The sequence below is a fragment of the Oryctolagus cuniculus genome, chromosome 1, assembly GCF_964237555.1.
Source record: "Oryctolagus cuniculus chromosome 1, mOryCun1.1, whole genome shotgun sequence".
Classification (NCBI taxonomy): Eukaryota; Metazoa; Chordata; class Mammalia; order Lagomorpha; family Leporidae; genus Oryctolagus; species Oryctolagus cuniculus.
Window position 1 is genome coordinate 134,444,753 of NC_091432.1, and position 253,656 is coordinate 134,698,408.

Genomic DNA, 253,656 nt, shown 5'->3' on the forward strand with positions numbered 1-253,656 from the left:
TTAAAAGGCAGAATGACAAAGAGAAAGAGACAAAGAGCTCCTCCAACCTCAATCACTTCCCAAATGGACGCACTAGCGGGGCTAGGCCAGGTCAAAGCCAGGAGCCAGGAGCACATCTGGGTCTCCCACGAGGGTGGCAGGGGTCTGAGTACATGGACCACCCCCCACTGCCTTCCCAGGCACAGTAGCAGGGAGTTGGATCAGAAGTGGAGCAGCCACCGCTCTGCCACGGATGCCAGTTTTGCAAGTGGCAGAAGTTTTAGTCTGAATCAAAACAATTAAACAGAGAGTGGTGCCATGGTTTCCCAAACGACTGTAAAGTGGAACTAAAGGTTCCTCCAAGACACTATCAGAAATTCTCCAAAAGAGACCTTTCTGAATTTCACACCTCCTGTTTAGTCATTTCAGAAAAAAAAAAAAAAAAAATCATGCAGAGCATTGCTCAGGAGTCCGTGACGTGCACGCTGGTAAGTCAGTGTGTGCCTGACTCGCTCACACGCTCCCTGACTGGTACACGCCTCTGAAAGCCGCGCCAGCAATCCTGTTTTCCCCATGCAGAGACAGCACGGGTTCACTGCATCGTGCTCTGCTGCTAGCTTTGGGTAGCACCATTCCAGCTCCTGTCCCGGGAAGCTGAACATCGCATTGCTCATCCACAGACACCCCACTGCCACCAGAATTCTCCTTCCTGATTTCTGTCCGAGTAAACAGTCTGAGGGCTTTCTAAAACAGTAATGGTTCGTGCACCTGCTTCATCTTAAGACGCAAATTCTACTGCTTCCTGCTCACACAAGATCAGGGGGCCAGCGCGGTGGCTTAATGGTTACAGCAGCAGCCTGCAGTGCTGGCATCCCATATGGGCACTGGTTCAAGTCCTAGCTGTTCCACTTCTTGCTTTGGCCTGGGAAAGCAGTGGAAGATGGCCCAAGTGCTTGGACCCCTGAGCCCACGTGGGAGACCTGGAAGAAGCTCCTGGCTCCTGGCTTTGGATTGGCCCAGCTCCAGCCATTGCAGCCATTTGGGGAGTGAACCAGCAGAAAGATGATCTGTCTCTTCCTCCCTCTAACTCTGCCTTTCAAATAAATAAATAAATCCTAAGAGAGAGAGAGTGAAAGCGAGAGCAAGAGAGACAAGGTCAAGTGGAGATGGACCATGTTTAATCCTTATTCCCAACTACTCTTAGGAAACTCTTTTAAAATTCAGTGGGAATAAAGATATTAGTCCAAAAAACACCTGCTTCTTAGTTCTCCATTGGCAATACCTCTCCTTAGACACCAGGCTAGGAAGGCATCGCACAGGACTGAGACCACTTGATTAGATAAAGTTGTATAATCATTTCTACAAGAATCTGAAATGCAGGTTTTGAAACCCACGGAAATCACTTCTGTAAGATACTAGAAGACAGACTCCAGGTCAGAAACCAGTCCCCCGTTACAAACCTGACGAGCAGATTTCAGAACCAGATGATTCTCGAAGCACCTGGCCACACACAGCAGGTTCATCCTTCTCCCTCCTAAATGTGAGGTGGTTTAGGCTCAGGCTTCCAAGAAGTCAAACCCTGCAGGATGTGGTCCCCAGCGCCATCACTGACCCCACAAATTCCTGCGGCCTCAGAATCCTCAGAAACTTTGAGGCTTGGTCAACTGCTCCCTCCCCTTCCCCGCCAGCAGGATCAGCCAACTCTGGGGAACCTCCGGGCAATCAACACAAGGGAACTACACCACAATCTGCATCAGAGACCTGTGCTGCAACTACGGGGCCACGGGGAAACCAGACACCCCCAGCAACATGGAACCCGGGATGCGAGCAAAAGAGGGGCAGGGAAGCGTCTCTTCAGAGCCAAGGCCGGGGCAGCAGCTACGCAGCCAGGTAACGGCCATCCATAGCTTTGATTTCCACCTCTGCCCTGAATCCCTGGCAGCAGGTGGGCCCCATAAACAGATCCAAACACCCAGCCCGAAAAAGACATCAGCAGCACCGTTAATGCCCACAGCCAAGAGGCAGCCGCCTCTAATGCTAATTCAGGCATGCTACCCCAATATGTTCTACCAACGGTAAAGCATTTAACAGTGGTTACACTAAAACATGACAAGGTGTGGATGTGAGCAGGCATTAGAAATCACACCAACCGGAGACAGACAAAATAAGCCAGCAAAGGCAGAAACAGGTAGAAATCTCCCCAGGCGGTGAGCAGGGTTTCACTGCTGAAGGTATCCACTGCTGGAGCAGCTCTCAGAAGCTCAGCAGTGTCAGAGCCACCCCAGTGGAGAGTCACCCACAACCTCCCCGACAGCCACTGCTTAACAAAGGCAGCCTGGCCGGCGCCACGGCTCACTAGGCTAATCCTCCGCCTGCAGCACTGGCACACCGGGTTCTAGTCCTGGTTGGGGCGCCGGATTCTGTCCCGGTTGCTCCTCTTCCAGTCCAGCTCTCTGCTGTGGCCCGGGAAGGCAGTGGAGGATGGCCCAAGTGCTTGGGCCCTGCACCCGCATGGGAGACCGGGAAGAAGCACCTGGCTCCTGGCTTCGCAACGGCGCAGCACACTGGCCATAGCGGCCATTTGGGGGGTGAACCAATGGAAGGAAGACCTTTCTCTCTGTCTCTCACTGTCTGTAGCTCTCTCTGTGTCTAACCCTGCCTGTCAAAAGAAAGAAAGAAAGGAAGGCTGCCTCTTGGACAGTCACTAGATGATTCATCTACAGACTGAGGAACTTAAGGGTTTCCCACTGGACAGAAAGAATTTGAATTCCCACAGGTCAAAGGCAAACGCCAAGAGGGCACAAGGACCACAGGGAACTGCTCAGTGAAAAACAAGAGTCCTATCATATCCTGAGATGACGTCTTCCTTGCCAAGGAGAAAGTTAGAACCAAATAGTTGGGGTCGGCACTGTGGTATGGAGGGTAAAGCTGCCGCCTACAGTGCCAGCATCCCAAATGGGCACCGGTTTAAGTCGTGGCTGCTCTGCTTCCGATCCAGCTCTCTGAAAAGGCCTGGGAGAGCAGTCGACGATGGCCCAGGAGCCTGGGACCCTGCACCCACATGGGAGACCAGAAGAAGAACCAGGCCCCTGGCTTCGGATCAGCACAGCTCCAGCCGTTGCAGCCACTTAGGGAGTGAACCAGCGGATGGAAGACCTCTCTCTGCCTCTGCCTCTGCTTCTGTGTAACTCTTTCAAATAAATAAATTTTTTTTTTTAAAAAAAAAGGTGTTTTAAAAGAAGAAAACCAAACAGTTGCACCCTCTCAAAGTCATTGATAAAGACAAGAATGAATAAAGCACCTCACGGAAAACATGAAATTAAATGAGAGCAGTGGCATTCTTTATTACAAAAAAAATTTTTTAAACCAACACAGAGAACAGGACTTTGGAGACAGAGGTGACTGAATGTCAAACCGAGACGGGAACTGGAAAGCAGCTGCTGTGAGCCAAAGTCTCCAAGGGTTCCATGGTCTCATGGTCACTGCGCTCATGCACGGTCATGGTGCGCTGGTTCACAAACTCAGATGCTCAGCTGGGATGCCCTGGATCTTGGTAGCAGAGATTCCCAGGCCTGGAGCCTCGGGGGACAGGACCCAGGCATCTGGGATTTGTGAAGTCCAGCTGCACCAGGATGTTGAAATCATTAAATCTGGCTGAGCAGAGCTCTGACCTCACAACCATTCCTAATTTTCCAGAAGAAACGGATGCAGCAAATTAAAAAAAAATAAAGTTTTTAAGAGGAGGAGGAGGGGCAGTTCTACCTCTCAGGAAACAAGAGAGCCCTGCACCCCCAGACTCCAGCTGCGCCACAGCTCTGCAGACAATTCTTCCTCCACCCATGGGTGGAAAAGCCCAGGGAAGCTTCCAGACTCCAAGTATGTGCCTAACGCAAGGGAGCTGCTGACCGCTGGATGCCCCAGGAGGCTGCCAATCAGAAGGTCTGGATTCCTGTAAAACACACAGACTGGAGCTGGCGTTTTGGTGCAGGGGGTTAAGCTGCCACCAGCGATGCAGACATCTGATCTGAGTGCTGGTTCGAGTCCCAACTGCTCCACTTCCAACCCAGCTTTCTGCTAATGGGCTTGAGAAAGCACCAGAAGATGCCCAAGTGCTTCGGCCCCTGCCAACCACATGGGAGACCTGGACTGAGCCTGGCCCAGCCTGGACCATTGAGGCCACTTGGAGAGTGAACCAGCAGATGGAAGATCTGTATCTGTGCGTGTGTGTGTGTGTGTGTTTGGGTGGGTGTGTGTGCTCCTCTCTCTCAGTAACTCTGCCTTTTAAATACATACATACATGCATACAGACACACTGGCTCATCTGGTAGGATATAACATAACAATTTTGGTGCCCAAGATCTTGCATGGTGCCTTGCCCACGGCGGATGAATAGTAAGTGAATGTGTGAAGGCTAAATTACTCACAGCAGGCTTGACGATAACCCACAAATTTCATTTTAGGGCAACTCTCCTTTCCCTCACATCCAGGGAAAGTGACAGAAGACATAATCCTCACCAAGCTGGAGCATTTCTCTACATCCATTTAGCTTCGAAGTGTTTAAAACTCACTGAATGTCACCATCAACACAGACGCAGACAGCACGGCAGTGGTCCTGCCTGTACACGGGAGGGAACGGCAGAAGTCCAAGTCCATCCTCCAACCCTGCTGTCAAGGAGACACAGGAGGGAAGGCGGGCGAGCAGGCACTTCGGGACCTGCAGGATGCACTTGACAGCATAGAGAACGGCTCTGGCCATGTCTGCAGACCGAGCAGGCACATGCACTGAAGAGAAAGAAACCAAAACATTCCCCGCACCCTGGATACCCCTAGACCCATCAGAGAGTCTCCCGACGGCCATCACACAACTGGAAAGGCAGGTGACGACCTGCTCGGCCTGCCCCGTCTTCTGAATATCAAGATTCAGTGCCATGCTAGGGTGCTCGAGAGAATCTCGTTAACCACTCTGCACTATTGTCCACAAGCGAGGAGTGTGAGGGTGTGAGTGGCAGGTCCGTGGGGACAGACCACATCGGCTCGGGGAAAGTGACAGCAGGAAGGCAAAGGTTGAATGAACAAGGCCATGTCGGTCCCCAGTGCTCCGTGCAGAGGAAGACAAGGCACTGGTGAGTGCTTGGACTCTCATTACAGACTCACTTTGCCCAAAGCTGCCTTCCTGACCACAGTGATGGCCGGGAGGTAGATTATACCAGCAGAGACGATCGTGTTTGTTTAAGTGGTCAAGCATGAAACCTGTGTGATGAGACAGCTGCTGCTTTATTGACTGAACCCAAACTCTCACTGGGAGTTGGCCCAGACTCCAGTTCTGTGTCCGTGCTTTCCTGCCAGCGTAACCTAGGCCAAGGGTCGCTGCTTGTCAGAACCCAGGTCCCGAGACCCCCAACCCCCTCCCCACCCCCTGCCGAGGGCCATTTTGAGGTTTGGATGTGAGAAAGCACATAAATTGTCTTTGCGCGGTGACAGCTCAGAGCAGGGGAAGCGTGATGTGCACTGGCTCCTTCAGTTAAGGGCCCACACGGCCATCAGAGCAGTCACCAGGGAGAAAGGCAGTTCCCATCCTGGCTTTCCCCAGGACTCCACACTCAGACGTTAGTAAGTATGAAGCAGAATCAGCTCCTGTGCCAAGGAGCTCGGGCGCTTGCTTCTCCACTTGCCCAACTTCTCAGAACCACTGATAGGCCCACGTGCACTGTGATCTTTAGAGAAGACCAGGGTAGGTGAATGAGACAGGTCCTATTACTCAGAGCTAGTTCTACAAGGAACTCCCGCTAGCAGATACACATTAACAGGTCCCATAGCTCAGCAAGACCAAAGGTCAGTCACACGTGGGAGACATGGGCTCGCCCGGCCCACATGGAATATGGCATCTCCTGCCCGGCGTTCCCTTGGGCAGCGTCACGATGGAGGAGACATCTGTCTGGAGTCAGCAGCGATGGGAGCAGCCACAGCCACAGGGACACGCACCTGCCCACTGCCGTCCCCCCACCACACACACACACACACAGGCCCAAGTACAAGATCCACTGGGGCTTTTCATTTCAGGAGGACACACATCCACATGTATAATGTGTGCTGTCCACAGGAAAATAAGATTCTCCGTACCAGCAAACGGCTTTCTATGTGAATGGATCCACCTCTGTAAAGTGTGGAAGCTGTGCCACGGGAGCTGATGCTTTGTCACAGATGAAAGGAGGGGTCACGGTTCATGTATGGCAACCTTGTGGACGCACGCAACGTGCTGTTCAGAAAACGCCAGCAGCTGGTGCGCCCAGCCTGTTGGTCATCAGCGCTCTATGGAAGGAATTCTCCAGTCTTCACTCCCCTTTCCCGTCACCAATCCTCGCCGGACTCGTGGGGATCACAGCCAAGCCCCCGCTTACACCATTCCCTCCATCTCTTCAGCATCCTGTCCCAATACAACCGTCCCTACACTCCCCCACTCAGAGCTCTGATGCTCCCCTGACCCACTATCCAAACTCGCTCAGCAGCTGGCATTTGAGGCCCTCCACCATAACAGCCCAACCCCCATGCCTGCCACCACGTTCGGAGAGTGGCACATCTCAGCCCCTGAGCCACCCTGCTGCTTCCCAATCTCCCGCCTGTGTGCGTCTCCCAGCCAAGGATGTCCATGCCACTCCTTGGCAGCCCCGATCCACAAGAATTCCCACTCCTCCCGCCCTCAGATTCTGTCCACCTGCCCCCAGCCCAGCCCTCCCTCATCTGACTTCCACAGCTGGTCGTGTACTCTTCACATCACCCTTAACCTTTATTAACTTCTGTTACTATTTCATCCTCCTACTTAAATTGTTGTGTCTTTGACTTTCCCCATAATTAAACTCCAACATTCTTAGGGACAGAAAGCACGTGGTAGGCTGTCTTTGGAATGCACTAACAGGAACAATAGAAGGGGGAGTGGGGAATGAGCAGGCTACTGTATCATCAGCTCCAGGGGGAGCATTCACTCCAACTTCCAGGCTCCAAGGACCTGGGGTTCCTCTCTGTGTAATCATCACAAGGAGACGCCCTGGTCTCCCCCAGGTTCCAGGTCCGATGCTGGCAGAGAAGGAAGCAGAAAAATAATCAGCCTGGAGCAGATTGTTGTGCCAGATAAGACAGAAAGGTGATGAAATCTTACAGCCATAAACCCCTGCGGGGGTTAACAACTTCTGGGTTTATGTTTTATTTCTTGTTTTCAAGGATGAGATGGAGGAGAACTCGTGTGTGTGCATTCAAGACCTTTCTGAGCACTGTGTGTGTGTGTGTTTATATGCACACATGTTGTCCATGCACATGTATGAATGCAGAAAAACAGCACTGAAAACGCTTCAAAACACCACTACCACACCCTTCAAAATTACAAACCGTCGAAAGTACAAAGTACAGCAAAACATCAGCACCACAAGGCCACCAGAAGTCACCACGGTTGTCACTTCCTTCATGGACGAATTACGGCCCGGTCACCGCGCAGCAGGCCGTAACAGGGATGTGGGTCTCTTGCGTGATTTTGTCTCCATCATTTATTTAAACCCATCCCACATCAAGGCACATACTGGCCAATTAACTCACTTTCACGTTAGCTTCTCAGATTGGAAAGCAGAAAGTTAAAGCAAGGAGAAAGCCAGAAGTTCTTGTGGCACCAGCAGGCAGCAGCCAGGCTGCAGCTCCCCCGTGGATCTCTCACCTGCACACCTGGAGGATATCAGTTTCTGGGGCAATCTGATGAGTCAAGAACCAGCCCCCTCTGCTTAAGTTTCAAATGCATGTCACCTTCCAGCAATGTTAGACAAACCTACAAAACCCTGCACACACACACACACACACAAATTTTTTTAATCTCTTGGGAGGCATCTAAGAGTTACCAAGACAACCAGAACCTGAAAGGCCAAATTCCCAAAGAAAGCACACAAGTCACCCAGCACTCCCTCCCTGCCACCACCAGCCCTCAGACTTCGCTGATCTGTGAGCTCCGCACGCAGAGAAAGCAGCAGCACAGAAGACCACTGCTAGGGGACGATCAACCAACCAGGGCTGTGACAACTGAGAAGGAGACAATAACTGGATTTCAGGGCCCACCAAATTGGAGACACCCTAGCATATACTCTGGGCTTCCAACTGGGAACCCTGGAGGGCAACACCTACTGAGTTAGGGAAATTGAATTAACATGATTAAAATTCTAACTGCCAACCAGAAGCTAAAGAAAATAAATCCTCTGTAGAACAAGATGTCATTGAGAACCTCCAGATTTTTCATTTATAATGCCCAACATTCAATTAAAAATGACCAGCCACATCAAGAGACCAAGAAGAAAAGCAAAACAGACAACAGAAATAATCTCATAGATAATACAGATATGAATGTTATTAGACACGGATTTAAAATATCTGAGTTGTGTGTTTAGGAAAATAGGCAGCAAGATAAAAATTTCACCAGAGAACAAGAATATATATATGAATCAGATGGAAACTCTAGCTCTAAACAACGTAATAGAAGAAATTAAGCATGCTATAATTAGATATTTGAGCAAAATACAGCAAATCAGACCCAGCTTAAGAGGGAATTAGGGATTTGGAAGATGACGATAGAAGTGCTCAGAAGGAAGCATGGAAAGAAAAAAATGAAAAAGAAGAAAAATGAAATGATATTTAAATCTATGAAAGAGAACTAAGTTATTGAGTGCACGCTGCAAGCTAGATACAGTTGTTTTAGAGTAACCCAGGCTGACTTCACAGCATGACTTTACCAAAAAAACTACATACTTGAGAAAAAAAACTCGTAAGTAACATAAGAAAGAGCTTTGATTTTCTAACATTTATAATAAGTTTGGAAAGCACTTTAGAGTGCACAAGGTTGTAGGCCTACTCAAAAAACATGGTGGCTTCTGAAATTGAAAAAAAATCGAGGTTCGTGTACCACTTACTCATTTGACACCCACAAGCCTCACTTCCTTCCCATGAAAGGCAATAATAAATTCTGGAAAGCTAGTGGGAGAAACAAATGTGTTATGGTATACACAACACCCAGCAAAACTACAAGGACTGAATGACAGCTCGTTCCCCTATGCCCCCAACTCACTAACTTAAACAACAATCACCCAGCGTCTGCAGTGGGCTAGTTACCCCAAATCACATCACCTGTGAATCACGCAAAATAACAGACACCTATTTCAGAGCCTGTGTCTAGACTATGTGCTGTATCCTCGGGCCAGCAGTAGTGGAGTCCACGTCAGTTAAAGGAGATGTTACACTGTGCCTGAGGGGCCAAAAATATTAGAGAAGTGCTGTTTTGGGAAGAGGGGAAGGGGCTGGCCCCAGAACATGCTGGGGTTTAGATGCTAACGGGTCTCCTGGTTGAAGATGCACATCAACATTAGAAATCTGAACTGGGACTCAGAAGAGATGGAAGCTGAGCTTGGAAAGAGAAGAAAAGCAGAAAGAATGCCTGAGACCACCGAGGGGGGATGCACAGCAGGAAAGGAGGATCAATGTACCAAGTACAGTTTTTGGAAGCCACAGGAAGACATCAGCAGGTTCCTACAGCCAGAGAAATCTCCAGCACACAACGTGGGTCTCTTGGGGTTCACTCTACCTGGTGAGTCACAATTCTGCTCTCCTAACTTGGTCTCCTCTGCCTACCACACAGTTTCATAACAGCCTGGGCACTTCTTTTCAACCTTTTCTAACTATATTTACACAACTTTTGTAAACTGATGAGTTCATTGTCTCTCCTCTTGTTTTAGGATTCTTCAGGGCAAGGGCTGTGTCTTGTGTTCACAACCATAGTCCCAGTACCCAGCTGGCCAAGTGCCTCAGGTAGTGAGTACCCTTCAACAATTTTTTAAAGATTGATTTATTTATTTGAAAGAGTCACAGAGAGGGGGCCGGCGCCGCGGCTCACTAGGCTAATCCTTTGCCTAGCGGCGCCGGCACACCGATTCTAGTCCCGGTCGGGGCGCCGGATTCTGTCCCGGTTGCCCCTCTTCCAGGCCAGCTCTCTGCTGTGGCCAGGGAGTGCAGTGGAGGATTGCCCAGGTGCTTGGGCCCTGCACCCCATGGGAGACCAGGAAAAAGCACCTGGCTCCTGGCTCCTGCCATCGGATCGGCAAGGTGCGCCGGCCGCAGTGCGCTGGCCGTGGCGGCCATTGGAGGGTGAACCAACGGCAAAGGAAGACCTTTCTCTCTGTCTCTCTCTCTCACTGTCCACTCTGCCTGTCAAAAAAAAAAAAAAAAGAAAAAAGAAAGAAAGAGTCACAGAGAGGGAAAAACGAGAAAGAGAGAGAGATCTTCCATCCGCTGGTTCACTCCCCAAATGGCTGCAATCACCAGGGCTGGGCTGGGCTGGGCCAGGAGCTTCTTCTAGGTGTCCCATGCATGCAGGGGCCCAAGCACTTGGGCCATCCTCCATTGCATTCCCAGGTGCATTAGCAGGGAGCTGGATCAGAAGTGAACCAGCCAGGACACGAACCAGTACCCAGGTGGAATGTTGGCATGACAGGCTACGCCACAACACCGGTCCATACACTTCAACAATTTGACGAATAGAAGAGTGAGTAAAATCAACTCAATGATTATGAGCCTAAAATCCTGCTACTCACACTGGGCCCCAGGAGCATCGACCTCCTTGGGCTCAGACCTACATCTCACAGGCAATTTGTATGCAGGTCAAAGTTTGAAAAGCACAGGCACTTTTGACACCAAGGCCAAGAAAGCCATCCCCTTCTGAGTGGAGGCAGAAGGAAGAAACGGTTTTGACCCAGCAACCTGGTTTCAACCAAAATTACTGAAGAACTCATTTTTTTCGAGGACAGTTAGGCTTGTGTAATAACTCTCTAACTGCTTGCCTGTCACTCAGAGGGCCTCATTTTGACTACATCTAGAGTCACCTGGGGGAGTTCAGAAAGTACGGATGCCCAGTGCCCTCTTCCTCCCCGAGCTCCTGATTTAATGAGCCAGGAGCCGGGCTGAGCCACAGGGGTTTGGAAATCTCCCCCAAGTGATTCTGATGTGCAACAAAGGCCCAGAGCCACAGCCCTAGAGAATTCCAGCTCTGGCAGTTGGAGCCTCTTAGACAAGTGAGCCCCAAACCTCTCTCTGTTGGGGTTACCCCAAGCCCCACGGCAGTGAGCAGCCAGATTAACACTGGGCCAACTCAGAAGTTGACAATATTCTGATCCCATTTCTGCAACATGACAGCGCTTCCCCTGGCAAGTACCAGGACCTTCCAAAGCAAGGCTCTCTTACCTGAGCACTGAATGACTGAGTCTGAAAGACAAAAACATTCTGCCCAACCTAGATCTTTCCAGAACCGACCCATGACTCAGCTGTCCGCTTCTTGGGCCTTGCCTCTAATTGTTAACATTTTCCTTGTTTAAATTAGAAATCCCAAGTCCTGGCCCTGGTTAGAGCTTTGCCTAAAAGAATCCCTGTACTAGTTGTCCTTGTCTGCTGTGGCATGGGCTCTCCGTGTGGGAAACGCTGTCAGACTCTCTCCTCCCCACGAGAGCTCATCCTTAATGTTTACTCTGCTCACATGTTTAAGCCAGTTTTCTTTCCCAGCCCTTTTTTCCAGGACTGGCTTCTCTGTTTTCTGTCTCTGTCTTTGCACCTCTCTCTCTCTCTCTCTCTCTCTCTCTTTCCCTCTTTCCCTCTCTCTTCCCTCTCTCCCTAAAAGCTACATCCTGAAGAACCAAAGCTCCCCTGGGTCCAAAAGTCTTGTATTTCAACTTATAACTGTGTCAGTTTCTTACACTTTTTACCAAAAGTTAAAACCATGCAGTCCACTCTGTACAGCAATGGAACAGAGAGAGCTACCTAACCACAGCATGAACCCCACAAGACTCATATCAGCCTGCATCTGTCACTCCCTATATGGGCTTCAGATGATCTGTAATGCCCTCCTCTTGGTAGTTAATACAAAATGTGGTGATCATAGCTACAAGCTCTCTGCAGAAATTCCATCATTTTCCCAAGATTTCTAAGAGTCCCTGAAGCACATGAAATGATGCTCAACATCACCAACCATTTGGAAAACGATCAAAACCTCAGTATCGGGGCCGGCGCAGTGGCATAGAGGGTAAAGCCGTCGCCTGCAGTGCCGGCATCCAATATGGGTGCTGGTTTGAGTCCTGGCTGCTCCACTTCCAATCCAGCTCTCTGCTAAGGCCTGGGAAAGCAGTGGAAGATGGTACAAGTGCTTGGGCCCCTGCACCAACATGGGAGACCCAAAGGAAGCTCCTGTCTCCTGGCTTCGGATCAATGCAGCTCCAGCCGTTGTGGCCATCTGGGGAGTGAACAGCAGATGGAAAACCTTTCTCTCTCTCTCTCTCTCTCTGTGCCTCTGCCTCTGCCTCTGCCTCTGCCTCTCTGTAACTCTGCCTCTCTGTAACTCTGCCTTTCAAATAAATAAATAAATAAATAAATCTTTAAAAAGAAAAAAAAAAAAAACAGTATCACTTCATACCCATTAGAATGGCTACTACTTAAGACAAAATAAAAGGGGCCAGCACGTGGCTCACTTGATTAATCCTCTGCCTGCCTGTGGTGCCAGCATCCCATATGGGCGCTGGATTCTGTCCCAGTTGCTCCTCTTCCAGGCCAGCTCTCTGCTGTGGCCCGGGAGTGCAGTGGAGGATGGCCCAAGTGCTTGGGCCCTGCACCCACATGGGAGACCAGGAGGAAGCACCTGGCTCCAGGCTTCGGATCAGCGCAGTGCGCCGGCCGTAGCGGCCATTTGGGAAGTGAACCAACGGAAGGAAGACCTTTCTCTCTCTCTCACTGTCTAACTCTGCATGTCAAATTTAAAAAAAAATAAAAATAAAAGACAGTAAGTGTTGGCAAGGATGCACAGATATTCTGCAATGCTGGCAGGAATGCAGACTAGAGCAAACTCTGTAGAACACAGTACGACAAGTGACATTTCCTTTAGAAAAGTACACACAGAATTGTCCTATGACCCAGCAGTTCCTCTTCTACATATACAGACAAAGAAATTGGGAACTGGGACTCAAAAAGATATTTGCACACTAATGTTCATGGCCACATTATTCAGAATAAGTGAAAAGAGCAAACAACACAAATGTCCATTGGTGAATGGATAGACACAACGTGATATATACATAAAATGTGTATTATCGTATTGTAACATAGATTATAACACAATATATAACATATATCATAACAATATATTACACCATAATTATATGTATTATAGCATAGTGATATATATTATATTGTAATAATATATTATATATACTACCTATATTTTACATGTAATGGAATATTAGTCTAACATTCTGCTACAAGAATGAATGCTGAATAATTATGCTAAGTGAAAAAAGCCCAACACAATAGGACAAATATCATAAATAAATCTACTCACGTGAGGTACCTTGCATAGCCGAATTCATAGAAACAGAAAATAGAAGAGGGGGTTCCTGAGGCTGGGGGAGGGGGAATTGAGGCATTAGGGTTTAAAGGACACTGTGTTCCTTTAGGGATGATGAAAAATGCCAGCGATGGATGGCGGAGATGCCACTGGATCATATGTTTAAAAATGGCTAAGGCTGGCGCCGCAGCTCACTAGGCTAATCCTCCACCTAGCGGCGCCAGCACACCGGGTTCTAGTCCCGGTCGGGGCGCCGGATTCTGTCCCGGTTGCCCCTCTTCCAGGCCAGCTCTCTGCTATGGCCAGGGAGTGCAGTGGAGGATGGCCCAGGTGCTTGGGTCCTGCACCCGCATGGGAGACCAGGAAAAGCATCTGGCTCCTGGTTTTGGATCAGCGCGGTGCGCCGGCCCCGGCGGCCATTGGAGGGTGAACCAACGGCAAAGGAAGACCTTTCTCTCTGTCTCTCTCTCTCACTGTCCACTCTGCCTGTCAAAAAAATAAAAAAAAAAAAAAAAAAAAAAAAAACCAAAAATGGCTAACATGGTAAGTTTTGTATTACGTATATTTTATCACATCAAAAACATAGTGAAGGGGCTGGTGCCGTGGCTCACTTGGTTGATCCTCCACCTGCGGCACCAGCATCCAATATGGGCACTGGGTTCTAGTCCCGGTTGCTTCTCTTACAGTTCAGCTCTCTGCTGTGGTCCGGGAGGGCAGTGGAGGATGGCCCAGGTGCTTGGGCCCTGCACCCCACACGGGAGACCAGGAAGAAGCACCCGGCTCCTGGCTTAGGATAGGCGCAGCGTCTGCCGAAGTGGCCATTTGGAGAGTGAACCAACGGAAGGAAGACCTTTCTGTCTCTCTCACTGTCTATGACTACCTGTCAAATAAATTTAAAAAAAAAAAAAAACATAGTGAAGTGGTGAATTGCGTATTTCAGCACAATGAAAGAGCCCTGTGACCTTCTGAAGGAACAAGCCCCTCCCCTATTAGGAAAGGCGGCTGAGCCCACAGTTCACAGCTGAGCCACTACGTGTATCTGCAAGGCTTGAAGCCACCGTGCCTCATCTGTCTGCTCATGTTGTCCTTCAAGGCACGGCTCAAGCATCACAGCCGCACAGAGCTTACGGATCTTCAAACAGACAGAGGAGCCCTCTCCTCTGAGCTTCCCAAGATCCCTCGGGCAGAGCTCCTATACATTATGCTGCAATTATTTCTTCGTTTGCATGAGACACTGAGCCCTGGAACGCAGACTGTGCCTCCGCACTGGGGGTCCCTAGCACACAGCTAATCAAATGGTCACTGGATGTGTGACTGAATTAGAAAATGAACAAACTTCAGATTATTATGGAGAGTACACAGAGAACTACATGTTGATAAGGAAAACATGAAGCACATGGCAGAAAAATGTGACCAGACGCAAACAAGCACTGCACTTGGAAACAAAGTGCAGTGGAAACAAAGAGAGAGTAAAAATCAGTACTGGGGCCGGCGCTGTGGCATAGCAGCTAAAGCTGCCCCCTAGAGTGCTGGCATCCCACATGGGTGCCGGTTAGAGTCCCAGCTACTGAACTTCCCATCCAGCTCTATGCTAGTGGCCTGGGGAAGCAGTGGAAGATGGCCCAATTCCTTGGGGCCCTGTACCCACGTGAGAGACCCAGAAGAAGCTCCTGGCTCCTGGCTTCGGATCGGATCGTCACAGCTCCAGCCGTTGCGGCCAATCGGGGAGTGAACCATGGATGGAAGACCTCTCTCTCTCTCTCTCTTTCTCTCTCTCTCTCTGCCTCTCCTTCTCTCTGTGTGTAACTCTGACTTTCAAATAAAATAAATAAATCTTTAAAAACATCAGTACTGATGAGAGACATGGAAGTCCACTCTACAAAGAGACGTCCCCATGAGTGATCCCACTGGTGAAACTCCCACAGCCTGACAATATTAGGTGCTGGGGGCTGCAGGCCACAGGCTTGTCACAGGTGGCTGTTTCTCTGCTGAAGCAGAACACGCTCACTCCAGCGCTCCCATTCTTGGGTATATGCCACCGGAAATCACTTTAAAGATGCATTTATTTTACTTGAAAGCCAGAGTTACAGAGAGAGAAGGAGAGACAGAGGGAGAGGGAGAGGGAGAGAGGGAGAGGGAGAGAAGGAGAGGGGGAGAGGGAGAGGGAGAGGGGGAGAGGGAGAGGGGGAGAGGGAGAGAGGGGGAGAGGGAGAGAGGGAGAGGGAAAGGAAGAGGGAGAGGGAGAGGGAGAAGGAGAGACAGAGACAGAGACAGAGACAGAGACAGAGGGAGAGGGAGAGAGGGGTCTTCCATCCACTGGTTCACTCCCCAGTTGGCCACACAGCTGGAGCTTCGCCGATCTGAAGCCAGGAGCCAGGAGCTTCTTCCAGGCCTCCCACGTGAGTGCAGGGGCCCAAGGACTTGGGCCATCTTCTACTGCTTTCCCAGGCCATAGCACAGAGCTGGATCAGAAGTGGAGCAGCCGGGACATGAACTGGTGCCCATATGGGATGCTGGCACTGCAGGCCAGGGCGTTAACACGCTGCACAGCAACAGTCCCGGATGTAACCATTTTACAGACTGGAAAACACCTATTGTAATGCTTTATAGGAAAACACAGAGGTAACAAAACCTAAACAAAAAGGAAAGTCACAACGAACTCTGAAAGCAGGAGGATGGTCTCCCAGATAGAAGGCAGCAGGAAGATGGACCTGCAGGTGCACAGTCACATGTCACTTGTTTTGAAGGTCCCAGCGTTGTGTGAGACGAATGCTGATCACACTGCTGTAAACAAACTAACAAATACGAGGGAAGCCTTGCGAGTCTAATGATCACTAAAGAGATTCTCAAAACACCATGCATACACACAGAGTGGGCATTTAGCATTGCCCACTGCTTGGGATGCCTGCATCCTATATCAGAGTCCCTGGACTCCAGTCCCAGCTCCACTTCTAATCCAGCTTCCTGCTGACACCGTGGGAGGCAGCAGGTGATAGCTCAAGCACGTGGGCTCCTGCCAGCCACGTGGGGGACCTGGATCGAGTTCCTGCCTCCTGGCTCCAGCCTGGCCCAGTCTCAGTTGCTGGAGACATCTGGGGAGTGAGCCAGCAGATGGAAGATCTCTCTCTCGCTCTCTCTCCCTTCCTCTCACCCTCTGTTTCTCAACATGTGATCATAGAAATTTTCATGAAAATCCATATCATAGAAGACCATTTTTTTTAATTTTGCACCAAAATAAACTCACGCTTTAATTCTATGTTCCATAGAATCAAAAAACATGGGAGAGGGGACTAAATACCTTAGATTGGGATTCAATACTCAGTTTTTAAAATGGTACCTTAGTCCAAACCTGAATTCCATGTGCAAAAGTTGGCACAAAATTTCCATAGCATTCAATTGGAGAATAATTCTATGGGACATTCAAAAGTAATGTGGAAAAAAGAAGTTCCAGTCTAGTAAAGAAGAGAACCCTGCAGGCTGCGTCATTCAGCTGTTGCTTTTTTTTTTTTTCTTTTAATTTATTTATTGGGGCTGGCGCTGTTTCATAGTGGGTAAAACTACCACCTGCAGTGCCAGAATCCCATATGGGCACCAGTTCAAGTCCCAGCTGCTCCACTTCTGATCCAGCTCCCTGGTGATGGCCTAGGAAAGCAGCAGAAGATGGCCCGAGTGGTTGGGCCCCTGCACCCACGTGGGAGACCTCAGAGAAGCTCCTGGCTCCTGGTTTCAGCTTGAACTGTTGCAGCCATTCAGGGAATGAACCAGCCAATGAAAAATCTCTCTTCTTCCCCCTCTCTCTCTCCGCCCCCCATTTCTATCTTTCAAATAAATAAATAAAAATGGTCATAGTGGCTGGAGCTGAGCTGATCTGAAGCCAGGAGCCAGAAGTTTCATCCGGGTCTCCCATGTGGGTGCAGGGACCCAAGGACTTGGACCATCTTCTACTGCTTTCCAAGGTGCATTAGCAGGAAGCTGGATCAGAAGCGGAGCAGCCAGGACTGGAACCACAGCCCATATGGGCTGCCAGCATCACCATCACAGGAGGCAGCTTAACCTGCTACACCACAGGGCTTGGCTTTTTCTTCTGAGCAAAATCTCTTTGAGTTCTGTGCTTGTTACTGCATCCACCAGGAGAAGAACTGCAGTGTTTCCCAAAGAAGTTGGGCCTCAGAGCCCTCTTACGACAGAGCATTTAAGAACCAACTTCCTGTCTACAGAACACACAGGGGGGATTTCACTGAGTTCATGGAAAAATGGAATGAAAAGATAAGTTTATTTTGGTGCAAAAACCCTTTGAAACCCAGCCTCATGTCTTCATAAGATGCATTTTCATCAGCTTCTGAAGACTCCTCAAATAGAGGGGAAGGTGTTTCAGAAAAAAAAAAAAAAAGTAAGTTCACAAAAACAATGTGAAGCCATCAGACATCAACGCAAGAAAACAGTAGCGCAGGCAGCAGATCCCTCGCACTTGCCAGGAGTCCTCCTGCACGGCTCGCCACCGCCTGCATGGCGGCTGCTGGGCCCAGCCGTCTCTGACGCAGCTGTGCACGCGGCAAGCACTCATTTCCAGGGAGCTCCTACCAGGGCCGTTTTTGGAAATAGCACCCCATCTGTTTGAAAACTTCGAAGAATATTTATTTGCTGGCTCCCCTACCAGATGATTTCACCAAAAGCCGGGAAGCATTCTACAACTGTGTGTGACTCACCGAACAAGCAGGCAGAGCACTCCTTTTTCAAAAGGCACTGACTGGTTTTATGACCTGCTGAGGGGGTGGGTTTCCAGCAGCCATGGAGCGCTCAGGACTCAGAAGGCCTGAGAAAGGACTGGGAAGACATCTCCCAGAAGACTAAGACTCCATGCTTTCATGGCAAAAAAATACAGACAATCCACTCGGCACACAACAGGTCTTGAATACACGGATTCGATCAACTTTACACTGAATATATTTAAAAATCAACTGCAGCTGCACTGAACAGGTACAGACTGTTTTCCCATGCCATTAGTCCCTAAACAACTCCACGTGAGAAGTATTCGCATACTATTTACACTGCACTGGGCAATCCAGAGATGTAACCTAGCACACAGGATGAGCCTGCGTTCGAGGCAAATATTACACCAGCATTGTATACAAGGGACATGAGCATCCAGGGATCTGCGTCTCCGTGGGGGCTCCTGGGGCCAATCCTCCACGGATACTGCAGGGCAGGTGCACACATCACCAGCAGTGCGTTAGGAGACAGCTGGAAAAGGCGAGGCTACTTGCTAGTCAGGAAAAGTTTTTAGAAGTCGTGAGGGATATTTTGGAAAAGTTCCTGAAGGCAGAAGCTGCAGAGGATGAACTCTTCAAAGAAGTTGGACAGGGGCAGTGCTGTGCGTAGTGGACTAAGCCTCTAAATTCATTTATTGGACAAGCAGAGACAAAGGCAGAGACCTGTCATCGACTAGGCGCACTTCCCAAGTCTCAGTGGGAGCTGAGACAGGGCCGAAGCCACAAGCAGGAAACACAATCCAGGTCTCCCCCATGGGAGGCAGAACCCAATTACTTGAACTATCAAGGCAAGACGCCGGAGTCAGGAGCCAGAGTTGGGACTTGAACCCAGGCACTCCAGTGTGAGACATGAGTGTCTTTTTTTTTTTTTTTTCTTGACAGGCAGAGTGGACCGTGAGAGAGAGCGAGATAGTTGGTTTTTACCATTGGTTCACCTCCCAATGGCCGCTGTGGCCAGCGCGCTGCGTTGATAAGAAGCCAGGAGCCAGGTGCTTCTCCTGGTTTCCCATGCGGGTGCAGGGCCCAAGCACTTGGGCCATCCTGCACTGCACTCCCGAGCCACAGCAGAGAGCTGGCCTGGAAGAAAGAGGGGCAACTGGGACAGAATCCGGCACCCCGACTGGGACTAGAACCCAGGGTGCCGGCGCCACAGGCAGAGGATTAGCCTAGTGAGCCGCGGCACCGGCAGACACGAGTGTCTTCTTAACCACTGAGCTAAGTGCATGTTCCCATGAGACAGGCTTTCACAAGTGTAAAAGATGGCAGAGAAGGCAGGGCGGCTCTGAGCCAGGAGCTGCTGCAGGGGCACTGTGCCCTGACAGACAGCTCCCTCCTGACGACAGAGACAGCAACACCTTGGTGGTCTGGTTCAGCAGTGTGGTTTTGGAGTCACTCCTGGGAACCCAGCCCAGAATCTGTCTTTTCAACCACGCACTGACAGTGCGGGCTATCGATACCACCGACTAAATCTTTGTGTGTTTAAATGAGCGACTGTGGATTCTAACATCTGCAACTAAACCCTTGTTCAATCTAAAGGTAACTCGTAAGGCGGAAAGATTATGATTTCTCTTACCAGAAGGGAGCGTTTCTGATGAAAATTTCCGAGCTTAAAAAATAAGTGCTTATTCCTCAAGAGAATATGTTTAAAGACCAACTTAATAAGCAGTGCAAACCTTAGTCCCCAAATCCTTTATCAATCTCTTTGAAGTCTCTGTTACACCGAGTGAGTGCCCATTACGTTTCCACACTAGCCATGGGAAGGGACCTAAATGAGACTCATGAGTCTCTTTCTAATATTCCTGACCAATATGTAAGTGGAAATTTCAAAACATTTAGGGAAAGTGGAATGAATGGAGAATTTTATTTGGGTACAAAAACGTTTTGCAGACCATGCATAGGAAGTGTCTTCAAAAAGTTCGTGGAAAATGTGTTTTATGAAGAAAAAAATGTAGGGGTGTTCCATAATCACTTTCAAATATGGACTGGAATTTTTCCAAGCTGCTAAGATCTCTCCAGGGGTACACATAGCTATTAATAGTGCCACTTGGGATGCCTGCATCCCGTATCAGAGTGCCTAGGTTCAAGTCCTAGCTCTGCTTCTGATTCCAGCTTCCTGCCAACTCACACCCGGGAGGCAATGGTGATGACTCAGGTAACTGGGTCCCTGCCACCCATGTGGAAGACTCAGTGTTGAGTTCTGGGCTCCTGACTTCAGCCTGGCCCAATCCTGATTGTTGTAGGCATTTCAGGAGTGAACCAGCCAACAGGAAACCAGTATGTTCTCTCTCTCGAGCCAATAGGAAATCAATATGTTCTCTCTCTCTCTTTCTCTCTTCTTCTTCTTCTCTCTCTCTCTCTCTCTCTCTCAAAGTAATAAAATTAGGGATCAGTGTTGTGCCACAATGGTTAAGCCACCACCCACAATTCCAGTATCCTATATCAGTACTGCTTCAAGTCTCAGCTGCTCCACTTCCAATCCAGTTCCCTAACAATGCGCCTGGGAAAGCAGCATAAGATGGTCCATGTTCTTGAGGTTCTCGGGGCCCTGCCACCCACATGGTGAGTGCCCTGATTCCAGATTCTGCCATTGCAGCCATTTGGGGAGTGAATCAGCAGATGGAAGATCTGTGTGTGTGTGTGTCTGTGTGTGTGTGTGTGTATCCCTCTCTCTCTGACACTCTGCCTTCCAAATAAAATAAACCTTTATATAAGTAAAATTAATTGATAAATCAATTTTTTAAAAGATCTCCCAATGAATTATGGAGAAGTGAGGCAAAGGACAGAGAAAATCAGATTGTGATCCTGTGTTGACATGGGTGCTTTACAAAAAATTGCCAACTATAAAAGAGGTATGACATATCAATGATTAGACAACTCAATGTCTCCAGTCAGCTGACAGGGCTATGACACTGGCTTGAGACATATCTGCTTGCATCCTAGTAACATCTCACAGTTGTAAGAAACAACACAGAAACACACTATATCGTGCTCATTATCAGCCCTGTAGCCTGGAAATCTCTAAGAGTACATAATGAAGTCCACTGTTACAGGCATTGAATATGCCCATGGGTTAGCTCCCAAGGAGCTGGGAGACTGCTGTCATTCTGTTCGTTTGGCCTTGTCTAGAAAAACAAGTATCAGTGACCAGCTCTGTCTGTGCCTTTCTCTAATAAACCCTCATAGAGACAGCACAGACAGATGAACCCAAATCGCAATGCTGGGGAAGACCGTGCATAGACAACAAACCTGAGTTATGCTTCTGCTACTCACTGCCAGGATGCAGAATTGCCTGTCCTTGCAGTTCATAATTCCGATGTGAAAACACCCTTCCACAATCTGCCATGGAAAATCAGCAGATGCACCTTCAACACTAACATCCATCTCATTAGACCTCAGGGTCATTCATAAATAATTTAACAAGCACATGACCGATTTTCCAGTTCCTGTTTCATCACTAGGAGATGGGAGACGGGTAAACACTGCCTCACCCTCTGCTGCTACACAGCGTCTAATTACATTAAGCAATCTCATTAAAACCGAGGAGAATAATTTGGAAGTCTTTAAGTTCTCCGGGTTATTAGACCCTGGACAAGACGTATGCCATGCCTCACATGGCTTTCCCGTCAAACCCCTCGGCTTGCCAGTACTACCCGTGCCAATGCCCCTCTTAAGGGACAGACAGGATATGCCACTTCTAATCACAAAGCAATCATTTTGGGATTCCCAGGGCCAAGATGTGACTCAGAGAACGGCAAAGACAGAACAAGTTAGCATGAAGTAGTAGGAAGAATTCAGGCACCACCAGGAAGTAAGACTGCTGCCCCTACCCACAGTCCTGGGTGAGGAAAACACCATTAGCAATGGGTCCAAGAGGCCCCTGAAAAGCTGCCCTCCGAACTGAACCAGGCAGCGCTGTTAGACGCCACTTCTTGTTCCTCAAAACGAAGACTGGAGTCCCAGCTGCCATTCCGCTGTTAATGTACCATGGGTCCTTCATCATAAAGATAGCTTCGCTGTGTGGCTGGCATTATGGCAGAGTGGGTAAGGCTGCTGCCTGTTGGTTCAAGTCCCTGCTGCTCCACTTCTGATCCAGCTCCCTGCTAATGGCCTGGGAAAAGCAGCAGAAGATGGTCCAAGTGTTTGTGCCCCTGCCACCCATGTGGGAGACCGGGACGAAGCTCCAGGCTCTCAACTTATTTCTAGCCTAACTGGGGCCGTTGCAGCCATCTGGGAAGTTAACCAACCAATGGAAGATTGATCTCTCTCTCTCTCTCTCTCTCCCCTCTCCCTCTCTTTCTGTAACTTTGACTTTCAAAATAAAATCAACAAAACTTAAAAAAAATAAAAAGTAGCTTAGCTGTAAGAATTGGGTGAATTCATCCAAGAGAATTCAAATTCTCTTCCAGCCCAGCAACCCTTAAACACCTTCAAAAATTTTTACGGGAAAAAGGAGCTCTTTTAGCAGATTCTAATATGTTAACACATTTATCATTTAACATACTAGGATACTTCTAAAAGTTCATAGAAAAATGGAATTAAAAGTTAAGTTTTGATGCAAAAAAACTGAAATCTATCCATAGGTGTTTCATAATACACATGTCCTATGAACTTTTTTTTTTTTTTTTGACAGGCAGAGTGGACAGTGAGAGAGAGAGACAGAGAGAAAGGTCTTCCTTTGCCGTTGGTTCAGCCTCCAATGGCTGCTGCGGCCGGCGCACCACGCTAATCCAAAGCCAGGAGCCAGGTGCTTCCCCTGGTCTCCCATGCGGGTGCAGGGCCCAAGCACTTGGGCCATCCTCCACTGCACTCCCTGGCCACAGCAGAGAGCTGGCCTGGAAGAGGAGCAACCGGGACAGAATCCGGCGCCCCGACCGGGACTAGAACCTGGTGTGCCAGTGCCACAAGGTGGAGGATTAGCCTAGTGAGCTGCGGCGCCAGCCCCCATCTCATCTTATGTGTTCTTCCAGCTCAGCCCATTGGGCCCATTGGTCCAAGACTTTTACTTGTAAATAAGCTGGAGCTTGTTCTGTGCTGTGTGTAAAGGGATGTCAGTGTTTCATCTCCGTACACACGCACAACACACACATATGTGCCGAACACACACACACACACACACACACAGTCCCCACGAAGTTCTCTGACAGCAGGGACTGACTATGCAGTGCCATGTCCGAGTTCACAAACACGGAGGATGGGAGTTAGCCCTTGAATCAACGTGAAGCCACAGACCGACCAGGAATATCTCCCAGGAGCCACTGCAACATGCTGTGTCTGAGCACCAGGGCCCCCAACACTGCTTGCACAGCACAGCACAGCACTCACTCCCCAGCTGACCCCCGCCCTTCAGCTCACGGCTTGCTTTCAGCAGAGCAAGGACGAGAATATCTGCGGTGTCACCTAAGTTATATCCACCAGAAAGTAAAATTCATACGGGTAATTACAATTCCCGTGTGCGGAAACACCATTGGCAGTGGGTTCCATGAGGCTCCTGAAAAGCCACCTTCCCAAGTGGCAGGGTTGTTAAAAGGACTTCTCATTTTCCTCCTGTTCCTAAAAGCAAAGAGTCCTTCACCTCCTTCCATCCACCCCCTACCCATACCTGAGCAGCACAGGAGAGAGCTGAAGGCTGCTTTGTGTTTCTCTCTGCATGGTGGACACTGCATTGTCATCCCAACCTCCTTCTCTGCTCTCAGAAATCCGTCAACCTGACGGGGCAGGTGCGATGCAGCCACAGGTGTCCAGGAGGCCGTTGGGCCCGGTGAACTTCAGGCCTCCACAGGTGGATTTAATGCAGCAAATGCTGTCTGTCTGCCAGCTACCTGCCAGCTGTAGCCAGTTTCAGGAAGCGCAGCCACCCTGGGAGAATCCTAATCAGCCCAGTAGCAGGGAGACAGAGGAACCAAACACTCTTCTGCAACAATGAAAATAGGAGCCAGTACAGGAAGCAGCTGAGTGCCTTAACAGAGTCTGAGAAGGCGGCCCAGGGCTGACCGCCCAGCAGGAGGCTTCGGGCAGTGCAGAGTCGGTGTTTGGGCACAGAGGGTCCCAGCATCACAAAGATGATGAAATGCTACCGAAATGTCTCCACTCAGAACCTTACTGTGCTTGAACTGTCCATTGCAGTCATGTAAGATTAGCTCAAAAGAAATTTTCAGGGGTGGGTGTTTGGCTTTAGTGGTTAAGAGATAAGTTGGGAAGCAAACACAGCCCATATCTGAGTGCATGGGTTCAAGTCTCAGCTCAGCTCTCAATTCCAGCTTCCTGCTAATGCACACCCTGGGAGGCAGCGGGTGATGGCTCAAGGTGTCGGGTCTCTGCCACCCATTGGAAAGACCCAGTTCTTGGCTTCAGTCTCAGCCTAGTTCCAGCCATCGGTGAGAAATAACTCCTCTCTACAGACTGAATTTTCAGCAATTTGTGGTTACGACCAGAAGAGAAATGGACCCCCAAGGTATTAACTATCATAATTTTTCCTATTTGCACCACTAGAAAGCATCCCATCTGGATGCATCAAAACAAAGTCCATCCACCTCCTTTTAAAAGGTGTGTAGTTAACCAGTGAGGCTTTCCTACAATTCTGTTACAGTTACACAATTCACATACAACGGCACAATTGACATCAGTGGGGAACAAACACCTCTGGGATACACTCCCTATCAATCAGCTGCAGAGGGAACACACCATGCATAAAACAGGTCAGGAATAAAAGTATTTTAGCAACATCCCACCGCATTACTTACTGAGATAACACATGTATCTCACACATCCCAGTTTTTCTGTCTTTAAATGCAACTTTGTCTCAAATGCCACAGACACCAAGTAGAAACTGATCAACAGTGAAAGAAACCTTCCATTGTTTAAAAATATGGATCAGGACAGAGGAGATAGAAAGAGTACCAAAAAAAAGTCATAGAAGCCACAAAGAGAATGCCTACAATTTGAAAAGGGGGATCCCCTATATTTAAAAAAAGTCATATGCAATACTTCCACTTTGCTGATGTTTGAATCATTCTGCCCCTTTCCTTTGACACAGCTCACACCACCCACAAAGCACTCCCTGGCGGATGGCAAGGCTGCCCACTGCCTGCTGAGTTCTAAGGGCAGGCACTCCATCACTCACTGGCAGGTCTCCCCCCCACCACTCCCCAGGGGGCCATCAGCACCATCCCAATGGAACATCTGGCTAAAAAACAGGAAATTACTTTAGACATTGTCCACCTTGCATGATGAAGAAAACAGTTCAAGAAAGAGGGGGAAAGGCACTCAATACTCTCTGAGAGGCTGAGTGGACTGTCCATCATCAGAAGGTGCTCCAGTGCCCCCGCTGTAGCTCAGCCACAAAGATAGGGCTATGTGTGTCTGTGTGCTTGTGTGTGTGCCTCCAGGTCTGCGTGTGTGTGTCTCTGTGTGTCTCCGCTTGTGTCTGTGTGTATGTCTGTTTGTGTGTGTGTTCATGTCTGTATCTCTGGTTGTGTTGTATCTGTGTATATGTCTCCAGTTGTGTGTGTCTCTGTGTGTGTCTCGGCACCTGTGTACGTGTGTCTATGTGTTTGTATCTGTGTACCTGTGTCTCTGGTTGTGTGTGTCTATGTATTTATCTCCAGTTGTGTGTGTCTCTGTGTGTCTCTGCATCTATGTATGTGTGTATATATTTCTGTGTCTCTGTGTGTGTCTGTCTCTGGTTGTGTGTGTCTATGTATATATCTCCAGTTGTGTGTTTCTCTGCATCTACATATGTGTGTATGTATTTCTGCATCTCTATGTTTGTCTGTCTCTGGTTGTGTGTGTGTGTCTCTGGTTCTGGGTGTTTGCATGTGTGTGTGTGTGACTCTGGTTCTGTCTGTATGTGTGTGTGTTTAAAATGAAATATGAGAGAATTCTGCACAGGTGTCCAGCCATCTCAACAGTCTCTCAAGTGGCCCTAAGAGGCATGACCATGGCCAGAGGCCAGCAGGATCCCATATCAGGTAGGCAGAGGCAGAAGGGAAGAAGTACTTTAGCCGCTGTAGTATGGGGCCTTGGCACCCTCTCTGGGGACTACTTGAGAGATGGACATTCAAAATAATAAACTAATCAAAGTTCATCATGCAATGCGGTAAAAACCCCTGGGGGGGTTGGCTGCCCACAACAATCAAAGCCGCCTCTTTCCTTGGTGCCAGCCACTGTTTTTCTGGTCTTCACAAGGCATACTGGACTCATCACCTTCAAAATTATTCTTTTGCCGGCGCCGTGGCTCAATAGGCTAATCCTCCACCTTGCGGCGCCGGCACACCGGGTTCTAGTCCCGGTCGGGGCGCCGGATTCTGTCCCGGTTGCCCCTCTTCCAGGCCAGCTCTCTGCTATGGCCAGGGAGTGCAGTGGAGGATGGCCCAGGTGCTTGGGCCCTGCACCCCATGGGAGACCAGGAAAAGCACCTGGATCCTGGCTCCTGCCATCGGATCAGCGCGGTGCACCGGCTGCAGCGGCGGCCATTGGAGGGTGAACCAACGGCAAAGGAAGACCTTTCTCTCTCTGTCTCTCTCTCTCACTGTCCACTCTGCCTGTCAAAAAAAAAAAAAAAATTATTCTTTTTATTCAGCTTCAAATAGCTGCAGAAGACAGCTTTTAGGAGCTGCTGTGATCTGCAGTTATTATAGATTATGGATCATATCATATATCATTTCATATATTTTCTATATTACATATGTTCATCTATATTATAGCTTATATACATAATTTGAAAAGGGGGTCCTTAACCTATAATATAATAACCTATATATCGAGCAACATCTCGATAAGCACAGCAAACCAAGTACGATCACCCAGCATTAACAAGGGGCTCCTGACTTAAACTCAGCCTCCCCAGGTCAGACCCGCTCAGCTGCCCATCCTGCCCTGGACAGTTACAATTCCCCCACCTCTAAAATACACTACCACCCACCCTTTTCTGTATTCTAACTCCTTGCTTCTGTCTGATAATTGGCCCTTTTTCCGGAGTCATTCCAGAAACATCCCCATGGCCTGCTCATCCCAGAGGCAGACGAGAACAGCCAATCTGCCCCACACAGAGGCCGTGCACACCCCTGGAGACAGTCGCAGAACGGGCAAACAGGCCATCTGCCTCATTTCCTGCTGCACTCCCATGCTCTTTAGTGGAGTTAACCTCCAATCTGTCTGGCACAAAACAGAGCTGAAGAATGCGGAAAACTTGGATACTACAAAGTAGAATCCTTTTGGGAAAAAGAAAGTCTTTAATGAAACAAAATATCTATAATTTGCAGATTGACAGGTTAATTAAACAGTTTGTAAAAGAATCAGGTTGTTTGCTTCTCTCTCTCTCTCTCCATCTCCCCACCCCATACACACACTATTCCTGGTCGTTGCCAGTAGCAACCAGTTAGAAAGCAAGCATAACAAAATGAAAATACATGAAAAGTCAAATATTTTATTCCAAGCCGGCGCCGCGGCTCAATAGGCTAATCCTCCGCCTAGCGGCGCCGGCACACCGGGTTCTAGTCCCGGTCGGGGCACCGGATTCTGTCCCGGTTGCCCCTCTTCCAGGCCAGCCCTCTGCTGTGGCCAGGGAGTGCAGTGGAGGATGGCCCAGGTGCTTGGGCCCTGCACCCCATGGGAGACCAGGAAAAGCACCTGGATCCTGGCTCCTGCCATCGGATCAGCGCGGTGCGCCGGCCGCAGCGCGCTGGCCGCGGCGGCCATTGGAGGGTGAACCAACGGCAAAGGAAGACCTTTCTCTCTGTCTCTCTCTCTCACTGTCCACTCTGCCTGTCAAAAAAAAAAAAATATTTTATTCCAGTGGAAAAGTTTATTTCTACACCCACGGTTTCATGAAATGCTCCATTTTTAAAACAATTCCACAGTCCAATGACTGAAAACCACTGCACGTGTATTTTACTTTGGGAGAATGATGGTAAATTATCAGGCTACTGAAGGCTCAGTGAGGTCCAGCAGAGTTCCTTGAAGTTTTATTATTTATTTGAGAGGCTGAGAAACAGGGAGAGAGAAAGGGAGATCTCCCATCTGCTAGTTCACTCCCCAAGTGTCTGCACCTGCCTGGGTTGGGCCAGGCCGATGGCGAGAGCCAGGAACTCCATGCAGGTTTCCCACACCAATGGCAGGAATGCCAGTACCTGCTGCCTCCAAGGGTGTGCAACAGCAGGAAGCTGGAATACGGGGAGAGGAGCCGGGATATGAACCCAGGGACTCCGATATGGGACATGGACATGGACATGGCATCCTAACTGCCAGGCCAAGCAATGCCTCGCCAAGGTTTGGCTTTGTTTTAGTTTATGTCACCCTGAGCCTACATTGCCTGCTTTCCTGTAACAGCTGGAACACTTCAGGAAACATAGTAGCTTCCCTTTAGCTGCCTCAGGGTCAACACTGGATACAGGATCCTGAGATGAAGAGAAACCTCAGCATTTCTTTGCTGCTCCACTAAGGGGAAGAGAGGCAAAGGGTCGGTGACAGAATGAACCCTGATCAAGAAAAAACCATCAGTGTGCTTCAACATGGTGCCTGCTGGGCGTCCTCGCTGCTTGGACACTCACTGTGCTCTGTAAGGGACCCAGGGGTCAGCTCGTGGCAGGGCCCCCTCCCCAGCTTGAGTCCTGCCTGAGTAATGACCCCTCAGTAGACAGCAGGCAGGTGGACAGCAGCTCGCCAGCCCCTCTCTCGGTCCCTCATCCGGGAGATGCCACACGCAGCCCAGGGGCTGGCTAGGGATACTGCAGTCTGTGATGAGCCGTCAGGACTAGAAGACTCTGCCCCATCAGCAGCTCCACAAGTTTCAGTCGACCCTTGTCCTTCCACACAAATCCACGCAGGGCTGGCACAATGGAAAAAGGGGAGACCAGGCAGGAAAACTACCGCAGAGGCCTCTGAGCAACCTCCGGCAGGGACAGGACTGATCCCCTTACACCTGGGAAGGTGTGCAGAGCGCTGGGCTGCTTTAACCACAAGTAGGTCCCTGGAAAAGCTCCTACTCACAGAGAATGAGCATGCCTCTGTAGCACCACACCCAAGGTAACTCTGGGGAGGGGAGAGAAATGGGAGGGGCCAGTGTCTGCCGGGGCGTGAGGTGGGCAGGCAGCTGACAGCATCAGTGAGGTTCAGTCCCCAGTGGGATGGACGTCCACGGTCAGTGTTACCATCTTCTCTCGTATGGAAGAGGGGACTTCACAAAGCTCCTGGTGGGAGGTGCCAGTTTGGCGCAGTGGTCAACACACTGCTTAGAATGTGCTCATCTCCTACTGGAGTGCCTGGTGCAAGCACCAGCGCTGCGTCTGATTCCAGCTTCCTGCTAATGTGCACCCTGGGAGGCAGCAGATGATGGCTCAGGGACTTGAGTCCCTGCCACCCATGTGGGGGACCTGAGTGCGAGTCCAGGCTCCTGGCTTCAGTCTGGCCCAGTCTTGGCTGTTATGGGCATCTGGAGAGCAAATTAAAGATCACTCTCTCTCTGTCTCTCTCTCTTTCAACAAATAAATTTTTTTTAAGTTCAAGGAAAAATGAAATAAAATTTATTTTGAGCAATATATGCAAGTTTTTTCACAGGTTGCATCTTCCATGGGTTTTTTTTAAAGACCTCCTCATATTTGAGAAATAAATAATTTAATTTTAAGTTAACTTATTTATTTGAGTGTGTGAGAGAGAGAGAGAGATAGAAGGGGGAGAAAGAGAGATCTTCTATCTGCTGGCTTATTCCCCAAATGCCCGCAAGAGCTGGTGCTCGGCCAGGCTGAACCCAGAAGCCTGGAATTGCATTCAGGTCTCCCACGTGGGTGCCAGGGACTCAGCCACTGGAGCCTCTGAGAATGGCAGTAACAGAAAGCTGGGTCAGAGGCAGGGCTCTGGGACCTGAAACAGGCTCTCCAATACAGGCTGCAGGCGTCCTGCTGGGCCGCAACCCCAGCCCCTAAAATTTAATTTTTAATTTAACAGTGAAAACACATTCCTCCCTGCACCCATAAGGAAAAAGCCCCATGGGTACCCAAGGCAAACCAGGACTCTGTCATCCCCAAAGGCCACTGCAGGACAACCCAGCCCAAATTAAACAGCGGAGGATCCCAATAAAGCCTCTTCCTCTTAGAACCTAAAACCCATGGAACTGAGCGTTATGCGAAAAGATTCATACCACACCCTATGCCCCACCGATGGAGAAGCAGGACTGGGCACTCTCCCCCACCCCTACTCTCCACCCTGTTCTCCAGGGTGGGGACAGGGAGGAGCTGAGTCCCACAGGATGGAAGCCCCTTTGGACATGGCTGCTGCTGGCTGCTGCTGCTTCCCCACAAACCCTGCCTGGCTGCCAGACGCCCAGTGCTCAGCCCCCGGGGATCCACCAGGTTCCCCCCGGCCCCCCAACTCAGTTGCAAGACCCAGCTGTCCATCAAGCTCGCCCACCACCCCCTCAGCGCCCACCACCCACCCACCCTGCCTCAGGCAGCCCTCCCAGTGGGGTGGCCCAGCAGGCTTCTGAGTCACCAGAAAGACTCACGGGATTCCCGTAAAGCACGCGGCCCTCCCTCGGGCAGCACAGGGCCAGCACAGCAACTCCAGAGGCCGAGACGAGCTACAGGAAAACAGAGTGTGCGTATCGCTCTGGCAGCACACTCCCAGCTTCCCAAGTGACCCTGAACAGCACCCTGCTTCCTCTACGTAGGGGAGAAGTCCTTGCCTCTCCGTCTCTCCAGGAACTCTGTCCTGCCCACCAAGCTGCCCACCCAGCTCTCCCTTCCGTCGTTGGAGGAGAGGAGGGAGCGCTGGGGGTGTGCTGGGGGCAGCGGCGATGCTGCCAACCGGTATCTTCCAGTGAGACCTGCAGAGCAGCGGCCACACCTGCTGCACCTGTGCGGGCTTCAAGGAGGCGCTCAGCACCTCTCACTCTCAGCCGCGGGCCCCAGCCCCCAGTCTAGGACAACACGGTGGCAGAGAAGTCGGTGACCTGCAGCACTGTCTCAATCCTCCCGTCCTCTGCTTTCCAGCTAACCTAGGGCTGGTTATGTGTTCCAGGATGAACCAGTTCAACAGGACACCGGGAAGACGCAGAAAAAGAGTTCCCAGGGCCAGCCTGTTGGGAGGCTCTGAATTAAACATAGCTAAATAGTTGACAGATCCCATATGGGCGCCAGGTTCCAGTCCCGGTTGCTCCTCTTCCAGGCCAGCTCTCTGCTGTGGCCCAGGCGGGCAGTGGAGGATGGCCCAAGTGCTTGGGCCCCTGAACCCATGTGGGAGACCAGGAGGAAGCGCCTGGCTCCTGGCTTCGGATGGGCACAACGCCAGCCATGGTGGCCATTTGGGGAGTGAACCAACGGAAGGAATACCTTTCTCTCTGTCTCTCTCTCACTGTCTGTAACTCTACCTGTCAAATAAAAATAAATAAATAAATAAATAAATAGTTGACAGAATCAGCTGTTCAGCTTATTGTTAATCTCGGGACTTGTCACAGACTTTCATGTAACTTATGGATATTAAGATTTATTTATTTATTCAAAAGTCAGAGTTACACAGAAAGAGAAGAGGCAGAGAGAGAGAGAGACAGGTCTTTCATCTGCTGGTTTACTCCCCAGATGGCCACAATGGCTGGAGCTGCGCCGATCTGAAGCCAGGAGCCAGGAGCTTCCTCCAGGGGCCCTAGCACTTGGGCCATCTTCTGCTGCTTTCCCAGGCCACAGCAGAGAGCTTGATCAGAAGAGGAGCAGCCAGGACTTGAACCAGCGCCCATATGGGATGCTGGCATTGCAGGCAGCAGTTTTACCCGCTACGCCACAGCGCTGACCCCATAACTTATGGATTTATTTACAAGACAGAAATAAGACAGGCGGCAGTTCTCACATTTACTATTCACAGAACACCCATGAACATGTCAAGGAAAAGACGTTACAAGATGTAGCTCTTACCCAATCCCATCAATCCTCGAATGCCCAGCCCACAAGCCCCACCCCTCGGGAATTTTCAGGAGGGCCGTATCTCTGGGAGGCACCTGCTATCACACACAGAGATTATGAGAATCCTCTCCCCTCTGCTCTGCTCCCAGAAGCCACTCCCTACTCCCTACACCTGCGAGAGCTCCCTTTTAAAGAGTTCAGGTGAGAGCAGTGCTGACAAGGACATGGGTGCTCCGGTCAGCAGGAGGAGGCTCGAAAAGTCACAGCCCACCCTGCTTCCTCCTGCCGTGCTAGCTACACGTGAAAGAGGGAGACCAGACAAATGCATCTCATCACCTTCAATTCGCTCCCCAGTGCTTGTCAGTTACCTGCATTAATGAAATGGGGCCAAGTATTCTACAAGAGCAGGTATTCAGAACGTATTTTTCTTCTAACATCAGATCAAGCGTGTACATGATAACCTCGGAATCCATGCCAACTTAAATTTTACAGAATCGAAAGTTGCAATTCAGGAAAATCCAGGATGTTTTCCCAACAGGCCTCCTGCCATACTCCTCCTTGGAAATCAACTGCCGCTGAGGTGTGTGTGGTCTGTTCATAATATTCATTTTCCAAAACTTTCTGAAGACCCCTCCTATGCATGGATTTCTTTATGCACCAAAATAAACCCATGTTTTCAATTCATTTTTTCATAAGCTTTTGGATGGACTTCACATATGTGCAAATACTTGGTGGTGCACACAGCAAGCATCTTTTCTAAAACAAAGATGTGGGTGAACGGACTTGGTGGTATTTGTTAGGTCTGGAATAGCTTGGGGTCCATACCCCCAAAGGAGAGAAGGAAAAAGGAGACGGAGCCGACCTCAACAGAGACAGGTTGCTTTATTGGAGGCAAAGAGGTGGTGACAGTCTCTGGAGACACTGCTGGCAGGGAGGTGACCAAAGAAGCGTTGGGCTTTCGTCTGGTCTGGCTGCTGAGGGAACTTGGCACCAGGGGCTCTCCTTAAGCCTTTCATTTATCTAGTTTTGCAAGCTGTTTTGCAGGTGGCTAGAGAGAGAGAGACCATGAGTGGATCTCCCATGCTGAGGGGTGGGGGTGTGACATTCTTATGAGCCATATTGTCCTTTAGTATTTACCAGCAAGAAAAGGCTATTTGAAAAAGTGAGGTTTTTTGGTGGTCATCACCAATAAACAGAAAGAGAGATACATGGCGCTAACGGTAGAGGCAAAGGGAGGACTCAGCTCCCAGTGGACAGCTCTGACGGTGATTGCTTATCAGCAAGGCTGAGTACTGGTGACTGTCACCCGAACGGCTCTGCTCTGAGTCAAGCTGGGGTGGCTGTGAACGGAAGAGAATGCTTGAATCTGGGCCGCAGGCTCGCCTGTCCCGAGCTGACATGGCACAATGAAGTCAACAAACTCCAAAACCAGGACTTTATAAGCATGAGGCCTCCTTCCGCTGGCACAAAGGACTAATTTACACCCTACTCCCCAAATATTAAATACGTTCCACAATGAGGATCGGAAGCTATTATAAAATATCTTATACAGAAACTTTTTTAAGGTTTCTTTTTATTTATTTGAAAGGCAGAGTTATAGAGAGGCAGAGGCATAGAGAAAAAGAGAGAGAGAGAGAGAGAGAGAGAGAGAGAGAGAGGTCTTCCATCCACTGGTTCACTCCCCAAATGGCCATAATGGCCAGAGTTGGGCTGTTCTGAAGCCAGGAGCCAGGAGCTTCTTCCGGGTCTCCCACATGGTGCAGGGGCCCAGGCACTTGGGCATCTTCTAATCCCAGGCGCATTAGCAGGGAGCTGGATTGAAGGTGGAGAAGCCAGGACTCCAACTGGCACTCTTGTAAGATGCTGGCATCAGAAGTGGAGGCTTGGCCGGCGCTGCAGCTCACTAGGCTAATCCTCCGCCTGCGTTGCCGGCACACCAGGTTCTAGTCCCGGTCGGGGCGCCAGATTCTGTCCCGGTTGCCCCTCTTCCAGGCCAGCTCTCTGCTGTGGCCCGGGAAGGCAGTGGAGGATGGCCCAAGTGCTTGGGCCCTGCACCCCATGGGAGACCAGGAGAAGCACCTGGCTCCTGCCATCGGAGCAGCGCAGTGCGCCGGCCGCAGCGGCCATTGGAGTGTGAACCAACGGCAAAGGAAGACCTTTCTCTCTGTCTCTCTCTCTCTCACTGTCCACTCTGCCTGTCAAAAAAAAAAAAAAAAAAAAAAAGATCAGGTTCGCAAACCATCCCAATGTTAAGAAACACCAAGGAGCAATTATTAAAACACATATTCTTAAGTAAATAGGAAAAAATTTTCAAAAATAAAGAGAAAAACGGGGTGGCATTTGGCACAGTGTTTAAAAGTCACTCGGGACACCCACATCCCATATCAGCATACCTGGGTTCAAGTCCTGGCTCCACTCCCAATTCCAGCTTCCTACTAATGCACACCCTGGGAGGCAGTGGTGATGGTCCAAGCACTTGGGTGCCTGCCACCATGTGGGAGACCTGGATTGGGTTCCAAGAGCCTGGCTTTGGCCTGGCCCAGCTGTTGTGGGCATCTGGGGAGTAAACCAGTATATGGGAAATGGTTCTCTCTCTCTCCCCCTTCCTCCCTCCCTTTCAAATAAATAAAATAAAAAATGAAGACTTTTGGGCCAGTGTTGTGGCATAGCAGGCAAAGCTGCCGCCTGCAGTGTTGGAATCCCATATGGGCATTGGTTCGAGTCCCAGCTGCTCCACTTCTGATCCAGCTCTCTGCTGTGGCCTGAGAAAGCAGTAGAAGATGGCCCAAGTCCTTGGGCCCCTGCACCCAGGTGGGAGACCTGGAAGAAGCTCCTGGCTCCAGGCTTCAGATCAGCACAGCTGCGGCCACTGAGACCATTTGGGAAGTGAACCAGTGGATGGAAGACCTCTCTCTCTCTCTCTCTCTCTCTCTCTCTCTCTCTCTTTGTGCCTCTCTGCTCCTGCCTCTCTGTAACTCTGCCTTTCAAATAAATAAATAAATATTTTAAAAGAAGACTTTTAAAATAAATAAAATTTATATTCCTAGAGTTCATCTCAGAGCCACTAAAAACAGGAAAAGTGCATTTCTGACAAATGCCCTGAGAATATCTAGGATTGGAAAAGCTTGAGACGCGATGAGAAGAAGCACATGGATGCCTCCCTTTGACAGCAGATGAAAGAGACAGCAAAGAGAGAGGAGATTCGGGGAAAATTACATAGTTCCTCCATGTTTCCCACTTAACTGTGAGTGAAGACTGTATTTTCACCAGAGTCAGTAGTGCACAGGGTTTCACTAAACTAAAAATAAGATGCCTTAATAATGCCCAAGTTCAGTCCAAGTTTGATGGAGTCATATACGGTACCTTTTCCATTTGTATTTCAATTCATGTCCCCAGAGGTGTGAGCTAAACACTGTCTGGCTGAATAATGAAATTATCACCATTACATTTTTATTTACGTGTACCTGTGCCCAAAGGACCTCAAGAAAAATCAGCACTATAAAAACAAATGTTAAAAACGACCAAGAGGTGAAACTCACGGAGAAATAGGGCATCTACTTAAATTCTAAAGAGGGACGAAAGCCTAGAGATATAACATTTTACAGAACCTCCCACATCGTATCGAAGTGGCTTCATGGAAACAGATTAGAAGGCAAGGACAAGGATTTGGTATGGAAAGCACACGGACTCCTTGAACACCAGGGCCTCCTGCACACTCCCCAGATCCCTCACAGCTGCCAAGGCCGTGTGCCAAGCACTGTGCCATTTCCAGGTCTAAACAGCTAAAGGCTGGTGTGCAACCCCCAGCTCGCTCACTTGCTCTCTCCTCTGCCCTCCCTCTCTGTTTCTCTCCTGCAAGCATCCTGGTGGCTTCAACAGACAGACACAGGCAGGAGAGAGGAGCGACTGCAAGGGGGACCACTGTCCTCGAGGGCTGCTCGCCGTGTGAGATGCAGCAGGTGCGGTTCCCGGACTCTGGGCACCCGGACTCTGGGCACCCGGACTCTGAGACGTCAGGATGGACAGGATGGATATGCCCTCATGGCATAATGTAGCCGATCCTGGCTAGCACACTTGGCAGTCCCCCAAATTCTCTGGTTTCCAAATCACAATTCTCCAGCACATAGGGGATCCAACCAATGGCTCTGGCCATGTCACATCCACCCCTAAAACTAGGTATTGTGTTCTTTATTGCTTCAGAACCCAGACTGGGACAACAGAAGGCTGTATGTTTGTGTTTCTGTCCAGGTTGCTCCTCTTCCAGGCCAGCTCTCTGCTGCTGGGAGTATAGTGGAGGATGGCCCAAGTCCTTGGGCCCTGCATCCCATGGGAGACCAGGAGAAGCACCTGGCTCCTGCCTTCGGATCAGCGCGGTGTGCCAGCCGCAGCGCTCCAGCCATGGCGGCCATTGGAGGGTGAACCAATGGCAAAAGGAAGACCTTTCTCTCTCTCTCTCTCTCTCTCTCTCTCTCTCACTGTCCACTCTGCCTGTCAAAAAAAAAAAAAAAAAAAACCAGCTCCTAGGCAAGACTGCCAACCCCAGCTCCCAACTAATATTATCATTAATATTAAGAGGAGAAAACTGAGAAAAGCAACTCTTGCCATAATATCTATCATATTAGCTCTTCAGACTATTGGGATAGGATATGATGTACAAAATGTGTTACCTTTAAAAAATTTATTATATTTCTTTGAAAGGTAAAGTGACAGAGAGAGAGATGAAACTTCATCCAGGTCTTCCACATGGGTGCAAAGGCCCAAGTACTTGGCCATCTTCTGCTGCTCTCCCAGGTGCAGTAACAGGGAGCTGGATCAGAAGTGGAGCAGAGGGGACTCGAACCACTGCTCATACAGGATGCTGGCATTGCAGGTGGCAGCTTAACCTGCTGAGCCAGAACGCCAGTCCCCAGAATGTTACCTTTAACATGACAACATCCTGATAGATTCACTGAGTCTTTGATGTATGTCTATGTATTTTTGTCATCTTTTCTTTTTTTAAAGGTTTCTTTATTTATTTGAAGGTCAGAGTCACATACAGAGAGGAGAGGCAGAGAGAGAGAGAGACAGAGAGAGAGACAGAGAGAGAGACAGAGAGACAGAGAGGTCTTCCATCCACTAGTTAACTCCCCAGTTGGCTGCATGGCTGGAGCTATGCTGATCCAAAGCCAGGAGCCAGGAGCTTCCTCTGGGTCTCCCACACGGGTGCAGGGGTCCAAGAACTTGGGCCATCTTCTACTGCTTTCCCAGGCCATGGCAGAGAGTTGGATCGGAAGTGGATCGGCTGGGTCTTGAACTGGCATCCATATAGGATGCCGGCACTGCAGGCAGCAGCTTTACCCGCTACGCCACAGCGCCAGCTCCGAGCTTTTCACTACTACAACAAAACACCTGAGGAAACTAACTTTGTAATGGAAGAAGACATGTATTTATCTCACAAATGTGGAGGCTGAAGGTCCAAATGGCTTTGCACAGGTAAATGGCTGTACAAACAGTGACAAACCCAGTCACTGGAATAGTATACATCAATAAAAAGGAATAAGCTAACAAGTCACTAAAAGACATGGAGGAAACGTGAGTGTACATTGCTGAGTAAAAGAAACTCATCTGGACAGGGTGCATACTGCATCGATCCAACTTCTACGACAACCGGAAAAGGCATCACTATGGAGACAGTGAAGAAACCATCAGGGGTGAGGGAAGGAGGTGGGAGTTCCTAGAGCACAGGAGATGTCACGGGCAGGGAAACAGTTCTGTTTGACCCTGCCATGGTGGACACATGACCTGACGCATCTGTCAAACCCCACAGGGGGTCGGCGCCCCAGCTCACTAGGCTAGTCCTCCACCTGCGGTGCTGGTACCCCAGGTTCTAGTCCCGGTTGGGGCGCCGGATTCTGTCCCAGTTGCTCCTCTTCCAGGCCAGCTCTCTGCTGTGGCCAGGGAGTGCAGTGGATGATGGCCCAAGTACTTGGGCCCCTGCACCTGCATGGGAGACCAGGAGGAAGCACCTGGCTCCTGGCTTCAGATTGGCGGAGCTCCAGCCGTAGCAGCCATTTGGGGGGTGAACCAACGGAAGGAAGACCTTGCTCTCTCTCTCTCTCACTGTCTAACTCTGCCTGTCAAAAAAAGAAAAAAAAAACCCACAGGGGATTTTTGGAGAAGCTCTCACAGCAGGTAACAGAGGGCATGCTGGGGAAGGGTCGGGTGGTGACAGCAACTGGGCTCTACTCGGGCTTTTACAACCAACCCTCTCACAGGAGCTACCTCCCGAGGGCACGCCCCCAGTGACCACGGGCCAAATCATACACAAACTATTGCAGTCCACAGGATGCGAAAATCTTCACGCAACAGGACAAGCTGGTGAAGCTGATGCTTATGACTTAGGTACTGACACTGACCTTGGCAGGCACCACAGCAAACTCGACTCAGAAGACACCATGGTCATCTTAAGCACACAGCGTTGAGTATGAGGATCTGTCAAAAACAGTGCACCTGACACCAAGACGCTATTCCGCTGAGGACTTGCCGGCTGCAAACTCACTGCACTGACAAAAAGAGGAAACTCCAAAGGGGCCCACTCGTTAAAACGGCAGGAAGGGTATGCTGGGGAAGAGAACTCGGAACAGGAGGGCAGATGAGGGCCCTGGCAGCTTTCACTGTTTCCAATTCAACCTATGACAGTGATGAAGAAGAAAAGCAGTTTCTGAAACTTACGGAGAACACATGAGAATGTCAAAGCTTCCACTCCTGTCTCTGTCTCTGTCTCTGTCTCTCTCTCTGTCTCTCTCTCTCTCTCTCTGCAGTGGATTTACGATCCAAAAGTGCCTAAGTCATCTTATAAAATCCCACAACAGGATACCAGTACACATTATTTTGGCTAAAATCCAAAATGCTGACAACACCAAGTGCAGGTGAGGATGTGAAACAAACAGAACAATGAGGACTACCTCGCTGCAAGGAGTGGTAAATGGTCTGGCAGTTTTCTTTTTTTTTTTTTTTTTTTAATTTATTTGACAGATAGAGTTAGTCAGCGAGAGAGACAGAAAGGTCTTCCTTCTGTTGGTTCACCCCCCAAATGGCTGCTACGGCTGGCATGCTGCGCTGATCCAAAGCCAGGAGCCAAGTGCTTCCTCCTGGTCTCCCACGCGGGTGCAGGGGCCCAAGCACCTGGCCCATCCTCCACTGCCTTCCCGGGCCACAGCAGAGAGCTGGACTGGAAGAGGAGCAACCAGGACTAGAACCCAGCGCCCATCTGGGGTGCCAGTGCCAAAGGCGGAAGATTAACCAAGTGAGCCATGGCACCCACCCTGGTCTGGCGGTTTTCTACAAATCTAAACACACTCTTTGCCATGTGAGCCAGCAATCACTGAAGAAATCAGAAACGTATGTCCACCCAAGGTTTTCAAAACCTGCACCTGAGTGTTTATAGAAACTTTGTCCATAATTGTACAAACTTGGAAGCAATGAAGACCCCCTTCCCATAGGTGAATGGATGTACAAACAGCAGTAAATCCAGGCAACAAGAGTATTACTCAGCAATGAAAAGTAATGAGCTTTCAAGCCATGAAAAGACTTGGAGGAACCTTAAATGCATATTGCTAAGTTAAATGAGCATGCATGGTTTCAGCTGACATGCACGGCATTTGGAAAAGGCAACACCATGGAGATGGTAAAAAGACCAATGGTCTGGGGCTGGTGCTGTGGTATAGCAGATAAAGCCACTGCCTGCAGTGCCAGCATCCCATATGGACGCTGGTTCTAGTCTCGGCTGCTCCTCTTCTGATCCAGCTCTCTGCTGTGGCCTGGGATAGCAGTAGAAGATGGCCCAAGTCCTTGGGCCCCTGCACCTGCATGGGAGACCTGGAAGAAGCTCCTGGCTCCTGGCTTCAGATCGGTGCAGCTCAGGCAATTGTGGCCATCTGGGGAGTGAACCAGCGGATGGAAGACGTCTCTCTCTGTCTCTACCTCTCTCTGTAGCTCTGCCTTTCAAATAAATAAAATAAATCTAATAAATATAAAAAAAGACCAATGGTGTCCAGGGAGGGGTGGACAGACAGAACACAGGGGTATTTTAGGGCAGTGAAACTATTATGTAGACATTGGAATGATGGACTCGAGAGCTGTGACAGATTTGTCAAAACCCACAGAAGTGCACAACACCCAGAGCGAATCTTCATGTAAGCTACAAGCTACAAGTTAACAACAATGTATCCATGCTACGCTGCAACATCCTGGGAACAAATGGACCAGCTCACACAGGATGCTAGTAACAGGGGACAGCGGGACTGATGAAAGGCGCTGAGGAGGCATCAACCCACCTGTGCTTTCTGTACCATTTTCCCACACAGTTAAAAGTGCTCAAAAAAAGCAGGTAAAGCCAATGTCTGCGGCACTGTATCCAATATGAGCACCAATTCAAGAACCGACTGCTCCACTTCCCATCCAGCTCTCTGCTATGGCCTGGGAAAGCAGTGGAAGATGGCACAAGTGCTTGGGCCCCTGCACCCACGTGGGAGACCCGAAGAAGCTCCTGGCTCCTGGATTCAGATCAGCCCAACTCCAGCTGCTGCAGCCATATGGGGAGTGAACCAGCAATGGAAGACCTCTCTCTCTCTCTCCCTCTGCCTTTCAAATAAATAAAAATAATATTTAAAAATTAATTTCCATAATGTATGTGAAATGTATTATGTCAAAATCAAACCTAGTTTATTCTGGCCAGCGCCACGGCTCACTAAGCTAATCCTCCGCCTGCGGCACCGGCACCCCGGGTTCTAGTCCGGTTGGGGCACTGGATTCTGTCCTGGTTGCCCCTCTTCCAGTCCTGCTCTCTGCTGTGGCCCGGGAGTGCAGTGGAGGATGGCCCAGGTGCTTGGGCCCTGCACCCGCATGGGAAACCAGGAGGAGGTGCCTGGCTCCTGGCTTCGGATAGGCACAGCGCCGGCTGTGGTGGCCATTTTGGGGGGAAGAATCAATGGAAGGAAGACCTTTCTCTCTGTCTCTCTCTCACTCACTGTCTAACTCTGCCTGTTAAAAAAGAAAAGAAAAAGAAAAAAAACCTAGTTTATTTTGATGTTTATCAAATAATATTAAAAGACAATGAATTAGCATCTTTGATTGCTTTCTTATGGCTCTTGTATGGCACAACTAGAGATTTTCCTTTGGAAATCCTACTGAAAACTGCACTTCACTACCTATCACAGGAGTCAGTATATACAAGGTGGAAGGAAGAAAGAGAAATGCCTTGAGGATGAGGCAAGACCCCTCATAAGGTGTGTCATTAATTTTTCAGAGAGCGGAGCTGCATCCTGAAATTTTGATCTGCATGGAATGTCCCTTCATGGGCATGTTAGAATACAGTCAGGCTGCAGAGCCTAGCTACCAACCCAGTGGGTATGGCTGGTAATTTCCTACAGATACAGTTATCTTACATTTTCCTGCAGAAAAACAAAAATGACACAAAAGTCAACCACTGATAATCGCATCATGCAGAACTATGCACTTTGAAACCAAGTGGTAATTTTAGAATTTTGCAGCTAAAATCCACCAGGAAAACTCATATTTGCTGCCTCTGAGTAATAACGGGATTGCTACATAACAAGCAGCGAAGAGACCACATGTGCTCGCATTGTCAGTGGGATTTCACTCCCCACCCTGCAGAAAGGGGAGATGCTTGGGGACTCTGTACCTGAGAGGAGAGGAAGAAAAGTCAATTCTACACCTCAAATCCTTTATTTCCTCTGCGATGAATCTGCCTCCTCAGTCTGCAACTCCACAGCGAGGCACATTCAAATCAAGCACCAACACGTGTTATTAGGAGAGCCACTCGTCTCAAGGGCCTGGATCACAGACTTGCTGGGTTTACCTGTTTACGCACCTCACTCTGGGAAGGATTTAAGTCACAGCACATTGCCTGTTTGCGGACAGGGACCTGGGACAGATCACAAGATGGAGCGGCGGAACTGGGAAAACATGCAAAGCTTGTTCCAAGTCTACGCATGGGCTGTGCAGATGTTCGTTCCCCAGGGAGACTGCATCCCAGCCAGAATGCATTTCCTGTCCCCCTGCTGCCACGCAGGCATGAGTATATTCTAGGAGCTGGGGATGCAGTGGTGAGAACAAGGCAGAAGGTGCCCGCCTCCGATGGAGTAAAGGCAGAGTCCCAGGACCAGAAGTGAAATCATGCACCAAATGCCTGCCCAGCTGGACACTAGTTCAGAGAAGAGTCGTTCTGAGACTTAACATCTGCCTCTAGATATCAGAGTGACCATATTTTAGGAAAGAAAAGCTGGGGCCAGCATTGTGGTGTAGCAGGTAAAAGATGCTACCTGCAATGCCAGCATTCCATATGGGCACCAGTTCGTGTGCTGCCCGCTCCACTTCCAATCCAGCTCCCTGCTTACAGGCCTGGGAAAAACAGTGGAATGTGGCCCAAGTGTCTGGGTCTCTGCCACCCTTGTTGGAGACCTGGGTGAAGCTCCTGGCTTCAACATGGCTGTTGTGGCCACGTGGAGAATGAACCAGCAGATGGAAGATCTCTCTCTCTCTCTCTCTCTCTCTACGCTTGCTCGCTCTCGCTCGCTCTGTCTCTCCCTCTTTCTCTGCCTTTCAAACAAATAAATAAATCTTCTAAAAAAGAAGAGACACTTGGTGAGGCTATTGGTTATAAATGGGTGCACTGGGGAAAGTCAGAGGAAACCAACGTGGGACCAACAAAGTAACAGAAGGAAGAGTTGTTTTTAATAAACAAGCCTTTCTAAGAACGGGAAAGACCATGGGTGGTGCCCCAGCAGAGGTGGGGACACTCACCGCATGCATCACTGGGAGACTGTCTGTGACAGGCTGACAGACACACAGGGGCAAGGAGAGGAGGAGAGGTTGCCTCCAACTTTATGTTTCAGGAGACTTCAAGTCGAACCACAAAAATGCCCTGCACATCACAGTCCTCATAATTGCAGCTTTAATGGGAGGCCTTAATCGTCACATAATGATATAACAGGCCATCATTCCCTTGGTCCCCTGCCATCCGGAGTTGGTCTGAAGCATTATACACTGATTTCTGATCATTATGCCGGGCTCTGGGGCAATGAGTGGCTTCCAAATGCCAACTGCCTCTCCAAGAAAGGAGGAACTGGGCCTTGGAAACAAAAAGCACATGGCGTGGAATTACCAAAGTGCACGCAGTCACATGGGCAACTTCAGGTCTGCAAAACACGAATAGTGCTGGCAGCCCAAGACCACCAGGGTAGGCAGAACTTCAAACAATGCCCCGGGGATGTCCTTGTGTTAACCCCAGACCCAGTCCACACGATGAGACAGCACTGCCTATGCTATGTCGCGTTATGTGGCGTGGTTATTACACGGTTTGTGTGGCACAGTTGACTTATCTAGGTGGGTCAAACATAATACAGCCCTTCAAAAATGGAGGGCTTTCTCCAGCTGATGGCAGACAAGTATCTAAAGACATTCAAAGCACAAGACGGATCTGGTGCACCTGCTTCCTTGAAGTTAGAGGGGGTCACATGACAAGGAATGCAGTGACCTCTAGAAGCTGAAAGTGACACCCAACCAACAGCCCACAAGAAAATGGGTGTTCATGTCTACAACCTCAAGGAACTGAACTCTGCCACCAACCTGAATGGCATGGGAAACCCAACTTCAGGTCTCCCCGGAGCCTCCGGATAAAAGCCCAGCTCAGCCAACACCTGGAGGGCAGCCTTATGGTGTCCTGAGCAGAGAATCCAGCCAAACTTACCCAGCCTTCTGGCCTACAGAGCTAAGGAATGCTGCTGTTTTAAACACTGAAGTGCATGGCCATTCACTACACAATTAAAAACAGAGTCCAAACAGTAAGTCAAGACCTCAGAATGGCCCACACTCCAGAACACATCTCCCCCAGCTAAGCGGATCAGATGAGCCCAGATGCAGGGAAGTCTAAGGAAAGCAGTTGAAATCATGGACAGAAAAGGCTCCACTCACTCGGGCAAGAAGGGAAGCAGAGAGCAACAGCCATGCGAGGTCCTGCAGAGGGTGACAGTGGTGGGGGAGGGGGTGCTGTGAGCTCGGGCGTACACTGAAGTGCTGCTGAAACCCAGGAGATTCACTGGGCTTCACATACGCCCTGGGGTTTATACTGCTCCTGGTAAAGGCTCTCGCAGAGAAAGAGGGGCTGGGGTCCAGGAGGAGAGGCTGGCCCTTGCCAGTTCCCTCTCCAAAGCCAGGCCAATGTTTGTCTCCTGAGCTTGCAATTCACACTAAAGGAGAGTTCCACAATGACTAATGGCCATTCTGATGGCCTGGTTGGGGGGGGGGGGGTGTCCTAAACCTTCTTACCACCCTGGGTGCACCGGCTGCCTGTTCATGGGTCTCCCAGCTGCTGGACCTGCCTCCTGGGGGCCTATCAGCAACACAGCAAGTGAGTGGGCCTCTCTAATGTGACAGGTCTGAGACTGTCATTCTCCACCAAAACCTCCCAGCAGATGCCAAGTTCTTCAAGTGACCCACGAGACCCGCAAGGATGCCCCCCACCAGCTCTCTGGGCTGCTCTCCACCCCTCCCCTCCTCCTCCAAGCTCACCTCTGCCTCAGCATCTTTCTGGAAGGCTCTTCTCCCAAATAGCCATGTGGTTGTCTCCCTCACGTGCCCTTACTTCCGTCCTCTGCTCAACTGTAATCAGGGAGACTGTCTCAGACTATCCTTTTACTCTATAACCCCCTGCCACATCCAGTCCATCCCCACCTGTCATGCTTTTATTTGCATGGGTGTTTACTTAGGTTAGTCCTCTTCCCACCAGAATACTTAACATTCTATGAGCTTGCTTTGCTCACTGCTGTATCCCAAGATCCTCTCAAAGCATCTTGCACAGTAAATACCTAATGAATCAATGAATGACAGGCACTCTTCTCGGAACGCTGGGTGGTCAGATTCTATCACCCGGGGTCAAACAAGAAATATCAGATTCCAGAGGACCCAACTAATGGGAGGTCACAGTTGCTAAGTTCATTGAAAATTCAATCAAGAGATGTTTATTCTAGCTTCCAAAGTCTTTGAAATCCATGTTGTGTCTGTCAGCTTTTCATTATTTTAACAGAAATATCCTAAAGGAACTACTTACAAAAGAGGAAGGTTCCTTTTGGCTTACCGTTTTGATGGTTTATAGTCTGAAAATCAGGTAGCCCCACTGGTTTGGGCATCGGCTGAGACAGGGTGATCACGCTGCAAACCAGGAAGCAGAGACAGCGGTGAGGCTGAACTCAGCTTCAATACCCAACTCTGTAACGAGAGCTACCTTCCAAGGGTATACCCTCAAAAACCCAAGGGTCTCCCCATCACAACTGGATCCTTTCTCTACCCTTAAGCCATCTACCACTAACATTAATACATTAACCATTAACACAGACCTTGGGGGTTAAACATTTGTATGAGCTGGGGGAGCCCAACTTTATTCAAACCACAGCACATGCATATGAGATGTCTTCAAAAAGTTCATTAAAAATGGGTATTATGGGGCTCAGCACTGTGGCCCAGTAGGCTAAGCCTCTGCCTGCAATGCCAGCATCCCATATGGGCACTGGCTGCTCCTCTTCTGATCCAGCTCTCTGCTGTGGCCCGGGAAGCCAGTGGAAGATGGCCCAAGTGCTTGAGTCCCTGCACCCATGGAAGAGGTGGAAGATCCAGAAGACGTTCCTGGCTCCTGGCTCCGGATCAGCCCAACTCCAGCCATTGTGGCCATTATGTCAGCAAACCAGCAGATGGAAGACCTTTCTCTCTGTCTCTGCCTCTCTCTGTAACTCTGCCTCTCAAATAGATAAAATCTTTAAAAAAAAAAAAAATGGGTATTGTGGGGAGCAACTGGGAGCAACTAGGACTAGACTAAGTTACTGGAATTAAGACTTATTCTATGCATCTGCTCTCCCACAATATGGCACTGGGAGAGAAGAAAACAGCTTCTACACAGGTGCCTCCAGTTCAGCCAATAAACTGTAGGACTCGCTCCTGATTGGAGGAGAGCAGCGTACTCGGCGTGTGGGCAGCCGAGTTGGGATTGGCGGAGGAGGACTATAAAGGAGGAGAGAGACAACATGCACCAGGAACATCTATCTGAAGGAACACCTGTGCAGCCCCCGAGAGAGCCGGCCGGCGGTGTGCCGCTCCCCCGCGGAAGTGGGGAATGTGGCAGGGGGAACCGCCCTTCCACGGAGGTGGAAGGGACGGTAGCCAACCCGGGAAGAACCAGCAGCAAACCCGGGGAGGGCCGAGCAGACAAAGCAGCCCCCGAGAGAGCCAGCCGGTGGTGTGCCGCTCCCCCGCGGAAGTGGGGAAAGTGGCAGGGGGAACCGCCCTTCCACGGAGGTGGAAGGGACGGTAGCCAACCCGGGAAGAACCAGCAGCAAACCCGGGGAGGGCCGAGCAGACAAAAGAACAGCGCAGGGTCCTGTGTCATTCCTCCACGAAGACGGGGAACGACATAATGGTGCCGTGACTCGAATAGGAAGCCTAGGCAGGGCTTAGTGTCGTTCCTCCACGAAGAGGGGGAGCGACATAATGGTGCCGTGACTCGGATAGGAAATCTAGGAGGGAAGAAACGGGAAGAAGTGGGAAAATACCGGAGAGAGAGACTAGCAAAGAGCCTAGGGAAAAGCCGGACGGAAAAGGTGCCGGAAGAAGCTATTGAAAGCCTAGGCATAGACTCGGATACGGACTGTGGGAAAGAAGTTAGGATTTAAAGTGAAAGCAAGAAGAAACTTAGACTCAGATAAGGACTGCAGGTTGAAAGTGAAAGTGAAACCTAGAAGAAACTTAGACTCGGATACGGACTGTGGGGAGAAGCCAGGAGAAATGAGAGGGGAATATTGTTGGAAGAAAACTTAGGGAAACATACCGGGTAGAGAAAAATGTTAGGGGGGAAGCCGCCGTGGGGTGAGGCGCCGAGAAGCAGCCTCGGGGCGGGCGCCGGAAAGCTGCGGGGATAAGAGAAACAGAAGTTTTAGAAGTAAAATGAGAGAAATAGGAATGCTGGCAGATAGAAGTAAAATAGGAGAAATAGGAATGCCCGGAGATAGAGAAATAGAGAAAAATAAGGCCTCCCCACAACATGGCAATGAGAGGGCTTGGATTCGGTCTGCCTGATTAGTAAGACGATAAGCACCTGTAGGCGGCTGCAGGTCACCGAAGACAAGCACATTATCAACACCAATAAGTCTCCCCACAAGACGGCAATGAGAAGGCTTGGATTCGGTTTGCCTGATTGGTAGGGCTTGTAAGCACCTGCAGGCAGTTCTAGCAGAGCAGAGCATGCGCTGCAGGGCACCAAACACAGGCACGCATCAGCGCCTAAAAACCTCCTCACAACATGGCAAAGAGAGGACCCGGATTCGGTTTGCCTGATTGATAGGGCTTGTAAGCACCTGTGGGCAACTCTAGCAAGCAGAGCAGAGTGTGTGCCGCGGGGCACCAAAGACAGGCGCGTATCAACACCAAAAATAAAAAGAAAGGGGGATCTGTGGGGAGCAACTGGGAGCAACTCAGACTAGACTAAGTTACTGGAATTAAGACTTATTCTATGCATCTGCTCTCCCACAATATGGCACTGGGAGAGGAGGAAACAGCTTCTACACAGCTGCCTCCAGTTCAACCAATAAACAGCAGGAGCTGCTCCTGATTGGAGGAGAGCAGCGTACTCAGCGTGTGGGCAGCAGAGTTGGGATTGGTGGAAGAAGACTATAAAGGAGGAGAGAGACAACATGCACCAGGAACATCTATCTGAAGGAACACCTGTGCAGCCCCCGAGAGAGCCGGCCAGCGGTGTGCCGCTCCCCCGCGGAAGTGGGGAAAGTGGCTAGGGGTAACCGCCCTTCCACGGAGGTGGAAGGGGCGGTAGCCAACCCGGGAAGAACCAGCAGCAAACCCGGGGAGGGCCGAGCAGACAAAGCAGCCCCCGAGAGAGCCAGCCGGTGGTGTGCCGCTCCCCCGCGGAAGTGGGGAAAGTGGCAGGGGGAACCGCCCTTCCACGGAGGTGGAAGGGACGGTAGCCAACCCGGGAAGAACCAGCAGCAAACCCGGGGAGGGCCGAGCAGACAAAAGAACAGCGCAGGGTCCTGTGTCGTTCCTCCACGAAGATGGGGAGCGACAGGTATTAGGAAAAAAACTATGCATGGATTCCAAAGAAGAACCAAGCTTACCTTCTAATTTCATTCTGCCACCGCTTTTTGAAGTGCCCTTATGCTTTATTCATTCTTTCAGCAAATAAGTTGTAGGCATCTACCCTGTCTACACCTGTCATAAGAATTTCTTCCACATGGGAAAAGGAAAGCTCCTCATTTCTAATAATGCACAACAGAAGGAGCATTTTATGGGCGAGTCACATAGAAGCAATAGAGTGGTCTAGAAATAACTACTGGGAGATCCTGTGAAATCCAGCTTAAATTTATAAACAGGTGAGAAACCTCCGAACTGCAACTTGAGAGACTGGCTTCTCGCTTGCTTTTTCTGGCCTGCTCATTTTCTTAGTTTATCCACCTGTCTCCCAAGGGGTCCTCCATCTAGAACAAATCCGCAAGGAGGAACTTCTCCTTCTAGTCCGATCAGAAAGTACAGCAGAAAGACATCAAAGGCTGCAGAGGCCCAGCTGGTGACTCTCCAACTGCTGAGGCCACCAAACCAGCAGCTGGGGCCCTTTTGTTGACTAAGAGGACAACTTACAGATGGGAGGGAGGGTGAGAAGAGGACCTACAAGGCAGGTGGCCTGAGAGACCTAGCAGAAGTGGCAGAGCCACCGAGGTCCTCCTAACAAAATGATCAGATTTCCACCTCATGACCTTACAGCTGCCAGGTGCACCTGCCCTGCTTCCTCAGCGAGAGAGCCATGTTTTCCAAAAAAGGTCAGCCTCAAAATCGTCAAAAGGTGATTCGCTCGGGGAACAGTCACAGACCCAAGGCACCCTTATCTCGAGCTGCCAAGATGCTTAAGTTTCTTCCGAACACACGGCAAGAAAGGGTCGTGGCCCCGAAAGTTGTTTGCTGCACCAAGAGTCTGTAGACTAAAGGAATGAAGGCTCTCCACATTCCCACACTCGGTGGCTAGGGAAGAGCTCGTGGGAGCCACATCTCCACCCAGCAGCCTCCGTCTGGAATAACCAGACATCTGTCAGGAGGAAGGTGGAGTCCCCACACCGACTTGTGCTGAATGTCCCTGCACAGCCAGGCCCACTGGCAGCAGCAGCACTGGGCAACCTTCAACTTGAGGTACACCAGAGAGGCTCAACAAGCCCATCCCCGAACAGGCCCATCTTGTCCTCAGGCATTTGCAGCTGTTTTTCCAAAAATTCCAAAGAGTTTATTAATTTATACTGTAAAAAGTTAAAGCAGGCAGGGGCCGGTGCTGTGGCATAGTCGGTAAAGCTGCTGCCGGCATCCTATATGGGCACCTGTTCAAGTCCCGGCTGCTCCTCTTCCCATCTGGCTCCCTACTGTGGCCTGGGAAAGCAGCAGAAGATGGACCAAGTGCTTAGTCAGGCCCCTGCACCTGCGTGGGAGACCCGGAAGAAGCTCTTGGCTCCAGCTGTTGGGGCCATCTAGGGAGTGAATCAGTGGATAGAAGACCTCTCTTTCTCTCTGCCTCTCTCTAACTCTGCCTTTCAAATACATAAATAAATCTTAAAGAAAAAAAAGTTAAAACAGGCAAATCAGCTTGTGGAAACAACCTAAATATCGATCAACAGCTTAAAAAATAACCAAAAATAAGGGAATATCCACAGCATTGACTCCCATCCACTGGTGAGAATTAAATAATGACAATCACAGGCCACCACAAGGATGAATCTCACAAACACAAGGTTGAGCACAAGACAACAAAGAGGACACTCCACCCAACGCCTGTTACGTAAAATTCTGCAAAGTTCCACAGGGAAAACTTACGTCGGCAGCCAGGAGGATGGGTACCCTCAGGGAGTGCTGCCTGTCGGGAGCACCACGGGATTTCTGCGGCGCTGGCCGTGTCGTGTTGCAGGATCTGGGTGCTGTGGCCCGAGACTGCTCATGTCATTAAACTGTATCATGCTGCACCCTCGGAATTCTGCATACTTTTCTGTCTTTCTGTCACACTGAATTGTCCAAAGAAGCAGTTCTTGGATTGTTCCTTTTGATTATTCTTAACAACATGCGTTGCCGCAGGGATGGCTCCAAACACCTCTCTCACCTCATCTCCTGCTCCCCTTCTCCTGTTCACTGCTTCTTCCTCTTCTTGGCTCAGAACAGCCACAAACCAACCTCAGGGTACCTGCTGCCCCACCCCAACCCTCCCCTCCCAATGCAACCAAGGCTGGTTTCTCACCTCCATCACAATTTTACTCTAATGCAGGACTTGACAAAGTGCAGCTATGCTCCAGCCTGGCCTGCTGCCTAGTTCCATAAAGAAAATCAGTGGGGGCCGGCGCCACGGCTCACTAGGCTAATCCTCCCCCTGCGGCACCGGCACACCAGGTTCTAGTCCCGGTCGGGGCACCGTATTCTGTCCCGGTTGCCCCTCTTCCAGTCCAGCTCTCTGCTGTGGCCCGGGAGTGCAGTGGAGGATGGCCCAAGTGCTTGGGCCCTGCACCCCATGGGAGACCAGGAGAAGTACCTGGCTCCTGCCATCGGAGCAGCGCAGTGCGCCGGCCGCAGCGCGCCGGCCGCGGCGGCCATTGGAGGGTGAACCAACGGCAAAGGAAGACCTTTCTCTCTGTCTCTCTCTCTCACTGTCCACTCTGCCTGTCAAAAAATAAAAAGAAAGAAAGAAAATCAGGGAGAACACAGCCACGCGTTTGCCTTCATGCACCCCTGGGACCGCTGCTGCACTACAAGAGTCGCTGTGCAGTTGGCCGGCCGACTCTAACATCTGTACCACCTGAGCCCTCAAGGAAAAGTCTGCCAGGCCCTGCTCCACCACCTCTTCACAGGACGCCCTCCCTGACCCCTGTTTTAAGTTGGAATCAACCCCCTCTCTTTCCCCCTGCAACTCCTCATCTTGCTCCCTCCCTCACTTTTCATCCGAAGTATTTACCAACAATAGACACAGTCCATATTTTGCTAATTTTTTAATTTTTATTTTTTTGTCTCCCCCCAAGAGAGTCTAGCTCCCTGGGGACAGAGATTTCCACATGCTTTGTCCTCTTGAAGCTCAAGTAGTAACCAGCCCAGAGCAGACACTCAATAAATGTCTTTTTTCTTAGAAAATTTATTTATATATTTGAAGGTCAGAGTTACAGAGAGAGAGGAGAAGAGGAAGAGAGAGAGAGGAGAGAGAGAGAGGTCTTCCATCTGCTGGTTCACTCTCCAGTTGGCCGAAACAGCCAGAGCTGCGCCAATCTGAAGCCAGGAGCCAGGAGCTTCTTCCGGGTCTCCCACGTGGGTGCAAGGCCCAAGCACTTAGACCATCTTCCACTGCTTTCCCAGGCCATAGCAGAGAGCTGGATCAAAAGTGGAGCAGCCGGGATACGAACCAGTACCCACATGGCATGCTGGAACTGCAGGCAGTGGCTTTACCGCTATGCCACAGCGCCAGCCCCTAGCTCAGTAACACTCTTCACTTTGAGGACTTTTTTTCATCCTCCACTATGGGGAGGTTTAAGTTGAAATGAGATCTTTGGCAGGTGCATCATATCTTGTAAAACCTACACAGATTAGAGGCAGCAGCAGTAACCAGCACCAAAAAGATTCAATATTAGCAAGTGACCATTAAGAACAGGATGGGAAGAAAGACAAGGGGTTGTGTTCTTAGGTTTGTCTGCTTGAAGCTGAAAGGAATCGCAGGGCTGAGGAGCCGCTGTCAATAAATAACCACTCCCCCGGAGCAGCTCCTTTGATTGTCGGTCATGTGGTCCTCATCCTGGGAAAACCAGGGAGCTGATGGCAGCAGAAATAGTTTGGATTCTTGGCACATTTCCAGAGTTATTTTCCAGTGCCTCAGTAAATCCTCATTTTCTCCCACAGCAAAAATAGTTCCAAGGTTGGGATCCCTCAGTATAGCTCCTTACAACTGTGAATCTACAGCGATCTCAAAATAAAGGACTTACTGAAGAAGAAAAAAAAAAAAAAGACTGTCCTCAACCCCTCGAGGACTGGGCTTAGTTACCCATTCTGTGAAGACCCAGAATAGCTGGAAAGCACCAGATTCTCCGTGCTGTGGGACTGACAAGCCAATGTCTGGTCAAAGCACCACGACCTTTAGAAACTTCCATGACGTGGGCTGTATAGTCCTCCAAATGCAAAAGGCTCAGGCAGCAGTGCAGCCCCCAGAGACATGAGGCTTCCTGAAGACAGGAGGTCCACTATGCTCACCTGCCACATTGTAGCCACCAGCAAGAAAATCAAGCCAAGTACAGGAAAAATACATAGGCAAGGGGCAAGCATTCTGCACGGCAGATAAGATGCTGGCTGGTACGCCTGGGTTCGAGTCCTGGCTCCTGCTGTTGATTCTAAGTTTCTCTAACGTACCCCTTGGGAGACAGAAGTGAATGTTCAAGTAGTGGGATCCCTGCCAATCACATGGGATACGTATCCTTAACTGAGTTCCTGGCTCCCAGCTTCAGCCCCAGACCCATCCTGGTCATTGCAGGTATTTGGGGAATGAACCAGTAGATGGTATCTCTCTCTCCCTCTCTCCCTCTCTCCTCTCTCCCTCCCTCTCTCCCTCTCTCCCTCCCTCCCTCCCTCTCTCCCTCCCTCTCTCCCTCTCTCCCTCCCTCCCTCCCTCTCTCCCTCCCTTTCTCCCTCCCTCTCTCCGTCTCTCCTCTCTCCCTCCCTCTCTCCCTCTCTCCCTCCCTCCCTCCCTCTCTCCCTCCCTTTCTCCCTCCCTCTCTCCCTCTCTCCCTCCCTCTCTCCCTCCCTCTCTCCCTCTCTCCCTCCCTCCCTCCCTCTCTCCCTCCCTTTCTCCCTCCCTCTCTCCCTCTCTCCCTCCCTCTCTCCCTCCCTCTCTCCCTCTCTCCTCTCTCCCTCCCTCTCTCCCTCTCTCCCTCCCTCCCTCCCTCTCTCCCTCCCTTTCTCCCTCCCTCTCTCCCTCTCTCCTCTCTCCCTCTCTCCTCTCTCCCTCCCTCTCTCCCTCTCTCCCTCTCTCCTCTCTCCCTCCCTCTCTCCCTCTCTCCCTCTCTCCCTCCCTCTCTCCCTCTCTCCCTCCCTCCCTCCCTCTCTCCCTCTCTCCCTCTCTCTGCCTTCTGGCTCACCATGTGATCATTTTTCCACCATCTGCTGGCCTTACCATGAACCTGAACTGATGGGGCCCCCTGATCTTGGACTGTGAACCTCCAAACTGCAAGCTGAAATAGACCTTCTTCCCTCCCAAGTAACTCCTCTCGGGTATGTTACTGGAAGTTAACAGAAAGCTGACTAATACAGATAATGACAAATATTACTGATGGAGATGTCGAGTCATCACAATCCTCAGATACCAGCAGTGGGAATGTAGCACGGAGCAGCTGCTTTGGAAAATGACCTGGCAGTGCCTTAAGACGTTACCACATGACCCAGTAACTCTCCTCTTAGGTTAATGAGAACACACAGCTCCACAAGCCTCTACACGGACACTCTCAGCAGCAGTATTCCTAACAGCCAGCGAGTGGAAACAACCGAAGCAACGCATCAACAAAAGGTGACAGGTCCACACCACAGAACATCATGTGGCAAAAAAAGAAAACCCTCTGACATGCTACAACACAAACGCACCTGAAAACACCATGCCAAATGGAAGAAGCCCGTCAAAAACATATGAGTCTATTTTCACGAGATATCCAGCAAAGGCAAATATATAGTGACACAAAGTAAATCAGCAGCTGCCCGGGACCAGGAAAAATGCAGGTATCTGAGACAGTGACAGCGAAGGGGTTTGGGCTTCCTCCAGGGATGGTGAAATGTTACCAAGTTGACAGTGGTGACAGCTGCACATCCCCACAGACACAGTAGAAGCCACTGATCACGCACTTTAAGTGGTGAGTTATAAGGAATGTGTATTGTGTCCCAATAAAACCGTTTTAAAAGATAAAGATGGGGGGAGAGTCGGCACTGTGGTATAGTGGGTAAAGCAGCCACCTACAGTGCTGGCATCCCATATCGGTGCCGGTTTGTGTCCCAGCTACTCCATTTCCAATCCAGCTCTCTACTATGGCCTGGGAAAGCAGTAGAAGATGGCCCAAGTCCTTGGGCCCTTGTACCCAGGTGAGAGACCCGGAAGAAGCTCCTGGCTCCTGGCTTCGGATCAGAACAGCTCCAGCCATTGCAACCATCTTGGGGAGTAAACCAGCGGATGGAAGACTCTCTCTCTCTCTCTCTCTCGCTCTCGCTCTCTTGTTCTCTCTGCCCTTTAAATAAATAAAATCAGCAAACATAAAACTTTAAAAAATAATACTAAGATAAAGGCAGTCCCCACTCAAAGACTCTGAACAGCACTGACTCTTGTTCCAAAAATACACTTGGTCCCTCGTAGAAGTGTTAGCTCCAGCCAGGGCCAACTCTCTAACCTAGACCTGGTGTAGGACCTGGATTCTACCGGGTTCTCCTCCTTCCCTACTTCGTGGCTTCCTTAGGAAAAGATCAATAAATGCAATCTGTGGCACTCTACAAAAATATTAATGTGCTACAAAAAAGGGAAGAGCCACGGAGGAGGCAAGGCAGTGAGGCACGGGATGGACCCAGGAAGGAGGCAGCTTGCTGAGAGCAGGGTGCTCATTTAGGCCTCTTATTTCTCCCAGCTTCAGATCTCCTGGCAGGAAAATGGATCAAACTGAGTGCTCTCTGGGCACCCCGGATGGTGAAAATGGTTTTCAGGTATTCTGCAAAATACGATATCATAAAAATGAAAATACTCACCAGCGCTAAGGAGCCCCAGAAGGGGCTGATGGCATCAGGGTGGATTTATCTCCCCTATTTGTTAACAAAAATAAGTAAACACAGCCACAGCTGCTGAGTCTCTTGGCTTTCATTTCAACAACAATGTTCAATTAGGATTCAATATGGGTAAGTATTTCTGTCTTGGTACCTAAGCAATTCACAATTGCTCAAAACATCGACCAGGAACTCATGTGGCATCTCCGTCTACACTGCTGAGGCCAACTGGCTGTGCACCTGTAAGACAGAAACCTGCCCTCTGTAAGGTCTCCGCTCCAGGCTGACGTCATCCCCGGGGACGACTTCCCAGGTTCACATCTCGGCCACTCGCCGGTCGTGAGACATGTGTCAGGACACCCAACATTTCCCTTGCTCATTTTCCTCATCTGTAAAATGTGGACATGAATGCCCAGTGCCTAGGGATGCTTCTGGGGATCCAATGGAATGAAAGGTGCCCACCACGCCGGCTGGCACCCCCCGTGCTCGGCAAGCTGTCACTATCACTGGTGTTCCGTAAAGTGTATTCCTGGACATAGTCTTCTGGCTGAACAATATTTTTATGGATCCCCAGGCACTGCAGACATGCTAGACACTGGATGTTCACAGAGCTGCCAGTCGGCAGGGAAGACGGCTCACAAACAGGCGCACAGAGATGAACAAGCTGATGAACAGCCGTTAAGTGCTATAAACAAGGGACAAGGGGTTGGGGATGGCACTTCAGAGAGAAGACTCTGGGATGGGAATCTGGTCTGGATTCAAACCCCAGATCCACTCCTGATTCTAGCTCCCTGCTAACACACACCCTGGGAAGGCAGTAGATGATGGCTCAAGTACTTGGGTCCCTGCCCTCCATGTGGGAGACCTGTATTGAGCTCCTGGCTTCAGTCTTGCCCAGCCCCAGTCATTGTGGACATTTTAGAAATGAACCAACAGGGGCTGGCACTGAGGGATAGCAGGTTAAGCTACCACGTGCAGCACTGGCATCCTACATGGGCACCAGTTCGAGTCCCAGCTACTCCACTTCCGATCCAGCTCCCTGCTACTGGCCTGGGAAAAGCAACAGAAGATGGCACAAATGACTGGGGCCCTGCTACTCTCAAGGGAGACCTGGAGGAAGTTCCTGGCTTCTGGCTTCACCCTGGCCCAGCCCTGGCCATTGTGAACCTGCATGAGCCTTCCTGCAGAATCGGGCACAGGAACTCCTGCGGGAGTATCTACCCAACACCCTCCACTGCACATCAGGCTCACGTCTGCCTGAGCAAATGTCCTCCCTCGCTGCTGTCCTCCTGCCAGGGGCCAGCCTCCTCTCCTCTCCCGCCCCTCACTCTCCGAAGTCCTATGGGATCTAAGGAGGCCCCTGTGCCCTGGGGGGACTCTCGCACATCAGATGTCTTTCAGCACCTCCCGCTCAGCATCACGGAGGAGAGAGGAGCTTTAATCAGGGCCCTTGGGAGGAGAGGTCGTCTCTGAAGGCATCCTAAGTCTGCGGGGCTCAGAGGCAAGCAGAGAAAGGGAAGGGCACGAGGGCTCTGGACAGGTGAGAACTGAAACGCCACACGGAAGGAAGACCCGGGATGGGAGTCTCAATCATCTGGCGCAAACGCAAGCCCACCAACAAGAATAAAGGAGCGTGGAGAACTATGAATACAGAAGGGCTTCAACACTTCTGAGGGTGTTCAGACACTGAGAAAAAAAAAAAAAAAACACTAGGAGCTAGTGCTGTGGCATAGCAGGCAAAGCTGCTGCCTGCAGTGCGGGCATCCCACATGGGTGCTGGTTCAAGCCCCAGCTGCTCCACTTCCAATCCAGCTCTCTGCTATGGCCTGGGAAAGCAGTGGAAGATGGCCCAGGTCATTGAGCCCCTGCACCTGCATGGGAGACCCGGAAGAAGCTCCTGGCTCCTGGTTTCGGATCAGTGCAGCTTCAGCCATTAAGGCCATCTGGGGAGTGAACCAGTGGATGGAAGACCTCTCTCTCTCTCTTTCCACCTCTGCTTCTCTGTAACTCTGCCTTCAAATAAATAAATAAATCTAAAAAAAAAAAAAAAAAAAAAAAAAAAAAAAAACACCTCTCACTTCTAGCTCCAGACGGGTCAGCCACACCAGGTCATTGTGGCCCATACAGACGTTGCCATGATGAGGTGGTCCACGTCAATTTCTAGAAGGCAAAAGTAAATCCTGGGAATGCAGCCCCAAGACTCCCGTGGCAGTGGTCACCTCTGATGCTAGAAAGACGTCTAGCATCAGCTATGGGGAGAGGCTTGATTTTTCATTAGCTTATCTTTTATATCACTTGAACTTTTGCTAAGTACATTTACAATTTTTATTAAAGAGAGTATTATGGGCCAGCGTCGCAGCTCACTAGACTAATCCTCCACCTGCGGCGCGGGCACCCCAGGTTCTAGTCCCGGTCAGGGCACAGGATTTTGTCCCGGTTGCTCCTCTTCCAGTCCAGTTCTCTGTTGTGGTCCAGGAGTGCAGTGGAGGATGCCCAAGTCCCTGAGCCCTGCACCCGTATGGGAGACCAGGAGGAAGCACCTGGCTCCTGGCTTTGGATCAGCGCAGCACGCCAGCCATAGCGGCCATTTGGGGAGTGAACCAACGAAAAAGGAAGACCTTTCTCTCTCTCTCTCTCTCCCTCTCTCTCTCTCTCTCTGTCTAACTCTGCCTGTCAAAAAGAGAGAGAGAGAGAGAAAGAGAGAGAGTATTATCTCCAAAAGGAATGCTGACTTAAAAAGGTCTGTTGACTTCCACATTTTGGGACTGGATTTCCTTTTTCTAAGTCACTGTAAGTCGCTTCTATTGGGAACCAAGGAGAAAACACGGCAGTGTTAAACTCATGTAAACAATACCTGATGGTTAAGTGCACAGAACCGCACACATGATATTCCACCCAGTCCTCTCCCAGGTCAAGTGGGTCCCTTCACTCTCTAGACTCTGGGAGCTCCCTGAGAAAGATGCATGTTTCCTATAAAAACCTAAATTCCTGGGGCCAGCATTGTGATGCAGCAGTTTAAGCTCCTGCCTACAACACCAGCACCCCATATGAGCGCCAGTTCCAGACCCAGCTGCTCCAATTCGGGTCCAGCTCCCCGCTGATGCACCTGGGGAGGTGAACCAGCACATGGAAGATCTCTTCTTCTCTCAGTTCCTCTCTCTCTCTCTCTCACTTTGCCTTTCAAATAAATATTTAAATATATATAAACTATATTTTCCAGCTTCATGGTTGTCAAAGTTTTGCTGGACAGCCCCGGCGTGACGCACATAAGGAGGCCATTTCCAGCTCCTTGCACCCGCGCTCAACTCATTTCTTGGAGCTTCTGCAGGCCCTCTCTGATTGGGCTCAGGTCTACACTCGCAGGGGTGTGGTGCGGTGGACGGGTCTCCAGGTATCCTGATCTGTAGCTAAGAAAGACTTGCTTCATCACTGGTCATGGATCCATCACCACTCCCCCACGGCACATAAAAGTTTAAGACTTCAATTAAGAACTCTCAAATTCCAGTGTCCCTGGAGGGGGAATGCTTTTCAAATAATAATAATAATAATAATAATAATAATAATAATTAGGGCATCTAAAGCCTGGGACAAAACATCCAACAAATCTCACCTCCAGCTCGGGAAGTTTGAGCTAAGGTACTCCTGGCTAAACAATTCTTCAGGTAAATTTGGCTTAAACAAACCGTGCCTCTGTGGGGTTTCTGAGTTACCTTCCTATTTATTTACTTGGGAGGCAAAGAGACAGAGACAGACAGTGAGAACTCTCAAATCATTCCATCACTGGTTCACTCCCCAAAATTCAGCAATGGCCAGAGCTGAGACAAGCTAGGGTCAGCAGCCAGAACTCAATCCAGGTCTCCCACATGGGTGGGGGTGATGGCAGAAACCCAGTTACTCAAGTCATCTTCCCAGGCTGTACATTAGCAGGAATCTGCAGTCTGGAACTGGAGGCAAGAATCAAACCCAGGCTAAACCGTTAGGCTAAACACCCTCTGTCTCTCTGTAACTCGGCCTTCCAAATAAATAAAAATCAATGTCAAAAAACCTTGCCTCCGACATCACCTCCTCCAGAAAGCTTCTGGGTCCTTCCCAGGCTAGATCAGAGTCCCCGTGGATGCTCCAAAATGTCTACATCAGAGATACCTTGTGAGTGCAAATCGGGTGGGAAGTGACTTGCCTTCAACTCACATTCTGTAGCAAGTGCAGTTTGTGCCGAGCTATTTGCCAGAAAAAGAGCAAAGTTCTTGAAGATGCTCTCACTCACACTTTAAATGCTAGTGAGAAAATGCCAGAGATCCATTTCAAAGATGTCCTTTTAAGAAGTAGTGCCTTTGGAGGAGAGTGACTTGGGATTTAAGGAAAGGCGATGCCTCCCCAGCCAGCATTTTGGTCCTATTTCTGGTCCCTTTAGGAGCTCCAACAACACCCCGGTGGGGTTTCAGTAACGGTTCTACCTTGAGGCCATTTTTCTACCCCACTAGACTAACAAGGACCATATTCTTTTTTTTTAAGATTTATTTTATTTATTTGAAAGACAGAGTTACAGAGAGAGATAGAGACAGAGAGAGGGGTCTTCAATCCACTGGTTCACTCCCCAGATGGCCCCAATGGCCGGAGCTGTGCCAATCCAAAGTCAGGAGCCAGGAGCTTCTTCTGGGCCATCTTCCCCTGCTTTCCCAGGCCACAGCAGAGCGCTGGATTGGAAGAGGAGCAGCCGGGACTAGAACCAGCACCCATACGGGATGCCGGTGCTTCAGGCCAGGATGTTAACCCACTGAGCAACAGCGCCAGCCCCAAGGACCATATTCTTACTAATCTTTTGGTGTCATCTCTGTCCCTGACAGAGATATGCCCAATCTGCTGTGTGGATGGCTAGGAAGAGACACTTTTTTAAGTTTCCAAACTGGAATCTAACAAAAGGTAAAGACCTTGCATCTCGAAAAAATCAGTCTCTCTCTCTCTCTCTCTCTCTCTCTCTCTCTCTCTCTCTCTCCAATTCCACCAGCTCCAAGAAAATATTTGCTATTTAACAACTGCTGTATGCACTGTGGCAGAAAAAGACTGGCATTTCCCACCCCGTGAGTATACCGAAGAAAGCCTGGAAGAAAGGAAGAGAGAAATCTGTCACAATACATACTGGAGAAGAGCATTACAAAGTCTCCCTTTCCTAATGGAGATACAGTCTGGCAGATGAACCTAAGCCACCTTCCTCTTGGTAGCATATGATTAAAATCTGCTTCGTTCTTCTAATTCGCCTGCCTCAAATTACCACACGGCTGCTGGCGCTGCAAACCTGGGCTTCACGGCTGCCCTTGAACTCCTAACTTTTCCTCCTCCTTTTTCTTTTACTCAGCAGTACACCACGAAGATGCCATCTACACCTGGTGGAGGAACCATGGCAGGAGGTGTCACTGAAGGTGCCCTCTTGGGCCACAATGCCCCTCAGCAGAAATACATCCCCCTGGAGGCTTGGAGACAAGGCACTGCCCCTGACAAGCTCCGAGTGCTGTCAAAGAAGTGGAGTGTGTTTTTCCCCATGACTCCAGAGACTTTATTACTCTCCTGCCTCAGCCTTCAAAACTAAGAAAGTCTGACAAGGCTGCAGCTAGTGCGTAACCAGAACGAACTTCGTTCTCCTATTTTTTCTAGACATTCTCTACAAAAGCAAGCTCCAGAATTGCTAAGATTTCAAACTCCAGAGTCAATCTCAAAACAACAAGGTAACGCACCCGAGAGGACAGCAAATCCTATTGACATACATCATCCTTTCTTACTTTTGCTTTGCAATTTCTTGGGAGTTCACATGAAATTTCAAACTATAAGTAATATCTCTACCATTCTAAATAAGCGATGGAAAAGAAAGAGGGGCTGGATACCTTTCAATTATCTGGTTAGGATACACAGAAAAATATTCCTAAGAACACGAGGTAGTGGCAGGCTACTAAAGAAGGTAAATGGGAAAAAAGTTTCGACTTTGCACTTGGGCGGCAGTCCTAAGTAAGGCACCAGTCCGCTTTCTCTGCCCAGAGGTGGGATCAGTGTACAGTTTTTCTACTGCACTATTTAAAAGGTTGTCGGCAGAAAAGACTTACCTCACTGAGACTACCAGGCAGGGCTCAACAACAAAACAATGGTAGTATTTAGTCCAGCAGGAGCAGACCTAGAACTCAGGACACAATGCCCCACCCAATCTCGCTAACTATGAGAACCTTGGCTAACCACACAGTACTTCTCGGACCTCAGCCAGCTAATACACATCCTTACTACACTACTGCAGACGGTAGGAGAAATGCAAGGGAAGAAGCAGCCTGCGGCTAAACAAGGAGCCCGGAATACTCACACCACCACCGCCAGGACCTCCACAGCACAGGGCTCACAAGGACTGGCATGGCTGCAAACCAACAGGCAGCAAAACGCGCATAGACCCTCCAAAATACAACGCCAGCTAGAAATACCCAGGAAGCATTATTAGACAACGTGTTGATGGGGCTTCCAAACTCCCTTCTAGTGAGAAGGCTAGTGAGTCACTGATTTCTTTCGAAAGCTGTTGAAGTGCATCTTGGCATCCATTAGTAAGTGATGTTGTGTTTGGATTTTCAGTTTGTGTGTGAAGACCCTGCATCAGTCTACCTTCACTTTCAAGTCAATACTTACTGTCAACACCTATAGACATAAAGCAACCAATTATATCTCTGGGAGAAGACATGATAAACCAAACCCTGATCTATTAACATGCTATTAACTAAACATGCTATTAATGCTATTAACTGCTTTCCCATGCAACACAATAACCATATTTCAAAGCTTGGCATAACAGATAAATGCATTCAGACAACATTCTGTTGTACATCTAAGATTAGTAATAATTGGTAATATTATTTCTTTGATTTTCTAGAACTTGAACTATCTGAATTAATATTCAAAATAATCCTTTGAAAAAAGAGTAGAACAGAAAATCCACAGGAGGCATCCAAGATATAAATAAATACCAAATAAAGGATAAATAATTGTGTCACAACTTGCAAAGCTACTCCTCAAATAACACGCATAATTTTGTACCATCCTGATAGGACTTTATAAATGTGTTATCTATTTACTGCTCATGAAACCATCTCAAAGGGAAACCCTCTACAATGGAAGGTCTAGGCTCTGAAACTGACAACATTAAGGCTTTCTTCATTGGCTAGTCCAAGCTAAGACATGAAGGACAGGAAAACATGTTCCCACTGGTAGCCCTGGTTTGGCTGTCTAGGTGCAGGAGAAAATGGAGACTAGTTCAGGACAGAGCTATCTAACAAAGGAAAAGTCATCATCTGTTCTTGGAAAGAATTTCAGAGCTCATATTCCAAAATAACAAGGACCAGTCCAGGGTGGTTCTGTCCCACCCACTGCAGGGACATGACCTACGTCTCCATGTCGGCTCTGTGTCTCTGGTAACTCTCATTCCTAGATCCACCTGTCTGCTGAGACTTGTCACTCGGATGCCACACAGGCACCTCAACATCAATGTACCTAAGCAGGACACATCGTCTCCACCCCGCCTGCTCCTCCTCTAGTTTGTCTCTACGGGGCTAGTTTCATGGGCAGTGACCCGTGCATTGGTTCAGGGACCCGTGCTTCAAAGAGCCCTGTACTTGGTTTAATGTCTTCTGTCACCACCTTGATATTCTTCATACATTCTGAACAAGGAACCTTGTGTTCTCACTGTGCACTGGGCCACACAAATTGAGACCAGTACTGTCCCTCCAAGAGTGGCATCGCCAGTTCCCCGTCACTGACACCAACCACTGGGGACTCATCCCAGGTTCCCTCTTCCTTCATTCCTGATTCCAATCATCGTGCTCTTTCATGCTTAAAGCTGTATACCAAACAAGGGATCGCATTGCTTGTAATGCACTTTTCTCTTTCTGGAGTTGACTTCCACTTGTCCTTTAATTATTAATCAAGTTGCATCAATACCAGATACTTACCGATGCCCCAGCCTGATCCGGATGCCTCCTCTTAGCCTGCCACCTGCATACAACCGTCTCTACATCCATCTCGTCTCTCCTACCCCAACGGACTGTGAGTCTCTTGCTGGTGATTTTATTTTCTTTTGTATCTCAAGCTCCCAGCTCTGTGATTGGCATGTAGAAGGTTCTTACCAAGTATTTACTGAATAAGGCTGAGGCGACTTGAAAAAACTTTAATTCACTCTTGAGAAACAGAACTGCTAGATGTACACAAATATATACAAAATGTTCCTTTTTCAAGCCAGCTTCATTTCTCTGTCCTGAGCCTTCAGGGAACGTCACCAAAGCAAACAGCTCCAGAGCTTATGTTACAGGGAGAACGCATTTTGCACTGTCCTCCAGGGCCCCTGCCCCTTGGGGTCACTTCAGTTGAGTAAGAACAGCTGAGGCCCCTGGGCCCCTGGGGGCTTCCAGACACTGCTGGCTGATACACAATGACTTGTCTGTGCTGAGCTGTTGCCAGAGCTCCTCATCAATGCCACCAAGAGTCCTGGCCGCAGAAAAGCAAGAGGCCCAGAGGGATGGGGAGGTCATCACTAACCCCAGATCGCCTGGGCTCTCACGGGCATTCAGCACCTCATCAGGTTTGCTATCGCTGAAATCCTGTTTGAAAAGCTATCTCCTGATGTGGCTGGGACGGGGAGTTGAAACGAAGCACTGGGTCCCCAGCAACAGCACTTGAGCTGTCTACGACGGACACGCCCGAATGGCTTTCTTCCTCCATTCACTCCCTCCCTCATCCTTTCACTGTACACCTGCTAAAGGAAATCCACCAGGTGAAGCACTACGGGCGGCGATAAGGGCCAAAAAGGAACAGTCCTCACACTGATGGGAATTAAGCATATTATGAGACACAGACAGCCACAGCAGTTAAGACGCCACCCAGGGGGCCAGGGGCTGTGGTGTAGCAGGTAAAAGCCACCACCTGCAGTGCTGGCATCCCATATGGGCACTGGTTTGAGTCCCAGCTGTTCCACTTCCAGTCCAGCTCTCTGCTGTGGCCTGGGAAAGCAGTGGAGGACGACCCAAGTTCTTGAGCCCCTGCACCCGCCGGGAGACCAAGAGGAAGCTCCTGGTCCCTGGCTTCAGATTGGCGCAGCTCTGGCTGTTGCGGCCATTTGGGGAGTAAACCAGCAGATGGAAGACCTCTCTCTCTCTTTCTCTCTCTCCTCTCTCTCTCTCCAACTCCCCCCCAAATAAAACTCCCTCTCTCTCTCCAACCCCCCCCAATAAAATGAAAACAGATAACTTTTCAAATATTAAAAAAAAAAAAGATTATGAGACGCTTAATGCCTACTAACGCGTCACCATTCCAGCTGTGGTCCACCGTCAGCCGCCCGGAAGGAAGTTAGAGACGCAGGATTTCAGGTCCCTGCCCAGAATCTACACTTTTCACAACAGCACAAAAGATGCACGAATGCCACACCCTGAGAAGCCTCCCTCCCAGAGCTCAGCTGCAAAGTCTGCTTTCATGGACCCCGACCCGAATCCTGCTGCTTCTCCCATCTCCAGAGACACACCTGGCCCTTGCTGCTGCCCGGGAGGAGCAAGCGGAGTCGGTCCATCACACAACGAGGGAGCCAGGAAGGCCCCAGTGTCTATCGCTTCTGCCACGCGCATCTCGCAGTGGATGCTCTGTGGGGTAAATTCTCGTATTTCCAGCCCTTCAATGCTTTTCACAGTTTTCCCAAAACATTTACTCAGAAAAATAAATAACAAGTTAATAATTCAAATGAGTAATGAACCTGATTCAAGGGGTTTTACATTTTCAACATTTCACGCACAGTTGTTATACATTTTCCATCATCAAAGAGGGGGGTGTCTCAAATTAAGGTATGGCTCTACAAGTACAATTTGAAAATTCTTTACTTCAAGAGAGCCTGTTTGGGGCTAGCACTGTGGTGTAGCGGGTGAAGCCGCCACCTGCAGTGCCAGCATCCCATATGGGCACCGGTTCAAGTCCCAGCTGCTCCACTTCTGATCCAGCTCTCTGCTGTGGCCTGGGAAAGCAGTAGAAGATGGCCCAAGTGCTTGGGCCCCTGTACTCACATAGGAGACCTGGAAGAAGCTCCTGGATCCTGGCTTCGGATTGGCCCAGCTCCGGCTTTTGCAGCCATTTTGGGAGTGAACCAGTGGATGGAAGAACTCTCTCTCTCTCTCTCTCTCTGCCTCTCCTCTCTCTGTGTAACTCTTTCAAATAAATAAATAAATCTTTAAAAAAGAGAGAGAGAGAGAGAGCTTTATCTTGCCCTACTTTTTTTTTTTTTTTTTTTTTTTTTTTTTTTTTTTTTTGACAGGCAGAGTGGACAGTGAGAGAGAGAGACAGAGAGAGAAAGGTCTTCCTTTGCCGTTGGTTCACCCTCCAATGGCCGCCGCGGAGGCGCGCTGCGGCCGGAGCACCGCGCTGATCCGATGGCAGGAGCCAGGAGCTAGGTGCTTTTCCTGGTCTCCCATGGGGTGCAGGGCCCAAGCACTTGGGCCATCCTCCACTGCACTCCCTAGCCACAGCAGAGAGCTGGCCTGGAAGAGGGGCAACCAGGACAGAATCCGGCGCCCCAACCAGGACTAGAACCCTGTGTGCCTGCGCCGCTAGGCGGAGGATTAGCCTAGTGAGCCGTGGCGCCGGCCTGCCCTACTCTTAACATCGTGATGTATATGTGTACACGCACACACAGCCCCACACCCATGCACACTGAAACACAAATACATACATGACTATGGCTAAGAATTACAAATATACATAAATACATTTTCCATGCATATATTTGGTGTTTTCTGTTAAAACGACATCATTCTAGTACTTGTCACTTGCAATCTTGAAATCGCAAGACGTTTAGGAATTTTATTTTGTTTTAGTTTTTTTTTTTTTTATTTCAGGAAGCTCAAATAAATTGACAGTCAGCCACACCAACAACTCTTAAGCTCAAAACTCCTCTACACTAATAAGGATCTGCAGAATTTCTGTTAATATGAGTGTGTGGGTTGTATATGTCAATATTTACTGAGAATTTTTTTAAATATCTCATTATTGACTCACTCAAAAATAACAATAAACCCACTGCATATTAATATAAATGATGCATTTCTACAAAAAATAACTATACTTCATAACAAAAAATAATTTAGTGGGACCAGCGCTGTAGCACAGCAGGTTAGGGCGCCTCCTGTGACACCAACATCCCATATGGGTGCCAGTTTGAGTCTCAAGTGCTCCACTTCCAATACAGCTCCCTGCTAATGTGCCTGGGAAAGAAGCAGAAGACGACCCAAGCACTTGGGCCCCTGCACCCACATGGGAGACCTGGGTGAAGCTCCTGGCTCCTGGCTTTGGCCTAGCCCAGCCTTGGCCTTTGCAGCCATTTGGGGAAGGAACCAGTGGTTGGGAGATCTCTCTCTCTCTCTTTCTCTCTCTCTCTCTTTCTGTCCCTCCCTCTCTGTCTGTAATTCTGCCTTTCAAATAAATAAATCCTTATTATTATTTATTTATTTATCTATTTGAGAGGTAGAGCTACAGACAGAGAAGCAGAGAGAGAGAGAGGTCTTCCATCCACTGGTTCACTCCCTTAATGGCCACAATGGCCAGAGCTGGGCTGATCCAAAGCCAGGAGCCAGGAGCTTCTTTAGGGTCTTCCACGTGGGTGCAGGAACCCAAGCACTTGGGCCATCTTTTTTTTTTTTGAAGACGTCTCCTTTATTGCCCCGGCCCCCGGGAGCCGCCGGGCCCTGTCTCAGGGTGGACCCTGTCCCAGGGTGGGCCCGCATGTGCGTCCCCGGGGCCAGGAACGCTCGCGAGGGGAGATGGGCCATCTTCTACTGCTTTCCCAGGCCATAGCAGGGAGCTGGATCGGAAGTGGAACAGCCATGACACACACCACTGCCCATATGGGATGCTTGCACAGCAGATGGAGGTTTATCCTGCTATGCCACAGTGCCGGCCAAATAAGCGAATCTTTAAAAGCAATAATAATTTAGTGAGAAAAGTAGCACTGCTCTATTTTTTCGCAAATATCTTTAATGTCTCACTCAATGGAAAGCCGAGTGCCGACATGGTTTGGTATTCAATGTGTCGTGGGATCACACATCAAAAAGCCTTGGGAAAAATCCACCGTACACTCGCAGAAGGATGAGAGCAGAAAAAGCAAACAACATCTTAACCAGAATGACAACACAGATCCAACGGGGAGAGCATCAGGTCTTCGACAAGTGGTGCTGGGAGAACAAGACAGCCACGTGCCACAGAATAGACCCCGGCCCGCACCTCACGCCATACACAAGGATAGGACGTGGTTTAGGCATAGGAGCGATGAAAGTATTCTAAAGTTAGGCAGCAGTGATAACTGCGCTTCTTTGTGAACATTCTACAATCCATAGTGAATTTTATGGTTTATAAACTATATATCCACCAAAAAAGCATCAAAGTCCTACATATAAAACTACAAAACTGTTCCATGTAAAAATAGGCATAAACCCCCATGACTTCAGATTGAGCAATCGTTTCTTAGCTCTGATACTAGAAACACAAGCGAGAAAAAATATTTTTCATATAAATTGGACTGACTTCATCAAAATAAAAAAAAAAAGTTTGAGACCATCAAGGAGGTAAAGAGACTGCCCGTGGCCAAGGAAGCATTTTGCAAAATGTTTACTATATAAAGGGTTGGTAACCAGAATATCAAAGGAACTCCTACCACTGAGTAATAAGAGACAACCCAGTATAAAAACAAGCAATGTATCTGAATAGATAATACCCAGAGAGAATACGCAAACGACAAATAAACATATCATTAACCATAAAGGAAATGCAAGTCGAACCTACAATGAGCTACACCTCCACATCCACTTAAATGATTACAATCAGACAAACAACAAGTGCTAGAGAAGATATGGAGAAATTAAAACTCTTCTATATACTTCTGGTTGCAATACAAAAGGGTGTAGCCACTTCAAAAAACAGTTTGGGCAATCACTCAAAAAATTAACATAGTTACCATGTGACCCCATAATACCAGTTGGAGGTAGATACTCAAAGGAAACTAAAAGCATTTACAGAACTTGTACAAGGAAGTTCATGCAACATAACCCATAATAAGAGAGAAACCACCCAGTTCACCAAGTTAAGAGTAGGTAAACAAAATATAACATATTTACACAAGGGACTGCTATTCAACAAGAAAAAGGAAGAAAGTACTGATCCAGACTACAACATGCATGAACCTGAAAACACTGTGCTGAGAAGTCAGACACAAAAAAACACACACAGGCCAGCATCATGGTGTAACAGGTTAAGCTACGTAGTCTGTGATGCCAGCATCCCACAGCAGAGTACGAGTTCAATTCCTGGCTGCCCCACTTCAGGCCCAGCTCCCTGCTAATGTGCCTGTAAAAGCAGTAGAGGATGGCCCAGGTACTTGCATCCTTGCCACCCACTTGGGAGACCTGGATGGAGTTCCAGGCTCCTGGCTTTGGCCTGACTCAGCCCTGCCATTGCAGCCATTTGTGGAATGAACCAGTGGATGGAAGACCTCTTTCTTTCTTTCTTTCTTTCTCCTTCTCTGTCACTGAGCCTTTCAAATAGAAAAAATAAATTTTAACTTTAGAACAAACCAAAAAGCCACATATTGAATAACTCCACTTTCATCAACTGTCCAGAATAGACAAATCTATAGACCGGAAGCAGCTCAGTGACTGCCTAGGGCTGGGAGGTTTCCAGGGAAATGAAAGACGACTTCGAAGGGCACAAAGCCTTAGGGAGATCATGAAAATGTTCTAAAATTGATTGTGGTGACTGTTAGGAAAACCTGTAAATACATCAAGTTGTATCCTTAAGTATATCACATGGAATGTGAATTATACTTCAATAAGACCATGATTAAAAAAAAAAAAGGCAAACCCTATCTTGGTACTGTTTGGAAAATAGCTGGAGCCCCACAGACGCTGTGAAAGGATCCCAGGAACTTTAGGAGGTCCCTGGACTGAGGCAGATAAAGCACCTGCTATAGGCACTCCTGGTCATCTGCCCAGGAGTGGTTTTCCCCTTCCTCTTACAGAACAGATCTCCAGTTTTTAGGTACAGATCCCAGCATAGAGGCCATCACCAGGATGGAAACCGATACTGCACTCTGAGTCCCTAACAGTAAACTAAAAAATACAAAAAACCCGCAGTGCCTGGCTCTGGGCTTCGTACAGGAAGTAGGAGTCTGATCAGAAAGACTGCAGGGCTTCTGCGTGGGAGGCGGAGTTGGGGGGGGGTCCTATGAAACTGCAACCACTGGCCCTGCTATACCCACTTCACTGCCAACCCAGGGATGAAGCCATCCCCAGAGCCTTCCCACGCAAAAGCAAGGGAACCCGGGAAAAACGGAATCCAGCCCTGACTCCGGGGCTTCCGAACATACGAGGCAGTAAACACCCCGGATGTGAAAGCTGGTCTGAGTGAGACCAGGCTGCACGCAGTTCAAAGCCCCCTGGCTGACACAGCAGCCACGACCAGGCCCTAACAGCACTGGCTCTTCCTGCACTGGTACCCTCTGCCTGTGCTTTGAAGACACCCAGAGATGCGTCTCTGCAGGCCATTGGAGTGGAATTACCTTTGTTTTCAGGATACACTGAATAGCAAAGTCTGCGCACGTGACCAAGGCCTTAAACAGGCAGAGCTGGCCCAGGGGATTTAACAAGCTCTCTCTCTCTCTCTCTCTCCTCTGTTCTTTTGTGTCTGGTTTTTCACTCAACGCTGAATGACATTCTAGATGACTTTAGAGAAAAGTGCTGGATTGGCCTTACCAGCAGAAAAGATGTGGCTGTCAGCTGGCCCTGAGCTTGGACTTCATCAGAGCCTGGTATTCAGCATACACATGTTTTCATGTGCTCGTCCAACTCCCATTCCAACAAATAAGAAGCTGCCTTTTCCTTTTTTTTTTAGACCCATCCAATGCATTTGGGTGACGCTTTAACATTCACAGCACGCTTTCTCATCTTTCATCTCAACAACTCAGGGGAGGCTGGCAACTGAAGAACTGTGCCCAGTACGCTAAAGGTCTTGCATGAACAGGAAGTGACAGAGTGTGGGCTCAAAGTCACTGCATTCTTTTTTTTTAAGATTTATTTATTTATTTGAAAAGCAGAGTTACAGAGAGAGAGAAGGAGAGGAGAGAGAAAGAAAGAGAGAGAGAGAGAGAGGGGTCTTCCATCGCTGGTTCATTCCCTAGTTGGTCGCTGGAGTTAGGCCAATCCGAAGCCAGGAGCCAAGAGCCAGGAGCTTCTTCCAGTCTCCCATGTGGGTGCAGAGGCCCAAGAACCTGGGTCATCTTCTACTGCTTTCCCAGGCCATGACAGAGAGCTGGATCAGAAGTGGAGCAGCCGGGACTCGAACCGGCACCCATATGGGATGCCAGCACTGCAGGCAACAGCTTTACCCTCTATGCCACAGCCTTGGCCCCATCACTGCATTCTAAGGCAAAGTCTTGCAACTACTTAGCGCTACCTCTAACATGTCTTCACATAATGCTAAGTCACGGTCACTCTTTTCTCAGCTCCTACAACGGGCCGCGTACTAAGCCAAGCACTGCACACCCATCCCTCATTCGGGCCTTTTGGCAAATCCAGGAAAATCCGTGTCACTATTGCGTACACTTTACAGATGAGCATGCTGAGGCCCAGAGAAGCAACATGAATGCCCAACACCACCTCACAAGGCAGTGGCAGAGCCAGGGTTCAAACGCTAGCAAGCAGTGCTCTCTAAACACAAGGTCTCAGACCCTCTGCCATCCTGTCCCTGCAACACATTCCTAGCTCGCTCCTGCTCGGGAACGATTCCGTACAGCTGCCCAGACCTACCCTCCCCGCCCCCGGATCTGTAAGAACTGGACTGATATTTAACAACACCAACTACAAAAGATTAACTCGTATTCTTTCTTGTTCTGGAAGCTGATCGTACAAAGAATGCCTAAAATAGGCCAGGACTTAGATAACAACTTACTAAATTATTCTGAAAAGTTTACTCGAACACTAATCACAACCCAATTTGACAGAGTCTAAAAGACCCTACAGTTTGATTAACCAGTAGCTGTTCCTCCTCATCACACACACACACACACACACACCTCCATGCTTTCCATATGGCAAAGCCCAGCACCCAGGAGCGAGAGGGAAGACACCAGGTAGACACACTCCTAGAAGCCGTCATAGCTAGGGCGGGAGCAGGTGGTCCAGTCCTGGCCAGCACAGCCTGAGGGGAAGAATGCTGGGGCCTCTGGGAAAGGTGTTCCTCTGGGATCAAAAGCCATGCACCAGGAAATGCCTCCTTTTGTGGGGTGGACGTGGTGCCCCAGATCCAGCACCACAGCTTCCGAATAACCGTGGTGGTGACAGTGACACAGCTGATGTGCTGGGCTTGGCAGAGTGGGAAGAGGGAAAGCCTTGGGTGCAGGCAGAGCAGAGGAACAATCCTGAACCTGCCCCATCCCTGGGCTTCCCTCTGGCTAAGACTGTAAGTGACCTTATTATTTAAGCCACTTTGACTCGGCCCCTACTTCCAGCCCAAAGCATTCTAATCCTCAAGTCTCAAGACACAGTGCCACAGCCTAAAAAAAAAAGAGAGAGAGAGAGAGAGAGAGACCTGGATTCTGAGTCAAACATCATGGGTTCTAATCCATTTATTTGCCAAGTGACCCAAATTGCTTAATCTCTCTGAATCTGACTTTCCATGTGTGTACGGATGAGACAACACTTGATAACACAGTAACAGCAATAAAACGGAGATAATGCAGGATCACTATGAAAATCACGTGTGTACAACCACTCTGCCAATAGCAACGGTTTGCTCCAATGCAATCTGTCTAGATAATAATTAAACTATAGACTTTTTAAATGGTACCCATCATTCTAAGCCAACGCCCGTATTTTACAAATAAAGAAAATTAACTCCAAATATCAAATGACTCATTCAGTGTCAGACAACATAATTAAACCATGTATCTGATTCCCAATCCAATGCTGTCACGCTACCCTGATGTTGATAGGTAATGAGCTAAATTAAACATGGGACAGGTTAGCACTCATTCACTGAGTGTTTAATCAACACATACTAGAAGCCAGCTACAACTAAAAGTATTAGGGATTCAATAGTGAGCAGCATCTGCGAGAATAAAATGCTCCTACAGTTTAGAAAGGAAAGCTACACCTATCCAAGTGAACTTCCAACAGTTTATGGAAAACAAAATCGAAAGATAAGTTTGTTTGGGTACAAAAAAATAAATAAAATCCAATCTACAGGGCCTTCAAAAATTCATAGAAAATGCATATTAGGAAGACCCATGCACAATTTCAAAGAAATTTTTGCACAAAAACAACCATATTTAATTCCATTTTCCAAAAATATTTTGAAGTACTCTTGTATTTACTGAGTGCCTACTACATGCTATGACAAAATTTCTATTAACTACAAATTTCCAGCCAATTCTAACAATGTTTACGAGGCTTTGCTAAAGAGTGAATAATGCGAAAAAATCTGTTCTGCTCAATAAAAGTCAGCGTTAAAAACGGCAAGTTCATTAGGAAGAGCTGTGAATCATCACATCAGCTCTGCACACAGGGAAGACCGGGAGGTCCCAGTCTAACTGAAGCAGCAACAGCCCACGGGGGAGCACTGGGCAGCCCCTCCCTCTGCAGGCCTCTGTCTGGTGCCCTGTCCCCTCGTCCATGTGGAATTCCTCCTCCACCGGACCTAAACACCCACACACAAATGCCATGATGGGACAGCATCCTAGAGGGCGTGAGAAGCAGCTGCCCATGTCCTACTGCCACTGGCTATGCAGCCGCTGAAACTACACCCTGGGCTTCTGTGTCTGAAAGTTTTCCTTGTGAAAGATACCACCAAAACTGCATAGCTTGGAAAAGGAACAGATGTGAAAGCCGTTGTTTTTACAAAAGCGGCTTCCTATAATCAGTATTATAGTAGATGCAAAGATCCTGGTCAAAAAACAAAACCCAAATAAAGTAGCAAGAAGAAAACTTTGCCTTCCGCAGCCAGGCACACTGGAGCAGAACACAACCTCCTCGTGCAACCCTCACCAGTAACCCTGGAATCAGGGCAAAACCAGGCAACTCCCCTTTGGGCTTGGTTCAGACTTCATCTCTTAAGGCACAGGGAGAATTGGGGTGCTGCTATCTGAAATGCAAGAATATGACGAGCAGAATCTAACAGGGCGTTTAGAATACTGTTTCCCTTAAAGCCACACCACGTTTCCTGCGGGTGGGCACGGTTCCCAGTGGTCTTCGGAGTGTGACGTTCCAATGACCTTTGTGTCACCAGCCTTCCCGCCAGCCTCTGGCCCCGGGGAAGTTCGCACACTGGCAGGGAATCCCTACTGGCCTCCAGTCATGGTTCAGCCCCCACAGCTTGGATTTTTCTCCCTTAGTGTCTGGAAACTTCACTGAAAGTCAGCTACACACACGAAGCTTTGGAGCCACACAATTCTGGGCTCAATCCCTTTTTAGATATGTGACCTTGGACGAGTCACTAAGGTTCTCAGTGTCTTGGGGGCTTTTATTCATAAAATGAGAATATGACCCACCTTGAAAGATTATAGCGGAGACGCAGCAGGTGTGAACGGCTCTGTCCAGAGACGGCATCTGGAGAAATGGCACCTGCAGTTCGTCACAGGGGCCCCCGCGACAGTCCCTCTCATCCCTCAGTCACCACCTGCAGCCACCCCAGCACCTGGCTGAAGGAAGCCCCCTGAGCAGTTTCTCCTTTTGTTCTCCAGACAAGCAGGAACTTTTTTTTTTTTGTAACCTGATACTTGGAAGTGCAATTTCAATTCCAGGTTTGAAATACTCTAGGAAGAAATGAGGTCCAAAATTATCAAAATAGGACCTTTCCATGCATTTCAATTGGTTAAAAGGTCACCACCATTTGGAGGCAGCAGGGACAGAGAAGGGTGTGCCACAATATGAAATATCTGGGTGTGTTTTTTTTTAAATCAAGGCCAAATTCAACATTTTGGAATGCAACCTTTTAACCTCTGGCATCCACTGAGCCATAAAAACTCAAACTTTCCAAACTGTTATTAGGTTGCCTATAATTTATTGTTTCCCGGAACACCAGACAACAAATACGCGTCCTTTGAAAGGGGACTACATAGCTATTCTAATGAAGAAAAAAAGAACCAAATGTCAATTCCAAGGAGGACCAGACAGGCAGAGGCTTTCAGACAGACCTCTGTCTTCCATGCCAGCCACTGGCCCCTCCCCATTCAACACAGGCCAAGGACCCAGACAGCCACCCTCTTTGGTCCCACGAGACAGTCCACATCCAACCTCTCCTGCTAATCCTCTGATTAAGTCTAGCAGTACTGCTTAGCTCAGAATGAAATTTAAGATCCTCCAGAAAATGCAGTGGGAGCTTACTCTGTGGGCAGGTCATGGGGCTGGCCCCACCTTTCCTACCTCGAAACTTGTCTGGCTGTTGCCTAACAGAGTAGCTGTCACTGTCCTTTTGTCCCAAACTCGCACCAGCAAAAAAAAAAAAAAAAAAAAAAAAAATCAAAAACAAAACAAGCAACACACACACCCCAAAAAGAAAACAAGGAAAGACCTTCCATTTATTCGTGGTTAACAAAGCCTAGAGGGGGATTCCTGACTCTGGGAGACACAGCCCCATTCACCTGTATGCTGTGCCCTGTGTTTGAAGAGCCTCAACACTGGGGTCATCCAAAAGATGAATAATTAAGTAGCTTTAAATGTCAGAAGTTAACTAGGGTTGAGCCTGCGCTCAGAGTGGGGCAGCCTTGGGGTGATGAGAGACGGGCACACCTGCCTGCAGGTACATCCTACCGCGCCAGTGCTCACAAACGAGCACACACACACACACACACACACTCTCCCTTGCTGCTCACGCTGGATTTCCTGCAAGCCCAAAGGCACTTGCTACCCAAGGAGGAAGCTGCCAGAAACCTGCCTTCTCCTCCAACCTGGGCGACAGCGAACATCCACCGAGATTCTAAGGCTTTCCCGGGAAACCCAGGTTCCCGCACGGCTCCCCACTTACTGGTCTCCCAACCCCGCTTCCTTCTTCTGAAACGCACTTCACACATTTTTTTTGCAAGGAGCTACAGTTCAAACAGCGTGTGGCCCATCCCTTCAAATCCTGGAGCCCAAGGCTGCCCAGCCTCGCTCACTCTGGGGGAAACTTCGCTACTGCCCCACGCAGTAAAGACCAGAGGCAGGGAGTGGCCGGGGGCAGGAAGCAGGTCCCTGCACTCACGGTACCCCGGGCGCGGGATAAAGAAAATGAGTGAGCCCGGCTGGTGCGTGCCTTCTCCACGTGGAGAAAGGGAGCGGGCGATTCGCAAGTGGCCCCCCTCTGCTCTCAGGATTCCCATTTCCAGAGGGGGCCACTCCCCAGAAGCAGCTGCCCTGAGCCCCCAGCCTGGGCACGGCACAGGGCGCGTGGCTGGGGAAGGGGCCGGGCGCTGCTACGGCACCTCCGGGGCACAATGCCGCCGCCCCACACCTGGCTAGGACCCCCGCCCCCAGCCCCGGAGGGCCGAAGAAGCGAAATCTGGCTTTGCAGCCGGGTCCTCCCTACCCGCGCACGCCCACCTGCAGAGGCCCCCCATGCCCGGCTCCACGCGCCCTGCACCCTGGACCCTTGCTCCGCGCCGGCCGCACCTGGATGTAGCAGGAGATCTCCGAGTCGTCCAGCAGCCGGATGGTGCATTTCATCTCCTGGCTGAGCGATTTGATGCTGGAGCTCCGAAAGTGGATCATCTTCATGGTCCTCCTGCCTCTCGGCACACAGCGGCAGGGAGCGAACATGCACCGCGGCCCCAGCGGAGCGAGCGGGAGGCCGAGGGCCGGCACGGCGCTCGCCTGCGCGCACACACACACACTCGGCCACGCTCCGTCCCGGACCCCGGGCGCGGCTCAGCCCCGGGACAGCGGCGGCGTCGGGCGCCTGCGGCCACACATGCCCGGCGGCCAGGGCGCGGCGGGCGGGGCCCTCCCTCGCCTCCGCCTCGCCCGCTCCTTTCCCCGCCTCCTTCGCTGGCGCGCTCGGGCGCCTCCCTCTGCTCCGGCTGGCTCGCTGGAACCGGCGGCGGAGGGCTGGCCGACTCGGGGGCCTGCTCGGCCGCTGCGTCAGGCTGGGCCCCGCAGCCTCCTCTTCCTCCGCGGCCGCTTGCTGCCGGCGCTCGCCCCTGCCCCGGCTCCCCCGCGCGCCCGACAGCGCCCTGCACTTGCTTGGCGCCAGGGACCTCGCCGCGGGCGGCGACACAGAGCGAACCTAGGAGCCACACCTGCAAAGGGGAACCCGCCGCGGCGCCAGAGGATTGCTGGGCCCAGGAGAGCTCCCCGCGAGTGACTGGAAGCCCTTGGCACAGCCTCCTGCGCCAGGAGCATGGCTGTAGTAACAATTCCTGGGACTCGTGCGGATTTTTTAAGCCGTTGTTTGATTGAATATTAAGTGTGAGTCAGTCTTCTTCTCTAAGAAATTGCAGAGGCGTCCTCAGGCAACTCATTGCCACTTGCCAACATCTCAGCGTGATCTTTGATGGCAGCATCTTAGACCGGAGCGAGGGGCAGTGGTGGGGCCAGGTGGTGGGGGTTCCTCTCTTGCCCCTCCCCGTTTAGAGACCCTCTTCCTGATTGCCCCGGAGTAGAAGACTTAACCCAATTTCCAGGTCCCCGGTACCCTGGAACTCCCTGCCCCGCTCCGAGGTGTGGAGAGGAGGCCACTGGTGAGGAGCAGGTGCAGGGAGCTGGGATGTCCAATACTGGGAAGGGTTGGAAGCCCCCTGCCGCGCTGCCTTTGCTGAGCAAGGCAAGAGTCTTGACGAAGGAGGAAATTGGAGGGCTGGTTACCCAGCTGTCAATCTTTGCACAGAGCCCCTAGTCCAAAAGTGTGCTGGGAGCGGAGGAGGAGTGGCCTAGGAATTTTCCCCAACCTTGGTCTGGTCTTAGGGCCAGAGAGACGCCAAGACACCTGCTGGGCTTGGCGGAGGCAAGGCAGGGCCTTCGGGGCCCCTGGGCCTTTCCCTGGGCCTGTTCTGTTGCCCCCTGGTTGACCATGGGGAACACCATTCAGGCCAAACCAGGGCTCAAAGTCTGCTTCTGCAGACTCCAAATCGCAATCATTCGTGAAGACAGAATAGTCCAGTGTAATGTTCCGCAGCCGGGGTCTTGCTTAGGATGTAGACCTCCGTGTGTACCCTGCTCTAGAGCCTCTAGAGCAGGGCCTGTGCGGGAGGTCAGAATCCAGGGTGGGGTGGGGGGAGAGGCCGCGCTGTGGCGTGAAGGGTAAAGCCCTGGCCTGCAGCCCCAGCATCCCGTATCATATGGGCACAGATTGGCGTGCCAGCTGCTGCACTTAGGATCCAGCTTCCTGCTAACGCACCTGGGAAAGAAGCGGAGAATGGCCCAAGTGGTTGGGCCCCTGCCCCCACGTGGGAGACGCTCCTGGTTCCTGACTTCGGAACAAGCTCACTCCAGTCTTGCAGTCATTTGAGGAGTAAACCAGTGGATGGAAGACTTCTCTCTCTGTTTCTACCTCTGTATAACTCTGTCTTTCATATAAATAAAATAATTTTTTAAAAAAAGAATTGAGGGTCTGGGTAGTTATGGATTTGATTCTCAGCCCACCTCCTGGCCAACAACCCCCCAGCCCAGGTGAGGGAGGGGTCTTTAAAAAGTCTCTTTGGGGCCAGCACCACGGCTCACTAGGCTAATCCTCCGCCTTGCAGCGCCGGCACACCGGGTTCTAGTCCCAGTCGGGGCGCCGGATTCTGTCCCAGTTGCCCCTCTTCCAGGCCAGCTCTCTGCTGTGGCCAGGGAGTGCAGTGGAGGATAGCCCAAGTGCTTGGTCCCTGCACCCCATGGGAGACCAGGAGAAGCACCTGGCTTCTACCATCGGATCAGCGCGGTGCGCTGGTCGCAGCACGCTGGCCGTGGCGGCCATTGGAGGGTGAACCAACGGCAAAGAAAGACCTTTCTCTCTGTCTCTCTCTCTCTCACTATCCACTCTGCCTGTCAAAAAAAAAGTCTCTTTGCTCAGTCTCAAAGGGGAGCACAGAAGAGGTTGTTCTGACCACCTCATAGGTGGAGGAGGGTCTGGGATGACTCAGGCCAGCACAGGACAGAATATAGCCTGAGATCCCCCAAGTCGGAAGCAGATAGCCAAGACATCACAGGAAAATCACCATCTTACACCACCCATGTGTTTCCTCTGCGGCCGCACCTCTGTCTGTCCCGTCACATTGACCTTCAGGCTCCCGGGGAGTCATGTCGGTACCCCCAAACTTGTCATCTCAAATTGCAAGCAAGCAGAATAAGTCCAACAAGGGCAGCAGAGAAAGGGACAGAATAAACGTCACCGAACGTGGGAGTGCAGAATTGTGGAAGCATCTGGGATTGGTTACGTGGCCTGGTTAGCAATGAAGGCTGTGTTTCCACTCGTGGAAAGACGTGAGCTCTGGGAACCCTTGGCACTCGTGAGGGATCAGGAGGGAACAGAGAGGTCAGTTGCCATTTATGGTCACCTGGATTGAAGAAAAGTCTTCGGGAAACCAATGGCCATACTCTTTGTACATATCATTATATATGTGAATTATAATATATGATATATATGATATATTAATATGAAATGATATATAATGAAAAGCAAGAGGAATTCAGTCAAGCCAAAAGATGAAGGAAGGGCCAGATACTGTGGTAACACAGTTAAGCCACTGATTGGGGTGCCCACATCTTATATTGGGGATCCTGTCTCTGCTGCTGATCCTCCTGCTAATGCCCCTGGGAAAGCAACAGGTGGTAGTTCAAGTACTTGGGCCCCTGCCACCAATCTGGGAGACCTGGATGGAGTTCTCAGCTTCTGACTTCCCACCTCAGCCGGGCCAGCTATTCCAGGCTTCAGAGCAGTGAACCAGCAGAGGGGAGATTTCTCTCACTTCTTCATCTATCTTTCGAATGAATTAATCATAAAAAAAAATGGGGGCCGGTGCTGTGGTGCAGCAGGTTAACACCCTGACCTGCAGCACCAGCCTCCCATATGAGCACCAGTTTGAGTCCCGGCTGCTGTACTTGTGATCCAACTCCCTGCTAATACACCTGGGAAAGCAGCGGAAGATGGCCCAAGTCCTTGGGCCCCTTGCACCCCATGAGAGACCTGGAAGAAGCTCCTGGCTCCTGGCTGCAGATCTGCACAGCTCCAGCCATTGCAGCCATTTGGGGAGTGAACCAGCGGATGGAAGACCTCTCTCTCCGTCTCTCTCTATCTCTGCCTCTCCCTGTAAATCTTTCAAATAAATAAATCTTTCAAAAACCAAAAATTTGGCCGGCACCACAGCTCAATAGGCTAATCCTCTACCTGCGGAGTCAGTACCCCGGGTTCTAGTCCCGGTTAGGGCGACGGTTCTGTCCCGGTTGCTACTCTTCCAGTCCAGCTCTCTGCTGTGGCCCAGGAAGGCAGTGGAGGATGGCCCAAGTGCTTGGGCCCTGTACCCGCATGGGAGAAGCACCTGGTTCCTGGCTTTGGATCAGCACAGCACACCGGCCGTAACAGCCATTTGGGGGGTGAACCAACGGAAGGAAGACCTTTCTCTCTGTCTCTCTCACTGTCTAATTCTGCCTGTCAAACAAAAACAAAAATTTAAACTGGACCATTTAAAGAAAAACAATGACACATTCAGAGTTCTAAATTCTCAGCTCAAGACTTAAAAAACAAAAACCTATTCTATGGTAGAACAAAAATAATTTATTACTGGAAGCACATGGCTAAAACACCTGAAACCAAACTCAAAATTTCATCTCCAAGTCATCCAGGAACAGAGTGAAGTTGAATGATCACCCTCACCACACCGCATGTGTGAAAGATAATTCATTAGGAAACAGGAGAATCTGGGAGTAGAAATGGGACTACAAAGCATAATTTGGATGATTCTTAGTAGCTCAACCCCCAGTGCCCTCTTGGTAGCCTCTCACTACCTTGTTTGAAGACCTCATTCCAACCTTACTGGAGGCAGTTACTTTGTTAAAACTGCTTGTCAAGTTGAGTGGGGTCAGCACTGTGGCATAGTGGGTAAAGCCGCTGCCTGCAGTGCCAGCATCCCATATGCGTGCCAGTTCGAGTCCTGCCTGCTCCACTTCCGATCCAGCTCTCTGCTGTGGCCTGGGAAAGCAGCAGAAAATGGCCCAAGTCCTTGGGCCCCTACACTCACGTGGGAAGACCCAGAAGAAGCTCCTGGCTCCTGGCTTTGGATCAGCCCAGCCTCGGCCATTGTGGCCAACTGGGGAGTGAACCAGTGGATGGAAGACCTCTCTCTGCCTCTCCTTCTCTCTGTGTGTAACTCTGCCTTTCAAATAAATAAATAAATCTAAAAAAAAAAAAGTATTATGCAAAGTCACTGACAGGGTGGGTGCTGTGTTGCAATGGGTTCATCCACCACTTGGGATGCCCACATTTCATATCACAGTGCTGGTATGAGTCCTGGCTACTGTGCTTCCAGTCCAGCTCCCTGATAGTGCACCTGGGAAGCTCAAGCACTTGAGTCCCTACCACCTACATGGGAGATTACTAGCCTAGCCCAAGCTGATGTAGGTATCCAGCCTATAAAAGCAATCTCTCTCTCTCTCTCTCTCTCTCTCTCTCTCTCCCTCCCCCCCTCCCTCCCTCTCAAATAAATAAATACATCTTTTAAACAATAAATAAGTTGACTGACTGCTGAACTCAGCTACATAACAATGCGAAGGAGGGGCAGGCGTTTGGTGTCGTGGTTAAGCTGTTGCTTGGGATGCCTGCATCACATAGAGGAGTGCCTGGGTTTGAGTCCTGGCTCTGCTTCCAGTTCCAGCTTCCTGTTAATGCAGACTCTGGGAGGCCTGCAAGTGACGGCTCAAGCACTTGGGTCCCTGCCACCCAGGTAGTAGAACTGTTACTGACTTGCTTATTTATTAATAATAATCTGAAATATTAATAAGCCGTGCCACAAATTCAGAGAAGAATTCTGAATACTGACACAAATAAACCAGGCAACATGATAAGTTTTAAGCTTTTTACCCAGTGAGAGAAATGCATACGAGAGGTAGGGCTCTAAGAAAGAAAGGGAAATCTGAGGGGCCGACACAGTGGCTCACTTGGTTAATCCTCCGCCTGCAGCACTGGCATCCCATGTGGGTGCCGGTTCTAGTCCCGGCTGCTCCTCTTCGAGTCCAGCTCTCTGCTGTGGGCTGGGAATGCAGTGGAGGATGGCCCAAGTGCTTGAGTCCCTGCACCTGCATGGGAGACCAGGAGAAGCACCTGGCTCTTGGCTTTGGATTGGCACAGCGCACCAGCTGCAATGCAATGCACTGGCCGTAGCGGCCATTGGGGAGTGAACTAACGGAAAAAGGAAGACCTTTCTGTCTCTCTCTCTCACTGTCTAACTCTGTCAAAAAAAAAAAAAAAAAAAAAAGGATCAAGGAGGAGAAAATATTGTGAATTTTCAACATCATCAACTCACCTCTCTTCTACCTGTGTCTCCTGAGGGGGCGTCTATCAAGGTTTTCAGAGAATCCCAGATGAAGGACGCATCATTGCCTTTGAAAAACACCCTGGGGCTGCTCTCTTGGCTGGGGGACACTGCCAAAGGCACCATGGTTCAAAGAAGCTCCCGGATTTAAACAAGGCTGGGTTGGTGAAGAGGTTGTGGCAATCAGGGAGAATCAAGAGAGGCTGCAGCTCAAAGACCTCAGAGTGGTGTGGTCCACAGGGGTTCTGTTGGTGACTGGGAATCCAGCAAAGGTCCTGTTGGATCTGTGGGACACACAACACTTCTAGGTCTGGTGAGCAAGTGTCTCCCTAAAACCCCCCTCCCCAAACAAATTCCCAGATCTGGGCCCGTCCCTACGTGACCGTGACCGGAGACATTTCAGTGACGGCAGGTGGGTCCACTTGGGGTGTGGGATCATTGGCCACACCGTGGCTGCAGAACTGGCCATGGGGGATTTTAGTGTCTCATGTTCAGTGGTAGTAGCTGCTGTTCCTCATCAAAAAGCGTCCCAACCAATGGGCCACCGCACTTTGGTCTACAACAATTAACAGGCGGCTTAGCTGCAAAAGATTAATGATTATAAATATTGCACACTGATTTTTTTTTTTTTTTTTGACAGGCAGGAGTGGACAGTGAGAGAGAGAGAGAGAGAGAGAGAGAGAGAAAGGTCTTCCTTTGCCGTTGGTTCACCCTCCAATGGCCGCCACGGCCAGTGAGCTGCGGCGGGCTCACCGCGCTGATCCGATGGCAGGAGCCAGGAGCCAGGTGCTTCTCCTGGTCTCCCATGGGGTGCAGGGCCCAAGCACTGGGCCATCCTCCACTGCACTCCCAGGCCACAGCAGAGAGCTGGCCTGGAAGAGGGGCAACCGGGACAGAATCCGGCGCCCCAACTGGGACTAGAACCCGGTGTGCCGGCGCCGCAAGGAGGAGGATTAGCCTAGTGAGCCGCGGCGCCGGCCCACACTGATTTTTTTAAATAACCATTCTGTAGCCATTAAAAATTAGAACTACTTAGGTAAAAAATCTAACAAAATTTGTGTAAAAGCTATATAAAGAAAATTGGAAAACTCTGATCACAGGAGTCAAAGAGCTAAATAAATAGAGATAATCTACGTTCATGGATAGTAAGACTCAATGCTATTAATGTTATGATTGTACATTCCTGTGCAATCCAGCAAGCTATTTTCTGGATATAAACAAACTTTTCCTAAGGATTATATGGAAAGGAAAAAAACCCAGAGTAGCCACAACAATTTGAGGAAAAATAAAGCCAGGGGACTGTCACTTCCTGTCTTCAGGACTTATACAAAACCACGGAATCCAGACAGGGTGGAACTGACAACAGAAGACACAAATAATTCAGTGGAATAGACTCCAGGGCCCAGAAACAACCCACATAAACATCGCCATCTGATGTCTATGAAGAAATAAAGTCAATCCAATGGAGAAAGGACAGTCTTCTTTTTATTTATTTATTTATTTTTGGACAGGCAGAGTTAGACAGTGAGCGAGAGAGACAGAGAGAGAGAGAGAGAGAGGTCTTCCTTCCATTGGTTCACCCCCCCAAATGGCCACTATGGCCGGCGCTGTGCCAATCTGAAGCCAGGAGCCAGGTGCTTCCTCCTGGTCTCCCATGCGGGTGCAGGGCCCAAGCACTTGGGCCATCCTCCACTGAACTCCCAGCCCACAGCAGAGAGCTGGACTGGAAGAGGAGCAACCAGGACAGACTCTGGTGCCCTGACCGGGACTAGAACCCGGGGTGCTGATGCCGCAGGCGGAGGATTAGGCTAGTAAGCCACAGCACCGGCCAGCACAGTCTTCTTAACAAATGGTGCTGGAAAAGCCAGACATCCACATGCAACAAAAGATGAACCTGGGAGCAGTGCTGTGCCATAGCTGGTAAAGCCGGCACCTGCAAGGCCAGCATCCCTTATGGGTGCCAGCTCGAGTCCCAGCTGCCTCACCTCCAATCCAGCTCCTGCTAATGCACCTGGGAAATGCAGCAGAGGATGGCCCAAGTCCCTGGGCCCCTGCACCCACGCGGGAGACCCGGAAGAAACTCCTGGCTCAGCACTGGCTGTTGTAGCTGTCTAGGGAATGAACCAGTGGATGGATCTCTCTCTGAAACTCTTTCAAAATGCATAATGAAATCTTTAAAAGAAATAAAAAGATGAGTTTAGATACAGATCTTACACAGTTCAGAAAAATCAATTCACAATGGATCATGTAAAATAGAAGACAGCATAGCAGAATATTTAGGCTACCATAAGTTTGTTGATGAATTTTTATATACAACACCAAAAACATGAGAAGATGGGCTTCAGTAAAATTTGAAACTTTTGTTCTGGGAAAGACACTAGTGACAGAATAAGAAGCCACAGACTAGAAGGAAATATTTACAAACCATATATCAGGGGCCGGCGCTGTGACACAGCGGGTTAACACCCTGGCCTGAAGCACCATCATTCCTTATGGGCACCAGTTCGAGACCTGGCTGCTCCACTTCCGATCCAGCTCTCTGCTGTGGCCTGGGAGAGCAATAGACAATGACCCAAGTCCTTGGGCCCCTGCACCCATGTGGGAGACCCGGAAGAAGCTCCTGGCTCCTGGCTTCGGATAGGCGCAGCTCCGGATAGGTGCAGCTCCGGGCATTGCAGCTAATTGGAGAGTGAACCAGCAGATGGAAGACCTCTCTCTCTCTCTCTCTCTCTCTCTCTCTCTCATTCTGTGTGTGTGTGAGTGTGTAACTCTGACTTAAAAAAAAAAAGCCCAAAAAGAAATGCTCAGAGGAACATCATTTTTTTTTTTAAGATTTAGTTATTTATTTGAAAGTCAGAGTTACAGAGAGGCAGAGGCAGAGACAGAGAGAGGTCTTCCATCCGCTGGTTCACTCCCCAGTTGGCCACAAAGGCTGGAAATTTGTTGATCTGAATACAAAGGATTTGTATTCAAAATATGCAAAAAGGCCAGCACCGCAGCTCACTAGGCTAATCCTCTGCCTGCGGTGCCGTCACCCCAGGTTCTAGTGCCGGTTGGGGTGCCAGATTCTGTCCCAGTTGCTCCTCTTCCAGTCCAGCTCTCTGCTGTGGCCAGGGAGTGCAGTGGAGGATGGCCCAAGTGCTTGGGTCCTGCACCCACATGGGAGACCAGGAAAAAGCGCTTGTCTCCTGGCTTCAGATCAGCGCAGTGCACCGGCCATAGCAACCATTTAGGGGGTGAACCAAAGGAAGGAGACCTTTCTCTCTGTCTCTCACACTGTCTAACTCTGCCTGTCAAAAAATAAAAAACAAAATATGCAAAGAACACTTAAAACTCAATAATAACAAATAGTCCAATTTGAAATCAGACAAAATATTGGAACAGATGCTTCTCCAAAGAAAATCCTCAAACAACAATAAGCATGTGAAATGATGGTCAACACCATATGTCGCTAGGGAATTACAAGTAAAACAACATTGAGATAGTACCACACCTACCAGGTTCTAATCCAGGACCCTGACAGTACAAGAGCTGACAGGGACGCGGACCAGCAGGACCGCTCCTCAGGGGTGGGAGTGTCAAACCACACAGCAACTCTGGAGGGCTACTTGGTGGTTTCTCGCAAAACCAAACCTTTGCTTCTTTCACCAAATGCGTAGAAAACTCATGCACACAAAAACCTGAACGTAGGTGTTTATGACAGCTTTATGCATAATCGCTAAGAACTGGAAACGAGGCCACCGTGGTGGCACGGCAGGTTGTGCTTCTGCCTATGATGCCAGCCTCCCAGAAGAACACCAGTTCAAGTCCCCGCTGCTCAACTTCCCATCCAGCTCCCTGCCAATGTGCCTGGGAAGGCAGTGGAAGATGATCCAACTACTTGGGCCCCTGTACCACGTGGGAGACCTGGATGGAGTCCCAGGCTCCTGGCTCCAGCCTGGCCCAGCTCCAGTCACTGTGGCCTTTTTGGGTGTGAACCAGTAGATAGGACCGAAACATCCCTTTCTGTGTGTCTCTCCTCTCTCTGTGGCTCTTCCTTTCAAAGCAGTTAATTAATTTATTAAGAAATGGAAACAGCCAAGATGTCCACCATCAGGTGAATGGTACTCTAGAAACAGCACAGCTATAAAGACAGCAGTGAAAAGACAGCACCTACCAGGAGTTCAGAGGGCAGGGTGGGACGAAGAGATGGGGTACAGGACATTTTAGGGCAATGCAAAGTCCTCTCTATGGCGCCCAAAGGTGAGTACATGATGTATTGCATCTGTCAAACCCCAAAGAACTGTGCCACACCGAGTGAACCCTAATGCAAACCATGGACTTCTGCTAATAATGACTGATTGATATTGTTTCATTGATTGTAACAAATGCACGACACTAATGCAAGCTATTAAAATTAGGAGAAAAATGGAGCATGGAGTCATGTAGGGTACATGCAAACTGGATTTTCTGCACAATTTTTCTATAAACCTAAAAATACTCTAAAAAGCATAGTCTACTAAATATGATCTTTTTTTTTTCTTGACAGGCAGAGTGGACAGTGAGAGAGAGAGACAGAGAGAAAGGGCTTCCTTTGCCGTTGGTTCACCCTCCAATGGCCGCCTTTGCCGTTGGTTCACCCTCCAATGGCCACCGCCGCCGGCGTGCTGTGGCCGGCACACCGCGCTGATCCAAAGGCAGGAGCCAGGTGCTTCTCCTGGTCTCCCATGAGGTGCAGGGTCCAAGCACTTGGGCCATCCTCCACTGCACTCCCTGGCCACAGCAGAGAGCTGGCCTGGAAGAGGGGCAACCGGGAAAGAATCCGGTGCCCCGACCGGGACTAGAACCCTGTGTGCCGGCGCCGCAAGGTGGAAGATTAGCCAGTTGAGCCACGGCGCTGGCCTAAATATGATCATTTTAAAGATTTTATTATTTATTTGAAAGTCAGAGCTATGCAGAGAGAGAAGGAGAGGCAGAGAAAGAGAGAGAGGTCTTCCATCTGCTGGTTCACTCCCCAACTGGCTGCAATGGCTGGAGCTGCACTGATCTGAAGCCAAGAACCAGGAGCTTCTTCCGAGTCTCCCATGCAGGTGCAGGGGCCCAAGGACTTGGGCCATGTTCTACTGCTATCCCAGTCCATAGCAGAGAGGTGGATCGGAAGTGGAGCAGCCGGGACTTGAACCGGTGCACATATGGAATGCCAGCACTGCAGGTGGTGCCATTACCCGCTATGCCACAGCACTGTCCCCTAAATATGATCATTGAAAATATTTTGCATACTGTATATGACCTCTCCTATGAATTCCCTGAATTCGGTGTTATTTTGGGGCATTTGGCTCCGTGCATTGTTGACTAGCTGCCAGCAGGCAGCCAGCAGTAGCCACACTACAAAGCACCTGCTGTACCTTAGCCTTGCCCGTTAGATCATCCTAACCCATGTGATGGCTTATTTAACTGCAATTTGGCTATTGTCAGTGAAATTATTCATCTATCAGATGGATGTAAAATATTTAGTTTTCTTTTTCATTTACTCTTCACAATTTTTTTACTAATGAAACTATACCTTATTGTTTATTTATGTTATTTGATGTTAAATGACTGCCTCTTTATTCATTCTCTACATTATTGTTCCTTACTTTTGATGAAGTTTTCGATTAGACTATTTCACGTTCTTATGGGAATTTCTTCATATTCCTTAAAAATAATAATCAACATAATTTAGAAGTTATTTCAGGGGTGAATTTTGATGCAGCAGTAAAGTTGCTGCCTGGGATCCCCACATTCCAATCAGAGTGCCTGGGTTCAAGTCCTGGCTCTATTGTCTTCTTTTTTTTAAGATTTATGTATTTATTTGAAAGACAGAATTACAGAGAGAGGTAGAGCCAGAGAGAGAGAGAGAGAGAGAGAGAGAGAGATCTTCAATCCTCTGGTTCACTCGCCAATTGGCTGCAATGGCCAGAGCGGAGCCTATCCGAAGCCAGGAGCTTCTTCCAGGCCTCCCAGCGTGTAAGGGGACCAAGAACTTGGGCCATTTTCCACTGCTTTCTCAGGCCATAGCAGAGAGCTGGATCGGAAGTGGAGCAGCCAGGGCTCAAAATGGCTGTACCACCGCGATGGTCCCGTCCTGGCTTTCTACTAACGTGTATCCTGGGAGGCAGCAGCTGATGGGTCCAGCTCTTGGATCCCTGCCATCCATGTGGGAGATTCAGATTGCAATCCAGGCGCCTGGTTTCTACCTGGCCCAGCCCTGGCTGCTGTGGGCATTTGGGGAACGAACCAGCAGATGGAAGAGCGCTCGCTCGCGCGCTCTCTCTCTCTCCACCTTTCAAATAAAATGAAAAATTTAAAAAAAAAAACCTTTTAAGTTATTTCAGGCCCTTACAAATTTAGGGGATTGGTTTTCCAAAGTATTTTAGGGTACATGAAAGCAATAATATTTAGAATTGTGTGCTGTTCCCAGAATTGGTATCAAATTAGATGAAAAAGGTCAATGTGTTTATTTTGTTTCTGCACCCTTTGGTTATTTAACGTCTTGATTTCATGTACTGTGAATCCTTCTGCGGCACCCGATAGGTGCAGCGTTTGGTGCAGTGGTTGAGACGCTGCGGGGAAGCCCATATCCCGTACGAGTTCAAGCCCCAGCAGCAGCTGCGACTGCAGATCCTGCTGACGCGCAGGCTGGCAGGCACAGTGCTGGCTCAAGTGCTTGGGTCCCTGACACCCAGTAGGGTGCTGGGATCCTACCTTCAGCCAGGCCCAGCCCTGGCTGTTGTGGGCATTTGGTGAGCGAAGCAGTGAACAGGAGACTTTCTCTCTCTCTCTCTCTCTCTCTCCCCAGCCCCCTCCCCTTAAAGGTTTTCTGAAGCTATGAAGGCTTCTGGTCCCACTGAGTATTTCATATTTAAATATTTATTTTTACACATACTTATTCATGGCAAGCTTCTTTATTACTTTTTTTTTTTTTTTTTTTTTGACAGCAGAGTGGATAGTGAGAGAGAGAGACAGAGAGAAAGGTCTTCCTTTGCCGTTGGTTCACCCTCCAATGGCCGCCGCGGCCGGCACGCTGCAGCTGGTGAACTGCGCTGATCCAATGGCAGGAGCCAGGTGCTTCTCCTGGTCTCCCATGGGGTGCAGGGCCCAAGTCCCTCCACTGCACTCCCTGGCCACAGCAGAGAGCTGGCCTGGAAGAGGGGCAACCGGGACAGAATCCGGCGCCCCAACCGGGACTAGAACCCGGTGTGCCGACGCCGCTAGGCGGAGGATTAGCCTAGTGAGCCACGGTGCCGGCTTCTTTATTACATTTTAAAATTGTAAATGTTATCAGGTCCCTAAGACTTACACCGCAATAAATAAATTTTTATAAAACCTAATTTGAATCACTGATTATACAGTGTGTAAGAACTGTTTCAAATCAGATATCTCTGCCCTGACAAATATTCTCTCCCTCTGCTGTGGTCCTATTTGGGGTTATGGGTTGTAAACTGAGGTCTATGCAGACTATGCTTCTGCCCTATACCTGTGTACTAAGCAAAAAAAGATGCAACCATTTCTAAGTGTCTACATATGACAAATAAATACATTTATTTTATGAGACTGGTCACAATCAAATCAGAACGCTGGTTACCATGTCCTCAGATCAACTGCTGAAGTTAAAATGCCTCACCCCATTCGGATTCACACTTTTTGTGTCCCAGCTGCCTAACCGCAGTCACTAAAAGCAGAGGCGACAGAACAGAGTCCCCATCAGATGTACTGTGAGCACACAAGCAGACACACAGACGCTTTGTGTGACAACAAAGCCACACTGAGGCTGGAGGTTATCAACTGAGTGATGGAACTGAAGATAAAAGTAACTACGTCAGTTAATTAGCATTGATGAGAAAGCCCAAAAACAAACACTTGAAGGAACATCTTTTTTTCTTTAAGATTTGTTTATTTGAAACTCAGAGTTACACAGAGAGAAGGAGAGGCAGAGAGAGAGAGAGAGAGAGAGAGAGAGAGAGAGAGAGTCTTCCATCCACTGGTTCACTCCCTAATTGGCCGCAACAGCTGGAGCTGCGCCAATCTGAAGCCAGGAGCCAGGAGCTTCTTCCAGGTCTCCCACATGGGTGCAGGGGCCCCAGGACTTGGGCCATCTTCTACTGCTTTCCCAGGCCACAGCAGAGAGCTGGATCGGAAGTGGAGCAGCCAGGACTGGAACCTGTGCCCATATGGGATGCCGGCACTGCAGGCGGCAGCTTTACCCACTGTGCCACAGTGCCGGTCCTGGAGGAACATCATTTATGCCATAAGCAGTGTACCAAATCAAACTACCTCTGATTTGATAATAAATGAAGATTTCCGGGGGTGGGGGGTGGGGGGTGGAATATGATGGAAGCAGTGCAAATGTTTGACGTGATTTGTCTGCAACAAAGGCCCTGCACCCATACAGCAGGGATTTCATATCAAACCCTGAGATCCGAGGAACACGTGTTGATGCTTCACAGAGAGGATCTCCTCTGTAAATGTTTGCCTGTGGCTCCGACTCGCTCATTGAATGGGGACTCTGACAAAACACAGGGTTTCAGCTTGCAGGGAGCAGCGGGTCCTCAGTGTGTCACTGCATTTGCCGTACCCAGAAGTTCTGGCCTGCGAAAGAAGAGACTTGTCAAGGATTTGTGAACTGGGAAGAGAGAGGGGACATCAGAGAGGGGCCGTGTGAGGCCAGTCAGAAGGCTGCAAGGAGAGAGGTCTCCCCGCAGACCAGCCCTGGGGCCACCCTGGTGTTGGACCTGTGGCCTCCACAACTGGGAGAAAATGCATTTCTGCTGCGTAAGCCCAGAGGGAGAGTCCCAAACCAACTAAAGGGGACTTGTGAACTGAAATGAGGATAATTTTTACAAATGAGTCTCCCACTGCAGATATGAAGCTGCAGCTGAAATACAACATTAACTGAACATTTTTGTGAACCTAAAGTTAAACTGGAAATTCTTAAACTTTATTTTTTTATTTTTTTTTTAATTTTTGACAGGCAGAGTGGATAGTGAGAGAGAGAGACAGAGAGAAAGGTCTTCCTTTTGCCGTTGGTTCACCCTCCAATGGCCGCCACGGCTGGCGAGCTGCGGTTGGCACACTGCGCCGATCCGAAGGCAGGAGCCAGGTGCCTCTCCTGGTCTCCCATGGGGTGCAGGGCCCAAGCAGTTGGGCCATCCTCCACTGCACTCACGGGCCACAGCAGAGAGCTGGCCTGGAAGAGGAGCGACCGGGACTAGAACCCGGTGTGCTGGCGCCGCTAGGTGGAGGATTAGCCTATTGAGCCGCGGCGCCGGCATTTCTTCAACTTTAAAAATATATAGGATAGGGGCTGGTGCTGTGGTATCTCAGGTAAAGCCGCCGCCTGCAGTGCCAGCATCCCATATCGACGGCGGTTCGAGTCCCAGCTGTTCCACTTCTGATCCAGCTCTCTGCTATGGCCTGGGAAAGCAGTGGAAGATGGCCCAAGTCCTTGGGCCCCTGAACACACATGGGAGACCCCGAGGAAGCTCCTGGCTCCTGGCTTTGGATCAGCACAGCTCCGGCCATTGTAGCCATCTGGGGAGTGAACCAGAGGGTGGAAGACTTCTCTCTCTGTCTCTCTCTCTCTCTCTGCCTCTGCCTCTCTGTAACTCTGCCTTTCAAATAAATAAATAAATCTTTAAAAATTTTTATATATATACATATATATAGGATGTGTGTGTATTAACTAGTATTATTGTCTAAAAGCAAAATGCCAAATTTTGGAAAAGTGAAGTTAAAATTCTTCACATGCAGTGACTGGTCAATGTTATTTGTGAACTGTTAAAATTAGTATGCTGACATCTATATGTAACTGAAAGAAAAATCTCCAATTGAAAAATTCTTCTTTCTGCCTCTGTGTGTGTGTAACTACCTTTCAAGTAAATAGATCTTTAGAAATTAAATTACATTAAAAATAAACATGTGATTAGACAGTTTAATTGTATTAGTTGAATCATATGAAATTGCCATTTTTTTTTCAGGTCAAGATGGCTTTGTATTGCCTAATCCATATCATTCAATAGTTATTTATTTTTTAATTTTTTTAGGATTTATTTATTTATTTGAAGGCAGAGTTACAGAGAGGCACGGGCAAAGAAAGAGGTTTTCCATCTGCTGGCTCATTCTCCAAATGGCCACAATGGAGGCGGCTGGGCCTGTTCAAAGCCAGGAGCCAGAAGCTTCTGGGTCTTCCATGCAGGTGCAGGGTCCCAAGCACTTGGGCCATCTTCTACTGCTTTCCCAGGCCACAGCAGAGAGCTGGAAGGGAAGTGGAGCAGCCAGGACTCGAACTGGTGCCATATGGGATGCCGGCACTGTAGGCTGTGGCTTTACCCGCTATGCCACAGCGCCAGCCCCTTAATTGTTATTTTAAATCTATTATTATTACCACAAGAAATTTCCAGGATTTGAAGGTAGTTTTTAAAATATAATACTTAATATGTAAAAGAAGTTATATATAAATTTATCAGAAGTCATCAACACTTTAAATGAGCGTCTTTTTATATATAAATTATATCTCAATAAGGGTCACAAAAAGCAAACTTAAGTTCCTTATAAAAAATACATCATTTTCTTTTTACTTGTCCAATTATTAATATCTCGATATTATCTTATATTTTATTATAATATTTAAGTATATACTGAATTTTTCACCAGGTTCCACATAGTGGTTTCAAATTCCTCCCGATTCATCCCAGTGTACTATACAAATTCTATGAATGCCAAGAAATGAAAAAGTTAGATGGGGCGGAGATTTCTAGCTGTTCATCCGAGCACACTGTCCCTTCGTTCACGGGCTGTGAGTTGAATCATTGCTCTCGATTATTCCTGTTTTCCCTGTGCTATCATTACACACTGTACCTCTGCCAGGTGAGCCGCAGGAGCTCCCAATAGAGAGGGCAGTGGGTTCTCTGCCCCATAGATGGGGCTTTCGTCGTGTGACTGGCTCTGGTCAGTGGAGTGTGGGTGAAATGCTATTTCTGGCCCCAACAGCTATGGTTGGGCCAGGCTGAAGCCAGGAGCCTGGAAATTCATTCCAATCTCCCCAGTGGGTGGCAGGGGCCCAAGTCTTCAGGGCCATTTTCTACTGCTTCCCTGGTGCATTAGCAGGGAGCTGGATTGGAAGCAGAGCAGCTGAAACTCAAACCAGGGCTCCAATATGGAATGACAACGGTGGCTCAACTCTACCTCACAACGCTGGCCCTATATTTCTTGCTTATTTTAGGTGACCATCCCATGTCAGCCCCACTACAGGACTTGGACTCTCAGAGAAACATGGAATATTTGCTTGTCATCATGTGAAAGGACGAAAAGAAATAATATGGTGGACCATACATTGGCTTTTTTTTTTTAAGATTTATTTATTTATTTGAAAGGCAGAGTTACACAGAGAAAAAGAGAGAGAGAGAGAGGTCTTCTATGCAATGGTTCACTCCCCAATTGGCCTCAATGGCTGGAGCTGTGCTAATCTGAAGCCAGGAGCCAGGAGTTTCTTCTGGGTCTCTCACGGGGTGCAGGAGCCCAAGGACTTGGGCCATCTTCTACTGCTTTTCCAGGCCATAGCAGAGAGCTGGATCAGAAGTGGAGAATCTAGGACTCGAACCGGCGCCCATATGGGATGCTGGCACTGCAGGCGGCAGCTTTACCCACTACGCCACAGCGCCAGCCCCCATACATTGGCTTTTAAAGCTTCTGACTCAAAATCATTCAGATCATTTAACAGCCAAAGCCAGTCCTATGGCCAAGTCTGACACAGCACAGGGAAATGTAATCCCTACGGAGAGAAGGGTAATGCGTATTTGCACAAAGGACAGCCCAAACACCCCTCTCTACCCGAACTTTCTAGAATGCATCACAACCCACCCGGTTCAGGGAGCTCTACGAAGTCATGGCTCAGGCGTCATCCCAGGCTAGCATGTGACCTGCTACAGGGTAACTGCTATTTCTTTGGAGAATAGCGAAGACAGAATCTGGTTGGCTCTTTCGAAGAAGATGAGATATGCAAGAGGATCTTGCTGAACAATCTAGATGGAAAATAGCTACAACTTCAATAGATTTCTCCACCCTAGAGGAGGACCTGCAAACGGGTGGACATGGGTACACACTGGGCACTTGGTGACGCGGTGGTTCCTGGGTAAGGTCTCTTTGAAGCTAAGGTTTTAAACATGGTTTGTCCCTTCTGAAACTCGTGTTGAAATTTCATTGCCAGTGTAACCGTGCTGGGAAATAGTGGGAGCGCTAAGAGGTATTTGGGTGAGCGATGCTGTTCTCACAGGAATGGACGGGGCTGGGTATTCACCTCCAGAGCAGGTTGTTGCAAAGGGAGACGGCCCTGGTGCAGCCTCTCACACCTGCCTGCCCTCCCGCTGGAAGCAGCCCGAGGCTGGTGCTGGGGACTGGATCTCCCAGCCTCCAGAACTCCAAGCCAAAAGAAATTTCACCAGTCCCAAGTGTTGAGCAGACTAAGATTTGAGCTACGCTCACAGGGACTTCAAGCAGAAATATACGCAGGAACATCAGACTGGACTGCTTGGACCCCTGCCGCCTACATGGGAGACCCGAACGGAGTTCCAGGCCCCCGCTGTTGCTGCCATTTGGGGAGTGGACCTCAGATGAAACATCTCTGTCTTCCCTCCCTCTCTCCCTCTTTCTGAGGCTCTACCTTTCAAATAAAGACAGAGGGAGGGGGGAAAACCAGATTTGAATGTAGGCAGCACAATGAGGAGATACACTCACCATGAGAGGGCAAGAGAGAGAGAGAGAGAGATAGTCTACATCCATGAAAAGAGAGAGCACAGTTTGTGCCAGGCCGCTGAGGAGAGACAGGGCTGCTCACCTCAATCTATTGGACCCTTTTTTGGGGAAGCAGGTGGTGCCCCAATTGAATATGCAAGTGGGGTGAAGTTTGGGTGGGGCTCAATAAGCGTGGTATCCTAGGGAAGGTTTTCATGGTGTCTCCACATGGAGCGGTGTGCACCTGCTCATCATGGCATCCGCTTGGCACTGGAGGAGGCTCAGGTGCATCATGGGAAAATGGTGTGCTGAATGGACATGCAAGGGGGTGGAGCTAGAGTACAGGGTAGAGGCAAACCTGGAGAAACTTCCAGCTCATTGTGCTCTGACTCCTCGTCTGGCCCCATATCAACTCTACTTAGCCACTTCTGGACACTGAAAGCAGACTCTCCAGGCAAGAATTTGTTGTCATGGAGCCACAGGCTCTGTGAAAGAGTGTTTGTTTTGTTTTTCTGAGAGGGGGAGGACAAGATATCAATGCTACACTTCCAACAATGATAGATCAAGGAAAGGTCTGGCGATCCATTTTCAACACAGAATGGAAATGGCTGTTAGCGGCCTTGCAGATGGAGCAAAAATCCTCAAGGTAAACAGGATGTTAGGGAGCAGCCCACTCCCAAGAGGAAATTAAAGAGAAGGCAGGAGGAAGGTAACTTTGTAACTTGGGCCATGCCCGGGGAAGCTTCTACACCCCGCGGTGCTCAGCCAATGAAGAACGGGAGTAAGGGCGTCCCAGGATACAACCTGCTTGTTGTACCGGGGGATGCCTGATCTGCCAGACCCTTACTGCACTTCCTGAATCCGAGTCCCTCTCTGGGGCAGACAGGTGAGGGTATTTCCCACACAGCCTCAGAGTGCCTGGCTTGGTCCTGGCTCCTGCTATGGTGGGCCCTGGAAGCAGCCGTGATGACCTAAGGAGCTGGTCCCTGCCAGGGAGTGGGGGATTGAGTTCCTGACTCCTGTCTCACTCGCTCCGCTGCCCCCAGCTGTTTTTGACATTCGTGGAGTGAACCAGCAGATGGGAGAGGTTTCTTTCTCTGTCTCAAATAAACAAATAAAAACTTCCAGGAAATAATAATACAATTATTAAAATAATAATAAAATAAATAGTATTAGCAGTAAAATCCAGGCACTTGGTTAAACAAGGCTGTTTAACCACATTCTCAGCTCAGGAGCTTCCCAAGCTTTCTCTTTGCATCCCTAACCCACAGTGTGTATTTCTGGGGGATCCCAGTTAGGCTCAGGAATCCTTCTCACCTCTCCAACATTGTAACTACTTCCCAGTCCCTGCAGCCCACATAGTGTCGGACTTTGGAAAGCTAAACTAGAAAGAGGTCTTCTTCTGTCTGTCTCCTACTAAAGAAAAAAAAAACCAACAACACAACATAGTGGGCGGGGCTAGTCAATATCTCTGAACGCTGTCCTGCCTCCCAGGGCTTGAGGGTTTCAACTCCGGGCAGTGTCTGGCTGGAGTAAGGCTGTTTCTTTAGATGGTGAGGACTCCAGAGGATAATATGTAAGTGGATATAGATTCTGAGGTGTTTGTTTAAAATTCATTTCTGGATGGGAGTCCCACCTTGAAGTGCCAATTCAGCGTGCCCCCCTCAGCACCACGGACACTCAGCGTTTCCCATTGTGAAATTCATTGCTGTGATTTTAAGTCGGTATCTGATGGGAAAGGAATGTTCAGGGTTCCAACCCCCCCCCCCTCCAGGAATGCCAGAGCCTGATTTTCTGTCTGAATCAGGCAAGCACAGAAGCCAGACAGAAAGTGGGGGTCAGGGCTGGTGCTGTGCACGGCAGGTAAAGCCATCACGGGCAACACCAGTATCCCATATGGCTTCGGTGAATGTCTCGGCTGTTCCACTTTCCACCCGGCTCCCTGCTAATGCACTTGGGAAGCATCAGAAGATGGTCCAAATGTCTGGGGCCCTGCACCCTTGTGGGAGAACTGGAAGAACCTCCTGGCTCCCGGATTTAGTCCAGCCTGAAGCCAGCCATTACAGCCATCTAGGGAACGAATCAGTGGATGGGAAGATTCCTCTTTCTCTCTCTCTCTCTCTCTCTCTCTCTCTCTCTCTCTCAAATATACAAATAAAGTTTCTGTTTTAAGTGAAGGCTAAGAACACATACTGAGAAAGGACAGTCTCTTTAATAAATGGTTCTGGGAAAACTGGTTGTTCACCTACGTAAGCATGAAATTAACCCTCTCACTCAGAACACACAAAAATCAACTCAAGATGGATTAAAGACTTAAATACAAGACCCGAAACCATAAAACTGCTAGAAGAAAATATAGGGGAAAGCTTCACAACATTGAATTGGACAAGGGTTTTGGGGATATGACTCTGAAAGCTCAAGAATCAAAAATAGACAAATGGGACTGTGTAAAACTAAAAAAGAAAAAATTAACAGAATGAAGAGATGAGCCACAGAGGAGCAGAAAATATTTGCCACCATACAACTGATAGAAGGTTAACATTCAAAATACACAAAACACGCACACAAATCAACAGCCGGGAAACAAACAAATAACCCAATTTAAAAATGAGCAAAGAACCAGACGAGACGCATCTCAAAATGAAATAAACAAACGGCCAACAGGTGAGTGAAACAAATCTGAGCATCACTTATCATCAGAAAATGCAAATTTGAACCCCAGATATCACCACACACCTGCTAGGAAGACAAAGGGAAAAGCACTGGTGAGGCTGTGGAGAAAAAGAAACCCTGGCGCAACCTGCTGCTGGGAGTGCAACCATTATGTGGCCATGATGGAGAGCAGAATGGAGTTCCCCAAAAGTTAAACGTGGGCCGGCGCCGCGGCTCACTAGGCTAATCCTCCGCCTTGCGGCGCCAGCACACCGGGTTCTAGTCCCGGTCGGGGCGCCGGATTCTGTCCCGGTTGCCCCTCTTCCAGGCCAGCTCTCTGCTGTGGCCAGGGAGTGCAGTGGAGGATGGCCCAAGTGCTTGGTCCCTGCACCCCATGGGAGACCAGGAGAAGCACCTGGCTCCTGCCATCGGATCAGCGCGGTGCACCAGCCGCAGCGCGCCGGCTGCGGCGGCCACTGGGGGGTGAACCAACAGCAAAGGAAGACCTTTCTCTCTGTCTCTCTCTCTCACTGTCCACTCTGCCTGTCAAAAAAAAAAAAAAAAAAAAAAAAAAGTTAAACATGGAGCTACGTACGCTATGACTCAGCAATCTCTCCCCTGGGAGTGGATCCGAAGGAACTGGACTCGGTGTGTCAAGGGGACCTCTGCACGTCCACGTTCCCTGCAGCTTTATTTACAAAAAAAGCAAGATACGGGCACAACCGAAGTGTCTCAGTAGATGAAGAGATACAGCACGGGTGACTACCCACACGAGGGAATACTACGAAACCTTAAAGAGAAAGAAATTCTGTCTTTGCAACAACGTGGGTAACCCTGGAATGCATGATGCCAAGTGAAATAAGCCAACGCGGAGAGATCTCCCTCACTATGGAACCTACCATTGACTTCATAGGAGTGGGCAGTCGTGGGGGAGGGGAGAGGCCGGAAGTTACCAGTTAAAGGGAACAAGCTTGCAAAGCGGCAAGGAGCAGCAAGTTTGGAGCTCTGCTACAGGGCAGAGCGATATCTTCAATAATAATGTACTGTGTGTTTCAAAACCACTAGGAGTCCGCTTCAATGTACAAACGAGGTGATGAGTTGTGTTAATTGGCTTAATGTAAGTATTACACATTTTACACATATTGAGACATTACATTATATTCAATCAGTGTAATATAATTATGATATATCAATGAAAATATTACTATAACAGTTTAAAAAGAGAGGATATTAGAAAAGGTTTTTTTAAAAAAAGATCTATTTATTTGATAGGCACAGTGACAGAGCAGAGAGAAAGAGAGAAAGAGAGATCTTTCATCTACTGGTTCACTTCCCAGATGGCAACCCCAGCTAGGGCTGGGCCAGACCACAGCCAAAAGTGTGGAACTCCATACAGGTCTCCCGCATGAGTAACAGAGGACCATGTGCCAGGGCCACAATCCACTGCCCTCCCAGGCCCATCACCAGGGAACTGGATCAGAAGTGGAACAGCCAGGACTAGAACCAGCACTCATATGGGAAGTTGGCATCACAAGTGGCAACTTAACAATGCTGGCCCCTAGAAAAGTTAAAAAAAAAAAAAAAAAGACTTATTTATTCATTTGAAAGTCAGAGTTAGAGAGACAGACAGAGAGATCTTCCATCCACTGGTTCACTCCCCAAATGGCCGCAACAGCCAGGACTTAGGCAGGCTGAAGCCAGGAGCCAGGAGCTTCATCTGGGGCTCCTACATGGGTGCGGGGGCCCAAGCACTTGGGCCATCCTCAGCTGACTGCCCAGGTGTTTTAGTGGGGAGCTGGAATGGAAGTGGTACTAGAATAGCAACTGGTACTAGAACTGCCACCTGTATGGAGTGTTGGCATGGCAGGTGGTAGCTTTACCTGCTACTCTACAGCACCGGCCCCGAGAAAAGGTTTTTTAACTGACTTTCTAAGAATATTGGCAATATGCTCAACTTACTTTTATTTATGGATCTGAAAGGCAGAAAGAGAGAGACAGAGACAGACAGGCAGCGAGAGCTCTCATCTCTTAAAAGGCCCTGAGCAGCCAAGGCTGGGCCAGGCCAAAGCCGGGAGCTGGGAACTCAGTTCCGATGCCTGATGGGGTGACAGGAATCCATCTGCTTGAGCCTGTACCTCCTGCCTCTTAGGGTGCACGTGAGCAGAAAGCTGAAGTGGGGAGCCGAGCTGGGACTCAAATCCAGGCACTGTGGCGTAGGATGCAGTGTGAACCAGCCGTGTAACCAATTAGGCCAAATGTCTGCCACCTCCAATTAAAACAAAACAAAAGCTCACCATTGCATAGGCCTCCGGCGATCCCACTTACTGCCTTAATAGTCCTCTCCTATTCTGGTCCACAGAAGCAGAGAGAAAGGGAAAGAGAGAGGGAGGAAGTTTCTAAATTCCAGATACTCCCCAGGCTCTGAACTGAACCAGGCACGTCACTGATGTCAGGGCCAGCGGCTCCATCTCTCCCTGCTGGCACACACACCTGAATATTAATTCTCTTATTACAACCAGACTGGCTCAGAGCTGACAGCCTAATAAGGAAAGCCCCACTGAGAGCAATCCAGTTCTCCTAAATAAAGCAGAGTGGAAACAGGGGCCATTGCCCTGGCATTTCAGGGAACATGCAACTCTGCTCTGCCTCAGTTACCCAAATCCTCATGCGGCGCAGCCATGCTGAACTGCTGGAGAGTAGCTTGTGAGTGTGCCCGCTGGCCACGGTCAAGAGCCATCCCTTAAGTCACCAGCCACCTCCAATGCCTGGCACAAAATACATGCACCTCTTAAAGACGCGAAGGCAGTGGTGACAGACCTGTAGCCAGCGCATCCTTTGCTTTTAACCCTAGGCAGCGCTAGGGTGCAGCAGGCAGGCCAACTCGGGGTCACCGAGCAAGTCCAAGTTCGCAAATCATCACCCCCCGAAGACACAGACAGCAGATGATGGAAACAAATTCTAGGTAATGCTGTTTGGCTACCGGGCTAGAGCCGGCCAGCAGTCACGTTGTTAACGCCAGTGATATGTAATTGAATTTTTTTCTATGTAAACACTGTGTGGACTCGTTAATCCAGAGAGCTCATTTCCTGGGAAGAAGAATACTAATGAGATTTTACTGGGTACACGATTATTCTTTCCTCCGTTGTGCTGCTGAAGTTTTCCAGGCATTGCTGAGGCTATTTTTGGTGGAGGAATAGGGGCAGTGACCCTGGAGTCGATCACACAGGCAACCCAGTCCTGTCGCTCAGGGGAACCACTGCGCCCACCAGGGCAGCCCACACAGGTGCTCAGTGCTCCAGCTTGGGGGTTTTCTACTGATGCAATGCCACTAAAAGCACATGCTCTCGTCCCACAGTCAGACCACAGCTGGAGAAAGTCGTTGACTGAAACTAGCGCTGTGGTGTAGCAAGTAAAGCCACTGCCTGCAGTGCCGGCATCCCATATGGATGCCAGTTCAAGTCCCGGCTGCTCCACTTCTGATCCAGCTCTCTGCTATGGCCTGGGAAAGCAGAAGAAGATGGCCTAAGTCCTTGGGCCCCTGCACCAGCATTGGAAACCGGGAAGAAGCTCCTGGCTTCCGGCTTCTGGCCCTGGCTTCTGATTAGCACAGCTCTGGCAGTTGTGGGCAGCTGGGAAGTGAACAAGTGGATGGAAGACCTCTCTCTTTCTCTCTCTCTCTCTCTTCTCCCTCCTCTGCTTCTCCTTTCTCTCTCTCTCTCTCTCTCTCTCTCTTTCTCCTTCTCTCTCTGTGTAACTTCTACTTTCAAATAAATAAATAAATCTTAAAAAAAAAAGTCGTTGACTGGGAGGTGAAGTGTGAGGGGGCCTGTCCACTCTCAGAACAGGCTTTCTTTCCCTCTCTGCACCTTGCTTCCAGCCAAGCATCTTGGGCTCTCGGACGGACCCTGTCACCCAGGACTCCCTGGCCTGAGACACATTTGGCATAGCACCATTTTGTTACTCTCTGGTACCACAAAATGCGCCTTCTCATCTTTCATCCTCCCTATTCCACCCCCAGCCCTAAAATCAGTCACTTCTCCAAGCAGCCTTGGTTCCTTTTATTGACAAATGATATCAGAAGCCAAGGGGCTGGCGCTGTAGTGTAGCGGGTAAAGCCGCCACCTGCAGTGCCGGCATCCCATATGGGCACCAGTTCTAGTCCCAGCTGCTCCACTTCTGATCCAGCTCTCTGCTATGGCCTGGGAAAGCAGTGGAGGATGGCCCAAGTCCTTGGGCCCCTGCACTCAAGTGGGAGACCCGGAAGAAGCTCCTGGCTTCGGATTGACACAGCTCCAACTGGCCATTTGGGGAGTGAACCAGCAGATAGAAGATTTCTCTCTCTCTCTCTCTCTCTCTCTCTCTCTCACTCTCTCTCCCTCTCTCTCTCTGCCTCTGCCTCTCTGTAACTCTGCCTTTCAAATAAATAAATCTTAAAAAAGAAGAAGCAGCAGCAGCCAAGATCCAGGCACTGGGTGTGCTCACTGATGCCAGGGAGTCGCTGCAGACAGAGCAGGGTCACGCTGCGTGCACACTCCCCACGTCCGCACACGCGGCTGTTGTCATTTCTGCGCCTATGAATATTCAGCTGAACACAGGTCCACGTTGCCTCAGTCAACGACTTTCTCCAGCTGTGGTCTGACTGTGGGATGAGAGCGTGTGCTCTTAGTGGCATTGCGTCAGCAGAAAACATCCGAGCTGGAGCACTGAGCACCTGTGTGGGCTGCCCTGGTGGGTGCAGTGGTTCCCCTGAGCGACAGGACTGGGTTGCCTGTGCCTGCCTCCCACTGTGTTCTAGGACCACACAGTTCCTTCAAAGCCTTCCAGGCTGGCTGGTCTGAAATCTCCCTTTCTGACAAGGAGGAACTTGGTCTTATCTGGTCACTCTGGCCCTTGATGGGGCCATTCCTGTAGACTGGAGGCACTAGAGCTTGGCTGGAATGTTTAAGAGGCAGTGAGAGAAGAGCGCTCCAAGTCTTCAGTTAGATCTCAACAGTGGTTCTCAGCATGGAACACTCATCACAATCGACCTGCTGGGCTTGTTACAGCAGATTGCCCGGCCCCGCCCTCGGCAGTTTTTTTGACTGAGTGAATGTGGAATGAAGTGTTAGGAATTGCATTTCTAACGAGCTCCCGGGCCTGCTGCTGATCCTTATGTCCCACTTGGAGAACCACTGGACTTGGGGAATCTTGTTTGAAAAGGAAGGTAAGAAATTGAGCTGCAAATAGAGGGTAAAGTGGATCAAGAGAAGTTCTGTCTTGTGTGTGTGTGTGTGTGTGTGTGTGTGAGAGAGAGAGAGAGAGAGAGACAGAGAGACAGAGAGAGAGACAGAGAGAGAGAGAGAGGTCTTCCATCGCTGGTGCACTCCCCAGATGGCCACAACGGCCGGAGCTGGGCAGATCCAAAGCCAGGAACCAGGAGCTTCTTCCAGGTCTCCCACGTGGGTGCAGGGGCCCAAGGACTTGGGCCATCTTCCACTGCTTTCCCAGGCCAGAGCAGAGAGCTGGATCAGAACTGGAGCAGCCGGCACTAGAACTGGCACCCATATGGGATGTCGGCGCTGCAGGCAGGGCTTTATCTGCTATGCCACAGCGCCGGCCCTCTGAAGTCTCTTCTGCCTCACTTTTCGCAATGCCAGAAAATGCAAGGTCATCAGCGGAGATGGAAGCAGGTGTGGGGGAGGGGAGGGGGTAAGGTGGGGGAGGGAGACGGCAGCGTTTGGAGGGAAACCTTGAAATCATCCCCTGGATGGCAGAGCGAGCACATGAGGCCAGCAAGGAGTGACTGCCGCACGGCACTCGGGGGCCTCCTGGGGGCGCCTGCTCCGGAACGGAGAGAGAGACCCTTCCAGGCGGCTGTGCCCTCCCTCTAGTCCTGTTCATAGCACAGAGCTGGATCTGAGCAGGACGTGGCTCTCCCAGGGAAGGCCACGTGGCCCGAGCGGGCAGGGAGCCTCGGCCTGTCGGCTGCGAGGGGAGCCTTTCCTTTCCCGTGTCGCCTTATGAAATATTCATGTAAATGCTTTCCAAATTTACCTTCCGTGTTTGCAGCAACAGCAATAATTGCCATGGGGAAGGCTGAGGACATGGTGGAGAGGTGTTTCCAACACACGGATCCTGAGAAAGGGTAGAGCGCAAAACGGAGTCCGTGCTGGAACTCCACTGATCAAAATGAGGAGAATATGGGCGAATATGGGTGCAGGGAAAGTGAGGAGGTTTGATTCCCTTAGCTGGCAGGGTGAGAGTCTTTCTTTCTTATTTTCCTTAGTATTTATTTTCAGTCCAGGTCACTAAACATTGACTAGTGTCTGTGATGGCCAGCATTGTACTAGGCTCAAGACCACACACACACAGAAAGGAGATGGGCAGGTAGGCAGCCTACAGGTCAAGACACCTGCATCCCATATCTGAGTGCCTGGGTTCAAATCTGGGCTCCACTCAGGATGCCAGCTTCCGGCTAAGGTGCACCCTGGGTGGCTGCCGGTGTCCCAGGTGTTCTGCCACCCACAGGAGTGGCCCAAGTTGTGTTCCCAGGACCTTGCTTTAGCCCTAGCTAGAGGCCATTGAAGACATTTGCAGACTGAACCAGCTCGCTCGCTCGCTGTGTGTGTGTGTGTGTGTGTCCCTCTGCCTCTCAAATAAACATTTTTTTAAAAAAGGAGGAGGATACAGAAGAGGAGAATGAGAAAATGATGGAAGAAGAGAAATTACAGTTCTTTTTACTTAAGAAGCATGCAAGCTAAGAAAGATATTGTCATTGGCTGGCTCCGCGGCTCACTAGGCTAATCCTCCGCCTGCGACGCCGGCACACCAGGTTCTAGTCCTGGTCGGGGCGCCAGATTCTGTCTCAGTTGCTCCTCTTCCAGGCCAGCTGTCTGCTGTGGCCCGGGAAGGCAGTGGAGGATGGCCCAGGTCCTTGGGCCCTGCACCCCATGGGAAACCAGGAGAAGCACCTGGCTCCTGGCTTCAGATCAGCGCAGTGCGCTGGCTGCAGCGGCCATTGGGGGGTGAACCAACGGCAAAGGAAGACCTTTCTCTCTCTTTTTCTCTCTCTATCACTGTTTAACTCTGCTTGTCAAAAAAAAAGATATTGTCATTTTTACATAACAAATCATTATATTAAAACTTACCATGAGTGTAGCAAACAAGATGTTAGTTTTCTTTTTGAAGATTCATATTATTTATTTGAAAGGCAGAGTTATGGAGAGGGAGAGACAGAGAGAAAGAGAGATCTTCCATCTGCTGGTTCACTCTCCAAGTGGCCACAACGGCTAGGCCTGGGCCAGGACTAAGCCAAGAGCCAGGAGCTTCATTCGGGTCCCTCACAGGGGTGCAGGGCCCCAGGCACCTGGGCCATCCTCCACTGCTTTCCCAGATGCATTAGCATGGAGCTGGATCAGAAGTGGAGCCGGGACTCGAACTGATGGCCATGTGAGATGCCGGCGCTGCAGGCAGAGGCTTAACCTGCTGTGCCACTGCGCCAGCCCTGTATGTTAGTCTCTTCAACAGATGCATTTGTTAGTATTTTTTGGTCATAAATAGCAGAAGTGTACTAAAATTAACTAAAGCAAAGTGGAAGTTCTCTTTGTTAGGATCAAACATGGAACCCTAGGGCAGGAAACACAGGGACCCAGGTATAAGCTGGAAGCGGAGACCAACACACAGCCGGGTTCTTTCTTATTCTCTGCTCTGCATGGTGTTTTCATTCCTCTCTTGCTGTGTACCAGTTCCCTCTCCTAGGTCCACTGGTGGAAAACCGTAACCTTGCACAGCTTTACTTGTTACTGTCACTGGAAAAAGAAAAAAAAATCTTCTCTTTCTCTCTCCACACACAGAGCTCTCAGCCTGGCTCAGACACCCATCACTGAATTGATGGAAGACTGAAATGATCTAAGGAAGGACTTTTAACCAAGTTTGGGTCAGATGTTGGCCACCTCTGAGTCAATCAAAACATGACCAGTGGGTTGGGCATCTGGCCTCATGGTTGATACCAGCATCCCACATCAGAGTGTGGGTTCAATACCCACTTACAGCCCCTGATTCCAGCTTCCTCCTCCTGCACACCCTGGAAGGCAGGAGGTGATGGCTCCAGGACGGGGTCCCTGCCACGTGCGAGGCTTAAATTGTGTCCCGGCTCCCAGCTTCAGCCCTTGCCCAGTCTTAGCTGTCGTATGCATTTGGGGAGTGAACCAGTGATGAGAGTGCTCTCTGTATCTGTGTGTGTGTGTTGGCTTCTCAAATAGGTAAAAAAATTTTTACATATGCCCACTGAAGGGCTCATCCCTATAAATATGCATATAAAAAGGACAGGCTGTTCTCAAAAATAGTAGGGCCACCACTGCGATAGTTATCTCACACATGCTTCCTATTTTCTACCCAACATAGACACACCCTCTTCCTCTGCAAAGAGAATTCCAAAAATACACCGTCTTCCTCTCAATGACAAAGTCACCGCCAGAACCCCAGTTCGTCACAGAAACCCCACCCTTCATTCAGGATCTGTAGGTAATAGTATTTCTTCAGTGTAGGCTCAGACTAGTGCATATGTGGCTCTCGGGCAACACGTCGACAGAATGAGACAAGTAACCAACCTTCGCCCAACATGCAACAATGGAAGAAAATCAAGAATTATCCCAATTAGACATTGACCTAAAGTATGTATCCTAGCCTTTTTGTTACAGCCAGTGAGGTGCATCAAATGATCGTAGGTCACTGGTAGGTTCCATCTGGGGAGACATGGAGCAATACTGTGTTTCACCACCTTGAGGCTCCAGTTCTGCTGAACGGTACCCCAGGGACAGAGTCCTGTCCATGCAGAATCCCTGAGAAATCCCCTCTGTGCCTTTTAAGGACCTCCCATCAGACTGTGCTGGAAAACTGTCCTAGTCCCTCCAGCTCCATCCCGGCGCCAGAAGCTACAGCCTCTGATCCAGTGGAGGACCTAGAAGGAGGGATCGGGGAGAACCAGGTTCTCCAAACCCACCTTTCCAGCCGGCAGAGCCTGCGTCTCCCTGAAGCTCAGTCGTGGTTTAACAGAATGCAGCTACCACTACTCGCCCAGGAGCGTGCTTTTCTGGCCCTGTGCAGCCTCAGTTCAGTGGCTACTAACAGGAAGCGTGCTTTATTTTCTTCTTCTTCTTCTTACCTCCTCTCCTGTCTTCAATATCTAATTTCTTCCAGGCCCCTGGGACTGAAATTCACCCCTGGCTGGAACACCAAATGCAGCACCCCCACCTCGGACTGAAAGGGTCTCTGCGTTCCGTTCCGTACGGTGCTCAAGAGCCAGAAGAGCCAGGCTGTCTCCTGGTCGAGGCCCCATTCATGGAACTGGAAAGACGTCCTCTCCAAGGGCCTAAGGGAAAGGCCTGAGGCAGGGAGATTAACCAGTTTAATCCTCGTGGAGCCTCTGCCAGCATATTGACCGTGGCCTCTTGGCTGCAGAAGGGTTTTTTTCTTTCTAGAGAGCAATATGATGGCAAGTGTGGCTTCCGGAAACTTCCGACTTCCTGTGTGATTGGCCCGTGTGCCTAGAGGAAAAACAGTTTTTTCTCAAGGCCCCATTGGTCAGATGCACTAATCCAGGGTACCTAAGAAGCCCACACGGTATTAATGTGCTCCCCCCAGGGGGGCGGTGCTGTGGTGTAGTAGGTTAAGCTCTGCCTGCAGTGCTGGCATCCCATGTGGACACCAGTTCAAGTCCCAGCTGCTCCACTTCAGATCCAACTCCCTGCTAATGGCCTGGGAAAGCAGTGGAGGATGGCCCAAGCACTTAGGCCCCTGCACCCACGTGGAAGACATGGAAGAAACTCCTGGTTCCTGGCTTTGGATCAGCCCAGCTCTGGCCGTTGGGGCCACATGGGGAGTGAACCAGTGGATGGAAGATTCTCTCTCTCTCTCTCTCTCTCTCGTCTCTCCCTCTCTCTGTAACTCTGCTTCTTGAATAAATAAATATTTATAAAAAAAAAATGTGACCAGGGAGCTCCGCCACCATAGCCATGGAGAATGGACACAGGATCGTTCTCAAGAAGTTGATGCGCGGAAGTGTAAGGCAACAAATGCAGATCACTCAGATGAAGCCAATTCCTGGAAGCATGCAAACCACCAAAACCGACTCAAAAAGAAAAAAGGAAATCTGAATAAATCTATAACGAGCAAAGAGGCAGAATTAGTAATTTTACAATTTCCTACAAAGAGAAATGCAGGTCCAGATGGCTTCACTGCTGAAGTCTTGCACGTGTTTAAGGAAGAATGAATGCCAGTTCTTCACCAAGTCTTCCAAGAAATGAAAGAGGGAATATTCTCCTGCTCATCCCATGGGGCCAGTGTTACCCTGATACCCACGTGAGCCAAAGACAACACGCGGGAAGAAAATTACAGACAGTGTCTCTAATGAGGTAGACCCGGAAATCCTAAACCAGATGCTTCCCAACCAAAGCCACCAGCACATGAAAAGACTTGGTAACATGCTCAAGGGGGTAAGTCCCAGAAACGCAAAGTTAGCTGCAGAGCCCAAAGGCAAATGCAGTCCACCATTTCAAAAGGACAGAAACATCTAAGCAGATGCAGAAAAATCATTTGACCAACTCCAACGCCTTTTCATGATTAAAACAAAAAAGTCAGCAAAGTAGAAATAACATGGAGCTTCTTCTACCTGACTAAAGCTATCTGCAAAAACAAAAAGTCACAGCTGGCGCTGTGGCTCACTTGGTTAATCCTCTGCCTGCGGCGCACTGGCATCCGATGTGGGTGCTGGTTCTAGTCCCAATTGCTCCTCTTCCAGTCCAGCTCTCTACTGTGGCCTGGGAGAGTGGTGGAGGATGGCCCGGGTGCTTGGGCCCCTGCACCCACATGGAGGACCGGGAGGAGGCACCTGGCTCCTGGCTTCAGATCGGCACAGCTCGACCATTGCGGCCACTTGGGGGAGTGAACTAACAGAAGGAAGACCTTTCTCTCTCTCTCTCTCTCTCTGTAGCTCTGCCTGTCAAATAAATAAATAAATAATCTTAAAAAAAAGTCAACAGCATATTTAATGGCAGAAGACTGAATTCTTTCTTCTTAGATCAGTAATAAAATGAGATGTCCTTTCTCACCACTTCTGTTCAGCATAGTACACATTGAAGCCAATGTAACTAGTTAAGAAAAATAAAGGCCACCCAGACAGAAAAGAAGTAAGTAAAACTATCCCCACTTTGGCGTGTTGTTACATATAGAAAATCCTAACAAATTCACCAAAAAGCTACTAGACCTAATGAACACGTTCAACAAGGTTGTTGGACATATGCTAAATATGCAAAAATCAAATGTATTTCTATTTGCAATCGTACAAAAATACTTGAGAATTAAAAATACTAAAATATGTGCAAATTAGAAAACGTAAAAAGAAAAAACATTGCTGAGAAAAATTTAAGACCTAAATGAGTGAAGAACCTTAAAAATCAAACCAAGATGGAGTGACCTAAGCCAATACCACTAAAAATAAGAAGTTACCTTTGCCCCAAATAAAATTAAAGTTTAAAAATTATAGCCCTAAACTTTTTCCCCCAAAGCTAAACTTAGGTGCAGCTATAAACATAAGGGACCCTATGCTTAGCTAGCTGCGACACTTGTGCCTGGCTGTGCTAAGACCTAACCCAGTTTGTATGCCTCCTAATACTCAGATAACGGTGTGGGAAGCGGGACGCTGCTCTCCCTCCCGGGGAACAAAGGGAGCGAGACGTCGTCCCCCTCAGGGTGAACAAGATGACGCTGACAGGGAAAGGAACTGCTGAAGAAGTAAACAACAAAATGGCGACGAGGTGCATGCCTCCCATGTGATCCCGTAGCTGATTGGATAGAAGACGCATGCCCTTCACATGATCAGCTCACGGATTGGACTGCTGTGTGCATGGACTCTATAGTGCTTCTGATTGGTCGCTGCGGGTATATAAACCGTGTGGCTTTGTGCTGGGGGCGCTCTCTGGACTCCCGAGTTCAGGAGGCCCGTCTGCGCAGACGCTGAATAAGTCCTCTTGCTTTTGCATCAGCTGGTCTGGACTCTGAGTCTTTGGGTTGTGCGTCTCGACGTGTTAGCATCCTCACTCAGAGGGTCTAACAATGAGTAGAATCCACATAACCTTGATGAATTGGCAAAATCATAAGGTGGTGCTATTCCCTAAATTGGCCTACAGCTTTAGTAGAATCCCTAGCAAATTCCCAGAGGACTCCTTTTTTTCAGACATTAAAATTCACATGGAAATATGATGGACCCAGCACAGCCAGAATCATCTTCCAAGAGAACACAGTTGGAGGATTCGCACCTTCCAAGTTCAAAACTGTGGGAAACAGCCTCACCCATCCACTCCAAGGATGGACTCAGACTCAATGAAGTCTCACTTCTGTGGCACTTCCTGACACTCTCCCACGACCGGGTGCCTGCTGGGCCAGCACACCCACGGTGGTTACAGCAAGCCATTTGTTTGCTGGCATGCAGGTCCCTCCCCCCAGGTCCTCATTGGCTGAGTACTAATGGGTTACAGTCTTCCCAGCGTTTGCTCCAGCTGTTTTGCCTAAATAGCAGTTTCAGGTGCATGTAACCTAGCTGTTATGCGAGCTAGTTGTCTACTCACAGCTGATCATCTAACTCTGAAAATGAACCGAATGTTTACTTCTTGCAAAACCTATTGCAAAACAACGGTAAACAAGACAATGCAGTATTGGCTTGGCATAAAGACAGAATAGAGATCAATGGCATAGAATCGGAGTCCACAAACCAACCTTCACATTTATGGTCAGCTGAGTCTCAACCAGCGCCGTGGCTCACTAGGCTAATCCTCCATCTGCGGCGCCGGCACCCCAGGTTCTAGTCCCAGTCGGGGCACCAGATTCTGTCCCGGTTTCTCCTCTTCCAGTCCAGCTCTCTGCTGGGCCAGGGAAGGCAGTGGAGGATGGCCCAAGTGCTTGGGCCCTACACCCAAATGGGAGACCAGGAGGAAGCACCTGGCTCCTGGTTTCGGATCAGCGCAGCACACCGGCCATAGCAGCCATTTGGGGAGTGAACCAACAGCAAAGGAAGACCTTTCTCTCTGTCTCTCTCTCACACTAACTCTGCCTGTCAAGAAAAAAAATTAAGCCATGGTCTGAGACGCCAGTATCTCATATGGGCCCCAGCTTCAGTCTTGGGTGCTCCACTTCCTAACCGGCTCCCTGCTAATGTGCCTTGGAAGGCAGCAGAAGATGCTTGGGCCCTTGAATCCGTGTGGGAGACCCAGAAGAAAATCCTGGCTCCTGGCTTCTGATAGTCCCAGCTCTGGCTGATGCGGCCATTTGGGGAGTGAACCAGTGACTGGAAGACCTCTCTCTCCTCTCTCTATACCTTTGCCTCTCTGTAATTCTGCCTTTCAAATAAATTAATTTTAAAAAAGAAAAAAAAAAGTCAATGCTAATAATTTAATAAATCTCTGTGGCATAACAGGTTAAGCCTCCCCTTGTGGCACTGGCATCCCTTATGGGCACTGGTTTGAGTCCCAGCTGCTCCATTTTTGACCCAGCTCTCTGCTATGGCCTGGGAAAGCAGAAGAAGCTGGCCCAAGTGCTTGGGCCCCTGCACCCGAAAGAGAGACCCAGAAGCTCCTGGCTGCTGGCTCCAGACTGATCTAGCTCCAGCCATTTCAGCCATTTGGGGAGTGAATCAGCGAATGGAAGACCTCTCTGTCTGTCTGTCTGTCTGTCTCTCTCTCTCTCTCTCTTTCTCTCTCTGTTTCGCTCTCTCTCTGCCTCTGTAACTCTGCCTTTCAAATAAATTTTAAAAAAGAAAAAAGAACCCGCCATGTCCCATTCTGACCACCAGATGGCGAAGTAGAGCGCTTTCTAGCAAGAGCAGCAACAATTAATTGCAAAAGTAATTTTTCTTTTTCTTTTTCAATTTCCCCACAATACTAGGCACATTTCTATTGCATTTTTCCCCAAAAAGGAATTTACACTTTTAAGAAATATTTTAAAATACTTTATTTATTTATTTGAGAGACAGAGTTACAGATGGGGTGAGCGGAGAGAAACAGAGAGAGGTCTTCCACCCGCTGGTTCACTCCCCAGATGGCTGTAATGGCCAAAGCTGGGCCAATCCAAAGCCAGGAGCCAAGAGCTTCTTCCAGGTGTCCCACATGGGTGCAGGGTCCAAGTGCTTGGGCCATCGTCTACTGCCTTCCCAGGCCATAGCAGAGAGCTGGATCAGGAGAGGAGCAGCCAGGACATGAATCGATGCCCGTATGGGATGCCAGCACTGCAGGCAGCGGTGTAACCTGCTATGCCACAGCACTGGCCCTCAGACTCTTCTAAAATCAGAGAAAAAGATAGAGAAGTTCAAGCTGAAAGTCCCCGTTGGACCTGGTAATGACTCCAGAGGGGCTTTCCTCACTGAGAAGGCGCACCGTTGCAGCCTCAGGCCTCGACTGTGCCTGAACTTTGGCCAGCAGTTCCCTGGTCCGCGGCCCACAGCCTGGCTGCGCTGGCAGCCAGCACGGCAGGGCAGCCGGATGCAGCTGAGAGGCCGGAGGAGGGTGCCCCGGGGAAGGAGGTGGCTGCATGGTGAGAGAAGTGAGAGAGGAGCTGGCCCTCCTAGCTCCAAACCCAAAGGCAGTGACAGAGTGAGACTGGGAGAAGGCAAGAGGGTGCGTTTCTTTGTTTTTCATTTTTAATATTTATTTATTTATTTGAAAGGTGGAGTTTTCCAGAGAGGTAGCGGCAGAGGCAGAGAGAGGGAGATCTTATGTCTGCTGGTTCACTTCCAAAATGGCTGCAACAGCCAGTGCTGGGCCAGATGAAGCCAGGAGCCAGGAGCTCCACCCAGGTCTCCCACGTACGTAGCAGGGGCCAAACACTTGGGCCATCTCCTACTGCTTTCCCAGGCACGTTAGCAGGGAGCAGATAGGAAGTAGAGCAGAACCAGCGCCCATCTGGGATGCTGGCACTGCAGGTGGGTGTATTTCTTCATCATTTTTTTTTTTTTTTTTTTGACAGGCAGAGTGGACAGTGAGAGAGAGAGACAGAGAGAAAGGTCTTCCTTTGCCGTTGGTTCACCCTCCAATGGCCGCCGCAGCCGGCACGCTGCGGCTGGCGCAGCGCGCTGATCCGATGGCAGGAGCCAGGTACTTATCCTGGTCTCCCATGGGGTGCAGGGCCCAAGCACTTGGGCCATCCTCCACTGCACCTCCTGGCCACAGCAGAGAGCTGGCCTGGAAGAGGGGAAACCGAGACAGAATCCAGCGCCCCGACCAAGACTAGAACCCGGTGTGCCGGTGCTGCAGGTGGAGGATTAGCCTAGTGAGCCGCGGCGCCGGCCCTTGTTTCTTCATCTTTTAAATTATTTATCTATTTGAGAAGCGGAGAGAGAAGACCTCCTATTCCTCAAATGCTCACAAAGCCAGAGCAGGGCCCAGCCAGAGCCTGGAGTTGAGAACTCAGCCGTGTGGGTGACAGGACACCAACCACTTGAGCCTGCAGCTGCGCAGTAGCAGGAAGCTGGAGTCTGGAGCCGGGGCTGGGAATCCAACCTCGAATCTGGTAGGGGATGTGGGCATCTTAACCTGCCTCGTCACTGCCCAGAGAAATGGCCAATCCAGAAAGCTGTGTTTCCTGAGAGCAGCGTCTGGGGAACGTTTAAGCAAATGTCACTCTGCCTGTAAACTGTCCTGCACCTCACCTCCTTCAGGAAGCGCTCTGAGGGAGGGCCACTGGTGCTCGCAGGGTACAGGCACGGGTTCGGGAGCCAGAATGCCTGGGTAGACCATTTATATGCTGTGTGACCTCAGGAAGTTGCTTAGTGTCTCTGTGCAACAGTTGTCTGACCTGTGGAACGGGACGATAATGGTATAAGTAAGGGGTCTGGTACGTGGTGTTAGTGCTTACCATCATCTCCAAGCTTCCATTATTGTTTTAATGAAGAATGACTCATAGTAAAGACGCTCAGGGACAGAGGCTGCCTGGGAGAAACCACCCTTTTTTTTAAAGATTTTATTTATTTATTTACTTGTTTAATTATTTACTTATTTGAAACCCAAAGTTACACAGAGAGAGGAGAGGCAGAAAGAAGGGGGGGGGGGAGATCTTCCATCTACTGGTTCACTCCCCAGATGGCTGCAATGGCCAGAGCTGTGCTGATCTGAAGCCAGGAGCCAGGAGCTTCTTCCAGGTCTCCCATGCGGGTGTAGGGGCCCAAGGACTTGGGCCATCTTCCACTGCTATCCCAGGCCACAGCAGAGAGCTGGATCGGAAGTGGAGCAGCCTGGTCTCGAACTGGTGCCCATATGGGAGGCTGGCGCTCCAGGCCAGGGCGTTAATCCACTGCATCACAGCGCCCGCCCCTGTCTGAGGTTTCTTGAACCAGAAACGAACCCTGGGAAGATTTGCTTTTCACTTTGGGAGCCTCCCGAGGGTCCCGGCAATATCCAGGTCCTCCGTTTGCAAACCTTGCAGGGGCTGGCAGGCGGCCTGCTCCCCAGCCCCAGCATGGGCACCGGCACGGGGGTGAGGGACCATGTGCGAGTCTGGAACCGTGTTCTCCCGCAGTCCCAGTCCGTGCTAGGTGGAGCCTGGTGCAGCCAGGAGCAGCGAGGCAGCTCCTGTCACGCAGCAGGGCCTAAGGCCCATGACCCAGAGAGCCCAGTCAGAGAGGAGGCAGTCTTGGGAGAAACGCTAAATAGGATCTAAATGTGACACGGGAACGCCTGGGCAGTCCTCGCCTCTTCTGTGCGCCCAGAATCCCAGCTTGTATCTGGGCACAACGGCCCCATAAATGAGGATTGCCGGGTGGGCCTTGTGGTGCAGTGGGTTAAAGCTCCATCGAGGGCACGTGTACCCCACATTGCAGTGCAGGCGGGAAGTCCAGGCTTCTCTGTTTCCGATACAGTCTCTGCTAACTCCACTTTCTGCTAGATGGCCCAAGTGCTTGGGCCCCTGCACCCAGAAAGCACCAATGATGGCTTGATTTCCTGACACCCACGTGAGAGACCCGGATGCAGTTCCTGGCTCCTGGCTGCAGCCTGGCCCGGCCCTGGTTGTTGCAAACATTTGCGGAGAGAACCAGCAACCAGCAGATTAAAGCGCTCTCTCGCTCTCTCTCTCTCCCTCCCTCTCTCTCTCTCTCTGTGTGTGTGTGTGTATGTGTGTGTGTGTGATACTCTGCCTTTCAAGTAAATAAAGCTTAAATATAAAAGAATTTTTTAAATAAAGACCATATTTCCCAAGACCTCTGAGGTGGAGGCAGCTGTGCAGATAAACTCTGAGCAGTGAAGTGTAGACAGAAGCGAATGCATGCCCTCCTCTCTTGCTCCTCCCTGATGCCTGGAATGCAGACACCGTGGTGGGAGCTCTGAGCAGATCAATTGGGCCATGAGGTGACCTTGAGCCTGGAAGCCTGTGCTATGTCCAGAGCCAGACAGAAAGAAAGAAACCTGAGTCTCCAACAATTTTGTGAAATTATTGGTCAGCTCTAAACCGCCTGCTTCCGAATCTCATTTATGTGGGAAAGAAACTTCCAACTTACTTAGGCTACTATTATTTTGTATTTTTTCTGATATTGCAGACAAACATGATCCCAAAAGATACAGAAATTTGACACAAGGGGTCGGCACTGTGGCGCAGCGGGTTAAGCTGCTGCCTGCAATGCCAGCATCCCACATGGGCGCCAATTCAAGGCCCGGCTGCTCCACTTCTGACCCTACTTCCTGCTAGATGGCCCAAGTGCTTGGGCCCTTGCACCCAGCTGGGAGATCTGGAAGAAGCTCCTGGCTCTTGGCTTCAGAGTGGTCCAGCCCAGCCATTGAGGCATCTGGGAGTGAACCAGTGGATGGAAGACCTTTCTCTCTCTCTCTCTCTCTCTCTCTCTCTCTGCTTCTGCCTCTCTGTAAGTCTGCTTTTCAAATAAATATTAAAAAAAAAAGAAGAAGAAGATAACAACTGATGAACGGATGACCCAAGTGTGGTGTATACAGTAAGCCCTTCCCAAGGCTCCACACCCTCAGATTCAGCCAACCACAGATTGAAAATGTTCGGGGAAAGAAAAAAAAATTGCACCAGCACTCAACAACTGCAGAATTTGTTTTGTCGTTAAGCCCTACACAGTACAGTATAGCAACTGCTTACACAGCATTCACTCTAGAGAGGACGTCCAGTGCAACCAAGACAGAATCCGACACCCCGACCGGGACTAGAACCCAGTGTGCCAGCACCGCAGACAGAGGACTAGCCTAGTGAGCCGCGGTGCCGGCCAATTTATATAAGGGTGTGAAGCATCCACGGATGTTGGTATCCTGGGGAGGGTCCCGGAACCCACCTGCTGTGGGGGAGGAAGAGACCTGAGAAGCTAAGCAGGGTCTGGCCCAGTTAGTACCTGGATGGGCGAAGGTAGACTAGTTACCAGGGGCTGGGAGGAAGGAGAGGTACCAAGCTACTATCTCATGGGCACAGAGTTTCAGTTTGGCTGATGAGAAAAGTCTCGGAGAGTGTGAATGCTACCAAACTGTACACTTTCGATGTCTAAGATGCCAAACTTCATACGTGTTTTACCACTTGGCTTAAATAGAAGGCAAGAAGGACAAGCTTATCTTTTCATGGTTTCTCCCAGTGCTCATCCTGATCTCAAGTGCTGGTGTCCCTGGAGTCTGTCCCATCTCCAGCCCTGCCATCCTTAAGGGGTAGGGAGTATATTACCACTTACCAGTGAGGGTAAAAGACATTCAGTCACCCAGCATGGAGGCCAGTAAGTAGTCAGGACTGCAGCAAAGAATCTTTTCACTTGGATGTGAGCTCTTCTTCCGTTTCCTTTTTCCTAAGCAGAATGACAAGGGGAAAAAAAAAAGTATCGCCTCCAATGCATAATTAGAATCATTTGTATGAGATGGGATTTTTCTTTCCTCTTCTCCCTTAACACTTACCCCCTTGTTCCTGTCTGCTTCTGACAGTGGTACTCCCACACACACGGTGAGGAGCAGTCACTTCAAACGGAGTGCTTCCTGTTCGGGATCCAGGCTCCTCCGCGCAGGGTCGCACTGAAGCTGGCTACAGCGCACACAGAGGCATGTGGGTTAGTGAGGCAGCGCTGCCCCAGCTCCCCGCAGGCTGAGCAGCCGCCGGGTGATTCACCCTTCGTTCAGCCGCAATTCATTTCTCCTCCTTTCCCTCTCAATCAGGAGTCTGCCCTGGTGGGAGATTCCCTTCCTGTGGCTTTTTTTTTTTTTTTTTCAAACTTTTGTATCAAGTTAACACACAGTAAGTTCGGGGCCAGATTGTGGGGTAGCAGGTTAAAGCTGCCACCTGTGACGCTGGTATCCCATAGGGGCACTGGTTCCAGACCCAGCTGCTCCATTTCCCACCCAGCTCCCTGCTACTGTGCCCGGGAAAGCAGCAGATGATGCTCCAAGTGCTTGGGACCCTGCACCTACGTGGGAGACCCGGATGAAGCTTCTGGCTTCAGCTTGGCCCAGCCCTGATGGTTGCAGCCATTAGGGGAGTGAATCAGTGGATGGAAGATCTTTGTCTCTCTCTGCCTCTCCTTCTCTCTCTGTGTAACTCTTTCAAATAAATAAATTTTTTTTTGAGAGGCAGAGTGGACAGTGAGAGAGAGAGAGACAGAGAGAAAGGTCTTCCTTTGCCGTTGGTTCACCCTCCAATGGCCGCCGAGGCCGGTGCGCTGCGGTCGGCGCACTGCGCTGATCCGATGGCAAGAGCCAGGTACTTATCCTGGTCTCCCATGGGGTGCAGGGCCCAAGCACTTGGGCCATCCTCCACTGCACTCCCGGGCCACAGCAGAGAGCTGGCCTGGAAGAGGGGCAACTGAGACAGAATCCGGCGCCCTGACCAGGACTAGAACCCGGTGTGCCGGCACCGCAAGGCGGAGGATTAACCTATTGAGCTGTAGTGCCGGCCTCAAATAAACAAATATTTTTTAAAAAAGATATACTTCTTGTTCAAGACAGCCAGTGCTGCCTAGAGGAAAGCAAACAGACCAGGGTCTACTGGAAGTGTTGAAGTTGCTATGTTAGATAGGAAGCCTGCCATCGTGGCCTTCAAGAGTTCGTGCCCATGGCTAGGATAGGTTCCATCCCATTGACATGCTGTTGATCACCTACCTACGTTGTCCACATCTGTAGGTGCTCTCTGAAAGTTTATCGAGCAATTGTTTGACAGTTTGTCTATTTCCAAGGACATGTCATCAAGTCGTTTACAGAGATTTCAAAAATTTGAGATGGAATATTGAATTCCATTGATTTCTCATTGACAACCTGTTATGTTCTTAATAGGCCTAATATTTTTAAAAGTTGCACCAGTACTGCAAAGATTTTGTCGTTTAATTCATCTTGAGTATTTTTACCTCACTAATATATTACTGATAATGGAAGATAGTACTCTAGTAGGGTAGCTAGGATAGGAATACCCATAAAAACTGAGTATCTTCTCAATTGGGATTTATTTAAAGATTTTATTTATTCACTGGAGAGGCAGAACTACAGAGAGGGGGAGAGACAGAGAAGTCTTCCATCTGCTGATTCACTCCCCAAATGGCCGCAAAGGCCGAGACTGGGCCAATCTGAAGCCAGGAGCCAAAAGCTTCTTCTGGGTCTCCCAAGCGGGCACAGGGGCCCAAGCACGTGGGCCATCTTCTACTGCTTTCCCAGGCCATAGCAGAGAGCTGGATCGGAAGTGGAGCAGCTGGGACTAGAACCAGTGCCCATATGGGATGCCGACATTGCAGGTTGGGGCATTAACCTGCTGCACCACAGCGCTAGCCCCTTTCATATTATTTTATACTGAAAATGAGGCACTTATTGAAACAAACATCAAAAATGAGATTTTGGGGGCTTGCACAGTGGAATAGTAGGCTAAACCTCTGCCTGTGGTGCCATCATCCCATATGGATGCCAATTGGTGTCCTGGCTGCTCCTCTTCCAAACCAGCTCTCTGCTTATGGCCTAGGAAAGCAGTGGAAGATGGCCCAAGTCCTTTGGCCCCTGCACCTTTGTGGGAGACCCAGGAGAAGCTCCTAGCTCCTGGTTTCAGATCGGCCCAGCTCCAGCTGTTACAGCCATATGGCCATTTAAAAAAAATGAGAGTTTGTTTCATTATACTCTTTCTGAATTATTTCAAGTATAAAAACTGATATTTCTCTTCCTAAACAGTATCTCCCTCGGATACCGAAAATGTAGAGTAAAGATGGTTTTGAATATGTCAAACTGAGCTGGTTTAATGATTCTCAAATAAATTGTCTAATGTATTCCTTTGGGGCTGAAAGTTCCCAAGTCATTATATGAAGAGAAGAGATCTGATTGATTAAGGAGATGGCTTTTCCCCAACCACCTATGGTTTTCTTCATTTGTTCACGAATAAAACCAGGGGCATGTTGCTAGGCATATTTTTACACCATATGCAACAGATCACTATGATTTTCAGGGCTAAATGGAGCCAGACTAGAACAGGAAGCCTCTAGAACAACCTCTGTGTGACAGGCTGTTTGGTTTCCCACCTGATGGAGCCCAGAAAACAGGCACCAGTGACTCCCCACTGCCGACGTGTGTTCTCCAGGGTAGTAAAGAGAACAAAGGGTGACGGACCACACCTATCGTTCAAGCTTGTCATCCAGACGGATATAGATATTCCATGAAAGGCTTCGGGGGCCCGTGCTGTGGTGTAGCAGGTAAAGCCGCTGCCTGCAGTGCTGACATCCTCCATGAGGGCGAAGGTTCAAGTCCCAGCTGCTTTACTTCTGATCCAGCTCTCTGCTGTGGCCTGGGAAAGCAGTGGAGGATGGCCCACCCTGCACCCCATGGGAGACCTGGAAGAAGCTCCTGGCTCCTGGCTTCGGATAGGCACAGTTCCGGCCATTGCTGCCAACTGGGGAGTGAACCAGAAGATGGAAGACATCTCTCTCTCTTTACCTCTGCCTCTCCTCTCTCTGTGTGTAACTCTGACTTTCGAATAAATAAATGAATCTTAAAAAACAAAAGACTTCAGACAGTATCATCCCTCCCTCCAGTATTGTCGCTCCCCCTCTTCGTGGAGGAACGACACTAAACCCTGCCTAGGTTTCCTATCTGAGTCACGGCACCATTATGTCGCTCCCCCTCTTCGCGGAGGAACACCCTAAACCCTGCGTTGTTCTTTCGTCTGCTCGGCCCTCCCCGGGTTTACTGCTGGTTCTTCCCGGGTTGGCTACCGACCCTTCCACCTCCGTGGAAGGGCAGTTCCCCCTGCCACTTTCCCCACTTCCGCGGGGGAGCGGCACACCGCCGGCCGGCTCTCTCGGGGGCTGCCCAGGTGTTCCTTCAGATAGATGTTCCTGGTGCATGTTGTCTCTCTCCTCCTTTATAGTCCTCTTCCGCCAATCCCAACTCTGCTACCCACACGCCAAGTACGCTGCTCTCCTCCAATCAGGAGCAGGTCCTGCTGTTTATTGGTTGAACTGGAGGCAGCTGTGTAGAAGCTGTTTCCTCCTCTCCCAGCGCCATATTGTGGGAGAGCAGATGCATAGAATAAGTCTTAATTCCAGTAACAGTCTAGTCCGAGTTGCTCCCCACAAGTATGAAAGCATTCGCCTTTTTATAGTTAATTTTTAAAGGCTTGTCTTTATTTTTAACTTGATGACAAATGCAGTTTTAATTAACTAAGAGATTTTCGTCTGGGGAGTGAACCAGAGGATGGAGCGCTCGCTCGCTCTCTCTCTCTCTCTCTCTGCAACTCTGCCTTTCAAATAAATAAACAAGCTGGGGCTTAGCTGTGGAGGTGAGGTCCTTGTGAGTGGGAATGCTGGGAGATGCGGCCAGAATTTCATGCAATGGCACAGAAACAAGCGGTAGGATGGACTTGAGGAGTCAAGGTGGTAATAAGAATCACGTTCTGCCTGCAACATTCGCAAGCCAGCTCATGAAGGAAATCAGGCCCTCGGGTGTGGGCCTCAAGTCAGCAGCACCAGCCCTTCCGAGGGGATCCGCCAGTGGGCGCCCTCTGCCCCTTGCTCTCCTCACCCCTTCCACCTTCGCTGGATGCTCATTTTGTGCATGGACTTGACTGGATGAGGGATTCCTGAGTAGCCGATGACGCGTAATCTCTGGGTTTGTTTGTGAAGGGGCTTGGGGAGGGATTGGCATTTGAATCAGTGGACAGCCTGCAGGAATAGCTGCCCTCGTCCAACCTGACTGGGCACCAATCAATCAACTGGGCGCCCACCCAGAACAAAAAAACAGTAGATGACAGTGTTGCTCTCACTCTCTTCTGAATCCAGGATACGCGACTTCCGCTCTTGGCTATCAGAAGTCCGAGTTTTCTGGCCTGCAAACTCCAAGGCTTGTACCGGAAGTCCTGGGGGCTTGTAGACTTTCCACCTCAAACTGAGAGAGGCATTGTTGGCACCCGTGGTTCTCAGCCCTCAGACTGGGACTGAGCCATTTCACCAGCTTCCCCAGTTCTCCAGCTCGCAAACAGCACGCTGTGGGACTTCTGAGCCTCCACCATCACATGAGCCAATTACCCCAACATCTGCCTCACAGGTCCACTTGGATATCCATGTACCCAACTGGTTCTGTTTCAACATCCGCCTCACAGGTCCACTTGGATATCCATGTACCCGACTGGTTCTGTTTCAACATCCGCCTCACAGGTCCACTTGGATAGCTACGTACCCAACTGGTTCTGTTTCAACATCCGCCTCACAGGTCCACTTGGATAGCTACGTACCCGACTGGTTCTGTTTCAACATCCGCCCTCACAGGTCCACTTGGATATCCATGTACCCGACTGGTTCTGTTTCAACATCCGCCTCACAGGTCCACTTGGATAGCTACGTACCCAACTGGTTCTGTTTCAACATCCGCCTCACAGGTCCACTTGGATAGCTACGTACCCAACTGGTTCTGTTTCAACATCCGCCCTCACAGGTCCACTTGGATATCTACGTACCCGACTGGTTCTGTTTCAACATCCGCCCTCACAGGTCCACTTGGAACAGAACCCAACTGGTTCTGTTTCTCCACAGAACCCTAAGACGGGCGCTGCTTTGAAACTGGGCGATAGGAAGAGGCTAGAAGAGTTTAGAAGTGCTAGGAGAAGTGTACATGGCCACGGAACACTGAGGGCGATCCTGGTGAGGGCTCCGAAGAATGCATGCGTCTTAGAGATTACGTAGGAGGTGCGATCAGAATGTGGGTAGAAATGGGGAGGGAAGGGTCATTCTATTGAGGTCTTAGATGGATGATGAGAAACTGGAACAAAGGCTATCCTTGCTACAATGCAGCAAAGCACTTGGCTGATGTGTCTTAGTGCTTTGTGGAAGGCAAATTTAAGCATGGCTGCTCTTGATAGCTCGATGTAAACTCTGCTGAGAGAAACAAATTAAAGATGAGATGTATCATTAAAAGGAAGCAGAACTTTAAGAGCTGGAAATAAATTGTGTTTAAAAAAAAAAAAAAACCCCAAGAGTGTGGCCAAACATGGTATGATAAGGAGACTGTTGTGGACAGAGGAAAGCAAGACAGGTGAAGAATACCACTGAAGGTGTTTCACAAATTGTTGGGGCTGTCACTCCCATCACACGCCAAGGGCCAGGAGATTTGGGGACTCAGCCCCTCTCCTCCACCCAGCAGTGTGTCCAGAAAGTGGGGCATGGAGTCAGATCTTTTTTAAATGCTATCTATTGGGGTCCATGCCGTGACACAGCAGGTTAAGCTGCTGCCTTCAATGCCAGTGCCCCATAGGGTCACCAGTTCGAGCCCCAGATGCTCTACTTCCAATCCAGCTCTGTGCTAATGCACCTGGGAAAGCAGAAGAAAACGGTTGAAGTGCTTGGGGCCACGCCACCCACGTGGGAGACCTGAACGAAGTTCCAGGCTCCTGGCTTTGGATTGGCCCAGCCTTAGCCACTGTAACCATTTAGGGAGTGAACCTGTGAGTGGAAGATCTCCCTCTATCCCCAGTCCCCCAAATAAATAAATAAATAAATAAATATTTTTTAAAAATCTATTTATTTGAGAGGCAGGCAGAGCTGTCACCTGTTGGTTTATTCCCCAAATGCCCACAACAGCAGGCTGGAGTTGGGAGCTGAGAATGCCATCCAGGTCCCCCACGCAGGTGGCAACAATGCAGTAACCACACGCCACCTCCCAGGGTCTGCATTGGCAGAAGCTAGGGTCAGAACCAGGGGCCGGGTATCAAACCCTGGTACTGCAATGTGGAATGCAACTGTCTTAACTTCTAGGCCCAACCCCTGCTCCCAAGAAGATTATGCTTATACCTCGAGGTTTAATCCTGGTTGCCTTTCAGGTTTTGGATTTGCTTGGGACCCACTCCCCTTCTCTTTCCTGTTTCTCTCTTTTGGAATAGGAATGTCTATTCTATTCCTGCCCTACTATTTTGACAGCATACAACTTATCTGATTTCACAGGTTCCCAGTGGGAGAGAAATGTGTCTTGAGCCTTACCTTAAACCTAACCTATATCTGATTTAGCTGACATTTAGACAATCTTCTGGACTTTGGGACTTTGAGTTGGCACTGGGATGAGTTAAGAATTCAGAAGCTGTTGTGATGAACTTAGTCCACTTTGTCCATGAGAAGGACATGAAACTCGGGGGGCCAGGAGCAGAATGCTGTGAGTCCATCCAGAGTTTGTATGTTGGTTCTTAAACTCCAAGGTATTAAGAGGCAGGGGGTTGGGGGGTGATCAGTTCCTGAGGGCTGTGCTGTCAAGGATGGAGTCGCATCCTTATGAAAGGGCTTGTGGGAGTGTTTTCCCATTGCCCTTCCAGCTTCCTCCGTGTGAGGAGGCAACAGTAAGCCATCATCTGGAAGCAGAGGGAAGTCCCCAGCAGATGCTGAATCTGTGGGCACCTTGGCCTTAAACTTCTAAGCTGAAAACAATACATTTCTGTTGTTTATGAAAGTACCCAGTCTAAGATATTTCAGTGTTGTGTCAGGAACAGACTGGCCCTTCCTTTGAGAACCGCCGTTTTGAGAGTTGTGAAGTACTGAGTGAGGCCTCTGTCTTCTTTCGTCTTAGTCTGAGTATTATATAATGAAATGTGTCAACATCTAGTGATTTGCATCACTAAAACAGTATTTTCATAATGTCTGATGCATGTTATTGCAAGAGCATTGCGCAAGTAAAGAATCCTTTTAAAATATAGAATAGGCAATAGGTTTTAATGTGACAGAGAACAAAACCCATGCATGTGATTTCAGATTCTACACTGCAAAATTCAGGCTTTAGTAAACTACCATTTATCAAATCTTGATATTGTATAGAAAATTAATATAGATAGTTCTCTAAAAAGTCTTCTAAAATATCAGCCCTTGGGGCTGGTGCTATGGCGTAGCAGGTAAAGCCACCGCCTGCAGGGCTGGCATCCCATATGGGCGCCGGTTCGAGTCCCGGCTGCTCCACTTCCAATCCAGCTCTCTGCTGTGGCCTGGGAAAGCAGTAAAAGATGGCCCAAGTCCTTGGGCCTCTGCACCCATGCGGGAGAGTCGGAGGAAGCTCCTATCTCCTGGAACAGCTCCGGCCATTGAGGCCAATTGGGGAGTGAACCAGTGGATGGAAGACCAAGCCCCCCCCGCCGCCGCCCCGCCACCTCTCCTTCTTCTGTGAAACTCTGATTTTCAAATAAATAAATCAATCTTGTAAAGAAAAAAAGAGAAAAGAAAAAGAATAGATAATCCTCTAAAAAGTCTTCTAAAATATCATCCCTCGGGGCAGATGTTTGGCCTGGTACTTAAGAGGCTGCTTGGGATACTCACATCCCATATCCTAGCGCTTGAGTTCAAGTCCCGTCTCCATTCAGTCCCGCTTCCTGCCAGAGCGCCCCCTGATGGGCAGCAGGTGATGGCTCCAATGGTTGGATCCTCGTCACCCACCTAAGGAGACTAAAATGCCCGGGAGAAGCTACTTCAGCTCTCGGCTTCGGATACTCACAGCCCCATTAGCTAGTCTGGTGTCTGACGCGGGCACAGGGCGCTGGAGCCAGTGCACAGCCAGGAAGCCGAGAGACGCAGGGTGCACACTGCGTCCTTACAGACCACCACAGGCCTACCTGCAGGCCTCTCTCCAGCAGCTTCATCCAGCCCTGCCAGGCCCTCTCCCCCAACCCCCACCAGACCCCAGCACTGGATTAAAGCCCATCCTTAACCCATTCACATAACCCCCTGGGGACCCAGCCCTGGGGCCACTGCAGCACCCGTGCAAAATGAAACCGCGCACTATGGGAGCATGCCTCTCTGCACTCCCTCAGTCCACTCACTGCCTCCATCCCTTCGACTCCTCGCGTTCAGTGTAAAATCTATATTAATGTAATCTCCCACTTTCACGAAGACTGTCTCCCACCTGCAAATAGGCAGTATTATCGCCAAGGTCATAGCATCGTTCATGTTGGAACTTGCGATACTAGGGCTGCAGCAGCAAGGATCTTGGATTTGGGGAGTGAGATAGGTGCTAACTAGCTCTTCAACCATCCTGCACCTGTTTCTGCCTGTAGCAATTCCCATTCGCACAAAGCCACTGATTAAATGCCGTGCCCGCATCTGACCCACTGTACACCGCCCCTCTCCCTGCCTCCATTCCCCGGTGGACGGATTTCAGGGGTCAGGCCAACAGCCAAGACTAGGGCCAGGTCTCCCTGTCACTCAACTGCCACACAGGTTCAGGCCAAGGCCCTCCGGATTCACTCACTTCACTGAGACCCCTGCCTCTACACACACATCTTGGTTTAATAGATTAAAAACTGAAGGCAAGAGAACGGATTCTGTATTTGAGCTTATTTCATCAATAAGTTCATACATGCAAATAGTCATTGAGCAGTTTCTGTGAAAGGCACTGTGTTGGCTCTCGGATATTAACATACCAATTCTGCAGAGTGCTAGGTGCTTTGAATGTGAACCTTATGGGAGGCGTGGCTTCCATTTCCAGCACTTGCATTAGGCCTCCCTGACCATTGTGGTCATTTGGGGAGTAAACCAGTGGGTAGGAGGTCTTTCTCTTTGTTTCTCTCTGTCTCTCTGCTTCTCAAATAAATAAATACAGATTTTTTATTGGTTACGATGATAAATTTTGTTAAATTATTTTTTGCCAGAATTAATTTTTTTAAGAAAAGAGAAGTTAGCCGGCGCCACGGCTCACTAGGCTAATCCTTCACCTGCGGTGCCGGCACCCCAGGTTCTAGTCCTGGTTGGGGCGCTGGTTCTGTCCCGGTTGCTCCTCTTCCTGTCCAGCTCTCTGCTGTGGCCCGGGAAGGCAGTGGAGGATGGCCCAAGTGCTTGGGCCCTGTACCCCATGGGAGACCAGGAGAAGAACCTGGCTCCTGGCTTCGGATAGGCTCAGCTCTGGCCACTGCAGCCATTTGGGGAGTGAACCAGTGGGTGGAAGACCTCTCTCTCTCTCTCTCTCTCTCTCTCTAACTCTATCTTTCAAATAGATCTTAAAAAAAAAAAAAAAAAAGGAAGGTTATGACTTCAGGGAGATGCAAATAAAAGCCTCCGTGAGGTTCTACCTCACCCCAGTCTGAATGGCTGTCATCCAAAAATCAAACACTAACCAATGATGGTGAGACTGTGGGGGAAAAGGTACCCTAATCCACTCTTGCTGGGATTGTGAACTGGTGCAGCCACTGTGGGAGACACTAAGATTCCTCAGAAAGCTGGAAACAGATCTACCATATGGCCCAGCCATCCCCCTCCTGGGAATCTGCTCAAATGAAATGAAATCAGCCTATGAAAGAGTTATCTGTACCCCCACATTTATAGCAGCTCAATTCACAGCAGCTAAGATATGGAATCAACCAGATGTCCATCAACTGATCACTGCATAAAGCAGTTATAGTATCTACACATGGTGGAATACTACTCAGCCATAAAAAGAATGGAATCCTTTCTTTTGCAATAAAATGGATGTAATTGGAGGCCATTATGCAAATTGAAAGAAGCAGTCCCTAAAAGATAAATATCATATGTTTTCCCTGATTCGTGGTAACTAATATACAGAGTACAAAAAATGTAATGTATTTGAGTGAAATTGACATCTTGAGATTTGATTCTTGTTTATAGCCTTTGTCTATACTCCTGAGGAAGAGTGGTTTTTCCACTTACTACTTGTTGAATTCTTTATTTAGTGGAGGGTTAAGCTTATGATTATAAAGGAAACTGGAAGTATGTCACTGCAAAAATTAAAGATACGTAAGAAAGGCAGGAAGAGGCAGGGTGGAGGTGAGGGAGGGAGGAAGGATGGGGTGGGAAGCATCATTGTGTTCCTAAAACTGTGGGCTGAGCAATGTGGCATGGGATGCCAGGATGCCAGCATCCCACATCAGTGCTGGTTCGAGACCTGGCTCCTCCACTTCTGATCCAGCTCTCTGGATGGCCTGGGAAAGCAGCAGAGGATGGCCCCAGTCCTTGGGCCTCTGCACCCGAACGGGAGAGCAGGAGGAGGCTTGTGGCTTCTGGCTTCAGATCGGCGCAGCTCTGGCCATTGTGGCCATCTGGGGAGTGAACCAGCAGATGGAAGACCTCTCTCTGTCTCTACCTCTCTCTCTCTCTGTAACTATGTTTCAAATAAATGAATCTTTAAAAAGAAAAATAACTATATATATGAAATCCAGGAAATGTGTACACATAAAATTTTTAATAATTTTGTAAATTATACATAAGTATATAAAATTTTAATTTTATAAAAATAGTTACGGCTTTCACCAGCTACCATGCTGTGATGCTCCTCCAGCAGTCCCGGGAAATGACAGCTACAGTGAGGGCTGTGTTTCCCCAGCCAACAGCAGGCCAGGCCCGAGGGCCACACCCCGGCCTGAGCCAGCTTGGAGGCAGCTTCTGGGTCACTCACTCCCCAGTTGGCCGCAACGGCCAGAGCTGTGCCAATCTGGAGCCAGGAGCTTCTTCTGGGTCTCCCACGCGGGTGCAGGGCCCAAGCCCTTGGGCCATCCTCTGCTGCTTTCCCAGGCCATCCAGAAAGCTGGATCGGAAGCGGAGCAGCCGGGTTTCGAACCGGCGTCCATATGGGATGCTGGCACTGCAGGCCAGGGCTTTAACCCGCTGCGCCACAGCACTGGCTCCCCCGCCCCCCCCCCCGAACTTTTCTTCAAGAGAATAAAAGAGAAGCAGCCGTGATTAAATAAGAGTGATGCGGTGTAGCGGCGGCTTCCACGCAGATAGAATCTGGACGCACGCAGTTCTGCCCCAGGACTCCGTACCTGTGAATACTTATTACTGGTATTGCCGCGTTGCAAAGACCCGGGAGGCGCGGAGCGCGCAGGGGCGGGGCAGGTGCAGGGGTGGCGCCGGCGGGCCCGGAAGCCGACGGCACGGAGCGGCCTTGGGCCATGGCGGCGCCCGGCGCGCTGCTGGTGATGGGCGTGAGCGGCTCCGGGAAGTGAGTCCAGGCCCGGGGTGGGGGCGCGCCGGAGAGCCCGCGCCCTGCCGCTCGCTGCTGCGCAAGCCGCAGCCAGGCCTGGCCCGGGCCCTGCAGGGCCTGGGAGGGCGACCCCGGGGCGGGCGGAGCCTGGGTGGCGGGAGGGGCGGAGGCCGGCCCGCGGGGACCCGGTGCCGCCGGCGGGGCCCCGGCTCGGGGCGCACCGCGGCCCAGCGGGGGGACTGTTTTCCAGCTTACACGGAAGGAGCCCGCGCTCGCGGGCAGGGAGGCTCCCGAGGGTGCGGGAAGCGGGGAGAGGCGGGCGCCCGGGTCCGCCCTCCCCCCTGCAGCCCCGGGAGGTTGCCGTCTGCCTCCCGGTTGGACCCAGAAGACACAGGTCCCGCAGCATTCAGGGTATCATAACCTCCAAAGGCTCGCCGTGCGCTTCCAGAGGTTTACTTGTTTGTTTGTTGCTGGGTTTGGTTCTGGTTTTTAAAGCGGAGGAGGGGTGGGGCGCTGACGTCACAGAGACGCAGGTGGCACCTGCTCACCTGCGGGGGCGGGGTGAAAGGTAAGCTCTTAGATGGGCTTGTGCTGACGGGCACCGGTGCCCACATCCCGGATCACAGGGCCTGAGTTTGAGTCCCAGCTCCGCTCCCAGTTCTACTCCCTGTGCGGGCTGTGTGGACAGTAAGGGGTTGAGATTCCCAGGGTGAGTGTAGATAAAGAAGCTGACCTGCGCCCTCCTGGCTCAGAGGGTTAAAGGTCAGGGAGATGTGGCAAATGTTACAGCAACCCTAGACTGCAGCAGCAGTGAAATTTTTTTTTTTGGCCAGGCAGAGTTAGAGAGAGAGAGAGTTATAGACAGAGAGAGAGAGAGAAAGGTCTTCCTTCCGTTGGTTCACTCCCCCAATGGCCGCCATGGCCGGCACCCTGGTGATCCGAAGCCAGGGGCCAGGTGCTTCCTCCTGGTCTTCCATGGAGTGCAGAGCCCAAGCACTTGGGCCATCCTCCACTGCACTCCCAGGCCACAGCAGAGAGCTGGCCTGGAAGAGGAGCAACCGGGACTAGAACCCGGTGCCCACATTGGATGCTGGTGCCACAGGCAGAGGATTAACCAAGTGAGCCACAGCGCCTGCCCGCTGCAGGGTTCTAATTGCACTGCCTAACATTTGCCATCACCTAAATGGCTGAAGAGAACACTAGTGTCACAACAGAAAAGTTCCTGAAAGCATTGTTAATGCAAAATAATAAGCTTGAAGATAATTTTAAAAATTCTGCACAGCAGGGAGCATAAAACTGATTACTGAGAAGTCTAATGGGTGTTTGTGAGATCTGAAAGGTGGCCTTTGAAAAAGACAGCGGGACAGGTGTTGCTTGTGTGTTCAGTGCATTGCAGGGGGACACACGGAGCCAGTCTCTGGTCCCCAGGGTCGAGGGCTTCAGCGCCTCTGGGGCAGCCGTCTGTCCCCTGGGCATGCGGCGTGGGAGGAAGCCGTGTGCATGGTGGGCAAGGAGCAGTGGTAACTGACACATCTCTCTTCTCCACAGGTCGACCGTGGGCGCCCTGCTGGCATCCAAGGTAGCCTGTTCACAGGGGCTCTGGGCTGCATGTGCCACTGTGTGCTTGCGTCCTGGCTCCCCTCCCTCCCTTCCTGCGGGCCTGCCGTGCTTTGTATGGACCCTCTCCCCACCCCACGGCGTGGCCTGGAACCCACTGGCGCAGTTTCCCCTTGATGATTGCGAATAGTAGTGAATGGAAAAGGGCGCCCCACAGGTGGTGGGAGTGTTTCTGCACCTGCCCGCTAGTGACCCCTGGTGGCTGTCAGGCGAGCTGCACCGCCTGCCGCTTTGAGCACATAGACCCTCTTTTCCTTTTGTTCTTAAAGCTGGGCTGGAAATTCTATGACGCGGATGACTACCACCCGGAGGAAAATCGCAGGAAGATGGAAAGGGGGATCCCGCTGAACGACCAGGTAAGGCCGGCTGGCCGTGTACAGCGCAGGCTGAGGTCTGGGCAGCACCTGGTGGGGTCCAGGGCCCGAGTCGGGAGTCATGAGCCCCAGGTGCTGCCGGGAGCCGGGTGCACGCCAGGGCCTCCCCTGGTGTTAGCGGCGGCCCTGAATTCTCTGGACTCAGCTCCAGGGACAGAGCCTGCCACAGCCCCATGTCGTGGGACTTTACAATGCAGCCCCTTAAAGGAGGAAGTACCTTTCTCTGAAGGGAGGAGAGAACTTCCACTCTGCTCATGGCTTTAATACTGAAAGAGATTGTGGATGCAAAAGGCTCCCAGAGCCTAGGCAGCTCATGTCAAGAGCCTCGGGTGATCACTGACGTCATACCTAGGAGTGCTGATTATTAAATCAACAACAGGAGTCACTGTGCACTAACTCCCTATCAGGACCTCTGTCCTTAATGAGTTGTATTACGAGAGTGAACTGTAGAACTTGTTCTCAAACAGTTTGTGTGTGTGTGTGTGTGTGTGTGCAGATTGTTGAGATCTTTACTTAGTATAGAGTTGGTCTTCTGTGTACAAAGTTAATTGAAATCGAATCTTAATGGAGAATGGGCCTGGGAGTGGGAGAGGGAGGAGGAGGTGGGTGTGAGTGGGGTGGGAGGGCGGGGATGGTGAGAAGAATCACTGTATTCCTAAAGTACATATGGAATTTGTACTCATTAAATAAAAGGCTTCTTTGGGGGAAAAAAAAAAAAAACGAATGCCGTCCCTAAGAAGGCAGAGGCTCCGCCGTGCCCCCTGGTGGCGGGGCTGGTCATCTCCTCTCAGGCCAGTCGGCCTCCTCCCCAAAGCCACGGAGACCTTTGCAAACTCCAGTCTGGCCATCCCCGCTAATGCCCAGGCTCCTAAAGGCGTGTGGTCTGGCCCAGGTGCCAGGCTCCAGTGTGTTGCTATGGGAGCCGCCGTGGCCCCATGAGTGAGCCCCTCCTGCTCCCCGACTCCTCCCCACTGCTGCCTGGAATGTGCTGACCCCCACCCCCACCCCCAGCCCTGCTCCAGCTTCAGGTCTTGGCTCCATGCCGCTTCTGCAGGGAAGCCCTCCCTGACTGGCTTCCCGGATCCGTGGTGGACTCGCCGAGCACCGTGGCAAATCTGTTGCCCTGTCCCAGCTGCAGCATGACAGTTGAAATCAAATGTGAGCATTTCATTCATATTTGTGTCTCGGCAACTAGATTTTAACATCCTCCCCCAAAAAAGGGGCAGCGGCTGTGGCTGTTTTGGTTAAGAAAATATCTATGGCATGCGTTTGGGGGAATGCATGAGTGCCCGCGTAGCCATCTCCCAGGGTCTCTGTTAACCAGTCAGTCAGGCAGGGTGCACGTGTTGGCGTTCACCGGCTGTCACTCAGGCGATGCGGGTGCGCAGGACCCCCAGCCTGGGCCTGGAGCAGCCCTGGCATGCAGGGCCCACGTGCTCCGAGAACAAAGGCCAGCACTGCTATGTGCGCTGTCAGTGGCCTTGGCTCACCCCCTCCACCCCGAGGGGTGCTTGCCCCATCTCTGGTCCCACGGTTCTGCCTTGAAGGGCTGTCAGTGGACCGTGACTGGAGCCGCTCCAGGGACTCTGTGGGCCGCTGCCGTCATAATGAAGTGAGCAGCTGGGACCCCCCGAGTAAGACTGCAGAGGCCCCGCTCCCGTGGACCTTGGGCCAGGAGACAGGTGACAGGCAAGCTGGGGGCAGCGATGAAGTGCTATGAAGAAAAGAAACTAGGCCGATGATGGAGCGGAGTGGGGCGAGGGGAGGGTGGAGCGACCTTAGCTAGGGGCCAGGGAAGCTTGCTGGTGATGGTGGGGGCGTGGGTGCTCGCTCTGGGTCTGCCCTGGGTTTTAGGGAGCCGTGGGGAGGGGAGAGAGACTGGGAGGCTGGGCATCCTGAGCTTTGCAGGCCTGTTTGCTGGTGCTCTTTGCTGGGTCGCAGCTCCTCGCGTGGAGGACCAACAGGGCTGTGTGGCGCGCCGGGTCCCCAAGGTCAAGAAGAGAGAGTGGCCCGTGTTGAACATGGTTTCCTTCTCACGCGTGCTGTCGCTCACTTCCTGCACGCGAGCCTGGGGCTCCGGAAGGCTCTGGGGATGTGGAGGGGAGGGGCAGCCCGGCAGCTCAGGCCGGTGGCTTCACTGGACTAAGACTGGGAATGAGCTACCCGAAACATGGGGATCTGACCCAGAGCCCCAGTTTCTCTCCACACTCACCTCCGTTGCCCTCGAGGAGGTTTTTCTATAACTGAAACCTTGACACACAGAGATTTAAAAGGAGCACCTGATTGGGTGGACCGAGAAATGAGGGTGGGGGCGGGGTGGGGGGGTCAGGCTGTCACCTTCTGGGTGCTCATCGTGTCCTGCACGCGTGGGCCCCGTGTCACACAGAGGGCTGGCTTAGTGATCTGCTCAGGCCCCTTCCAGGCCCGGGTTCCACAGCTGTGACTGTACTGAGTGATCGCTCTCCTGCAACAGTGGCGTGGAGCATTCGAGAGAAGCCTAGACTTTAGCTAGAGAGCCGGTTGAAATGATCAGGGACAGCATTTTAGTTTTTAGGAGAAAAAATCAGTTTGATGTCTAGCTTTGAGTCCCTTTATGTTTGAGACTAGTTTTTAAAGATTTATTTTATTTGAGACTAGTTTTCTTATACAATGGGGCTGTTAGGCTAAATGGTTTCCAAGTTTCCAGCTGGTGCTAGAGTTCTGTATTTTTTTTTTAAGATTTATTTATTTATTTGAAAGTCAGAGTTATACACAGAGAGAGGAGAGGCAGAGAAAGAGAGAGAGAGCGAGAGCGCGTGCCTTCCATCTGCTGGTTCACTCCCCAGATGGCCACAACGGCCGGCTCTGCGCCATCCAAAGCCAGGAGCCAGGAGCTTCTTCTGTGTCTCCCACATTGGTGCAGGGACCCAAGGGCTTGGGCTATCTTCTGCTTTCCCAGGCCACAGCAGAGAGCTGGACCGGAAGTGGAACAGCCAGGACTCGAACTGGCACCCATATAGGATGCGGACATTGCAGGTGGCAGCTTTACCCACTACACCACAGCACCAGCTCCTGTATATGTGTGTGTGTATATATATATATATATATTTAAGATTTATTTATTTGAAAGTCAGAGTTACACACAGAGAGAGGTGGGGCAGGGGGGTCTTCCATCAGCTGGTTCACTCCCCAGTTGGCCACAATGGCTGGAGCTGGGCAACCTGAAGCCAGGAGCCGGAAGCCTCCTCTGGTTCTCCCACGTGGGTGCAGGGGCCCAAGCACCTGGGCCATCTTCTACTGCTTTCCCAGGCCATAGCAGAGAGCTGGATCAGAAGTAGAGCAGCCGGGTCTCAAACCGGCACCTGTGTGGGATGCTGGCACTGCAGGTGGCGGCTTTACCTGCTATGCCACAGCACCAGCCCAGTTGACATTCTTGACACCAACCCAGCGAGTCAGAGCGAAGGTGTGGGTAACAGCTGGGCTGGTCCCAACCAGCTTCCCCTCGCCTGCCACACACACACACACACACACACACAGCATCGTGCCATGGGAGGCACCTGTGGATGGAATACAGGGCGCCCAAGGCAGAAGCCCAGGGAGGAGACTGGGGAGGACGAGAGAGTGTGCTGTCACAGGGCTCTCAGGGCATAGGAGTTGAACACACCAGGAGCTTTTAAGAGCTGTGCAGGAGGAAGCTCATTAGGATTTAATGCGGTGTGAAAGCCAGCTCCCAGGCTGCAACAGCCACGTCCACGAAGCTCGGCAGCCGTCCTGAGTGCCCGGCTGTAGAGCTTGTCCCTCACTGCACACCAGTCCAGGGGGACGGGCACCCACGCCGGGCTGTGGCAGTGACGCTGATCCCAAGGGATTCCCAAGCTGCTGTCCGTGAGCCTCTCCTGTGTGCCGGGCCCACGCCGGTGCTGCCTGAGTAGACTTCAGCTGCACAGTATGTTTAGAGGGCTGGGGGTGGGGTTGATGGTGCAGCCGCTGAAGACCCCTCTTGGGACGCCGGCGTTGGAGTGCTGGTTCCACCCTGCCTTCCAGCTGCTGGCTAACGCCCACACTGGGAGGCCGCGGTGGTGGCTCAAGTAGTTGGGTACCTGCTGTGCACTAAGGGAGACCCGGACGAAGCTCCTGGCTCCTGAGTTCGGCCTGGCCCTCCCCATCTGTTGTGGGCATTTGGGGAGTGAACCAGCAGACGGAAGATGGCTCCCTGCCTGTCTCTGTCTCTCTCTCTCTGTCTCTCTCTCTCTACCTTTTAAATAACTAAATAAGTTTTGAGCACATTTTGAGGAGTGCCGTTTTTCCTGATTATCAGGGCAGTATTTGTAGTGAATCTGGAAAGTGTGCTGGGCTCCTCCATCCCCAGGTGTCTACTGATTAAGCTCTGGGGTTTTTCTTCTCCCTCTCTCTGCCTTTCACCTTAATAAATAAATTCTTTGTAAAAGGTTTTTACGAAAAGAATCATTGGTAATTGAATAAACTTCCCTGCCTCTTTGGTTCATCCAGAACCCAATACAGGCTGAGCAGCCCATATCCACGATCTTTGGGAGCAGCCGTGTTTGGGTTTGGGGTTTGTGCAGAGTTGGGGATGTTAGCGTGTATACTGAGATAGCCTTGGGGGGGGCCCGGTCTGAACACAGAATCCCATTTATGTTTCACATGCACCTTGAACACACAGCCTGGTGGTCATTTTGTACAGTGCTTTTAATGCTGGTAAACTGGAAGACCTAAACAGAGTTGGAGAATTTCCTAGGACAGAATTCAAGAATTCCAGAAAGTGGGCGTGGGGGGCCTGGTCCTGTGGCTGGGGCGCTGTTGAGGAACGGCTTTGCTTGTCCCACTCCATGGAGTGACCCCTGCCCCCGCTCTGAAGAGAGCCACTAAGATCTAAATTTTAAAAGGGGGAATGTGTGTGTGTGTGGTTAGCTGCCCAGCCCTGGACCCGGTCTCCCGGCTCCTTAGCACCTGAGATGTGACTGCCACATTGTCTGTGCAAACAACATCTGGAGAAGTCACTTGGTGTCCGCTTTAATTGCAGGATAGGATCCCGTGGCTCTGCACGCTGCACGATGTTTTACTAAGGTAAGAGAGCTCCAGGCCTTGGCACAAGCCAGTGAATCAGGAAAAGCCAGTGGAAACCACAGGAAGAAAAATCCATCCGTGAAATCAGAACTGACTGGGGATGAAGGGCCTCGGGAATGGAAGGCACTTCTGGCAAGGAACCGGCCACGATTCAGGCAGCCACGGAGCTCACTGCGGCTCTTTCTAGAATTGCTAGCCTGGGACTCCCCATCAGCCTCTTGGTTTCGACAGCCTGCTGCTTCCTCTGTGAAGTGGGGATCGATACAGCTCCCGCTCACAGATTAGTATGACGAGTACGTGAGGTGGTGCCTAGCACTTAGAACGTGTCGCAGTGAGGGCTGAGAACCAAGGTTAACGGTGCTGTCCCTGTTACAGACGACCTCAGCCATCACTTGTCCCCTACCTCAGGCTGGATCCCAGGAGGACCTGGTAGCATTTGTAAGCCCACAGACACTTGGCCCCTGAGATTACAGTCCCGCAGTGTCCAGCTCTGTAGTCTGCCCTGAGCAAACACCCCTCCCAACCCCAAGGGCCTGAACCCACTGGAAACCCCAGTTGAGACATGGAAAGAAAAAAAGAAAAATCAGAAAATGGGTTATAAATCTTGCTTTCTAAGATGAAGACATTTTGTAAAAAGGTTTATTATTTATTTATTTGAAACGCGTGGTGGTGGAGGGAGAGACAAGATCTTCCATCCACCAAGTGGCCACAACAGCAGGAGCTGGGCCGTACCAAAGCCAGGAGCCTGGAACTCTGGGTTTCCCACGTGGGTGCAGGGGCCCAAGGACGTGGGCCATTTTCCGCTGCTTTCCCAGGTGTGTTCGCAGGGAGCTGGATCGGAAGCAGAGCAGCTTAGACCAGAACCGGTGCTCTGATAAGTGATGATGATGTCACAGGCAGTGGCTCAACCTGCCGCACCACAATGCCGGCCCCTTGATTTTAACTTTGCAGGGTTTAGGGTTTTAGGGTCTGACCTCCTGCCGCCTTGGTTTCTAGCAGATAGCCTCAGCAGAGTTTACCTGCGCTGTAATATAGACCAGTAATGGACGCAGAAGTGAGCAGCTGGGGCCGGCGCCATGGCTCACTTGGTTAATCCTCCGCCTGCGGCGCCGGCATCCCATATGGGAGCCAGGTTCTATTCCCGGTTGCTCCTCTTCCAGGCCAGCTCTCTGCTGTGGCCTGAGTGAAGGATGGCCCAGGTGCTTGGGCCCTGCACCCCAGGAGGAGGCGCCTGGCTCCTGGCTCCTGGCTTCGGGTCAGCACAGCGCTGGCTGTGGAGGCCATTGGGGGAGTGAACCAATGGAAGGAAGACCTTTCTCTCTGTCTCTCTCTCTCACTGTCTAAGTCTGCCTGTCAAAAAAAAAGTGAGAAGCCTGAGGATAGATTGACCCCCAACCTCTGGACCCAGGTTAAATAAAGTCTTGGGTGTGCATGTAGTGGAGTGGCTAAGATACGCTTGGGATGCCGACATCCCATATCAGAGTGGCTGGATCCGAATCCTGGCTCCACTCCCAATTTTAGCTCCCTGCTAATGCACACTGTGGCAGACGGGAAGTGATGGCTCAAGTAGTTGGATCCCTGTCACCCACATGGGAGACACAGGTGGGGATCCTGGCTTTGGCCTGAACAGACGTTTAGGGAATGAACCTGGGCATAGATCTTTCTTTGTCTGCATGTCTCTGCTTCTGTCTTTCAAGTACAAATAAATACATAAGGGGCCAGCGCTGTGGTGCAGTGGGTTAACGTCCTGGCCTGAAGCGCCGGCATCCCATATGGGCGCTGGTTCAAGACCCGGCTGCTCCACTTCCTGTCCAGCTCTCTGCTATGGCCTGGGAAAACAGTAGAGGATGGCCCAAGTCCTTGGGCCCTTGCACCCACGTGGGAGACCTGGCAGAAACTCCTGGCTCCTGGCTTTGGATCGGCGCAGAGCCAGCCATTGCAGCCAATTGGGGAGTGAACCAGTAGATGGAAGGTATCTCTCTCCCCTCTCTGTGTAACTCTCTTTTGAATAAATAAATAAATCTTAAAAAAATACATAAACTGGAAAACAAAATAATTGTTGAAAAAACCACAACACCGTGTGCTCACTGCTGTCTTGGGAATGGCTGGCAGCTCAGCACAGCCAGCCCACAGCACCCAGAGACTCAGGCGGCTGCAGATAGAAAATACAACGCAGTTTTGCCTGTGACTGAACAGCCCACAGCACCCAGAGACTCAGGCAGCTGCAGATAGAAAATACAACGCAGTTTTGCCTGTGACTGAACATGGACTCCTACGCATGAGTTTCAAATTTTTTTTTTTGCATGCAAGTAAATTGTAATTCCATTGTCTATGAACTTTTTGAAGTACCCTCACACATTTTCCTTGTCACTGTTCCCTAAGCAGCATAACTGTTTACAAGGCATTAGGAATTATAAGTTATACAGAGGTGTTTTAAAGTATACAGGAGCAGGGCTGACAGTTCAGCCAGGGTCAGCCACTGCCTGTGACACGGGTATCCCATATGAGCTCTGAATCAGGTCCCCGTCCGGCTGCTCCACTTCTGATCCAGCTCTCTGCGATGGCCTGGGAAAGCAGCAGAGGATGGCCCAAGTGCTGGGCCCCTGCCATTCCACAGGGGAGACCTGGATGGAGTTCCTGGCTCCTGGCTTCCAGCTGGCCCGGCCCCAGGCGTTGTGGCCATTTGGAGAGTGAACCAGCAGATGAGAGATCTGTGCGTCTCCCTTTCTTTGTGTAATTCTGCCTTTCAAGTAAATAAACCTGTGTTTCAGAAAATAGGGCACACAGGAGGGTGTGCGCAGGCTGTATGCAAATGCTGTTTTACAGAATGGACTTGAGCATTGACGGTTTTGATGATGCACTTCACTGCTGGGTCTCCCGTCTAATGTGCCTGTAGCCCCTTCAAGGACACATCCCAAAGTTTGGAAAGGAACTCTGTACAGAGCCCCAGGCCCGCTGGTTACCTGTGCATCTGAATCCTGAGTCCTTTCCCAACCGCAAAATGTGCGCCTCCCACCCATGAGCTACAGGGATGCCATCATACTTCTCCAGGGTGGACTCTGGTTTCCCGCCCCTCACTGGAGTTTTGTCCTCAGTGCAACTCTGGAAACTTCACTTTCTGCTCACCTCGACGACAGAGACCAGTGCCCCCTCCAGCTCTGTGCCGGCAACCGCACGCTCTCCCAGCGCACTGCAGAAGAGGCAGGGGGAAAAGGCAGTTGTACTGTGCCTGACGCTTTAGCCCCCTAGGGGAAGGGCTGTAACCAGAAACACCACCGCCCAAGGCTTCCCCGCCCTCTCTAATGCCGTCCATGGGCTGGGATGTAAGACAGGAGTCCTGCGCCCGGAACTGACATGGGTTATTTTGGTTTAAAAATATTTATTTATTTGAAAGGCAGACTTACAGAGAGGCGGAGAGGTCCTCCATCTGCTGGTTCACTCCCCAAATGGCCACAATGGCCGGAGCTGCGCTGATCTGAAGCCAGGTGCTTCTTCCAGGTCTCTGACATGGGTGCAGGGGCCCAAGGACTTGGGCCATCTTCCACTGTTTTCCCAGGCTATAGCAAAGAGTTAGATGGGAAGTGGAACAGCTGGGACTCGAACCGGTGCCCCTATGGGATGCCGGCGCTGCAGGTGGTGGCTTTACCTGGTACGCCACAGCATGGGTTATTTTAAATGTTGTTAGCTTCTCTCTCTCTCTCTCTTTTTAAAACAGAGACATAGCCTCAGGACAGCATGTGGTTCTAGCCTGTTCAGCCCTAAAGAAAATGTACAGAGACATCCTAATACGAGGAAAAGATGGCGCCGCTCCCACAGGTGAGGAGCCGGGGAAGGAAGACAAGCCAACAGCAGTGCAGCTCTTGGCGGTGTATCTGAGTGGCTCATTTGCGGCCATCTCTGGACGCCTGCTCCAGAGGAAGGGACACTTTATGCCCCCCGAGTTACTGCAGTCCCAGTTTGACACCCTGGAGCCCCCGTGTGCTCCGGAAAACTTCATGGAGGTCAGCGTGGACCGAAGTCTTTCGGAGATCACGGCGACGATCCTGGACACTCTGAAAATGAACTGAGAATCACGCACGCCAGCGCTCTGGAAAACAGGTGGGCAGCGTCTCCAGCCCAGCCCAGCCAGCCCAGCCCAAGCCTTGTTCCATCCGCCTGCATGCTATGAATCCTTCCCAGGAGGAGCGACCACAGAGCGTCAAGATAGACTCGTCGGCTTGTGTTTTTAGGGATTTGTGATACAAGTGTCACAACGGGAGAAGAAGAAAGGAAATCAGACTCAAGTTGGAGTCAAAAACTCATCTTCAACTCAATCAGATGACCAGAAATCCTTACCGAGTTGAGAACATTCTCACTCGTGCCTTTGCAGAAATACATGCAACTTCTTGGGAAGCCATGACACGGTGGCAAACAACAACCTAAATGAAAGATCCTGGTGAACAAGACCCCAGCAGAAGGAACAGGCCATCAAGGAGAGAGGCGCCTTTCTCTGAAGGGAGGAAGGAACCTCCACTGTGATACGGCCTTGACTAAACAAGCTCAGAGGGGCTTCCATAGCCTACACAGCTCATGGGCAAGAGTCTTGGGTGATTGCTGACGTCATAAATAAGAGTGCCAATTGTTAAATCAACAACGGGAGTCACTGGGTACATGCTCCCCACGTAGGATCTCTGTCCTTAATGTGTTTTACTATGAAACTTAAAAACAACACTACTAGTCGAACAATACCCTATACCTTGTGCAGTTGTGTGAGTGCAGCCTGTTGAAATCCTTGCTTAGTGTATACTAAGTTGATCTTCTGTATATGAAGGTAATTGAAAATGAAACTCGATGAAGGGCGGTATGGGAGAGGGAGTAGGGGAGGGGAGGGTCACAGGAGGGAGGGAGGTTGGGGGGGGTAGCCACAACAATACAAAAGTTGCACTTTGTAAATTCACATTTATTAAATAAAAAACATGAATTTTTCTGCATGACTTACTGATAACATTTTAATTCGTAGTTCTATCACTTCACAGTTGAGAAAATACAGAATTTGCAGATTAATATTTTCTTAGCATGATTGGATCCTAAAACGTTGAAATTTTCAAAATGTCTTCTTACTATTTGTAAATGGCATTCACTCTGTTTACTGGCTAAAATGTTGTCTATGTTCATATCTTACTAACCTGCTGATTTTTCCAATAAAATTATTTAATTAAAAAAAAAAAAGGAAAGAAATGCAACTTCCAGGTCTCTCACCTTGAGCTGCGGTTCAGCTGTTGGGCTAAGATCACAGAGGAGAGCAGTGGCCGCTGGGCCAAGATCACAGAGGAGAGCAGTGGCCGCTGGGCCAAGATCACAGAGGAGAGCAGTGGCCGCTGGGCTAAGGTCAGAGGAGAGCAGTGGCCGCTGGGCTAAGATCACAGAGGAGAGCAGTGGCCGCTGGGCTAAGATCAGAGGAGAGCAGTGGCCGCTGGGCTAAGATCAGAGGAGAGCAGTGGCCGCTGGGCTAAGATCACAGAGGAGAGCAGTGGCCGTTGGGCTAAGATCAGAGGAGAGCAGTGGCCGCTGGGCTAAGATCAGAGAAGAGCAGTGGCCGCTGGGCTAAGATCACAGAGAGCAGTGGCCGCTGGGCTAAGCTCAGAGGAGAGCAGTGGGACAACAAGCTGTTGAACCAGCAGTCAGCGGCCTGATACAATACATTTGCCTGCAGCAGTAACGACTCCCTTGCCCTCTGGCTGAAGTTATGCCAGCTCGGGGATGCACGTTCAGTGGAGTGCCCGGTTCCTGTCCCAGCTACTCTGCTTTTTTTTTTTTTTTTTTTTTTTTTTTAACAGGCAGAGTGGACAGTGAGAGAGAGAGACAGAGAGAAAGGTCTTCCTTTGCTGTTGGTTCACCCTCCAATGGCCGCCGCAGCCGGCGCACCGCGCTGATCCGATGGCAGGAGCCAGGTGCTTCTCCTGGTCTCCCATGGGGTGCAGGGCCCAAGCACCTGGGCCATCCTCCACTGCACTCCCTGGCCACAGCAGAGAGCTGACCTGGAAGAGGGGCAACCGGGACAGAATCCGGCGCCCCGACCGGGACTAGAACCCGGTGTGCCGGCGCCGCTAGGCGGAGGATTAGCCTAGTGAGCCGCGGCACCGGCCTAGCTACTCTGCTTCTGACGCAGCTCCCTGCTAATGTGTGCCCTGGGAGACGCAGAAGATGGCTCAAGTACATGCATCCTGCCACCCGTGTAGGAGACTCAGAAGCAGTCCTGGGTTCCTGGCTTTGGACTGGCCCAGCCCTGACTGTGGCAGGCATTTGGTGAGTGAACCAGGGGATGGAAGATCTACCTTTCAAATAAAACTGAAAATAAAAAAGTCTAAAAAATTTGTTTAAAATAAAGTGATGCCAACTCACAGTGCTAAGAGCATTCTTGGCTCATCAGCAGTTCCGTGCCAGGCAGTGGGTGCTGTGTGTGTGACAAGCTAGCTTGCCACCTGTCCCTGCATCCTGCTGTCTCCCTCTTCCTGGGAGAACCGGGATCAGCTGCTGGTTCAGCTGAAGCCACTCCTTGTTCACAAAGATGTAAGTGCTGTCACAGGTCTTCCTGATGAGGTTGGAAAAACCAGCAAGACGGGCTAGCACTGTGGCGTAGCGGGTTAAAGCCGTCGCCTGCAGTGCCGCCATCCCATATGGGCACCAGTTTGAGACCCGGCTGCTCCACTTCTGATCCCACTCTCTGCTGTGGCCTGGGAGAGCAATGAAAGATGGCTCCTAAACCCACGGGGGAGACCAGAAGAAGCTCCTGGCTCCTGGCTTTGGATCGGCGCAGAGCGGGCCGTTGTGGCCATCTGGGGAGTGAACCAGCAGATGGAAGACCTCACTTTCTCTCTCTCTGCCTCTCCTTCTCTCTCTGTGTAACTCTTTCAAATAAATAAATATTATTTATTTTATAAAAATTACATTTTATAATTATTTTAATGATTACTTGAAAGTTTTATTATTATTATTTGAAAGAGTTACACAGAAAGAGCAGAAGCAGAGAGAGAGAGAGAGAGGTCTTCCATCCGAAGGTTCACTCCCCAACTGACAGCGGCGGCCGAAGCTGCGCCGATCCGAAGCCAGGAGCCAGGAATTTTTCAGGGTCTCCCACGCAGGTGCAGGGGCCCAAGCACTTGGGCCGTCTTCCACTGCTCTCCCAGGCCATAGCAGAGAGCTGGATTGTAAGTGGAGCAGCCAGGTTTCAAACCAGTGCCCATATGGGATGCCCGCGCTTAGGTCAGGGTGTTAACCCTCTGAGCCACAGCGCTGGCCCCATAAATACATCATTAAAAAAAAAAAAAAAAAAAAAAAAAAACAGCAAGACATCATAAGGGCTGGCTCCTAATGCACAGGTAAAGGCATGGTGTAAAGCAAGCTCCCACCCTGTCTCCCTGTGGGATTTGTAGACTTACAAGCTTTTTATGCCATGTGCTACTCCACACAGAGGAAATCTTGCTGTGGCTTCTGACCAGATCACCTACCAGGTCTGGGATCCCAGGTATCAGTTGCCTTGACAAACTGTTCTTACCTGGGGCTCCCTCCATTGGTTCATGTGGTCTCAGGACTCCTCCTCAGTGTGGGGGAGGTAACTCAGTGCTCCACCCTCAGACAACAAGGAGACTTCAGGGTCCCGCATGGTGGCACAGTGGGCTGAGCCGCCACATGGAATGCAGGCATCCCATCCCAGGTTCAAGCCCCAGCCGCTCCTCTTCTGATCTGGCGTCCTGGTAATGCGCCTGGGAAGGCAGCAGATGAAGACCTGAGTACTTGGGCCCCTGCTACCCCTGTGGGAGACCTGGATGGAGTTCCTGGCTCATGGCTTAAGCCCGGCCCAGACCTGGCTGTGGCAGCCATTGGAGGAGTGAACCAGTGAATGAAAGATCTCTCTTTGCTCTTCAAATAAATACATATAGCTTTAAGGGGGGGGGGGGGGTTCATGGAAAGTTGATTTAAAAGATGTTTATTTTGGTACAAAAAAATGGAAATCCATTCATATAAGAGGTCTTCAAAAAGGTGGTGGAAAATGCATTTAAGAAAAAATTGCACGGGTTTCAGTATTTTTTGTACCAAAATAAATATCTTTTAATTTTATCTGCCCATGAGTTTTGTGAAGTACTCTCATGTGTATAATTTAAATGCAAAAAATTAAGGGCTGGTGCTGTGGCGCAGCAGGTTAACGCCCTGGCCTGAAGCGCCAGCGTCCCATATGGGATGAGTCCTGGCTGCTCCACTTCCCATCCTGCTCTCTGCTGTGGCCTGCGAAAGCAGTGGAGGATGGCCCAGGCCCTTGGGCCCCTGCACCCGCGTGGAAGACCCGGAAGAAGCTCCTGGCTTTGGATCAGCGCAGTTCCGCCTGTTGCGGCCAATTGGGAAGTGAACCAGCAGATGGAAGACCTCTCTCTCTCTCTCTCTCTCTCTGCCTCTCCTTCTCTGTATAACTCTTTCAAATAAATAATCTTAAAAAAGAAAAAAACAAGTCGTATAAAAAACTAATTGCCATCTAAAAGATAGGGTTTGGGTGGTAATGCCTCATGATAATTTAAAACCCATTTGGTAGGATAAAGGTTGCAACAGTGATGTTAGAGGAAAAATGACCATTTCCAGTAGGGAAGCTGTCAAGAACGTTGACTTGTGAATTTCCTGCTGCAGCACGTATGCATTTGGAGAGATGCCGGGGGCAGGCGCAGTGGCCACTGCCTCCAGGGTTGGCATCCATATGGTAAATAAAATGTTTTTTTTAAAAAAAGAATGTGACCTGTTATTCTGCCTGCGGCAGGTGCACAGCGGGTCACATCTCTCCACGGGTCTAAATCCCTGTTCTCAAAGCCCCACCACATCTTTCCTTTCTTGTGAGCCTGAGCCCAAGAATACGAGGCGACCTGTCTTCCCACCCCAACTTAAGAACCCTGAGAGCGCCAGGGCCGTGAGTCCCACAAGCCTGTCTCTCAGCGTGCGCAGTCTAGGTGTGCCAAGTGCGGTGGCTCTGATGGATGCGTTCCTCTTCAGGGGGCGGGGGTGGAGGGAAAACCTCTGAACCCGCGGGAGTGAGTGGCCCCCATAAGGGTCCGTGTAAACAAGCCAGGCAGGCCATGTCCCACGTAGACTGGCAGAGGGGAAAATCCAGCACCCCCCCTGCACCCCCTTGTCCTAGGCAAGGGATCTTTCATCCCACGAGCGCGTACTTGAGGATGGCACTCTTGGGACAGAGCCAAGAGTCAAGCTCACCAGTGTGCCTGTAGGGTTGCCACGTACCCGGGCTCCTGGTTAGGGTAGAGGGATGAAGTCACTTCTGTAGCTAAGCTGGGGGCGGGGGGCTCATCAGTCCCAGGTCAGTGTGGCCTCCACAGCAGTGCCCTGGCATCTCTGGCCTCCCACAGGGCACTTGTCTCACAGTGCGCTCGCTGCACCCCCGCTGCCGCTGTGTGTGATATGGGAGAGACTACACGGAAAGGGCTATCAGCTAGAGCTGGAGGGGGTGAAGACATTGTCCCTGGCACAGCGGGGCGGAATGGCAGAGAGATGTAGGGGGGAGGCCTTTCCACTTAGATTAGTTAAGGCTGCACCCCAGTCACATGCTTGTATAGCCCCAGCAGCACGCCACACACTCGGCTCCAGCTCTGGCAAAAAAAAAAAAAAATTTTTTTTCTTAAAGATTTATGTATTTGAAAGAGTTACACAGAGAGAGAAGGAAAGGCAGAGAGAAAGAGAGTCTTCCATCCGCTGGTTCACTCCCCAGTTGGCCGCAACGGCCGGAGCTGCGCCGATCCGAAACCAGGAGCCAGGAGCTTCTTCCGGGTCTCCCACGTGGGTGCAGGGGCCCAAGGACTTGGGCCATCTTCTACTGCTTTCCCAGGCCACAGCAGAGAGCTGGATCGGAAGTGGAGCAGCTGGGACTAGAACTGGCGCCCAGATGGGATGCCGGCCCTGCAGGCGGCAGCTTTACCTGCTACGCCACAGTGCCGGCCCCCCAAGGCACACTCTCAGACTAAAGACTCGCACAGAGCACCACGGCTGAACTTGCACTCTGGGCTCTGGGCCTCCTCTGTGTCGTGGTGACAGGAAAGACAGAACGAGAGGAAGGCAGCGGTTCTCAGAGCATCACCCGAGGAACCTGGACGCACAGATGTCTTCTCTGAGCCTGCTAGGCCACCACGCGTAGCGAGGGGGCCAGAGGCTCGGTGAGAAGGCTGGGCAGCTGGGGCACGCACATGGCACAGTATTAAGATGCTGCTTGGGATGCCCGCTTCCTGTACTGGGTTCAAGTCCTGGCTCCATGCCTGATTCTAGCTTCCTGCTGTTGTGCACTTTGGAAGGCAATAGTGGTGGTTCTGAGTTGGTCCTTGACACCCACATGGGAGACCCAGATTGAGGTCCTTGCTCCTGGCTTATGGCCTGGCCCTGGCCTGGCTATTGGGGGCATCAGGGAAGTAAACCAGTAGATGGGAGCTGTCTGCCCCACCCCCTTAAACAAACAAACAAATGCACAGCTGAGTGTGCTGGCCAGCCGGGTGCGGGAACCCCAGGGTAAAAGCAGGATCCTGCGTGGACGCTAGGTTGTGACGAATCCCTCCCAGAGGGCAACAGCTGGGAAACTTGACAATGGGAAAGTGCAGGGCTAGGCCGCTTCTGACCCAGCAGAAACACTGCACAGATGACGCGCAGTCACGTCTTGGCTGCTGACAGAGTGGGCAGCCCCGGACCCCCCAACACAGAGTGGCCGACCCCCACGCCTGGGATCACAAGAGACCCAAGAAAGCAGCGGGTGAGTTCCCTTTCTAGAAGCAGGACACTGGCTTACGTGGCCCAGGCACAGCGGACCACGGTGGAAGCTGGATTTGCCAGCATGGTCCGCCTGTTTAGTCCATTTTAATGAAGCCTGGCCTTCCCGACTTCTCTTGCTGAAGCCGGGACGAAGGAGGTGGTTGAGGCCTTCAGGTGAAGTCACGCAGAGGAGAGAATGATAGGGAGACATTTCTCTTTGCAAAGATCACGTTGATCAACCGACGGAGGGACAAACAGTGCTACAGAGAGGAGTGCAGTGCTGATCCGTGCTACCGTGTGGGAAACCCCAGTGCAAAAGCCAGCTACGAAAGGTAGCGTGTTCCAGGGTGCTACTGAGATGCCAGTGACAGGCAAATCCGGCATCAGGGAGCAGGGGTGGGAAGGGAGGACTGAGACTCACTGGGGTTCCTTCCAGGGCTGACAGGAACGTTCTGGAGCCAGCAGGGATGTTCGCACAATGTTACCCGCTCGTTTGCTGCTGCCACAACTGGACACTGCCTTCAGTAAATGTATAAAGGATACAAGTGGACTCCGCTCAGGGTTCTGAAGACCGGAAGGTTCCAGGTCAGGCAGGTGCACCTAGGGAGGTCTTCTGGCTGGGGCAGACTCTGCAGAGCCCACAGAGTGGTGAGAGGGACTGCGCGTGCTGGCTCGCGTCTCATAGAGACACAGTCCCGGAGGAGTCAGGCGCCACTGTGAACCCCTCATGTTACCCTCACGGCCTCCCACAGGTCTCACCTCCAAGTGACACGGACACATGACGCTTCCGCCCGCTTAATTCCTCACGATAGGGGATCAGATTTCGTCATGGATATTGGGGGGAACATCCAAATCACAGCACGCTATTCAGAAACCACCTGGGTGTATTTTAAGACGGTCAGTTTCACGGTGTGTGAACTACCTCAGTACAGAATCCTTCCAGCAGGTGCACTACAGAGCGAAACCCCCAGCCTGGCATCTGCCTGTCATCCCGCATACCTCTTACACCCAAGCAAGATTCCTGTTCACAGAGAAGCCTTGAACCCATCTGTCCCAACGTTGTTGCAGATCTGAGGACACGTCTGTGATAATTTGGCTTCTAAGCTGCCTTACTACAGAGTGAAGATACGGCTTAGCCCCTGGGAGGCAGAACCTGTTTGTGGTAGCTGGCAAAAAGGAAGTCTCACGCATCGGTCATTCAGCTGCCCCCACCCTCAGGCAAGCTAGGAGAGGGAAAGGAAGGTGGCAGCCTGGGCTCGATGGCTCCCAGTGCGGCAGCGGCAGGCACACACACAGGCTCAGCATCCCCAGGGTACACGCAAAGGCTCCCAGCCCCCAGGGGCACAAAGCCAGAGCTTCTCACTGAGGACAGCACCCACCTCGGGGGAAGTTTTAGATATGTGTAGGGTTGGCTGGAGCTGGTGCTGTGTGGTGTAGCAGGTAAAGCCGCCGCCTGCAGTGCCGGCATCCCATATGGGCATCGGTTCAAGTCCCGGCTGCTCCACTTCCGATCCAGCTCTCTGCTATGGCCTGGGAAAGCAGTGGGAGATGGCCCAAGTCCTTGGGTCCTTATGCCCCATGTGGGAGACCTAGAAGAAGCTCTTGGCTCCTGATTGGCGTAACTCTGGCTGTTGTGGCCATTTGGGGAGTGAACCAGTGGATGGAAGACCTCTCTCTCTCTCTCTCTGCCTTTCAAATAACTAGCTAAATAAATGTTTAAAAAAGTGTGCAGGGATGTTCTCAGTGACTAGGGGCGCTGGCATGTCGTGGGCAAGGCCCAGGGCGCTGGATTCCATGCAGGGCCTGGGCAGTTCTCCACAACAGAGAACAGATGTTCAAACATCCTGCTGATGTTACTGAAGCATTAAAGGAACAGACACTGCACCTGAGCCATTTTTGCAGATCTTAATGTGACACTGAAACTTTCTGGAATGCAATAACCTCATCCATAAAAGGACAACTGCATTCCCTTTAACCTTATCAAAGTATTTGCAATTTATTTGTCACCAATAAGACACAACTGACATCCACCTGCATTTGTAATTCCTCTGTGGCTCATGGATGGAGACAGCATCTAACCATTCCACCGTGCTCACACAGTGTAGCCCTGCCCGACTCTACACGCTGAAACTCATTTATCAGACGGTACTTAACCTTTAGGTCTCCTTTATGTTAGAGGTAAGATAGCAATCACATTTATTATTTGCTTAGATTCCGTTTCCAGTTAATGTCATTTAAGATGGGGGGGGAGCATTAGAAAATTGTTATTAAAGAAGGAAGAAAGGCATTGAGTCTGGTGGTCGACAGCTGCGGCTTCGATCCTAACAGACCTCAGGGAGGCCCAGGTGGGAGCCAGTACTTCCCTCTGGTGGCCAGAGCAGACACGGGCAGCAGAAACACACGGGAGACCCAGTCCGGCTGCTAGAGGTGCAGGCTTGGCCAGGGGTTGGGAGAGTGCCATTGTTTCCCACCTGGAAGGGCCAGTACAGAACGATTTGCAGTGGCTCAAAACAGGCAAAACCCCAGTCCTGCGAACAGCACCTGGCACGTCCCCCCTGCCCCTGGCTTCCCTTCCCCACACCCAAGGAGCTCTGGGTGAAATACTGTCCCTCTCCTGTAAAGTGGGCCACCACTTGTCCCATGTGGTTGTGAGAGCTGAGACAATACGGAGGGCTGAGGCCAGGACCTGAAACTCATTCCAGGCCTGGGTATCCTCGTCAAGCCCCAGCAGAGCCTGAGGAGCTACGGCAGCCTCAGTCTCCACCCTGGAGGAGCGTGGGAGCCGCCACCCTCGGCCAAGGTGAGATCAGAGTGGTCTAGGATGAGGTCCCTGAAGCGTGCAACCTGCTGAGCAGCTGGCTCTGGAATAGGAAAAGCTGGCCTTCAGCTACAGCACTGCCTGCCACACTCACTGGGCCATCCTGGGCTCTGAGACACTCACCAGGCACCTCCGACCTAGTGCTCACCCCTGTGCCTCTCCAGAGGACGCTCTGGTGAGCACCCTGCTTCTCAGTGGACAGGAGCCCAAGAACAGGAGTAGACTAAACAGGCAGACTTCTATCTGCTCGAGCTGTAATATCCACGTTTACTCTCTCCATTCCACAGCAAATGGGAGACCATGATGCAATGGAAAATGCATGCCTTATCTAATAGGGGAGCCACGACAGGCACACACGCGCATGCAGCAGCTGGGCCTCCTGGTCTTTATTACACACGGGGGAAGCTCCGTCAGATGGGCCTAAAGCATCTGGTGCATGTTGGGTGACTGTGAGGGAGGGGCAAGGCTGTAGGCTTGTTTAAATGGATACTGTTGGGAGGGAAGGCATCACAGGGTATTTAAATCAAACAAGGTGACTGCTCCTCTTCCTATCTAGCTCTCTGCTGTGGCCCGGGTCCTTGGGCCCCTGCACCCACGTGGGAGACCTGGAAGAAGCCTCTGGCTCCTGATCAGCTCAGCTCTGGCCATTGTGGTTATTTGGGGAGTGAACCAGCAGAATGGATGACCTCTCTCTCTCTGGCTCTACCTGTCTCTGTAACTCTGTCTTTCAAATAAATACATTCTTCTTCTTCTTCTTCTTCTTCTTTTTTTTTTTTTTGACAGGCAGAGTGGACAGTGAGAGAGAGAGACAGAGAGAAAGGTCTTCCTTTGCCGTTGGTTCACCCTCCAATGGCCGCCGCGGCCGGCGCACTGCGCTGATCCAAAGCCAGGAGCCAGGTGCTTATCCTGGTCTCCCATGGGGTGCAGGGCCCAAGCACTTGGGCCATCCTCCACTGCACTCCCAGGCCACAGCAGAGAGCTGACCTGGAAGAGGGGCAACCGGGACAGAATCCGGCGCCCCAACCAGGACTAGAACCTGGTGTGCCTGCGCCGCAAGGCGGAGGATTAGCCTATTGAGCCACGGTGCCGGCTCAAATAAAATAATTCTTAAAAAAAAAAAAGAGGCATACGTGACATACAACCCAAATGACCGTCTCATGAAGCCAGGAAGTCTGAGCCAACTTTTACTTCAAGACTGCCAGAGAGAGCTTGGCTAGAATCCTATTCAGCATTTAGTACACTCAGAAGAGGAAGCCTCAGTGTCAGGGGGAAGCAGAGAGAAGGCCTCGACCCCACTGTCACGGAGTAGGTAGCTGGTTACACCCTGAGGTCACAGAGCCAAGTGCTGTGCAGTGTGTTACACATGCCACTTGCGCCGCTGTAGCAGGGGCTCCTGTGGTTAACTTATGTAGAAGTGAAGACCTTGAGAAGTTCTATCACATCCAACAGTGGCAAACACAGCTGCCAACAGGAGTCCCAGGGCCAGCGTAAACACGTCCCGGCCTTATCTTCTACCCGTCTGTCATTCTTTCTTGCTGAGTAATATTCCACTCTATGGATATGCCACATATAATAGAAAGGCACAGGTCTCTTCATGGATATCTGGGTTGTTTCCACTGTTTGAGCTGTTATGACACTGCTACAGCCATTAGTATACAAGTTTTTGTAGGGGTTATGTTTGTGTTTCTATTAGGGTACATTCAAGGGGACTTTAATAAGCTCAGGGGACTTTCTTTGAGTGCAAAAAACTTTTTTTAACTTATTTGACAGGTAGAGTTATAGACTGTGAGAGAGAGAGAGACAGAGAGAAAGGTCTTCCTTCCATTGGTTCACCCACTAAATGGCCACTACGGCCGGTGCTGCACTGCCATCGGATGATGGCAGGAGCCAGGCGCCTCCTCCTGGTCTCCCATGGGGTGCAGGGCCCAAGCACTTGGGCCATCCTCCACTGTACTCCCGGACCACAGCAGAGAGCTGGACTGGAAGAGGAGCAACCAGGACAGAATCCGGCGCCCATATCGGATGCCGGCGCCACAGGTGGAGGATTAGCCAAGTGAGCCATGGCACCGACCCCAAAAAACTTCAAGCTACAGCAAGAGGATTTTCCAAAAAGTCTGTGGAAAAAAAAAAAAAAAAGCTTGAAAAAACATCATTTCAAAAATTTTCTTCTACCAAAACAAAACAAATTTTAATTCCCTTTCTCCATGAAGGCTTTGAAGCATACTCACGTATAATCAAATAATGGAATGGATGGGTCAAGAGCTAAGCGTGCAGTGAAGGCTTTGGCGAAACCGCCGCACTGCTGCACTGGTGGCTGCGTGCTCTGCACTCCTGCCAGCACTGTACAACTGAGCGAGCTCCAGATTCTCCGGGTCCTCCTCAGCAGCACGGGGCAGTCCTCAGACTACAGCCACCCTGGGGCAGGAGGGGCATCTCTTTTAAGGCTTTGGTTTGCATGTTCCCAATGACTGGGAAGGAACAGCTTCACATGTGAGAATTTTTTGTGTGTGGATTTTTTGGGTTGCAAGACTTTTTTTTTTTTTTTTAAGATTTATTTATTTGAAAAGTCAAGGTACAGAGAGATGGATCTTCCATCCACTGGTTCACTCCCCAGATGGCTGCAGTGGCCAATACTGGGTCAGGCCACACAGGAGTCAGGAGCCTCTTCCAGGTCTCCTACATGGGTGCAGGGGCCCCAGGACGTGGGCCATCTCCCACTGCTTTCCCAGGCCATAGCAGAGGGCTGGATGGGAAGTGGAGCAGCCGGGACTCGAACCAGCACCCACATGGGATGCCAGCCCTGCAGGCTGTGCCAGCTGCTGCAGTCTTATAGTTCTGCTGTTTACTGTTTATGGGCTACGGGTGCCGCAGGCAGCACTAACCTGCACCGCAGCGCCAGCCCCACAGGAGTTCTTTCTTGGACCTAGAACTTGCAATACTGTCTTATCGCTCGTGTTGTTTTTTCTTTCACTTTCTACAAGACTGTACTGGAAAGGCAGAAAGCAGAGAGGGAAGAAGGGACGGAGGTGGTGGTGATGGGGGGATCGTCAGACAGAGATCACTCCATCTTCCATCTGCTGGTTCACTCTGCAAATGCCTGCAACACCCAGGGCTGGGACAGCACAAAGCCAGCACCTCCATGCAGGTCTCCCACACGGTGGTAGGGGCCCAAGAACTCGAGGCACCATCTGCTCCTTCCAGGATGCATTAGCAGGAAGCTGGATCCCAAGTGGAGTAGCCAGGGCTCGGACTGCACTCGGATGTGAGATGTGGGCATTCCAGGCAGCAGGTGGCCTGCTGGGCCACCACGCCTGCCCTTGCCTTTGCTTTTTTTCTATTTAGTTAATTGAGAGGCAGAGTGACAGAGGGAGAGAAACAAGAAGGGTGTTCTCAATTTTTGATCATCTCTTTCAAACCACCCACATTTTTACATGCAAAGGAATCTATTTTTTCATTGGTTGGTTGTGAATTTGGCAGCCTATCTACAGATTTATACCCATGTTTTATTCTGAGCGTTTTATCATCATCTTATAGCTTCAGTGCTAATGTCTGTATGTCTTTGATTCATTTTCAGTGTGTGTACGTGTGTAATTTGAAAGGCAGAGAGGAGCTGGAGCTATGAAGTAGTAGGTAAAGCCTCCACCTGTGGTGCTAGCATCCCATACGGGCCCCAGTTCTAGACCCAGCTGCTCCACTGCCATCCAGCTTGCTGCTAACAGCCTGGGATAGCAGTGGAGGACAGCCCCAAAATGCTTGGGCCCCTGCACCCACGTGGGAGACTCAGAAGCAGCTCCTGGCTTCACACTGGCCCATCTCCAGCCATTGCGGCCATTTGGGGAGTGAACTAGTGGATGGAAGACCTCTCTCTCCCTCTGTAACTGCCTCCCAAATAAACAGAGAAGCAAAGGCAGACAGACAGAGACAAGAAGAGCTTATACCTGCTGCTACACTTCCCAAATATCCACATCAGCTGGGGCCCGGCCAAGGCTGAAGCTGGGGGCCAGTAATTCAATCTCTGTCTCCCATGGGCCTGCATCAGCAAGCAGGAAGCTGGAGTCAGGAGCTGGGCTGGAAATCAAACCTGGGTATTGATACGGGATGCAGGCATTTTAACAGGCATGTTTTTAGCCACTAGGCACAATGTCCACCCAAGCTACTTATTTTGAACCAGAATAAGTATTTTTAAAAGATTTACTTATTTCAAAGGCAGAGTTACAGAAACAGAGCTGATACTCCATCTGCTGGTTTACTCCCCAAATGGACACAATGGCCAGGCCAAACCCAGGAGCTTCTTCCAGGTCTCCCACGTGGGTGCAGGGGCCCAAGGACTTGGACCATCTTCTGTGGCTTTTCCCAGGCTATCAGCAGGGAGCTGGATTTGGAAGTGATACAGCCAGCACTCAAGCCAGTGCCCATATAGGGTGTCAGTGCCGTGGGCGCTGGCTCCAGGATATGCATTTTTCACATGAGCCCATGTGGTGTCTACACTCAATATAGTTGAGAAACACTGCCTTACATCCTTAATGCATTCCCGTTTTCTTGGAATCAGTGGTTCACAACCACGGTGGTGGCCTTACTTTTTAATCTTGTTTCACTTGACTTTAATGTCACTCTAATTAACATTTCCCACAGCCCTCAGCTAGTGCTTGTGTCCTGAGTGTGTCCAGAAAGCTATCACCACCTAACCTCCCTGCATCGCTGGCTCATCAATGTTTCAGGTGGCTTACATCCACCGCCTGAAGAACACCGGTATGTGATGCGAGGACTTCCCACACTGCCACCCTGAGACTGCACACAATACACGGGTGTCAAGTAGGTCTAATGTCTGTGGCTGCCACACGTCACACCTTCATCAAGAGATGAGGCTGGAAGTCACACCGGGTGGTGGTGTATGGAGGTGGGATGGAGACAGAAATCAAAGAGGAGCAAGCAGAGAATTTCAAGATTGATCTGGGAAATCAAAGACACCAAGTTGGTCAAAAACATGGTCTAGGGGCTGGTGCTGTGGCATAGCTGGTAAAGCCACCGCCTGCAGTGCCAGCATCCCATATGGGTGCCGGTTCGAGTCCAGGCTGCTCCACTTCCAATCCAGCTCTCTGCTATGGCCTGGCAAAGCAGGAGAGGATGGCTCAAGTCCTTGGGCACCTGCACCCACGTGGGAGGCCGGGAAGAAGCTCCTGGCTCCTGGCTTTGGACTGGCACAGCTCCGGCCATCACGGCCAAATGGGGATTTAACCAACGGATGGAAGACCTCTCTCTCTCTCTCTCTCTCTCTCTCTCTCTCCCTCTCCTCTCTGTGTGTAACTCTTTCAAATAAATAAATCAATTTTTTAAAAAAAATGGTTTACCACCAGCAACATTTTAACATCTGGTTACCAGGTCAGGTTCTCTTTGAGGCACTGTTTGTCCCGTTCTTGCTTTTTTGTTTCGGGGGAGGGGTAGGAATCAGTAAATATCTGGCCTTCCTTGTGCATATCTAGAACCATTTACAAATCGAACCTCACATCATAAACAAATGACCAGTGACTTAAATAGAAGAGCTTAAGCTATAAAACTCTTTCTTAGAAGAAAACATAGGGGAAAATCTTCATAACCTTGAGTATGCCAATGAACTGCAAGCTATAACATCAAAAGCACAAACAACATAAAGAAAAAATTAGGAAAACTGACCTTCAATAAAATTAACATTATCAAGAGTGAAAAGACAACCTATAGAAAAAAGAGGAAAACCTTGCAAATCATATATAAGGGTTTAATGTCAAGACCATATAAAGACATCTTACAACTCGGTAACAATGCAACTAGAAACAGGCAAACGTTCTGAATAGACGTTTCTCCAAAGGCACACTGAGAGCCAATAAACATGAAAAAGGTGTTCATGTCCACTAACTCATTAGGGGAATGCAAACCAAAGCCATTTCACACCTCTGGGACGGCTGTCCTTTAAAAAACTAAAAACCCGAGGGTGCCACGGTGCAGCGGGCTAAGCCAGCACTCAGGATATTTGCACCCCATCCCAGAGCGCCAATTCCAGTCTTGGCACCTTCACTTCCAATCCAGCTTCCTGCTAACGTGCACCAAGCAGCAGCCAACGACGATGGTTCAAGTGCTTGGGCCCCTGCCACGGGTAGCCTGGCTATTGCAGGTATCTGGGGAGTAACCAGCAGATGGAGGATCTGTCAGCCTCTGCCTCTGTAACTCTGCTTTTCAAATAAAGAAATCTTCATCAACTTTTTTTTAAATTAAGTGTTGACAAGGAGGTAGAGAAGCTGATGGTAGGATAGTAAAATGGCAGCCTCTGTGGAAAACTGTTTGGCACTTCCTAAGAAAGCTAAAAACTAACTGCAATATGGTCCAGCAATTCCACTTCTAGGTATATACCCAAAAGAAACGAAAATAAACTGTGTATGCCAATGTTCACAACAATGAATAAGTAAAATGATTATACACACACACACAGCATACCATTCCCCCATAAATAAGAATGAAGTAAATCAACCCTCTTTCATGGGTTCTGCATCTGGGGATTCAAGCAACCAAAGAAAATATTTGGAAAACACCTTGCATCTGTACTGAACACATACACATCTGATTTTTGGTCATTATTCCTGATCAACACAGTGTAACAACTATTTACACTATATTGGGTGTAAGCCACCTACAGAGAATTCTAAGTGCACAGGAGGATGTGCACACGTTATATGCCAATACCACCCCATTTTGTAAAAGGGACTTGACCTCTCCTGGATTTTGGTAGCCACAGAAGGTCCTGGAATCAGATCCCCATGGATATGGAGGGTGAGTACACCTGGCACAACATGGAGGGACCCTGGAAACACACATGAAGGGACTGAGGCCAGATACAAAGAGCACACGTTATACATCCCCTCTTACACGATGTGTTAGTCCAGTTTCCTGTGGCTATAAAGAAATACCTGAGGCTCAGTTACTGAAGAACAGATTTAGCTCACGCTTCTGGAGTTTCAAGGGCACGGTGCCAGCATGAGCTCAGCTTTGCCCTCATGACGAATAGGATCAAAATAGCAGCCGAGCGAGGCAGTGGCTGCATCACAGGAGCAGACAGACCAAGGTGCTCATTTCACAGCAACGCTCTCAGGACTAACTCAGGATCCCTTAGTCAGGGCGTGGTGGTGCAGAGCAAGGTTAAGCCGCCTTCTGCAAGGCTGGCATGCCACATGGGCACCAGCTTTGAGTCCCAGATGCTCCGCTTCTGATCCAGCTCCCTGCGCATGCACTTGGGAAAGCAGTGAGAGATGGCCCAGGTACTAATGGGGTCTCTGCCATGCACAAGGGAGACCTGGAGTGAAGCTACTGGCTTCAGCCTGGCCCAGCCCCGGCCATTGTGGCCATCTGTGGAGTTAACCAGCAGACGGAAGACCCCTCTGTTTCTTCTTCCTCAGGAACTCTGCCTTTCAAATAAACAAACAAAGCTTTTTCTTTTCTTTTTCTTTTTTTTTTTTTTTTTTGAGAGCTACCTTAAACCTTTCCAAGAGCATGGCACCAAATGATCTCCCACTAGGTTCTACCTATTAAAACTCCTATCACCTATACTCTGCCGCACAGAGGACCCAACCTGAAACACGAAGCTTTGGGGACATGCTGAAACCACAGCATATGCAATACCCAGAGCAGCTAACCCACAGACACAAGGCCTGTTAGTGGCTGCCAAAGGCCCCGAGTTCTCAAGCGGGGTACTAAGAAGTGACTTTAACAGCTGTAGGGTTTGCTATTGGGGTGATGGGGTGATGGTTGTACAACACCATAAATGTACTTAATGTCACCAAATCATACTCTTTGAAATAAACTGTAAATTCTATGTTCCATTTCTACCCACAATTAAAAAAATAAATAAAAACCATAGGTCTTCCCCAGAGGGGTCACACCCAGCTCACTATGCTTTTTACCATATGATAGAAGTAAAAAAAAAAAAAAAAAAAGCACACTTCCTTTGGAGAGATTGTTTCCCAAAGAGAAGGCGCTCACAGCCAAATAACCAGTTCCTTCTGTCACAGTCAAAAGCCCTGGTATCTTCCTACTCACCACTCTAAGGCCCCACTCACCAATGGTGTGGACACAGCCCTGCATTAAATCCACTCGCGGGGAGTCCTTGAAGCAGCAGTGTGTAAGAGTCCTGAAAACCTGCTTCTCCACTGGCGTTCAGGACCTCTCCCACTTCTCACTGCGCCCCTGCTCCTCTGTAGCCCTCCAACTGCCTTCTCAGCACAGAACACCTCTGTGTGCAGGCAAGCAGGCCCAACTGCACACGTCCAGACCACCCCCGCGGCCCACACGCCCCCGTCCTCCCCTCTGCCTTACTGGCCTTGCCTGACTGCTCTTCCACTCTTAACCTCATACTTCCATTATCAGTGAGTCCTAGTGGCTCTACCTTCTAAATGTTCCCCAAATACGATGACTGTTAGCAACCCAGCCCAAGCACCTCTTATCTCTCAGCTGATTGTTTGCTCCCAAGTCTGCTTGCTTATGTCCTGCTTCCTCTAGTCCCGTAGTTCTCACTTCAGAACTTGTTAGAGGGCCTCTGCCTGCAGTGCTGGCTTCCCATATTAGCTCCAGTTCATGTCCTGGCTGCTCTACTTCTAATCTAGCTCCCTGCTAATGGCCTGGGACAGCAGTGGAAGATGGCCCAAGCTGGAGACCTGGAAGAAGCTCCTGGCTTCGGATCAGCCCAACTTCAGCCATTCCAGCCAATCTGGGGAAGTGAACCAGCAGAGAACTCTACTCTCTGTCTATAACCTCTGCCTCTCAAATAAATAATTGAGAAAAAAAAAAAAACTTATTAGAAATGTGAATTCCCCCAATCCCAAATCCCAGAGCGACTCATCACAAACTCTGGGAGTGATGTATCAGTAAATCCTCTGTGGCAGACAGCAGCACCACCCTCCACCTCCCCTACCTTATTCCCCACACTGCTTTCTCCCTAGCTCACCTTGCACGCAGCCACACTGGACTCCTTGTAGACGACACCATATTCACAACACTCATTTTCAGCATCTTGTAAGTAGCTGTCCCCGCCTTCCCCACTCCAATATTTAATTATCTCCTCAGTGAAACCTTATCTGAATACCCTACAGAGCATCTTCACCCTGGCCTCGCCGCTTCCCCATGCTGAACTGTCCACCCAAGGACTGCTCACATGGCAGCAATCGGTGTCCTGCTGTCCTCCTATATTCTATGACGTTAGCCCATGTGGATACAGTCCTGTTTTATTCCTGCCATGCTGTGAGCAACGAAGAAGAAATCTGACATTCAACAAATGTGACCAAGGCAAGGTTTGCTGATGAGCAAACACACAGAGGAACTGAGGGGGAACATCTCATCTCACCACTACGACATTTTCAGAGCAGAAAAATGAAATAAAAGCGGAGCAAAACAGTGCACGGAGAATAGAGAAAAAGAAGGCAGCAGTTGATGGGGAAGGCTGAGTCACTCAGAATAAACCCATCTCGGGGGAGCAAGGTCCAGAGAGACTCAGAGCTGAGCCCAGCCAGAACCGTGAGCTTTCGTATGCCGCAGGGAGTGTTACAGGCAAACAGCATCCGTGCTGCCCACTGGGAGCTACAGCGTGAGAGGCTCACACCATACAGAACTAGTCCAGGAAAGACCAAGGTGCAAACTCTGAGGTATGATTTCTACTGAATGCATATGGTTTTCACACCAGCACGAAGCTGAAAAGTCCTGAGCCAAAGCATCGTAAGTCAGCAACTATCTGTATCAGATCTAAGATAAACAGCTTAGAAATAAACAACAAAACTGTTTATAAGACTGCAGCAGTTGGGATGGTGCTGTGGCTTAGTGGGATGCAGTGCTGGCATCGCACAGAGGTGCTGGTTCTAGTCCCGGCTGCTCCACTTCTGATCCAGCTCTCTGTGGCCTGGGAAGCAGCAGAAGATGGCCCCTGATTCCATGTGGGAGATCCAGAAGAAGCTCCTGGCTCCTGGATCAGCACAGCCCAGGCTGTCATGGGCATCTGGGGAGTGAATCAGCGGACGGAAAACCCCTCTAACTCTGCCTTTCAAATAAATAAATCTTTAAAATTAAAAAAAAAAAAAAAAAAGTGGGGGGGGTGGGATCCCATAGTAGCATGACTATATGGACAATAAAAAAAAAAAAAAAAAGACCGCAGGAGCAGCTGAAAGAAACATCCCCCAGTCCAGTGCACCCTTGTCAATCTTACTACCACTTTTATAGTAAGAAATCATGCCTTTGTCAAAGTCAAATAAATAACTGGTCAGATATCAATGAAGCAAGTGGAGCCCAAACTGCCTCCACCATACAGTGTACTAACATTTTATTTAGGGAAGCCTGAAAATCTACTAAAGGATAATCAAAACATCAAGCTGGGGTAAATAGACGGCAATAAGCCTTTTTAAAGACATGGTTAGAGATAATAAATTGAAGGTTATCTTTTTCCTTCTACAAAAGAGGCAAGACAAACCAAGTGTAAAAGCTAGAGATTTATTGTTATTTTGTGATTAATAAATCATCAAATTGGTTATGACACTGTCCCACACTGTCCCACCATTCACCATACACAAGCTTTTAAACCAGACTGAGGCATAAGGCAAAAAGAGCAAAGACACATGAATCCCTTCCTCTGCAACCTCCTCTCGTCATGCCTCCGCCGGACCGTCACGCATGCGCTCCTCCTGGGGGAAGCATCAGAACAGTGCATGGACTGGTGGGCAACCCGGCATCCTAACCTTTTCAAATAGCAAGCAACTTATCAAAGTAATGGAATTCAACTTGTAGTTTCCTTGATTTTATTGGTCTGACTCATTTTAGTTTAACATTTTAATTTTCTGTAACTGTACATGAGATAATATAATGACCTAAGAGAATACTGAACCAGAGTCAGCCAAATATATTACTGACCCTGAAGTTATGTTTTAATTGGTCCTAAAGGAATGTACCACCCCGACAGTTTGAGAGTTAGGCAAACAGAACTTCTGTGGGGAGGGAAGAAAATGGCTATAGAACAGCCAAATGTATTCGACATTGTTAAAACGGCTCTTTGTTGTTCACCCCTGAATACTTCATTACTACACTATATGCACAGAAATCCTAACAGAATCTTGGTTGCCAGTATTACTTAGGCTGGCCCAATCCAGGATAGACTCCGCCACCCCACCCCCACCCCACTCCCCTTTCTCTGAGGCTCTGAAAAGCACAATATTTAACTATTTCTTAATAGAACTACCCAAACACTTCAGAAACAAGTGGCTCACAAATCATTTTAAATTCATGTATTGCCTGTGCATGAGAAAACTGATAAACCAAAAGATAGTCCTATTTGTATATGGCAATTAAAAATAACTGAAACATCAAGACACTTTCAGTGAAAGCAACATTTCAATTACAAATTGTAATGCCTGCTAAACTACCTATGGGCGAAGCTGAAAAGTCCTAGGCAAATGCATTTGTGGGTATACTACAGTGCTCCTTCAGTCTGCACAAAGAGTAAGATAATTTACAGTCACTCTGTGAATGCTGAGACAATGTTACATGATGTTGTCTGTACAATTAAATGTCCTTGAACAGACAGCCAAAATCAGCTTTTCTATTATAGTTTCCAATGAACCTGACTAACCGGCACTTTTGCTGAGAGATGTTTACCAAAGATGCTGTAAGATTCTATACAACTGGGAAATACTCAGCTTTCAGAGCATTTCCTATTCTTACTTTTGTGATTACAGGTGTTTGGGTCAAATACTGCAGTTTGTTTCTAGAAAGGTGCATTCTCTGTGTTGTATACAAATAAAGCAAAAATCATCAGGAGTATAAATCTTACAGCATTCTGTTTGCAAAAATACATGCCAAAGTCACAATAAGCAATATTGTACCACAAATTATAGAGCGCAAATGATTTGCTTCTTTTTAATGCTTTTATTCTACATAAATTACTACCATAGGCTAATGTTTAAAAAGCAAATAAACTGGACAGATGCAGGACCAAAATCAGTTCACCCAACTATAAAAGGTGATGTTTTAAAAAAATTACAATAAATGCAGAAGTGTTTGATGCATGCAGTAGCCTTAAATGAAAAAGCATTGATTCCCACGGTTCCAAAAAAGAAAAACACAGAAAAACCCACACATCTTACTGAACTCCACCTTAAAATCAATCATATTGGGTTTGTTTATAACAGCACAGAATTCCAAGAGTCAAAATGAAATAAAGCAGGTATTTTAAAGATTTAAGAGCCGTTATCAAAAATAAATTACATTTTTTCAAGATACAGAAATGCTGCTATGACGGCTGGGAGCCCAGTAACCTTTCAATAGCTGCGTTGATGTCACCTCCTGTTGCTATTAGCGCCTGCAAGTTTGCTTCACGGTTCAAAAATCCCATTGCACTGAGTTGTTCCAGTTGTTGCTGAAATCTGACTTCTGGATTCTGTAGCTGTTAAAGAAGGAAAATGAATCAAATTCTAAGGGAAATCAGTCCATGTCAGACACAAATGACTTTTTAAAACTTAACTGCTCTTTTATAACATATGTCGGTTTGTTCAGTTTTAAAACGCTCTTTTCTCTTGAAACACCTCCAACGTATACAAATGTACATTAGCACTTTATTTTGTTGCTTTTGAAAAATCTATCTGAAAAGCAGGAAGAGACCAATCAATCAAATGGATTGATATTCCATCAGCTGGTTCACTCCTGAAATGCCAATAGCTAAAGCCGGATCAGGCCAAAATAGGAGCCAGAAACTGAATCCACATGTCCCATATAGGTGGAAGGGACCCAAGTACTTGAACCATTAACCGCTGCCTTCCCAGGGTGTGCATTAGCACAGAGTAGAGCCAAGACTTGAATCTCAGATACGGGATATGGGTGTCCAAAGTTTCATATTGACCACTACGCCAAATGCTCGCCTCTACTTTGTTATTTTAAATGGTCTAGTTTATACCTAAACAATAACCAGTTAGGTCATACAACTGATGTAAAAAAAAAAAACTTCAACCATTACTTTACATGCTCATGAACATGCAGAAAAACTTGGACATTTATATGTAAATTCAGAGTTCCCACTGACCAGTGTCCTAGAGCAGGCGTTTAGTCTAGAAGTTAAGACGCTTGTGTCCCACGCTGGGAATACCTGGGTTCAACCCCTTGCTCCTGATTCCAGCTTCCTATTATTGCAGACTTGGGAGGCACAATGATGGCTCAGGCAATTAAGTTCCTACTACCTATGAGTCGCTGGCTCCCAGTTCTGACAATGGTCCAGCCCAGCTGTCATATTTGGTGAGGGAACCAGCAGATGGGAGCGCACTCATGCTCACCTATAGAATTTTAAAGTTCCAATGAGGCTCAGAATGTGGATTACATTTCTGAACCAGCCATCCAACCTACAGCCTCAAAACTATACTCTTAATCCTAACGACTCAGCTGCGTCACATCTTTCTTCAGAAATGAGGCTTGTAAAGTCTGGGGGCAACCACCTTTGTATAATGGTACATTATAAACGATTATTCTAAAGATAATAAACGTTTACAATGCAAGAATATTGGGGAGAGTCTATATTTTTAGCTTTATTTGTGAGGTATATATATGTAACACAAGTTACTACAGGTGGGCAGTGCTGCGGTTACATGGAGTGAGGTAAGCAGGATTGTTTTTCAAAGTCTAAATACAAAGACTACATATGTCCAGGATGTGCTCAAGATAATCAAGTTTCTACTCTTCTCTGACAAACTTTCATTAAACAATATTCAATTCAAATGGATTTTCCAACAGGAACTTCAAAAATTAATAATTTTAAAATGCAACTTCAAAAATTACATTCCTTGTAGCATTTCTTCAAGTACAAAAATGTTTTGTTTCGTGTCTGATATAGCACCAAAGTCAACTTTTGTAACATTTATTTTTAATTTCAACTTTTTTTTTAAAGATTTATTTATTTGAAAGGCAGTTAGAGAGAGAGAGGGCTTCCATCTGCTGGTCTACTTCCCAGATGGCTGCGATGGCTGGGGATAGGCCAGGCCAAAACCAGGAGCCTGGAGCTTCATCTGGGGCTCCCACATGGGTGCAGGGGCCCAAGCACCTGGGCCATCTCCCGCTCTTTCCCAGACCATTAGCAGGGCGCTGGATGGGAAGTGGAGCAGCTGGGCCCTGAAGTGGTGCCCATTGGGATGCTGGTGTCACAGGCAGTGGCTCACCTCACTATGCCACAATGCTGGCCCCCAATGTATTTTTTAAAAGATTTATTTGAAAGGCAGAGTTAGAGAGAGAGATGGAGAGATGGAAGAGATCTCCCATCTGTTGGTTTATTCCCCAAATGGCCTAAACTTCATCCTGGGCTCCAACATGGGAGGCAGGGGCCCACGTATTCGGGTCACCTTTTGCTGCTTTCCCATATTAGCATATTGGATTTGAAGTAGAAAGTAGAGGGGCAGGCACTGTGGCGTAGCAGGTAAAGCCACGGCCTACAGTGCTAGCATCCCATTTGTGTCAGTTTGAGACCCAGCTGCTTCTTTTCCGATCCTGCTCTCTGCTGTGGCCTGGGAAAGCAGTGGAAGATGGCCCCCAAGTCCTTGGGTCTCCGCACCCGCATGGGAGACCCAGAAGAAGCTCCTGGCTCCTGGCTTTGGATTGCCACAGCTCCAACCACTGCGGCCAATTGGGGAGTGAACCAATGATGGAAGACCTTTCTTTTTCCGTCTCTCCTTCTCTCTGTGTAACTCTTTCAAATAAATAAATATTAAAAAAAAAAAAAGATAAAAGAAAGAAATAGAACAGCAGGGACTTGAACAGGCACTCAAATGGGATGCCAGTCTTTCACGCAGACACTAGCCCCTAGTCTCAGTATCTTTTAAATCTGTGCCTCTCATTAGTCTCTATACACTTAAGGACTGTGCTTTCCCCCTTTTTTCTCTTTCTGGAAATTTATGAAATGAAAGAATACTATCCATAAACAGAAAAGAGTTATTACCTGAGGATTTACTCCAGCAAGAGCCTGCAGCATCTGTTGAATAAACTGTTGGTGGCCAGGTTCGGTGGTCCCTGTTGTGGGGCTTGTGTTCTCACTGGCTGTAGTGTTAGATCCATTGGTTCCTGAAGAGCCTCCAGTGTTTCCCAAGGCCCCCAGGCCAGGAGTAAACCTAGAGGAAGAACAAACAGGTCATAAACTAGAGGACAGGAGTCAATCAGTTACGTTTTAACATACTATTAACTGAATTATCTTCTTAATAAACACTTGTAATTCTGAAAACTCTGATTTGGGAACTTGCACTGTGGCGCAGTGTGTTAAGCTGCCACCATATGAGTGCTGGTTCAAGTCCCAGCTGCCCCACTTCCAATACAGCTGCCTGCTAATGGCCTGGGAAAAGCAGAAGATGGCCCAAGTGCTTGGAATCCTGCCACTCATGTGGGAGACTGGGAAGAATCTCCTGGCTCCTGGCTACAGCCTGGCCCTGCCCTGGCTATTGCAGCTATTTGGGGAATGAATCAGCAGAATCTCTCTCTCTTTGGCTCTGCCTTTCAAATAAATACATCTTAAAAAAAAAAAAAAAAAAACTAAAAATAATCACAACCAAAAAAGGCAGAATGATATTAACCCTGAAATTCTCAGAGAAAGTTAACCATTATACACTTTCATAATCTTCCTCAAATAAACTTACCCCGGAATGAGGCCAGGGGCTTCTGTTGCTAATGTCTGTAAACCCTGCTGAATCTGTAACAAGGCCTGCATTGCTCTAGGGTTTGACATTGCTGACAGTGTATCAGGATTCTGCATCTAAAGGAAAAAGAAAATCGAGGGTTACAAGGGAATTAAAATCAGTGAAGGTAAATTCTTATATCTTTACTTGTGTTTTCAGAGAAAATCTAAAACCTCACTCCTGGACACTGGTTATCCATTAGTTTCTTTCCCAAAATAACAAGCATTTCCTCTTTTACAGCAAATCACTACCTGACCTCCCCAAGTCCATCAGCAAAGCCATTCCCATAATGGTGGACACTCTGGAAGCCGCCACTCCTCGCATGCTCCAACAGGAGATTACAAATATTATTTCCAAGAGACACCTCCAACTACACAAGTTATACACATGGTAGTACTGTGAAAGCCACACATTCCTCCTGAGCAAGTGTTACCTGTAACAAGTTTACAACTAATGTACACTCTGAAACAATAGTTCCAAATCTGAAGTTAATACAGATGTCCTGAGTTTAGCCTCACTGCTTCCAAATATACACCACCTGACTGACCAAAAAAGGAAGACTTACACCATTTCCATAGATCAAGGACACTAACTAACCTTGGACAATGGTTCACAGGCCTGGGAATTATCTGCATAATCTATAAAGCCCTAGAGCTACCAGTTTCAAAATACCAAGATCGATGCCTCTTTTATCTTTTTTAAATAATAAAATATCATGGCAATCTCAAGTACTTTTTTAAAAAATAGAATCTTCCTTATTTGACGACACTAACACTTTTACTAACTCCAAATCTGAGGAACTGAGATCTACCCCTTGGAAGGCAGGCATTCTACTAGTTTGAGAAAAATTAAAACATTACAAAGAAACCAAACCTTGCAAAGTAAGACTGGGTAGCTCTTTCCTGTTACTTGAGATTAGTTAAACCATAAAGCGTAACATGAAGGAAGCACGTCAATGTTAGTAAAGAGAAAGGAAATGGTATGGTATTAACAAAGCATTCAAAATCCCAAGTCCTCAAAAGAAAAAATAAAATGGTTCTTCCCTCAGAATTTATGTTTAAGAAAGAGGAGTCAAAGATCAGCAGTGAAATGGGGTTCAGTTAGATCAAGCTGAGTTCTCTACAAACTGACAGGATATCCTATTCCAGTCTCTGTTCTGCCATCAGCCAGAGAAGATCGAGGAAAGTGGTCAGCATCAAAGTTTCAAGCAAATCATTACTGAAGACAGCTGGCATCTTTTCTTACTCACTTGTTGAAGGAAAGTTGGGAGCTGTTGTCTCATTTGTTCTTGAAGCTGAGGATTTCCAGCAAATAGGGGATTATTCAGCATCATCTATGGGGCAAGTGTTCAAACAATTTTAACTGGAAATATCGGAAACAAGTAATGTACCTTGTTTAATATTCTATCTTCCCACAAGTGCCCAAGCTGGCACTTAAAAGGGAGGAAGGTAGAAACTAAATTAAAAAGGAAAAGGGAAAATATTATCCACAAGAGAGATCTCCAGGAAAAAACAAAACCACGACATCTTCTCTCAATGAGAATGGCGATTATGATAATGACATGCAATACCCTACAAATAAAAGTAATCGTATTTTAGACTTTTCCTTGAGCAAAGGTGAATTTTTGCCCTTGAAAGAAAATTGGGAGTGACTGGCTTCACGAGGAAACATGTTCTGCTACACTGACAGGATAAACATAAACATCAATACAGGAAACTTGCTCAGAAACCTCCACACGTAAGAGGCCAGTACAGAGAAAAATTCAGATCTGGAACCACTATATCTATCTGCCTCCTACAAAACAGCTATATTTGGTCCAGAAAAATAATACCACAAAACAGCAACCACCTTGCCAGAGAAATGGAGCTGCTGGAGGAAAATCGGCCAGAACTAGCTCTGACAGTCTCTGGGGAAAGTGTTAAAATGCTGTAAGACCTGAGAGATGTAAATCCATTTGAGAACACCAAGATTAGCAGCTGCATTTCACCTCGCTACCACCAGAGATGGGAAAATTAACATTATCTCCTAACTTTCAAATAGGTGTTGAGAATTTAAAAGTCAGGGCCAATATTCACATGATTTTGGATACTCAAAAATAAGATTTCAATACACAATCAGCATAACCAGAAATTAATAAATTATCCTAGCTTCAAGAGACAAATTTTACATCATTTTGCTCCAGGTGGAGTGAAAACTCCACCTAACAATGCTGAACTGGCAACCTATTGACCTGTCCAAAGTCTGGACAGGAAAACGGGCCTTGTCCTCAGGCAGTCAGCCATGCTTATAAGAGCAATTACATATAAATGTTGGAAGCAGAGAACTCTCCCCTCCCTCCTTCAGGTAATCTCTTACTGCAAAGTGGCTCATTTAATTCCAACACAATAATCCAAACAGAAAAATGCCAGACAGTGTTTGATTGTTGATAGATATATAGTATTTCTTTCAAAGGGATCAGTAAGTTCCCAGTAATACCCACTTGAGGTCAACAAACTTGTCTCTTTACTGTCTCCAGTAAAATACTTCTTAATTATAAACACATTAATGAAGTTACCACATTTATCTTCAGGATTTATGTCATTTAAACCAATTAGAAAAATTATGTAATTTTAAATTTACTCATTCCTTCTCAGAAAATAATTTTATTTGATTAAGCTGTTTCCTAACTTACCTGTTTATATCACAATATAGATTTTACACTACTCTTTTTTGAATATTTAATATCAAAAGCAAAATAGAGAAGCTACAAAGCAAAATCTTCTGATAACCAAAATATACTGTAAAAGTTTCTAAATTGGCTAAAATAAGACATCCACATCTAACATTCTTTGTCAACAAAAAACACTATGTGTAAGTACTCAGGGCACTTTATAAATGTAAAAGTACTGCTATTTTAATTGGTGAGGAATGTGCTTACCCCATTTAAGTCCCAAGTTTCCAATTCTGAAACTATTTAAATGACATAATATCTATTCCAAAGTTACCCTAAGTAGTGTATTTATTGCTCAATTTAAGTTTAGAGGTGCCCTATACATAAGGTTATGAAATATATTGAGTTTTTAAATCAGATTTCAAAATACACACATTCAATTTTATTAAACATACATTTAAGGCTGAATAGGATTACTGTACATACATATTTTCTCCATTTATTTTAAACAAATACGAACATTTTAGCTTAATTTACTGTCCAAAATGGTTCTGATTAAGGTGAGTTCAAGCACTTAATATAGTTGTAACTCAGTCTGATAATATTCATATGAATAAAACAGTTTCACATAATGAACCGACAATATACAAAATTTCAAATATACAAATTACCCTAAGAACCTGTACTTCCAATTCCACAAATATTGTTGTGAGAATTATACCTCAAAAACATCTGCTATATAATGGAATCAATATGGTTCTAGCTTTTAGAAAATGAAAACCATTATGTTTAATAAAGCAAAGTGATTTAAGAAATAGGATTAACTATAAATGAAAATATCTCAAATTCTTTACACTCAACAGAGGCCATTTTTCATAGGCAGCAAATATAAATGATACTCAAGGCTTAATTCACATTTTCAATAGTATTTCAAACCCAGGGGCGCTGAACCTAGAGAGTACATCAAAATCACCTAAGGAACTGGAAGGGAGGGGAGGGACCCAACACCATTAAAGGTTTAAGCATAAGCACTGTAAGTTCCCAAGTGATACTGAACGTTCAGTCAGTGTTGAAATTCACTGATTTTCTTAGTTATGTTCTCTTAGGTCCAATATATTAACATTGGGGAATGGGGGAGAGGGCAATCTTTAACAAATGAGAACATCATTCCTACAAATCCCTGTCTGGAGGGCAGAGTTCAGCCAAGTTAAAGAAGCCGCAACCCACACTGGAAGCTCTAGGTTCCTTACCCAGCTCCAGTCCCGACTGCAGCTTCCTGCTAATGCAACTCTGGGGGGCAGCACTGATGGCTCAAGTCCTGGTGTCCCTCCCTGTCATCCATGCAGGGGACCTGGACTGTGTCCTCACTGTCCATGCAGGAGACCTAGACTGAGTGCCCGGCTCCTGGTTCTAAGAACCACTCAGGTCCATCCTGGCTGTTGTGGGCATTTAGAGCATGAACCAGTAGATAACTCTCAATAATTTTAAATTAAAAACAAAAAGTTCTCCCTCTGCCATTAACAAAAAATTTCAGGCTGTTTTACAACTGACATTTTGAAAATGAGTGCTATAATCTGAATGATCTAATAAATGAAAGTATTTCAAAATATTAATTTTGTTCTTAACTGCTACATTTCACAGAAGACTATATCCTCGAGAGAGAGCAATCCAAAACTTTAGTCATCTCCTAACTCAATACACGCATATGTAAAGTAAACCTGCACTTGTTTTTTCATCAAAGAATGGTAGACTTTCTAGTCAATGACTGGCAGGGACAAAATTTTTAATTATACATCAATTATTAATTTACTGCAAAGACACAAAAGGCCCCCAACACTGGAGGTAGTTTACCTACATTTTCAGTGTGTTAGGAAAGCACACAAAACATCCATGTGCCAAAATCAGCATTACTGCACCAGGCTATTTCAGTGCACACTACACAGCTCTTTCAGTAGCAATTCCAAACTCACCTGCGCAGCAAGGTCCGGGTTCTGGCTTAGTGACTGCATCATGCTTCTCATGTAGGGGGCAGACAACATATTTTGCATAAGTTGTGGGTTTTCAGTTATTTGTTGCAATAAGCTCTGCATTCCTGGTGTATTGAACATACTAGCTGAAAGTTTGTTTTTAGAAAATAAAAATAAAAAAGGTATTATATTATGAAAAAATACAAAAACAAAAGTTACAGCTTTAAAATATATACTGAATTAGAACTAGAGATGAACACATTAGTCCTTTTTATCAACAAATTCATTTTATTGGTCAACAGGAGCCTGAAAATATTCCATGGAAGTAATTCTGAAGTTTTCAACTGCATGCCATTTGAGCAGTGTGATGAAATCTCATGCCAGGCACTGGTGCCATGGTGCAGAGGGTTAAGCCACCTCTTGCAACACCACCATCCCGTACTGGAGTGTCAGAATGCTGGCTATTCTGCTTCTTATACTAATGCATCTGGGAAGGCAATGGAAGATGGCCCAAGTACTAGGGCCCTCACCACCCAGGCAAGAGACCCAGAGGGAGTTCCTGGTTCCTGGATTCAGGCTGGCCCAGCCCTGGCTGTTGTGGCCATTTCAGAAGTCAATCAGTGATGTAATGTTGTTTTTGTTTTTCAAAGATTTACTTGAAAGTCAGAGTTACACAGAGAGAGAAGGAGAGGCAGAAAGAGAAAGAAGAGAGGTCTTCTATCTGCCGGTTCACTCCCCAGTTGGCCACAATGGCCAGAGCTGCGCTGATCTGAAGCCAGGAGCTTCTTCCAGGTCTCCCATGCAGGTGCAGGGGCCCAAGAACTTGGGCCATAGTCCACTGCTTTCCCAAGCCACCTCAGAGAGCTGGATAGGAAGTCGAACAGCTGGGACTCGAACTGGCACCCAAATGGGACGCCAGCACTGCAGGTGGCAGCTTTACCTACTACACCACAGTGCCAGCCCCTCAGTGATATAATGTTATCTGTCTCTCCCTGTCTATAGCTCTGCCTTTCCAATAAACAGAATTAAATCCTTAAAAAAAAAAAAAAAAATCTCATGCCATCCTGCTCTGTCCCCTCCCTAGCGTATCCATACTGCCTGCCAGTTAGCCCTTAGCAGCCATCTTGGTCATCAGACTGATTGCTGCAGATGACAGTACTTGTGTTCTAGCTACTTTATTTGACCTAATGACAGCCCCAAAATACAACTGTGGGGTGGTGATGGCAAAAGCTGTTAAGAACTTTCAGTGAAGAGGTGAAAGGTCTTGACTTATATGAAAAAAGGAAGTATGATGAGTTTACAAATATCTTTAGTAAGAAAGAATACTGTAGCAATTAAATTATGAAGAAAGAAAAGGAAATTTATGCTAATGTTACTATCATCCCTTAAACTGCAAAAAGGTACAGCCACAATGCATAAGTACTTACTAAAATGGAAAAGGTATTAGTGCATGTATGGGAAAAATACATACTAGAATAATTTTAAACATTCTGGTTGCATTTAACAGTAAAATCATATCCAAAGGAAAGGTTAGGTTCTACAGCCAATTTATGGCAAAAATTAGAAACAGTCAAACTGTTGAAAAATCCTGTAAGTGAAGGAAGACTGAACCAACTCTTCCTTCAGGACTGCCGAAGATTGCTTAAGTAAATCAGATGCAGCATTCCCACTCAAGGAGGAATACCTTCAAGCCCCGTGAGTATTAGATGAAAAGTCTCCATCCCAATCCCACTGAGTGCTGATGCTGAGTGGAATGGAGGCACAGTAAACCTCTGTAAGACCTCAGAGCACAGCTATGTGTCTCAGCCAGAGTCCCTTGGTCCAACTCCAATGAACAATCCAATTGTGGGCAAGTTATTTACTTTCTTCATACTTTAATTTCTCCATCTATAAAATGGAGAAAACTGCATCCACTTTACAGGATGAATGTGATCAACTCATATGTAAAGCACTTGTTAAAAAAATGCTCCTCTTATTTCTCTTCTTTTTTACTGCGAACTGCAGTTGGATTTAGCTGAATTCAGTAGGTGATGACAACTATATTTATGCAAATTTTCTCTGAAAGCTAATTAATTTAACTCACACCCAGATTTTTGGTTGCTGACTAGATATACTCAAATTGAAACATATTCTCAAACCTATCATCTCAATTAATTAGCTGTTTCATTTCCCATTTGCTCTTCTTTCTTCCATATGGTACAGTTGTATTGGGATTAAAGCATTGACTCTTCCCACTCACCCTTACAGTTTATCATTCTACTGTTTGCTTGTTTTCTAAAGATTTATTTATTTGAAAGTCAAAGCTACACAGAAAGAGAGCTCTTCCATCTGCTGGTTCAGCCAGGGCTGAGCCAGGCTCTCCCATGTGGGTGGCAAGAGCCTAAACACTTGGGCCATCTTCTGCTGCTTTTCCCAGGCCATTAGCAGGCAGCTGGATGAGAAGTAGAGCAGCTGAGACATGAACCAGCACCCATTCCATCCATATGAGATGCTTCACCCACCATGCCAGAGCACCAGCTCCTCATTCTACTGTTTTTAATCTTTGCTTTTTCTACTTTCTCATGTCTTACCTTTACTTTTTTCCACATAACATACTGGCAAACTACAACTCACAGGACAAATTAGCCCACAATAGCCCACAACCTGTTTCTGTACAGTCCCTGAGATAAAAATTTTTAACCTTTTTAAATGGTTATGGGAGAAAACTTAAAGGGAAATGTTTTGTGATATGTTGAAACTATCTGAAATTCAACTTTCAGTATCCACAAACACCATTTTATTGGCAAAACTACGCTCACTTGTTGATTGTCTATGGGTGCTTGGGCAGTACAAAACCAGAGCTGAGTGTCTGAGACATGTCTGACTATGTTGCTATCACTGTTCCACACTGCTCTCAGAGTCAGCTGTCCCACATGCTCATGAAATCACGGCAGCTCATGAAATGACATTGTTTCATTCCCCACAGTCCACGTGTCCTCCAGGCCAGACAGAGAAAAAGGGGAGAGAACAGTTGTGTTTATTATGCACTGGCACTCAAGAATACACACACACAGACTTAACACAATATTCCCCCACCCATAGGAAAGCAATGGGCAGGAAAATTAAGAAATGTTAAAATAAAATGAAGTATCTTATCAAAGCCAAATTTCTTTGAAACAAATGAGCTTCAAAGTTGAGTCTGTAAGTGGTTTACTTGTTGGTCAATCAACAAAAACTAGTAATGGCAGTGATCAAATAGAATAGTTAATTAAATCCTGATTACAGCAGACAAATAAGTGTACTAAGAAAAAACAAACTTAAGTCTATTAGTCTTGTGGGAAGAACAGATTTTTCTCAGAGTTAAGGACTGTGGGTACAATATTATTATCCAATTTAAGGGGCCAGCATCATGGTATAGCAGGTTAAGCTATTGATATCTGTACCCCATAATGGAGTGCCGGTTTGAGTCCCAGTTTCTCCACTTCTGATTCATCTCCCTACTAAGGTGGCTTTGAAATCAAACAAGATGGAACAAGTGTCCTGGTTCCAGCCTGGTCTTGGCCAGCCCCAGCCCCAGCCATTGAGGTCATTTGGGGGAATGAACCAGCAGATGGAAAATCTCTTTTTCTCACTTCATCACCCTCAAATAAATAAATCTTTTAAAATATGTACGTACACACATGTCCAGTTTAAAATACACAAATGACTTTGAATTGTATTCCTGGGCTCCTAATAAGTGAACAATTTTTATAAAGAGTTATTTTTATTTATTTGAAAGGCAGAGTGACAGAGACAGGGAGACAGGAAGAAAAACTTTGCTCAGTTCCTATTTGAAGAGTCAATGCCACATCTGAAGTGACTGGAAAATGCTTTAACAAACAGCATGCAACAAATAGGGTAACATTATTCTTAAAGAAGTCAGAAAATACTATTTCAGAAAAACCTGAAGTAGAATCTGGTAAGATGTGCTACATCTGATGTTTGTAAAACCGTGCTTGGAGAATTGAAAGGATTCAGATTCACAACATTTGCAGAAACATAAGGTATCTAAATACTCCGGTTATTTACTGTTGTATTCATCAGCAGGTAGTCTGTAGAACGTATTTTAAGCTATAATGTTATTGAACCAGTAGGAGTATCAATGAGGAGCACCATTCACTCTTAACCAGAGACAATTCCATAATTTTGTTAATAGCTCAACATCCTAACACACGCAAACAAAAAGCAGGTTGATGCTCTCTGCTGTGGCCTGGGAAAGCAGTGGAGGATGGCCCGAGTCCTTGGGTCCCTGCACCCAGAGGAAGCTCCTGGCTTCAGATTGGCCCAGTTCCAGCTGTTGCAGCCATTTGGAGATTGAATCAGCAGATGGAAGACTCTCTCTCTCTACCTCTACCTTTCACATAAATAGCACCAAAAAAAAAAAAAAAAAAAAAGAAAGAAAGAAATCTGGTATTACAAAATGAACGTTTTCTAGAGACCTGATGATGTTTCTCGATGAATCCAGCACTTACATATGAACCTCTTACCTTGGCAGTCATTTTCACATCGACTCTTGTTCCACAGCAATCTCAAACTGCTTTTATTACTATTATTTATTTTATTATTTAATTTTATCTTTATTTTATTACTTACTTATTATTTATTTGAAAGACAGAGTTAGAGAGGTAGAAACAGAGAAAAAAGTCTTCCATCTACTGGTTCACTCCCCAGTTGGCCGCACTGGCTGGAGTTGCGCCGATCTGAAGCCAGGAGCCAGGAGCTTCCTCTGGTCTACCCATGTGGGTGCAGGAGCCCAAGGACTTGGGCCATCTTACACAGCTTTCCCAGGCCACAGCAGAGAGCTGGATCGGAAGAGGAGCAACTGGGAATAGAACCGGAGCCCACATGGGGTTGCTGGCGCTTCAGGCAGGGCTTTAACCCGCTGCGCCATAGCGCCGGCCCACAAACTGTTTTTATATACTTCTTATGCTGCCAAACATTAAGAAGAAACAAGGCCGGCGCAGTGGCTCACTTGGCTAGTCCTCCGCCTGCGGCACCAGCACCCCAGGTTCTAGTCCCGGTTGGAGTGCCAGGTACTAGTCCCAGTTGCTCCTCTTCCAGTCCAGCTCTCTGCTATGGCCTAGGAGGGGACAGGAGGATGGCCCAAGTGCTTGGGTCCCTGCACCAGCAAGGGAGACCAGCAGGAAGCACCTGGCTCCTGGCGCCAGCCGTAGCGGCCATTAAGAGAGTAAACCAACAGAAGGAAGACCTTTCTCTCTCTCTCTCTCACTGTTTATATCTGTCTTTCTCTAACTCTGCCTGTCAAAAAATTAAAAAAAAATAAAAAAAAATAAACAAGATCACCATTTTTGCAAATCTGCCAACTTATATTTGAGTTCACACTACCAGCAGTATTTTTTTCAGAACTCAATGCAAGTACAAGGAAAATTCTATATTTCAAAACTGATCTAACAGGGCTGGCACTGTGGCACAGAGGATAAAATTGCTGCCTGCAATGCCAGCATCCCATACAGGCACGTGTTCGTGTTCTGGCTGCTCCACTTCCAACCCAGCTCCCTGCTAACAGCCTGGGAAAAGCAGATGGCTCTAGTGTTTGGATCCCTGCCACCCACGTGTGAAACCCAGATGAAGCTCTTGGCTTCAATCCAGCCCAGCCCTTGCCATTGTGGCGATCTAGAAAATAAACCAACAGAGGGAAGATCTGTAACTGACTTTCAAATAAACAAACAAATCTTAAAAAAAAAAAAAAAAAAGATAAAGATAAACTAATTAACCATAACTGAGGAGTTACCACCTAACAAGTTTCAATTTGAAGTGATTAACCTGCAATGTACTGGCAGTCAAATGGCAAAAGAATCTAGCAGAACTCTAATAATGCCTTCTGAACTGATAAGTATACTATTAAAATCATATACTTTTCGAATGAGCTCATGTTCTGAATGAAATACTCATCACGTATCACCATTAGATGAACAGGGACAATCAATTTTGTAAATTCCAGTTAAAGAAAATGTTATTCCTCCTAAAGCCCAGTCCTCTAATTGGCAAATATATATTAAGATAATTCAACTTGGGGCCGGTGCTGTGGCTCACTTAGTTAATACTCTGCCTTGCGGCGCCGGCATCCCATATGGGTGCCGGGTTCTAGTCCCAGTAGCTCCTCTTCCAGTCCAGCTCTCTGCTGTGGCCCAGGAGGGCAGTGGAGGATGGCCCAACTGCTTGGGCCCTGCACCTGCATAGGAGACCAGGAGGAAGCACCTGGCTCCTGGCTTCGGATTGGCGCAGTGCACTGGTGGTAGCAGCCATCTGGGGGGTGAATCAACAGAAGGAAGACCTTCCTCTCTGTCTCTCTCTCTCACTAACTCTGCCTATCAAAATAAAATAAAATGAAATAAAAAATTAAAAAAAAGAAATTTCAACTCTATATTTTAGGTTTCATAAATAAAAAATTTTGTTCTCTAATAATATAATGTTCTTAATTTTGCCTTCTGGCCTGCAAAACCTTAAGGATTGGGGCCAGCACTGTGGCACTGCAGGTTAAGCTGCTGTCTGTGGTGCCAGCATCCTATATAGGAGCCAGTTCGGGTTCCAGCTGCTCCACTTCTGATACAGCTCCCTGGCTAGTGCACCTGGAAAATCAATGGAAGATAGCCCCAATCTTTGGGCCCCTGCAGCCACATGGGAGACTGAAAGAGGCTTCTGGTCTCTGGACTGGTCCAGCCCCAGCTGTCACAGCCATTTGGGGAGTAAACCAGAAGACAGAAGATCTCTCTCTTTAACTGCATCTAAGTAAAATAAATAAATCTTAAACACACACATACACACACACACACACACACACACAACACCTAAAGTATTAACTGACCCTTTACTTAAGAGTTTGCAGACTCATACTCAAGATTTCCTCAGTTTCTACAGTAACTGACAACAGGGTTAAAGGAAAATTGACGAATTTCATCTTCGTATGTGTATGTATAAATATTTGCATCAAATTCTGAGCTGAATATGAATCACAATAGTATACAAATATGCTAACAATTTGATAGGCCAGTGAAGTTCATTTTGCTATTTTGTTTTCCTTTGATTGAAATATTACTAGCCGGCGCCGCGGCTCACTAGGCTAATCCTCCGCCTTGCGGCGCCGGCACACCGGGTTCTAGTCCCGGTCGGGGCGCCGGATTCTGTCCCGGTTGCCCCTCTTCCAGGCCAGCTCTCTGCTGTGGCCAGGGAGTGCAGTGGAGGATGGCCCAAGTGCTTGGGCCCTGCACCCGCATGGGAGACCAGGATAAGTACCTGGTTCCTGCCATCGGATCAGTGCAGTGCGTCGGCCGCGGCGGCCATTGGAGGGTGAACCAACAGCAAAGGAAGATCTTTCTCTCTGTCTGTCTCTCTCACTGTCCACTCTGCCTGTCAAAAAATTTTTAAAAATAAATAAATGAAATATTACTATGAAATGTTACAGTATTAAGCTATTAAATTTAAAAATCTGAGTACAAAGTTATGAAACTGATTTTTTGTCTTTTAAATGAAAGTGATTACTATGGACAACCATACTATTTAAAAAAAACCCAGAGCAGGCATTTGGTGCAGTAGTTAAAACATTACTTGGATGCTGGCATCCCCTATCACAGAGCCAGAGTTCAGGTTCCAGCTCTGCTCCCAATGCAGCTTGCTGCTAACACACACACTGGGAGGCAGCAGGTGATGGCTCAAGTAGAGTCCTGGACTGACCCAACCTCAGCTGTCTGTCTCTAGGTGTGCATATATCTCTCTGCTTTTTAAATAAATAAAAACAAATTAATCAAAATGAAAAAAATCAATAGCCCACCAGTCAAGAAATCTGATCAAATCTTTGCTCTCTCCTTTCTATAACCTTTAAAGCAGGAACAAAACATCTTCTTCAAAGATTGTTGAGCCGGCGCTGCGGCTCAATAGGCTAATCCTCCACCTAGTGGCGCCGGCATCCCAGATTCTAGTCCCGGTCGGGGCGCCAGATTCTTTCCCGGTTGCCCCTCTTCCAGGCCAGCTCTCTGCTGTGGTCCGGGAGCGCAGTGGAGGATGGCCCAAGTGTTTGGGCCTGCACCTGCTTGGGAGACCAGGAGAAGCACCTGGCTCCTGGCTTCAGATCAGCACAGCGCGCCGGCTGTAGCGACCATTTGGGGGGTGAACCAACGGAAGGAAGACCTTTCTCTCTGTCTCTCTCTCTGTCCACTCTGCCTGTCAAAATAAACAAATAAAAAAATAAAATAAAAAGAATAAATAGGATTTGTTTCTTGATTAAAAATATTACTTCAATTTTTTAAAAAAAGATTCCATTTATTCATTTGAGAGGTAGAGTTATAGACAGTGAGAGGGAGAGACAGAGACAAAGGTCCTCTGTCCATTATTTCACTCCCTAAATGGCTGCAACGGCTGGAGCCGCACTGATACGAAGCCAGGAGCCAGGTGCTTCCTCCAGGTTTCCCATGTGGGCTCAGGGGCCCAAGGACTTGGGCCATCCTCCAGTGCCTTCCCAGGCCAAGGCAGAGAGCTGGACTGGAAGAGTAGCAGCCAGGACCAGAATCGGCGCCCATGGGATGCCGGCGCTGTAGGTAGAGGATCAAACCACTGCACCACGGCACCAGTTCCTACTGCAATTTGTATAAAACCTGTATTATATATATCCAGAACCCAGATATCCACTGTTGTACAAAAGAAAATGTCTCATTGTGACCTGTGATTTATTCTGCACACACTGTCTTCTCTCAGCAATGAATTTTTCAAAACTCCTCATTCAGAATCTTTCACTTTTTCTGCCTAGACAAAAGGATCTTTTAAAATCTACCTAGGCTTTCTCATGCCTGGGAAGTGCTGCCATGCCTCCATTTCTTCCTATTTACATGCCAAATATGAGGACTCAAATGTCACTCTGGCTAATGATCTTGGATATGATTCACTGAAAAAACATCAGTAAACAGTATCTGAATAGTTGACCAAAGGGCATCCATTCTTCTAGCTTCATCTGCAGAAAAGTGGACAAAAGTAAAATCTTAACCCCTTCACCTATTACAATCTGCCGGAGCTTTATATAAAGATAGACCTTAAAGGACACTGTGAAAAGTCTCCCCCATAAGGTTAAGACCTGCAAACCCAATTTTTAACAATCCTGGTAAGCACCGTGCTGCAGCTGGTTTACCCTGGCCTCAGGACTGGTGTTTGAGAGTCCACTGACACAGAATTTAAAACCAGACTAATTCCAAGAAACATGTACCCTAGTTCTACAGGAGACTGTGTTCCCCTACTGTTATATGAGACTACCAAGCCATTTCAAGACAAACTTGACTTTGGAAAGCTTCAGCCAAACATACAAACATAATCATCATATTTAAAGTTCCTTAACAGGGGCAGGCAGGTAGGTGGTCTGGCGTTTGCTGCTGTAGTTAGGATGCCCATGTCCATGTCAGAATTCAAGTCAGAGTTCCACTTGCAATTCAGCTTCCTGCTAATGGCACCCTGAGAGGTAACAGATGACAACTCAAATACCTGAGTTCCTGCCACCCACATAGGAGACCCAGACTGAGTTCTAGGCTCATGGCTTTGGCCTGGTCCAGCTGTGAGTAAACCAGTGGATACAGGATCTCTCACCCTGGTTTTCAAATAAAAATTAATTAATTAATAATAAAGGTTTGAGAAGCCATTTTTAAAAATAAACTTTTAAGAAATGCAGGTACAAGTGTTTCACTCAAGATGCCTACGTCCCACACTGAGGGGCCTGAGTTCAGTGCCTAGCTCTGGTTCCTGGCTCAGGTTCCTGCTTATGCGGACCCTGGGAGGCAAGAGTAGTGGCTCAAGTGGTTGGGTTCCTGTTGCTTACACAGAAGACCTGGATTGCGTTCCTGGCTCCAGTCTTTGGGCCCCAGCCTGGACCTGGTCCACTGTAGGTATTTGGAGAGTGAACTAGTAGATGGAATCCATATAAATAAATGAGAAACAAATGGCCTCAAAAATGGACATAATCAGGTCCAGTGCTGTGGCACAGCAGGTAAAGCTGCCACTTGTGATGCCAGCATCCCATACAGGCACTAAACTGTACCCCAGCTGCTTCACTTTCCATCCAGCTCCTTGCTAACAGCCTGGGAAAAGCAGCAAAAAATGACCAAGTCCTGTGTGGGAGACCCAGATTCCTGGCTCACGGCTTTGGCCTGGGGCAACCCTGGCCACTGTGGCCATCTGCGAAATTAACCAGTGGATAGAAGATCTGTCTCTCCCTCTCTGTATGTAACTCTGACTTTAAAATAAATAAATCTTTTTTCAAAAATCAGACACAACTGAACAATGCTGCAGGTTTGGTTCAGGAATCAGAGTGAAACTCAAGGAAGTACAATACAAGAATATTCAGTAAAAACAAGAAGCCCAACAACAGCAATTACCTGAGGGTGGCTCGAGAAAACCAGTCCTTCCCAGACAAATATGGACATACCACCTAGACCCTTAATGGTATCCATGCCGTACTTGGCACCTTCATTGCTACTCACTGTATGACCCATTACAGTTAGGTCCCCAAAGACAATTGTGTAAGCCACAAAATAATCTACTTTGATGACTGCAAAATTTCTACCTTATGCTATTTCTATCCCACTTTGGAATCTCAAGTTTGTTCTCCAGGCTTCAGTTCTAATTCTGTTGGTTTTTTATCTTTACAAAGTAATGAAATGCTAGACATAAGAGGTCATATGTAGTGTAATGATTTGTAGTGATTCCCATACAAGGGACTACTTTTTAGCAGTAAGAAACAGTCTAGAGACATACACAACAACACAGATCAATTTCAAAAACGCTGAGTGAAAGAAAAAGACACAGAACACAGACTGTATAATCCATTTATGTGAATTTCTAGACTAGGAAAAGCTAACAGAGTGGAGCAGTTTTCATGGTAGAAAGAATCAGCTGGAAAGAAGCACAAAACAATTTATTGGGATGATAGAAATGTTTCATGTCTCAATTAGGGTGGCAATTAGCTAGGTGTATAAATTCACCAAAATATCTAACAACGTACATGTAAAATATGTACTTTACAAAAACTATACCTTAATATAAAATAAATAAATAACAGTCTAATAAGGATAATTATCTATCTTCTCTAGGTCTTTGTCAGTAAGTGAATGGTTGGCCTGTCTTTCTGCTTCCTATTTTTTGGTCACATCCTCAGCTATCATTTTATATGCCCTAGGTTACCTGAATGACCTCATAATCAAGTTCCATTTAATCATTTTGGCTTTCCCCAATATGTTCTGCAAATGGTAACCAGGGTAATCCCATTATTACTTTAAAATTTTTCATTATTCCTTACTTAAAATCCTCCTACAGGTGCAGGCATTTGGCCCAGCTATGAAGATGTCAGTTAAATGCCCACATGCCACACTGGAGGGCCTGCACAAGTAGTTGTGTCCCTGACACCCACACAGGAGACCTAGATTTAGTGGCCAGCTCCTGGCTTCAGTCTGGTCCAGCTCCAGACACTGAAGGCATCTGGGGAGTGAACCACCAGATGACAGTTCTCTGTCCCTCTGCCTCTCAAATTTAGCAAAAGAAAACCTTCCATGAGTAAGTTCTGGAGAAGTATATGCTATATAATTGAAAACTGTTAAAACAGTAGATTTTAATTTTCTCATCACACACACAAAAATGGCTGAAGCATGTGAAGTGATAAATATGTCAATGAAGTGATCTAATCATTCCATAATGTACACATGTATCCAAGCATAATGTTGTACCCGATATGTATATACAATTTTGAAAACTCCTTTTACGGAGGCAAATAAAACCATCAAAAATGAAAAGCAAAACTGGTAACACAAAAAGTAGTCACCATACACAGAGAAAAACAGTATCAACAATGTTTTCTGTATTCATATAAAAAGCATTCCTACAACAAATAAAATAGTGAGTTATTAGAAGCCTACCTCCTACTCCTGGTACCAAATTTGGCGCAGTAGTACTCTGCCCAGCAGTGCCACTGGCAGCATTACTAGCAGTGCCACCCACAGCACTGGTGGTGCCGCTTGAAGCTGATGAATTCTGGGAAGCCTGCGGAGCCCACGGATTGGGTAATGGATCTCTATTTTCTGTACGAGAAGGTTGACTACCTTCACCTGAGGATGTATTGCTCACCAAGGAAGCAAATGGATTACCACCAAACTGCAAAAGACAGACACAAAAGTCATAAAGAGTAAGGTTTTGTTGCACAGCTCCTTTCTGCTGAATGGAAACCACATCCCCCCATGAACACAGCCCTCAGTCACACACGTGTGTTACAACAGGAGTGACACCCGAGGCCTGGAGTCAGTGATCACCTGCTCTTGTGCAGCACTCAGCATCGGCTCCTGAATATCCGTGTACATGCGACGTAGAGCATTGTAACCCCCTGGAATACTTTCTAAGTTGCTCAAGGCTCGATCCTGGTTTCTCATCATCTCCTGCATCATTGCTGGATTCCTGGCAAGTTCCAGTGTCTAAAAAAGAAAAAGGAAAAAAAGGCATTCAAATACATGTAAGTTACTTCAGCTATTAACTAACGTTAAATGAAGTTTGGGGGAGGCCGTTATTTGCTCTAGTCTGTTGCACTAGGTCCCAAATCTGACCACAGCAGAACGGAGTCACTGTGCTTAACACCAGATAAACAACCTGGTGCATGAAAAGTGTTAGTTTAAAGACAAACAAGAAACACGAGATTCTAATCAATCTGAGCCAGCACAATAAGAAACAAACTAGAGACATACACAACAACACAGATGAATTTAAAAAACAGAGTGAAAGAAAAAAAGACAGCACAGACTGTGTAATTTATGTGAATTTCTACAGTAGGAAAAACTAATATATAGTAAAGACCCTGTAAGAAAGTAACTTTGGAACAACCAACCAATTTTCTCTAACAAAACAGTTTGCTTCTTCAGCATTTGCTACCTATGAGGCTAACTATCTTTGCTCAGCTCATAAGAACAGATGTCATCTGATTCTAGAATCACAAATAAAAGCTAATTAAGAGTTTTAAACCAAATTTCTTATAATCTTGTCTGTAAAATCAGAAAGGGAATGAGACTGGCATAGTGGGTAGAACCCTAGCCTGCAGTGCCAGCATATGGGCGCCCCATTCGAGTCCTGGCTGCTTGTCTTCTGATCCAGTTCCCTACTAATGTGCCTGGGAAAGCAGTGGAGGAGGGCCCACGTGCTTGGGCCCCTGCACCCATGTGGGAGACCCAGAAGAAGCTCCTGGCTCCTGGCTTTGGCCTTGCTCAGTCCTTGCTGTTGCAGCCATGTGGGGAGTGAACCAACAGATGGAAGATCTCTCTCTTTCTGTAACTCTAAATAAATTTAAAAAATCATTAAAAAATTTTAAACCAGAAAATTATCTAAAATAATTCCTGGTGGATTTCACCTCAAAAAGCAAGTTAAGAGGCTGGCACTGTGACGTATTGGGTTAAGCTGCCATTTCAGACACCAGCATCCCATATGGGTGCCAGTTCAATTCTCTGCTGCTCCACTTATGATCCAGCTCCTTGCTAATACACCTGAGAAAATAGCAGAAAACAGCCCCAAGTGCTTGGGCCTCTGCCACCCATATGGGAGACCTGGATGGAGCTACTGGCTCCTGGCTTCAGAATGGCCCAGCTCAAGCCCATTGCAGCCATTTGGGGAGTGAACTAGTGGATGAAAGCTCTAACTCTGCCTTTCAAATTAAAAAAAAAAAAAAATCTTTAAAAAAGAGAAAGGCAAGTTAACATTCAATGAGCCTTGTAGCACAGCAGGGACACATATCCTGTATCAGAGCAATGGTCTGAGTCCAAGCAACAAGACTTCTGATCCAGCTTCCTCCTAATTCACTCTGGAAGGCAGGAGATGACAGACTATGTACGTGGGTCCCTGTCATCCATGTGGGACACCCAGATGGAGTTCGAGGCTCCTGGCTTTGGCCTGGCACCAGCCACCTGCTGTAGGCATTTGGGAAGTGAACACGCAGATGGAAGATATCTCTCTTTCTCTCTCTCTCTCTTCCCACTCTGTGTTTCAATAGATATATCTTTTAAAAATGCAAAAATTTAAAAAGAAATGAAGCAACATGTGGCACAGTGAGTTAAGCCACCACTTGGGATGCGCACACCCCTTATTAGAGTGGCGGTTCCAGGCCCAGCTTCTCCATTTCCCATCTATCCTGGGAAGTAGCAGATGCTGGTTCAAGGGCTTGGGCCCCTGCCAGCTGCATGGGATATCTGGACAGAGTTCTAGGCTCCTGGTTTCAGCTGGCCCAGGCCCGGTTATTGTAGACATTTGGGAAGTGAAGCACAGCATGGAAGATTCCTCTCTTGTTCTGTCACTCTGCCTTTGAAGTAGATGGAAACAAATATAATACAAAAGAAAAACAAAGGGGGAGGGCTGGCACTGTGGCACCGTGTATTGACCTGCCATTTGCAATGCCAGCTTTCTATTTCAGAGAGCTGGTTAGAGGCCTAGCTTTTGTGATTCCAACTCTAGCTTCCTGCTAACGCTTCTGGAAAAGCATAACTGTCTAAGAACTTGGGTCCCTGGCACCCAGGTGGGAAACTTGCATGGAGATTCTGGCTCCTGACTCCACCCTGGCCCAACCCTGGCTACTGTGGCCACTTAGAGAGTGAACCACCAGATGGAAGATCTCTTCCTCTCTCTCATTCTGCCTTTCAAATAAACAAACAAATCTTTAATACTTTTAAAAAGGAGGTAAAACCATAATGAATACATCTTCCCTTCCCTTTTCACATTTTAACCAGTAAAAGCTGCTGATCTTGTAATGAGAACAGTCGGCCAACAGCTGAATAACGCCTACCCAAGAACTTCAGGAGCCAACTGCGGGAAAGTGGCCAGAACGGCAGAGTGCAGGTAAGGAAGGAATGCATAACCACCACCCAGACAGCCAAGGTTTGTGTCAAAGAAACCTCCACCTGGCTGGGGTCCGAAACTAGCCTAGAAACCTGCCTATGCACCCACCATGATCTTTCCTTATCCTTCCTAGCCTCCCAATTATCCTTCAGCCTTCGATGTGCCCTGCAACTTGGCCAGAGCACACCTGGGACTGAAGAAGGCCACCTGCCCCAAGAATGCCAGCTTCCGGAAATAAATGCTTCCTTCCATCAGCCCTTACCTCTGGTATGCCATCAGCAGCAAGCAACCAGTAACAAAAGCGCCTTGTTGTAAGTGAACAATCACAATGAACTGTTCACTAAAATCTGTCAAATGTAGCAGAAAATTCAGAGTTCATATAGCCCACATTACTGCTTTGTGAAATTTTCCTAAACACAGACCAGGATTTAGCCTAACAGCAATACAAGGCAATCTCTTTTAACTAGAGAGCATTAAGAAACACATCAGCAATAGTAAGTTCCCACATACTTGTCTCATTATGTCTGGATTATTCAGCATATGGCTAATCTCCGGGTTTCTCTGTATCAACTGCTGCATCTGTGGGTTGGCCATGATTAGCTGCCTCATCAGGTCAGGGTTTGAAAGCATGCTCTGGACGAAGGGATTCTCCATGATCTGGACCATCATCTCTGGGTTGGACAGAAGTTGGCGCTGCATCTGACTCTGCAGTTCAGAGAAGTTGGTGGTATTCAAACCTAAGCTACTCAGACCTGCAAGTCCTCCGAGGCCACCTAAGAAAATGGGGGGTGGGATGGGGGAAGGGACACATAAATCAAAGTCAGAAATTTTTAATAACTGCAAAAAAGTATGAAGATGCAAAACTATTGTGAGTTAACAGCACATTACAAGAAACCATTTTAAATCAAAAACAGAATTTCTTATGAATACATAAATTTCTATAATTGAAATTAGCAAAAATTTATGCTTTAATTTTTTAAGCAATAAAACCAACTAAATAGATTTTTGTATGTGTAGAACACAAAAATAAGTGGTCTTTCCTCTGGGTTCCTGACAGAGTTCCTAAATCCCTTGGAATTTCCTGAATGATAAAGCATCTTTTGTTACAGGTCCCTTTTGATCATTATTATTGAAGTGACTGAAGGCCGAGCCCCTGGAGAGCCTCAGGACAGCACTGGTCATCAGAAAGACCACGTTCTGGAAAGCTGGAATTTTCAGCTCTACACATGGAACTCCAGCAACAGAAAAGGGAAAAAGCTAGAAATTGAGTTCTATTCAAACTCATGAACAATGCCATTCAGAGAGTATCTTGGATAAGAACACGTCGAGGGGTCAGGAGGAGGGTAGGCTGGAGGGCTTGGAAGTTTTGCATCCACCCACTAGCCTCCATATATCTTGTTCTGTTAATTCTTCACAGCCTTTGTCTGCCTCTGAATTGTACCCTTTGTAATAAACAGGTAAACTTGAAAAATGTGTTTTGAGTTCTGTAAGCTATTCTAGAAAGATAACTTTTTATTACAGTTGAGAGAGAGAGAGAGAAATTTCCCACCTGCTGGTTCATTCCTCAAATGCCCTAGGGTAAGGCCTGGAGCAGGCACTCAGTCCAGATCCCCCATGTGGGCAGCAGGAACCCAGTTCCTTGAGCCATCAGAGCTCCTTCCCAGGGTCTGCATTAGCAGAAAGCTATACCCAGAGCCAGGACTTGAACCCAGGTACACTGATGTGGGACAAGGGAAACAACCAGTAGGCTAAATGCCCACCTCTGATAAAAATTTTAAAGTAAGGGAAGAGGATCCCATGGGAACCTGCAATCATAACTGGCTAGTCAGAAGTACAGGTGGCCAACAACTTCTACCTGGTAGCTCAGGTACAACAGGCTTGGGAACCTGAGTTCTTTAACTGTGGTGCCTGTATCTGACACTAACTCAAGGTAGACAGTATCAGAACTGAACTCAATGATGGATACCAAGCACTGATGTTGGAGAAATAGTTGGTGTCAGACAAAACACCTTACAATATGTCAGTTAAAGGAAAAAATTAAAAATACACCAGACAATGCTTCTAATGTCTTTCTACAACACTAATTTAAAAGTACTGTTGCCAATCAAGGAGAGAGAAAGCCAGGAAATACTCTGGAGATAGTTATTTCTTTAAAAGAAAGAAATAAAAGAGAAACTGAATGGATCTAAGAGGATGACTAAGTATTTTGTTCATAAAATTACATAACCAGCTTTTTCACCAACAGGCTTGCCACCAGGACAAACGTTGTGAAAACCACTGCCAATCAAAGGAAAAGATTCATATCAACACCATTGTCACTGGACATGTGGATCGGGCAGTGTGGTGTGTGGCAGCATCGACAGAGTCACTGAGAAATTTGAGGCGGCTGCTGAGCTGGGAAAGGGCCCCTTCAAGAAGGCCTGGGTCCTGGATAAATGGACAGCAGAATGTGAGTGTGGTATCATCATCAGCATCTCCCTGTGGAAGTCTGAGACCCGCAAGTATTACAAATCACTGATGCCCCAGGACACAGAGCCTTCATCAAACACAGGAGTCCAAGCACATCTGAGGCCGACTATGCTGTCTTGATGGCTGCTACTGGCGTTGCTGAATTTGAAGAGGGCATCTACAAGAACGTGGAGACCTCTGAGCATGTCCTTCTGGCTTACACACTGGATCTGAAGCAACTAACTTTCAGTGTTAACAAAATGGATTCCAGGGCTGGCACTGTGGCGTAGCAGTAAGCATCTGACGTGGGCGCCAGTTCAAGACCTAGCTGTTCTACTTCTGATCCAGATCTCTGCTATGGCCTGGGAAAGCAGTGGAAGATGGCCCAAGTCCTTGGGCCCCTGCACCCACATGGGAGACCTGGAAGAAGCTCCTGGCTTCTGATCAATGCAGCTCCAGCCATTGTGGCCATTTGGGGACTGAACCGATGGATGTAAGACACCCCTACCCCCCCCCCCACCCCGTAACTCTTTCAAATAAATAAAATGGATTCCACTGTGCCACCCTACAGCCAGAACAGAAGTGAGGAAACCAGCACCTACATTAAAAACTGGCAGGAGGATGGCACCCTGGCATCCCATATAGGCGCAGGTTCAAGTCCTAGCTGCTCTGCTTCTGATCCAGCTCCCTGCTATAGCCTGGGAAAGCAGCAGAGGATGGTCCATGTGCTTGGGCCTCCGCACCCCTGTGGGAGACCCCGATGAAATTCCAGGCTTCACCATGGCATAGCCCTGGCCACCACTGTCATTTAGGGAGTGAATCAGCAGGTGAAAGATTTCTCACCTTTTTTTTTTGTAACTCTGCCTTTCAAATAAATCTTTTTTAAAAAAACAAAAACTTATTTGAGAGGCAGAATTACAGAGGGAAGGAGAGTGAAGGGACAGAGAAAAGAAAGCGCAGGAGAGAGAGTGACAGCAATCTTTCATACACTGGTTCACTCCCCAAATAGACACAATGGCCAGGGCTGAGCCAGGCCAATGCGAGGAGCTTCCTCCAGGTCTCCCACATTGGTGCAGGGGCCCAAGCACCTGGGTCATCTTCTGCTGCTTTCCCAGGCACATTAGCGGGGAGCTGGGTTGAAAGTGGAGCAGCTGGGACTCAAACTGGTGCTCATGTGGGATGCTGACACTGCAGGGGGAGGCTTATTAACCTTCTACACCACAGCACCAGCTCTAATAAATAAATCTTTTTAGAAAAAGAAAGAAAATTGACTACAACCTTTTCACCAATGGACAAACCGGTGGTTGGAATCGTGGTGACAACCTGCTAGAGCCAAGTGCTAACTAACAAGCCGTGGCTCAAGGGATGGAAAGTCACCACATGGCACATACGGCAGTGCCAGTAGAGCCACATTCCTGGAAGCCCTGGATTGCAAACCTACCCTCGACTTCTCCAACTGACAAGTCCTTGTGACTGCCTCTACAGATGTGTACAAAACTGGTGGGACTGGTACTGTTCCTGTGGGTTGAATGGACAATGGTGGTCTCACACCTGGCATGGTGGAAACCTTTCTCCAGTCAACGTCACAGCTGAAGTCAAAGTCTGTTGAAATGTGCCATGAAGCTTTGAGTGAAGCTCTCCCTGGGGACAGTGTGGGCTTCAACGTCAAGTGTCTGTCAATGATGTTCATTGTGGCAACACTGCTGGTGACAACAACAACAACCCACCAATGGAAGCAACTGGCTTTACTGCCCAGGTGATCATCCTGAACCATCCAGGTCAAATCACTGCTGGATACGCCCCTGTTCTGGATTGTCACACAGCTCACACAGCTTACATGTTTGCTGAGTTGAAGGAAAAGACTGACAGTCATTCTGTTAAGATGCTGGAATATGGCCCTAAATTCTTAAAAACTGGTGATACTGTCCTCGTTGATATGGTTCTTGGCCAATCCAAGTGTGTTGACAGCTTCTGTTGACTATCCTTCTCTGGGTGATTTTGCTGTTTGTGATACAGAACAGTTGGTGTGGGTGTGGGTGTGACAAGAAGTGGACAAGAAGGCTGCTGCAGCTGGCAGGGTCACCAAGTCTGCCTAGACAGCTCAGGAGGCTAAATGAATGTTATCTGTTAAAACCTGCTACCCCAGTCTTAATCAGTGGTGGAAGAACAGTCTCAGAACTGTCTGTCTCAATTGTTCATTTAAGTTTAAAAGACTGCTGAATGAGAACAATGCATCGTAAAACCTGTGGTAGGATAAAGGAGAATATTTTGTGAAAGGGGAGGCAGTTTTAAGTTTTAAAAATTGGTGTATAATGGAAACAACTTGACCAAAAATCTGTCACAGAATTTTAAGACCCATTAAAACAAAATTAAAGAAGAAAAAAAGTTACATAGCGAGCAAAGAACATTCACTTATTTCTTACGGGGCACTTTTCTATTTATACCTAGAAGCTGTGCTACAGGTTAGGAATATGGTGACAGACACACTTAAATATTCAATCTAGTGAGGAAAGACAAGGACATGAGAACTTCAACAGACATTCACAGGACATTATGGTAATACAGTACCTGGGTGGAATGGCTGCTCTCAGAAGAAGTTAATGAATTTGGAAAATCAGTAAGTTGACAAAGAGTAGGGGAAGCTGGAGGGGGCTTAACAGTAGGCATGATGAACACCATATGAAAAAGCATAGAAATAAACATATTGATGCATTTGGGAAATCATAAAAATTCAATATGATTAGCAGACAGCAGTGCTCCTAAAACATTTAAAGTGCAGTCTAAGAGTTCTTTTGAACACAGATGGGTCCACATGACCAGTTATGGCCAAAGGACTGCAAGCAATCATGTGCATAGGCAGACGTTTGGCCTAGTGGTTAAGGTGCCAGTTAAGGCCCCGTGGTGCATACTGGGATACCTGGGTTCAATATTAGGCAAGAGCTCCCGAGTCCAGCTTCTTGCTAATGCAGACCCTGGAAGGCAGTGGGGGTGACTCTGATAACTGGGTTCCTGCCACTCACATGGGAAGCCTGGCTCCCAGCTTCAGGCTAACCTAGCCCCAGCTGTCGTATCTGGGGAACAAATGAACAAATAGGAACTCTCTATCTGTATCTCTGTTGCCCTGCCTCTCAAACAGGAGAGAAAGGAAGTGTAGGGAGCAGACATTTAGGCTAGTGGTTAATATGCACACATCCTATATCAAATTCCCAGCTTCAGTTCTTGACTCCAGCTTCCTGTCAATGTAGATCCAGGGAGGCAGTGGTGATGACTCAAGAACGGACTTCCTCTCAACCTGGGAGATTATGTCCCAGCTCCCAGCTTTGACCTCAGCCCTGGTCACTGTGGACATCTGAGGAATGGGGTGTTCTCTCTCCATCTAATAGATGGATGGATGGATGGATGGATGATGTATGATGTATGTTACTTCTCGCCAAAGCATCTCAGATCTACTATGCTACAAGAAGTACAACTACAAAATGTCTCTCTTCTCTCTGACTTTCAAATAAAATAAATAAATCTTAAAAAAAAAAAAAAAAAAAAAAAGATGCTACTTGGGACATGCTCACACCTCTTACTGGAGTGTCTAGGTTTGAGTTCTAGCTCCACCTCCCATTCCAGTTTCCTTTGAATGCACACCCATTGGGTTCTAGCCCACACAGAAAACAGATTGAGTTCCAAACTCCTGACTTCAGTCTGACCCAGTACTGGCTATTCCAGGCATTTGGGGAGTAAACCAGTAGGAGAGATATGTCTGTATTTTTGTCTTTTAAAAAAATAAAGAAAGAAAGATGGAGAAGCAGACAAGGACTAAATCATAAAATATTCACCTAAGATGTTTTCATCCTAACAACAGCATTATGGAAATGAACCAGAGCAAATATTACAGATGAAAAATGTTGAGGGCTTGCATCCAAGGAGTGGCAATGGAGAATAACAACAGGGGATGAAGTGGGGTAGTACAGACCAAGAGCCTTTGGTGGCGGGAGAGATAGCGATCTGGAAGTGATGAGATAAGTTGTTTTTTTTTTCTTTTTTTTTGACAGAGTGGACAGTGAGAGAGAGAGACTGAGACAAAGGTCTTCCTTTGCCGTTGGTTCACGCTCCAATGGCTGCCGCAGCTGGCATGCTGCGGCCGGCGCACCGCGCTAATTCAAAGCCAGGAGCCAGGTGCTTCTCCTGGTTTCCCATGCGGTGCAGGGCCCAAGCACCTGGGCCATCCTCCACTGCACTCCCGGGCCACAGCAGAGAGCTGGCCTGGAAGAGGGGCAACCGGGACAGAATCCGGCGCCCTGACCGGGACTAGAACCTGGTGTGCCAGGCACCGCAAGGCGGAGGATTAGCCTAGTGAGCTGTGGCGCCGGCCGAGATAAGTTTTCATATTAATTTTCTGTTTTCCTTTGTTTTCTGAGGAATCACAGGCTAAATTAGAGGACATGAGATAATATCAAAGGAGTTAAATAATTGGCATGGTGTTCACAAGCAGTATGGGTCGAGGCACAGATTTAAGTAACCAGGATATAATAGGATAATATCATTCAGGAGGAATAAACAAAAGAAGAAAGTCAAGGCAGAACTCAGGAACAACAGCAACATAAGGAAAAGAAAAAAAGGAAACCCACAAATGAGATAGGAAAAACTAGTCAGAAAATTAACCAGGGAACAAAACAGTATCATAGGGTTAAAGGAAGAGAACTTCAAGGAGAAGTTTGTAAGCATTAAGATAAACTGATTTAAAAATTTCAAGAGTGGGGCCGGGACTGTGGTGTAGCGGGTAAAGCTGCCGCCTGCGGTGCCGGCATCCCTTATGGGCGCTGGTTTGAGTCCCGGCTGCTCCACTTCTGATCCAGCTTTCTGCTATGGCCTGGGAAAGCAGTAGAAGATGGCCCAAGTCTTTGGGCCCCTGTACCTGTGCGTGAGACCTGAAAGAAGCTCCTGGCTCCTGGCTCCAGATCAGCATAACTCCAGCCATTGCAGCCATCTGGGCAATGAACCAGCAGATGGTAGACTGCTCTCTCTCTCTCTCTCTCTGCACAACTCTAACTTTCAAGTAAACAAATAAAATCTTAAAAAAAATCTCAAGAGTGCACAGTAAGGTCACTACAGATAATCTTAATGTGCTGTATCTTTCAATATCAAGTAAAACTAGAAGAGAGCATTTGGGATGTTTTCACTAAAATGAAATTTTGGATGCTTGAAAGGATAAATGTTTACCTGATTGAACACTGCACAATGTATGCATGTAATGAAATATCACATAATACCAATACCCCATAAGTATGAGCAATTCTTATGTGTCAAAATATTTAAAATTTTTAAGTAGTGAATAAATAGTAAATAATAAAACCGAATGTTAAACAGAGTTCCCATATGACTCAGCAATTCCACTCTTAGGCATACAGCCAAAGGAACTAAAAACAAATCCCTACAAAATCTTGTCCACAAATGTTCAGAGCAACATTATTCACAGTAGCCAAAAGTGGAAACCCAAATGTCTATCAACTAATGAATATTCATATAATGTTTTAATATTTGACAACAAAACAAAGTATCGATTCATACTACAACATGGACAAGTTTTCAGAGTATTATGCTAAGTGAAAGAAGCTAGTCACAAAAGAAAATTCATATGAAATGCCTAGATGGGCAAATCCAGAGACACAAAGAAAACTAGTGGTTCCCTAAGGCTGGGTAGGGAATAAGAAAACGGCTAGTAAATCTAATGTTTAAAAAACAAATTGGGAGCTGGTGTCGTGGCATAGCTGGTAAAGTTCTGGACTGCAAAGCCAGCATACCACATGGCCACGGGTTCATGTCCCAGCTGCTCCACTCCAATCCAGCTCCCTGCTTAATGGTCTGGGAAAAGCAGTGAAAGACGGCCCACGTGCTTGGGCCCGATACCCTTATGGAGACCTGGAAGAAGCTCCTGACTCTTGGCTTGGGTCTGACCTAGCTCCAGACTGTTGTGGGCATCGTATACCAGTGGATGGAAGAACTCTCTTATCTCTTCATTCCTCTCTTAGTCTGTTTCAAATAAGTAAGTCGTTTTAAAAAAATCCATTAAATCCTGCAAGCTAAGAACGGTAACCTTATCAAGGAAATTTTCAGTGAAATGAGGACAAACAATAGAATGTAGTGAATTTAATGAAAGGGAGATACACACAGAAAACAGAAAATGCCTTTTCAGAAGATACCTGAGAAGGAAAGCAAAAGAACAGATGGTAATGAGAGTCTGTGGCTTTTACACATGGGACAGCCCTTAATGAAAACACTTAGCAAAAAGGAAAGCTCAATATAAAGGATAAATGGCCCAGTTGATGGAAAGGAATCACCAAGACAGAAAATAGGTGTGACACTGAGACTAGAGGGAGCTGTATGGCCTCAAATTAAAAGCCTCTTTAGGCTTCAATATCTTTGGCTATGAAATAACAGCAGGGAAGAGATAAACCTCAATAATATTTTTCATAGATCAGAACACTAGATAATTTCATCCTGATCTCTGTAGGCTTCACATGTTAATAATTTTGCCCTCAAAAACCTACCTGCCTCAAGTAAAAGAGACACTTAACATAAGACCCTTATAGAAAAATTAAGAGCAGCACATATTTTAAAAATGGGTAGAGGTGTGCAAACAATCAATGTGCCAATCCATGCAAAGCTCTAAATGCTTCCAACACTAACTTGCAACTAACTACTTAAAAAAATCTTAGGTGGGCTGGCACCGTGGTATGGTAGGCTTTGCTTCTGCCTGCGGCACTAGCATCCATTATGAGCATGGGTTCATGTCCTAGCTGCTTATCGTATGATCAAGCTCTCTGCTATGGCCTGGGAAAGCAGTAGAAGATGGCCCAAGTCCTTGGGCCCCTGCACCCGCGTAGGAGATCCTCAAGACGCTCCTGGCTTCAGACTGGCACAGCTGTGGCCATTGCCACCATTTGGGAGTGAACCAGTGGATGGAAGACCTTTCTGTCTCTCCCTCTCTGTTACTCTGCCTCTGAAATAAATAAATAAAATCTTTTAAAAAAATTTCTTGGCTGGTGCCGCAGCTCAATAGACTAATCCTCCACCTAGCGGTGCTGGCACACCGGGTTCTAGTCCCAGTCAGGGCACCAGATTCTGTCCCCGTTGCCCCTCTTCCAGGCCAGCTCTCTGCTGTGGCCAGGGAGGGCAGTGGAGGATGGCCCAAGTGCTTGGGCCCTGCACCCCATGGGAGACCAGGAGAAGCACCTGGCTCCTGCCTTCGGATCAGCGCAGCGTGCCGGCCGTGACGGCCACTGGAGGGTGAACCAACGGCAAAAGGAAGACCTTTCTCTCTGTCTCTCTCTCTCACTGTCCACTCTGCCTGTCAAAAACAAAAACAAAAGCCATTTCAAGCTGTCATAGTAAGAACTGAAAGAAGCTGTAACCTATTTACCTAATTAAAGTGTTTAACTTTTAATACTTTTTTTCATCAACAAGACCTCAGTTTATAAAAGATACAGGGGGCTGGCACTGTGGCATAGGAAGTAAAGTCAGTCATCCCATATAGGCACCAGTTTGTGTCCCAGTTGCTTCACTTCCAATATAGCTCCCTGCTAATGCCTGGGAGAAGCAGCCAAAGATGGCACAAGTGCTTAGGTCACTGCCACCCATGTGGGAAACCAGCACTGGCCATTGTTGTCATCTGGGAAGCAAACCAATAGATGAATAGATTGATCACAATCTCTCTCTCCCTCTCAACTTTCAAATAAATAAGTATATTTTTTGTAGGGGGGGGGGGGTCAGAGGATATAAGAAAAGAGGTTCTGGCTGATGTAAGTGAGCCTTAACAATGCTCTCATGCTCTCAGATCCCAGCTCTTTCATATATACATACATCCGTATCTATTATCTAATTATAGGTAGATACAAACATATATTAAGGATAGTTAGAAAACAAGCCGGCACCGCGGCTCACTAGGCTAATCCTCTGCCTGCAGCACTGGCATCCCGGGTTCTAGACCCGGGTGCTCCTCTTCCAGGCCAGCTCTCTGCTGTGGCCCAGGAGGCAGTCCTTGGGCCCTGCACTCGCACGGGAGACCAGGAGGAAGCACCTGGCTCCTGGCTTTGGATCGGCGATGCACGCCGGCCGTAGCAGCCATTTGAGGAGTGAGGAAGGAAGACCTTTCTCTCTGTCTCTCCCACTAACTGTTTAACTCTGCCTGTCCAAAAAAAAAAAAAAAGATTACACAATATGACCCCGACAAACGGCAAAATTATTATTTGAGGAGTGGCTAACTTATGGTCAACAACTGGCTTATCTTCCTCAAATTCAGTTATGTGGTAGCCAGATCAGGTATACATACACCACATGACTCTAATTATTAAAAAGAACTGTATCGGCCGGCACCGCGGCTCACTAGGCTAATCCTCAGCCTTGCGGCGCCGGCACACCAGGTTCTAGTCCCGGTTGGGGCGCCGGATTCTGTCCCGGTTGCCCCTCTTCCAGGCCAGCTCTCTGCTGTGATCCGGGAGTGCAGTGGAGGATGGCCCAAGTGCTTGGGCCCTGCACCCCATGGGAGACCAGGAGAAGCACCTGGCTCCTGCCATCGGATCAGCGCGGTGCGCCGGCCGCAGCGCGCTGGCCGCAGCGGCCATTGGAGGGTGAACCAACGGCAAAGGAAGACCTTTCTCTCTGTCTCTCTCTCTCACTGTCCACTCTGCCTGTCAAAAAAATAAATAAATAAATAAATAAACGAACTGTATCTGTATCACACATTGACCAGTTATTTAACAGAAACCCATAATCAAACACAACTACTTCCTAACTACCTACAATTGTAGAAGTCAACTATAAAAGATCCTATATGCATTATTGTTAATATAGCTTATTGTTTTATCCTGTGACTTTACCTAAAACTACCCTGGGAGGGATACAATGTTTTTATCATCCCTATAGAAGTGAAATAAAGACACTTACCTAAACCAAAAGGGTTGCTAGTAGCAGAACCAGAGGTGGAGTTAGTATTAGGAGCTGATGATGTGCTAACATTGCTTCCAGTGGTGTTTGTTTGCTGAGCTGAATGATCTTGAGGCCTAGGGTAAACAGACAAACCACAGTGTAAACAATGAAGCTAATTATTTTAAAAGAGCCTCTGAAATCAATACCCAGATATAAAGAATAAGCTCACAGACCAATTCAAATTATCATAAAAACCATGATAATTAAGCATTAGGAATAATAATACAGTAAAACCTAACAAGCTCTAAAATACAGAACTGCCCCTCCTTTTTGATTATGTGTATAGACATTTGACTGCTTTCAGTCATGCTGATTACGTAAGACAGGTCACTACCCACAAGTACACACAAGACGATCAATGACTAGTCACACTTACAAATCTTGAATAAAGAAAAAAAAACATTAAAAAAAATCTATTTCCTTTCTAGTTCTCAAGGGTTAGGGGCTAGTTTTACTGAAATTGTTAAAAATAAAATGAACTGGCCGGCGTCGCAGCTCACTACGCTAATCCTCCACCTGCAGCACCAGCACACCGGGTTCTAGTCCCAGTTGCTCCTCTTCCAGTCCAGCTCTCTGCTGTGGCCCGGGAGTACAGTAGAGGATGGTCCAAGTGCTTGGGCCCTGCACCCCATGGGAGACCAGGAGAAGCACCTGGCTCCTGCCTTCGGATCAGCGCAGTGCGCCGGCCGCCACGCTAGCTGCAGCGGTCATTGGAGGGTGAATCAACGGTAAAGGAAGACCTTTCTCTCTGTCTCTCTCTCTCACTGTCCACTCTGTCAAAAAATAAATAAATTAATTAATTAAATAAAATGAACTGGGGTCGATACTGTGGCGTAGCAGGTAGGGCCGCCATCTGCAGTGCCAGCGTCCCATATGGGTGCCAGTTTGAGTCCTGGCTGCTCCACTTCCCATCCAGCTCTCTGCTACGTATGGCCTGGGAAAGCAGGGGAGGACAGCCCAACTCCTTGGGCCCCTGCACCCACGTGGAAGACCCAGAAGAAGCTCCTGGCTCCTAGCTTTGGATTGGTGCAGCTCCAGCCGTTGTGGCCAATTAGGGAGTGAACCAGCAGATGGAAGATTTCTCTCAGCCACTCCTTCTCTCTTTGTGTAACCTTTTTTTTTTTTTTTTTTTTTTTGACAGGCAGAGTGGACAGTGAGAGAGAGAGACAGAGAGAAAGGTCTTCCTTTGCCGTTGGTTCACCCTCCAATGGCCGCCGCGGCCGGCGTGCTGCAGCCGGCGCACCGCGCTGATCCGATGGCAGGAGCCAGGAGTCAGGTGCTTTTTTCCTGGTCTCCCATGGGGTGCAGGGCCCAAGCACCTGGGCCATCCTCCACTGCACTCCCTGGCCACAGCAGAGAGCTGGCCTGGAAGAGGGGCAACCGGGACAGAATCCAGCACCCCAACCGGGACTAGAACCTGGTGTGCCGGCACCGCTAGGAGGAGGATTAGCCTAGTGAGCCGTGGCGCCAGCCTCTTTGTGTAACTTTCAAGTAAATAAATAAATCTTTTAAAAAATAATTTAAAAAAAGGGTTGGCGCTGTGGCACAGCGGGTTAATGCCCTGGCCTGAAGCGCCGGCATCCCATATGGGCGCCAGTTACAGTCCCGGCTGCTCCACTTTCCATCCAGCTCTCTGCTATGGCCTGGGAAAGCAGTACAAGATGGCCCAAGTCCTTGGGTCCCTGCACCTGAGTAGGAGACCTGGAAGAAGCTCCTGGCTTTGGATCGGTGCAGCTCTAGATGTTGCGGCCAACTGGGGAGTGAACCAGCAGATGGAAGACCTCTCTCTCTCTCTCTCTCTCTGCCTCTCTTCTCTCTGTGTAACTCAGACTTTCAAATAAATAAGTAAAAAGTCTTAAATAAGAAGAATTGGGGCCTGCATTGTGATGTAACAGGACAGCTGCTGTCTGTGACGCCAGCATCCTATATGGGCACAGGCTGGTGTCCCGGTTGCTCCACTTCCAATCCAACTCCCTGCTAATGGCCTTAGAAAAGCAGTGGAAGATGGCCCTAGTGTCTGGGTCCCTGCCACCCACTGCAAGACTTGGTAAAGGTCCTGGCTCCTGGCTTCAGCCTGGCCCAGCACTGGCTGTTGTCTCTGTCTTTCCCTCTAATTCTTGACTTTCAAATAAATAAATACATCTTTCAAAATAAATAAATAAAAAGAATCTTTTTGAAAAGGAGTCTGAAAAAATCAATGTGATTATTATTTTATTATATTTTTAAATAAAAGAAAACAAGACTTTATGCAGAAAGCCCTTCCCCATGTGATACCAGTTCTGAATCTCACTGCTGCTTTCACGGCCCCTAAGGCACTCAATTTCTCATGTTAACATCTCTGAGACCATTAGTCTGTGGACAGCCAGGCGTCAACTGCAATGCCTAAGGACACATGCTCTCTGGGACTTCAACTGAGAGACTACCACACTGTTACACTATACATGCTGTGCTGAATTCCAACAGAGCTTCTTCAGAATAATCACACCATTAATCGACACTGAAAAAAGTTATAGATAGAAAAAAGCACAGAATCAGGGACAGAAAGAATTTGCTGTTGGGGAATCAATAAAAACTTGCAGAATGAGTGCCCATGACTAGGAAGAAAAAAAAACTGGAGAACACACAGAGCACTCTTAAGAAATGCTGTACAACCAATGCTCTTGACAGATCAGAGCTTGATACCGTACGGGAAAAAATGGACACTGGACACACTCCTCTTCTGCTACTCAAACAACAGTAACACTATAAAGCAAAAAACATACCCAGCTAAATTTATTAATTTGTTTATTCTCTAAGTCAAATAATTAGCTATAATGACTATATTGATGAATATTCTAAAATGTTAAATGGTTATCTGGGGGCTGGTGCCATGGCATAGGTTAAGCCTCTGCCTAAGGTACCAGCATCACCCATAGGGGTGTGCCGGTTCATGTCTGGCTGTTCCTCTTCTGATCCAGCTCTCTGCTATGGCCTGGGAAAGCAGCAGAAGATGGCCCAAGTGCTTCAGCCCCTGCACCCACGTGGGAGACCCAGAAGAAGCTCCTGGCTCCTGGCTTTGGATTGGCCCATATCTGGCCATTGCAGCTACTGGGAAGTGAACCAGCAGATGGAAGATCTCTCTCTCTCTCTCTTTCTCTGTCTCTCTCTCTCTCTCTCCCTGTCTATAACTCTGCCTCTCAAATAAATAAATAAATATTTTAAAAAATTGTTATCTGACAAGCATGTAAACATTATCATTAAATGTACATCTATAAATATAACATTAAATACACATACAGCAGGGAGAGGCATTTACAGTCAAGACTGGCTACCATCTCTCTATGGTTTAAAGCTGAATGGGCTGGCGCCGTGGCTCAATAGGCTAATCCTCCACCTAGCGGCGCCGGCACACCGGGTTCTAGTCCCGGTCGGGGCGTCAGATTCTTTCCCAGTTGCCCCTCTTCCAGGCCAGCTCTCTGCTGTGGCCCGGGAGTGCAGTGGAGGATGGCCCAAGTGCTTGGGCCCTGCACCCACATGGGAGACCAGGAAAAGCACCTGGCTCCTGCCATTGGATCAGCGCAGTGCGCCGGCCGCAGCGCGCCAGCCGTAGCGGCCACTGGAGGGTGAACCAACGACAAAAGGAAGACCTTTCTCTCTGTCTCTCTCTCTCTCACTGTCCACTCTGCCTGTCAAAAAAAAAAAAAGCTGAATGTCTTCTAAAACCTTACCTGTTTTGCGTCTTGATGACAAGGTGAACAGTAAGTCCATCATGAATTCCATGTTGACTCAAAGTATCTTGATCTTTTAAAATTTTTCCAGCAAATATCAATACAAGTTGGTCAGTATGTGATTTGAAACGTTTGGAGATTTCTTCCTTGAACTAAATAAGAAAAAAAGTATCTATTATAGGTGTTTGCTCAGTACAATCCAGTTTAGTTTCTACAGGTACTTCAAAGAAGCCCCATCCCAGATTATTACAACAATTTAAGTAAATATATATTTTTTCTGTGCTGATATCTTGATAAAAGAAATGATTACCACTTTATTGCTTACAGAAAAGCCTTATCATAGGCACATAAGTTCTATGTTCAAGTCTCTGCTAAGGCCTAAGGCCTAACAATTCACTGCTTTGCAATATGCTTATACTCTGTCAATGGGACTACATTACCTTTACCGAGTTCACAATAACCTTTTCCTTGTATTTCTATGTTCAATCCTATTTTCTTCATAGTTGAATATACTTGTATATACAACCAACCTCCATTCTCAGCCAGTTCTCTTGACTATCCTTCCCTCCTCTTCCAGTCATCCTTTATTAACAATCAGTACAATAGAGAAGCAAAGATCTGCCCTTGAAGGTGAGCCATCCAGTGAGAGTAAATCACAACCATCCATTCAAGTAAATCACAAAGTACAGAAGCAGCACACAGAGGGCAGATACAGACAGCTTTCCAAAAATGAAGACCGAAGAAAGATTTGGAAATAGGAAATTTTGAGTAAAGGTTTTCCAGGGACCACAATAACCTACAAAATCAGATGAGAAAAGAAAACATGATACTATAAAACTTATTTATACTCCGGTTGGATCACCACTTTTCAAATCTTTACCAAAATCATCAGTATGCTCAGGATTACTCAATTTTCCAAACCAGAAAACCTCAGAGTGGTACAGGAATCTAAGTTAACAAACTATTTCAGGAATCCCAGTGCAAATTCAGGAAAGAACCACACCTTCTGGAAACCACTCTACACCACTGCCCCACAGCAATGGGTCTCAGGAGATGATGGGACTATTACAAGGGGGTATTCTAGGAATACACAGGGATCTTTTGGTTATCACAGTTAAATATAAAGAGACATTAAAAGATACAAGTGGTTCCCCTATCAGAAATGTTTGGGATCAGAAGTATTTCAGACTTTAGAGTTTTTTTGATTTGGAAATATTTGCATAGACTTGATAAGGTATGCATCCCTAATCCAAAATTACAAAATCTAAAACTTACTCAATATCAAAAAATTCCAGATTCCAGAGCATTCTGGATTTTCAGATTAATTATGGATACTCAAACTGTATATATGAGATTTTAAAACTTGTGGCGAGGGGGGATCAGCATAAGGGAACTGCAGGTTAAGCCACCACCTATGACACTGACATCTTGTATGGATGACAATCTGAGTCCCGGCTGCTCCACTTCTGATCCAGCTCCTTGCTAATGTGCCTGAAAAAACAGCAGAGGATGCCCAAGTGCTTGGCTCTTGTCACTCCTGTGGAAAAGCTGGATGGAAACTCCTGGCTTCGGTCTAGCCCAGCCCTGGCTGCTGCAGCCATTTGGGGAGTGAACCAATGGAAGATCTGTCTCTGTGTCTCTACTCTTCCAAATAAATAAATAAATAATTAAAAAAAAAAAAAAAAACAAAAACAAACAAACAAACAAAAAAACCTCTCATGGGAACAGGGGAACAGAGCCGTAAGGGGTACAGATAATAGATAAGACAGGCAATATAACTTTTTAAAAAATTTATCTACTTGAGAGTCAGAGTTACAGAGAGAGAGAGGGAGAGAAAGACACAGAGACAGAGATCTTCCATTCATTGGTTCACTCCCCAAGGGGCCACAATGGCCAGGGCTGAGTCAGGCTAAAGCCAGGAGCATCATCCAGATCTTCCACAGGGGTGGCAGGGGCCCAAGCACTTGGACCATCTTCTGTTGCTTTTCCCAGGCCATTAGCAGGAAGCTGGATTGGAAGCAGAGCAGATGGAACACCAACTGGTTGTCCATGTGAGATGCTGGCATCACAGGCAGCAGTCACAATGCTGGCCAAGACAAGCCATATATCAATCATTGCTGAAACTGAGAGATGAGTGTATTAAAAAAGTTCATAACATTCTTCACATCTACACATAAATAAAATGATGTATAATCAAATTATAAGTCAATATAAACAATTGGGTTTTAAAAAACCCATGTTACTTTTATCAATTTATATGCACACCACTGAGATTTTTGCAAACTGCAAAAAAAAAAGCATAGCAATAACATGAAATTATACTGCAGTAAACATTTTGGAGCTTGTCCGTTTGAGTTGTCTTTCCCCTATTTGAAATCATATGACACCTAATAGTTTTATCTAAGATAGGCAATTTCCAAGTAACTGAAAAGGACTTGGTAAAATACTATTTACATGATACCTTATAGATAGAGAAGTAATTTAACCTCCCTGTTATTAGACATCTCAGTTTTCCTCCTTGGTAACTATTAGAAAGTATGTAATGAACAGTGGTGGAACACATTTTTGTGAGGATTAAATGAGAACATCTAGCATCAGACACACATCAGACACGTAAGTGACAACCAATAAATGGTAGCTACTACTGTCGGCTCTCCTAAACCTGCAACAACCTTATAAGAAAGAAGATTCTTCACCCTACTTCAGATACACAAGAAAAGGTTAAAGATGTGTCCCTTCCCCCATGGAGACACATATAATAATAAAGTACTAGCTCAGGATTCAAATAGAGATCTGACCACAGACTTCATAAGAAGCCAATTTATCTCACATATAAAATGAGAATGTGTTCCAGGTTTATGCTTAACCTTACTCAGAAATTCTCAGAATGTTTCATTTCCCAGTTATTCTGAAATAAATTAGGTAATTTTGTAGCATATAATTATGTGGTATTTTATCTTATTTTAGGATTTGAAGGTAAGATGTTCCCACTAAACAGGGGAATTCAGTTCTCTCTAAGCTAGTAAAGCAGAAAGCTAAAGCTAATTCAATTTGTTCTGCAGAAGACTCAAAGCTGGTACTACCTGAAGCTGAGGGTGGGCGGGAAGAGTAAGGGTTGCTTAAGGGCTTACAGGGGGATTACTTGAAAATCTAAGAGGCAGAGGCAGACCTATCTTCACTGAACACTTAGCAGGCAACTGCCCCTTCTCAAACCCAACAAAAGCCTGGAGGACTTTGTTTCTGTCTTGGAGAGTGAATGGAAGCTCTCCAAGATAAAAGAGACAGCAATAACATTCAAAGACAACATACAATGCTAAAAACAAGGTGCAGTAAAAGCAAACATACTAGATTGCAGAACTCTTTCCCCTGGTAAACAGACTGTTGACAGCTAGGCTTTTTTTTTTTTTTTTTTTTTTTTTTTTTTGAGAGGCAGAGAAATCTCCCATCCTCTAGTTCACTCCCCAGATAGCCGCAACGCTGGAGCTGGACCAATCTGAAGCCAGGAGCCAGGAGCTTCTTCTAGGTCTTCCACAAGGGTGCAGGCCCCTGAACACTTTGTGAAGAAGATGGTTCAAGAGCTTGGGCTCCTCCCACCCACGAGAGAGACCCAGATGGAGTTCCCAGCTCCTGGCTTTGGTCTGACCCAGCTTTGGCTGTTGTGACCATTTGGGGAGGAAACCAGTAGAAGATCTCTCTGTCACTCTGCCTTTTCAAATAAATAAATATTAAAAAAAAAAAAAAGTCTGAAACAGGTAATTCACTAACAAAAGTTAATAAACACATCCTCAATTGATGTACACATCCTCATTGATAATCAGGTAACATAAAATTAAAACCAGTGACATACACAAGATTTACAGAATGCTGCAGAGGACTGGAGCAAACAGAACCCACATGCATTGCAGGTGTCAGTATGAATTAATTCCTTTTAGAAAAGCATTTCACAGTAGACCCTATACTTACCCTATGACCAACAAATTCCACTATTTTTCTAAAACATGCCCAAAGGTACACCAAAACCACATTCAAGGAAGCGCAAACCAGTATAATTCATTATCAGCCAAAACCTGGAAAAAAAAAATACCCCTCAACTGTAGAATAACTGTGTATTCATTTAATTATTATTATTATACATATCAATTCCATTATAGCCATATGACATCATGGATACCTCAATGCAGAGCAAAACACACCAATCACAAATGAAGATAAACTATGTAATTTCATTACAGAAAGCTTAAAAAGGAGGAGGGGAGTAGGGTACCGGAGCAGTAAAATCCAAGGTGCCAAAAGAAAGAACAGTGGTTACTTTGGGAGGTGGTTTGTAAGAGATTATGAGGTGATTTCTCGAAAGCTGATAATGGTCTACTTTTTTGACCTATGTATTAATATCTGGAGTGATCATTTATGATGTATGCATGCATTCTTCTGTGTTATACTTCAGTAAAATGCTTTTAAAAGTTAACTGTATGAGACCAATCAAAACACCTGCTTCCCTTGTCAAAGTACCTGCTTCTAGTTACCTTTTGGTACTGTTTAATTGCATGTTTAGCAACATTTTCATTTTCTGAAATATGCTGACTTGGCTTTATGGCCCAGAATATAGTTTAATTTTACGAGTACACGTAAAAAGAATATTATTCTTTAGTTGCTGGTGCAGTATTCTACATGCACCAGGGAGGCAGAACCTAGGGAGGCAGCAGGTGATGACTCAGTATTTGGGCCAATGCCACCCACTCAGGAGACCTGGATTGAGTTTCCAGGTCCCAGCTTTGTCCCAGCCCAGCCCTAGCCATCACAGGCCTTTGGATAATTTCCAGAGGATGGGAAGAGAACTCTCCTTTTCCTTCTTTCCCCTCCCCTCTCCTTTCCTCTAAAATCAGTAACATTTTTTTTAAAAAACTTAATTGTGAATACCCTAAACATAACAAACAGTAAGAATTCAAAACATTGTTAGCCAGCTTCTGAGCACTCCATTTCCCAACGATTCATTATCCACAAAGCTAATATATGCCTCCTATTGGGCAGATCACTGGCGAGGAATTGGAATGAAGAGAGCCCAGGTTTAGGGAGCAGATCAGACTGAACACAAGGCATAGGAATGACAACAGACATCGTCCAAGAATAAGACATGATCATCCACGAGCATCCCATCTAGCAGTCAAGGCCTGATGTCCAGAACAAGCACACCCTCAGAGGCGTCCAGAGCAGCAGCAGACAGCTCCGTCGAGCCCTCTGTAACACGCAAGGGCTACCTTCCTAACAGAAGGACAATCAGGGCCTTCTCAACAGACTAAGGGCTGCTCTGCCGTATCCTACATGCAGAGGGGTGAGATCCTACAGCACAGAGTTCAAAATTATTTGTATTAAACATTATTTTACTATGTAATCATGCTGTGCCTGGCACCACACACACATTATCTCCTTCAATTCTTATGAAAAAAAAACCTCAAGGAATCAAACCAAAGTCATACAGACTTGTGAGAAATCACCCTCTCTCACAGAATTACAGAGCTGTTGACAGTATCACAGACACAATGATCCACCAAACTCATGGAGCTCTTTGACCTAGGGCTTTTAGGCTTGAAGTCTGAGTTTACGGCACTTAATGCCCAGTTAGAAAACATGTTAAAAATGGTGATGACGGAGCACAACTATACTTCTCGTACTACAAGGAAACTGCATAATCTACTGATTATATTTATTTATTTATTTTTGGACAGGCAGAGTTACACAGTGAGAGAGAGAAAGAGAGGAAGGTCTTCCTTCTGTTGGTTCACCCCCCAAATGGCTGCTATGGCCAGCATGCCACGCCAATCCAAAGCCAGGAGCCAGGTGCCTCCTCCTGGTCTCCCATGGCTTTGGATCAGCACAGCTCGCAGAGCCGCAGCACACCGGCCATAGCGGCCATTTGGGGGGTGAACCAACGGAGGGAAGATCTCTCTGTCTCTCTCACTGTCTAACTCTACCTGTCAAAAATAAATAAATAAATAAATAAATAAATAAAATAAACATGAATTTTCAAAGTACAACTTTTGGATTATAGCAGCTTTTCCCCCCATAACCTCCCTCCCACCCGCAACCATCCCATCTCCCACTCCCTCTCCCATCCCATTTTTCATCAAGATTCATTTTCAATTATCTTTATATACAGAAGATCAACTTAGTATATACTAAGTAAAGATTTCAACAGACTGCACCCACACAAACACACAAAGTACAGAGTATTGTTTGAGTAGTAGTTTTACTGTTAATTCGCATAGTAAACACATTAAGGACAGAGATCCTACATGGGGAGTAGGTGCACAGCAACTCCCGTTGTTGGCTTAACAACTGATGCTCTTATTTATGACGTCAGTAATCACCCAAGGCTCCTGTCATGAGCTACCAAGGATATGGAAGCCTCTTGAGTTCGCCAACTCTGATCTTATTTAGACAAGGCCATAGTCAAAGTGGAAGTTCTCTCCTCCCTCCAGAAACAGGCACCTCCTTCTTTGATGGCCCGTTCTTTCCCCTGGGATCTCCATGGTCTGTGTATACAAAGGCTGTTGATTTTTGTGCATTGATTTTATATCCTGCTACTTTGCCAAACTCTTCTATGAGTTCCAAGAGTCTCTTAGTAGAGTTCTTTGGATCCCCTAAATAAAGAATCATATCATCTGCAAAGACGGATAGTTTGACCTCTTCCTTCCGAATTTGTATCCTTTTAATTTCTTTTTCTTGCTTAATGGCTCTGGCTAAAACTTCCAGTACTATATTGAATAGCACCAGATCTCAGTGGAAATGCTTCCAAATTTTCTCCATTCAATAGGATGCTGGCCGTGGGTTTTTCATAAATTGCTTTCATTGTATTGAGAAATGTTCTTTCTATACCCAATTTGCTTAGAGTTTTCATCATGAAAGGGTGTTGTATTTTATCAAATGCTTTCTCTGCATCTATTGAGATAATCACATATCTGGTTTTTCTTCTGCAGTCTGTTAATGTGGTGTATCTCATTGATGGATCTGAGAACGCTGAACAACCCCTGCATACCAGCTGGGGTCCTAAGCCGTGGGTGCCCATGCCCTCCACATAGATCCACTGTGTCCCTCTAATTCTGGCAGAGATTCCTCTGCCATTTCTTCCCTAACTCCTCCCTGAGACCACGCTATCTCCACTTTTATTAAACTATCTTTTCCTGGACTATCAGTGAGCTCCCTCCCTATTCCGCCATCTTGGACCTCCTCCTGATTATAATTTCTTACAAAAATGTTAAATTTCAAACAACGAATTTCAAGTAACCTAGATACTAAAAGCGCTTTGAAATAGGAAGTAGTATCTGTTGTTCTGAGGAAATGATCCAAAGCTTAGAACAGATCAAAAACCAAGAGATTAACAATTTTATAAATTCACATGTCTATTCTTCCATTTGATACAAAAGCAAATAATCTTACTACTGAGGGCAAAGTTGTGGCACAGAAAAAGCATCACCTGCAGCACCGGCATCCCATACAGACAATGGTTTGAGTCCTGGCTGCTCCACTTTGAATCCAGCTCCCTGCTAATGCGCCTGAGAAAGCAATGGAGGACAGTCCGAGTACTTGGGCCCCTGCTCCCATGTGGGAGACCTGGAAGAAGCTCCCGGTTTCTGGATTTGGCCTGGCCCACCTCTGGCCACTGCAGCCATTTGGGGAGTGGACCAGCGGATGGAAGATCTCACTGTCTCTTCCTCTAACTCTGCCTTTCAAATAAATACAATAAATCTTTAAAAATAAATAAATAAATCTTACTATGCCAACATATTGATCCATATTTTCAAATAAACTACATCATGGAAACCTAATTCAAATATAAGTAAATAGTGTTTTTATCTAAACAGCATTTGTAGGAGAGCCAAAAATTCTGCACACACTTTACATCCTTAAATTTCTATTAAATTCACATCTATTAGATTTCTATTCTGATTCCTAGAAAAATGAAAGGTAAAGGGAAATAGTTTGTTTATGTTGGCTTCAAAATTTCTAGCAATTGTATCTGAACTAGACTTACCTGTTTGTTTTACCTATCAAACTTAAAAAAAAAATTTTTTTTTTTGAAAAATGAAATGACAGAGAGAGGGAAAGGGAGATACAGAGACAGAAAAAGACTATCTTCCATTCACTGATTCACTTCCCAAATGGTCACAACATCTGGGACTGGGCCAGGCTGAAGCCAGGGGCCAGGAACTCCATCAACTCACCCACATGGGTGGCAGAGACCCAAACACTTGGTTCATTACCCACTGCCATCGTCAAGCACATCAGCAAGAAGCTGAATCAGAAGTGGAGGAGCCAGGACTCAAACCAGCACTCTTATACGGGATACTCATCCAAGTAGCAGCTTACCCACACACAATACCTGCCCCTACCTACCAAAATTTTATTGAACAAAATCAGAATCTAGTAATAATAACATGGGAAAAATAAGCAACCTTACAACATCTCAAAGCTGCTCTAGACAGAGGTAACCTACTAAACACAACAAATTAGAAAAAAATATTTCTCTCTCAGGAATAACAACGGCCATAAAAGAAAGTTTTGTAAATCTCCATTTGACAGTCCACCTAATTATATTTAGTTCTGTCCTTAAGCCCATGTGGCCACTATTAAGTCAAAATGAAAAATACATGATGGAATGTGTCTTTAAGAATCCAAATTTTGGGGCCAGCACTTTGGCACAGTGGGACGAAGCCCTGGTCTGCAGTGCCAGCATCCCATATGGGCGCTGGTTCAAGTCCAGACTGCTCCACTTCAGACGCAGCTCTCTGGTATGGCATGAGAAAGCAGAAAATGGCCCAAGTCTTTGGGCCCCTGCACCTACCTGAGACCCAAAAGAAACTTCTGGCTCTTGGCTTTGGATTGGCGCAGCTCTGGCCATTGCGGCCATCTGGGGAGTGAACCAGCAGATGGAAGGCCCTCCTGCCTCTGACTTTGTAACTCAGCCTTTCAAATAAATAAATAAATCTTAAAAAAAAAATCCGTATTTTCCTACTCTAGTCTTGTAATGACAAACTCCAATAATAACCCACAGGCCAGAAGAGCTGAAAACCTAGAATTACTAGACTCACAACCACAAGACTCAAAATTCTGATGAATCTCGAATAAGCAAGTCAATGATGTGAAAAAAACAACATAGAGGCCACCATTGTGACATAATGGGTTAAGCCACCACGTGCATGTCAGCATCCCATATTGGGTGCCCATCTGTCTCTCTGCTGCTCCAATCCAATTCCTGCTAATGCACCTGGGGAAACAGATGATGTTCCAAGTCCTTGGGCCCCTGCATTCATGTGGGAGACCGAGATGAAGCTCCTAGCTCCTGGCTTCGGCTTGGTGTAGCCCTGGCCATTGCTACCACTGGGGAATGAACCAGTGGATAGAAGATCACTCTGCTTCTGCCTCTGCCTCTAACTCTGCCTTTCAAATAAACAAACAAATCTTAAAAAAAAAAAAAAAAAAAAAAAAAAAAAAAAGAAAAGAAAAGAAAGAAAGAAAAGAAAAAGGCACGGACAAAACATTCAGTAGCTCCTCATTTTCTCAGCATCATCCAAAAGTAAGGTGTCTCACATAGTGGTTTCTCCAGCTAACTGAGGCGCCCTACGTGAAAACCAAACTGCTTTCCCTTCTGCACTTTCTGATAATGCTGACTTACTGGTGTGAATATCAACTACTGTTCAACAGTACAGTGATAGCTATTCCAGACTCTCAAGGTGTCCTGATATCCACTTTCTTGTTTTTTACCACTTGTTTTAACAACATACTTCCTCTTCTCCCCAAATTTCTTTTTAAAGATTTATTTATTTGAAAGGGGTGGAGGGGGAGAGACCTTTGATCTTCTGGTTTACTCTCCAGATGGCCACAACAAAGTCAGGAGCTACAAGCTTCATCCAGGTTTACCATGTGGGTGGCAGGGACCCAAACTTTTGGGCTATCGTCTGCTGCTTTTCTCAGGCTGTTAGCAAGGAGCTAGATTGAAGTGGAGCAGCCAGGACATGAACCACTGCCCATATGGGATACTTAGGTTGCAGGCAGCAGCTTTACCTGCTACACCACAACACTGCCCCTTTCTCATTTTTTTAATAAACTGCTGACACAAAGAAGACCTGAAATAATGCAGTTGGACATTTAATTAGACTAAGAATAAACATTACAGATTTTCAAGTAAATCACAATGTTAAATATTCCCGGAGCCAGCACTGTGGCATAGTGGGCTAAGCCTCCCATATGGGTGCAAGTTCAAGTCCCAGGTGCTCCTCTTCCATTCCAGCTCCCTGTTAATGGGCGTGGGAAAGCAGCAGACAATGGCCCAAGTCCTTGGGTCCCTGTACCCACATGGGAGACCCAGAGGAAGCTGCTGGCTCCTGGCTTTGGATCAGCTCAGCTCTGGCCGTTGTAGCCATTTAGGGAATGAAACCGGGATGGAAGATCTCTCTCTCTCTAACACTGCCTCTCAAATAAATAAATAAAATCTTTGGGGAAAAAAAATGTAAAAATATTCCCAAATAAGTACAAAATGTTGTAAATAAATCTTTAAAATGAGGGCCAGCATTGTGGCTTCATGGGTTAAACATCAGCCTGCAATGATGGCATCCCATATGGGTGCCAGTCGAAGTCCCAGCTGCTCCACTTCCCATCCATCTCCCTGCTAATGTGCCTGAGAAGGCAGAAGTTGGCCCAAGTACCTGAGCCCCTACCACCCACATGGGAGACCCAGAAGAAGCTCCTGGCTTTTTCACAGCACGTGGGGAGTAAACCAGTGGACGGAAGCTATCTATTTCTACCTTTTCTCTCTCTCTCCCTCCCTCTCTCCCTCTCTCTCTCCTTCCCCAATCTTTCAAATAAACCAATCTTTTTTTTAAAAAAAAAAATCTTTAGAACAGAATTCGTAGGGCCAGAGTTGTAGCACAGCAGGTTAAGATGCCACCTGCGATGCTGGCATCACATATGAGCACCCATTTGTGTCCTGGCTGCTCCGCTCCCAATCCAGCTCTCTATTAATGGCTTGGGGAAAGCAGAGGAAGATGGTCCAGAGTTTGGGCCTCTGCCACCCAAGTGAGAGATGACACTCCTGGCTTGGGCCTGCTATCTGGGAGTGAGCCAATGGATGGAACTTCTCTCTCTCTCTCTCTCTCTCTCTCTCTCCCCCTAATTCTTTCAAAATAAGTATTTTTATTAAAAAATGAAACGAGACAGTATTTGTTCATTTACTCAACAAATGTACTCAGTTTCCAGGCACAATGGGAATAAGATAAAAGCTAAGCAGTCCCTACCTTTCTGATTGTTAACAGTTCCGGAAGGTGTGGGGCGGGGAGAAACATGTCTCTATAAGCATAAAACGGTATAAGAATTTTACCAATGATTTACTTCAGAGTGGTGAGTCCAATCACATGGTGCTGAACCAACACTGAAATAAACTTAAATAAGACCAAAAAGCCAGGCAGAGACAAATCAAGACAGTTTGTAGTGCAGTTAAGTGTGGATTTCAAAATTAGTCACTAGGTTTGAATCTACACTCCAGTACTTAATAAAGTAAAGGTTAAACTGTTTCCAAAAACCCAAAATCCAAAACCCAAAATTTTTTGAAAACAGATAAGGTGTTTTAGATTCTGGATCCTTCTCAGATTTCCAGATTAGAAATGCTCAACCAGTAAATTATGTGCAAGTATTTCAAATTCACACACACAAAAATATGAAACCATAAACACTTCTGGTCCAAAGAATTCCACACAAAAGACCTTCAACCTGTTATCTTCATTTTGAAAATGGGGTAATAACTCTTTCAAATAAACTAAATCTTGGGGAAAAAAAAAAAACCTATCTTCAGTTCTATTATTTTAAGTGGCTATTAGAAAAACTACGTATGTGGCTCACACTATACTTCTATTGCACTCTAATGCTACAAAAGTCCTGGGGAATGTCCCAAAAAGGAGTTTTGGTGAGCAGTGTGACAAGATCTCGAACAGGTCAGCTGACTTCTGTAAAGGGCTACATGGTAAATACCTTTGGCAGTGCAAGATAGGGTCTCTTCTGAAAGCAGCCACGGACAATACATAAACAATTAGGCATGGTGGATGGGTCCCACCATAGTGTGCAGACCCCTGTCCTAAGGAATCTAATGTAAGCAACAGCTCCTATGTTTTCAGGAATTTTGTGAGCAGTTTAATATAGCTTGAATCTGCCACAGTGAGAACACTGACAAAATGAAAATCAGCCAACACTACTAGTCAATGCCTTCTCCTGAAGAACCAGTTGAACATTTACCAGCACACCACTATGTAAACAATCAACCTCTCACCTATACAACCACCATCAATTAGAAATCATCTGTGAGAAAAATGGGTAATTAGTATTCACATTATTTTCTGTGTTCTGTAGTTCAGATGAGGATTCCCAGCTAAGAAAAGCTGTCCTAAGTTTACAGCAACTGTTGCCTACATAAAGAAACTGGAAAGGCATCAAATATATAAGCTATCAATGCATATCAAGGATCTAGAAAAACACCAAACCCAAAATTAGAAGGAGGAAAGAAATAATTAGAATTAGAGAATAAACAAAATTGAAACCAAGAAATACAAAAGATCAGTGAAATGAAGAGCTGGCTTTTTGAAAAAATAAACAAAATTGATACACATTGGCCCAACTAATCAAAGAACAGAGGGAGAAGACTCAAATGAATAGAATCAGAGATGAAAAAGGAAATGTAACAACAGATAAAAGAAATAAAAAGAATCACCGGGGATTACTACAAAGAGCTATATGCCAACAAATCAGGAAGGCTAGAAGAGGCTAGATTCCTGAACTCATACAATCCACCAAAATTGAATCAAGAAGACACAGAAAACCTAAACAGACGAAGAACCAAGGTGGAGACTGAATCTGTAATAAAGACTTTCCCAACAAAGACAAGCCCAGACCAGATAGCAAAGGACATTAACTGACAATTTTCTTTCTTTTTTAAAAAATTTATTTGACAGGTAGAGTTATAGACAGTGAGAGAGACAGAAAGTCTTCCTTCCGTTGGTTCACTCCCCAAATGGCTGCTACGACCAATCCGAAGCCAGGAGCCAGGTGCTTCCTCCTGGTTTCCAACACAGGTGCAGGCGCCCAAGCACTTGGGCCATCCTCCACTACCCTCTCGGGCCACAGCAGAGAGCTGGACTGGAAGAGGAGCAACCAGGACTAGAACCCGGCGCCCACATGGGATGCTGGCACCGCAGGCGGAGGATTAACCAAGTGAGCCAGGGCGCTTGGCCCCTGAACTGGCAATTTTCAAACAGGAAATTCAAATGGCCAACAAACACATGAAGAAAATACTCATGGTCACTAGCCATCATCCTAGGTAAAATGGCTTTCATACAGACATCAACAAACAATAAACTATGATGAGGATGTGGGTGGGGGGGAAGGTACCCTAATCCACCGTTGGTAGGAACGTAAATTAGTATAGCCCTCATATTAGACAGTATGGAGGTATCTAAGAACACTGAAAGGAGATATACCACATCACTCAGCAACCCCACTCTTTGGAATTTACCCCAGAGAAATGAAATCAGCAGATAAAAGTTATATGTACCCCCTTGTTTACTGCAGCCAAATTCACAATAGCTAAAATATGGAATCAATCCAGATGTCCATCAACTGATGATTGGTTAAAGAAATTATGGTATATATACACTATGGAATACTATTCAGCAGTTAAGAAAATGAAATCCTATCTTTTGCAACAAAATGGATGCAACTGGAAACCATTATACTTAGTGAAATAAGCCAGTCCCAGACAGATACGATGTTTTCCCTTATCCAAGGTAACTAATAGAGTACATAAAATGTAATGTATTGGGGTGAAACTGATGTTTTGAGATTCAATGATTATTTACAGCCCTTGTCTCTACTATTGAAGAACAGTGTTTTTTTTCTTTTCATACTATTTGTTGAACTCTTTTCTTAGTGTAGGGTTAATCTTATTAGTATAAAGTAAACTGAAAATAGATTTTTCTAAAAGTTAAGAGAGGGAACAGGAGAGAAAGGAGGAAGGGTGGGAGCATGGACAAGAGGGAGGGTAGGGTGAAAAGTATCACTATGTTCTTAAATCAGTATATATGAAATTTGTATAACTTAAATAAAATTTTTTTAAAAAAATGTCCTAGAGGAATAACATTCCAAGCAAAGAAATCCAAGAGTAGACATCCTGAGGGAGGGAGCCAAGAGAGCAGCTTAAGACAAAACTTCCGGAGGACTGAAAGGCAGGAGACTATGCATATGTGGCAGACACTAAAGGCCCAACAACTGATAATTGGTATTGAATACATACCATATTGTTATGCATAATGAAATCACTTGTAACAAATGATTCATTTGTAAACAAGTGTTTCCAGAGCCTATAAGCTAGGCTCTTGGTAACACAATTTCTCCAGCAAAGGAGAAATATTAATCACATAAACATCATTTTAAATTGGGATGAAGCATAAAGGAGGGGATCCCAACCTAGTCTGTGCAATCAGGAGTGCTTCCTTAAGGGACTGACCTTTGAGCTGAGACTTAAAGGATGAGAAGGGATGGGCAAAGAGTGGGAGGCATTCCAGCAGGCAAGAACAAATTGTACAAAAGTCCAGAACCAGGGAAAAAAATGCATTAAGGGTCAAGGAAAGTGAACCAACTGAGCAGGAAGGAAAGAAGACATCAGCAGGGAATGGAGAAGTAGGCAGAAATCATCACACAAAGCCTCTCTGCCAACTCATACTCTAAGCTCTATGGGGTGCAGTCTGACATGATCTGATTAACGCCTTTTCAGAAATTACTCTGGGAATGAATGAGCAGAGTCAGAGAAAGTGGAGAGACTGACCATGAGGCAGTTGGCAATCTTTGTCTTGAATTTGAGACAGAGAGAGAAAGCAAGCATGCATGGGCATGCTCTCATCTACTGGCTCATTCCCCACATATCTCAAATGCTGGGTGGGGAAGGGACCAAGAGCCTGGAACTCAACCCAGGTCTCTAACCCAGGCGGGAGAATTCCAATTACTTGACTATCACTGCTGTGTCATCAGGGTCTATACCAGCAGGAAGCTGGAGTCAAGACCTAGACCAGGAATGTGAACAGAATGCCCAGAGGCAATCTTTTAAGCACCTAGTTAATCTATTACACACTCCACTAAGGGCATTTTTGGTCTTAGGACATCATTCTACAAATTCAGAATCTCAAAGAGAGTTTTGCTTATATAATTTTTTTTTTTTGACAGGCAGAGTGGACAGTGAGAGAGAGAGAGACAGAGACAAAGGTCTTCCTTTGTCGTTGGTTCACCCTCCAATAGCCGCCGCACCGTGCTGATCCGAAGGCAGGAGCCAGGTGCTTCCCCTGGTCTCCCATGGGGTGCAGGGCCCAGCACTTGGGCCATCCTCCACTGCACTCCCGGGCCACAGCAGAGAGCTGGCCTGGAAGAGGGGCAACCGGGACAGAATCCGGTGCCCCGACCGGGACTAGAACCCAGTGTGCCAGCATCGCAGGCAGAGGATTAGCCTATTGAGCCGCGGCACCGGCCTTGTTTATATAAATTTTATCTTTTGATATTTATTGTACTAGAAATTAAAACAAAAATTTTATTTTTTAACCTGTTTTAAATTTGAGGGGCAGCAAGACAAACAGAAACAGTTCTCATCGGCTGGTTCACTCCTCCAGATGCCTGCAACAGCCAGGTTGGTCCAACTCTTCCACCCTGGTGGCAGGAATCCAACTACTTGAACCGTCATTACTACCTTCCAGGGTCGGCACTGGCAGAAAGCGGGCAGAGGTTGGAGCTGTGAATTGAACCCAGGCACTCTAAAATGTGGGATGTGAGTGTCTGAACCACTAGGCTAAATGTCTGCTCACTGAATAACCCTTAAAAACATGAATTCATTTAAAAATGGTAAGATGAGGTGATGCAGCAGTTAGGCCACCTCCTGGGAGGTAGAGTGCCCAGGTTCAAATCCCAGCTCAGCTCTCTATTCCATCTCCCTCCTAATGCATACTGTGAAGCAGCAGGTGATGGATCAAGCAATTAGACACCTGCCATCCAAACGGCAGACCAGGCTTAAATTCCCAGCTCCTGTCTTCGGCCTGGCCCAGCCCGGGCCATTGCAAGCCATCTGGGGAGTGAACCAGCAGGTGGGAGATTTCTACCTCTGTCTCTCTGTGGTGTTTCTTTTTCAAATAACAAATTGAAACAAAAATAACAAATTCAGTTTATGTTACCATAAATTACATTTTTATGAAAAGGGCCAGCATTGTAGCACAATGGGTTACACCAAAGCATACCATATTGTTCCTTGTTGTTGTTTTTATAGAAAGCTTTTATTTAATAAATACAAATTTCATAAGTACAACTTTTGGATTATTGCAATTCTTCCCCCTATACTCGCCCTCTCACCCCAAACCATCCCACCTCCTACTCCCTCTCCCATCCCATTCTTCATTAAGATTCATTTTTAATTATCTTTACACACAGAAGAGTAACTCTATACTAAGTAAAAATTTTAACAGTTTGCACCCACACAGACACACAAAGTATAAAGTACTGTTTTGAAGAATAGTTTTACCGTTAATTCTCATTGTATAACACATTAAGGACAGAGGTCCTACACGGGGAGCAAGTGCACAGTAACTCCTGTTGTTGATTTAACAACTGACACTCATTTATGACATCAGTAATCATCCGAGGCTCTTGTCATGAGCTGCCAAGGCTATGGAAGCCTCTTGAGTCCACAAACTCTGACATTATTTAGACAGGGCCATAATCAAAGTGTTAAGTTCTCTCCTCCCCAGAAAAAGGTACCTCCTTATTTGATGGGCCCTCCTTTTTGTTGCGTTTCCAACCAAGCTCCCTGCTAATATTCCCGGGCCATATGGGAAACCCAGATGGAGTTCCTGGATCCTGGTTTCAGCCTGGCCCAGACCTGATTGTTGTGGCCATTTGGAGAGCAGACCAGTAGATAGAACATCTCTCTTTCTGTTTTGTCTCTCCCTCTGTCAGTCATTCTGCCTTTCAAATACACAAATAAGTCTCTTCAAAAAAAAAAAAAAGCTATATTTTCATAATGAGAAAAGTATTGTTTAAAATTTATGCAAATCACATTAATCTCATAATATAAGACTGTTTAATTCTCTGTTCATTACAGTATCTCACATATTACAGCCTCTGGCAACGTGCACTGCTCATTTATGAGAACACAACAGAAAAACACAGAATTATGAAAAATTTCATCCCATGGCCTCCCTAAAAGGCATTAGGGATCCCCAAACCACAATGAGAACTACTGTTCAAGTACTAATGACAATTCCTTACAATGAGATGCTACTTCACAGACACCAGAGTAGTTATTACTGAAAGAACAGAAAATAAGTGTTACTGAGAATGTGGTTAACTGGAATCATCATGCATTGCTGGTAGGAACTTACAGCCACTTTGGAAAATAACTTTGGCAATTTCTCAAAGTTAAATGTAGAACTACAATGTGACCTAGTGATTCCACTCCTAAGTCTACACCCATGAGAAAATGATAAAACATATACCCACAAAGCTAATATGTTCACGTAGAGGGATCATTACTAATAGCTGAAAAGTAGGAAAAACCATAATGACCATTAAGTGGTACAAGAAAAGTGAAATGTGACACTTATCTATATGATGAAATGGTGTTTGGCAATTAGAAGTACTGATACAAACTACAACGTGGATGAACTCTGAAAACATTATGCTTACTGAAAGCTGTAAGACTGTTTGATTCCATTTAAAGTAAATATCCCAAATAGGCAAATCAGTAGACAAAAAAATCCATCAGTTTTTGTCTAGGGCTTGGGGACACAGGGAGAAATGGCACAAGGGGCAACTGCTAGAAAGTACAGTGGCGACAGTTGTACAACCTTGTGAATATGATAAAAAAAAAAATCCAATATAGACTTTAAAAGGGTGAACTGTATAGTACATGAATTACACAATTTTTTAAAAAAGCTAAGCAATGTTAGAATTATTAAATCGCAAGTTTTTCAACAGTCCTATACAAGAACAAAGCCAAGTAAGAAAACATTGATCTCACACACTTTTTCCTTAAGAAACTTATTACAATACTGATTCACAAGTAATCTTAAAACTTTAAGCAGCTACAATGCAAAAGTAAAAAAAAGTCAAGTTAATTGAACTATTTTATTCAACTGTACAAAATATTACTTCAACACGTACTACATCAAAAACTATTAAGATACGTGTTATGTTGTTCAACATCTTGCATCTCAATTCAGTCCAACCACATTTTAAATGCTCAGTGGCCTGGTGGTCATTCAGAGCTACATTACAAGGTATAATGTAAACAATGTTTATGATGATGACCCTGAAGCACTGCAATTTTTCTTATCAAAGGCATGATTTGATTCAACACAATATTTATGTATATTGTCTTCCACAAAGTTTCCAGTGACGAAGATATTTTCTAAAACCAGAATATACACTGTCTGAACATACCAAAATTTTACAGAGTAATCTAGAGGTCTAGTGTATAAGCTAGGTGAAAATTACATGGAAGCTCCCTCCATTCTCTGCACAACTTTTTTTTTCTTTTTTTGACAGGCAGAGTTAGAGAGAAAGGTCTTCCTTCCGTTGGTTCACTCCCCTAATGGCTGCTATGGACGGCATGATGCGCCAATCCGAAGCCGGGAGCCAGGTGCTACCTCCTGGTTTCCCATGCGGGTGCAGGGCCCAAACATCTCCACTTCACTCCCGGGCTACAGCAGAGAGCTGGACTGGAAGAGGAGCAATCAGGACAGAATCCGGCGCACTGACCGGGACTAGAACCCGGTGTGCCGGTGCCACAGGCAGAGGATTAGCCTAGTGAGCCATGGCATCGGCCCTCTCTGCACAAATTTTAATCTCTCTCTCACACACACACCTCTCCTTTCTTCTAGATTCTATCTTGCCTGTTGATGCTCAAAAAATCCTGAAAGCTGAGTAACAGACAATAATCTCATATGCAGGGACTTTGTACCACTACATACTTATCTGTTTCTTTTAAGTCTATTTACTACTATTATAAAAAAAATCTCTATTACCACCACCACCTAGTAACAAACAAAGTGCATTTTATATTCTAGCTACCCTTAAACAGAAATTTAAACTCAATTACTCAGTTGATTTCAGATGACCTATGAAAAATAAATTTCACTTTAATTTTGAAACTAGCTTTAGTTTTAATATCAATTTCAAAAAAGTAACACTAAAAACCAACCATATATGGCACTATGTAAAATTAAGATATCCTGTTTCTACCTCCTGGTTGGTTACGCAAACAGAAACCATATGAAAATGAAGTGCCACCTTACAATTTACCCATAATTTCAACCAATTAGGACATACTCTATATATAAATGCCATTTTAGTATGATGTGTAAAGGAATCTGCACCATAAAGGAGATTTTAAATGGCAGAAAATGAGATTTGCCTGATAGAAAGCATAAGGCTGGCTTCAATAATATTCTTCAGCGATTTTTCATATATACTCTTCCCCTCCACAATTAGGTAAGAATTTTCAGGATCAAACAGCTCCCAATTGCTCATTCAACATTTTTATTGAAATCTTAATATCATTAAGTATTTTTAAAATAAAAGGGTATATTTCAAATCTATTGAAGCCTTTAAGGAAAACTTAAAATTACAAAATAATAGATCTTTTTTTGTGTGTGTGCTTCAAGTAGAATTTTACAAACAGGCCATCTAAAAACAACTTTTTTTCCTTGGTGTGGCACATTTTCCCATGTGTGTTTCTTCCAACAAAACCACAGATAGTTTAATTTATCTTCAGGTTCTGAGTGCAATAATGAGTTTCAATTTTTAGTATGTTTTCTGCTTCAAAGGAAAACAATGACCAAAAGTTTAATGATTAACTACCATCAGAAAAAGTTACATCAGAAAAGCTTCAATTTATCCGTGAAAAATTCACTTCGGGAGTGCAGGCATTTAACCTAGGAATTGAGACACCTGCATTGACATAAGAGTGCCTTGTTCCACGTCTGCCTCCCTCTTCCTGCAAACGCAGACCCTGGAAGGCTCAGTGCTGGCTGAAGTCACTGAATTCCTGCCACCCACATGGGAAACTTGGATTGCATTCCGGGATTCAGACTTCAGCCCAACCCAATGCGGGCCCCCGCCAAGCATTTGGGAAGTGAACCAGAGGATAAGAGACTAACTGTGTGCTCGCTCTCACACACACTCACTTGCTCTCTGCCTCTCAAATGAACTTTTCCAAAAAATACAATGAACAGTTATTACTTTTTAAAACATTCACTTTCGTTTTAGGGGGTAAAAATGAAAACTTCCACAGACCTTACAATTTTAATTGCACCATCCCAAAAAAGAAAAATCATGCTTACAGATGCTGACCTACATAAATTTTTCTATTTATAAAATATTAACTATTCTCAATCTTTTGCAGTAAAATGCTGAAAACAGCTAGGATGGTGAAGGTCCGAATTAAGAAACACAGAAAGAAAAGTAAAGGGCTTCAAGAATGTAATCTGGTCACACATACAGTAAAGTAGTGGGCACGTGAAGACTTCTGATGTCAACTGTCAGCAGGGCTGTGGACCAACAGGAACTCCCATATGTCACTGCTGGAACTGTAAGAGCACTAATAGTTTCTTTTTAATGTTGTCACTTGAACAACTGCCCTATGACTATCGTTCCATTTCTAAACACTGACCATGAGTGATCAAAGTAGACATCCCTGAAAGATTTGCACAGTAACCAACCAGAAACCCAGGCGACCCTCGATGGCGAAGAAATTATGGTTTATCCATACAGTGGAAACTGCACAACAACTAAAAGGAGTAACTACTCATACAGGCAAGAATGAATCTCACAAACATCATGCGGGGAGGAGGGAGCCTTACCCAGAGGAGTACATTACATACTGTATGGTTCCACTTAAGTTCTGGAACACGCGAACGTGACATATGGTGACAAGAAACAAAACAAAAGTTGGGGGGTGGGGCAGTGACTGAACTGACTGGGACAGGCAAGAGTAAACTTTCTAGTCAGTCAGGAAGAGAATACTCTACACCTTGTTACCAGCTTGACCTACAAAGACGAAGGCATTTGAGAACAGAATGGCAACCCTGGTGAATTTCATGTCAAATTTACCTAAAAGGGGGGGCGCCTCAAGTTAATGACGCACACAATGCTTGGCAATGCCTTTCAGGTTTACACATACCGACATCAGCAACTCGGAAATACATCCAAGACGCAGTCTATTACAACAGAGGAGACAGCTGAGCGAATGCAGGAAAACACTGATCTCAGGCGAGGGTCACCCTCGTGGCTCGTCTTCCAGCCGTTCTACACGTATATAAACATGTCAAGGAAAACTGTTAAGGATGCTGGGAGACAAAAACAGAGTGATGGAGTTGATCAGGAGGTCCCACACTCCTCACCGCTCCACCAAGCACGGCCCCACCGCGCTCCGTCCCCAGGGCCGGCTCACACCCAGGCCGGGACCGGGTGCTCGTGCGAGCGGGCTTCCCGGGTGACCCGCGGAATCCGTACCACTGAGTATCTGCTCATCTCCACTAACTCCACTTTGTTTCCGCTCACCCACTCACGACTGCTGTACCCGCTCAGTCGCTGCAGCCCCTCTAAAACGCAAACAAAACCCCACCCGACGGGGCATCCCAAAGACCACAAATGCAATACAATAAAGAAACAGGAAGTCATCAATGAACGAAAGTCGTCCGCTTCTCTCCTTTAGGCCTAAGACGTGGCTGAAAGCAATTCCTACGTCATAGTCGATTTTTTTTTTTTAAATCAGGCTGGAAAGCAGGAAAGGTTTCGGCAGTCAAAACGCAGAATGCGATGCACGCGCTGCTCACCCCGATACCCACCCCAACCCGCGGGCAGGTGGAACAAAGCACACACACGCACACGACCCCAACCGCACCGCCTCCAAGATCCGCCGCACAAAACCGCAGCCCGCACCGGCGCGGACCCCCGGCCCCGCCCGCAGGCAGCCGCTGGTCCCTTTCCTTTGTGCGGAGCTGCAGGGGAGGCGGCGGCGGGCGGGCAGCTGGGCACCGGGGGACGCGAGGACGGCTCCGGGCCCGGCGCGGCGGGGCGGCCCCGACACGGACCTCGGCGGACCGAGCCCCCAACCTGGGTGCCACCCGCGGCGGCCTGAGACCCGCAGGGCAGCCCGCGGCACCTCCCGAGGCCCACCCGAAACCGGCCGCTCCGGCCGCCTCACCTGCTGGACCGAGCTGTTCTCGGGCACGGCGAACTCCTCCTTCTCCTTCGGGGTCTTCACGGTGACTTTCATGATCTTGGGCTCCGCCGAGGCGGCGGCGGCGGCGGCGCCAGCACCTTCGGCCGCGGCGGCGCCGTCCTGCGAGCCCGCAGGGCCGCCGCTTTCACCACTCTCGGCCATGGCGGCGGCGGCGGCGGCGGTGACTCAGGCGAGCAGGAGGGAGCGGGCGAACGAGGGCGAGCCAGGCGACGCCAGAGCCGGCCGGCCCGGGCGGCGGGGAAGGCAGGGCAACGCCGCCTCGGGGCCGCCCTGGCAGCCGGGGAGCCGCGCTCGCTGGGGGGCCGGCGCAGGCAGGCCCGACTCGGGCGCTCGGCAGCCGCCGCGGAGTCAGCCGCCGCTCGCTCGCAGCGACATCCGCAGCCGCCGCCGCCGCTTCCTCCTCCTCCTCCCCGCCCCTCCCCCACGCTCCTGCGCCGGCGCCGCGCGGGGCACGCCGGGTAACGCGGCCGGCGACGGCGCCGAGTCATCCCCCGGCCGGCGCGCTTTGGGGGGCTCCGGCTCGGTGTCTCTTCCTCTCCCGCCCAAAGTGTGGGAGAAAGAGCAAAATGGGGCGAGTTGAGGCTTTTCATTTTTTTTTAACAGCTCCCCTTTCACCACACACACACACTTCACCAAAAAATAAAACGCGGTGTCCGGGCGCACTGTGGCGGCGCGCCGCGATGACGTCACGGGTAGCGAAATTACTAGAAAGGGGTTCGACCACTGAGGGCCGCGGCCGAGTGTGCGCCTGCGCGCTCGTGATCCCGGTAGTCTCCCCACCCTTTTACGTCGCTCCCCGACTCTGCGGTGGGCGAGGAGTCGCCTCGCCTCGCCTCGCCTGGCCTGGCCTGCTGGCTTCTCCCCGACTTAGGTTTCCGTGTCCGGGACCCGTGGCGGGGAGCGTCTGGGGGTTAATTAGCGGTGAGGGGGTTTGTTATTTCACTATGCTAGGTGTTGCGTGCGTGGAAGACGTCAAGGCGTGTTGTGGCTGTTCTGGGCACGGGAGTTGGAGGACAGTTAACGGAGGAGGGGGAAAGGTGTTCATCACGGCGGGAGGAGGATGGAGTGGGCGCTTGGGACCCCTGCGCAACCCGCGGGGTCGCCGCTGGGGGCTGCGCTTCCCGCCCTCGAGCGAGGTCGCGGCGGCTCCCCCGGGGCCCAGCCGCTGTCCATTTCCTACTCCATCCCAGTTCCTGTTTTAGGTGACACCTAGGATCGGTCAACCTGTCTCGGTGCGCGCAGGAGCAGGAAGTTAGTGTACCTCTGAGAAGCCAGCGTTTGCAAATTATGTCATCGTTTGGTTTAAAGATGACTTGCAAGCAAAGTACAGCCCAGTACCTTGTATTAAGCAGTATTGCCCAATTGTAAACCCTGAGCGCCCGCAAGGGCCCCGGTTAAGCACATACACACACACACACACACACACACACACTGTTTTTGCACTCCTTTAGGCCTAAGACGTGGCTGAAAGCAATTCCTACGTCATAGTCGATTTTTTTTTTAAATCAGGCTGGAAGACAGGAAAGGTTTCGGCAGTCAAAACGCAGAATGCGATGCACGCGCTGCTCACCCCGATACCCACCCCAACCCGTTCTATAATAAATACTGTTGTATAAACACTGGGTTTTTGTTTGTTTGTTTGTTTAGCAGGAGCCTGTGGGGACTGTATCTACAAGAAGTTCTGAAGGTATAGATTGCAATGAAGATAGCATTTGGTGGCACCTGCATTTCTGCCAGTACTGTGAACCAACCTGAAGAAGGGCCCCCTGCTGATGGGTGTTACTTGGTTATGTGTAGTGTGCAGTAATCAATACTTCTGCACATAGAAGGTGCCACCACTGGACAACCTCCTTAGCTCTCCGGTGCCTGGTTTCCTGTGATTCCTGCATGCTTTGGCTAGGCTGCCTCATCCATCCAGAGTGACTCTCAGCTTGCTTTCACATGCCTAACTGCCCTCATCCTGTGATATTTCCCATTCTGTCACATGCTTTTCTCCCCTGGGGTCATGCTTCACGCCATCCCCCGCCTTTTGCCTATTGTTACTCCTTCCTCTTTGAAACTTTCCTAGATACCCAAGTCTACACATTTTCCCTCTACCTTGCATCATCGTCATTTGCACAGTTCGCGTGGGAATTCCTCACAGCAGAGGTTCCGTGACCTTAGACTGTTTCTGCTGCTACTGGTCTGGGTCACACCCTCAGCAACTCCGGCCTAAATTGCAACAACAACCTCCTATAGATTCCTCGGCCTCAGAAGTCTCTAATTAAAACTTTTTTAGTGGCGCCATATGTTGCCCTTCTAGAACTAAGCTTCGATCCAAACCTTTAATCAGAAAATTTCAGTCACACTCCCCAAGGACATTTAAAATAATGTCTGGACTTTGTGGGGGGCTATCTAGGGCCGTCTGACCCCAAAGACTTTGCTCTTCAGTCGCGTCTTGTCCTCAAGCAAACCAGTTACTAATCCAAGCCTTCAGCACATTTACTGCGAGTAGAAAGTCTTAGCCCCCATTTTGGCCCCGTCGATTTACCCATTCTTCAAGACTCAACTGAAATGTGACTCCCTACCAGTTTAATAACTTCAAAATAATGTTTAAATGCATTTATTTATTTGAGAAAGAGCTGTCATCCCCTGGTGTACTACCCAGGTGTTACAACAACCAGGGCTGGACCAGACTAAAGCTGGAAGCCAGGAGCCAAATCCAGGTCTTCCACATGAGTGGCAGGGACCCAAGTACTTACGTCATCACGTGCTGTCTCCCACAGAGCACATTAATAGGAAGCTGGAACTGGGCGTGGAGCCAGGACTCAAACTTGCACTGTGATGGGCGTTCAAGCTCACAACCAGTATTTTCACTGCTACACCGAATGCCAACTCCCTAACACTTTCTAGCAGAAAATTCACTGTGGCCAGCCATCTGGCTTATCAGGGTTTGATACTAGGCTCCAGCTTCCTGCTAGTGGAGACACTGCAAGGTAGCAGTAATAGATCAAGTAATTGGGTTCCTGCCACCCCAATGGGAGACCTGGATTGAATGCCAGGCCCAGCCCAAACCTTGCAGACATTTGGGGAGTAAACCAGAAGATGGGAGATCTGTATGTCAGTAAGTCTGTTTCTTTGCCTCTTAAATGAAAAATTTTTTTAATTAAAAACATACTCCCCAGGCCAGCGCTGTGGTGTAGTAGGCCAGGCCTCCGCCTGCAGTGCTGGCTTCCCGTACAGGTGGCGGTTCATGTCTCGGCTACTCCTATTCCAATCCAGCTCTCTGCTGTGGCCTGGGAAAGCAGCGGAAGATGGCCCAAGTACTTGGGCCATGTGGGAGATGGGGAAGAAGCTCCTGGCTCCTGGCTCTAGATTGGCTCAGCTCCGGCTGTTGCAGCCATCTGGGGAGTGAACCAGGATATGAAAGACCTTTCTCTCTGTCTCTCTCTCTCTAATTGCACATCTCAAATTAAAAAAAAAAATTTTTTTTTCTCTAAATCCTCTATTCTCATATAGCTTTCTTGACTTTTTTTTTTTTTAAGATTTATTTAGTTGAGTTACAGAAAGGCAGAGACAGAGGGGTCTTCCATCCTCTTGTTCACTCCCCAAGTGGCTGCAACAGCTGGAGCTGAGCCAATCCAAAGCCAGGAGCCAGGAGCCAGGAGCTTCTTTCATGTCTCTCATACGGGTGCAGGGTCCCATCTTCTATTGCTTTCCCAGGCCTCAGCAGAGAGCTGGATCAAAAGAGGACAGCTGGGACTCGAACTGGTGCCCATATAGGATGCTGGCACTGCAGGCGGCAGCCACAGCGCTGGGCCCCTTTATTGACATTTTTCTTTTTTTAACGTAGATTGATTGATTTGAAAGAGACGTGGATAGTGAGAGATCCTCTATCTGCTGGCTCATTTCCCAAGTGTCCACAACAAAACTCATGTTGACATTTGATTGCTGTGAGGGTGATGTTGGGAGTAGGGCCTTTAAAAGGTGGTGTAAATGTGATGTGGTGCCAGCATCCCATATCAGAGTGCCGTTTCAAGTCCCGACTGCTATACTTTTTTAAAAAATGATTTTTTAAAGATTTTATTTATTTATTTGAGAGAGTTACAGACAGAGAGAGGGAGAGAGAGAGAGATTTTCCACCTGCTGGATCACTCCCACAGTGGCTGGAATGGCCTGAGCTGAAGCTAGGAGCTAGGAGCTTCTTCTCAGTCTCCCATGCAGGTGCAGGGGCCCAAGGGCTTGGGCCATCTTCTACTGGTTTCCCAGGCCATAGCAGAGAGCTGGATCAGAAGAGGAGCAGCTGGGACTAGAACCGGTGCCCATGTGGGATGTCGGCACCACAGGCAGAAGATTAACCTACTGTGCCACAGTGCCAGCCCGTGCTGCACTTCTGATCCAGCTTCATTCTAACGCACCTGGGAAGCAGCAGATGGTGGCCCAAGTGCTTGGGCTCCTGCCACCTATTTGGGAGACTTGGATGGAGTTCCTGGCTCCTGCTTCAACCTGGCCCAGATCTGGCTGTTGCAGCCATTTGGGAAGTAAACTAGCAGATGAAAAGATTCTCTCTCCCTCCCACTTCCTCCCTGCCCCTGTTATTTGCCTTTCAAATACATATATTAATGGTGATTCAGATCATTAAGAACTAATAACTTGTTCCAGGGACTGGCTTAATTCTCACAGACGTGAGTGCTAGGCTGGTATTGTAGCACAGCAGGTCAAGCCACTGCCTGCAATGCAGGCATCCCAGATGAGTGCTGGTTTGTCTCAGCTGCTCTACTTCAGATCCAGCTCCCTGCCAGTGGCCTGGGAAAAGCAGTGGAAAATGGCTCAAGTATTTGAGCTCCTGCCATGTGGGAGACCTGGATGAAGCTCCTGGCTTCGGCCTGGCCCAGTGCTGGCCATTGCAGCCATCTGGGAATGAACCAGTTGATGGAAGATTCTGACTTTCAAAATAAATAAATAAATCTTTTATTAAAAAAGTAACTCTTTGATTTCTCAGGACGGCATTTTTTTTAATAAATTACCCAGGCTCATTTAGTCTATGGTGGCAATGGAAAATGTACTAGCACCACATAACACAATGGCAGCAGAGAGAGCCAGGAGTGGCACAGGTATGGAGAGGGAGCATCTCTCCAAAGAACACAGCTGGGGTTCTTATTTAGGTCTACTCTCAGTATTCTTTTTTTTTTTAATTTTGAAATAATTACAAACTCACAGGAAGTTATAAAAATAGCAGCAAGTCCTGTGTACCCTTCACTCAGCTTTTCCTAAGAGTGATACCTTAAATTGCTGTTTAATATCAAAACCAAAGACTGACGTGCTAACCAGACTGCAGACCCAATCTCGTTTCCACCATATTCGTAACTTGCCCTCATCTGTGCACGCATGTGCGTGCCATTTCACTCCAGGAAAGGATTCGTGTGCCATTGCCACGGTCAGGATCCAGAACAACTCCATCGCCCAACCAAAAACACCTGGACACTGCCAAATGTGCTCTGGTTGAGAAGCACCACTGTACAGAGAGCTGGTGGAATTACCCACACACTGGCATCTTTCGTGTCCTCTCACAAAGCGGAGAGGCAAATGTTACCAGATATCAAAGGCTGATGTTTCACTACAGTTTTCTTAAAATTCTGCCTCCATGGTAATACTCAAGATAGATCTCAGGATGGATTTTTTTTGCTATGTATGCCACGTAGTGTCCTGATTCCCTTAAAACTTGAACTTGATCTCAGTTATGTGTTATATTTCACGTCCTCATCTCTTATCACAAGTCTGGAACTTACTCAGGCCTTATGAAAATGCCTGGCCAGCGCCGTGGCTCAATAGGCTAATCCTCCGCCTGTGGTGCCAGCACTCCATGTTCTAGTCCCGGTCGGGGTGCCGGATTCTGTCCTGATTGCTCCTCTTCCTGTCCAGCTCTCTGCTGTGGCCCCGGAGTGCAGTGGAGGATGGCCCAGGTTGTTGGGCCCTGCACCCACATGGGAGACCACGAGAAGCACCTGGCTCCTGGCTTCGGATCAGCACGGTGAGCCAGCGGCAGCGGACATTATGGGGTGAACCAACGGAAAAGGAAGACCTTTCTTTCTCTCTGTCTCTCTCTCACTGTCCACTCTGCCTGTCAAAAAAAAAAAAAAAAAAAAAGCCTAAAAATATTCAATGACCTTTCTCCTTTGCCCTCTCTTACAAACAGGATACTGCTGAACATGTGAGACAGAGTCCCGAATGCAAACACTGAATATCTTGCAGAAGTGGCAAGACTGGTTCTCCTGAAAACATAGGAATACAAGGATAAATATTTTGATAACTAGACACAAGCTTGGACTTAATTTGACTAAACAACAAGGCCAATGCAATTTGTATTTGAAATGTATTTCTTGATCTTAAGAGGTTAGCTTTTGTGAAAAGTCTGACATTATGTGGAATAAACTAAGCAAATACCCCATGCGGGTATCACACGTGGATTACCATTTTCAAAATCTGTTATATGAAATAAATCACCTAGGAGCTGCAGAGGATAACAAGGCCTCTGCAGGAAAGGTCTCCTTCCAGATGTTGAGTTTTGTAGCACTCAAGAAAGCACCCTGCTGAAGCATTTCACGGGGGAAACAGAAGTGTTTAAAAATATGCATCCTGTTCTCACCGTCCTACTTCAGACAACTCATACAACCTTAATTCCCACAGGAGCAGAAAAACATGGTGGCAATGAGGTTTCACCTCTAACTGAAGTTAGAATGGCTCTCATACAGAAACCAACAAACAATAAATGCAGGCGAGGGTGTGTAATCTGTAGAGAATGCTTTGTGCCTCTCAGGCGGGCACAACCCCTGAAATTAGAGGCATGGCCACAGTTTCTGCTCACCCCAAAACAGGCCTGGGATGGGCACACCCTCCCCCAAAAGGAATGTGGCAGCGGGAGCAGCAGGGGGCTAATGGACATGAATTGGTACCTGGAGTGTTTTTGGGAATTTGTAAATTTGCGCAAGCATCTTAATGGGCCTGTCTCTGAAGATTTTCAACACAGCTCTAATCCCTATTTTAGACCACCAGTTCCTTTTCCCAAATCCTTAAATTGGTGTATAACTTTGCCTATGTGCCTGCTGGCCTATAGACTTGCTATTACCCTCTAAATAAAAGTGGGAGCACATATCTGTCCAGAGGTGCGCTCCTGTGCCCTGTTTCCTCATTTGAAAAACCCTACACTAATCCACTGTTAGTGGAAATACAAACTAGTACGGCCATTGTGGAAGACAATATGGAGCTACCTCACAAAACTGAAAAAATAGATCTACTGCATGACCCAGCAATCCCACTCCTGGGAATTTACCCAAGGGGGATAAAATCAACATATGAAAGAGTTATCTGTACCCCCATGTTCATTGCAGCTCAATTCACAATAGCTAAGGTAAGGAATCAATCCAGATGCCCATAACTAATGACTGGATAAAGAAGTTATGGGGGCCAGCGCTGTGTTAAGCCTCTGCCTACTTCACCAGCATCCCATTTGGCCACCAGTTCAAGTCCTGGCAGCTCCATTTCTGATCCAGCTCTCTGCTATGGCCTGGGAAAGCAGTAGAAGATGTCCCAAGGCCTTGGGCCCCTGCACCCACGTGGGAGATCCAGAAGAAGCTCCTGGCTTCTGGCTTTGGATTGACCCAGCTCCAGCTCCGGGCATTGCAGCCATTTGGGGACTGAATCAGCAGATGGAAGACCTCTCTGTCTCCCTCTCCTTATCTGTAACTCTGCCTCTCAAATAGATAAATAAATCTTTTTAAAAAATAAAAAAAAAAGAAATTATGGTATATATACACTATGGAATACTACTGAGACATAAAAATTAATGAAATCAACTTTTGCAACAAAATGGATGCAACTGGAAACCATTATACTTAGTGAAATAAGCCAGTCCCAAACAGACAAATACCCTATGTTTTCCCTGATCTGTGGTAACTAACAGAGCACCAGAAAGATAATGTAGAAGAGTGAAATTGACATTTTGTGCTTTGATGATTGTTTACAGTCCTGAACAGGTTTTTTCCCCCATACTATTTGTTGAACTCTTTACTTAGTGTAGGGTTAATCTTATGAGGGTAAAGTAAACTGAAAGTAGATCATTGTGAAAATTTAGAGGAAACAGGAGGAAGGTGGAGGAAGGGTGGGAGTATGGACAGGAAGGAGGGTAGGGTGGGAAGTATCACCATGTTCTTGAATCTGTGTACATGAAATAAATGAAATTTGTACACCTTAAATTTTTTATAAATTTATATACTTTTTCAAATGTGCAGGTTTCTTTTGCTAATTCCTTTTGTTTAAAAGATTTTATTTATTTATTTGAGAGGTAGAGTTACAGACAGTGAGATGGAGAGACAGAGAGAGAGATCTTCCATCCACTGGTTCAATCCCCAAATAGCCGCAAGATCTGAAGATGGGCCCGTCTAAAGCCAGGAGCCAGGAGATTCATTTGGGTCTCACACGTGGGTGCAGGGGCCCAAGCACTTGGGTCATCCTATACTGCCTTCCCAGACCATAGCAGAGAGCTGGGTGGGAAGTGGAACAGCCGGGTCTTGAACCAACACCCATATGGGATGCCGGTGCTTCAGGCCAGGACGTAAACCGAGCCACAGTGCCAACCCTGAAACAGAGGACTTTGTTACAGCAATATGAACAGCCAATGGGTCAGCATTTTCCTGCATCAGTTCCCTAATTCCCAAAGAATGATACAAATAGGGCCAGGTGATACTTGTATACGCCTGACTTTCATTACAGAAAAGAAAACCCATGGCCAAGGAGCCCAGATCTTTCATAATGGATAGGAATCATGACCCCTTTGCTCTGTTGGGAGATATATTCTCTAAGACTATGCATTATATAAATATCCTTGAAAAATAGCCTAGAACAAAGGCAGTGTTTCAGTTTCCTGTTGCTGATTTAACAAATTACCACAAATTAAGCGGCTTAAACAGCACACATTTATTAATCCCAATTCTGGAGACCAGAAGTCTAAAATGGCTCTGACAGGGCTTAAACCAAAGGCTGCGTGCCTTCTCAAGGCTCTCGTGGGAAACTGTTCGTTGCCTTTTCCAGCTTTGAGGGGCTGCCGACACTCCTTGGCTTGTGGCCACATCACTCCAACCCGTGCTTCCGTGGCCTCTCATGTGCTCTGACTCTGCGCCTTTCCTTTATAAGGATCCTTTATGATTGTGTTGGGCCTATGAGCTAATGTAAGATAATTTCCCCATCTCAAGAGCCTTAACTGTATCTATAGAGTGCCTTTTGCATGTCAGATAACATATTCAAAGTTTCTGTGGATTACAATATGAACATCTTCATGGAACCATGGTTCTGCCTACCATCAGCAGTCAGCGCCTCTGTTCACAAGGTGTGCAGAATCATGAGAAACCCATAGAGAATTGTCTCCCAATAACATCCACCACTTGTTTCTGCATTCTGTTGACTACTGGCAAAGTATCCCGTGAATACACCACTCTACTGGGCACTGATTAATTTGACCATCAAAGGCTTGGACTAAATCCACTTGATTTGTTTCATATAGCATTAATAAGATTACTGTCAATAAGACTCTAAGTAGCAGGAGAAGGCCAACATGCCTAGCATTAATAACCATGTTCTCTAGGGTTCCAGATATAAGCAGTTGAAAAAAGGTCATAAACCACCAGGATCTACTTTAGCTTCTTCCTACGCAGTGTTTCTATACTGAATTTTCTACTTGTCTCAACACATTATCCTTATACAGCAGGATCTGTTACTATGTCCACATACTTTGTCACGGCCTTCAAGAAGGGTAGAGAAATTGTGTCAGTATAATAACCCTGAGCAGTAAGTTGATGTTCATCTGAATGTCGTCCAGGGTCCATGTGATGTCACTAATGACTTCAGCTACAGTTAGGCTATAGAGCAAGTCAGATGAGCCACAGTGGTTCCCAGGCTTAAAGTGCAAACCGATAGCAAATCAGTTATCTCTTTGAGAAACTCTTTCAAGACATCCGAAGTAGACTCATGGTGGAATGTTCTCTCAGTTATCTGAGGGCTATGTGACCTACTGATGAAGTTTTCTTAAACACTGAAAGCTTGGGGCTGGTGCTGTGGCACAGCAGGTTAAGCCCATATGGATACCGGATCACTTTCCAAATGCCGGCAACAGCCAGAGCCGGGCCAACCCAAAGCTCAGATGGGAACTCAATGCAGGTCTCCCACATGGATGGCAGGAAACCCAGTTCTTGAGCTGCTTCCTGGGGTGCATGTTAGCAAAAAGGTGGCATCCAAGACAGGGCCTGGGCTTGTTCCCAGGCACTCTGATAGAATATGTGAGCATCCCAAGTGGTGGCTACACCACTACGCCAAGTGCCCAGCCCTGTGTCCCCCATTACAGGGAACATGGGCCACTTATGGGGGTGCTCAGGGATCAAGACACTCCATAGTGGTCATTATTGTTACAAGCTGGGAACATGTCAGTGCAACAAAAGCCAAGTAGCTGAATGAAGTTCAAGTCCCTTAGCCTGCTTTTGGCTGGATTTCACCCAGAGGCTGCGCCAACCAGGCCCAGCCTGTGATTGCGATCAGGGGAAACAAAGAAGCATCGTGCCCAAGAATTCCCATGGAAAACTCTGGATTTTCTGAGTTTTAGAAGCCTCCCATCTCATCTGTCCTGCCCTAATCATACCTAGGAAGGGAACAAGATGCAATGATTCCTTTCTGGGCATGGTGTGTGGACTAGGAAGAGGCAAGAGATCTTTTCAACTGGTTTTGAGCCTACTGTTCCAAAAGTCAGCAATATCAGATGCCTGCGGATAGCCGGGAACATGGGAGGTCCATTAAGTGCCTGGATTATCAGCTCACTGTTGAGTGGCTTTTGCGATAAAGAATACCATTAGCCCACAGCACATGGTTCAGAGAGCCAAAAGCATGACACAGTTTGAAAGATCACAGTGGTCTGATTATCACCAACTGATTGCAGCAGACTGGTCATTGCATCAGCCGAAAAGGTGTCAACAGAGCAAGGTACCACCAGCATCCCTGCGAGGAGTCCAAAGTCCAACATAAGCAATATGCCACAAGTGTGACGTCACTCACTGTGAAATCGATGTGTGCGATTTGTCAGGAGTCAGCTGGGCGTGCAGGGGTAACCCTTGCATCAGATATGCAGGTTACTCTGCCTACTCCATGATGATGGGTGTATTAGCTTTTCTTTCACACATTTTGATTGATTGATTGATTTGAAAGGAAGAAAGAGACACAGAGAAAGAGAGGGAGACTTTCCATCTACTGCTTCACTCCCCTACTGGCTGCAATAGCCAACTCCAGGCCAGGCCAAAGCCAGGAGCCAGGAGCTCCACCTGGGATTCCCACATGCATAGCAAGGGCCAGATACTTGGACCAAGTGCTGCTGCTCTCCCAGGTGCATCAGCAGGGAGCTAGACGGGAAGCAGAGCAGCTGAGACTTGAACTGGTGCTCTGCTAGGGGAGGCTGGTGTTGCAAGCTGCTCCACAACACCAGCCCCACTGCTTTTCCTTACTATAAAGAAATAACGGCTTTCTCGAGAAACGAACTCATCTAGCTCACAGCTTTGTTGGAAGTCCGCAGGGTACCGACGGCGCAGGCTCCAGTGAAGGCCCTGAGCTGCATCATTCCATGGCCGTGGTCTCCTGGCCAGCAGAGTCCAGAGGCAGCACACGGCGTCACAGGGCAAGAGGTGGAGACGGTGAGCACCTGTGCATGTCTGTGTCTGCCTCTGCCTGGAAGGCCACCAGGATTCAATCAGGGGAGCACCACTAAGCGCTGTAGTCAGATCAAGTTTCCACCCTCTTAATAGCATCCTCACTGCCTTTGGGATTGAACTTGAGTATGAGGGGCTGGCGTTGTAGTGCTGTGGTTTAAGCTGCCACCTGTCACGCTGGCTTCTCTTATGGACACGGGTTAAAGTCCTGGCTGCTCCACTTCCAACCCAACTCCCTGCTAATGCACCTGGGAAAGCAGCAGAAGGCGGCCCAAGTGCTTGGGCCCCTGCACCCACATGAGAGACTCAGTTGAAGCTCCTGGCCCAACCTAGCTTTTGTGGCCATCTGGGTGGATGCAATCTCTCTGTCTCTCTCTCTGTAATTCTGCCTTTCAAAGAAGTGAATAAATCTTTTTTTAAAAAAATAATAAGTAAACTTCTGCAGGAGCTCGGTACAAACCATATTCAAACCGTAGCAGTGGGGGTTGCATTATGTCTCCTACAGCGATGCACACAGGTAACCATGGTGACGAGCAGGGTGGCACCAGCAGCTGCAGTAGCGTGAGTCCAATCACTCGCAGCCGAGAATGGGCCCCTCCCACGGGAGACGCAACGTCAGCGGCTGCGGTTGGCTTCTACCATTCACCACCCTACCGTGGGGGAGTTTTTAGTCTGTAGTGTTCCAGGTGCAGACCAAAGACTAGGCCACTGGCAACAGCCGGGGAGTCCATAGGAACAAACCGAGGTTTCATGAAGAGGGCTGTTGGTCGCAGATAAGAGACTGGCCTTAAGTTCCGCCCACAGAGTGGGTACCCACGTGCACTTCCTGCTCCACATGGGCGACGCCGAGGCAGAACAGCCGAGGTAGCGCAGTACACTCCCATTTGGTTTTAGCTTATCCAAGCCATCAGTGAATTGGGCCCAGGCATTTGGGGGAGACTGAATGAGAGTCCCCCAGGAGCCAGCAGAAAACAAACAAGCAAACAAAAACAAGGAGAAGAGAGAAGAGAAAGTTTCTCCCGGGGGCAGAGTTTTGCTGTGTTTTCCTACAAGGCTCAGATGCCTCCGGGGGGTTGGTGGTGGTCAGAAAAGTGGCTTTCTGGAATATTCCATGTCCAGTTGACAAGCAAAGTGTATTGCATCTGACCCACCTGGTTAGCCATTCAGTTCCAGGTCAGGCATCCAAAAATGAAAACATCAGACCGAAAGTCACGAGGCAGCTGTCCATCAGGCATTCCGTTTCCACGCGAGCCCAGTAGCAGGCTCACAGCTGCTTTGCAAAAGGAGTCTTTGTGTCACTGTGTCAGGGTGGCCCAGGGTCCAAAACCCCAAGGGCTTCCTCCAGGAGCAGGCTGGTTCCCTTGTCAGAGGCCTGGGTCAGCAAGTTCATTACTCACTGAAGCTTGTAGGTCAGCAGGCTCTCTGGGACTGGGGAGACGCAGAAGCGCAAGCGCTTCGCCTACAAGCTGCTTCTCCCGTTCTCCTCCCATTCAGAAAGATCTGTGTCGATGAATGACGGGTTACGAAGGGGGAAACGGATCCAAACAGCACAAGCAACCCTCATCGTCTGAGGCTTCCACGTCTGAGAACTCACCGAGTTGCCAGCATTTATCTGGAACCGCAAAATCAATACTTGTGATGCTTCCTTGGCCGTTCATCAATAGGCAAAGGGCAGCAAAAACGTGGGCCACCTGATGCGTCCCCTCCTAGCTGAAGCCAAACAAGGCTTTGCTCCGGGTTCTGACTTCAGCTCTCGTGGTGTCAACAGATATCTTTTTTTTTTCTTTGCCAGCCTTTTCACCATCTTTTCGCTGCCATGTTTGTAACTTTTGCTTTTGCTTTTTTATGATGATTCCACCATTTAAAATGCTCCCCCACCCCGAAGCTCAGTGCTGGAGTGTTTCCACCGCAAATAGGCTGTGATGTGCTTTACTGAGCTGACTAAGCCTCGGTCAAGCAGGAGTTATAGTGCTGCTGGCCATGACTTCAATGTTTAATGAATCAACAATGCACAAGGAAGCTTCAGAAATTCATGTGGGAGCATACATTCGGCCTAGAGGTTAAGACACCCACATCCCACCCCACATCAGATTGCCTGGGTGAAATTCCCAACTCTGATTCCTGAATCCAGCTTCCTGCCAAGGCCGACCCTAGGGGATGGCAAGTAGCTGCTTTTTTTTTTTTTATTTAAAGATTTATTTACTTATTTGAAAGAGTTACAGAGAGAGAAAAGGAGAGGCAGAAAGAGAGAGAGAGAGAGGTCTTCCATCTGCTGGTTCACTCCCCAGTTGGCCACAACAGCGGGAGCTGAGCTGATCTGAAGCCAGGAGCCAGGACCTTCTTCCGGGTCTCCCACGTGGGTGCAGGGGCCCAAGGACTTGGGCCATCTTCCACTGTTTCTCAGGCCATAGCAGAGAGCTGGACCCGAGCAGAGAACTGGATCAGAAATGGAGCAGCCAAGACCTGAACTGGCATCCATATGGGATGCCAGCACTGCAGGCAACGGCTATACCCGCTACACCACAGCACCGGCCCCGCAAGTAGTTAGGTTCTTATCACCCACGCAAGAAACAGGGATTGAGTTCCTGATCAGGTTTTGGTCCCAATCCAGCTTCAGCCTTTGCAGACATTTAAGGAGTGAACCAGTGAATGGGACCTCTCTGTCTCTCTCTAAAAAAAAAAAAAAAAAAACAAAAAACAAAACATTTTTTCCATGGGGGCCAGCGCTGTGGCATAGTGGGTTAATACCCCACCTGCAGTGCCGGCATCCCATATGGGAGCTGGTTCTAGTCCTGGCTGCTCCACTTCTGATCCAGCTCTCTGCTCTGGCCTAGGAAAGCAGTTAAAGATGGCCCAAGGGGGCTGGTGCTGTGGCACAGTAGGTTAATCCTTCTCCTACAGTGCTGGCATCCCATATGGGGGCCAGTTCTAGTCCCAGATGCTCCTCTTCCAATCCAGCTCTCTGGTGTGGCCTGGGAAAGCAGTGGAAGATGGACCAAGCGCTTGGGCCCTGCACCTGGCTGAAGACCTGGAAGAAGCACCTGGCTCCTGGCTTCGAATAGGTGCGGCCATTTGGGGAGTGAACAACGGAAGGAAGACCTTTCTCTCTCTCTCTCTCCCTCTCACTGTCTGTAACTCTACCTCTCAAATAAATAAATAAAATATATATAAAAAAGATGGCCCAAGTGCTTGGGTCTCTGCACCCTTGTGGGAGGCCTGGAGGAGGCCTAGCTTCCAACTGGCTCAGCTCCAGCCATTGTGGCCATTTGGAGAGTGAGCCAATGGATGGAAGACCTCTCGCTTTCTCTCTCTCTGTTTCTGTGACTCTGCCTTTCAAATAAATAAATAAATAAATAAATAAATCTTTTTAAAAATTCATGTAAAATGGAATTAAAAGATAAGCCGGCGCCGCGGCTCACTGGGCTAATCCTCCGCCTAGCAGCGCCGGCACACCGGGTTCTTGTCCCGGTTGGGGTGCCGGATTCTGTCCTGGTTGCCCCTCTTCCAGGCCAGCTCTCTGCTGTGGCCAGGGAGTGCAGTGGAGGATGGCCCAAGTGCTTGGGCCCTGCACCCCATGGGAGACCAGGATAAGTACCTGGCTCCTGCCTTCGGATCAGCGCGGTGCACCGGCCGCAGCGCGCCGGCCATGGTGGCCATTAGAGGGTGAACCAACGGCAAAGGAAGACCTTTCTCTCTGTCTCTCTCTCTCACTGTCCACTCTGTCTGTAAAAAATAAATAAATAAATAAATAAAATAAATTTAAAAAAGATAAGTTTATTTTGGGGCTAATGTTGTAGTACACAGCAGGTTAAGCAGATGCTGTAACACCAATATCTCTTAAGGGCACCCGTTCCAGTCCCAGCTGTTCCACTTCTAATCCAGCTCCCTGATAATGTGCCTGGGAAAGCACTATAAAATGACCTGAGTGCTTGGGCTCCTGCCACCCAAGTGGGAGATCCAGATGGAGTTTCAGGCTCCTAACTTCAGCTTAGCCCAGCCCAGCCACTGCAGCCTTTTGCAAGTGAACCAGCAGATAGACAATCTCTCTCTTTCTCTCTCTCTAACTCTGCCTTTCAAATAAATAATTATATATATCTTTTAAAAATGTGTAAATATTTTTATTTTGGTACAAAGACATTTTTGAGTTCTACATATACAAGGGCTCTTCAAAAACTCATGAAAAATGCATGTTATGGAAAAACTATGCATGGATTTCAACATTTTTGTAACAAGTATATGAAGTACCCTCATTTATCATATAAGGTGTCTTCAAACAAACACACATAAAACTGGATTAGGTGTGATTGGGTGATAAAAATGTGACCAGCGACTTGCAGCACAGCAACCTAACCCTGTACTTCTCTGGGAGTGGTCAGCGTTGGCACAGCCTTTAGAGCATGCTACCATGAAGAACACAATTCACTTCTTTTTTTTTTTTTTTTTTTTTTTTTGACAGGCAGAGTGGACAGTGAGAGAGAGAGACAGAGAGAGAAAGGTCTTCCTTTGCCGTTGGTTCACCCTCCAATGGCCGCCGCTGCAGCCAGCGCACCGCGCTGATCCGATGGCAGGAGCCAGGAGCCAGGTGCTTTTCCTGGTCTCCCATGGGGTGCAGGACCCAAGCACCTGAGCCATCCTCCACTGCACTCCCTGGTCACAGCAGAGAGCTGGCCTGGAAGAGGGGCAACCGGGACAGAATCCGGCGCCCCGACCGGGACTAGAACCCGGTGTGCCGGCGCCGCAAGGTGGAGGATTAGCCTATTGAGCCACGGCGCCGGCCCACAATTCACTTCTAACTGTATTAAGGATAATGCGGGGGGCGGGGTGGAATGACGCTGTGGCATAGCAGGTGAAGCTGCCGCCTGCAGTGCTGGCATCGCATATGGGTGCCGGTTCCAGTTCCGGCTGCTCCACTTCCCATCCAGCTCTCTGCTGTGGCCTGGGAAAGCAGTAGAGGATGGCCCAAGTCCTTGGGCCCCTGCACCTGTGTGTGAGACCCGGAAGAAGCTCCTGGCTCCCGCCTTCAGGTCGGCACAGCTCTGGCCAATGTGGCCAACTGGGGAGTGAACCAGTGGATGGAAGACATCTCTCTCTCTCTCTCTCTCTCTCTCTCTCTCTCTCTCTCTCTCTCTTCTCTTTCTGTGTAATTCTGAATTTCAAATAAATAAATAAATCTTTTAAAAAGTGGATAGTGGGGGCAGGTTTCTCACTGTCCGAGAAGGGAATTTAAAACATAGTAATATAGAGAACTGGAATGAACTTCATGATGTTGGACTGGAATCAGTTGGAAGCAGAGTTGTCAATACAGATACAGATAACAATAATAGTAGGTGTGTACCTACTAGAGTGTGTGTGTGTGTGTGTGTGTGTGTGCATGCCTAGCTTTTTCAACCCAAAGACTTAGCAGCAGGAGTATCACAATAGCAAGGAGCACACCTAGCACACAGATCTTGATTGTCTTTTAAAACTATTGATTAATTGATTGCTTTTTATTTGAGAGACAGAAAGAGAGAGAAAGCTCCCATCTACTGGTTTACTTTCCAAATGCCCACAGCAGCTGGGCTGAAGCCTAACTCTCCCATGTGGGCACCAGAGATCAAACACCTGAGCCGTCACCTGCTGCCTCCCAGGGCGGGCATCAGCACCTTAGCAGGCATGCCAGAATTTGGAGTGGAGTTGGCTCTCAAACACAGCACTCCAATTTGCAATGCAGATGTCACAACCCACATCCCAACTGCTAGGCCAAATGCCAACCTTATCTTGACTTAAAAAAAATAATTTTTTGAAATGTAGAGCAACATAAAGAGAGGAGGAGAGAGAGAGAAAGAGAGAGAGAGAGAGACAGGGACAGAGAGACATAGACTTAAAAATTTTTTTTAATTTATTTGAGAGGCAGAGTTACAGATGGAGGTTGGGGGGAGACAGAGAAGAAATGTATTCCATCTTCTGGTTCACTCCCCAATTGGTCACAATGGGTGGAGTCGGGGCAATGCAAAGCCAGGAGCCAGGAGCTTCTTCTGGGTTTCCCACATGAGCGCAGGGGCCCAGGTACTTGGGCCATCTTCTACTGCTTTCCCAGGCCATAGCAGAGAGCTGGATTGGAAGTGGAGAAGCCAGGTCTCGAACCAGTGCCCATATGGGATGCCGGCGCCTCAGGCCAGGGCATTAAACTGCTGCTCCATAGCGCCCGCCCCCTTAAAACTTACTGAAAGAGAACGGTGACTCCTGGAAGACGAATGGGCTTGGGGAGATTGTTGTACTAGACTAACAGTGTTGGCCAAATAACTGGCAGTTAGCTGGGCACACAAACTCAGTAGCCTTGACTTCAGCAATATAACTGACAAGCAGCTCACACGGTATCTTTGTAAATGTGCACTGGAAAACAGAAGAGTTAAGTATACTCCAAGCACTTTGTACTCGCACTTTGTAATCTGTCTTACGTTCTTGTCAACGTGGAACACGTGCGTCGTCGTGGTGGAACATACAGAACATGGTGCTTAGGAGACAACGAAGGGGCAGGTGGGTGGTGTACTGGTTAAGCTGCTGCCTGGGATGCCCACATTCTGAACCAGCGGACCTGGGTTCGAGTCCCAGCTCTGCTCCTGACTCCAGCTTCCTGCCGTTGCACACCCTGGGAGGCAGCAGGTGAGGGCTCCAGGAATCGGCCCCTGGCATCCTTGAGGGAGATCCGGATGGAGTTCCAGGCTCCTGGCTCAGCCTGGCCCAGCCCGGCTGTGTAGAATTTTCCACCCCGCAGAAAGACTGGCTGAGTAACGCTTCTGTGTCCCAAATTGATGTAAGCTTAGTAAACCCACAGAAGCCTTGATGAAATAGCTGGGAGGTGCAAGGATCAGGAACAAAGACTTGCTTTGCTTTAAATTCTGAAGACCTTAGCCCCTAACAGTGTGGCAGTCCAAATAGGCACCCCGTTTCCATCTTCTTACGTCCAAGGAAAGAGGATAGTTTTATTTTATTTTTTTAAAGATTTATTTTATTTATTTGAAAGTCAGAGTTACAGAGAGAGGTAGAGACAGAGAGAGAGGTCTTCCATCCACTGGTTCACTCACCAGATGGCTGCAGCAGCTGGAGCTGCGCCGATCCGAAGCCAGGAGCCAGGAGCTTCTTCTGGGTCTCCCATGTGGGTGCAGGGGCCCCAGGACTTGGGCCATCTTCTACTGCTTTCCCAGGCCACAGCAGAGAGCTGGATGGGAAGTGGAACAGCTGGGACTAGAACCAGCGCCCATATGGGATGCCGGCACTTCAGGCCAGGGCATTAACCTGCTGTGCCACAGTGTCAGCCCCGATAGTTTTATTTTCTCCTGAAGCAGTAGTTGGATATAAAAATCAGCTGTTGAGGAAGCTACCAAAGAAGGAATAGACAATGTTAATAATTTTCCTTTTTCCTATTAGCAACATTAAAGTAATTTCAAGTTTGCTTTATTCTTCCATTTTTTCCCCAACTCTTCAATTTAATATTTTCTGAATTTTTTTATCAGTTAAGTTTCCTCATTTCCAAATTTATTTATTTATCTGAAAGTCAAAGTTATGAGGAGAGAGGAAGAGAGAAAAATCTTCCATTTGCTGGTTCACCCCCCAAATGACCACAATAGCCAGGGCTGGGCCAGGCTAAAACTAGAAGCCAGGAGCTTCCTCTAGGTCTCCCACGTGGGTGCAGGGGCCCCAGGACTTGGGCCATCTTCCACTGCTTTCCCAGGCCACAGCAGAGAGCTGGATCAGAAGAGGAGCAGCCGGGACTAGAACCAGTGTCCATATGGGATACTGGCATTGCATGCAGTAGCTTTACCCACTATGCCACAACGCTGGCCTCTTCTGCCTCTCTTGAGAGAGCTGTTTGTCAAGTAGCTTAAGCTATTCCAAAGAGGGGAGGGGCGGGGAGTCTAAATGCTTACTAGCATTCTTACTCCTTAAGCAGTGGTGTGATGACCAAAGCTTCATAACTGCCCGGGATGGGTGCAGAGATGCTGATTTGTGGTATTTATCATTTGCCCGTTTCCAGGGTGAAAATATTCCCACCGTGGCAGAGTTTCATGGTAACAATGTGATGTATTGAGCCAGTGCTGTGGTGCAGTAAATTAATCCTCTGCCTGTGGTGTTGAGGTCCCATATAGGCGCCAGTTCTAGTCCCGGCTGCTCCACTTCCCATCCAGCTCTCTGCTGTGGCCTGGGAAAGCAGTGGAAGATGAACCAAGTCCTTGGGCCCCTGCACCCGCATGGGAGACCTGGAGGAGGCTCCTGGCTCCTGGCTTCAGATCAGCCCAACTCCAGCTGTTGCAGCCATTTGAGGAGTGAACCAGGGGATGGGAGACCTCTCTCTGTCTTTCCCTCTCACTGTCTGTAACTCTACCTGTAAAATTGAATAAATAAAATCTTAAAAAAAAAAAAAAAGAAAGAAAAGAAAGAGGCCCGTGCTGTGGCTCACTAGGCTAATCCTCCACCTTGCGGCGCTGGCACACCGGGTTCTAGTTCCGGTCGGAGCGCCGGATTCTGTCCCGGTTGCCCCTCTTCCAGGCCAGCTCTCTGCTGTGGCCAGGGAGTGCAGTGGAGGATGGCCCAAGTGCTTGGGCCCTGCACCCCATGGGAGACCAGGATAAGTACCTGGCTCCTGCCTTCGGATCAGCGCGGTGCACCGGCCATTGGAGGGTGAACCAACGGCAAAGGAAGACCTTTCTCTCTGTCTCTCTCTCACTGTCCACTCTGCCTGTCAAAATAATAAATAAATAAATAAATAAATAGAAAGAAAAAATGTGATGTGATATTACTGAGCATACAGCTGGGAAAAGATGTGCACCATCAACCCTCAGGAGTAAGCGAGAGCCGTAGCTCACACACCACTGGGATCTCAAACCAGACTACACCCATTATAGACTATTTCTGTTTGTAGCCATTTCTGTTTTTTGAAAGTGCACTTTTTGGGACCGGCGCTGTGGCATAACGGGTAAAGCAGCCACCTGCGGTGCCAACATCCCATATGAGCACTGGTTCGAGTCACAGCTGCTCCACTTCCCATCCAGCTCTCTGCTGTGGCCTGGGAAAGCAGTAGAAGATGGCCCAAGTCCTGGGGCCCCTGCACCCACATGGGACACTTGGAAGAAACTCCTGGCTCCTGGTTTTGGATCGGCCCAGCTCAGCTCCAGCCATTGTGGCCAATTGGGGAGTGAACCAGTGGATGGAAGACCTCACTTTCTCTCTCTCTCTCTCTCTCTGCCTCTCCTTCTCTCTCTGTGTAACTCTGACTTTCAAATAAAGAAATAAATCCTTTTTAAAAGTGCACTTTTTAAAAGATTGTTCATTTATTTGAAAGAGAGAGAATGGGGGGGGGGGGACTCCCATCCACTGGTTCACTCCTCCACTGGCCAGAACTGGGCGGAGCTGAAACCGGAAGCCAGGAGTTCAAGCCAGGCCTCCCATGTGGGTGGCAGGGACCCAGTAACTTCAGCCCCAACCTGCTGCCTCAGGGTGCACAGTTGCAGGATGCTGGGAGCAGTGTGGAGCCAGGGTTTGAATGCAGGCACTCCGATACGGGATGTGGACGTCCTGACGGCATCTTAACCACTGGACCAAACACCTGCCTCTGCAGTGCACTTCTAAAGCTTATGTCATGCTTCAAAAACCTCCTCCTTTGCTCCAGCTGCTTATTACCACAAGGGCAAAATCACTACTATTTTAAAACTCGCACAAATGTGAAATAGACATCTCCCTGGGCCCCAGACATAGCCACAGGTCATAAAGAGAGGGAGAAGAACCCTGGTAGTTCCTTCCTGGAAGCATCTAAATAGTTTATTGTTCTTTTTTTTTTTTTTTTTTTTTTTTTTTTGACAGGCAGAGTGGACAGTGAGAGAGAGAGACAGAGAGAGAAAGGTCTTCCTTTGCCGTTGGTTCACCCTCCAATGGCCGCCGCTGCAGCCGGCGCACCGCGCTGATCTGATGGCAGGAGCCAGGATCCAGGTGCTTTTCCTGGTCTCCCATGGGGTGCAGGGCCCAAGCACCTGGGCCATCCTCCACTGCACTCCCTGGCCATAGCAGAGAGCTGGCCTGGAAGAGGGGCAACCGGGACAGAATCCGGCGCCCAGACCGGGACTAGAACCCGGTGTGCCGGCGCCGCAAGGTAGTTTATTGTTCTTAAGGAGCTGAGATCCAGGGTTCTTTTAGTTTAACCGCCTTGTGCAAAGTATTAGAATGAGAGCTACGGGGGCTGGCGTTGTGGTATGGTGGGCTAAGCTGCTTCTTAGAACACTTGCCTCCCAAAGAGGAGTGCCTGGGCTTGGGTCGTGGCTCTACGTTCAGCCCAGCTTTCTGGTATTGCGTAGCTCAAGTCCTCGCCGCCCATGCGGGAGCTCGGATGGAATTCTTGGGCCCTGGCTTCAGCTCTGGCAGTTGTGGGCATCTCGGGTGAGCCCGCAGTTGGAAGGCTTCTCTCTTTCTGTCACTTCTGCCTTTCAAATAAATGCACATTTAAAAAATGAGATAGGTTCACACGCAACCCCTTCTTTTGTACTGATTAACTTGGTGATATAGACTATATGGTACATATAGAAAGTGCAGTATCTACATGTATACCTGTCTATAGTTAAATATAGATACATATTTGCTAATGTGTCTAAATATACATAGGCAATTATATCCAAGGTAAGAAATAAAACAGTGCCAGGACTCAGACGACTTCTTCCATCGGTTTTTTTCCTCTCCAACCCGTTCCTGTCCCCTGGGGATAAACAGTGGGTCAAACTTCATGATGATCAATTGATTTTGTATACTTTTATCACTTATAAAATATCAATAGGGGATTGATTTTGCCCATTTTCAGAGCTGTGTGTCTAACATCATACTCTGCGTTCTTGCCTTTCTTCTTTGACTTTGGTTTTTGAGGACCATCTGTATTGCTGTCGTTAGGTGATGCTTGCTAATCTGCTGTGGAGGGCCTTCTCCCCCAGTTTTCTCCCTATTGCACACAAGGCCTCCATGGATACCCTTGCACCTAGCAACGTAAGGTTCTCCAGAGTATATATAGTGTGGGTGGAACTGCTGGTTGTGGGCCCTAGCAATTCACACTCTCACCCGCCCCATAGGAGAATCTCCATCAACCCTTGGAATTATCATTAACTAAATTAAACATGTGTACTTAATGAAAACTGTTGCCATTTTGGTAGAGGGGGTGAATGGCTTTTTTTTTTTTAAGATTGATTTATTTATTTGAAAGTCAGAGTTACACACACATATTGTAATCCATAAGCTGTACTTTGGAAATTTATGTTCATTAAATAAAATTAAAAAAAAAAAGAGTATACAGAGAGAGAGAGACAGAGACAGAGAGAGAGAGAGAGAGAGTCTTCCATCCGATGGTTCACTCCCCAGATGACCGCAATGGCTGGAGCTGTGCCAATCTGAAGCCAGGAGCCAGGAGCTTCTTCCGGGTCTCCCATATGGGTGCAGGGTCCAAGGACTTGGGCCACCTTCTACTGCTTTCCCAGACCCTAGCAGAGAGCTGAATTGGAAGTGAGCAGTCAGGATACGAACTGGTGCCCATATGGGATGCCGGCGCTTCAGGCCAGGGCATTAGCCTGCTGTGCCACAGGGCAGGCCCCTTTCCTCGTGGTTTGAGTTTGAATGAGGTTAGCATATTTTTAAAAGATTATTGGCTGGTGCCGTGGCTCACTTGGCTAATCCTCCACCTGCAGCGCCGGTATCCCGGGTTCTAGTCCCGGTTGGGGCGCCGGATTCTGTCCCGGTTGCCCCTCTTCCAGGCCAGCTCTCTGCTGTGGCCTGGGAAGGCAGTGGGGGATGGCCCAAGTGCTTGGGCCCTGCACCCCATGGGAGACCAGGAGAAGCACCTGGCTCCTGGCTTCGGATTGGCACAGCACTGGCCGTAGCGGCCCTTAGGGGAGTGAAACAATGGAAGGAAGATCTTTCTCTCTGTCTTTCTCTCATTGTCTAACTCTGCCTGTCAAAAGAAAAAAAAAGATGTATTTATTTGAAAGTCAGAGTTAGAGAGAGAGAGAGATCCCGTATGGGATGCCAGCACTGCAGGAGGTGGTTTTACCTGCTAAGTCACAGCGCTGGCCCCATATTTTCATATTTCTATTGGCCATTTCCATTTCTCTTTATGTGAACAGCCTGCTCTCCCCCCGCCTTTTCTATTGTGGTAAAATGCACATGCATACAATTTACTATCTTTGCCATTTTTCAATGCATCATTCAATGGCATTGAGCACATTCATATTGTACATCCGTCACCCCCAGGGCTCTTCATGCTGAAAAACTAGAGCAATTAAACAGTAACTTCTTCTCTCCTCCATCCCTCAGACCCTGAAAATCACTGCTGTGCCTTCTAGCACTGTGGAGTCTGCGCGTCTACTATGGAAGCACCTCCCGTAAGTGCAGCTTCTTTGAGCACCTCATAAAAGCGAAATCACCCAGCGTTGGTCTTCCGTGACTGGCTTGTTTGGCAGAGCACCACGTCCTCAGGGTTGGTCCGCGTGGTAGCAGGTGCACTGATAGTCAGTGCTGTTTAGAGCACATTTGATTATCTGTTTGTCCGCCCCTGCGTGCTGCGCTGCTTCTGCGTTTTTACTGGGCAAGCAGCTTCTGCGACCATGGTTGTACACACCATATCTCTGAGAATCTGATTCGCGTTCTCTTGAGTATACACCCAGAAGTGTCGCTGCAAGTGGAGATCATATGGCTCGTCCTATTTTTGATTTTCTGAGCAACCGTCATGCTGGGTGCTGCAGCTGAGCTGTTTTACTTCCCCACCAATGGTGCACACAGCCTCCGATTTCTCCACAGCCTCAGCAACGTTTGGTTTGCATTTCCCTAAAGACAACTGAGGTAGAGCACATTTTCATGTGTTTGTTGGCCACTTATATTTCTGTTTTTGGAGAAATGTCTATTCAAGTCATTTGCTCATTTTTGAATCAGGTTGTTTACTTTTTTATTGCTCAGCTTTTTTTTTTTTTTTTTAGATTTATTTATTTATGTGAAAGGCAAAGCAACAAAGAGAGACGGAGAAGGGGAGACAGAGAGAGGGAGAGAGACAGAGACCTTCCATCTTCTGGTTCACTCTCCCAGATGACCACAACAGACAGGACTGGCCAGGCCCAAGTCCAGGAGCCTGGAACTCCACCCTGCTCTCCCACGTGGGTGGCAGGGGCCCAGGTATTTGGACCATCTTCCACTGCCTTCCCAGGCACTTTAGCAGGAAATACAAAGGGGGACAGGGCAGCCAGACTTGAAAGGACACTCCCATGTGGGATGTCCACGTGGCAAGCAGCAGCTTAACCTGCGGTGCCCCTTATTGCTGGGTTTGAAGTGTTCTCTATATATTCTGCTATTAACACCACATCCGGTATACGATGATCCCATTTTGTGGGATGATATTTAATTCTGTTGAGAGTGTCTTTTGATCCCAAAAATGTAATGTTTATGACACCTAATTGTGTACAGTTTTTCTTTTGGGGCCTTTACCTTTGATGTTACATCCAAGAAATGATCACCAAACCCAGTGTCTATTAATTTTGTCTTTTATGGCTCATGCTTTTTGTGTTGATTGCCAACCCCAACATGATGAAATTTTTCTAATGTTTTCTGCTAGGCATTTTAACTGTGATTCATTTTGAGTTAGTTTTTGTGTATGGTATAAAGGGTCAAAAATCATTTTTTATATGGATATACAATTGTTCCAACATCATTTGTTGAAATAAAATCATTTTCCATTAAATTATTATTTTTTTTGACAGGCAGAGTGGACAAAGAGAGAGAGAGACAGAGAGAAAGGTCTTCCTTTGCCGTTGGTCCACCCTCCAATGGCCGCCTCGGCCGGCTGGCCCACCACACTGATCCAAAGCCAGGAGTCAGGTGCCTCTCCTGGTCTCCCACGTGGGTGCAGGGCCCAAGGACTTGGGCCATCCTCCACTGCACTCCGGGGCCACAGCAGAGAGCTGGCCTGGAAGAGGGGCAACTGGGACAGAATCTGGTGGCCCAACTGGGACTAGAACCCGGGGTGCCAGGGCCGCAGGCGGAGGATTAGCCTAGTGAGCCGCGGCGCCAGCCCATTAAATTATTTTTAATCCCTTGTCCAGACCAAATTGGCCAGGGGTAGGCATTTGTCATGGTGGTTAAGAAATTGGGATACCTATGTCCCATATCAGAGAGCCAGGTACAAGTCCCAGCTCTGCTCCACATTCTAGCTTCTTTAATTTTTTAAAATATTTATTCATTTATTTGAAAGTCAGAGTCACACAGAGAGAGAAGGAGAGGCAGAGAAAGAGAGAGAGGTCTTTCACCCACTGGTTCATTCCCCAAATGGCTGCAACAGCTGCAGCTGGGCCAATCTGAAGCCAGGAGTCAGGAGCTTCTTCCGGGTCTCCCACGTGGGTGCAGGGGCCCAAGGACTTGGGCCATCTTCTACTGCTTTCCCAGGCCATAACAGAGAGCTGGATGGGAAATGGAGCAGCCGGAACTTGAACTGGCGCCCATATGGGATGCCAGCACTGCAGGCGGCGGCTTTACCTGCTATGCCACAGTGCTGGACCCCATATTCTAGCTTCTTACTAATGCACACCCAAGGAAGCAGCAGGTGATGGCTCAGGTAGGTGGATCTCTGCCACCCATGAGGAGCCCTGGATTGAGTTCTGGATCTGGGCTTTGGCCTGGGCCAGCACTTAGCCAGTGGACCAGCAGATGGAAGATCTTCTGTCCCTGTCTCTGCCTTTCAAATAAATAAAAATAAATCAATAAAGCATTTTAGGAAACTCATGCTGGAGTTAACTGACATCCAAGGTACTGCCAAAAGGGGAAAAAAATGGGGCCAGTGTTGTGGTGCAATGGCTTAAGCTCCCTACTGAGATGCTGGCATCCCATGTGAGCACTGATTCAAGTCCCGGCTGATCCAGTTCCTTGCTAATGCACCTGGGAACACACGGAAGATGGCTTGAGTACTTGGGCTCCTTCTACCCACATGGAAGACCCAGATGGAGTTCCAGGCTCCTGGCTCCTGCCTGGCCTGCCCTGGCCATGGTAGCCATTTGGAAAGTGAACAAGTGGCTGAAAGATCCTTCTCTTTGTGTCTTTGCTTTTCTCTAAGTCTGCCTTTCAAATAAGTAAATTACTAAATAAATCTTTTTTTAAAAAGAGAAAAGAAAAAATGGAAATTTTATTACAAAATCTATTTGTGATCATTGATTTTTGAAATATTTTATACGGGTTTTAACTTTTCTTCCCTTCATATTTTAGAAACATTGTTGAAAAGAACTCATTGTATTCACAATGCCCCATCTCAATTCTGGATCACATTAAACTCCTTTTTAAAAGAGCTCATGAGAAAAAATAGGTCTCAAGTAAATTTGTTTTGGTGCGAACATGTTTTTGAAATCCAGCATCAGAGGAGTCTTCAAAAAGTTCGTGGAAAATGCATATTATGAAAAAACATGCATGGGTATCAAAAATGTTTTGCACCAAGATAGATTTACCTTTTAAAAGAAGTTTACTTATTTATTTTCATCTACTTGAAAGGCAGAGCAAAGAAAGAGAGAGAGAGAAAGAGAGAGAAAGCTCTCCCATCTGCTGATCCACTTTCCAAACGGCCACAACAGCCAGGGATGGGCCAGGCTGAGACTAGGAGCCTCCCACAAGGGTGATAGGAACCCAATTACTTACCCATCACCGCTGCGTCCAGGGTCTGCATTAGCAGCAAACCGGAGTCAGGAGTCAATGGGTGTCTGAGCCCATCAGCGTTACCACTAGGCTAAGCACCTGCCCTAAGCCGATTATTAAGGGTTGAAGAAAAAGCATTTTAGGCTGACAGAGCATGAAATCCAAAGGCCTGAGCTCAGGGAGCCTAAGGAGGCTGGTGTGGCTGTAGCACAGTGGGTTCCGGGCTGAGTATTCCAGGAACAGAAATAAACAGAGGGCAGCTCATGTATCCAGATCTATTACACCAAGGAGAGGGGCTTGGATTTTATTCCCTATGGAATGCCACACCAGTGAGGGGCTTTACGAAAAGGAAGGAATGTCAGGTCTGATTTCCATTTTTGAAAAGTTGGTCTGGTTGTCAACAACTGGGAGTGCGTGAGCAGAAGCCGGAGGACCAATGAGAAGCTCAGCATAGAGATGATGGCGAGACTTGGAAGGGGCAGCTGGCAACCGAGCTAGGGAGATATGGGGGGCGGTGGGGGGGATTTGAGATATGTTTGGAGGAAAACTTGACCTAAGACATCGGATGATGGAGAGGGGACGATCGATGACAATAGATCAATAGATTCATTCATTCATTCATTCATTTGATTTATTCATTCATTCATTTTATTTATTCATTCATTCATTTTGCCTCTCCCTCTCCTGCTTGCTTGCTCTGAGAATCCCTGCCTTGCACCCAGGCATCGGTCCACCCTCTGCCCCCACTGCTATGTGGCTTTCCTCACCGTGAGCTAAGTACACATCTGTGTCCCCTTTCTCTTCTAAAGCACCAGCCATGGAATTTACGACCCACTGAACACCGTGTGACCTTTATCTTCTTGGGATGACATCACAAAGCCCTTTACTTGGAACTGGGTCACAGTCATCTGTACTGGGGGTCAGGACCTGAACTTTTCTTGGGATGGAATGCACAATTCATTCCACTACGGCTGAATGTTGTTTATTTGTGATCAGCATCCATTCTCACCCCCACCCCCCGCTATGCTATCTCTCCTCCCTCCCTCCCTCCCTCCCTCCCTCCTTCCCTGCTTCCTTCCTTCCTTTCCTTCCTTTCCTTCCTTCTTTATTTTATTTATTTGAAAGTCAGAGTTACACCTTCTGTTGGTTCACAACGGCCACAACGGCCGGAGCTGATCGAAGCCAGGAGCCAGGAGCTTCTTCCGGGTCTCCCACATGGGTGCAGGGGCCCAAGGACTTGGCTTATCTTCTACTGCTTTCCCAGGCCATAACACAGAGCTGGATGGGAAGTGGAACAGCTGGGACTCGAACCGGCGCCCATATGGGATGCTGGCACTGCAGGTGGCAGCTTTAACCTGTTACGCCACAGTACCAGCCCTCTGTTTATTTATTTAGTGCTATGTAACCAATCACCCCAACCTTTGTAGCGTTAAACAACTTGTTATTACCTCTAACTGTGCTGTGGGTTGCCTGATAAATGGTCTGGATGCCTGGATCCTCCCCGAATCCCTGCTGGAGCTGAATCACAGATGCGATGCTACGGGAGGTCACCAAGCAGAAGCCCTTACAAGAGTTGCCCCGGGGGCCAGCGCCATGATGCAGGTGAATCCTCCACCTGCGGCGCTGGCATCCCATATGGGTGCCAGTTCTAGTCCCGGCTGCTCCTCTTCCGATCCAGCTCTCTGCTGTGGCCTGGGAAAGCAGTGGAAGATGTCCCAAGTCCTTGGGCCCCTGCACCCACGTGGGAGACCGGAGGAAGCTCCTGGTTCCTGGCTTCGGATTGGCACAGCTTGGGCGGTTGCAGCCACCTGGGGAGTGAGCCAACAGAAGGAAGACCTCTCTCTCTGTCTCCCTCTCACTGTCTGTAACTCTACCTCTCAAATAAATAAATAAAAAAATTAAAAAAAAAAAAAAAAAAGAGTTGCCCCTGAGAGCTGCCTTGCCTGGACTGCCACGTGAGGACAGGCTCTAAGATGTCACCCCGGCACCAGGAAGCAGGCCCTCACCAGACACCGAATTCGCAAACTCCCCAGTCTCCAAGGTCGTGAGCCTTCCTTCTTTCTGTTCTTAAAGATTCATTCAGGGGCCGGCATCGTGGCTCAGAAGGTTAGGCCACTGCCTGTGACATCAGCATCCCATATGAGCTCTCGTTCCAGTCCTGGCTGCTCCACTTCTGATCCAGCTTCCTGCTACTGCACCTGGGAAAGCTGCAGAGGATGGCCTGAGTGCTTGGGCCCCTGCACCCATGTGAGAGACCCGGGTTGGAGTTCTGGATTCGGCCTGTCCCAGTCCTGGCCGTTTGCGCCATTTGGAGAATGACCCAGGGAAGGGAAGTGCTCTATTTCTCTCTCTCTCTCTGCCTTTCAAACACATTCTTAAAAGGGGGTGGTGGGATTTGGCAGGTACTTTGTGACAAAGTGGGTTCAGTTGCTACTTGGGACATTCCCATCCCATATCAAAGTGGTGATGCAAGTCCCAGCAGAGAGAGAGAGAGAGAGAGGGAGGGAGAGAGAGGGAGAAAGGAGAAAGGGGCAGGGGGAGAGGGGAGAGAGAGAATCTTCCATCTGTTGGTTCACTCCCCAGATGTCTGCAATGGCCAGGACTGAGCCAGGCTGGATTCGGGAGCCTGGAACTTCATCCTTAACTCCCACTTGGGTGACAAGGGTCCAGTCACTTGGGCTATCTTCCGCTGCTTTCCCAGATGCATTATTTAGCAGGGAGCTGAACTGAGAGCAGAGCAGCTGGGGCTGGAACTAGTGCTCGTTGAGATGCCAGCGTTGCAGGCGCTTGTAAGGTGTCCGGTGCATAACAGATCTTCCCAGGCAGACGAATCAATCATTCATAGGCTTTTATTGGGGTTCCGCTCTCGGGTGAGGTTCCCTGTCCCAACAGAGCAACAAAGCGGGGGCCAGGAGAGTCGCTTGTCAGAGATTGGGAGAACTCCTTTTGTAGATTCAGGGCATGGGGGTTAAAGGTTGAGGCAGGTCTGATCCTCATTGGTTGACCTTTAGGCACCCGCAGGGACCTTGACAAGGACTTTCTTCCCCGGAAGTAGGCCTCTCCATTCCCAGAAGTGTAGGCTTTCCGTCCTTGCGGATCCCAAAGCTACCAGTGGTCACTTAACCTGCTGTGTCACAGCACCAGCCCCTGAGACATCTGTGTTGTTTATAAACTACCCAATTTATGGGACTCTGTGATAGCAGCCGGAGAGGGCTAAGATGCCAGGCCGATTCTAACTTGGTGTCTCCCGCGTAGTGGCAGTCAGAGTGGGGCTGAGGTTGGGGTAAAATGAACCCTTGGCTGAGGTGTCCCCAGTTGCTGCCGGCGATTGGCTGGGCTGAGGCGCCCCCCAGAGCACCTTACCTGCAGTTGGCTTCTCCCTGTGACCAGAGAGGGTGGGTGTGCTGGTTGGCTTCCACCAAAGCGAGCACTCCACAGGCTAGAAGTGGAAGCTGTGAAAGCATAAGGCTCAGGCTTAGAAATAGTGTCATTTCGCCATATGCTATTGACAGAAATAGTCAACAGAGCCCATTCGGATTCAAGAGGAGTGACAGAATTCCTTGAATAGCATTCCTTGAATAGCAGGAATGTCAAAGAATTCATGGCCAAATTAGAGGAAGGGGCAGCCAAATGTTTGTGTGTGACAGGTGTTACACACACACACACTCTATAATATTTAAAGGCAGGCATATGTTTTCCCGTAGTTTTCTTTTTTTACTTGATTTTTCTGTGTTTTGTCTTTTAGTCCAGTGGTTTTCCACAAGGCTGACTGCAGTTTTTAAAGTAACAGAGAGAGGGTCTGTTGCTCTGACACAGTGGGTAAAGCCACCACCTGTGGTGCCAGCATCTCACAAGGGCACCTGCTCAAGTCTTGGCACTCTGCTTCCAATCCAGCTCCCTGGTAACGCACATGGGAAAGCAGTGGAGGATGGCCCAAGTGCTGGGGCCCCTGCCATCCCTGGAAGAAGCTCCTGGCTCCCGGCTTTAGCCTGGCCTGGCCCAGTCCTGGCAGTTGAGGCCATTTGAGGGTAAACCAGTGGATGGAAGACCTCTCTCTCTCTCCCTCTCTCTCTCTCTCTTCTGTGTAATTCTGCCTTTCAAATAAATAAATATTTTAAAAATAATAAGCAGAACTGGTTTAATACATTATTCCATAATTTTTTACTGTATAAATGATAGAACATTTAGAAATCCAAAGAAAAGCATTTGTTCTAAGCAAAAAATATTAGCAAGAATACACTGCTGTTAGGTAAATTTAGATATTAGCTGGTGCTATGGTTTGGACGTGGCTGAGGGCTGTCCCCCAGTTTCCTGGGTGTGGTGATCCTGAAAGATGGTGGGGCCTGTAAGGGGTTGGGCCAAATGGGAGGCATTAGCTAAGAGGGAACAATGCTCTCTCTGTTTTTTAAGATTTTATTTATTTGAGTGGCAGAGTTACAGACAGTGAGTGAGGAGAGACAGAGAGAGAGAGGTCTTCCATCTGCTGGTTCATTCCCCAAATGATCACAACGGCTGGAGCTGGGCCCAAGCACTTGGGCCATCTTCTACAGTTTTCCCGGAGCCATAGCAGAGAGCTGGATTGGAAGAGGAGCAGCCAGGATTTGAACCGGCGTCCATATGGGATGTTGGCACCACAGGCAGACGATTTCCCTACTGTGCCACAGCGCTGGCCGCGGAACACTCTTTGAGAGTGGTTTGTTTGAAGCTGCCTGGCACCTCCATGAATTTCTCTTGCTTCCTGTCTCATCAAGTTGGGGCACAATGTAGGGTTAAGGTAGGGAGGCCTCACCAGGAAACCGGAACCATGCTCCTGGATCTCCAGAACTGTTATCTAAATAAACCTCTCTTCTTTATAATGTACCCAGCCTCAGCTGTCTTGTTCTAACAACATGAAATGGACTAAGACATAATATTAGTATTTTCCTTTCTGGAAACAAACAAAAAAAAAGATGCTTTCATATATAAAATATTTCTACTACAGATCAGAGGACTAGAAAAGAGTGGTGTATTTGGTAAGATTACAATCAGTGGCTCCTCTCCCTTTCCCACCTGAGTCATGTTGGTTACACAGAGACAGGGCTGGTGGCTGAGATGGGCGTGTCATCCCCATCGATGAGCTGCTGAGCTTCGCCGAAGGGACCTTTTCCCACTTCTGTGTCCTTGAGTGTGGCGCCATGAAGCCTGGTCCACATTCCGTGTCGCACACAATGTTGGCGCCTGCCCAGAAAAAATCCAGGGCTTCCCTTCTGAAACTGCTTTACTAATTTAAACTGTTTTGTACTGATGTAGCCCTGCGATAGTTCACAAAAATGCTGTGCACTGGGTCAATGGAATGAATGTTGGAAATGATCTTGTATCAAATACTGAATGATAAAAAAAAAAAAAAATCAGTGGCTCAAAGTGGACCACAATGTTGAAAAAGAGCAACTAACATCTAATAGTTATTTTCTTCCAACAATAGCTGGTTTAAGGACAGGTCCCTGAATCAGTTATTTAAAAATGTCAACCCAGTCTCTGAAGGCAAACTTTGTCCTGTAAATTGTGGGTATGTCTTCACTAGGAAACAGCAAAACAGACCTAATAAATGCTCTAGTTTCTGCTATTCCAGGGATGCGATGCACTAGCTTGCTTGGGTCCATTTCCTGCTTGAGATGCTGAGCAACATGTTAGACTTCTGAAGGCCTGACAAGGAGAGAAGCTCGCCAAGCCACTCACTCAAAGAAAATGTGAGAGACAGAAACACAGTCTGTCAGACTGGGGTTAAAAGAGTGCTCACAAGAGACTACTATATAAGGACACGGGGTCACAGTAAAAGGATGGTATCAAATATATCATGAGAACAGTATAGCTAAT

At 48.1% G+C, this 253,656-nt stretch overlaps 3 protein-coding genes and 2 long non-coding RNA genes across 21 annotated transcripts in view; 2 read left to right on the forward strand and 3 right to left on the reverse strand.

The window, feature by feature from the left end:
• The window catches only part of FRMD3 (FERM domain containing 3), a 284,761-nt gene extending 208,856 nt beyond the window's left edge, over window positions 1-75,905 (reverse strand). For 2 of the 4 annotated variants that reach the window (XM_070048872.1, XM_051833763.2), the window contains exon 1: window positions 75,560-75,872. In XM_070048872.1, the coding sequence (XP_069904973.1) occupies window positions 75,560-75,706 (147 nt within the window). In that variant the 5' untranslated portion in view covers window positions 75,707-75,872. Of the gene's footprint in view, window positions 1-75,559 lie in introns of all 4 variants that reach the window. The other 2 variants (XM_008274897.4, XM_070048861.1) reach the window with 2 other exon arrangements.
• Window positions 75,906-89,205: 13,300 nt separating this feature from the next.
• Window positions 89,206-127,132, reverse strand: LOC103352408 (uncharacterized). Of its 4 annotated transcripts, none has more exons than XR_007914573.2 (6): window positions 126,994-127,132; window positions 118,376-121,126; window positions 115,698-115,821; window positions 115,481-115,591; window positions 112,466-112,611; window positions 110,761-111,098 (listed from the first exon to the last, which is right to left on the reverse strand). It is a non-coding gene; the product is annotated as an uncharacterized lncRNA (long non-coding RNA). The 4 variants fall into 4 exon arrangements; XR_519885.4 differs by having other exon boundaries at window positions 118,283-121,126; XR_011378819.1 differs by lacking the exon at window positions 110,761-111,098 and adding an exon at window positions 89,206-90,000 and having other exon boundaries at window positions 115,698-121,126.
• IDNK (IDNK gluconokinase) lies at window positions 126,893-141,530 on the forward strand. 8 transcript variants are annotated; one of them, XM_008274899.4, is made up of 5 exons: window positions 126,893-127,012; window positions 128,703-128,733; window positions 129,041-129,127; window positions 134,166-134,209; window positions 137,925-141,530. In XM_008274899.4, exons 1-5 carry the CDS (start codon window positions 126,924-126,926, stop codon window positions 138,274-138,276), a joined length of 603 nt encoding a protein of 200 aa, XP_008273121.2. In that variant the 5' UTR covers window positions 126,893-126,923; the 3' UTR covers window positions 138,277-141,530. The 8 variants fall into 8 exon arrangements, with proteins under 8 accessions (XP_008273121.2, XP_008273122.2, XP_002721323.2 ...); XM_008274900.4 differs by having other exon boundaries at window positions 126,974-126,995; XM_002721277.5 differs by lacking the exon at window positions 126,893-127,012 and adding an exon at window positions 127,042-127,172.
• A 16,744-nt stretch (window positions 141,531-158,274) lies between these two features.
• UBQLN1 (ubiquilin 1) lies at window positions 158,275-220,827 on the reverse strand. Of its 3 annotated transcripts, none has more exons than XM_070048911.1 (11): window positions 220,382-220,827; window positions 198,106-198,257; window positions 194,357-194,472; window positions 183,485-183,747; window positions 180,418-180,576; window positions 180,028-180,262; window positions 168,110-168,252; window positions 164,739-164,822; window positions 163,451-163,566; window positions 162,763-162,931; window positions 158,275-160,233 (listed from the first exon to the last, which is right to left on the reverse strand). In XM_070048911.1, the coding sequence occupies exons 1-11, from the start codon at window positions 220,559-220,561 to the stop codon at window positions 160,081-160,083; spliced, it is 1,770 nt and encodes a 589-aa protein (XP_069905012.1). In that variant the 5' UTR covers window positions 220,562-220,827; the 3' UTR covers window positions 158,275-160,080. The 3 variants fall into 3 exon arrangements, with proteins under 3 accessions (XP_069905012.1, XP_069905021.1, XP_069905017.1); XM_070048920.1 differs by lacking the exon at window positions 220,382-220,827 and adding an exon at window positions 219,356-219,376; XM_070048916.1 differs by lacking the exon at window positions 164,739-164,822 and having other exon boundaries at window positions 220,382-220,806.
• A 327-nt stretch (window positions 220,828-221,154) lies between these two features.
• Window positions 221,155-226,866, forward strand: LOC138843811 (uncharacterized). Of its 2 annotated transcripts, XR_011378822.1 has the most exons (4): window positions 221,155-221,341; window positions 222,071-222,249; window positions 226,322-226,430; window positions 226,596-226,866. It is a non-coding gene; the product is annotated as an uncharacterized lncRNA (long non-coding RNA). The 2 variants fall into 2 exon arrangements; XR_011378821.1 differs by lacking the exons at window positions 226,322-226,430; window positions 226,596-226,866 and adding an exon at window positions 224,123-225,385 and having other exon boundaries at window positions 222,071-223,654.
• The last annotated feature ends 26,790 nt before the right edge of the window (window positions 226,867-253,656 follow it).

Bases quoted from the DNA above. Each gene is read 5' to 3' on its own strand.
- IDNK (XM_008274899.4), top strand. From the start codon at position 126,924: ATGCGGTGTAGCGGCGGCTTCCACGCAGATAGAATCTGGACGCACGCA. The intron at 127,013-128,702 runs GTATTGCCGCGT...TCTTCTCCACAG, and splicing joins CCTGTGAATACTTATTACTG to GTCGACCGTGGGCGCCCTGC. The intron at 129,128-134,165 runs GTAAGGCCGGCT...CTTTAATTGCAG, and splicing joins GGATCCCGCTGAACGACCAG to GATAGGATCCCGTGGCTCTG.
- UBQLN1 (XM_070048911.1), bottom strand. From the start codon at position 220,561: ATGGCCGAGAGTGGTGAAAGCGGCGGCCCTGCGGGCTCGCAGGACGGC. The intron at 180,577-183,484 runs GTATGTGGGAAC...TTTCTTTTTTAG, and splicing joins ATCCAGACATAATGAGACAA to ACACTGGAACTTGCCAGGAA. The intron at 163,567-164,738 runs GTGAGTAAGAAA...TTTTTCCTTTAG, and splicing joins TCCCAACTTTCCTTCAACAA to ATGCAGAATCCTGATACACT.